Below are 288,358 nucleotides of genomic sequence, written 5' to 3'. Positions count from 1 at the left end.
CAGTTTGAGCCCCATGAATCCTGGCATTGTCATCTTAGAATATGCCCGTGCCATCAGGGAAGAAAAAAATCCATTGATGGAATAACCTGGTCATTCAGTATATTCAGGTAGTCAGCTGACCTCATTCTTTGGACACATAATGTTGCTGAACCTAGACCTGAGCAACTGCAGCAACCCCAGATCATAGCACTGCCCCCACAGGCTTGTACAGTAGGCACTAGGCATGATGGGTGCATCACTTCATCTGCCTCTCTTCTTACTCTGACGCACCCATCACTCTGGAACAGGGTAAATCTGGACTCATCAGACCACATGACCTTCTTCCATTGCTCCAGAATCCAGTCTTTACGCTCCCTAGCAAATTGAAGCCTTTTTTCCCGGGTTAGCCTCACTGATTAGTGGTTTTCTTAAGGCTACACAGCTGTTCAGTCCCAATCCCTTGAGTTCCCTTCGCATAGTACGTGTGGAAATGTTCTTTCCATGACCACGGGATGTGTCTTTTGACTTGGTTGTTTAAGAAAACTGATGCAAAGAGAAGGTACTCTTTGCATCAGTTAGGGTTAAATAATTTGTTGCCAGCTGAAAGATAATCGCCCATGCAGTATTTATCCAATAGGAGGCTCGTACCTTTTTGCTTAGTTCAATGCAGGTGGCGACTTTTTTTTTGGCCAGGCAGTGTATAGAGCACTTTGCTTGGCAATTGACCATTATATAAGCAAGATAACACCCCCCCAATTTTGTTCATTGTGTGATTGTAATGGTTTCTAGCCTTAGCAACACCAATTACAATCACAGAACATGCTATTTGTGAGGTATTACATCTTACATAGTGTATTACGCAATGCTAGCATCACCAAAGTGGATACTGGACTGTGCCAAAGAACCTCCCAGCTGTGTGTGTGTGTTTGTTTTAGCAACTAATTATAAAGCATGTGTGTGTTTGTGCGGATGGTTGTACATTTGTGATTAAAGGTCACAGTCTTTATCTGCGTAACCTAGCTCATCCAGGCACAGAATGATCCCTCCTAACATCCTCTCTCTTTGCTGTGACCTTCCCACAGTGTTCAACTTCTCAGCTTCCCACAGCTGCACACACGCACACAGTTGTACTTCTATGTCTGTGAGGACACTCACAGTGACATAACACACTGACTATCTCCTTACCTTAACGCTAACCAATACCAAACCTGTAATTCTAACCTTTTGCGCTGTGTGTTAAAGGTCAATTATTAATAATAGCACCACACACACCATATTGAACACACAGTGTTTGCATTCACGGTCTTTGTGTGAACTCATGAACAGAGATTAGAGGTGAATCTGCTTTTACCCCCACAGCTTATTAGCCTTTTCATAGCTTGAGACACAGACAACAGCGTTTGTGGTGTCATTTATTCCTACTGAAAGGGACAACCTGGACTCAGAAAGCGAACTAACCAACAGTGCGAATGGATTTCCAGCTGGAATTTGAGTTCTCTCTTATTCTGCAGCGTGAATTTGAGCTGGCATTTTCCTCCGTGCACTTTGCGGCAGACAAGCGGGAGCAGAAGTAAACACGACAGGTGTTATCGCTCAGCCCGGAGACTTCTGTGACAGCGAGGTTAATGCAGAAAAGATTAGTCTGCTGGTGTCATAACCGTGCCCACGTGCGAGGTGGAGAGCAAAAGGAGAGAACGGCCGGGACAGGACAGCAGTCACTGTTCAATGACAGTGTGGTCTGAAGTGAGGAGAGCAGTCGGTGAGGAACTCTACTGGAAGCACTGTACCAGAAGAACGACTCTTGCGTTTCAGTTTTGAACGTACTGTTGCACTGACGCTTTTAGTGACGTCATCATCAAGTAGAGACTGTAATTGGTAGAGAATTGGTGGGATTATTTGGGTAATAGATTGATTTCTATGGGAATTAAATCTCTAAATGTCAGGTCTCATACAAATGGGCTGATAGGTTCCTCCATGGTATTTAAAATCGGTGCCTCCACCTTATATCCTATTGTATTCGATTCAGTTTTTTTCCGTCTATGTTGTGCATAAGACTGCGCATGTCTGATAAACTGCTGTGAAATTACTTGCAGGCAACGCCATTGCTCTGAACCAGACAACTCTGACCTTTCCGGCGCTATTGCGCTGACAGTCACTATAATCACATGTGCTATAATTAGTCTGCAGATGAAACTCTTTTCAATGAAATGACAGATAAGTACTACAATGTACAAGGCAGCAGCAACCCGTGAGCATCTTTCCCGCCCACAAGCAGAAAGTTGGTCTGGAGTCACTCCGTTGGGGAACTGATGATGCTCAGCAAAGATCTGCCAGGTCAATCAAATCACTTGGATGGGCTTTGTGCAATGATGAACAGAAGACTAACAGCGATGTAGTCACTGAGAAGAAATGTATATGAAGAGTTGAATTTGTTTACAACAAAGTAGGGGGGGGCGCCGTGGAGTAGCTGTTAGAGCAGCTTTGGGACCATAGGGTAAGAAATTCATATTCTCCCATGTCCATGGCTGCCTTCAGCAAATTCCTAAACAATAATCTGCTCCCCGGGCACTGTACAAGTGGCAGCCCACTGCTCCGAATGTACACACTGCTACGTGAACGATCAAAATTGGTTAAATGCGGAGAAAGATTTTCTGCTTTGGTTGAAACACGCCCCATAATGAAATCCAACAGGATTGTTACTGGACTCATATTCTGATAAGAATGGAGTCAGAATATACCAGGCTAATAAGGCAAGCTCATGAAGTAAGCTGTTATTTGAACAGCCATCAGCGGTCACAGTACAGCACAGAGGACTCTCTGTCAGTTCATGGGATTTGGATATTCTAGTGGCAATCTGTGAATGTCCTGTCATCAGTGTTTATGTGATCAGTTTCTGCCCTCTCTCTTCTTATAATGCATGCTTTTAACATTTGATTTGTCTGCAGCTGACAGTGTACTCTTGTTCTGTTGCCTTTTGATCTGTTTCCCTTTGCTGCTAATGCAGAACTAGCTACCAAAACCAATAAAAGACAATTGAGTGTTATTTCAACAAATCTTTTTACATTTTCTATGTTCATAAATTATGGTAAATCCAACACCTTAGTAATGCAGCCAGCTGTGTCCTTGTTTCCAGTCTCTGTGCTAAACTGTGTTAGAACTTGCTTCTTTAATCTGTCCAGAAACAGATTAAACTGGCTGTAATCTGCACAGATACAGACAAGCTTTCCAGGTATTTATGTGCTCTAACAATCAGCTAACAGTCGTTTTTCCAGGGAGTTAAGTGTATTACCACGTCTACAAATTGCCACCATAAAAACACTTTTCAAATCACTTTAAAATTGTGCTATCCCTCACAAGAGATGGAAAAACTGCTCATCAGAACCCTTGAGGAGATTGCCTCAGTTAGCAGAGCGGTGAGGTGATTGATTAGAGATGTCAGTCTCAGCCATCCTCTTGACTGGAGCTCCTAGCGGCAGTGTTTTGCTGGGGACGAGGGCTGCTCGCGTCAGCGCAGAATGCAGCATGAGGCGACACAATCGCACATTACGTTGACATCATGGTGATTCTCATACCTCACCCACAAGCCGGAGCGGCAAACATTGGTTTTATAATGCATCTGCTGGCTAATCATCGGACAACGAAGGGCCTGTTCACAAGGCTGAGAGGCTGTCATTAAATAACCGCAAATGTTTGATAAAGACTGCTTCAACAAAAAGGAAAATCACATGTATTTTTTTTTTCTTTATTGCATTTTGGATTTAATTAAGTGCAGATGATTTCATGATTATATAAATGACGACACTTCATGTTTGTTAGCTTGCTCTCAAAAGCTTGCCTCTTTACGCTGTCCTCAGTTCAACCCAGTGGGCAAGATAACATCATTTGTTGAAATGAGCTGGTTTTATATCATGTCCACATTTAATCTTGTTGACTTGATTTATTCTTTCTATTTTTATTTATTTATTTATTTATTTTTTCAGAATTTGCCCTTTTGGCTCCTTTTTCTTTGAGTTTTAAGCATTTCTTCAACTGTCTGCCTGTGAGCACCTAAACAAATTTAGGGAGAGCAGAGCCTGGAGCAAACAGTTAAGGGATACGTTTCTGTTGGTTTGTCTTGTCAAGTGAACCCTTCCACGTTGCACGTAGTTATTAGACGCATCTTTGATATAAAAATATTGATTAGTGCAGCATTAATAACTCTCTCCCACTCAAAAAACTATTAAAGTCTTAACAAAGCAGCTCACACATGAGTTTGCTTTTTTTCCCAAACGTAATTAAACAGACAGTATTTCTAGCAGCGTAATGTACCAACATTAGCAAAAAGATGAATCAGTCAAGTCAGGAGATTGCGTGTATACGTGCATGCACATGTCTCGACAGTCATTAGGTGGGAGTAGACGTACTGACGTGCCTAATCTCGTCACATGAGCGTGGGTCGCTGTTTGAGAGAGGCACGCATGTGAGAGAGTAGATGATGTTTAAGTCCACAACCCTCATGGCTTCTCTCGTTAGTGTTTATGGACAACCCTATATGTCCAGGATGACAGGTCATGCAGGGATGGACTGGCATTCATATGACAGAATGAACATAGGTAGTCTTACGGAGTAGCACGGACTAGAGTGTAGCCTAGCCTGTGGGATGACGTAAAGGACTGATGACACAATATGGTTGAGAGTATGAAAATAACTGCATTACTGAGCTTTCCTTTGCTGGCTATGTTTCTTATTTCATCTCGAGACAGCAGTTGGGTGGGAGGGCTGGCAGCAATAGAGTGAGGGAATTTGCCTTGGCATTCCAGTAAGTCTTCATTTACATTAATTCAATTCAAAATGAGCTAGCCACCCAGGTCAACAAACACACACTCGAGAGATGGGACGAGATAGAAAAGCACCATTAATCACAAATCTAACATCTATGACAAGCTATGAACTAACACTACCATTACAGCTAGAGTAAGAACCTACAGCCACGCTAACTAAGACGCAGCAGTACTTTGAGCTTTATGCTAGCATTAGCATGCACACTGTGCTAAACCTTGCTATGCTACACTGCACACAAAGTAGGCTACAGCTAAAGTTTGGTAGTATTTGCTTTAAGATATTTAAATATTTGATCATAAATTAGAGGCTACATCCAACAATGGACGAGATAGAAAAGCACCATTAATCATAAATCTAACATCCATGACAAGCTATGGACAACACAGCTAGAGTAAGAACCTACAGCCACGCTAACTCTCTGAGCATATGTGCAGACACAGCAGTACTTTGACTTTTACGCTAGCATTAGCATGCACACTGTGCTAAACCTTGCTACGCTACACTGCACACAAAGTAGGCTACAGCTAAAGTTTGATAGTATTTGCTTTAAGATATTTAAGTATTTGATCATGAATTAGAGGTTACATCCAACAATGGGTGAGATAATTGTGTTATATATTTCATGGCAACTCATTTAATTTAAGACATGAGCCTCAAAAGCTAGCCTGGTGGCTAAACTAGCTTACCTACCCACTTTTATTTATTTATTTATTTATTTGTGGTGGAAAGTTGGTCTGGAGTCACTCTTGTGTGATGGAGACCAGATGATGCCTGTCGAGGATCAGTCAGAGGATGACAAAGGTCTTCAGGATTCATCCTGTAGGCAACATGAACAATGGTACCACATTTTACACCCAATAGTTGACAAGATTTGTTGCTTTAAACCAAAAGTGGTGAAAGCCCCATTAAGGTCACTCAGGACTTCTGACCACTGTCTTCTCGGTTCCACACAAGAACAAGGTTGAAGCACAGGGGAGATTATGCTTTCTCAGCTGCAGCACCCAAACTCTGGAACAGTTTGCCTCTGCATATTAGACAGACCCAGACACTGTGTCCCTTCTTAAAATAGTCTTTGTCTATTCTCTATTCTCTCTATTCTGTTTGAGAGCGGCTCTTTTTATTGTGACTTTTTGTATGCCTTGACTACTGATACCCACATGTTTGCTCATACGCTGTATTAAATCAAGTATGTCATCTATACCTCAACACACAGCGAGTGTTGTGACTTCAGGACGCACCAGGTTTACCCACAGTCTGATGACGACACACAGCGTCAATCTGCGTCTAAAATCAACAAATCACCGGGGTAATGGAGGGATTGCCATGTAAGGATTAGCACACTGACTCCAATGAGACTCTCTCTCTCTCATACATACACACACACACACACACACACACACACACACAAACACACACACACACACGTGAATTTGTGAGTGACAAATTGGCATCATTCGGTCGCATCATATTGTGAGCCTTCCTCAGCGTAGCAGCCTCAATCTGCTCAGCAAAGACGTCAAAGTGTGAAGTTTCCTGGCACCGAAAAGGCAGTTAGTATTCAGGGCACTCATCACTCTCTTTCCCAAACAGTATACATATTTAAAAAGACTATCAAATACAGACACTGCATGCACAAACAGAAAGCAGTATCTCTTCGAACACATTTCTTCTCACTACGCAGAGTAGAGCTACAAGACACATTCAAATGAAAGATTTCCATCATAGACAGAGGAGATGTCATCGTGTACAGCTGCCATAAAGCATGACCAGTTTATACACTGTATACGATGATAATCTTGACATGCTGCAGAGTGTTATGGCTGTGGGCTACTTTCATTGTGTTTATGCATAATCATTGTGTGTGTGTTTGTAACAATGACTGCGCTATGAGTCAGCATACTGTTGGCATTCTGGGCCACAGATGTAAAAATATCCGAAGGGCGCCACGCATCCACCGCCATCATCATCCCTCCTCGGACGTGACCAGTGTTGGTAGATACAGCTTGTGGTTTCCAGCCCAAACGTTGTTTGAAAATCACACAAACGCAAATAAAACCGCCCTGGAATGTGCTTCAACCACCCAGATTGCTTAAACTACTGTAGCCTATCATAAAAAGCAATGAAGCATAGATACAGCTACAGCCAACCCACACAACTACTCATATGCAGCGCTACTACAAAGTCATTCAATGATGTCACGTAGTCCAATAGGCAAAAGTTGTAAAGACTAATGACAACACAACAGGCATCTTTCTCTTTGCCAAAGCAGACCACATTCAGTTTCGCTCATGCATGTGCACACTTTCTTGAAATGAGTATGCAACTTGGCTGTGTTTGAAATAAATTTGCATTTAAGAGTAATTTTTTTTTAAAAAATGGCAAAATGAAACCAGGCCAAAGTGGTATTTAAACATAATTCAAAACAACTTAATCCGGCAACACGTGGCTGATTGAAGCAGCCATCCATCTGTCTTGGCAGATTTGAAGTTTGGTTGGAGCCTGTCCCAGGGAGGGACACGGATGTGTACACCTGGACAGGTGACAGGCCTACCACAGATTATCTCACGTGTACAGGGAACCTTTTAGAGAGAGTTAAATATGTGTGCTCAGGACAGGTAGGGTGAGATACAGCTACCACACATGCTGCACGTGCAAGAGGAAATAACTCTTCATACCAACCAGCGGCATCATTCATTACAGATGGCCATGAATGTCCAGAAGCCTGCTATGCGCGCCCTCGTGACTTTGTTGTTCGCTTACATTTGTCACATCCGTTTCCCTTGTCACGCGCTGGTCTGCTGAGCCGAACAGCCAGTTAGAGTGAACTCTTTCACCAGCGCGCTCAATCGGCCAAAAAGCTGGCGAAAGGGGTCTGACCTGGGCCGACGATATCACGACTCACCGCAAAAAACTAGGGCCACAGACGCTCACTGACAGCCTGACACTGGTCAAGAGCCGGCTGTTGGCTTGGTGTCTCATAGCCCACACAGGAAGGGATCATAATTCATTAAACCCTAGGTTACTCTGCTGCACTTTTCGTATGGAAGTTCTTGTGTGACAACAGCATGCCAATCTATCCCTTTCTAATAATAAAAATGGGTTCATGACGTGCTGTTTTATAAAAAGAAAATGTATTTTTGTTAAGATGACAACTACAAAAATTAAAAGTGTAATTAATTAATCCCACAGAGGATGCTGGATCAACAATGGGACACAAGTACCCGACTGGAGCGACACAAACCCTCTCCGCCAATTACTAGATGCAAGCTGCTATTTCGGTCTCACCCCTCCCGAGGTTTAAAATCCACAGGACATCCCTGTGAAATTCCACCTCCTCAGCACCGGCTAGAAAGACATGTTTTCATATTTTCACACCCAACATGAGTCACAGTCCCAGGAAAAAATTAGCCATTTTTCTTTGTGATTTATTTTTATTTTTTATTTTTTCAAATGACTTTCATTCTCCACTTTTAGCACTTTTTTTTCTCACTTCAGAGTGATTCAGGAGCGCTGGCAGCTCCTCCTCCGTCGCTCGCTTCCCTCCACACACATCGGAGAGAGACTTTCTGAGTCAATCTGTGCTCTCTTTCTTTATCCTTTCGGGCCACACACACACATTCACGCACACTAAGATATAGACGTGCGTGTGTTGTTTGCGTCATCTTCTATTTCTGCTGCTCCCGCTCTGCAGTCTACTTTGCCTCTGAGAGCGCTGACATTATTTCTCCTCTTGTATTCAATGGAAAATTTATATGTATTGCAGTACACTGATTGACTTTGAAGTTCAGGAAAAAAAGAACAAAGTCGCCAGTGTGGCTGGCTTTCAATTATTATTATTTTATTATTAGGTATACAACATCTTACATTGTACACCAGGTAGGCGCTACCTGAGAAGCAGATTTTTATTGTACAAAACAGTTTTTATGTTAAAGGATATTAGTTTATATACAAACATGTCTTTCTTTGGTGACGATGACTGGGCTTATAATACATTCATAGCTGAACAGACAGCTCATGCACTACATACTGTGCGGTGCAGATATGCATAGCCTGTATAAAAACAGGCTGCACCTCAGCGCCATCAATAGCATTTAATAGTACTCCACAACATTTTGTAAGATGTGATGAGATGTGAGTGTAGAAAATGCAGTATATCTCTGAAGCCTTCTCCGTGTACTGCAGTCTCTGTTATCACAGGACATTTGGTGAAGCTGTTGAGAGGATTTGGACCGTTCCTCTGCTAGCATTAGCGGATGCCTTTTCAGATGACCGTGCATTGCACTCATACTTTTCTACAACCCAAATCTTCAACTCTAGTGAAGTATGTCCACACACTTGATGAACTGCTGCTAGTTTGCTCCAGTTTTGTTGTCGCGTGATCAGTGTCTGGTCGGCATGATGCTTAAAGCCTCTTGGTACAGTGGTGAAGTCGACAAATGGACTAGTCTGCACAACCACTAATGCATAATAAGCTAAACTGGATGGATCGATGGATGGATTCTGTAAAACGACTAGTCTGGAGTAGCCAGACTCAGTTCTTAACAGAATGTGAGTCTGGTAACACTCCCTTTGGATTTCATTATCGGGCGTGTTTGAATACATACAGAGAAAAAAATACCTCTGCATACAATTGGATAGTCCAACAACCAGTCACTGACTGTCAGAGAGTAATAAGTTCCAAACGGAGTGACTCGATAACAACTTTCCCTAGCGGGCAGGGAAGTTGGTCTGTCTTCCAGGCTATAAAATGACAACAATCCAAGTCTGAATTGGAATTTCACTGAATGACATGTGAGTGACTTTAGGGGAGTTTTTACAGCTTTACGATCTACTCTGTTGCCACACAGAGCACAAACAAACCCCTAATCCTCACTTCATGACATTCTGGAAAGCAAACAAGCAAAGTATGGTGATATCAAAGAAGCAAGAGAACAACGGTACCATTCAAGTTGAGGGTCACTTGTAGAGGCACACTGAGTCACACATAATCAACTTGTTTGTCAGCATTATTTCCCAGGCAGACAAATATAAACGTAAAACTAAATGCAGCTTTAATTTGTTTGAGATTGCGTTTTTAAAAATGATTAGTTATGTACTTTGTTTTTTATTTTTTTATTTATGGCACCATAAGAACGAAGACGTAGACGAAAACAGAACCAAGGAGAGGGCAAATGTTAGACTAAGATTCATCAGTTGAACAAAAAGCACGACACCAAATGAATGCAAAAGTTTTGCAGTGTCTGCCAGACAGAAGTTATGTACTCATAAAATAGGCACTGCAGCTTTAATATCAACCGTAACACAGTAGTTTACACAGTACAGTTTATTTTATTACAGTTATCTACTGTACAGCTGACACTGGGAGGCTGGCCTGTCATTTTCCCTTCGCATTGTTTTTAAAAGCTCATGTCAGTTGTCCAGCATTTGAGAGAACTCCACATGGAAGGACAGTGTGGTGGTGGAGTGGCTGATTTGTGACAGGGGCTTGAGAGCTTTACGGGAAGTGACGCTCTTAATATGTGTAGCATGTTGTGCTGATTTGTTTTCACGCATATACAAGTTTGTGTTTGATGATTAGGTGTCAGCTTGAATAAGGTTAACAAGTTACCACAGAGAGGCCCTTCAGACACCCAAACCTAATTAACAAGGGGATGGGATGGCCACACGTGTCGGCCTACGTATGACGTGAGCAGGCTAATGTGAAAATGTTCCAGCTCGGTCATGTGCCTGGAAATGAAGCTGCTCCATATAGAGATGTTAGTTGTGCAGGCATCAGTAGTAATCTGTGTTCCTCAGTGAAGATGGATGACAGAGTAATTAAGTGATCCTGTGCGCCACTGTGGAAATTTACCTGCTTCTCCTTTCCATTTCCCACACACACACACACACACACACACACATAGTACACAATGATAGGCGAAAACAAATGCATGGCAAGCCACGGTGTTCCTCTCTGACTGATCAAACACGTAGGAAATGAATCATACTCAATCATAGTACGCAACTCTCCCCTTATCAAACCCTGCTAAAACGTGGACAGTGCATTTTTTTTTTTTCTTTTTTATTATTGCCGGCTCAAAAGCAAAACGGTCACTGGACTCTAATATGTGAACTATAATATCGCACACACAGTCAGCTCCAGAGTTGTGTAAGTTCACACTAAACTAGAACTAGTTCAAAGTTCAGTTCGCAGAGATAAAATGTGAACTAGTACAAGTTCATAGTTCACATTTTAGTAATAGTGAACTAAGTTCAGACTCCAAAATGAACAGTATTTATTTTTTTTTTTTAAATGAGCAGCTTTGAGCCATTCCTGCTCATTAGAATCTCTGACTGACCTGCCCATTCGTCCCCGGTCTCTACTGCTTTTTTTGAAGAACCATTGACTGTATATACTAGGAAACAACTCAAATGTTTGTGTGGATCAGGTGCTTCTGCGGTGCCGGGGGCGGCTTCTCCTTCAGCTGCACCAGCCATGCTGTATGCCGTAAATCGCATGTTGTGTGACAGCCGTCGTAAGGAACTGAACGGTGGTGAACGTCGTTATTTCCCTCCAGACAGAGCGAAACTCACGTCCGCGCTCACAGTTGGAAAAGTTACGAGTTCGTTTCACAGTTCACAAAAAATATGAATGCAGTTCATGCACAATGCTGCTCAGCTCATACCAATCTTTTTTTTTTACTGCACTCTACGTATTTCTTCTTTCCGCCAAACTCATCAAGCCCTTCGTGGAAGCATGTAACATTTCCAAGGATCTAACCCCGAACAAAATTCACAATTAGTGTGAAGAGTGCAGCAGTGGACAGGGTTCATTTCTTGAGAAAAAATTTAAGTGCTCATCAGTCAGTACTTATTTAACAGCTTCTTCCATTTAGATATTAATACCACTTTCAGTCTCTTAACGGTGGCTCTTCACAGAAAAATGCTTTGCTTCACTAATGAGCCAGTGCTCAATGAAAGTGACAAGACATAGAAATATGGAGTTATTCAACCTTTGTCTCATCTCAGCATTATTAAATGAAAGTCTGACGCTTTATGGACGCCTATAAGTCTGTAACCATAACATTATGACCACCTTCCTAATATTGTGTAGGTCTCCCTTGTGCATCCAAAACAGTTGTAACTCACCAGAGAATGGACATGGGTCTTCTGAGGGTTTCCTGTGGTGTCTGGCAACAGAATGTTGTTAATGGGGGCCTTTGGGTCCTATGGGTTGAGCCATCCCCAGCATCCTGCTGCCATCAAGGAGTGTCATTGCTATAGGATGGGGGTGCCTGGTCTGGTCTAGGTGGGTGGTACATGTCTAAGTAACACCCACATGAATGCCAGGTCCAGAAATTTCCCAGCAGAACATTGTATTGTCACAAGATGGTCAATGTTGTTTACCTCTCCTGTCAGTGGTTTTAATGTTGTGACTGATTAGTGCAGACCGGTCTTACTGAGGACAATTAAAACACTCGTCCCACTTCCTCAATCATTGCCTGGTGAGGGCGGCTTACTCAAAGGAGCACTCCAGTGAACCAAGCGGCTTTTAGTTTGGGTAATGTTTGTAGCTGCATAAACTGACAATGTAAAACACAACTAAATACACAGTTCCACATAATGACTCACCATCAGCCAAATGGAAGCTTATTAAAAGTAAATCAAAACCAGCACACGCGGTGATTACAGAGGATGTAAAGGCAACAACACCCAACGCCATAAACCTATCTGTGTGTTTTTCAGTAATTACTTGCAGTGTTTGACTTCCACTCATAACACGAGCTCAGCAAAACACGCCGTCCTGTTCCCTCACCCGCACAGATGGTTGGAAAGTTGACCGATGCAGAGACAGGCAGACGGACACACGAATAGATGACAATAAGCCGGACCAACGGACTGACAAACTGCTGCTTGTGGATGAGTCACTCGGTTTGGCACTGGCAAAAACATGCGAACTTCTGACTCAGATATTACAGACCAGCATCTGAGCATTCTTCACACGCACGAGGATCATATGCACGTGAAAGCGCAGTCATGCACACAAACAGAGAGGCGAGCGCAGGTATGTCACTGACTGCACTCGACAAAATAAAAACAACTACGTAGCATATTTTGCACATAGCCTCCGTGACACTGTTGGTATATGCTGATAAGCCACTGAAGTAGCGGTAGCAGCTGCTGCATAGTATGTACAGTGACCTGGACCCAAAAATACACTTGTATCAAGGGTGACCTCTGAAAAACTTGGAAAAACTGCAGTTCTTCAAATGGCCACTTGAGGCTGGTTTCAAAAGCGAGTCAATGTTTGCAGCCTAGTACCAAAAAATAGTTTTGTATTAGCTGATTTTTCCAATTATACTATACTATAATACTGTGCATAATTAATTTAAGGGTATGGCTACGCCCGCCTCTGCTCCATTCAAGCTCAATTTTTTTGCCCATTTTTTGAAATAGCCATGAGCTAAGCTTAATTTACAGGCTTGAGTCACTTCTACGCCATAGCTACAACATAGCTCCAGACCCTAGCACCTCCCCAGAAACGTAACTGCGCGTCGTGGCCACGCAGACCATAACTGCTGTGACTGGTCCGAAATGCATCTCCTTGTGTCTCGGCTGGCGGACATTGAAAGTTCTCCCTTGTTCAGCCTACACAGACATCTTCTCTATGTTCTTGTTGCAGTGATTTCAGTGAAAGTAACCATTGGTCCACATTTATTAACTTCAACTCCAACTCCTGGTATTTTAGTGGTGTAATAACAGAACATGGCTGACAAACCAGCGTACAGGTATAAATGCTTTCAACGGCGTAGCCCCCTACGTCGTAGGCTTCACGTAGACCGGTTGCATCTACATCTTTAACAAAGTCCTGTTTCTGGCTTCCTCGTAAATGCAAGTTTGATATTCGCCTTTTTTTCAGTTCTGTAACTGATCTAGGCCCAATACGGAAGGAATCTGGAGGGATCCACTTTAGGGATCCCAGTTAGTCACTAACTTTTGTCTATTTCTGGCATTTTTCTGGAGCATTTTTTTGTTGCTTAAAAACAGCAAGGAAGCTGCATGTTTTAATGCTAACACAGTTTTTTTATGCTGTGTTCACGTGAAATGTGAAACGTCTTACTGAAATGATATTCCTTATAGCAGCTCTGAAGCAGTAAGAGAAATAATCATCATTATGCAATCCACAATTGGTTGATTGGTTGTAAATGTAATAAAGATTTCTTGTACAACTGCCAACTTTGCAAACCGGCCCTATAATTCAGAAGTTACTTCCGTAAACAAAAGCATAAATCATCATGTGGAGGTTTTGCCATACTTATACAACAACAACAAAGAAAAAAAAAAAAAGAGGAACTGGCAGGCTGTTAAACACACAAGCCGAGTGTTGTGAAGTACAGGTGATCCTGTCTCAAACTTGCAACACACTTTCCTCTTCTGCCATAAAGCAATTAGACAAATGGAAGAATACAAACAGAAAGATAGGACAATAGTGTGAGAAAGACGAGCGGGGGAGGTGGTCGTGAGCCCGTGATGGGAGGAACTCAGCAAACAGGAAAAGCTCCGCCTGACCTGCTCTGGTTTATGTGTGTGATCAGTCCGTCTGTACTCCTAGTTTTTTTCCAGTCATGCATTTGCACTGTACCTCGTGGTGTGCTTGCTATGGGAAAAAAAATAATTGGAACATGCACAAAGGCAAATACTGGGATATGTTCCTTTTAACAGCGGCGGAAGCTTCCACGGAATATGCCAATCCATAATTATTAACCTTCGCCATCAGCAGCAGCATGGTTGACCTTAACCTTAAGTCTAATCTAAAACAACCCACTGATATGAGCACAGACCACTGGCGCAGACGCTAAACCCTCACCCATGTCCCAGAGAGGACATCTTGTACATTAAATCTCCGCTGTGCAAACAACACAAACTGTACTGCAAGGCATATTTCCTTAGTATGTCCAGCCTGAGCACACTCCCTTTAGGCCTCTGCCTACACGAGAAATTCTTCTGTTCTACTCTTATTGCTTTCTTGGGATTTCCTGCCTGATGCATCTGGCGAATAACGTCAAACTTCTAAGCAGTCCGGACAAGGCTGTGTCTTATTCATTCGTGATTATGTGGAACGCTGTACTACTTACACCAAGGGTGGCAGCAGAATCGATTTCAGTCTGACACTCAAAGCTAGACCAAGATATTAGTCTGGCATCATGCTATTTTATGTTTAATGGAGCGTTTACGGATAAAAAACGTGTTTTGCAGATACTTTTTCAATAAAATGTTCCAAAACCAAATCTGTCTCCCGAACAATAGGTCAAACAACTAAGAAGAAACAGAAAGAACTTCATTTATGCATGAATTATACATTTAATTAAGCAATTTTTGGATTTAGCCTTTAAACTAGGACATATACAGTGTTAAATTTACTCATTAACTCATTTGTCCAAGCTAATTTCTGGACACTTTTGTACCCCAAGATTTAAAGCATTATATTTTACCCCTATTGTAATCAGGTCCAGGGAACAATATATATCATGACTCGATTATTAAAAATGAGGTGTTTGTAATATATGACTATCAATTATATGCATTGCTTTATACACTGATCAGGCATAACATTATGACTGCCTTCCAAATATTGTGAAGGTCTCCCTTGTGCCTCCAAAACAGTTGTGACTCATCAGAGAATGGACATGGGCCTTCTGAGGGCGTCCTGTGGTTTCTGGCAACAGGATCTTGTTCGTGGGGTCCTTTGGGTCCTATGGGTTGAGGGGAGGGGTCTCTGTGGATCAGGCTTGTTCCAGTGCCTCCCACAGATACTTGATGAGTTTGGGATCTAGGGCAGGGGTGTTCAACATTTTCCAGGCCAAGGACCCCCAAACTGATGGAGAGATGGAGCAGGTACCACCTACTTATGTATATGTGTATTTAAAGACATTTAAATTCATGGAAAAAATTGCAGGGAGAATATAAAAAAAAGTTCTAATCAACCAAAACTTTCATGACCCCCCTGCAGTACCTCCGTGGACCCCCTAGGGAAGACCTTGAAGACCTCTGATCTTGGGAATTTGGAGGCCTTGTCAACACCTTGTGATGTTCTGCTGCCATCAAGTCACATGCTAGTCCTGCGATACCGTCTCAGTTAGGTCTACTAGTCCTACAACAGAGGAGGCTAGAGAACGTGTTTACTGCCATTAAGCTGGACATGTCATCGCTGACTGCCCCATTCTAAAACATCGTGCCCAGCAGAGCCATGTGCGTATCCTCAGGGATACTGGTGGGTTCTGTCACGTGCTTCTTGTGGTTTTAGTTTAGAGTTGCGAGGAATGGGCATGAGTTAAGTTCCCAGGCCAGTTATTCTTGTGCATATTCAGTGAAAACTAGTTTGGATTTCTTCCCCATGGCAGTTTGTCCGGCGTTTCCAATTAAATGCATCTCAGTTTAACTGGGTAATGACATAGCCTGTGGTAAAGTGACACCCAAATTAGAGGTGACAGGTGAACCATTCCTTCTGAAGCTGAGTCCCATGAAGTGCACGTCATCTCACTTGAAATTTACCCAGCTTGTGTGACTGCTAGGGCGCAATCACGCTAAAACGCTGGTATTTCGCTCTCTGATACTGTCCTCACGTCAGCTCGCTCAGATAGAGGATGTAGCTGTTTCTCACACTGGGCCAGTGGGAGCACTGCACGTGTAGATTACTTTGTAGATCAGGATGTCCTCATGAGTAAGTGGTCTCCTGTGAGTACAGATGGTTCCGAATGGAGTGTTGTCAATCAGATAGTGGTTCTGACTTGTAATCGTCAGCAGGTTTTGGCGAGCACATGAAAGTCAGTGGTCAGGAGATTTAGGGGTTAGAAAAAACATATCAGCTTCTGCTCAGGCATTTCTTTTGGCCAGGGTTAAAGCATGATGTAGTGCTTTATTGCCGTAGGTGTCATATTTGCCAGGTGGTAGGTACATCCTATCCCGGCAACTCAACAGCTGTTTGATCACGTCATCGTTGAATGTGTTGGCCGATGCCTTGTCCAGAGAGTAAATATGGCACTTGTGATGAGGTTATGTGTTGTTCACAAACCAAAATGGTTTGTAGTTTAAGAGGAGGGGTGTCACGGCCCAAAGTATTTCTGTGTGTTTCTGTCTCCGAGTTTAATCTGTTTCAGCTGGACAACTTCAGCTTCCTGGTTCCTCCCTGATCCGCCTTCCATGCCACCAATCCGAAAACTGTCTCCATCAACCAAACTGGTTTAAAAGCATTGTTTTATTGACATTCGAGGCAGCTGTGCGTAGAGATAGAGGAACAGCTTGCCTTGGCGTCAGTTTGAGAAAATTGTTGTTAGCTGCATATTTAGAAAGGAGCTTTTGAGCCACTTTTATTTCGTTACAAAGATAAGGATTGTTGGCTGTCTCGTTTTGGAGTGAAGTGGTCCCCCAGGTGTCTTGCTAGAAGAGAAACACACACAAAATACAATATGCTCACCAATAACACGCATTTTAAGATCTGAGATGTTGCACTCTTTCTTTAACCAGTTTCTGAGCCATGCACTGGAGCTACGGAGCAGTCCATCAAAACTATTTCAAGAAAAGAGTTGGCCCACTGCTGAGAAAAAGAGAAAAAGAATAGAAAGGAAAAAGCAACACACATTGTTTACTGCTGCTTGCTCAAACTGAAAATAATAAAGGCCAAAATGTCAAATTTGCTTGCCTTGTCATATTGAAACCATTACTTTAATCCCATCATATAAACCTAATTATTGATTATTCTTAGTTACATTTCTGCTTTCCTTGCCACATAACGCATATCCCGAATTAGTTGTACTGGTGTCGTTCACATTACAATGTTTGCACTGAACATAAGTAATTGGGTTACACAGCACTATGAGCAGGCCGTGACACACAGCGTTAGACGTCAGTAACAAATGTTTAAAACTGGAAATTGGGTTAAAAAATAGGAGTCTCTTAAAAGTATTTGGGCCTGTAATGTGCTGGGCAGGGAGCAACGTATTTTCTGTGTTTTTCCTCTCTCTCCACTCCCCTGTCTGTTTTCTGTAGGTGTTGATTCCACAATTGGATTCCACCTGGGAAGTCTGGTGGTCCCTGCTGGTTGGCTGGTCCGGCCCCAGATCATCCAATTGCAATCCAGGACCTACATTCAAAAGGGACGTAACCGGAGGACCTGCTCTCTGCTTGCTCTACTTGCTGCTGTTTGACTGCTTGTTTTGATTTCTGTTACTTGCCTATGATTGCTGTTTTATGTTAGTTGTGGTGGAAAGTGTGGACTATAAGTAAGACTGGGTAGAACTACCCTTCTGCACCACCTCACGTGGGTAACCTTTTTGTTTATACACACTAGGATTATTGGTCGGTGCCACCGATATACTTTTGATTATACTTTTTTTTTGTAGCTAAGATAGTTAAGATAGGCCTTCTGTTTGTTGCCTTCTACTTGGAGAAGTTTGTTAGCCATGTCTAGTTTTGTTAACTTGCTTTCATTAATTTGGCACAACTACGTGGTCCAATCTTTCCCCACTGTGTATGCCTCAAGTAGTTTTTCATTATTTTTTTCCAGAATATGAAATAAAAACAGAAATGTTGTACATGTGTATTTGTTTCTCCAGGCAAAAGAGCCAATGTTACACATATGCGAGGTGCACCCAGATAATTCCAAGACCAAATTAGAGTCCATCTGCTCAGAAGTGTTTTCAGTCAATGTAATGAGGCTCAGGTGTCGTTCTGTGCCAAGGGTTCAATTCATTTGTTCAGATCTGTGAGTTTCAGAAGTATTAATTGAACAAATGCATAAATAGAATACTTCAGTTTCATTGGATTGGGTTCTTGTTGTCCGCCATCAGGAATTGGCTGATGTTTTGAGTCATTTTTATGTGGAAATGTAGAAAAGACTTTTTAAAAGAAACTGCAAAAACAACAGCGACCACTTCCCTGTAACTATCAGACATGTAAGACAAGCTGTTTTTCATTGGATGCAGAGAAAAACACACTGTTTTGCCTCCGGGCAAACTGACACATGAAGAAGAAATATGGATGTCGCTGAGTCTGGCAGAGAGCATGGGCCAAAATCACTGGTGTGGACGTGAGTCACACCAATGTGCGATGGCCGCCGACTTTTTAATTTCCGTGCAAACACAAAGAGACACAGGGGGCGTTCTATTCGACAGCATTTTATTTTAAATTCATGCTCCGTAGGGCCACATCGGGAGATAATATTGTTAAAAGAGCATGTTCCATTCAAACCTACTGACCCCCGTGGGAAATGTCTAAAAATAAGACCTAATAAGAAAATCTCATCTTGATGGGGGTATTTTGTCCTATTTCAGTTTTGTTGACTGCTAAGTTAAACATGAGCCGTTGTATTGGAAGAGTACAGCTTTTGGAATCACACAGCTTTGTCATCCATGAACATTGTGGGGCCTGTGATAGACTTTTCCCAATGACAGCTGGGATAGGCTCCAGCGCCCCCACGACCCTCCAGAGGACAAGCAGTTACAGAAAATGAATGAATGAAAGACTGAATGAACATTTTGGATTGCAATTTACACTGGGCTAAAAAAAAAACTAAATTTTTCTTCTTTGTGCTTTGTTGGTTTTGCAGCAGCTCGTTGAAATGAAATGAGAAAGCAACGGCCCCAAAAGATTTACAGTCCAATTCCATCCCCTTCCACAAGCACTCTAAACGCCTCCGCAGTGCCTATTCTTACTATAAATGTTCGCACTAATCATCAAATGTTGTCAAACGGATTGAATACGAAGCCAAAAATAAAAAAATAAAAAGGTTGGTCCTTGGTTGGACTGTCAACAGTTGGTTATTTCCGATTTTGTGTAGTTATATCCTAAAGAGAGGCAGGCTAGAAAATGTCATTCCAAATTCACACTTCGAACAAAAGATACTCAGAGAAGTGTTTGCTTTTTTCCATTTTTATTAGCTGAATGCTCAGGCAAAGGCGAAATTTCGGTCGACCGCCAATGAGACTACTATTATGATTTGATTATGCTTCACAAGTTCTGGTTGGCAAGTGTACAAATGTTCATAAATTACTGTCTTTACATCACAGCAGTTGTGATGAAAGAGGTGAAATGCTCCACATATTAATGATGGACTCTGTATACATCTCATATTTGTCCTCTAGTAGACTGAATGTGTTTCGAACTGAATGACAGACTTAACCCCCGTTGAACTCTCAAGTGAAGCTGAAGCAGAGATTTATGAATAGCATGCTGGAAAGGTTTTGTTCCGTTCAACCAGACAGCTCTGAAATTACCCCGGGGATGAGGCTCAACAGCAGACAACAGACATCGGTACACGCCGAGGTGAAATTCACAGCTGAAGCACCTGAAAGAACCCGAGCAGCGTAACTGTTTGAGGTAGATAACAGATTATCAAACTCCTGTCTTCCTACATACTACCCATGTCTAAAACGCTGGAAACATTATGTTGAGGTTGACGTAAGGACGCCTATTCATTTCTTCACACTTGTGCATGGTGGACAAATCTAATTGGTGTGATGACAAAACAGACGTTGTACAGTTTCAGTCTGGTAATGCCTTGGCAATGCTCTCGTGATTTGGGGCCAATGACTCTGGGGACAGTGTCTCAGGGCTTCTGGTTTACTCAGCATATATCCGGATGACCGAGACAAGACATCCTGTTCCATATGCTGGTCAGTGTTCATGCTGCGATTAACAATTTATTCATTCATTCATTCATCTTCTGTAACCGCTGGAGCCTATCCCAGCTGTGATCGGGCGAGAGGCGGGGTACACCCTGGACAGGTCGCCAGTCTATCGCAGGGCTAACACAGATAGATAGACAGACAACCATTCACACTCACATATCTGTTAGAAACCAATACAATTTGAACTCTTTATTAAATATTAATTATGTCTTTAACATTTCTTTTCCCCACAAATGTAGGAGCTACAGAAAAAAAAGAAAAAGGATTATCACACACAGTGTTTTTGTAGCGGTTGATGTATGCAGCCGCTGGGAGGGAATCACATGGAACGGGATAGCCCTTGGGACTAGTTCATCCCCAGAATTTCCCCAGAAGGAAACATTCACTCAAGTGATGTTTAGCTCTTGGACAAGTTCATCCCCAGAATTTCCCCAGAAGGAAACAGCTGACTTGAATGATGAGCTGCAGTAAATGTGGTTGGAAGGAATGCAGGGATACCCTCTAAGAGGAGTCCAGTTCCCAACAGTATTCCAAAGAAAATCATAAAAAGGCCAGGGTAGAGGGAGCGAAGCCCAAAACATTGACTCAAGTCACGTTTGAAAAGGAAAAAATATGTCGCCTGCTCCTCATCTCAGCTTGAGGCTAGTAGCTTTGGGCTGCATTAGTTGCACTTCCTTTTATGGGTAACTTGTTGAACTCAAGTGAAAGCAAAAATCCTTTATTTTTACTCCTAGTTATTTATCATGATTCTTTAGAGTACAAACTTGTTACATCTTTCCAGAAGTCCCTGTGAAAACACTAGTTGAATGCTGTTTGACTCTACATACTTTTACTCCTGCTTCACTGCTTCTGCTTCACTGGCCTCCAGCTGCCCAGATGTTTCTGAGAAGAGAGCCGAAACCGGCAGTGATGTTGGTGAAGGAGTTGTGTTTTATACACAAAATGACAAACTCTAAAATACCATTAAGAATGACCACAAAATATCTTTATTGTCAGTGTTGGACCAGATACACTGCATGCACAATTATTAGGCAAGGGAGTATTTTGACCATAAACTTGAATGCCTATTGGATTAAAGGATACTAGGTGATGTGCACAATTATTAGGCAGCAAAATGGGCCAGAAAAGAGATCTAACAGACTCTGAAAAGTTAAAAACTTGCCAAGATATTGGGACGCGACCACAGAGCAATCAAACGTTTTGTTGCAAACAGCCAAAAGGGTCGCAAGAAACGTGTTGAGAGAGAAAAGACGCAAACTAACTGCCAAATATTTGAGAAGAATCAAACGTGAAGCTACCAGGAACCCATTATCCTCCAGTGCTGTCATATTCCAGAACTGCAACCTACCTGGAGTGTTCAGAAGTACAAGGCGTTCAGTGCTCAGAGGCATGGCCAAGGTAAGAAAGGCTGAAACCCGACCACCACTGAACAAGACGCACAAGTTGAAACGCCACTGCTGGGCCAAGAAATATCTGAAGACAGATTTTTTTCAAAGGTTTTATGGACTGATGAGATGAGAGTGACTCTTGATGGACCAGATGGATGGACCCATGGCGGGATCAGCAATGGGGATATAACTTCTCTCCTCCTCAGATGCTAGCAAGGTGGAGGTGGGGTATTGGTATGGGGTAGAATTGATAAGATGAGCTGGTTGGACCTTTCTGTGTTGAAGATGGACTCAAACTCAACTCCCAAACCTACTGCCAGTTTCTAGAAGACACCTTCTTCACACAGTGGTACAGGAAAAAGTCTGCATCTTTCAAGAAAACCACGATTTTTATGCAGGACAATGCTCCATCTCATGCATCAAAGTACTCTGCTGCGTGGCAAGCCTGTAAAGGCCTTAAAGATGAAAGAATAATGACATGGCCCCCTTCATCACCTGACCTAAACCTTATTGAGAACTTGAGGGCCCTTCTTAAACATGAGAAGCACAGTGAAGGAAAACAGTACTCCTCTCTGAACAGTGTCTGGGAGGCTGTGGCTGCTGCTGCTGCACAAAAAGTCGATGGTCAAGTGATCAAGAAACTGACAGACGCCATGGATGGAAGACTTTTGAGTGTTATTGAAAAGAAGGGTGGTTTTATTGGTCACAGATTTATTTTTTTGAAATGTCAGACATGTTTGAGTTGTTTATTATTCTGACTTTAAAAGATGAAAACAAAAAAATTAGATGGGAATATTGTTTTTCTTTGAGTTATGTAATAATTCTGCAAACTAATAGTTGCCTAATAATTGTGCAACAGTTGCAAGCTTTAGGCTTCCTACTCATATGATTTTATATTTTCTACATAGTGCTTTAACATTTTTTTCCCCACAAATGTAGGAGCGACAGAAAAAAAGGATTATCAGCACCACAAAACAGTCATGAATGAGACATTCATTGCCAAACAAGGGCTGACATGCGACTGACACACATGCAGTGTTTGTGTAATGGTTGATCGACTTCGCGCTATCCCGAGACTTTGAGACACAACACAAAATTCTGCTGCACGTCTGCTCACCCACACCCGCTCCCGTGATCACATCACTCCTGTCCTCCAGAAACTCCACTGGCTCCCAGTTCCACAGCGTATTCAGTTCAAAATCCTCCTCCTCACACACAAAGCCCTCCATAACCAGGCCCCTTCCTATCTCACTAACCTGCTCCATCGCCACAATCCATCCCGCAGCCTCCGTTCATGTGACGCAAACCTCCTTACTCCACCACTCAAGACCAAGCATCGAACCTGGGGCGACAGAGCCTTCTCTGCAGCTGCCCCCTCCCTCTGGAACTCTCTCCCCAAACACATCCGCGACTGTACCGACCTTCCTACCTTCAAATCTCTGACAAAAACACACCTTTTTAAAATTGCTTTTAATGTTTAGCTCAGTTTATTGTGTTTTTGATGTTATATTTCACATTGTTTTGCTAATTTGATGTCCTTTTTATGTAAAGTGTCTTTGAGTATCTTGAAAAGCGCTTTTAAATAAAATGTATTATTATTATTATTATTAACACGGGCCATCGGGAGGGCGATCACATGGAACGGGATAGCCCTTGGACAAGTTCATCCCCAGAATTTCCCCCGAAGAAAACAGCTGACTTGATTGATGAGCTGCAGTAAATGTGGTTGGAAGGAATGCAGGGATACCCTCTAAGAGGAGTCCAGTTCCCAAGAGTATTCCAAAGAAAGTTGTAAAAAGGCCAGGGTAGAGGGGGTGAAGCCCAAAACATTGACTCAAGTGATGTTTGAAAAGGAAAAAATATGTCGCCTGCCCCTCATCTCAGCTTGAGGCTAGTAGCTTTGAGCTGCATTAGTTGCACTGCCTTTTATGGGTAACTTGTTCAACTCAAGTGAAAGTAAAAATCCTTTACTTTTAGTCATAGTTATTTATCATGATTCTTTAGAGTACAAAATTGTCACATCTTTCCAGAAGTCCCTGTGAAAACACTAGCTGAATGCTGTTTGATTCTACATACTTATGTATTTCCTATAAAAACAGGAAGATAGGAAGACGCCATTGTCGGGAGAAGCCAAGTATGGTCTGTTTGGTCTGCTTCACTGGCCTCCAGCTGCCCAGATGTTTCTGAGCCGAGAGCTGAAACCAGCAGTGATGTTGGTGAAGGAGAGACCCAGGAGACAATTTGAGAAAGCGTTTCATTGGACACAAAATTAGTATACGCCCCCAAGTGCAGGATGAGTCGTCTACATTGTTCAGCTGTTTTACACACAAAATGACAAACTCTAAAATACAGTCGAGAATGCCCACAGAATGTCTTTATTATTAGTGTTGGACCAGATACAGATGTGCACGTAATGCAGAACATATCATACAAACACTTTGAACATGACTTCACTCATTTCATCACATGCATGGTAATGATTGTGCAATATAGCAGTGTTCACAGTGGATACAATGTTATGAGAAACAATACACAGAGTATGACGTAGAATCAGGTTTTTCAGTTTATATATATTTAATGCTGCTGTTGTAAATAAATTAGTATTATTAACAATTATTGGCACTTGACACTGTATTCAACACAAGTAAGATTTAGGCTTCCTACCAAGAGTGAACAGTTCAGCAAATATCCTCTTACTTCATTTCTATTTTTTTTAGGTTATAAATGAACAAAGATTGGGAAAATCTAAAACTGAATGACTAAGCAGGCGTAGGATAAATCCTTGTTTAAACATACAGATACATGTGACCAACTATGTGATTATTTAAAAGTCACTTGATAAATTTGTTTTATTTCACATTATCCTATAATAGGATTCTAGGGCAATTCTTTATTTATATGGGAGTTTCTCATGTGGGACAAAACCCCATCCTGGTATAATAAAATGGGAAATGCAGTCTTGGCGAGGAGTTAAAAACTCTCCCCCAATAATGCCAGAATTTCAAACCACAAGCGTGGGCAAGTTTTCAAACATTTTTCCACAAAGGTCTTGTTGCGACTTCTGTGACTTTTAGCAGTGCGAACCTAAATGAACCCACTGTAAAAACGAAAAAAAGAAAGGCACCTTTAATGGTGCCCATAAAAGAAGCCCATTAACAGCAACCTGCTCGACATGTTTTTTTTTTGTTTTTTTTTGTACGTGTTTTAATTGAGACGGAAAGAAACAGCATTAAAACATCCACTAGGCAGAAAGAATTGAAACATTTAACTCGGCACCACAAAACAGCACTCAGCACTAAGTAGATCTTCCATAAAACATGTTCAGCATCTGCTGCCTTTGTTCCCAAAAAGCAAGTTAGCAGCATAATCATAACCGTCAGGGAAGAACCAAACTGCATTGTATGTCGGCTTCTAAGTACTCACGGTGTGTCTTAAATGAGCACCAAGACGAACAACGCAAACCCTGACTCAGGTAGTCTTTCAAGAACTTGCTAAAATCCACAGGAAGGCAACAGATCTAAGTTGAAAACAGACAAAAATGTGAACGTTTTGTTTTGAATGTGAATAAAATTTACATTTTAAAGTATTAAATGACATGCATACGAGACATTTTAATGTTTGGTGGAGGTACTCCAAGGTTGCCATTTCGAACCCTTTAGCTTAAACTGTATTCGGTGTGCTTCTGTAAACATGACACTTGTTTAAAAAAACTAAAAAAAAAGTCAATACAAGTTAGTGAAATGAGACAACTTACATTAGTAACAGTGAAGAATTAAAACCGATGTTAGTGGTGTCCTGTAGTATTTACAATATGTAAACTTTCGGATTATCCACAAATGACACATTAAGCACACGGTGACTTTACAGTGACTAATATATTCTGCACTGTTTTTGGCAACATGCACGAGTGTGTTTAAATACAGTTTCTCATCAGTGTACAGACTAAGATGCATAGATAACTGTGCAATGTTAAATAAAAGCCTTCAAGAAGAGCACCAGTGTAGCCGTTCTAATGGATATCTCTGTAACATGTACATTTCCACTGACATAACAGTGGTCTGGTACATTCCCGTGAAGAAAAGGATGACCTGACAAAACAGCTTTTGTGAGTCCAGGTCACTTCCATGTGCTGTGTTTATGTACCGCACTTCCAAAGCAGCAGCTTCCAGCTCTGGGAGACTATTTTTGTGTGCAGCGGAGTGGCATGTCGTCGCGAGTGAATCAGTCCACTGACTCATTAATGCAAGTGAGCGAGTGCTGGGAACTAGTGACAAGCCTTTTGTGGCCACAGATAAAATACTCAGATGGCTCAAAAATAAAAATTGTTTTGGTTTGAACAAACATAAATAGGAACTCTTGAGAACGCAGACGAGGAGAGGTCACCCAGCGCTGTCTGTTTTTTTTAGACGTACCATGTATTTACATTAAATTCATTCGTTCAGTTTCAGTGGAACACACAAATTGACACTCAGTCTCAGAGCGCCCCCTGGTGGTCAAACGAGTGAACGTCCTCTCCCAACAGATTACGTCAAGTGAATTGTAGGACTTTGTTTGTACCTTCCTTTTTCCTCTGAGCTTCGCTACCCATCAGAGCGGCAGTAATGTCATGGCAATGGCCCCCGAAATATCCACTAACCGGGACGTCCGGCTGCTTGGGCTCATCGGTTTCTCACTGCCGTTTGCTGTCCAGGATGGCCCTCCAGTCGTCCGACCAGGACAGGAGTCGTCTCTGGGAGGGGCTGACGCACAGATGCTTGTTGTGGCAGGCGGTGAAGAGGATGTGCTCCCACGCTGGTTTGGGCTCCACACCTTATCACGACACATGTTAGATATAGGCATAAAAACATTACATAACTACCAGGCACACATGTTTAATAGTGTGGAGCGACACCCACCAACCTCCAGACAAACATTACACACACACACACACTGTAGCAGCTGTTTCATAAAGTGCAAAGGAAGCACTGAAGATGGATGCAAATAATTATAACAACCACACAACAGGGTTATATAATCCTCTTTCTTTCAGAATGCATTTACTTTTAATGATAATATTACATTAAATTCTGATTTTGTAACGTCATTACTACGTCAGTACAAAACTCAGCTCAGATCAGAGAACTGAGCCTGTTTCACTGACTGTTTTTCTTTTTGCATATTTGGGCATTTCTAGTCTAAAGGTTGTTATAATGTTCTGGGCAAAGCCGGCCCAATCTCCACAGAGAAAAGAAAATACAGTCTGTAACTGTTTCAGCTTTGTTATATGCCAGACAAGTTAGTAATTGGTGTCCTAGAAGCCTGCCTAAACCTAAATTCTGGAGGTCCGTGGACTCATTACGACCACAAATGACTTCTACTGAACCAATTTAACATAAGTTTGTGTGAAAGGTAACAGGTCAGGACCCTGATCAAGACCAATGTCACTGGCACATGTCGTGGATGAACTGACAGTGGCCAATGCCAGAACATGCCAGTTAAAAGGCACATGTTGTAAATCTTTGGAGATGTTTATTACCATTTACCAGAACAGCCGAGTAGGTCTGCTTTATTTACCTCCATCCAAATATTCTTTAACACCTTCCGACCTAGATTGGAAGTAGTTGTTTCTGTAACGATGAGGCTTTTCAGAACGGAGACAAATCTGGCAAATTTATACTCTGAGCCAGCATTACCGATATAACAGTGTTGTGCGTGAACATTGGTTAAGACCTATAAACTTCCTCTTCACAGCTTGGAAGATTTATGTAATAGTGTAACATTTCTTTATGTCCACTGATAACACTCTGGTAAAAGATTTGAAAAGCGTTATGTGTCTAAATGCCCCAAAACATCAAATATGGAAGAAAATTCAGGACATGTGCAAATTGGTTCCATCTGCGGTAGAGCGTCAAATCTCCTGGAAATATAAGGCCCTACTCAAAACTTGCATTATCATCAGTCCTGGATAATCCAAACAACTTAAATCTTCAAGCGTGAACACAACCCAGGATGCTCTGATACTTTACGGTAGCCCCTTGCGATCACATTGCCCAGATCGGATCTGAACAGGCCCTTTAGGTCAGGCGGAACTACAGGGATTTACGGTGGCCACTTGCGTTTGGATCGCCCAGGTTGGATGTTAATGCAAGGTCCAAACAGGGCCTAAAAAGTTGTTTTTCTCTCCCCTCTAAACACCACAAGCAGACCCACTCATTTACAGTTTACAGTCCTCACCTGTAACGTCAGGCCTGTCATCTATGAGGATGTCACCGGTGACTAACGTCTTGTCTCTGGTCAGAATGACCTGCTCCAGGAAGTCCTCCCCAAAATGCTTCTCCACCCAGGCGTACTGGACAAAAACACACGCAGCAGACGAGCTCCGATTAGTGAAGAAAAAGTTTAAGAAACGTAAAGAACACACGTTATCGATTAGCGGGGTGCTTACCTTCTCATACGGGCAGTGTTTGTAGTGTTTTATAGGGCTGGTGCAAATAAAGACATCTGTGCTGCAGAAAGAAAGAGGAACAACATGAACAGATTGGAAAAGTTACAAACATACAACAATCATTTTTATATCCCAGCTGTTGAGGCCTATTAGAGACAGATGGTGGACCTTCCAGGGTATGAAGACAAAGAAAATAGTGAAATATAGATGAGATCCCAGCATGTGGTTGAACTCCATGTTCGTTCAGGCACTCGCGGCTAAAGAAAGCCCTTCAGTTCTACCAGGAGGTGAAATGTAAACACACAGTCCATAAGTATGGCTGCTATTTTTAGATGTTATTCAGCTGTGTTGAAGGATTCTCAGAAGGCTGCCGAATATGGTCACGACGGCCTGCTTTGTGTTGATTCAGAAGACACCTGAATGAAACATCCTTGAACTACAAAACTGACAACAGTGACACGGGAGGCGTAGTGTGAGCAACACCTTAGCAGAGCAGCAGCAGCAGCAGCAGCTTCAAGTGCTTCAGCGCAATAAAAAAAAAAGGGAGACTACGGCTTGCAGCTGCACACGGGGACAAAGATCTTACTTTTCATCGTGGCGTGGCAGTGCTTTGCTCATTTTGTAGCAGTGAACTTGAGTTTTTCGAACGGAAAATCACTGTATTGTATTAGAAATGTGTGTGTATTTTTGTCATAACGTGACAAGACGCTTCAAGGCCAATCAAATGTTGACCTGAGATCACCGAAGTCAGATCAGATCCTTGAGTCCAAGTGAACTTTTGAAGAAATTCAGTTAGGTCAGATACATTTGTAAAACTCAAACATTGGGGGAAAACAGTGTCAGCCTATCACTTCAATGACAGTTTGCTCGTCTCACGCATAAGCTGAAAATTCCCTAGCTTCGGGTTCCTGTGCACACGTTCCCACCTGCACACAAATTCAACTCGTTCACGCGCATGTATGTTCAGAGGCCGACACATTTTCTTCTGATTTTAACATCCAAGCTGGAGGAAAAGGTGCAGGCACTGCAAACATCTTATACACAGTGCTTAGAAATCGCATGACTATAACTTGAATATGTTTGTAACAGCTGAAAATGTATAGGAATAAGAGCATTCACTGCAGTTTAATTTGCATACAGCCCTCTGTCATCAGAAAAATAACATCATACACAGTTCCAGGTTGGAACGGCAGTTTAAGGAACTGACAGCTCTGGCACAAGCCACACAAATTTCATGATATTCATACGACGTCCCAGACATGTGCCTAAAGTGTTACTTTACGCAGGTTTTAATTTGTCTTATTTAGCAGACCTGCAAGATATTGATAAAAATAACGTGCACACCAGTTTTGGATTTATTCTTCTGTGAAAAAATTTAAGTAGCCATCGAGTCTGAAAAACCTTTGCAGGATTAAAAAAAAAAAAAATGTGCTAATACATAACCCATCTCTATAACGTACTGCGGCACGAGCAGCAGCCGAGCGTCCAAACGTCCGTGCTGCACTATGCTAATGTTTGTGACACCATTTTTGCTGATCGGACGCACTTTGCATCTTGGAGCCGTCACCGACTGCGTGAGCTGAAGACAGAACGGCAAGCAAAAGGGCAACAAATCACCACTTCCAGTCAGAATAAAATCAGAGCTAAAAACGGGACGCAGAGATTAGCCCCGAGCTAATCGACAGACGTCGTAGGCAGGCAAACACGTGCACAAATAATTGGAAAATCACATGAGTTCAGTTTAATCTAATCTGTGGGAAAAATTGGAGTATTAATCTCCTCTCTCTCTCAATATCTGCTCAATTATGTGCTGCTATGGATTGTCATTAACTTTGTATTTCTCTCTCTGCCTCGTTTCTGTGAGTGTCTCTGGTCTGGAGCATCTGTGGTTCTGGCCACACACACATGCCCAGTGTTCATTGATTCCAGTTACCAAGTCCTATCTAAATGTTATGCATAACTGTCCCATCTCTCTCACCGACATAGTTTTATGCCGCTGTGCGCCTCTTATAACAGCAACTTTATGAGCACACTGTACGTTCTTCCTTGCCACTGTCAACCTTGGTGCTTCCTCTGTAGGTTTGATCCTCTGGGTTCTGTAAAGCGTCTCGAAACTATTTGGATTGTTTTTGACGCCTTATAAATAAAACTGGATACATACTCATCCATCGTGGCCATCTCCTTGACAGCCTCCACTCCTCCTGGCAGCGGCTCCAGGCCTATGAAGAAGTCTTTGGATTCCCAGATACTGATGGCCTTCTCCTGGAGTCAAAACACACACACACACACGCGCGCGCGCGGCTTATCAACACCAGCGTAGATGGATCAGGTGTGTGCATCCACGTGAGTTTATGAAGAACAAACGTTCAAAGGTCAACTGTTTCCAGCCTAGGAAGCTGATAACGTGAATGAAGCTGCGCAGTGCGCCGGGTTGCTTAATTTGCTTTGATACCGGCAAAGAGGTCTGTCACTACACTTTAAACACGTGGTCACAAATCCGGGAGTCTGTTTGCATTCGTTGTGTCATTAAACATACTCAGATTATCCCTATAAAACCCTGAGCACTATTTGTCACCCTTGACCTTCAGGAAAGTGGCTGTTTGGGGTTTTTGCCTGCCAAAACATTAGGTACTCTAGTGAAAATGCATTCTAACACAGCAGTCCTGGACTGAGTCTTAGCTTCATGATTGTTATAATGCTCAGTTTGTGGCGGAAAGTAAGAAAGGAGGGAGTGGTATTTAGTCAAGCCCACTGACTACAATGGGGTAGCCAAAATAATAGAAACACGTGTCGGTACAACACAGTACAACTCAGTTATGTTTAAACAAATGTTGAAAGCCATAATCTTCACTAGTGTACCTAATGAAGTGGCAAGTGTGTGTCTTAAACATGGCCATTTTTCAAAGGATCACTATGACTTTCTCCTCCGCACAATGACTACTACTTTGTGTCTCCTAGGATACTGAAGGAAATATTAAATCAAAAGTGAAGGTGAGTACTAATCTCTACAGGACACAAAATATGTCACGACAGTGCCGGTGCCGTAAGTTTAACTCCACACCTGACGTACACAATCTCTAAATAAAACATCTTTTTGCTGAAATGTAATTATTTTTCTTCTATAACACACAGGGGACCAGCAAAATCACAGCTGGCTTCATGCTGGACTATTTTTGTACTCACACACAGGTCGCTCCTCAGCTGCCCGTACTGCGCTGACACCCAAAACCCCTTCCTGTCATCCAGGCTGATGTATGGCTCTTCCGGGTACCTGGCCCGATACTTCTTCAGGAACCCCCCTTCGAAGTCGGCCAGGACCCCGTCCATGTCCACCAAGACCCGCAGTCTCTTACCCGAAGCGGAGGAGGAGAACGACATGTTGGAGCAAATCCTCTTAAATGGATGACGGAAGAAAGTTCCCCCTCTACCGAGTAGGCGTGTTGTGCCCAGCTGCAACATCGTCGAGAAGCGGCGAAACCTGAACGGTCACTACCCTGTCCAGACGGTTACTGGGCACGGCGGATAAAGTCTGCATGGGAGTCGAGAAGTTTCCCCAAACACCGAGGCAGTTAAACGGCTCAATGCACTTGGCGTTGCCGGTGTTGTTTTTAGTCTTATGTGCAGGTTTGCTTCCCTGCTAGCTCAACTTCTGGGCCAAGAGTCGGCGGCTACCTGACTGGCTAGCTAGCTGCAGCTGGCAGGTCAAATGTGACATACCGCAGGGTACCGGGAGCTCTTTGCATCGTATGTCAAGTGTGTGCTGGCTGGCCAGTAAGCTGCCACCAGCATTTCTGAGGTCAACAATATCTATAACAGTGGCAACCTGTAGTAAAAAAATGAATAATGATAAACAACTGAAGCAGCAGCTACGAGGGAGTCTCCCTTAGGGAGACGAGCTCTGCTGTGAGAACAACCTGTACCATTTGCCTGCACACAACATCGATACTGCAAATGAATGAGACGGCTCACTCTGCTACATTCTTCTTCTTCTTCGGTTAAAGCGCACAGTCTCGTTTAAAGGCGGTTGGTAAACCAGCTGTGAGTTGCATTACCGCCACCTACTGGACAGTTAATGTGTGACTTCGTATTCTGTCGTCTTATTCAGGAGACCAGATAATCTTTTTTTTTTTTTTATTTATTTCTCTGCATAATGTATTAGATAGATAGATGTAACTGTAATTTGTAAGATATATACGTTATTAAATATATAATACTGAGAGCAACCACAGTCCAGTTGTTTTTGTTGCCATGAAGTATTCCATGTTCAACTGTTTCTGGTTGGTTGTAGTGTTTTGTGTAAAGTGTAAGTAAAACCTGTCTGTCCTATCCCCCCCGTTACAGTTTACATTCCTTCTAACCCGACGTGTTTTTACATAATATATTGCTCCCTCCCAGTGTCTATCCTCAATCCTAGTTTGACTGTTGCTTTGAAGGGTCATCTACTGTAAAAATGTGCAGTTTGACAAAATTGTAGATGTGGAAAAAACAATACCTATATTTCAATTAATAAAAGGTGTGCCATTAATGCTTATTAATGACTTGATTTTACTGTGATAGCAATATATTTGTATTAATATATTATATTTTCTCAAGGTTAAACACAAAGATACATACTCATAGAGCTGGGTTTGAACAATAAGCATTATAAACGGGTCAGGAAATGGATGGATAGATGGCAAAATCGAAATTCATAAAAAATTTAACAGTTTTTAAAATACCAGTGTTATTCAGTCCGCCAAAAGAACTGTTTCACGTTCAGCGGATGCTTCAAAATCAGTTAGAGAGGAGCTCTTACTTGATAAAACATCTTTGGTGTAATGCCGGTGAATTGTACGTCAGTTCCGGTATTTCTCAGTCTTTCAATGAAGAAGTGGCACTGTTGTCTTAAATATACATTTATAGGCCTTTAATGCATATTGTTTTGAACAGGTTTTAATTTTCTGATAAAAAATGCTATTATGTAATTTATGGCATCTGCGTTACAATCATGCAGCAAAATCGTGCGTCTGGCCCTTTAAGAATCCAGCGGTCGGCTTGTAAATCTCGTTGCAGTCTGTGCTGTTCCTATGATCTCGCGTTAGCTTCTCCTCAGTGGCGGCTGTGTGGCCCCCTGTCTTAGTCCGGACGGAGTTGTTTCTGACGTTTGAATGAAAAACAGTGCAAATTACCTCCACTTTGGACCCAGGAAATAATGGCTTCAGCCTTGGAGCAGTTTGTGAACAATGTGCGGCAGCTCTCCGCTCAAGGTAGGGTTGCTTAAACTCATCAGAGTGGAAAGTATTAGCTAGTTAGCTAGCATATGCTATCCAATGCCTTGCCGATAGCTAGGCAGCCAAACTGGTCAGAGCCCTCTTTTTGCTTTATCATGTAAACACACCGCCAAAATGACTTTGTCGCACTGCGAGAGTTCTGTAAACTAGCATCACAAGATGCGTTAGTGCGCAGGAACACCAGTGGTAGCCGCGAACTAGGTATCTTATCAGACAAAATGTGAAAATTGTACTTTTTGTTTTTGATCTAGAAAATAATTTCTGGGGACTGCCTACCGGTAGTCCCGCCCTGGCCCCACGTGATTGGCTGGCGAACTGAATTAGCGAATATGATTGGTTCAAAGTCGTCTGTCAATCACGCTCGCATTACCTCTGTTGCAAGGCCTTGACAGGACACTTGACCGGCATATTTTTATTGAATTATTGCACAACACGATGGTTATAAACTATTTTATAAGTCAGTCTGTCTCTGCGCTTGTAAAGAATATCCTCTTAATTTTTTTTTAATCTTATCATTATGTAGACCGCTGAAACAATGAAGAAAATGCCTCTGCATACTTTACTAATTATATTAATCTAACCTCTCAACGTATAATAGCTGAAATGGGAGTGTTATGATAATGTTTCTAATTTTAGCAATGCTCGCAGTTATGTCTTCTGCGTGCCACTGAATGTGATAATGGGCCTGGCCAACTGAAACCTTATGACATTCAATCACGGCGTGACCCTGTTGCAGCCTAAAAGCTGCAGCTGAAAAAGATCCATCCAGACTAGTGAATATTAAGACATTTGTTTTGATTCTCCAAATACCCAAAGGAATGCAAGAAACTCAACACAGGCTTAATTCTTTGTCATAATTGAATTGACTTTTCTTCTGCCCTTCATCTTTCCCCCCCCTCTCCCCAACCCCAGGCCAGATGACTCAGCTATGCGAGTTGATCAACAAGAGTGGGGAGCTGCTGGCCAAAAATCTGTCCCACCTGGACACGGTGCTGGGGGCCTTGGACATCCAGGAGCACTCCTTAGGCGTGTTGGCTGTGCTGTGAGTTCCCACTTCAACCTTGACTTTCTCCTGGTTTGCCGTCATCCTTGTTGTCGCGTTAAATCAAGAGCTTGTGTGCTCTCAATCTGATCCTCAGTTCTTTCCGGTGTCAGAATATAAGGCTGGTCACACAGCATTTGGATTTATGGGCTGGGTTTAAACTGATATTGAAAAATACGTCCGCATGCAATTGGATAGTCCCACAACCAATCAGAGCCATTTGGCCGTCAACAAATTCAGCTCCATGGTACTTAGATGGTGGTTACTGTTCTGTCCATCACTGCGCAAACCTTACTCTAATGATTCGACTGGCCGCGCTTATCATTGCCGGGGCATAATGAGTTCTAAACGAAGCGACTCCATATCAATATTACCCCACTAAAATTTTATTGGTGGGCGAGCTTCAGGCTGGCTTCCAGGCGTGTGCTCCCTCACGCTCTTTAATTCGTTCGGCACCTCACTTCTGCTCCATTTAATTCCTAACTGGGCCAAGTTATTCTGTTACTGTTGTGTCTGCTGAAGGTCAACTTGTATTTTTTTTTTGTGATTAATAGTCGAGGGTTGGTGGCGCTAAAGATAAACATTGTTAAGAATTAAAGAGAAGGGTGCCCAGCTCAGATTTTAGATGGAAAATAAATCATGTATCTCACACTATTTCAGGCGTCACGTTGCATGCGGCATGCCAAATATAATGAGGCCGTGAAAGACTACCTGTTGCACGTACAGTAGCCGTAGCTATGAAAGTGCGCAGTTCAATTCGTTTAGAAAGTCATTTAGAAATGCTGTGTTGAATGTTTGAACAGTTATGAGTGGGATTTAAAAAGTTGAATTTAGTCCCATTTGCATAAATCTACAACGAGGAAGCGGGTAATTTACGATACTCACCCTTGGAATTATCAGTTCACTCCCGAACGCTGAACCCCTACGCAGAAGTTCAGTGTTTCCCTCGCTTATTATTCGTCCCGTTTCCCTGCACAGGTGCGACCTAAAAATAAACTGTTAAGTCATTTTCGTGCCGCATGCCCCATTTAAGCTCGTGCATAAAAGCCTCCTTGTGACACCGAAAGGGTTTTTGCTAACCTCCTGCTGCTCCCCTCCAGATTTGTGAAGTTCTCCATGCCAAACATCCCAGACTTTGAGACGCTCTTCTCCCAAGTCCAGCTCTTCATCAGTACCTGCAACGGGGAGCACATTAGATATGCAACAGACACTTGTAAGTCCCGACCAGCCAACTGCACACGACTAAAAAGTGTAGAAAGCCCGATTTGTGTAGGTATTTTTCAGCTGAGCAGGAACAGATTTCTGCATTGGTTGGTGGTCAGTTTGTTGCTGGGCTTGTATTTGTACAGTTATGTCCACTCTTACTAGTGCAAGTGTTATAGATGTGGTCATGTAATATATATACAGGTGTACCTTGGCAAGCACTGTAACTGCTGTTATTAGAAAAATTATTACTAATTGATTTGTAGCATTTTAACAGTGAGCTTTAAAAATGGCATCAAATATATTAACTATATTATATTATATTAAATTAAATATATTTATGTACTATATGTGCCCAGGAATATATTTGTGACGTATATCTGCACTGATGCCACAATATGTCTTATACATAGTACATGATACAGCTATGAGCAACCTCTAATCTGAATAAGGAATTATAAATTATCATGTAACACTTTCTTCTTTTTCCTCTCACAGTTGCTGGTCTCTGTCACCAGTTGACAAATGCCCTTGTAGAGCGGAAACAGGTAAGACTTGAAATAGCAGCATCCTTTACTCACAGATTCAAAGTGCTCATCTTTATAGACCACTACTTTATTCTTCACACCTTTTGGAGGCAAATGTCTTTCCTTCAGTGCCCGCCTCTTCATAACTGATGCAGTTTGTAATGCGGTTATGCTCGAGCCACAAACTATAAGCAGTTTCTAGGAGTCGTCTTTCTTGTTTTAAATATTAGTTTAGAACGTAAAACTCAAGCGGAGTTAATTTATTTTTACACATTCAGCTCCCATCAAAGGCTTGTTGTCGCTTGACGGAGTGTGTTTTCGCTGATATGCTCTTGGTTTGTGCTCGTACACCCATTAAAACCAAAGGCACACTGTTAAATAGCATTCTCAAAGCTGAGCATTGTTCGTTAATGACTTCCTGAGGGCTGTGGGTTTTTCTGGAGAAATTTAAAACAACGTCATATAGAATGGCCTCTCGTTGCATCCGTCCCTAAATGGAAAAGCACCCACCAGGGGCACCCTGTACTTAAGTGATAAACATACATATAATGAACAATATTCATTGAGCCCATGAAGTTGCGTTAGCTTTTCACGGGTTGAATGTTGTCTTCAAACGGGGTTGTGGTATTCACAGCCTTACGACTGGACATTTTAAGGTCTGAGATCACGAGCATATATATATATATTTGTAATTTTCTAATATGTCCTTCCTTTCAGTATGCATTTAAATGCCCTAAATTAACTTATTCTGTCGTTAACTTGTTATACTGTTAGCCTCGGGGTCTTCCAGGCAGACAATTCCTGTGTTAAAACCACAAATTCACAAGCTCCATTTGAAGGCAGCACAAGCAGGGATCCCCAGACACCTGGCCGGGGACTGCCATTGGCTAGCAAATCGTCTATGAGCAAAATAATTCAACAACAACAAAACAAAAAAAAAAACTGTATAGACATCCTCATCCTGCTCAGTTTCGTTTGTCGCAACGGGCAAAGATTACAACATTCTTTAGGTTGGCAGATAAAGTGTCTGCATTCAAAGCCAAACGGGAACCATACATACACTGCTTGATCTGTAAAAAACGGCGTCAGTATTAAACCCCTCTGTGAAAGAGTTAAGAAAGGTTGGGGATATTCACAACAGGGCCTTAATCTCTTTTATTCCATTATCATTTAATCTGTAGCAGCTACTCATTTGCCACATTTCTCTTTTAGCAGGTATGTGCCACCACTGCCGTGCATTCAAAAGCTATTCTCTCATGCACTTTCAAATTCTAACTAGCACTTGCCAAACCTGTGCTATATAAGCCCCCCTGCACTTCAGTAGGGAAGTCATATGACCCTAACCTCTGCTGCCTAATAGAAAACCACCACTTCCTTCCACTCAAACAACTGTGCTGGCGTTGATCTCTTTTGCGCTGTGTGATGTTACCTCTGTGATGTTCTCGAAACTGGGACGGGTGCCCGTCAACAGGCCCATCTACCGTACCTTCAGAAGCCACTGCATCGTCTACAGTGTTGACAAGCCCCTGCTGCAAAACCAGTTTCCTCTTTGTGATAAATTGCTCTATTTGTTTTTATCATCGTCCTCCAAAACAAAGCTCACATTCATTGACTAGCACAGCACTTTGAGTTTCACCCAAAGTCCCTTCCCGAACTAAATATTTCAATGAATTTTAAAATGCGGTACACGCTCTGACTGTTTTAAGTTTGTGTGGATGTCTCATGGAAGCTGGTGTTGTCCTTTTTTCCTCCCTGTCTCACAGCCATTGAGGGGTGTCGTCGTCCTAAAACAGGCAATAGACAAAATGCAGATGAACACAAACCAACTTACCTCAGTTCATGCAGACCTGTGTCAGGTGAGACATTTGCTCTGTTGAATCACCGCCACCGCGGCTGTAACCTTTAAATGCCTCGTGCCGTAAATTCAATTGTGACGCCAAACGTGCTTCATTTAGTCGTATTACGTGTGATTGTCGTCATCGTTTTCCGTCTAATTCTTCCAAATGCGTACTTGAATATGTTGCCTGCTAAATAATTCAAACACGGGCTCAGTCCCTGCACATGTTCTTTCCGGTGCGACGGTTCAGTCTAACACGCTTCTTGTTCGCCCCCCCCCCCTCTGCAGCTGTGCTTGTTAGCAAAGTGCTTCAAGCCCGCCCTGCCCTTCTTGGAGATGGACATGATGGACATCTGTAAGGAGAATGGAGCCTACGACGCAAAGCACTTTTTATGTTACTACTACTACGGTGGCATGATCTACACGGGCCTGAAAAACTTTGAAAGAGCACTGTATTTTTATGAACAGGTACTTCCTCGTGTTTTAACGGCACTAGATAAACCACATGTCTGAACTGGTCCTTTGAATGCATGTCATTTGCCACCGTCTTCGTGGTGGTTCTGTAAATGATTACATGTCTGCCATTTTCCACTGACAGGCAATAACCACTCCAGCCATGGCAGTGAGCCACATCATGTTGGAAGCCTATAAGAAATACATCCTGGTGTCACTCATTCTCCACGGCAAAGTGCAGCCGCTGCCCAAATACACCTCACAAATAGTAGGGAGGTTCATCAAGGTAAGGATGCGTGGGTGAAATTGATAGAGTTCATCCTGAAAGCAAGTGCTCACTTTGTAGCGCTACTGATTGGATGGATAGTGTTTAAGTTGCATGTGCAGACTTCATTGTATTTATTGTTTTATGTAACTTACATAACTCACACCTCTATGGAAAGTGATCTGCTTCTTCCAAGCTCCGGTTGCCTAGGTAACCCTCTTGTATATTTCCCAACCCTTAACGTTTTACTATTGTACGGACGGAGCTAGGTCTTCTCGCCCTCAGCTGTTCGAAAAGAAAAGACCGTCAACGATGCCAGTGGTTTTAGTGGTAGGAACCAAACCTCGTGGACGGTGTTTCATTGTGGAAAAGGTTTAAGGAGCTCGTTTTGCGGTTTCGTCTCTCCGCTGTATCTTGTGGCTGTGCTCCCATTGGTGGTCACCTCAAACCTGCGATTAGTTTTACGTGGTTTTATGAATCGTCTCTACTGCTTGCTGAATTTTATTTTCAGCCACTGTTAACCGCTTTCTCTTCTTAAGACTCAAAATGTTGTGCCATCCTCTTTTAAGTTTCATGTGTCCTAATAGTTAAATTTGTGAACCTGCTTTTTACATAGTAGCTAAAAATCATTGTTATTTCAAAGACAAGTTCCAAGGCAACTAGCTGTAAACTGTAGAGAGCAACAATTTACCGAGTTTCCACACATCTGCCCGTTTCCATTCAGCTCCGAAAGAAATGAGCGCACTCAAATGACTCAGTAATGACGCTGCTTGGAGATTTTCCGCTTCCATTTTTTTCCCCCTTTCCTTTCCATTGTCTGGAAATAATTTACTTTTCAGGACTGATTTATTTGAGACGTCCCAGTCAGAGTTAGAGCTGTATTGAACCTAGGTTGACAAAAGAAAGATAGAAAACCTCAAATTGGAGCGAACCCTCATCACTGGCCGTCTTACGCTGCCAACTTGAAATCAAACCTGTCCACATGTGTTTGCAGCTTGAGCTGCGCATTGAGCTCCATGTCTTTCCCCCAGATGACTTCACAACGCTATCTTAGTTCAATTCTATAGAAAGAAGCCCCTCTGCTAGCACGTTGGACCCAGGCAGAACACAGGAGAGTTTTAGTCAGAGTACCACCATCATCTAGAGATTGCCTTTGTGTGTTTGTAGCGCACAATTTAATTTAATTGTGATTATTTAATAGATTTTTATCAGGCAAAAATCTGGTAATTACAGGACAACGGGAACCCTGGTTTCTTGCCGCGTGAACACACTTTGTGAATGTCAGTAAAGATCAATGCGTAGAGCCTGTTATTTTGCAGTTAATGTTTTTTTTTGTGTGTGTGTGTGTGTGTGTGTGTGTGTTGTCTTTTCTTTCTTTTACCTCAGCCCCTGAGCAACGCGTACCACGAGTTAGCCCAGGTTTACACCACCAACAACCCGGCAGAGTTGCGCAACGTGGTCAACAAACACAGCGAGACCTTCACACGAGACAACAACACAGGCCTGGTCAAACAGTGCCTCTCCTCCCTCTACAAGAAGAACATCCAGAGGCTAACAAAGGTGGGCTGAGTCTGGGTGTGCAAACAATGATCAGGCTTTTTTTTTTTTTATGGCGGTTTTGGTGGAGTGGGTATAGATATTTTTGTACCGTTGTTCACACAGGGCCATTTGGTGATTGCGAAGCTATCCCAGAAAAGTAGCGAAATACGTTCATTTCTAGGAAGTGGTTCTGTGGTCACACGATGTTTATACTTTTGTAGTATTGTTTGTACAGATGATCGTAGTAACTTGAGGTATTTAGAAATTGCTCCCATGGATGAACCAGACTTGTGTAAGTCTACTTTTTTCCCCTGAGGTCTTGCTTGATTTCTTTTGATTTTCCAGAACAAAGAGGTACTAAGATTGAAGACAGGCCTTAAAATACACTATATTGCCAAAAGTATTCATCAAAATAATATAATTCATGTGTTCCAATCACTTCCATGGCCACGTGTGTATAAAATCAAGCACGGAGGAATTCAGACTGATTCTACAAACATTTGAGAAAGAATGGGTCGCTCTCAGGAGCTCAGTGATTTCCAGTGTGGTACTGTGATAGTCCAGTCGTGAAATTTCCTCGCTAATAAATATTCCACAGTCAACTGTCAGTGGTGGAACAACAGCAACTCGGCAGGCCACGTAAAATGACAGAGCAGGGTCAGCAGATGCTGAGGTCGCCTTCAGATTAGCTCAAGAACAGCGTCTAGAGAGCTGGAGTGACGAATCGCGCTTCGCCATCTGGCAGTCTGATGTACGAATCTAGGTTTGCCGGTTGCCAGGAGAACAGTACTTGTCTGACTGCATTGTGGCAAGTGTTTAGTTTGGTGGAGGGGGTTATTACGGTGTGGGGTTGGCCCCTTAGTTCCAGTGAAAGGAACTTTTGATTTTGGACAATTCCATTCTCATGACTGCACACCAGCGCACAAAAGGTGAGCGAGTTTGGTGTGGAAGACCTTGACTGGCCTGCACAGGGTCCTGACCTCAATCTGATAGAACACCTTTGGGATGAATCTCATCCAACATCAGTGTCTGACCTCACAAATACAGGAAGAATGGTCAAAAACTCCTTTAAACACACTCTAAAACCTTGTGGAAAGCCTTCCTAGAAGAGTTGAAGCTGTTATAGCTTCAAAGGGTGGGCCGCCGTCATATTAAACCCTATGGATTAAGAATGGGATGTTACTTTAATTCATATGTGTGTAAAGGTAGATGAGTGAATACTTTTGGCAATATAGTGTACATCCACAAGCACATTTGACTCAAATGATGTCCATTAGCCTATTGGAAGCTTCCAGAAGCCGTGACATGTTTTCTGTGAATTTACCAAGCTGTTTAAAGGTGCATTCAAGTACCACTGGAATTGTGATACAGTGAATTATAAGTGAAATAATCTATCTGGAAAACAATTACTTGCAACATACGTCAAGTAGATTTCGTAATCAACTTAAAAACTCCACAGACTCGCTTTGTTGGTGGTCGGCGGAGTTTTAACATAAGTGTATGTCAGCTTCCAACCTCAATTGTGGGTAATATAGATCTATACTCACACGATAAAGCTTGAACTACTGTAGACTGTAGCTTGTTACTTCATTTTAGGCTTGATATATAAATGATTCATATTGGCAAAATGCAGTAAAGCAAAAGAGACAGACGTCAGCCCTCTGCTTCTCCATGACGCAGCTCATGAAAAGGAAACGACCCCAAGACGTGGTTGTGTGAAGGCAGATGTGGACGTCTGATAAGCAGCTTTTACTCATTCTTGGAAACCTGCACCAAACAAAAATGAGAGCAGAGGTCGCTGTCTTTGGGTCGAGTTGCATTCTTAGTCAATGGCTGTATGATGAAATGAGAGGAGCCAGAATTGATGTTAAAGGTTTTGCTACAGATATCTGGTGCAATATCCTGAGCTTTTTTTTTTTTTTTCTCTTTTGCACCTTATTTGAGGGAAACTCTGTAATGTCTCCACTTGGCTGGATCATATTATTCACATTATAAAGGATTTTCTGTATGTAAACGGGAAGTAGGCCTTGAGGCCCAAGGGGTGTCACAATATACTCGGTCACTAAATAATAGCTATACTCTATACACTTTTATGTACTTGATCAGAACCCATTGTGACATTGTGTGAGGCTATACTTGCCTGATCTGCAGTGCTAATATCAGTTTCTGTTTGCCATGCTGCCTGCAGACCTTCCTGACGCTGTCTTTGCAAGACATGGCGAGTCGAGTGCAGCTTTCAGGCCCCCAAGAAGCAGAGAAATACGTCTTACACATGGTGAGTTGGTCTAGAGAGACTAAGCCACAGAAATCCAGAAACGCAATCATCTGCACATTTGACCTTCTTCATGTTTTGTTTTCTAGTTGTTGTTTTTTTTTATATTTCAAATAGAATATACAATCTTGTATCCACTTTACTGAATAGTTCCTAACTATTCTTAACCTTGCAGTTTTCTGGTTTGATTTAAAGTCTTGTGAAAGTCTTTGCCGGATTTTCCTCACGCTCCCTCTCGTGCTCATTCGTAGATTGAAGATGGTGAGATCTACGCGAGCATTAACCAAAAGGATGGTATGGTCTGCTTCCACGACAACCCTGAAAAATACAACAATCCAGCAATGCTCCACAAAATTGACCAAGAGGTGATGCAGCCAAAATTTATCTTCGCTGTGGTCGCGCTTTGAAAGAATTCATATTGTTTTACTTATGAGTGCTTTTTTGTAAGGGTATGCGTGTGGTTTTCTCTTTTCAGATGTTGAAATGTATAGAGCTGGATGAGAAGCTAAAGTCTATGGATCAGGAAATCACAGTAAACCCACAATTTGTGCAGAAGGTGAGGCAGCATCTAACAACATATACTGATACTCAGACTTGATATTCAGTCTTGACATTAGGCGTGGAATCGCCAGACTCGATTCTTATCAGATTGAGTCTGGCATTTCCAGATTTGGATTTCATTATGGGGCCTGTTTCAAGCAATACAGTGTGGGAGGGACCCTCTGCATGCAACTGGATAGTCCTACAGGCAATCAGAACCATTTTATTGGAAAGAAATTCAGCTCCACAGAGCTCAGAGGACTACATTGCTGTTACTTTTCTGTCCATGACCACAAAAATTGCAACCAAACGCTTTGATTGACCGGGTAAACTGGAGCATAATCAGACTCAAATTCTGAACTCATCACTATGTTTAAAATAGCAATTCGGCTTATGCTGATTGTTTTTTTTTTTTTGCTGTTGTTTTGTTGTTTATTCCTCCTTTTGCAGCAGAAATACAAATCCTTAAGATAAAAAACATAACGGAACTGTATCAAAGTCTTTCAGTCCTTCATCACACTGTATTAGTACAAATTCAGTCCTTCAACGTGTGAAACAACCTTTAATATAACCTTTAATGTATTATAATTTCAACAATAACCAGTTGTTAATGTAAAAGTGATTAGAAAAGCTATAAAATATAAATCATTTCTAAATACAAACATTATAAGAACAGAGCTGACAAATAATGCATAGTCAACAATACAGATAAATATTGACTACTGCCATTTGTGAATGATTTTTTTTGCAGGATGATATGTTTTATATGTTCAGCCAAAAAAAAATGAGTGCATTCTTAGTTTTTACAGTCTGCATTTCTCACATTCAGATTTACAGTTTATGTTACACATGTGCACATAAAGCCCTGTCCACAGATACAACGATTTGTCCTCCATCGCTTTGTAGCTTATGGCTGGTCGCTAGTGGACGTTTTACATCCTGGTTGCCTCGGAAACCCTTTTGTGTATTTCCCACTAAAGTGTTTCAGAGTGAAAAGGGGCTGCAACAAACAATCATTTTTTCAATCTGCCACTTATTTTATTTTTTTCTTCTTGCACCGCTGCTGGTCTCTGTTCCTCTCTGCACAAGCGTTGAGTGTGGTTGAATAGTACCATGAGAAGCACATGCCCTGCTTGTTACTTAGGCGTCGTAAAGCAATACCACTTCATATACAGCAATCAGAAACCGGGACTCTGTTCCCAGAGGAGGAACAAACTCCCGAGTAAACCTTGCAACGCCCTCAAATTAGGGACATGAATGGGTTTTCTCAGCAACAGTATGAAGATAATTCAGCGTAAACCCCCTTCCTGGAAAAGGCCCTTGGTTTGTTCAGCAACAAAACAACCAGCTATTGTTAATGGAGGTGTAGTAGAAACCGGTTTGCAACCAGTTGCCTGATGTGTTGCAACATATTTGACATGTGACACATTTTTTTTTTTTTTCTTTTCAGAGTATGGGATCGCAGGAAGATGATGTTGGTAGCAAAACATCAAGTTATTCCTGAGGGGCCTTGGACGGGGGAAAGAACGCTGCAGCCACCCAACACGTTCTTCCCAGGATGAGTTGGATTTTTTTAAAAGAGGAAAACAAACATTCTATTGCATAAGGACATTGGTCAAGGAAAATCTAATTGTGTGGAATGATGATAAAATTGGTTATTCTTACTTCGCAGTGTCTCAAGGATAACAAAAGATCCTTACAGAAAAGGAAAAAAATGATTACAATTTTGTCAGTGTTTTATTTATCAATGTTGAGGTTGGAGCGCCACTGCTACATTAACAGAAACCACAATAATAAAAACTGGACTTATTTGTTCCAAACATGTGTGAATAATCTCACTGTTTGTTTTGGTTCTGCTGCATGATGGCCGTAACTGGAGGGCATTACACGTGAGGTAAAAACATCAGCGGATGACGAGGATTAAATCTGATTGTGTTCCATTTGTAAAGACTGCAATGATCGTTTCCCCTCTCCTTCCTTTTTGGTTAGAATGTAGATATCAACAATAGCAAATCTGTACACATGGACATGCCCTTGACCAAACTCGGCACAATGGAGGAGTCGTTCACGATCTGGTGCACTGTTTTGTTATTTTTTTTTTTTTTTCTCCTTTTCTTTTTTTGTTTTTTAGGTCGGATCCACTAGAGGTCGCTAGAGCACTGTACAGAAAAACCGTTTTGACAGCTTGTTATTTACAGGGGGTGAAGTCAACAGATGAAACCAAACTGTCATGTCATTTGGGAGCTTGAGCTTTGCGATTGTGGATCTGTTAATAATAAATTGTTTAAGAATATAGCTCTGGGCCTCATGCATTTGTGAAACGGTTCTCATCGGCTCGGCACATTTGAATTCCCATCCATTCTTCCTCGTCACATTGTAATTCTTGATTGATACAATGGGGCTGATTTTTACGCTCCAGCCAATGAGCGTGCTCGTACAAGCGGATGTGGTTTGCAGGAAATCTTCACCAATCAGGAGGCAGCACCTACGTCATAGGGGCGGGACTTAATCTGTGAAAGAGAGTCGGCGGATGTCAATCATGCCCAGCGCTCGCCCCTGATTGGTCCAGCGCTATGAATGGGGTGGGTCTTTATGACACCGTGTAAGCTACTGTTGAAATTCCAATGCTAACCAACTTTAGCCAGCTTGCTAACATGTAATTCAGCGCATGTAAAGAACTACATATACATAGCTACTCTGAATTTAAATGGATAAATAATAACCACCTACAAAGCGGGCATATTGGAAAATTCTTCTGGATGATAGCTACTGCGCGTGCCTCGGCGACTGAAACCAGAGCATGTCCAGTTAGCCAGAACGCAGAAATCGGCGGACAACGAACCTGGCAAGCTAGCCAGTGAGCCCGTTTGAACTGGGTCTGCGTTGAGGGATTTGAACAGGTTTCGCCGCTCAGAGGACAGAGAAAGCCGGATGCTTTGACTACCATGAGTCCTGCAGGCTGCCCCCATGTTAGCGGCTTCAAAGTGGACAACTGGAAGCAGAACCTGAGGGTTATTTATCAGTGTTTCGTGTGGAGCGGTTCGGCCGAGACCAGAAAACGCAAGGTAACAAATGAAAATGAAACCATTGCTTAAAATGAACCCTGGACGTGTGATAGATAGACAGTGTGTATGTGTGTGTGTGTGAGTGTGTGTCGTTGTTTCTTTGTGTGTGCGAGTGTGAGTGTGCGTGTGTGTGTGCGGACTGGCGTCGCGTGCGTGGACAGTTCCCCGCCCTTTCAAAACAACACAAACATCCGACACACAGACACGAACGAAACTGTTTGTCCCCGGCTCGAGACAACTGGCCGCGGTCGGGCGCTTGTGTGTAGCCTCGGACTAGCCTCGAAGCTAATCTCGAGCTGCTGGTGCGGCACGGCCACCAGCGTTTGCCCCAGTCAACCCATCGCAGCTGAACGTTAGCTTACATCAAAGCTACAAGACCGCATGATGGCTCAGAAAGCTGATGTGCATCTGTTAGCACTGGCGCTGCGCCTGCAGGGGCTCCACTTCCTCCCACCAGCAGACCGCAGGCCAGCAGATGAGACGGTGGCATTGCATCGATTAGGGAAGGGAGGGGAGGGGAAGGGGGGGTGCGATTGAAAATCAGCTAAGCGAATCTTTTCCCTCACAACATAAACCTGGCGTTTCCACAAATCATAAGCCGTGATACGAGGAAATGCAGGGTTTGACTGACAAAACAAGGGGGGGGGGGGGTGTGCATGTGTCATCAGTCAGGCTGTCCTTTACAAGCTTGCCCTTTCATGTTTTCTTGAGAGACCGTTCATTGTTAGTCATTTGTATTGTATAGATTTCCATTCGGGCGCAGAGCAGACGAGCTCAGTGTTAGCATCCACAGTGTGGGCTGTGCCGGGACAAACCTGTGTCCTCTGTGATGTGCAAAAATAATCAGAGGGAAGGTCCAGGATGCGCGTAGACTAGTGAAATGAATTGTCAGAATATTTTTAGGGTCTAATCCCCCCCCCCCCCCCCCCCCACCCCTCTGCCGTATTTGCTTGGTCCTCTGTCTCCCCAGCCTCCACCCTAGCCTTGAAGAGCAGCAGGCAGGGCTAACATCCTCTCTTAGTGTTAACCTCCATTTGGCTTCACATTTCTTTTTTTTTTCCTCTTATTGATTGTGTCTCAGTTTTCCAGTTATTACGGGAAGATACTTACACCAGGGCAGTTGTATTTTGCATTTCCCATGGACCCCCCCCCCCCACACCCCTCCAAGTAGTTTGTTTGCAAAGGTTGCAATAGCAGATCTTTTTTTTTTTTTTTTAAAAACTCGTTTTCCACTCTAACCTTTGCTCTAACACGTGCCTCTGTTCGCTTTCCTACTCGAGCAATCTTTGAACTCGTGCGCTTATCATGCATTGTCATCCTCCGGTTCCAGTAATCAGATATGTGTAACCAGATATTCCCGTCTAGCTGCTCCCACTCCTTGTCCACTTTACTCGGGATGCTACAGAGGAGAAAAACAAATGCTACGAATTCACACCCATCCTCGGAAGAATAAAAGAGAAAGAAAAAAAAAATGCATCTGTTTTGACAGTTTACCTCCTCCAACATTTTCAAGCGCCACCGCTTGAAAGTGTTACTGGTCGAAAATATATATATATATATATATATATATATATATCAGGCTTCGCTTCACTCCCCTCCATGCTGACCATTACGTCCAGTGTCAGCCTCAGATGGTCACAGTCAACGTGTGACAGTCCGACCTTCTGCCGCAGATTGAATTGTAAGCGTTTGCTCACCTTGAGATTTCAAAGGCTCCACTTTTCAGCCGGCTACACAGAAGTGTCTTATCACATCTGAATGACAAGGGCATTGGATGTTATTGCCCTGCCGCAGAGTCGGCTGCCCTTTTCCCCAGATGCTGCTAAGGCGTTCTGTTTTGTATTTTTATTATTATTATTATTATTATTATTATTATTATTATTATAAGCCCGGATCATCAATAACTACCCATCTTCGTGTTTCAGTTGCAAATAATCATTTGTTTAAATGTGCAAATGTGTACACACGCCCCAAGCCGCCATAAAATAAAGCCTGCAAAATCAGTGACTCATTTCTATTCAGGCTCAGAGCTTAGCAGCAGATTCAGCAATACTTTTCTTCTAAGTCCTGTTAAGGCCTGTCAGGTTGTGCCGCTGCTGCCGCCGCCTCAGTTCAGTAATGCAACACAAAATGGAATCGATGTGAAAGAAATCCTTTGGGTTTTAAGCTCAGAGCTGGTTGCAGAAAGACAAATGGTCAGTGAAATGTTTCGCTTTAGAACGGTGACAGCTTTCGCTCGAAATGTAAATATAACGCAGGCGAGGGGGGCATCTCCAGCCGCTGCAGAAATGAAGCTGCAGTTCCTCACGCGGCCACTTGAGGCTAGTCAGTCAATCGCCATAAACCTCGATGTTAATATGTCGACAGCAAAAATAATTATGACTGCAGGTAGGTACGAAAAACATATATGGTCTCTATAGCTAATTTGCCCTTTCATCGCTTTATTTTATTTTAAAAATCTATTAAGGCTTGTAGTTGTGCATAATTAATGGCGTGGGTGCTTCGGTTCAGAAGGCGGGTGCCGTCACAGGTTGCTAGCTATCTTAACTGACGCCCCTTGTCCTCCTCAGTTACCCTCTTTTACCACCTTTTGTATTAACAATGTGTACGGCTCAGTCAGGCTTTGCCAAGATGGCGATGGCCAGTGACGCGCACGCTGAGCTTCAAATCCCCCCTAGATGACGTCACAGAGTCGATCTTTAAATGGTCACTGGCCAAAGCCTCCTGCTTTTGTCTTTAACAATTTTCCTGTGTCATCATTACAAATAATATTGATGCTTTCCATTTACTGTTACAAAACTAGCGTTTATCTGATGTTTCCTTGGCAGGCAGGTAGACGTAGCATACTGTTATCCAACCTCATGTTGTTGGAGGAAAGTCAAACAAAAGGGCCCCGTTACTGCCTGAATTGCACGGTGACATGCCCTTCACCAGCTCACTCCCCCTGGTTTACTCAGAAATATGCAGGGTTTTGTGCAGGGCCTTTTGTTTTAGAGGAAACAGTCCTTGAATCGCCTATCTCGACACCTACGCTGGACGCCGTCCTTTGCCTTAAACGAATCAGACAAGCGTTGTTGCGTTTGGCTCACAGTGTATTTGTGTCCTCACTTACACTTTTCCGACCAGGATTTTTCCAGTCCATTACCTTTTCCTGCTTTTCTCGCATAACATCCCACCTTGCAGATGGCTTTTCACTGGCACCACAACGCTCAGGGAGAAATGACGCGGTTGGAGCCGAGGCCGTTCTCTGGATGTTAGGCCGACCAAGAGGCCTCTCGGGTCATTGCAGGCGTGCCAAAGTAAAATACTACCGTATGACCACATCCGCTACACGTGTGAAAGTCTTGCTGCTGGCATGACAGTTGAGGATGTGAAGATGCAGAGCAGAACAAGCAGACGCAGTTTCCTACATGTATGCAATGTCCGTAGGGACCAGAAATATACACATGCACACTGTAACACAGTTAGAAGAATGAGCGAGGAGAGATTGTTGCATATTGATGCGTATTTTCATAATTCATGTGCTGTCAAAGCACTTATTCGTGGATGGGCCTGTGTGTGCCTGGAATAAGAATCAGTGTTTTTTTGTTTTTTTTTTCCTGTTACGTACCTGGGACCCATGCTAAGACGGGAAAAAGGAAATTAACATGATTTTAAATGTTGCAGCCAAGGTAGATTTTTATGTCTGTAAAAAAGTAATCACAGGATTGCTGGGTGTCCAGAACCATTACGTCAGTCTAGTATGCGCCGTCGCATGTGACACATCTCACTCTTACTAGCCAGAGATGATTAGCTTAGCTTAGCACAAAGACTGGCGGTGCAGCCGAATAGTCAGTACATACTAACGTTGGTTAGAACGTACTACTCAACCGTCAATTTAGTACGTTATTTATGTATGCGAGCGAGTAGTAGGCATACAATTCGGACGTACTGGGCAGCCATCTTGCCTGTCCTTTGACACCGGATGTTTACATGTGACGCCGACACATATGACGCACACCGACGGATGCCGCGAAATTTTAAAGCCACCTCGGAGAAGTATTTTCGAAACAACCAACATTTTAAACTCAACATTTATCCTAATATACTTACATTTATAAACTTCGGTTGTCGTAGCTGTAGCTGTCACAACGGTCTCAGCCATTTTGTCTGATTTGATTTTCCCGGCGGCTCGTCTTCTTCTACGCTTAGCGGGCTCCCGCTGAATTGTGGGATAGCGTAGTGAGCTACCGTTGTATACTGTGGAGGTAGTAGGCCATCCGGGTATTTTTCGCCTACTGGTCGATGTCTACTAAGAATTCGGACGTACTACTACTGTGACGTACTGCGTCTCGCCTACTGAACAGTACGTTAGTATGGGTATTCGGATGCACCCTGGGAATAGAGGGAAAATGGTAGCAGACCGTGTTTTTATTCTTTGGTTTATGTGTAGATTGGGCAAAGGACATTTTTCAGTATTGTTCTTGTCTGCGCTCGTGTTCTTGGCAAAACGTCATCAAGTACTGTTACAATTCAAAGTATCCATCTGATCAAGTACAGTCCAAATGGCCAGATGTCTTCTTGCCCCGCCCATTTTATCGAAGGTACATCGGGAGGTAACTTGTGTGACATGGGGCAGTTGTCAGTTTCACTGCTGTTCCAGTTACAGAATGGCCATACTTCGAACTTGTCAAGTCTGAGCTACAACTACAAGTCACCAACCCAAAGTAAAACGTGCTAGGGAACTGAAAAGATTTTATTGGAGTCAGGCATACTAGCCACTCCTTCCTCTTTCCAGTCTTATGCCATGTTAAGCTAGCCTTGGCCCATGCTCTGTCTTTTTGACAAAAAGTACTGGACTGTCATTTCTCAGGATCTTGCATTAGATTTCTTTTGTCAGTACGTCAATTGGCGTATCAGTAGCTATGAATTATTTAATGCAACAATGGCTGAAGCTCTCAGCAGCTGATGGCTCGGGTTTGCTTTTAGTTTAGCACAGACCCCACCCTCTCTGCTGCACTTCGGTTTACCCCACACTGCTTACAGTTTTACTGTTAACTGTATGAGATGGACAACTCTTTTTGATGTGTTGGCTTCATTTTTCAGCCCTTGAAGTTGCTGCTTTGGTTTTTATATTCCTTTTACGACGTCCCCACCACTGGCATTTGGGGAGGGTTGGGTTCCTGGTTCCCGCAGCAAGCCGAGATTATGTGGGTTATGTGTTAGGTTGCTTGGATGACGATGTGCCGTCTAGACGGAAGGATTCTGGGCCCTGCATCAGTTAGTAGTTGATTTAACATAACTGTTGCTCACACCGCTGGTACACTGCTTTAAGTACCTTTCGAGTAGGTATTAAAATATCATACCGTGGCACAACAGTTCAGGATTAAAGTGGCTTCAGTATCTAAGGACCATTGAAGAGAATCAAGCGCGACCCCATCCAGAAAAGCACCAACCCGAAATTTGACAAATCGATCCTTTTAAGTCCAAGGTGTTAAATCCATTGTTCTGTAAGTGTACTTCTAGCATATTCAAATTCATTTTCTTTCTTTCTTTCTTTCTGCTAGCTATTCCAGTGTTCGTGTCCTCTGCTGGCTTTTCTGAAGTGGAACAAATTTCAAGAACACGAAACAAAAAAAATTGGACATTCGTCTCATTTCCTTTTAGGTTTTCTCCATTAGTCTTTTCTGTTCCTTGACCTCGTACCTCCATCTGCTTTCTTCTTGCTCCTGTCTCTTCTTATTTTGCCTTCTCCACTCTTCCAGGCTTTTTTAATTTCTTCTCACCTCCTCATATTCATGCTGGCTCATTGGCATGCCAGCTTGTCATCTGCATGCTTTTGAACTGTTGCTATCTACCCCCCTATCCACAGTCATGCCGCCCTCCTCATTCCTTCCAACGTGACTATCAAACAGAATGTAGAGGAGCCACGATTAATAATGAATAGTTATATACCGCATTTTAAGCTTACACATAAATTACAAGAATTTTAAATGATCTCAGTGCTATACTTTAGCCAGAGTAACGCCAAAAAGCAGCATGCCTCAAGGGTCCGTATATGCACAGGTTTTTTTCGAGCCCGGGTTCATCTCACATACAGCCGCATCCATACAAACACAATGAAAGAAATGTTCCTGGTAGATTGCTTTCTTGTTGCCTGATTATTCAAACGGCAGTGGAAGTCTGAAACGTATCAGCAAATGGTGACATATCGCATAATGGCTGAAAAATAGCTTTTGACATCCTGCAATATCAAATAATAAGCGTGTCTGATGCCACTACTTAGACGTGTCAGACTTGCTGTCAAAGCCATGTACTGTAGTTGTTGTTTTTGCAATTGGATGGCCATTACTACACGGGTGTATTAGAATATTATCTTTATTGCTGCATTTTGGCTCGAACTTCCGATACTATGACACTAAACAAAAAATAAAGACTTGATTAAAACCACATTGTTTAATTTTTGGGGATTCATTTAAATGCAACTCACCGCTTACAACACGTGCAAGCGAACACACCCATGGCAACCAGCCGTTGCCATGTGGGGTTGCTTGGTCTGTAACAATGTTCAGGTCGTGGTACGTGTCAAAGTAACATCCACATAGATGCCAGGATGCCAGAAGAACATTACACGCTAATGAGATCAACAATGTCATTCCCTTCACCAGGTGGTAGTTTTAGTGTTGTGGTGGGTTGGTATTTAATAAGAACTGATGAGCTTGAAAGAACAAATGACCCAGGTATTAAGTCTTTAAGCTAAGTTAGATTGGTTCTTTGGGTCATTTCAGTGCAGTCAAAAAAAAAGTGAAGACAACCTTTAATAGTATTTTAGTGAGAATTAAAAGTTAGAGCAAAAATCTGCCTTTAAATGGAGCAAAATTAGCATTAATTATTAAATTATCTTTGATAAATGTAATTGTAACAATAAGACATAACCTCAGACCTTCATGGCAGCAGATGCCACATTATTTGAGTCGTATTGTGATGGCGATATGAAGAAACCATCAATAAGTGTGCCCAGAGTCTTCCCATTTTTTCCCCTCCTTCCATTGGCCGTCATGGCTAGCTGACTTTGCCAAAAGATGGACCAAGATTAATCTAATGATAGCTGAAGGCTGGCCTCTGGCTTCATATGATCGGTCCAAATGGTGTGACTATATGCCCCGTGTATCCCGTGCTCAATTTGATCAAATTTTCAGATGTTGCGAATGGGTGCGTGCGTGATGTGTGTAAATAAAATGATTTTGCTTTGTATTTCAGGCACTCTTTCGGGGAAATTCCCGCATTTCTGTCTCTACGATATGATTTTTGATATTAAAATTTGCTGGATGGAAGCTAAGACGCCGCTGCTTGTAAATGTGTGCGTGTGTGCCATATCCAGGAATTCTAATTTTCTCTGTTTTTGTCTCTCTCTCCCCGTTGCTTCCTCCACCCACTTCCTGTCTCTTTCAGGCCAAGTCATGTATCTGCCACATGTGCGGCGCCCACCTCAACAGACTCCACTCCTGCCTCTACTGCGTCTTCTTCGCTGCTTTTGCCAAAAAACATATCCATGAGCATGCCAAGAGCAAAAGGCATAACCTAGGTATGACACACACAGACACACACGCAGTCACAAACGCAAGCATTCGCAGTGCCCGCAACTGCAGCTGGAGCAGATGTGTTTTTAGACTTCTGTTTTAGATGGACATGGTGTAAAGGTGTGGACGCACCGAGGCCACATCCAAGAATGAAAGCCAACCGTGACGTTGCCTCACGCCCCCTGTGTCTAGGCCAAAGATTTGCACCTGAGCACACAACAGACCCTACAGCCAATGGCCATCCTACACATTCTGTGCCTGTGTCATAGGAAATGGCTAAACCAGAAGAGCTACTATTCAGACAGAGGAAAGGAAGCCGTTCCTGTGTCGTAGGAAATGGCTAAAACCAGAAGAGCTACTATTTGAGCCTTCTGTGTGCCCGTTGAACTTGGTCGTTTTGTTTACTTCTGTCGCTTAAGTTATTCTTCTCCGTGCGCCAGTTCTCAGCCAATCAGAGTGATCTCTCTGACAGACTTGATTCAACCTGCCGTATTGGACAAGCCAGCTACAGGGGTCCGAGTAGTGCCAATGGCGCACTGGGGAAAAACCAGGGCCGCAAACACTCACCAATGGCCCCACACCGGAAAACGGCCGCCCGTTGGCTTGGTGTGCCAAGATCCTAACACTGGGCATCCACAGCTTCATAAACGCACATGGGCAGTGGATAAGTCATGCTTATAAGTATACACCCCATCATACGATAAATCTTCAATATTCAGATAGTGGCAAATGAAGATATAGCCTTGTGTTGATGTACAACAAAGAGTCGTTTTTAGGCGCTTTAAGACTGAACAGTTCTGGTTACTCGTTGACATTAGTTACCAATTGTTGAGCTCTCTGGACTTCAGTTTCTGTACATGGCTAATGTTCAGCAACTAATGGCGCGTGTACGTTCCATGAGCCAACATACAAATACGCCCGAACCAATCGCTGTTCTCTGTAGGTAGAAGGTTGTTCCGGGAATGTACCTGCCTTGAAGTCGAATCTAAAATCAACACTTAAAACTACAATCGTCCCTCAGGTCCTGCAGTAAAAGAAAGATTTAAGTTGGTATATTTTGGACTCTTGTCACAGGCCCAACTGTGACACATTTGTGGTTGTCTGGCATTTAATCAAGCAAAATAATCGAGAGCGACAGAGCTGTGAGCGGTTACACAACCTAGTGCAGTATAATTGCAACACAGTCTAAAAGCCTGGCCTCAAGGGGGATTTGTATGTCACCTGTGTATTTGGCCTCTTGTAGCCCATTAGAAAGAATATATGCATTAGTGAACTCACTAATGAATAGGGACTGAGAGTCGTCTGGGTGGCTGATTAAAATTGGGCACATTTACCTCTCCGCTTTACATACATACCTTCAAGATCCTTCAAAACAATGAGATTTGTCTTTGCCTTCTTTTGATGAGATTAATTCTCTTTTTCACAGAAGAGAACGCAAAACATAGCACATCCCTGGTCTCAGTGATAGTCTGCACTGGAGTTGTTCAGATATTCTTCCCCCGAAATTGACTGAGAAGGTTTTCTATTTTCAGGAACCGAACCAACCACACTGCGTTTCTCGCCACCGCTCACACGGAGGCTGCTTTATTGGCATGTGCTCGCAGTAAGAAATGGGAAAGTTGTATTTCAGTTCACTGAATTAAATATTTGCATCAAACAGACACAATCTGGATAATCTGGATAGCACCAGATTTGAATAAAGACGTGGGTGTTTGCTGAACACCAGGAACAGTTGGCTGCCCCCCCCCCCCCCCCCCCCCCCCCCCCCATCCCTGTAACTCCCACAGGGACACTTGGTCTGTAATAATGAAAACATTGCTCGGAAATGACTGAATTATTGCAGAGAAAATTGCTGAATATTCCCTGAACTTAGCCAGTGAAACCAGCTGCTGAAGGATGGACGATATTAATTTCCAGATGGTTGACAAATAAAAGGGAAAAACCAACAGTAAGTTGTTATTCCAACCCGATGTTAGAGAACCGCTTCATTGCACCTTATTATAGATTTTGTAAGTCTCTGCAGCTCTGCTTACAGGATCAACACCATTCTTTGAGAGGATACTCTCTCAGTTCGTGTTTTGTGGTGGTGGAGAGCGCTTTCTAATGCACCAGTCCTAAATCACCACAGGTGACAGAGAACGCCAGAGCATTACCTCATTTGTCAAACATAGAGATGATTTGGAAAGCGTAGAATAAAAATACTTGCCAGATGATTGGGTGAACCATCTGTCTGCCACTGTCTAGCATGGGTTATTGTTAACCAGTCAGATCAATAAACCATATGACATAGTAGGAGAGGTCCCAGGTGGAAACCAAACAAGCTGCAATGTGAGGAGCTTTAAAGGGGAACTCCGGCGCAAAATGAACCTGGGGTTAATAACACATGTGTACCGAGTTCGACCGTTCTCTAGTATTTGTTTTCATGCATTTGTTTTGTTAGTCAAATGTGACCAGTTTTCTTGCAAACCGCTATTTAGCGTATAACGCTAGCCTTCGGGGCACACAGACACATGAAAAGAAATCGCTATTTCTATACCACTAACAAGGCTCACAATATCACCACACTTACACGGTAGCATAACTAGGGTCTCTACATGTAAACCGAAGCATTGAGAACTTTGCAAGTATACAGGCAGTTTATTAAAAAAGGAATACAGTACCGTTCGCGTCGGGCTCACATATCCAGGCGGGCGCCATCTTGGGGAAACTGAACTCTCTTTCCTATGCTCTCAGTGCTTTCTTCCGGCAACAGACAGTTCAGTTTCCCCAAGATGGCGCCCGCCTGGATATGCGAGCCCGACGCGAACAGTACTGTATTCCTTTTTTAATAAACTGCCTGTATACTTGCAAAGTTCTCAATGCTTCGGTTTACATGTAGAGACCCTAGTTATGCTACCGTGTAAGTGTGGTGATATTGTGAGCATTGTTAGTGGTATAGAAATAGCGATTTCTTTTCATGTGTACGTGTGCCCCGAAGGCTAGCGTTATACGCTAATTAGCGGTTTGCAAGAAAACTGGTCACATTTGACAAACAAAACAAATGCATGAAAACAAATACCAGAGAACGGTCGGACTCGGTACACATGTGTTATTAACCCCAGGTTCATTTTGCGCCGGAGTTCCCCTTTAAAAGCTAGCTTTAATGTAGCTATCCATGAAGATTCCACGTCTATGACTCTGGCCCTCGTTGTGAGGAAACCTGGTTTGACCGTTGAGACGTCTTAAACACTCCTACATCTCCTCAGAGGATTGGATCAGCCACAAGTGCCTGGCAAGATGGGTAAATGTGTTATCTCATGATTCTTGCCCAAAACTAGGCTCCACCCAAGGCAATGAATGAGACTGCGCCAGAAGTCACTGCTCACTATTACTGGTTTAATACAGTTTTGCAGGATGCAGCCTGACACAGGCACACACACAAAAACCGTTTAGGAACATCTTAAAAAAAGGTGTTGACCTGGCCTCAACCCATAGGACCCAAAGGCCCCCATTAACAACATTCACTGGACATCCTCAGAAGGCCCATGTCCGTTCTCTGATGACTCCCAACTGTTTTGGAGGCACAAGGGGGACATGCACAATATTAGGATTAGGTCATAATGTTATGGTTGATCGGTGTACATTTAGCAAATGGTTGAGCATATGCTTACTTGCCATTTCATTAGGTACACCGGTGGAAAAACATATGCATTTTAATATGACTGTCTCGCTGGTAATTCAACTGCGTGATCGTTTTGCAGGATGAATTTTTGTGGCGCTGTGCTGATCTCTCATTTTCCATGACATCTATTAACCGCCCCATTTAAACAGCAATGACACTCAATCAACCCCAATTAGCGTCTTCTAAAAATCTGCAATGTTTGTTGGACTCAATTTATCGACTATTAAAACCAACCTTTAAAAGATGTCCTTTAACAAATAATGAACTCATCAGCCTTACAAAAATACACTCGCTATACAGTTCATTAGGTACACTAGTAGAAAATGAATGCATTCTAATTTATTAGCCTGGCTTCATGATGCCTATGGTATTCAGCCTTTGTCTAGAATAACAGCTGTCAGTCCAGTTAAACAGCACCAGAAAGATATCAGCAGATTATTAAAAAAAAAAAAAAACATTAGTGTTGGTTGTATTACTGAACCATAAGAGGCTGGAAACACTCTAGTGCTGGTTGATGGTTCAGACCTTGGGATGTGTCTTTCATCTGTGCTTTTGAGTGGATAATGATTATTCTTATTTAACTCTTACCTCCACTGTGCACTGCAAGCCGTCTTGCAGTGAGCATGCATCATGTTGATCATGTGTGGAAAGGGCGCCGTGGAGTCGTGAATAAAAGCTATGTGCACTGCTACGGAGCAACGTGTATAATCTGAGGGAAAAAGCCTCAAATGGATGTTGTGTTTGAGACGGAAGTCGCTACATGCGCCGTCCATTTCTCATACAGCATTTTTTTAAAATATTACCAGACAAAAAAAGAAAGCACGGACTCAAGAGGCAGCGTTCAAAAGCTACCGAAAACAGCACCTTATCTTGAACACAAGACGTCATCCTTTCAGCCTGAAAGCTGCGATGCCAGCTCTACACCCAGTAGCTTTCTTTTTTTCAGCCTCCACATAATAGAATTAGGCGGCTTGAGCTGCGAGTGAAGTACGATACACTGCAGTGTTTGGAGGAGAACGGTGCCGCAGCGAAGGCACTCGGGGTGTCAATGACAAAGGCTGGGTTTGGCAGATGTTGAGAATCTGCGGTTTCGGTTTTTACGAAGCCCCCCCTTTTTACGCTGCGTTATCGCTCGGCTCAGGAAGACCCCCTGTGGTGCGTGTGCGTGCGTGATTCCCACGGAGTGTAATTGTGAGTTTAATTAGGTTAGCTGCTGAATTAAATGCTGCAGAAATAGAGTAAGAAACTGTCTAATACACCGGGAGAGAAAAGAATGGAAAAAAAAAAAGGGACAGATCTCAGCAGACTGGCGAGGAGGTAATTAAGTCGTCTTTAACAAACCCCGTGGAATTAGCCTCCATTAAACCTAGCCCCCTCCTCCTCCTCCTCCTACTACTCCTCCTCCTCCTCCTCCTCCTTTCCTTTTTTGGCCGTTTCATCTCTTTATCTTCCTGCTTTATGCGTTCTCACTCAGCTATTTGCCATATTCTGTTTGCTGGCTCGTACTGGGCTCATCTCTCTGTCTCTATCCTCTTCTCGTTTGCCCTCCTCTTGTTCCCATGGTTACCTGATGACCCTTTCGATATACAGAATTGTTAAAGGATTTAATTGCACTTGCACTGTTAGTCCTTTTTTTTTGCCGTCTTTCTTTTTCATCTTTCTCCATATCCCTCATCAATCAAAGTGAAACCCTTCCTTCCCTACCTCCTTAACATCCTCCATCCTTTTCCTCCTCTTTCTTTCTCTTTTTTCATCCCCCATACCTGCAGAGGATGACAGCCAAGCAAGGCCAACAGGCAGGTTGTTATGGCAACAGCAAACAAGTAGCTGCAGGCTACAGAGCAGGTGAGGAGAGAAGAGGAAGAGGGAGTGGAAGGACGGATTTGGTCTGTGCGTGAACATTTAAGTGAGTGTGTGACAGGAAAAGATTGCGCTGATAGGTGCCTCCCTCCTTCCTCCTCACATTTTAACTTCACAGCGCTCTTCCCACATCTTGGGGTGTCTGTCGTTTCTGGATGGTGTATATAGATAGCTGATATGTCAGCAGATAATCCCGGCTACCTAGCATCGCAGCACCACGGCAACATGACCTGAATAGAAAAAAAAAAAGACTGCGAGATGATGCGGTTAGCGGTTCGCGCAGATCTCGGCACATGCACATCCCTTTGTCACCTTCTGACAGTAGATAAACTGAGTGTCCCTGCATTTGAATAAAATGGCCTCCTCATGAATTGTGTTTCTTCTCCTTGTCTGTGTTTTGCAGCTATCGACCTGCTGTATGGGGGAATTTACTGCTTTATGTGCCAAGACTACATTTATGACAAAGAGATAGAACAGATTGCCAAAGAGGAACAGAGGAAAGCCTGGAAGATGCAAGGTATGGCAACATCATGCACACACAGCCATGCGCACATACACATCATGGAAAGTGATGAAACTCCAGTGGAACAGTTATTAATTGTTACAAGACCGGTGAGGTTTTTGCATCCCAACATGGAATATATCTTTCCCAACGTGCCAACTTATTCTCATTATTAGTGTCCATGGAAACATAGCAATTGTTATATAATAGCCCAGACAGACTAAAAATGCTTAATGTAACCACCTTAGTTGGAATACACCGGTCCAATTGGAAGGACTTTTTTGTCAGATTGAGAGGGGAAGTGTAAAATGCTTGATCCGATCAATTCTCTCTAGTCAGAATAAATAAAAAAAAAAAATTCTGCCAATATTTGCCCAATCTAAGGTATACCAAACATGATTATATCTCGGTCCTAGTCTCCTTATTCTACTGAAGAAATTCAGCATTGTCAACAAAGTAGGAGTGAAAGCGTAATGTTTTGTTATATTTATGGCTAATGATGGCAAGGACACTCTGCTCGTGTCAGAAAAGTTATATTCTGACTGATTGGGATCACTCATCAGAAGGATTTCAGTTGAGTTAAAGAAACATTGTCTGTGTAAACATAGCCAATATCACGACATCATTATACTCCTTGGCTTTCAAGACACAGAAAAATAAGAGCGCCACACGCCTAGCAAGAAATGTTAATGTACTCTTTGACCTAAATTTTGCAACAATTAAAGGGCTTCTGTCAAAGGATTTTTGAGAAAGAAAATCTTAAAGGTCCTATGTGTGGGCATTTAGTGCCATCTAGGGGTGAGGTTGCATATTGCAACCAATTTAAAATGTGGACGCAGCATAAATCTCCTGATATACCTATTTATGGTTTATCCTGAAGTCAACACAACACTTTATAGTTATAGGAAACTGTACAATAGTGAAAGCGTAATTATGAATATTATATTCTGTTACTGCTGAAAGATCGCCCTAAATCATTTAACAACTGTAGCAGTGTGCTCACAAGTCTCTAAATAAATCAGTTTCTTCTTGGCTCAGCTGAAAGACATTTTTGATCTGGTTTCCAGTTAGGCCGCTTGGGCCTGCTTTATGTAACCAGTTATCGCAACGAATAGGAGATTAAAAATAATCGAGAAGAGATCCCTCTTTCAGAGCGAACAGACATGCAACAAATTTCTGGTAAACAAAAGAAACCTATTATATATAAGCTGGACAATCAGGATGACAAAATTATACCTTTCTCTTTGCCACCGCCTTTAATTAAAGTAAGGAGTAGTCATCTGGCAAAGGCAAGGCAGCTTTAGTCCTGTGACACACTGCATGCTCAGGGCAGTTTAAGATGCTTTACAGAATAAGAATATCAGAGTAAGAAACATCACTGAATAAAAACACTGATATGGAGCTAATAAAATAATATTGTTTAATAATGTCAAAATGTTAAATTAAAAGTAAAACCTATAAATAAATGCCTGTAGATAGTTCACTCAAAGGCTTCGGGGGACTGGTAAGTGTGGTTATAAATACATCTACATGTAAGACCAGTCCATGCTTGGTGTTACCTAGAGGGACAACTAATCGAAAAATTATAATAAGTGTATGTATGACCTAAAGGGATTGTATTTAGATTTATATAACACAGTTTCATTTGGTTAACTAAAGGTTCGTATCATCATCTGTGTTATTTATATCACATTGGGTCTATTTTTTTATCATGTGAAATGCTATTACGGGCTGCTCTCCAAATAAACATGCCTCGCCAAAGTTCGACAAGAGAGAAGATATAAATCTTCAAGTACTCTGTGTGTGATCTGGTCTTCATCAAATAGTGGGGAGCAATGAAATGCTAACGTTGAGGCAATTACGCCGCACAACTTTGACGCCGTAGCTACGACGAGAGCCCAGACCCTATGCAGACCCTAGCTCCGTAGCCTGACTTGCACCTCCCAATGCAGACCGCAGGAGCCGTGATTGGTCCGCTTGGTAGTAGCGTGTTTCCGGCTGCTTCTCCAGTTCTCCGCAATTTTCAAATTGATTGTTTTGGATCAATAAAGATGGAACACACTGAAGAACAACTGAGGAGGTTCGAGGATAACAAACATTTGTATGACTTGTCTTCGACTGACATTTGGGTGGCGTTTTTACAGAGCAAGTCAGACTGACGAGTGCACAAGTATAAATGGCACACACCGGTGTCGGCTCTGTGCGTAGGTTACGGCGTATGTGTCCCACAGTACTTTAAATGTTGTAGGATAAGGATATGGTTTTAGGGAATGCATCTTTGTCAATGGAATGCCCTCACATAGATTGAACCAGAGTTTGTTTGTGTGTGTGTGTGTTTTCCAGGCATAGGGGAGAAGTACTCAACATGGGAACCCACCAAGCGAGAGCTGGAGCTGCTCCGCCACAACCCTAAGAGGAGGAGAATCACCTCTAACTGTACCATAGGTCAGTGTCTCACACACTGGTACTAGAGTGGCTAACTGTTTAGCCAATAGGGCTAGGGAAACGACGTATGTGCACCAAGATGAAGCGAAGCTACAACTAAAACACATGCATTGAGTGATAAACCACATAGTTTTAAGCTTTAACTTTATTTTGCTTTAGTGGAAGTGCAATCATTGTCAGGCATAGCCAAATTCTGCTGAGTGTCATTTTGGGGCGTGTTTCAGCCGTTACAAATAATTCCTCTGCACACAATTGGATAGTCCTACAGTTAGAGCAATTAAATACTGTATGCAATGTATATCCCTCACAAATGCTTTAATTGCAGTTAACTGTTCCTCCTTTAAAGTTATTTTACTTTGAATAATGATAATAATAATAATATAAGAATAGACACAATAATGAAAAGATGTCATGTATAGATGCCGCCGTTACTCTTCTGTTCATAAAACGCAGCAAAAAACCCAAATGATTTGATTCAACCAGCAAATCTTCTCCAGGAATAGTGAATTCAGAATGGAGAGACTCCAGACCGAAAGTTGCAAAGGCTACCAGGCTGGTGTGTAGCTTCCAGGCTGGTGTAGCTTCTAGCTTCCAGGCTGATGTAGCTTCTAGCTTCCAGGCTAGTGTAGCTTCCAGGCTAGTGTAGCTTCTAGGCTGATGTAGCTTCTAGGCTGGTGTAGCTTCCAGACTAGTGTAGCTTCCAGACTAGTGTAGCTTCTAGGCTGATGTAGCTTCCAGACTAGTGTAGCTTCCAGGCTGATGTAGCTTCTAGACTGATGTAGCTTCCAGACTAGTGTAGCTTCCAGACTAGTGTAGCTTCTAGGCTGATGTAGCTTCCAGGCTGATGTAGCTTCCAGGCTGATGTAGCTTCCAGGCTGGTGTAGCTTCCAGGCTGGTGTAGCTTCCAGGCTGGTGTAGCTTCCAGACTAGTGTAGCTTCCAGACTAGTGTAGCTTCCAGACTAGTGTAGCTTCTAGGCTGATGTAGCTTCCAGGCTGATGTAGCTTCTAGGCTGATGTAGCTTCTAGCCTGATGTAGCTTCCAGGCTAGTGTAGCTTCCAGGCTGGTGTAGCTTCCAGGCTGGTGTAGCTTCTAGCCTGATGTAGCTTCTAGGCTGATGTAGCTTCCAGACTAGTGTAGCTTCTAGCCTGATGTAGCTTCCAGGCTAGTGTAGCTTCTAGCCTGATGTAGCTTCCAGACTAGTGTAGCTTCTAGGCTGATGTAGCTTCCAGGCTGATGTAGCTTCTAGGCTGATGTAGCTTCTAGCCTGATGTAGCTTCCAGGCTAGTGTAGCTTCCAGGCTGATGTAGCTTCCAGACTAGTGTAGCTTCTAGCCTGATGTAGCTTCTAGCCTGATGTAGCTTCCAGACTAGTGTAGCTTCTAGCCTGATGTAGCTTCCAGACTAGTGTAGCTTCTAGGCTGATGTAGCTTCCAGGCTGATGTAGCTTCTAGGCTGATGTAGCTTCTAGCCTGATGTAGCTTCCAGGCTAGTGTAGCTTCCAGGCTGATGTAGCTTCCAGACTAGTGTAGCTTCTAGCCTGATGTAGCTTCTAGGCTGATGTAGCTTCCAGACTAGTGTAGCTTCTAGCCTGATGTAGCTTCCAGGCTAGTGTAGCTTCCAGGCTAGTGTAGCTTCTAGGCTGGTGTAGCTTCTAGGCTGGTGTAGCTTCCAGGAGAGTGTAGCTTCCAGGCTAGTTGTGTTTCCGTTAAAATTGAAATTGAATTGAAATTGCGTCTTCCTGGTTTATTTTACCCGACAAATTTGATACTTGCCAGTCAGGGCCTGTGTTACAAATATAATTTACCTCAGCTGACAAAAGAACGACAGCATTCTCAAATCACATTTCAGCGCTCAAGGAACAGAAACCTCAACATTAGCTGCTAAAATGTAAGCTATTACAAAACATCTGTTCCCTGTTTAAAGGGAAAATGTGAGGCCCACATTAGATTTTCAAATTTTTTTTTTTCGATCGCTGACTCCAGACTATTTCCCAGCGTTACCTTTTCATCTTCACATTGAACGCAGGCAGTTTAAGCCTTCGTAGCACCGTCATCATTAAACTCACTGTATAAATATGCGCATTGCAAACAGTTATCCAAAAAAAACAAAACAGCAGTGCTTTCTTGAAGATGTTCCACCACTCATCTAAGTGGTGTTTTTTGTATTAGGAATAAGAAAAATAATTCAGTAAATTCTTTATCAAGGCAAAATATAAAACATCCACCATTTGTAGCAGCTAGTATGTGCTATATATCACATGGGGGCCTAATTTCTTTGGGTTTTGTACTGGCGACTAGACAGTCCGTGGGTATTATTTAACTAATTAAAAAGTAGTCAACAATGACAAGCTAAAAAGTAGAGTCCAATGTGGTGTAAAGCAGGATTAATACTGCATGATACAACATATTTCTATATGTAGGTATAGGGGATATGTGAGTGACTTAATAGTTGGATCAGGCCGTGTGTGGATGTGGGGAGCTGGCATACGTTTAACACCTTGTTGCAGCCTGCAGGGATCTGCTCGAGTGCCATTAACATCCCTGGCACTGTCTCCGATGAAGGAAATTACAGGCCTGGCTGCTCAGAGAACTCTACCTCTCTCCTTCCTGCCTCCATTTCTCCTCTTCCCTCATTCCTCCTGCATCTACTTTCCCTCCACCTTCTCTCCTGCTCCCTCCTCCCAACTCCTCTCCCCCTGTCGGTGTGTGGTTGGGTCTGCTGTAATCTGACAAGGGTTTCCCTGCATGCAGCCCAACGTAGCCTGAGGGACATTACGGTACTAGTGTGTGTATGTGTGTCTTAGACGGTAACAGCAGTGCAGCTTGGTTGCCTCACTGCAGCAAGGAGGAAAAAGGATGTGGCTCTCTGCTCCTCTGTCTCCCTGTCCCCTTCTCTTCTTTATTCCTGCCTCTCTCCACAAGACGTTCTTTCTCGATTTTTGTTGACGGCTTTTTGTGTCTTTCTTTTTTGTCCTCCCCCCTCCAACCTCAGGCCTGAGAGGTCTGATAAACCTGGGCAACACGTGCTTCATGAACTGCATCGTGCAGGCGCTGACGCACACTCCGCTGTTGAGAGACTTCTTCTTGTCCGACCGGCACAAATGTGAGATGCAGAGCAACTCATGCTTGGTGTGTGAGATGTCGCAGCTCTTCCAGGAGGTGACTATGTGTTGTGGCTTTTTTGTCCGAATGGGCAGAAGATGATGATGATGATGATTAAGATTAAGAAGCGGAGGTGAGAAGGCTTCTCCTGACCCTAACCTGCCTTCCTTCCCCAGTTCTACTCAGGCCACCGCTCTCCTCACATCCCGTTCCGCCTCCTCCACCTGGTGTGGACACACGCCCGTCACCTGGCCGGCTACGAGCAGCAGGACGCCCACGAGTTCCTCATCGCAGCGCTGGACGTCCTGCACAGACACTGCAAAGGTCAGACACGCAGACAAACACGGCAAGAAAGGAGCACCGAGACTGAGGCGGGAAGAGGGAGGAAAGCTGGTTGGAGCGAGGGATGAGAGGATGAATAAAGACCCGCAGACACTTCTGATTCTCTTAGATCTCTCATCAGTTTATCAGCAGAGAGTGGGTGGCTGTGAAGTTACACAGCATTGCTTTTAGTAACAGTGCGTTCCTTTTTTTTTTTTTTTTTTTATTTCCAAACAGATGACAACGGAAAGAAAGCCAACAACCCAAACCACTGTAACTGCATCATCGACCAAATCTTCACAGGGGGCCTGCAGTCTGACGTCACCTGTCAAGTCTGCCAGTAAGTGTGTGTGTGTGTGTGTGTTGGTGCTGAAAAACAAGACACGCCCTAAAACATCATGTATGCCTCAATACAGGCTGAATAAAGAGATTAAAATCTAATGGAACAAAGCAGAGGCCGTGTCGACGGCACTCCTGCAGTACAACTCCACCGTGCAGTCACTGAAAGCAGCCACACTTCACTTCTCTGCATCAAACATCTCTAATTCCCTACCTTGAAGTGACCTCCCACTCTGCCTCCCCTCTTCTCTATCATTCACATATTGCACCATCAATCACACACACACTCACACACACACACACACACACACACATTGAACACTGCAGCAACAGGAAAAGCATTTCATGGCACGCAGTCTGGAAAGTTGATCTCCAGTTCCACCTGGTGGTTTGTTGAGACTATTATATAGGGTTGTTTTTTTTTTTTTTGCACAAGGTTTTGATGCCAGATTTACTGAAAGCATTTGCTCCCACAACATGTATTCAGCTCCTAATATATAAGGAGAGAATCTCGTTATGCTGTTAGCTCCTGGACCCTTTCTTTATTATACTTAATATACCTTTATTTAACCAGGATATAAAACTACTAATTACTGCTATTGCATATTTGCAAAGTCCTCCCTAATATGCATTTCAAAAGGAAAAGAGAAATATTCACATCATAATTAAATTTACTTCATAGATGTCTCACAAGCAGGTAACTGCATTGATTACGTCCCCATTGTAGGCGCTTTCTGCAGTGGACAGAGGTCAGCATGGACACCCTGACTAGTCTGCAGCGGTGCAGCCCCATACCAATCAAACAGTGATGCACTGTGTGTTCTGAGACCTTTCTATCAAAACCATGAACTTTATTTTAGCAGTGTGAGCTACAGCAGCTCGTCTGATGGATTCACGTGGGCTTCCTTCCCAGTGTGCATCAGCGAGTCTTGGTCGCCCACACCCCTGTTGCTCATTCACCACTTTTCCTTATTTGGACCACTTTTAAAAGGCACTGCCCACTACGCTCCAGGAACAGCTCATCAGACCTGCAGCTTTGGTGATATTCTGACCCATTTATCTAACCATCAGTTATTTCGCCATTATCAGCGATGCTCAAATCCTTCCACATGTCCAGGTTTTCTGCTTGAAAGTCATCAACACTGAGTGAAAAAATATTTCCTTGCTGCCCTAATATATCCCACACTCCCATGTCAGGTGCCATGATAACGAGACAATCCGCGTTATTCACCTCACCTACCAGTGGGCATAATATTATGGCAGATCGTTGTATCTTAATTGTATATTTTTCTTAATATATTTGGATATAAAAAGATATACAGAAGATCTAAAATCGGGAAGCATGAAAGCAGTGACTCACTCCAACAGTTGATCAATAATTCATACTCTTAAATTCATTAAAAAACAAAAAGCTGAAAACTGTGAATCCAGTCAGACACGAGCGCACCAACCAACCAGGAGATTACAACTCGGCTGCAAATATTTTGCAGCTCTGTTCAATAGCTCACTGATGCTTTGTTTCTTATTTGTCATGTTTTGTTATTGAAATTGTGCAGTTATGCTTGTTTCCATTGTTAATTGATTTTATTTTCTATTATCACTGGCTTTACTCTTATCAGTGTTGTGATGTTCATACATTCATATATTTTAATGTGTGTGCCCAAGTGTAAATAATGCTTACAAATGGTTAGTACCTCAATAAAGAAAAGACCACCTCCTATAAACAGACTGGATGGTGTGCTGAGCAACACGTGGACACGTGCAGTGCAGCGTTTAATCTCTCATCTTTTCCGTCTTCTTCCTAGTGGTGTTTCAACAACCATTGATCCGTTTTGGGACATCAGCCTGGACCTGCCAGGCTCCTCCACACCATTCTGGCCCCTCAGCCCCGGAGGAGACGGATCGGCGCTCAATGGAGAGAGTCACACCACTGGAGCCACAACGCTCACAGACTGTCTGCGCAGGTGATTGACTTCCTAGGACAAATGTGGTCTGGTGTACTGACATCAGGCTGTAACACACTACATTCTCCACTAAATGCAACACTTTAATTTCTTTTTATCCCGTCACATGTAGTACAATGAAAATAACCATGACAGGTTTTTTTTTTCCACACATCCAAACACAGCAAACTCAGAAACACAATCAGACTTAAACCACTTCCTCTTAGGCGGCCACGAGTACCACACACACACTGAAACTAAACCCGGTCCTTCCCAAATTCACCGAAGCAGAGACCTCTGGCAGCAGCAGCGTTGCTAGAAGTGCACACAGACACGCACAGACGGGCGCTAAATCTTCTTCTCTGCTGTGTAGGTTCACCAGACCAGAGCACCTCGGCAGCAGCGCTAAAATCAAGTGCAGCGGTTGCCATAGTTACCAGGAGTCCACCAAGCAGCTGACCATGAAGAAGCTGCCCATCGTGGCCTGCTTTCACCTCAAAGTAAGAGACTTCCAATTTAGCCAGCATCGATAGCCGCAGCGGCGCTCTAACGCTTGTTCGTGTGCGTGTGCCCTCAGAGGTTTGAGCATTCAGCCAAACTGCGACGGAAGATCACTACTTATGTCTCCTTTCCACTGGAGCTGGACATGACTCCCTTCATGGCCTCGAGGTGAGCACAACCTAAAGAAGACTGGAAGCTGTCAAAGAAAAGAATTCAAAGTAAGGTGCACAAAAACTTTTTGAGAAATGGCGGAATCAAAGGAGGGCCTGTGCTCGGGAAGAAATAATTACCCGCCAGCTATATAGTCTTGGGTGAGACCGAACACTAGCTACTGCCTACATCCATCTCTTTCCCTTCTATCATTTATAGCACTTTAGGTATTGACTGAGCTACGGCTCTGAAGAGGTGCTTCCGTCAGCTCCAAATATTTGAATTCTTCATCATCTGTCATATCCAAATGTGCTCGTTTACATCCCCACTGAACACGTGTACTGTACACACTATACCAATACAAACAGGAGTTAAAATAACAATGAGGAGCCGTAGCAGCAGCAGCAGCAAAAACAAACTCGCATAGCAGTGAGTGGTGTTTTATTGAGCCTAAAAAGCAAACAATCAGTTTTGACGGCTGATGCCAAGAAGAAATTGCTTTGTAGAGTCTAAGTCTGTTCTGCTGTGCGTTTCAGTAAAGAAAGCCGGATGAATGGGCAGTACCAGCAGACCGTGGACCCCTTCAACAATGACAACAAGTAAGCCAAACAACCATCACAAGTAAAACAAGGTTTGCGATCCAGATAATCCTGCCAGTTCGTTATAAGTCTGTATTTTGCCTTGTTAAGGTCATATCGCCCACCTGAAAACAGACACGGTAGACTGGATTTCAGTCTCAAGCGTTTTCTCTTTTAATCAGTAAAACATGTTGATTTTTGTCCCTGCTTCCTTTCTCTTACCGGTTCTTCCTCTTCGTGTTGATCCTATTCATTGCTCTTCTCTGTTTACCCAGTTTTATTTAGTTCACTTTTTTGCATGTAATCTGCAAACTGTGTGACCATCACGTGCTCCAAGTTCCAACTGAAAATGCCTCTTCCTGTTTCAGGTATAGTTTGTTTGCCGTGGTGAACCACCAGGGGACGCTAGAGAGCGGCCATTACACCACCTTCATCCGGCAGCACAAGGACCAGTGGTTCAAATGTGACGATGCCATCATCACCAAGGCTAGCATCAAGGACGTACTGGATAGCGAAGGGTGAGCGAGTCGGAGCACGGGGCGCTGGCCAGCGCTTTCTTCTTAAATAAAATAAAAATGTGGACGGATTAGTCACAGCAGCATGTAGATTTCTCCTAGAGTTTTCACTTCAGTCTGACCCCGAGGTGCTTTTATCTCCCCAGGTACCTCTTGTTTTACCACAAACAGTTCCTGGAGTACGAATAGTTTTCCTCCACCAGCACAGCCTGCGGGAGGAGCTGAGGGATGATGCAAGGATTAGTTGCATGGGAAAAGGTAACGGAGTGACGAGAGAGAGGCAAGGAAACAGAAACACAAGCCTACCTTAATCACTCGACGTCGCAACTCTCACTCTTAACATGGACCCACATTTACTACATGCTAATCTAGTTCCTCTGTATGATATTCAAGAAAGAACTGTCTGCCGCGCAGGATAAAGCAAAAACACACGAACCCACGCAAAGCGCAAGAAAATTTGGAGGGGAGGTCTGTACGAGCCCTGAAGGAATATCACATACTTGCAAAGAGCTTTCACTTGAATTCAGTGGATGAGGAAGAAACCGTCTCTCATTGTGTCATTAAAAGAAAGATGACCACAAAATCTAATAGAGGAATAGTCTAGTATCCCTACTTTCTTCTCTTGTCACACTGAAGCGCAGGTTTTTTTTGAAACCGTAGTTTATCTGGGGAAGGTTTACTCGATCACAAATGCTGTTCTTCACCAACGTCTTGTTAACCGCTTGCAAAAATACACACATTTGACATCCAGGGGTGCTAAGAAGCAGAGCCAAAGCCTTCAGCGGAGGTAATTCGGTTTTGCTTTAGCAAAGGAAGTCCGTCTTTTACTTTGCTTTCTTTCTTCTCTACACTTTACCTGCGAGGATTCAAACTGGCAACCGTACGGACACAAGCACACCCACACTCCTCCAAAAGACCAAATATTTCAAGGAAGCTGTCTTATTATGCATTTATGTTCAGAGTGCAAGTACTTGGGGGGCGGGTTGGTTTAAAAAAAAAAAAAAAAAAAAAAAATGAAAAAAAAGACAAAAAAAATCACCTGACAAATAGTATTCTGAAGTTTATTCCATTTATTACTCGTGAGTTTGTTGTTATCACTCAATTACTTTCAGAAAACATTTCCTCTAAAAAAAAAAAATGATGTGAAGTAACTTTCTGCCTCTCTTGCTGCTTCCAACAGTCAAAGGGGGAAATGGACGACACAGTGAATATTATATTTTTATACATACTGCAATTAGAAAGTTCGTTTACGGTTTTGCATTTTCCCTAAACTCTCACATCGTTCGTCTGTGTTACATCGTGCCGTCAATCATGTCTTTTTCTTTTCTTTTTTGTACACAAAAGGCAAAATTGTGCTGATGATTTTTGTGAAGCCGCTGCTACGATCTTTACGCTCTTTTTTTTTTTTTTCTTTTTTTTTCCGGATTAATTTGACCTTTCACACATTCTCCACGTAAAACATACGTTGTCGTGACGCTGTTTCAGGTAAATGGCAAAAAAGAAACGAGGGGGGTGGGATAAAAGAGGAGAGAACAGAGTTTGTATAATTGATCAGAAGCTCAATCCTGCAGTGTTAACTGTCGGCCGCATGTCACTCTAATTCGATGTGTTTGTGTGTGCGTGCGTGTGTGTGGGTGTGCACGTGTATTTGCCCAAGAAAGGGGAGTCGGGGGGGGGGGGGAAATACTCAGTATAGGTGTGTTTGTACAAAACGTGTTACTGCGTGTAAAGAGACAAAAAAAAAAAAAAGTGCGTATGTGTTCCTGTTTGTATGCACGTGTGCCGTGCGCGTGCGTATGTACTGTATGTTCGTGTACTGAATCAGTACTTGCATTCAGCATGCCGTCTGAGCTGGGTATCACAGATCGATAGGATTTTTTTCCACATGTTGACGATGTATGTAAAAGTATATGTACAGTTTGTATGTAAGAGACAAATGGTGAAACCTCAAAGTTGATTTGTTCTTCTACATTGCTGGATCCAGCCACGGGGGTCGTAATCAGAAGAAACTTGTCTTGAGCCGGTCAGTCATTCCTCGCACACACATGTAACTGCTGCAAGAACTGGACACAGTGATGGAAAGACACTCAAATAAAAAGAAAATCTATATCTGTAACCCAGCCTGGGTAGTTTTTATTCATTTTTTGTTACAGATCACGTCATATGACTTACTTTTTTGTTCTATTTTTTTTTCATGAATGTGCTTCTGTTGCGGATATTAATTTGATGTCGCTGATTGACTGACTTATGAGCGTCGAACTCCAGGTAACCGTAGCAACAATGTTTCGTGCTGTGCTGCAAATGAACTCTGTGTCCACGCTGAATTCATCTAGTTTTTCTGATTAAAACAAACAAAGCAGAAGATTCAAACCTTTGTTGCCTTCGCCACGTTTAAGACATAATTCACGTGTGAATGGTAAGTTGCATCTTTTCTATTCTTCTTTAGGGGAAAGCAATCCATGCACATCAGAGTATTTCTAATTTCAGGTTCTTGATCGCACTTCCAGGTGGACTCCTTGAAGTTCAAAACAGTCAAATTAGTCTTCATCAGCCTGCTCATGTATCATTCTGTACACTGAAGTTCAAAGAAATGGTGTAGTAAAAGGCAAAGCACGTATTGAGTGGAGGGAGTTTTTTTTTTTTTTCCCATTTCACCTTGGACTCCTTCACTTGGCTTTCTGAATGTTCCTTTTACAGAATATGGTCTGATAAGCCGAGCTGAACCATAACCTGCACTTTTGCATTGTGCCGTCATTTGCATGGCACTCGTCAGTCCTTATGACACGCTCTTTGTTTTTTGAGTCAGTGGCAGTGAGAGATAGAGTTGTTTGACTGGCAGTAAAGCAGACCGTTATGAGGCCTGTATTCACCTACTAATATATTCTTATGTTTGCATGTTGCCTGATAGTTTAATACACGCTGTCATGAAACAGAAACGTCAGAACAGAAAATCAAATCTTATAACATGCTCAGTAAGAAGAAATATGAAGTACAGCGTCTGTCAGTCTTCACTGCTTTGTGGCATTGCCCTAACATTGCTGTGTTTTAAGCTCAAGCAGCATAGGGCATGTTTCCAATACCCATTCAATATATGATCCATATATATTTTCAGTCATACTTCTCATTTCTCAGTTTGTACACCCTTGATTCCTTAGTACCGAGTTCCTCCCACCTGAGATGTGAGTGGAAGAATTGAGGAAGAGACGTGAGGAAAAAGGGATCGAACAAGAGGAGACGTCCTTGCATTTGAGGTATCATTCGAAAGGGACGTCAAATCATTTGGACTGTGGCACAGCTGCAGCATCTGCCCACTGTTTTATTATAAACTGAAAGGAGACTGCTTGAAAACCACTGACCAGTGAAATGAATAACAGAATTAGGTCCTGGTATTCATTTGGATGTTAATTTCGCATGTGCCACACTGACTATCAGTCCAGCTTAACACTGCTGCAGACCAAGCACACCCCTCCCTTTACAGCGGCATTCCTGGACGGCAGGCTCTTCCTAGGATAGGACAGTAACCCCTGCCTCAACAACTGCTCAGAAGTGGTAGTCGTTTATCGAGCATTCGTTCCGGCTTCTACAACCCACAGGGCCTCAATTGTCGCTACATCGTCCTACATCCCAGTGTCAGATCCCACAGGACAACCCTCCCATGTCCAAGCCTTGACATGTTAGAGCTTTTGAGGCAGCGCAGAAGGGTCTGCAATGCCTACACGAAATTGGGCAGCTGACTGACATCTATAATAATCTGTTGGATGGACTATCAAATCAGTCCACCAGATGGCATCATGCTCCAGCTGTGTCTTGCCTCTTTCATGCGTCACAGGTGCTGAAAAGACTTCAGCCACTGATACATGTGCATCCTCACTAAGAGCTCCTCTGGCAAGCTGACTCTCACCTAGTTCCTCACGATCTGTCATGGTGAAGAAGACGTCATTCAAGATGGTGTGCTGAGGGCACTCTCCACATCACAGGCAAGAGGATTGAGGAGAGGGAAGATGAGGTAGCACAAAACAGAGAAATGAGAAGAGCCCATACTACATACAAAGGATAAAACATTACCATTCCTCAAAATCCATGCAGACACAATATTAATCAACCAAATGACAACTTTTCCCAACAGTTTCTAAAGGAAACATATCCTTATTTGCTTTTTTTTTTAAAAAAATTTGATGATGCATTCAAAGTGTTGCCTCTTACTGAGTTATCATTAGGCGCTGTAAATAAGCATGCAGCCTTTTTAACCCCGCGTTCCCACAACTTTACAAGCCAAGCAGTTAACTTTATGTTGCTTTTGTAAATAGTATTCCGTATTTTTTTCTTGAAAAAGGGTTGAGAACTTTCTCCGCCAGGTGAGGTGAATGTTTATTCCAGTTCCAGTTTTCCTGAGAGACACTTTAAGAGAGGGCAAATGGGCCTCATCCCACTGCTGCCTCCGCCCGGACCTCTGAGCCAGAGTTGTGGCGGTTCTCCTCAGTACAGAGGGGATCCACGTTTTGGATCTGTGCTTGATGGAGGACCGTTTGCTGGTAGAATGAGAAGGGCTCTCTCAGTGGCTTGTCGTTACCCTGGCCTAGTGCTTTCAGGTCGGGGAAACAGTGGACACACACGCAGGTTTCTGTTGGGGTGGCGTCATCTGATGTCTCGCGGTTAGTAGGATAGAAAACTGTTAACAGAATAGCAGGCACACAGTGAGTCAAAACAGCCTTGAGTGTCTTAAAGGAAAAAATCTTACTACATCTCATTCCGGTTAAATTACGCATTATCGGTAAAACACTAACCGTTGGGGCTCTTCCCCAGCTGGCTTCTTGGCAAATCCTGCCCTGACTGGACCACACATCTCGGTCTTTGGTTAGTGCCTTTCATGGATCCTTGGTTCGAGGTTTTGTCCTTGCGGATCCTCAGAAGGACTGCCAACGCAAGAGACAAGCTAGAAAACAGCAGCACCAAGCACATTGCCAGAAGGGAGTAAATCACGATGTCGGAGTCTTCCAGGCCTATCGGCACATGTGTGGTAACTTGAGGAGCCAGGAGCTTCTTGGTGATCACTGGAGTTGGCAGAGCTGAGGAGAGGTGATCAAAGGAGAAACATTTTTGACTGACCACTAGAGACTAAGAAAAGTCATTTTGACTACATCTTTTTGTGCGATGACTGAAGACTTTTAAGACCAAGCTGTGTTTGTATTGCCAACATATTGTTTATTTATATGTATAACCTCCTTTAGCAAGGGTTTTGAGACACTACATTGCTAAGATTCACTTGAGCAGAATGTTGCTTGCATTCAAGCATTGGTCCTGAGGGAAATTCAAGCTAGGGATGGCACTGTCACGATCTAGTACCTAAAGCCACACCAAGCCAACAGTCTTATGGCCCAAGTTTTTTTTTTTTTTAGCCTATTGGGCGTATTGAATCTGGGGTGGAACCCTTCGTTGAGAGATGATCACTCTCATTGGCAGTGGAAAGTAAGCAAACAGTGGAATGAGTGTTATCTCCTTGTTTTTCTTTATCTCAACAGAACATCTCAGTATGTAAATATTCTCACAATTGCATGGTCATTTGGAATGAAGATGGTTAGACCAACCATTGACCATTCATTTAAACTTATTGTCCCTAACATTGGTAATGAGTGGTGTCAGCATAGTCGTTCTGGTTGAGAATAGTTCTTGGTTGTCTCTCGCTGCAAAGTAAGCATCCTTGTATCTGCAAGCCATCCACCGTTCATTGTCATTTTACTTGAATATGTACGAACAATGGCATTTATATTTTTTAGTTTGTTAAGTTCCCTCTTTCTTAAGTTAACTTGGCAAACTAGAAAAGTTAGATGGCAGGGGAGAGAAAAAAGGGAACAGAAGCTGAAAGTCACTGAATAATTTAAAGCCTTATCCAGGGCAGAGGGGTCAGTACTCACTCTGGCAGTGCTGGGAGCATTCTGCTGGATGCCTGCCACAAACCTCTGCACACTTAACGCATTTCTTCAGCAGTATGTCGTAGTAGTGGCCATGGAGAGCCCTACAATTTGCAGTCTCTGGTGAAGGTAGACACATTGTGTGGAAGCAATCAGGAAAAGTGGGCATCTGATACATTCCTGTCTGCTTTGTCTATTTAGCATCGCATTCACAGTTGAAGGGTTAGTCCAGCAGTTTGAAGTCTTTGCTGTGGTGAATAAACTTGAAAGCAAAACTGTTTATAACCACATCCTGTTTATTCAATGCAAGGTTGATAGCAATGGCAATGAGTAACTCAATTTCTTTGGTAGAAAATATTTGTCAGATATTGCCTGTCCTAACTGCTAAATCAAGTGAAAAAATTATTCCTTTAGGACAATAAGAAACTGGTAGAACTTTAATTTGTACATAATTTGTTTAAGGTATTTCAAAATTCTTTTGACGTCGTCTGACACACTGCATGAGAAGGATCATGGACAAACACACATAATAGACTACATTCAAAGTAGACAACAATCAGCTACAATTACTCAATCATTGCTCCTTCAGTGGACTAAAAATACTGACTACTGAACTTCATAACTTGTCACAACTTTGCATGGAAACTGTACTTCTGTCTGTGTATGCAAGTGTGTACTTACCGCAGTAACCGACACATTTGATATGGACCCGGTCTGGACATACCATTTGACAATGTATACATTTGTTGACCAAGGCATCCCTGTAGTGATCGTCGGGGCAGCGTCTACCCATCAGCCCTGACAGCCCTCGCACTAACAAAAACACAGATAGGTAACCATAAAGGAAGCAGCTGTGGCATGTGAGTCAGAACAAATATGTAAATGGTATCAGGCACTATATGCGTGTGCACTGGAAAGGAATGAATAAGGTGTTGAACAAGAACTGATCAAGCCATGGATTTGTCATCGACTGACAATTCTCGGGGACAATTCTCGATCTAACTCAAAAGTCCTAATGAGTCAAATAATTCAAATAAGTTATCAATATAGTTTTTGCGATTTTACAAGTAGGTTACCCAGACTTTTGCACTTTTTTCTCTAGTTTTAAGTTCATGAAATAAAAAGTAACAATCATCATCAGAACCTTTTTTGAAACCTCTTTTTGTTCCCAGAATCTGCAAAATATGTGATTTGTCCAGATGTGATCAAACTTGCATGGAACTGTGTACTATAGTTAATCTGTGCTGTACCATTTTACAACACATGTTTATGGAAGGGTGTGATAGCACCATCTCAAGAGTTTGGAATCCACAAATCCACAGTCAGACAGATTGTGAACAGATGGAGGAGATTTAAGACGTTGAAACACAGGGGTGATAATGTCCTTGTTTAAGCCTGATTTGCTTCGTCTGGGCCAGGACGGCGTGCCATCATTGACGGAACAATGAATTCTGGATGTCTGTCTGTGAGCTGAATTTTAAGAGAAACTGGGTCACGCAGCAAGACCACAACTGAAAGCAGACAAGTCGATCTTCAAAGGAATGAAGAAGAACGAAGTGAATGTTTTGGAATGGCCAAGTCAAAGTCCTGACCATAATCCAATAAAAAAGTTGTGGAAGGACCTGATGCAAGCAGTTGATATGAGTAAAGCCAACAACATCTCAGAACTGAAACGGTTCCGTACCGAGGAATGGGCTAAAATTCCTCCAAGCCGCTGTAGATGACTGATCAGCAGTTACTGGAAACATTTAGTTACTGTTATTGCTGCACTAGGGGCTCACACCAGATACTGAAAACACTTGCTTTGTCACCTCACAGATATGTACAAATGGTTAATTTTCTCTTACAAGTATAATATTTTGATTTCATTTGTGTGATTCTCTTTTTGTCTACTTTGAGGAAAAATCCGCTGATGTTTTGAGTCGTTTTAAGCAGAAATGTAGAAACTTCAAAGGGATGCAAATACTTACCTGTATATACTATAAGACACCATACTATACAATATTTATATATTATACTGCACTAAACTATACAGTATTTTGCTATGCTATATGTTATATTAAGTTGTGCTATTTTAGTAGCAAAACACTTTTCAAAAAGAGGAACTTTTTGAAAAGTTTACAATTTTGCCAGGAAGGTCTGCTAATCATTGGTTAAAGGGAAGGATATAGATATAAATGCAGAGTGAGCTACAGTAATGGGTGACGGTTATAAACTGCCTGGTCTGCACCAGTTAGACGTTGTGTTATTTGTGGAATGCCAGATGCAGGGGAGAGCCTTTTTTTCTGCGAAATGTATTTTCAGTCAAAAGCAGTGCAGACCAGTTTCCTGTGGTGTTCTGAAACATTTATTTTTTTTTCTATTCTTTTTGAGCAAACCTTACAAAGCTTGTACAAGTTCTAGTAAATCAAAACCAACTGACCATCAGGCACACCCCTCCCTTCTACGTGTCCACCCTTTTAGAGATCATGCCATTTGTTCTCTAACTCGGTTTTCTTTGCTCCGCCGAGCACTGAGTCAGTGGAGTGTGAAAGGCACACAGTTGTAAGCCTGATATATTCTTGAGTATATCAGTCACACGCCAGTAGTTGACACCCACTGTCATATTCAGATTTAACATGCAGTAACTCGAAGTCTCTGCAGTCTGCAGTATCCATAAGAAATTTTCTTTGTTTTCCATACAAAGCAAAATTTAAATTACCAGTATTCTTCTTGATGTATTTAGCTATTTTGCTTTTTGCGTCCCCTCCCAGTAAGTTTTATTCTTACTTATTTTACCTTGGATCTTTTTGCCAACCGAAGAAAGAAGTCAGTCGTGTTCAAACATCAAGATGTCAGAGAGCATTTGATTCCCACCTACGCCCAAAATACTGACAGCATTCATTGTCTGGGTGTTACTTCGGTGGGTTGAAAAGAGTCAAAGAAGCGAATACTTACCGAGCGAGATGAACAGCGGCGGGAGAATCCTTGACTTGATGATTGAGTGCGAGAGAGGACTGTATTTCAGCTATGGAAACTCATTTGGATATGAACTCACTGCCTAATCTGGGACTTCCCCCTGAGTGTTATGAGGACCCCCCCACCCCTCCCTCCCACCCAGACACGTACTGTACATACAAATGCCAGACCAATATAGTGCCTACATATACAGAAATGTAAACTCTCCCGCTAGTACTATGTCTTTAAGTGACTGAACACGTCGGACATGCAACAATTAGGATGGTTTGACACTGATGTAGAAATTGTCAGTTTGAAGAAATTCTTTTGCAAATGGAGCAGTAAGTCTAAAATTATGAAGGAGAAAATCACTGATTGCATCCTACAGTGCATAGAAAGGTTCCTTGCATAGAAAGCAGTTGTGGCTTTCTTTGCCAGATGGATTTGGTTCACATGTCACATAATTGGTCACTTTTGATAAGTGAAATTATGTTAAACTAGTTTTGATACCATTTTGTGAGCTTTTGCTATATATTTGGAATACTTCTAATCGTCCAGTTTCACTCCCAATGGCAAGATAAAGTACTTGAATCCCTTGGAACCGCCTGTATTTGTTTATGAATTTGTTCGGTTGGATCGTTTTTACCTGAATGCACGAGTAACTGTTTTGTTCTCATTCGTAAGACACATTAATTACAAATTCACACTGCAGACTGGACCAAGTATGTCAGCCCTTCCACTGACTAACTAACTTCAGTATCAACAGAAGCTAATGGGAGTCAAGGGTTAGCCAACCTGGAGTCCAATCTCAAATATAGAGGCGTTGGTTTGGATTAGAGCTGTTTTAGTTTAGCCATTGAGGTTTTGCCATTTACAGGAAGCATATTCTCATGTGAACGGTACAAAGATGAAATGTTGTTTCCCATGAAGGAGGATTATAGAGTTGGTCTTTATAGTTTAAGTATCTGTCAGTCCATAGTTGATGAACTGTACTGTGGCTACTTGGAAGAAGTTTCCCCGCTAACAAAGAAGAATTGACAATGAGATAAGAATCAGTGAAGTGTTGAACGGGCATTGTATCCATATAGGCATAATATTTGATGGGTGGGATCAACATAGACACAAAAAATTATAATCGTACATGTGTAATTAGCCTAAGCACATTGTGTCTGTCTACATGTGTCACTCAGCATAGAGTAAACCACATAGAAGTCTGTTTTCTTGGCAGTTTTTCTATCCGTTTTCTTCTGCCTAAGCAGCAGATATGTTGACATGTCACCGCAGGAAGGCTGCAGGTGCGGTCATGAAGATTGCTGTACAAAACTAACATTATTTAGGTGTTCCAGTCCATGTCAAGCTGTAGTCAAAATGTTACTAACTGAACTGAGACATTTTAATCTCACCAAGATAATACCCACTATTGGCTTACCAAATGTTCATGTAGTGATACCATATGTGTTTCTATACTGTATCTGGTTCAATATGTTGCATCTGAATTGTCTTGAGTTGCCAGGTTGTATTGCCTCGAGACTATATTTAATTAATTGTTTAATCAATAATCTATCAGGCATCAGAGCGTGTTCATTTTAAAGTTTTGAAGTAACCTTGAAGAAGTTGTGTTGGTGGAGCCCTGCCATAAAATCACCACCCATGTCCTCCACAGGACATGGGTGGTGATTTTATGCCGCCACAGTGACTCTGTTGACTGGTATTAATGCCAAGGTGAGCGTGTGCTACAGTAATTCAGTCAGAAGTGACTAAACCCGTTTTCTCAGCATCACTCTGAAACTGCTGGGCAATTCAAACGCCACGTGTTTTACGCTCCACTGAGCGCAGAACACGGTTTCAGTGCTTCACTTCTCACCTGAACTATGATTATTATTAACCATTATTATTTGCATCTATTTCATTTTTGTCCTAAAACAGTACTAATTCTTTACCTCGTTTAAACCTTTTCAGTGCAATGTCCTCTTTGTGCTTTGGCCATTGTTGTTAACCAACGAACAGCCACCTCTAAAATGTCATTGAGTCAACAGCTCTTTCAGTTTTTAAGTACTAATACAGTATTTTAAATACTGCTGAATACCTTCATGAAGCTAAGGTTTAGTTATATTAGAATGCATTCGTTCATGCATAAGACATTGCAACTCTTCAAATCAGTGTGAGCTGCCTGGACACAAGCCATTCACTGGACCCTTCACAGGACAGCTTGTCCTGTGAAGGGTCGCAGGGGGGCTGGATCCTATCCCAGCTGTCACTGCGCAAGAGGCGGGGTACACCCTGAACAGGTCGCCAGTCAATTGCAGGGCTAACACAGAAAGACAGACAACCATTCACACTCACATGCACACCTACGGCCAATTTAGAATCACCAATGAACCTAACAAGCATGTCTTTGGATGGTGGGAGGAAGCCGGAGTACCCAGAGAGAATCCACGCAGACACAGGGAGAACATGCAAACCCCGCACAGAAAGGCCCCAGCCTGGATTCGAACCCGGAACCCTGTTGAAAATCCCAATTTGCTTAGGTATGATGTTGACAAAAAGAAGCAAGGTTTTTGGTGCTATCTCAGGATATTTCCACCTACTTCCACCAAAACTACTGTTTTTTTTACAACCTGGACCTTATTTCGGGCGTAAAATACAATCGTTTACTCACCTATATAACTTTTGTGTCATTTGTAGTTGTTCGGGAGATATTTAGATCTGCGTATATCCATATAGGGGGAGTGACTGGGGCACCGAAACGCAGCCTCTAAATAACGTATTGTCTGCTGCGAAACTCATTCATTTTACCAATATTTTGTTATCGTACGCAAGTGCTATTCCCCGTTGAATCCTGAGTTACCTGTTATCATCATCCGGGGTCTGTAGATTGACGTACAGACCCCAGATGATGTCTTCTGACCTGGATGATGTCATCTCTGAGCGCCGCGCACACCCGCGACAATCGGCCTGTTTACCTGTAATTTGCTTCTGCTAGTTTTTTGCAACATGGCTGAATATTTTTCCAATTCTGAGGTTGTGGACGAACCACAGCAGATGATAACTGGTAAGTCCAGACTCAACGGTGAATAGCACTTACTCTAGACATAAATTCACCCACTAACATTTTGTTCACGGGAAGTTTGGGCTTGCTTCCAGGCTAGCACAAGTTCATAAGAGATGGAAGAAGTTAGATCTAGATGGAAAGATCTGCTGTGTTATGATGGCAGTTTAGTGTGAGGATTGCATTTTTTGTCAAATCTGTTCTCTGTTTTCTACGCTCTATATGCCAGACTTTTGGCTTAAACAAATTTAACTTTTTAACTCCTGTAGTTGTGGACATGGGTTAGGGTTAGAATGCTGTTGGTGCCACTTGTGGACACACAGGGTGCTGTCGCCACAGGTGAAATGTGTTGCTTTAAGAAGTCTCTGTTTGCTCAACTAGTAAATCATCAAGAGAGTACAAAGGTACAAAATTAGAACCAAATGTCAAATACAAAAAAAAAGAATTATGAGAAATGATGCAGCAAGTCAGAAGAATACTGAGAAAAAAAAAACATCAGGTTTCCCTCTGAGATTTTCAGGGAGGCTCTGCTGTGCACCTGTTAGAAGAACGGAAATGAATTGGTGTCAAGTCATTAAAAGGTGTTAGTTCTGTTTTACGACATACTAATTTAGTTCTGCTTTATTACACTACAAGTAGCACAGGGAGCTCAGTGTTCACCAAAAACAATGGGTGCAGCTAGGCGTGTGAATGTGTAAGCATTTACAAAGACACAAAATATTTTGTGTCTTTGAAAGAGTTATGGATCTTAATAGTGGCCTAAAACAAACTTTTCATCACAGTTTAACAGATGGAATGGTATTAAAACAGAAAACGGTGCAATTTAAAAACTTAACTGGTATTATTGGATACTTCATCTTTGGGGTTTAAACTGTCGGTTTAAAGTTTAAAGGCGCATACTTGATCAAGTCAGCTGTAAATAAGTGGGACTTCCACTTTGGTCACATCTGTATGTAAATCATCTTAATGCAACAGGGTGCAAGTGACTAAAAAAGATAGAGAAGTGGAAGTGCTGATAAAATGATGACTTGGCTCTGTGATGAGTCACAATGAAACAATCTGCCTTTTGATTTGCTGCTTGATTGGTGTAGATGTGAGTAAATATGAGGGAGCACAGGTTGCATGCTTGTAATGTTGTGGAACGCATCCTGCAGATGGTGAGTGACTGGTGCGAATCCAGAATAAGGAAAAGAGGTTGTTTATGCAGTCAGAATCGCACCTCTAACCAAACAACCACCTTCAGAAACCCGAGTTCTCCCAGAAGAGACTCACTGCAGATGGGTAGTCAAATTCTGAAAAGAGAAAAGGAAGCGAGCTCACATGAGTAAAACAGAAAACAATGAAAATTACCCAGACAGGATCAAATCAGCCATTTAGTGCAGCAACTTAAAAATTTTGATGCATTGAAATATTTTCATGCACAACACGTGGAGGGACTTACTAGCTGTCCCATATAAATTTTGGGATACATGTTTGTATGGATGTCTTTGGCTTGTTTTCATTGTTTCTTATTGCTGTAAAAACCACCTGTACACTTCCTACCAGCACCAAACAGCAGACAGATAGACACATTTACCTACACTTTATAAAATAAGTTGTCAAATAAGATATGCACAGTTTTTCTTGTAGCCACTAGAGAGAAAATTTGGAGGAGACCAAAAAAACAGCTAAAAGAAAAGTGACGATTAGATTTGTGAGTAACTTGAAGTGACATTGTTAACTGTGTTGAAAAGCTACAATTAAAAAGGTTATAATATGTCAGTTAAAGGTTATAACGGGGAATAGCACTAGCGTATCAATACAAAATACTGGTGAAATGAACCAATTTAAATGGTGAATGAGTTTTGCAGCAAATAATGCTTTATTTAGGGGCTGCGTTTCGGTGCCCCAGTCACTCCCACTATATGGATATACGCGGCACTCTTCCGAACGACTCCAAATGACACCAAAGTTATATGGGTGAGTAAACAATTGTATTTTATGCCAGCAATAAGGTCCAGGTTGGTAATTCCTCTGCATTAAGCAGCTTCAAATATGAGAATAAAAATTTGCCCAGGTGCAGATAATTGATTCTATCCGTCATGCAATTCTGGGGAACAAGCCTCTTGACGGGCTTTCCAAATAAATCAGATATTTACATGAACCCTTTCAAACACTGATGAAAACCTAACCACAAAGACAGACCTTAAAAGCTGCAAACCTAGCCTCAAAAACAACTCAACTGGCATCATCTTGTAACCTGAACCCAATCAGACTGGGATCCTTCACATTCACTGCAGCAACAGTGCAACAATAAGACCAGCAGATGGAGACAGACGGCAGTATATGAAAACAAGCTGTCAGTAGCGGCGCAACAATGATTTACAACCTAATCTCTGAGTGCTTGTCATAGATTGTTATGGCTTAGCTGAATCATTTCACTTTTCATTACACTCACAGTATCTCATAGGAACATTCTGCCAATCGGTTGTAATCCCACATCAGAGAAGTTCAAGAACATTTCAACATTGCTATGAGATAGTGTTTAGTACTGAAAAGTGTATGAACATATAACATATATATAAAAGCCTATATGCTATGCACAGCAACCTTGAAGTTTCTACTAGTCCACTGAACAGTGTTCCCAACCCACGACAGCTATCATAGTTAGATCAAACAGACTTTTTTCTTTTCTTCGGTGTCAGCGCGGCAGTGCTGACAGGGTCTCTGCTTTCACTCATTCTGAAGTTCATGAATAGTGGAAAGCCCAGACGCCGCACTTCGTTTCATCTGTGCAGGTGGAAGTTATGAAAGGGAAGGACATGTGATGTGCCGGGTCTGGCTTTGGCGGTCGCATGTTGTTCCACTAAAATTAACCAACCGCTGTCATGTGGAGCAGATGGTCAAGGTGCATCCGTTTGTTCATTTCAATGTGTTCCTCCTGCATTAACAAGTATAATACTGTAACAAGAGTGGCCTCTCTTTGTGTGTTTCTACATCTCTGCCTGTGGTGGTTTTATATCAGTAGATATTTGTCACTCAATTCTGCCATTCTGCTCAGTTTTTCAAGGGGTTTTAGTGTCTTTTGGCTCGTTGTTTTGGTTTATGAGGCCACAGTTTAATTGTTTCGGTTTACCCTCATCGCCCTTGGGGTGAGGTTTATGCTGCAACGGGTCGCTATGTCCAGTGAAGCTGTTATTGTACACTGCTTGCCATCACCAAGCAGCAGACAGTGGACTTAAGCGTGTTTTATACCTCGCAGACAGCGTAACCTTCGCACGTAGCCTACGCTGGTGTGAGCCATTTATACTTGTGCACTCGTAAGTCTGGCTCGCTCTGTAAACACGCCACCCAAACATCTTTTTTGCCTGCCGGGTTCATTTTTGTTTCTACTTCCTGCTCCACTTTCAACAATGGCAACTGAAACTTTCACAGAAAATTTGCAGAAGACGAGTCATAGAAATGTTTGTATCTCCAAACCTCCTGCGTTAACTTTTCCCCGGTGTGCTCCATCCATTGACTGTGGTTCCGTCTTTATTGATCCAAAACAATCAATTTGAAAGTTGTGGAGATGGGGAAGCAGTCGGAAATACTAAAGCGAAATACCTACTAACAAGTGGACCAATCAAGGCTCTTGCGTCGCAATTCTGGGGAGGTGTAGCTATCGATTTAGACAGATTTTATTGAGCCACAAGGGAAATTGCTTGGTCACAATAGCTCAGTTGCACATAAAAAACACTTTTGAACATAAAAAAAGTAAAATAAAATACTAGAGACAAAAAATGTACAAACGTTTATTTAGCTCTAGCTTGTGGAGACCAAAACAGGAGCTAAAAAAACTTGTTAGAGATGTTTGTCAAAATAAGTGAGATGAACTAAAAACACTGCACTGTTAAAACGCTATAGCTGAATGGTGATAATATGTCGGTTATTACTTCAAGCTGCTTCAGTTATTAGAATAAAAAAAGTTGTGGAAGGGTGTGGATATTTGACTCCACAGTGTGCGTCATTCTACCTTGGCACTTATCACTTCTTGTGCAATTTTGGGAAACAAAATTTTGGGAAACAAAATTGCGCAAGCACCTTTGCAAATAAGAACGGTATTAACATAAACTTTTTCAAATATTTGTCTCTGCGTCTGATCTAAATTCATCTGAAAATCTTCCATCTGGAGTGGCCGTCGCGGCAAACTGGACAAAAATCAACAGTTAGAAAGAGTGTGAGGATCATGTAAACTCTTTCGAAACTAGTTTCTGTAAAGTTGAAATGCTGCATGACGAACACCCACTGTAGTCCTGCCACACTGTCCTGGTGGTGTTAAGTTTGGCTGACGGAGGACATAATTTTGGGTGTGCAAAGACCTTTCTGGAGATGTGCTATAGTCGCACTGAAAAAGTGTGATAGTCACGCTTCTTGTCTTGGAAGGATTTTGTTTTAAAGATTTATTTAGCCTTGGGAACTTCATGTTATACGTGTTCACTTTTCCTGCACGTTCAATATTTTATACAGTTCACAGGAGCTGTGCGACACTGATTTCTAGTTTGACTTACTTGCCTTAACTTGGCACAACTGAGTTCATATTATGCAACAGAACTTTTCAAAAGATTTTTCAGGAGTGGCTTGATTCTGGTTATAGAAAAGGTCATACATATGGAGGCTTGATCATACCCCGCTGGAGCTTTAGCACAGCACTGACCGGCAGTAATAAATGCAGACGAGCATAGGCTGCATTCACTGACATTTTTAACATTGACATTTAAACCTCAGCCTTCTAAAACTAATATTTTGCTACCTAGAGTTGGATGTGAAAATTCTCCTTCTACTTTAAGCATTTAATCCTCATCTCGTCCCCTCACCTGCCGCCACCACCACAGAAAAACTCCCCCGAGCACGACGTTCGTCACAGAATACTTGTTTTCACAGTGGAACCGAGTCCCCAACAGCCCAGATTGGCGCAGCGTTCCGAGTCGTGAGTCATATGGAGGCGACTCAGGCGGGAGAGAAAATGAGACGTGATATGAGGGAATGCTGTTGGAGCTGGGCTCAGCCATGTGTGAAAAGCATTAGATTGAGGCTCACCTGCTTCTGTGGGTCAGGGGATGTCTCAATAAATCCGCATTAAACCAAAGAAAACATTTTTTACGATGCGGTCTCGAGGAACACTAATCTGGGATAGCAGATTGTCAGCTACAACTTGAACAAAACGATACAGCTATCTTTACTGCAAGTATCGCGGAAGAAATCATTTGGTCACTTGGAGAGACATCCAGCAGAAAGAGAAATTCTAATATTTTTCTAGCGGTGTACCCTCTCTGTAATTGTAGTTGCTCTCGGTTGGGACAAACCCCATAAAATGCTGTCCCATAAAATACCTCTATAAAAACAAATTTTATTCCTGTCATTTCAGATTTTTGTCTCTCAGTGTTACAAAAAATTAACAAGAGTAGCCAAAGAAGCTAAACGGCCCCCATATTGTAACCAAACTGTCGAAACAATCACCTGTTACCTTTATTGCGGAGGTGGCAATTTTAACATCATCATGACCCATAACTAGAACAACAACAGAATCAAAGACCAAACATCTCTTGAAACGAGTATTATCACAATTAACTGCTGTGAGTGTTCACAGCTATCGCTCTGATTTAAGCGAAACACTAACATCAGCATGCTAACATGTCCACATGGTGGAGACTCAGTGGTAGATCTTTTGTGTCACAGACGGAAGCGGAAAATTAGAACCGCGCACTTTCTTTCCGAAAAAGAAAACGCACAGATTCAGCTAATCATTGGAAAAAGTGGTCTTGTTCGATTGTTGACAGAAAGTTGAAAGACTTGTATTTTTCAAAGCAAAATTTGTAAACTTTTATTATTCTTTGGGAGTGTAATTAATAAAAAATTAATATGGCCAGATTTTCATTAAGATTTTCACCATCACCATCTTATTTGAACATATTAGCATGCTAGGTAGTTTAGCATACTACCTTGCTAAGCTAAGATGGCGAACCTGGTAGCGCCTTCGAACAGTTCCCTTAAGACTTGTGAACAAAGTTGTCATAATATTTATTATACTTCAGGTTCAGGAACACAAATGTCTGTTCACTCTCACACAGTTGTCATAAATGGAGAAGTAAGCTCTCAAAACCAAATTTGCTTTTTGTACCAGGCTGTAAACATGTTGGACATTTTAAGTTGGGTGTCTGTGGGGATTTTGCCGCTTCTGGAGCCAGCCTCAAGTGGCCGCTCTCGGAACTGCAGTTTTTGGTGCTTTATTTTTCAGCTCTGGGCATTGCTGCTTGGTCTGAACCTAACAGGAGGACGAGGTGAACATTTTGTTAGCGTGGCTGAGCAAAACGGATAAGAATGAGTTGAAATGTTTTATCATAAAACTGTATGTTTTATGTTCTAATGTTCATAGTCTGAATATCAAAATGGTCACTGTAATGCACTCATTTTTACATGGCAGACAGGTGGTTTTTTTTTGTTTTTTTTAAACAATTCTGTGTTTTACGAAGTAAGTTTACTGCAAGACTCTGAGCAGGAATCACTGACTTTTGCCTGCTGATGTAACGCAGGATCAGCTTGCCCTGGACTGACTCATAACATCTATTCTCCACTTTTTCTTCTCATGGGTCGTATTATAGTTTAATTCTCCTTTGGCGAAGTTTTCCTTCTCGTTGTCCAACCCTGAGCCCAGTTGTGACAGAATAAATGATGAGACTAGTCTACTTCTGTATTTGGTATTGACTTCAGAGCTACTGGAGGGATACCAGTATTCTCTTAACCCCTCACCGGGTACCCTCTGTAACTGTATATTCTGTGTGATGTGTTCAAGGATCAAGGGGAAATTTGGAGTTCTTCCAAGGAATGTATTCCTCGAGGATATACACACAGTGGACAGACCCCTCAAGTTGCAAGTCCAAGAAATGGATATGAACTTTGAACACACGCAGGCAACTCTGCACACACTTATTCACTGACACAGTAAGTACACAGGTTCAACCATGGCCTGCATTTTAATTGCAGAGACAAGGACGCCGGTACGTCCATTACAATCATTGCTCACGTTATACTCTACAGAACGCAACAATAAAGAGTCACAAATAAACATCTGCTCTTGACATTATATCGCACAAACATAAGCTCAGTAAGCTGGGGGAAACGGTGAAAGTGATATACAGGGGAGGGTCTGTCTATGTTTTGGTAACCAACATGTCTGTAGAGTACAAAGGCCTTTGGTTGTTTGGCTTTTGGGAAAAAAACAGGTTACAATGTTGTAATGCTGTACACCGATGTCATCATATGGTTTAATATTAAGTTTCAAGGCACATAGATAAAACGGCACAGAAAAGTACATATCCACAGCTGTACACTGTCAGAAACAAGCAGTTATGACCAGCTTGCCTAAGATTAGTTGGAATTAAACTGTGAAATTCATATAAATGCTGCTGATTATAACTTAAGAAGCTACAAAGTTGTACCAAAGTTTGATGCTAATTGTGAGTCCGAGCCACAATACAACTTTAGCCACAATACAACTCTGTACCTTTTCTTTCTGAGAGTGTATTCTGCAAATGGAAAAAAAAAAGGTGGCACCCACTAAGGTGTGTAACACTGGTCCTGGTGAGATTACACAGAAGGTGGAATATGCAACCCTCTCCATGCAAGAACAAGCAGAGGATACCACAAATACATAGAGTTTATATTTAACGTTGCATCCTCAGGAGTGCACGTCATAGCCCTTCGCAAATAAACTTATGTTTTTCAAAAAAAAAATTACAATAAAAAAAAAAAACGGCAAGAAGGCAGAGGTTTCACATTTCCCTCTCCTTCTGCCTCTCATCTGTACACTATACAGTGGCAGAAACCAGACAGGCATTCGGATAAACGCCCTTTTCACATTTGGCGTTGCACCGCGCCCAGCCAAAGTGCATCCCAATTTGATAATCCCATTTTTTTACGACCCAATTTTAGAGATTTAGGCCTTGATGTCACAAACTGACAAGGAAAGCAGCAACTACAGGCACCGTCTCATTACCTAGCGCTACATCTGCAGTGACTTTGGCACAAACCATCTTTATCAAAACCTATTAAACATCAGGATGGTCCATTAAGTCCATTAAGTATGTCCAAATAGCCGGCGGCAGTGACGAGAATGGTGTGCTTTCCCCAGTATGGTTCAGTACGTTTCGGCTCAGTTCGGGTGGGTGTAAAGTGTGCGTCGGCTCACATTACTCTTCACCCGCTGTGCGCGGGAATGAAGGAGGGAGAGAGGAACAGATAGAAAGACACAGAGAGAGCAAAAGTAATTAACCATGGCTGATGAAAGAAGAGTTCCTACACCGCTGGCTTCAAGGGTGCTAAATACCTCAACTGCAAGGGGCGAGAATCTGAAATGAGGTTCTCACTGTGACACGCACAATTCGCAAAAGCAGAAAAAAAAGTAATATACGGAGAGATGTTGCATCATGATTTGTGTTTTTGGTATGTGAATTACACAGTCAGGGGTCACTATGACTCTCTTGATGCACAATTGGCCACCGTCGTCATATCATCACTAACGTCTGTGTGACACATAGTGAGCAACATAGGCTAAAAGCGTGTGGAACGGTATACTGAGTACAAGTTACAAATGCAAGTGGACATGGCTGTAAGTGTGGGTGTGGGTGAGTGTGTTCCTGATTTGTCCTGCGATTGAAGGTCAGGTTAGAAGTGGTACCTGCAGCGGTGACGCCACAGAGAGAATGTCATGACAAATTAAAGGGCGTGTCGCCCACTAACAACTGGGACACACATATCTGTGTGCTTGTGAGGGGGGCCTCACATAATTAATGTCAGCGGTAACCTCTTAGGACGAGCCCCGTCTGCCGCCTCATCCCTTTCGATAGCACTGATTGATGGCTTCTGACATGGCTGATACACTGGGGCAAGTCAGTCTGAAGATGCCGCATATGGTTATTACTTATTACCGCTATAGAGGCTATGCAGCTGTTTCACAAATCTCCCGGCAACCAGGTATGGCTCAATCTGGGACTTTGTGTGAGAAGTCGCTGTGAACAAAGAGCTGATAGAGGCTAGAACAGAAGTGGATGTCGGCCGTGGATGTGTGCTCATTCGTCCGGCATTAATGGAGTGATAAGGTTGACAAATTCAAACTGTCGTAGCAAGGTCTTTTGTTGTATTCTATCAGTCCTAGCTTAGTGGAATTAGGCAGTTAACTATGTAATACTGGTATGGCTTTCGCTAACTAATAACCAGCAAGTTAATTCATAAAAACTGATGATGCTGTCAAATCATTTGGATGATATGTTAGAGCATGGACGATGTGTGTAAATAATTAAACATTAACATTAGCACGCTAACCTGGCCACTTTATCAGTGCTAACATGATATTTAGCAGATGTGTTTACTCGCTGTCTTTGTTTCGCACATGAACTACAAAAAATGGATGATGCATTTCTACTTCCTCCCATTGGTCAAACTGACGCTAGAATTCCAGGGATATCTTGCAAGTTTGGAGCTAGAGTTTGCGTTCTCGATGATCTGCCCACACTTCTCCTAGACTCACTTGTGGTTGCGATTAATACTGTCCTTCACTCTAACTCCGCCAGTTACAATGAACTGTTGGATTATACACTATGCTTCTTCTTCTTATTTTTTACTACACTCGCGGTCCTACTGTAGCACCTCACGTGGCATTGGCAACTGTCAATTATCAAATGTCAGATCCTGTTTTTACAGCCTTAAATAAGTCACTAAAATGAAATTTCTCAGAAAAATGAAAACATCAGCTTTATATTAACTACAGAAAATGACAGAAACCATCCAGAAAAAAAGCCACCGGGGAAGCTCCACATGGTTTGGCTTCATTTCTGAGGAGTTGTCATGGCGTCCACTTTTTATACAGTCTACGGTTTAGCATGTTACGAAGTGGGAGGTGCTAATTTGGGAGCAGCTAATTTTGTAAGATCAAGTCCCATTATTTACTATGCTGCGTGGTTAAAATTGAGGTATGTCTACACCTCTACAAGCATGCAGATACATGTGTAACATTGACACAACATTAACAAAGTAAATAGTGATTCCCAGTGTGCAATATTTGAGCGGTGTGTTCTGCTAACATAGCATTAAGCTAAGCGTAATGACATGATTTCACTTGTAAATTCTGGGTCTGTTATATATGAATTTAGTAACTATGGCTAGTAACATCTGAATCTTCTAATAAACACGAGAAATATGATCAGCAACTGGCTCTGTTGGCCTGTGTTACAGACTAAAGGTGTGGGATTTGAAAGAATTTCCAAAAATGGGAAGGGTCTGGATGACGATGCTGCCCAGTTGCTTTTTTGGGAAATGCAGGAACTGATGTTTTGGGGGATTTACCTTTACTGAAATCTAAAATCTGGTACTGTTCGGCTACCGCTGCTTCCATTTTAGCAATTTCTTTAAAAGTCGTTTTCTTGTAAGTCCTTTAACATTATGCAATCGCAAAGCAAAATTGCTGGAGTACACGCTTAAGCTTTAATTTTGCGACAGGCTGTAGTAGGCCAACCAAAAGGCAGCACATTAACTACACGTTTAATCTATCTACATATGGGTAAAGTCTTATCTTAGGAAACACAACCAGTAAGTCTAAACCGCTGTTGCGGTATTGGCTACTTCCAAAAATGTCCTCCTTCAACTGAAAATAAGAGATTGTGAAGTAATTATATAGCTGTTTCAAGTCACCGCTCTCTTTCTGTGTTTCTCTTTATCGCTCACACACACGCACACAAAAACACCTTACGCTCTTCCTGTCACTTGTATTCACGCAGCCCACTTCAATCTTTAAAGCTTTGTCCACATTTGTTCCCAGTGGATGCAACACACAGAGCCTTTCGTATTTGAGTGTCCTAGTCTCTGCATCTCCTTATCCCCCTCTCACCCTCCCCACCCATTTTCCTGCCTTCTGAAAGATTCAGGCATCTTTGCGAGCACACGCTGGCTTAACCGAATGTGAATCCGAGGCTCACATTTCAACACCAATTCAGGAACTCATACATTGTCGAGCACTTCACAAGTAGATATATGCTCTTTACAACAGCACACGTTGCGACTATTGTAAAGATCAGGATCTTAGTATAAAGTACATATGGTGGGTGTCCACAGACTCGATGCATATTATCTCAACAACACGGAATGTTCCAGCAGCGTTATCCTGGAAAATTAATTTTGATTTGAACGCAGAGTCGTCCATCTGCGTTTCTTTCCCCAGAAGCTGACAGAAAACCATTTCCTATATACAAAGTCAAGCTGTTTTGAATGAGCAAGGTCAGGGCATCTGCAGAGATGATTTTCTCGTCCGTCGACTAAATCAATAATCCAGGATGTTAAATTCAGGAGTTTACGGATCAATGCGGTTTCTCCCATGGAGATGGCCTGCGTGAGAGGGGAGAGAGCTTCCTTTGTTTATGGGTAAATACAAGGGGTTTGCCATTTTGTTTCCCTGTTGATCATGTAAGACCAGACTAATTGTATGACATGAATAAAATATGAGCGGGAACCCATTCAACTGTGAGTTGTACTTGCAGACATTGAAAACCTCGAGAATTACAGTGAAGGCTGTTTTCCAACCAGCCGACTTCTTCAGAAATATTTCCACATACGGAGAAATCAATGCCACTGGGGGGCGGGGGCAAGGATGGTGCTCAATTCACTCAGGCTTCTGTGTTCCACATGTAAACTAACCCCAGTATTTCTTCATCTGGTACATAGCTGCTGTTTTGGTTCAGTCAGGATCAGTCACTCAAAAGCACTTTTACCAAAGCATGTTTACCAATGATTTCAACACTAAGTGTCCCTGTGGTGTTGAAAATCAAGTATAGAATTTTGCTCACAGTAAACTAGCTCAGCTTGCCTCACCGAACCAATTGTCAAGAGCTCTGAGCTGGAGTCAGCGTATTTTCCCTGACCTCTGAGACCCCTTAAGAAATTGTTTATTTTTTTCATGTGGACTTTGCCCATGTGTCAATGTCCAAGAGCAACTATTACATCACCCTTCCCCCCGCTTCTTTGAGCAGGGGTCGCGAGCAGTGCACTGGCAGCCCATCAGTCTGCAAGCTGCTCAGTCTCCCTTGCCTGCTGCAGCTCATTTGCTCTCAGATGCTGGTCTGCAGCTCGCCGTTGAGGAGAGCAGCGTTGTGAGTCTCCAGGTTGGCATTGATGATCGTAGCCTCATTAACCATCCTGCTCCGGTCCGCCCGACTATCACTGCGCTCAATCTCATCCAGGCCCGCCACCTTTTTCAGGCACAGGACGTTCTGAAAGCTCTTCTTGAAGTTGTCCGACAGGAAGGCGTACAGGATGGGGTTGGCGCAGCTGTTGGCGTAGCCGAGCACCACCACAAAGTCAAACGTGCTCTTCATGGCAGAGGTGGGGTGGATGAAGCTGGTGACGGAGGTGACGTTGAAAATGTAGAACGGCAACCAGCACAGGACGAACACCGCCACCACGATGGACACCATCCGCGTCACCTTGCGCTCGGAACGTTTGCGCTTGGTGGAACCCACGCGCATGCCCGAGGACTTCACCTGGCAAAGGAAATGACTGTCAGCGACTTAAAACCTCACAAATATAAAAGTACTTAAGGGCTGATTAGCCTTATAAGTCTAGCTAACTACCATAGAAACTGATTGTTCCTGTGACTCAAGTATGAATAAAATCATGTTGGACTTGTTGGCAACAGGCACTTGAATATTGTGTACAGTCGAAATACGAAAGAAAAGAAAAATGAATTATGTAGTGCAACACATTGGCAGTGGCAAGCTCTCACCTTGACTATGATGAGCAGGTAGCACATACATATGACTGCCAGCGGGAGGAAGAATCCGATGAAGAAGGTGTAAAATATGAAGGCTGTGTAGTAGACGTCCTGGGGCTCTGGCCATACTATCCCACACACCGGCATCTTGTCCAGTCCGCTGAAGATCAGAGTCGGCAGGATGACTAACAGCGACACACCCCACACCGTGAGGTTAATTAATTTGGCAAAGCGGGGCTTCCGCCATTTTGTGGACCTAATAGGGTGGACCACTGCCAGGTATCGATCGATGCTCATCACCATCAGAGAGAAGATACTGGTGAACTGATTGAGGGAGTCTGGGAAGGGGTGAGGGACGCAGAGGAGAAGGGAAAAGGATTAGCTAAAGTTCTGTGCTAGTATATTATTCAGTAATCGGCTGATTTTTAAAAGATTTAAATAGGAACGGATTCGAGTAAGACATGTTAATGGACTATGTTTTGGATGATACCCTTGACAAAAATGCCAATTTTGCATCTTCACGTTCAAGTTGAATCTAAAACCTAAGAGATGAAAGCTTAGCCGAGCATAAGGACTGGAAACTCTTGTTTATTTAAACCAATGTGTAAAACTGACAAGTAGTTGTGGCGGAAGACACTTGGAAGTCACAGAACCTTTCCAAAAACAATCTTAATCCCCCTTTTAAGATAAAACAAGCATGATACAACATTTAGCTACTTTTTGCTATGGTGGGATAACCATGTTTTAACTGTAGCTCTGTATTCAACAGTTAGACCCAAGATAGGTCTCGATCATTCCATCTAATCTACAAAGTACTTCTTTGCCCAGTAAAAACTGCTTGTACTCTTCACATACCTACGGTCATGACCACCCTGCAAAGAGCTTCTCCAAAGGGCCAGTGCACCAGAGCCAGCTGCATGGCGATGAACGGCAGGCTCATCATGCACAGAACGTCCGCCACCGCCAGGTTCAGGATGTAGATGTTGGTCACTGTCTTCATTTTGGCGTAACGCAGGATGACGTAGATGACTAGAGTGTTGCCGCACAGTCCGACGGCGCACACTATGAAATAGATGAACGTGATGACCACGGAACTGGTCTTGTCCTGGTGATTCTCCCCATTGTTGGAGATGTTGAGGTCCAGGTCGGACTCGTTGCCTTGCATGTAGTTGTCGTACAACAGGGGCTCGGGGATGGAGATGTTGGGGGATGGAGACAGGAAGGGCCACTGATCCAAAGCCATGATGGCTGAAAGGCACTTTCAAGTGTCTAAAGGCGGTCAGGGCTAAGGGGTAAAGGTGTAATTATAAAGGAATACAGTGGACGGAAATAATGGGTTTGAATCACATGCTTCAAAGCATCAATTTTATCACACAAGACTGTGGAAATTGGGGACTACAGGGGGTTCATTAAGAGATAAAAGGTACTGGGAATTTGAGTTCTAACAGTTCAGGGCTGTGGGAATGGGGATTACCAGGGAATTTCATGTATGAGGATCTACAGTTATCACATCCCAGCTGGAGAGAGACCGTAAAAGCACGAGGTAGATCTATGGCGAGAGAGAGAGAGAGAGAGAGAGAGAGAGTGAAAACTTAGTGAGACTGACTGAATGACAGAATATTTCCTTTAACAAACAATAACAGTCCTTGGCAACAGTTGCAAGGTTACATTACGTAACTGTTCACACCCTCAGCCAGAGTAACATGTAAAATATTCTCGGAGGCAAATGCTCCAAATAGTACCTCTACGCGTTCCGTTCCTGCTCTCGTCAATTATCCTCAACACTGCTTATTTCCCTCACAGCAAACGTTTGCCAGTCGGAGACTCAGAGGAGATGGCCAATTTTACATGACGCACAGATAAAAAAAAAAAAAAAAAAAAAAAAAAGGAAACTTTTGGACTTTTTTTTTTCTCTTAATTCGAGGAACTCAGTGGGGGCAGAAAAATCTGGGACAAACACAGCAGTGGTGCAAACCCAAAATACCAGAGCTTAAGTGTTTGTTGCAGAGCCAACAGCCACTGAGACACTTTCAATCACTCAACAGCATCCTAAGCACACCATTTTTTTTACTCAATATTATGTTATGGCTCTGATTTGCACACTTTTGCATATTTATGAGGCAAATACAAACGGATGTGGGTGACTGCAAAGCTTATCACGACTACATATAGACGTATTCTGAGTCTTATCTTGTCTTGTCTTTCTCTTGCTTTGCGCCTCAGACCATAAATCCTCTAACGCCACACTGAGCCTGGCAGTCATCGTTGGGTATGTGCGTATGCGTACACGCCTCCCCCACCTATGCATACAGGCAAAATGTCGGAAGGCTAATGTTTATTCAATTGATCTTGGGGACAAACAGCTCTGACACGGGGAGCGGAGATCGCTCGCTCTCTCATCAATGCAGTGAGGGGGCCTGGCTCCACGGGGGCAACAGTCCAGCTAACGCTTTCATAATTTGCCAGAATTGCATGAGACTGGCACACGTGAGGGCCGTCTAGATGGTTCCGCTTTGAGCCAATGTGGGCTATGGTCATGAAAGGTTCAGAGCAAGTATTCAGAAGATGGAAATCAAAGTCGTTTTCTTTAATCTTTTTTTGCCATTTTCTTTTAATTAGAACATAAAATAAATTTAAAAAAAAATGCTCCTCACATTGCCAGCTGGAAGGGGATGTGATTGTATTTTATATGCCAGTCCGTTGGTATAATAAAGGAATCCAAGACTAAAGATAGATAAAAAATGAAAACTGTTACTCGTTAGTAATTTCAGGAGTGTTAAGTCAGATAACTCTGCCCAATAACCGTCATGTTTCCACACTGTTACCATCAGTTTGCTGAGACAATTTGAGGCTCACACAAAAAGTAATGCAACAGAACGAGTCTCTACTTTTATGATCTGCTAACCAACGTAGTAGCTTTAAATTTAAATTTTGTGATTTAGCGACCCCTGTGGCCGTCATAGGTAACAGCAGGTGCAGGAATGGTGGACCTTGCGCCTAACGGTGCAAAAAAAAAAGAAAAAAAAAAAAAGAGAGCGATAGAGAGAGAAAGCCAGGAGTTTAATGACTAATGCTGCAAATAGATGAAAATTCTCAAAAGTTACTAGTGAAAGAGATTTCATGAAAATTGCAGGGCTCTTTAAGTGGTGAAAAAAAGAAATCTGAAATCCACACAAACATTGCTTATCAGCTATTTCAAATAAACGCTGGTGCAGGCTGCCTTGGAGGATCAGAGGGAGAAAAGGAAATTTATTTGCCAGCAGGAACAGATAACTGTGTTATGAACGAACGCTCTGGACATTTCTTAGTTTGATTAAAAACGCATAGGAGTTGTCACATTAAGTCTAAAGAGGGGGGACGTGTTGCCCTGGTGAATCACTTTAGTTCTTTGATTTTTTGCAAGCTGAAAGTCGAAGAACTAAAACTGCAGGATGGATGATCAGCTCACCACTGACTGTCCGAACAGATGATGTTTCGCCTGATTCAGCCTCGCCGTAGCCCGCAGATCGCATGTGACGAATGTGCAGCTCAACAGGACACTTCCAGTCTCGTGGAAGCGCAGACTCGTGTCAGATAGTGATCCCGCTCGGTTTGAAGTCTCTTCCCAAGGACGTTTTTGACATAACATGGCTGCTGCGCGCATCGGATCTCCGGCTTCTGAACAGAAATGACAAACCGCGCAAATAACCCTCACATGTTCCCCAAGCTACTCTATCTCATCATCTGCCCCGTTTCTCTCCCCGAGCTGCACCTGTTCCATTTATATTTGCTGTGCGCCTATGCCCTCTTCTTGTGCCAAAATGCAGCAACAGATATGGCAATTAATCACATGTTGACGGGTTGAGTAGGAGTTCGATTACATGCGTTTATTTTTAAAAATTCACCTGTGTGCCAAAAAAACAAATAGGCGCTGCGTCATGATTTTGCGCGTACGCGTATGTCAAGATAGGACTGATACAAATGTAACTTTTAATGAATTAAAAAATAAAAAAATAAAAATCTGTGAAGATCACATTACAGTGCGCACAAACAAACCAAAGTCCGCGCTGGAATCTCTTAGGGTGAAGTCAAAAATATAACGCATTTTTCTGTTTTTAAATCAGTTCCGCCACTTACTCTTAAACAGAAAACTTCATCCTCGTATCACGTCCATAATGCCAAGGTGTCCTTCAGCTGAGAACGTGGAGTCCAGCCGCTCCGGAGCGGCGCTGACCTGCTGGAAAGCTGCATCCCGCCAGCTTCTCCATCCACCTGCTTTCCAGTGTTACGCGCGGTGCAAGGCGTTCAACCACCCACCTTTGCCGCCTTAACCAGAGCCGCTTCTGGTCACAGGCTACTACATCTTTCAGGTATTTTTTGTTTTTTCATTAACTCCGAGAAATATTCCACAGTTGTTTACCGAAACTTTGGGGAAAACGGCGGTTTAGACTGAAAGGAAGAGGAGAAAGTGGGGGGAAAAAAAGCCGGCGTGCGCTCAAGAGCGCGCTGCGTCCAACGAGAAAGTCTTGGCACCCGATGTTCCGCGGCGAGTCAGACGGAGCTGCAGGACGCACGACTGCACAGAGGAGGGGGAGAAAGAGGGTGAGACAGGGTGATACAGACACAGAGAGAGAGAGAGAGAGGGAGTGCAACGGTCTGAGTGACAGATTAAGGGAACCGCTGAGCGCGTCACTCTGTGCGTCGGTGTCCGGCAATTTGCTGTTTTTGAGACACACATGTGACTTCTTTTTCTGTTCTATTACAACATCTATTTATCTGCAACCCACGTCTCTACACCACAGTATCCTAAATGTATGAAGACAAAACTAATCATGTGTGGAATATTCCATGTGGCACACACCTGTAAATCAATCAGTGGGGGGGGGGGAACAGAAGCTCCTTTTCTCCTTTGTCCTCCAGAAATAGCAGCAGCAGCAGCAGAAATATTTCTTCTTGTGGATTCTTGAAAAGCACGCCAATACAAGTAGTCGATGTTTGCAGCAAGTACGCTGTCTCTTCAGATTCATCAGCTTCCAGCCAGATGATTTCAAGTGTTTATTTCCAGGCCTCGCTGATGCAGATGATGGCCGGTTGCGCACATCCTTCTCAGCCAACTGCGGCGTCGGTCGCGGCGGCACTCGGAAATGATGAAGCCAATCTAGCAGCCACTCATCTGTCTTTATATAAAGGAGTCTTCTCGAGCAAAGTGCAGATGGCGGGTTTCTTCCTTGACCTCCCTCGGCGGAGAGCTCCGTGAGAAAAAATGTCCGGCCACTTGACTCAGCATTGCAACACAAAAGTGAAGTGCTGCTATTATTACTAGCAGCTGTTGCCCTATCAAAGATTTATAGTTCTATTTGTGTCCAACATGATATTAGGGACTGGAGATGCTCCGAGGAGGGGAGCACGTTAATAAAAGAAGTCGAGGGAAGAGAAGATTTTCGAGGGGGTCTCTTAGAGCAGAGATCTCCACCGGGTAAATCAGCATCCAGTCAGTGAGAGGGTTTGGTTTAGATTTCATTTCTTTAATCAGCAGCAAGACCAGTGTAACACACAGATCTGCCACAACATTAAAACCAGTGACAGGACAAGTAAATAACATTGATCATCTTGTGATAATTCGATGTTCTGCCGGGAAACCTTTGGACCTGGCATTCATGTGGATGTTTCTTAGACATGTACCACCCACCTAGACCAGACCAGGCACCCCCACCCCATTGCAATGACACTCCTTGATGGAAGAATCCACCCCCAGCAGGTTGAAGCCACCTTTAGGTTTAGGAACAACTCAAAAAACATGAGAAACAGCACGAGGTGTTGACCTGGCCTCCAAATTCACTTGATCCCAAACTGATCACGTGTCTGTGGGATACGTATCTGTGGGTCCCCACAGGACCCAAAGGCCTGATTGGTGTAAAACCCAATAGCACATAACAATAACCGTTTTAACTGAATTAAGATTTTCTTAGATGAGTAGATTGATACCGCTCTCATATACAATGCATAAAGAATGAAAATGATCAAAACAGATTTCCAGGCTCTGTGTGAACTTAAGTAGTTATATCTAACAGTCAGTAGGTGAACGTGAAGGAAAACCTTTCCGAATTTCAAAGCTCGGCTGTTTTTGTAGTCCTATCGTTCCTAACCTGGGGTCAGAGCCCCTTTAATTGGGGCCAAAGATCACAAATACAGTCATAATGACGCACTTGCTGCATAATCAAAAGGCTCTATATCCAATATCTAAATATAATCTTTCTGGTTCTCACTAATATCGAGGATATTTTGTAAGACCAAACCCGTGAGCTCTCCGAGGACCCGGCTCTCAATCGTAAGGCTTCGTCATTGCTCACCTTCGTCCTCCCTTTATTAAGAGCATCACTGTGAATGAAACAACATTTCGGAGGGAGGTAAAAGCATGGGTGACTCATCTGTGGGCTGATCTCAAGAGTTGCCATCAGTTTTCTATTGAAAATTTAAGTGAAGGACAGGACCAGACGAGGACATGTCATTTGTGGGGGGAACAATTCTAAATTCATCATCATGTTCTTCAGAGAAGCTCTCTCTTCTGTGCTCAATCTGGAGTTCAGATATGTGTGTGGGGGCTGGGTTCAATGTTTTTATGGATACAAGTAAAAGGGGCTTCAAAGAATAATGCTGGAAACCACTGGTGCAGGCTGTATTAGCACCAAACAGCTAATGTGCCACCTGTTAGCTCTAAGCTAGCTAGCAAGCTAGGTGTCTGTAGGTTTGTGTGCTTCTGCCATGGGTGTATTAAACAGAACTAGATAGTGGAATTAGATACTCTAGTTTTGTGCGAAAGTGCTGTCACCTTTTACAATCACCTTTTTTAAATACTTGTGTCCACAGCTGGTATTAAAATGCATCTCCACACGGGGCTCCAGCCAGAACTTGAGATCCGATCTCATTCTTGCGCTCGGTATGCAAATAAACATAAATAATAAGCACCAGCATCATCTCTCTCATCCATTCATCTTCCTACCATACCCAGTCTCCCCTCGACATTAATTCATCCTCATCCCCACTCCATCCTGCCCATATCCATTTCCTCTCCACACCTATTCGGCTTCTATTCCCTCATTTCAGGCACCATGTGGGTCCCATAATTTGCTCGGCCACCCACCGCCTGAGACCCACACTGAGTCTCCTGCACTCCGGCCACTGATGCCAAGGAGCCGGACAAGAAGCCAGGAAAGACAACCTCTATAGCTATCCTCTCCATAACTCCTATCATTCATCCCTCCTCTGCATCTCTTTCCATTGGGCATTGCTGTGCTGTGGCCCTTGCTGGTGAAAACATAGTTGATCTGGCCTCAACTTTTTTTCAACACTCCAATGACGTGGTGATGTGGCAGCCAATCATAGTCATCAAGTTGCGTTGACTTTTAGAGCCTGGGCAACACTTCAACTGCAACTTACCGAAAGCATAGCTGGCATTGTTTTGTCGCCAATAGTGTGAATGCAGCATGACAGTTTTAGGACAAACTGTAGCTTTGCTAACATGCAACATTATCTTTTGAACTGCATCATATGCGTAGCTCATGGCACAATTCTAAATTATTTGTCCCTTATCACTGACAACTGTCTAAATGTTCTTTCCAACGTAAAGTCCTCAAGTGGTCCAACGGAAGCGAAGCAACCTTGCGTCTCTGTGGTTTGGTTTGGGTTGCAAATTGTTATTTGTACGCTTTGCTTTTTAAGGATTAAAACAAAATTGATGGATCAAGTATGTGATCTTTAAAAGTGCCCATAAGTAGTTTTTGTTAGGAAGAAAGCTGCTTTTCTTTACTGTTAAGCAAGCTGCCCGACGCGCCCTTACACTGAACAGACAGACCTAATTGAAGTCAAACCATTAAATCAGCCTCACACTGTAATGGTCAGGGATTAGGCCAAGTATAAATACTTAAAGCACATAGAGGGTTTTCAATGTTGTGCCTCCTGCTAGGAGCACCGCTGGATGGGTGTCAGCGGCTTAAAGAGAACCGACCGGTACGGGTAAAAGGGCAAGAACTGGCATTTTAGAGATGGCCATTAGGGTGAATATTATGGAATGTGGTTGGGAAAATATTAACCCATTGGCGACGGAGAGTGAAAAGTCTTCATTTTCGTCAGTAAAAGCAGAATAAACATTGATCTCACGTGTTTAAAAGTTTATTTAATGCTGCTATCATTGAAATTCCTTACAGCACGCAGCAGAAGCTAATTAGTCTGGTGTGTGATTTTCAGAGCAGTGCTCATTTTAAAAATGTCACTTTATTTTAAATCAATTCTCCTGCTCAATACCACCACCCACAGAGTATCCTGACTCCTGCTGAAAGAAAGTCATCAAAGGAAATGGAAATAGTCAAAGGTGGATAACAAATCGAGTGCAGTTCGCTGGGCAGCGATCTTATCTATATGCATTGACGTTCAAATTGCAATAAAGCGTTCCTTTAAATAGACGGCACACGCGGCACAACGCAACTTTCGCAGCTTTCCCCTCCACACAAACACACAAGCAGCCTCGAACAGTCAACAACTCTCTGCTTGACCTTAAACTCTGACACACATCCAGGTCAACATGAAGCCTAGTTTGAAGTCCGTTCATGATAAGACCCAAAGATCAAAAGCTGAGATCAGACTTAGCAGTAAGGAGAATCATCCTTTCTTCTCCATACAGCTGCTAACAACGTATCTGTATTCCTCATTAAGGCACTGAAGTCCATGCAGTGTGGGCCGTGAGCTCTGTCAAGTCCGTTCGGACTGATCCAGGAAAAGCACCGACTGACGACTGCAGCTGCTGTTGCAATGTGCCACTGACACATTGTTGTCGCTGCTTAGACGAGGTGTTAGGTGCTAGTGGAAAGAGAGAAGAAGAAACCATGCACGCCTCTTATTTCCTTCTGTAGCCCAGCAACTCCTCTTGCCTGTTACCTGTCATGAGCGATTCCTTTTACCTTCTTCCCAACCGGCTTCACAAACATTTCACGACCGGTATACAAACACAGTGTGACTGATTGAATGCGAACGCGGGACCTTGATGCAGTACTAGTATGCGAAACGGGAAAGTAAGCATTCCCTGTGACCTAATTTATCTCCTGTTTATTATGTAGACTTCTCATGACAGCGGCCTTCTTGCAGCCCATGACAACTCACACTTCATGTGAAGCCGCTAGTGCCGGGAGCAAGTGCCAAGGTGCTGCACATCAACTGGATCATGTAGAAAACAAAACAAAACCAGTCCTCAAGGTCAGAGAGCTTTGAATATTTCATAGAATAGTTACCATCCACCGTGAAAGCGACAACACCACAAAAAAAAAAGGCAGTGTCACCTTACTTGCAAAGTTCCCTGCTGCTCGGCTTGGGATGGAAAAAGGCTGCTTTCAATGGGCGTTCATCCAAGAACAGGGCCGTGGATGTGCAGGCAGGTTTGGCTGTTAATCTCAGTACTGGAAAACAAACCTGAACCAATAGATAAAGTATAAGCATCCAAACACTTGAGGCAGTGGTACTAAAAAAGAGGTACTGGCGCTGAAAAACGTACCAATGTTATTCGTCTTTTTTTTTTTATTCTAGTGATTTTTCAATTAATGTCAATCTATTTAGGCTGACAGTGACTTCATTTTTTTTTTTCCTCCTGCACTGACAATTTCTTTTCAGTGTCGGTGGTTCCCGGTTTTCACTCTCCCCGTCACTGTTTTGACACCGGAGATGGAGTGAGGCTGTCTAACAAAAGAGCGTCACAGCAGATCCTCGCTGACAATCCTCCTATTGTAGACACTATAACACGCTGATACGAATACCTTTAATGTCAATGTACATGTACGGCAAGCTTCAATGTATAGTACTGTGATACATAGAAGGAATTTAATTTAAAATGTGAAAAGAATAGAACAACTACATACAAAGTAAATACATTATGCATGTCACAACCGGGTTAGAAGGTTGTAGCTTCTCAGCTTGTAAACACCAAACTAATCACTGTGGCGACTTCTGCATACTTTGGGATGATGTTTGTATTCCGAACAGGGACACCGTAATAACTGAAAAGAGAAGGGACCCAGATCACAGCCTTGTGGAACCCCCGTTTTTTTTTTTTTTTATAGCAGAGTGAAGTAGTGGTGTTCCCAATCTTTGTCTAAGGTGCAGAGGTCAATCATTGGTAGACAGATTTATCTTTTTTGGGTGTTCAAGGTGGATTAGAATGGTGTTACAACGGCAGTTCTGATTGTGTCCTCTGTGAATCTGTTGGTGTGGTATACAGTATATATTGTATTGGTGAGGATCAAGATTGTGGATCAGTTATGTTTTTTGTATGTATCTGTACTACTCTTTCAAACCCACCATGCTGGGCCCTGCCATGCATCAATGGCCTTAATTCCTCTGTCAGAATTGACCGAAATTATACTTGATATTACTTTTTTGTGTGTTTTTTGTGTGGATTGTGCTCTCTTCCTGTATGCAAATCATTGCTGATCATTTTAAATGCTTGTGCGACCGGGCCTTCAGCCATCTGATTTTTTGGTGCACCTTGATCCTTCAGCTTGAACCCTGGCTGTTAATTCTCTCAAGAGAAGAAATGTGTTCAGGGAATATTTAAGCTAATGTGGCTTGTTCCTACAGTCTGAATTCAAGGAAAGTTTGGCCACAGCATTTTTGTAGAAACCAATGTTAAAAAAAAATGACATCAATTCAGACAGCAGGTGACCTTTGATGGCACCATGTCCTGAATGGAGATGTTTCCTATTGAGGCTATAAACATGTTTATTTCTTTCTATAAAACTGGCCATGTTGACAAAGAGGTCCATGGGGATTGACTTTTAGAGCCATCTTCAAGAAGCCATTTGGGGATTTAAATTTTAAAGCTCTTCCCCGCTGTCTTCATTTTTCCATTCCAGAGTTTTCCTCTAGTTTTTTTTTTAAAGCAAGATTACTAGTCCCAAAACAGTGAGACAAAATGATCAATCCTCTGAATGTGTTTTGTTTCACCAGGGTTACTTTAACAGCCAGTCGTTTCAATCACTAAGACACAGAGAAAAGCAGTTAAATGCAGGCACTCTGCCAGCTGCCTGAATTAAACTTTAAACATTCTTTTCTTAGCACTCCATAAAACAGTTCCAACCTTACATAAGAAGTCTCCTCTCACACAGACAACATGTGATGATATCATGACAACTGGAATATGTCTCAGACACGAGCCTTCAAGGCTGTGCAGAAATACTTCTCAGGAGGTGAATCATCCCGAGATGACAAGTGTTTTACATGCTTCTGTGTTACTGCTGTGGTCAGACTGAGAGCCGAGTGTGTCAGCGGACACATGTTTCAAGGGCGTACATAGTCACGCGCTTGGTGCACTGATGTGTACTACTACTTAATAAGCATATGCCATCACGCTGATGGAGCGCCATTATTTTCCAAAACTGGAAGGCTGTCAAAAAGCCATAATCTGCTTTGCCAATAGCAACAAAGACTGACAGGGATTTCTGTTACAGATTCATTCTAATAACGCTGACACACTGGCTATAAATTATAGTCATATTCTGCCTTCGGGTGTTACTGTAATTGCCTTTTATTTTGTTTTTTACTTCAGTTCATTCTCAGCTGAGCAGTATATCCGTTTTGGCAATGCAGACTGGGGCATACATGCAAGACAGACAATTTCCTTTTAGTGGCTGTGGGGAATAATAATAATATGAACTGGCTTGCTTTTCCTCTTCTGATCTCAGCAAATAACAAACGCTTTTCATGCCTTTTTATTTCAAAGATTTGGAAACTTATGTGGATCTGTGTCACTTTGTATTTTCAATTCTTTATGGGTTTGCTTTTGGCTAAATAGAGACAGAACATTTGGCAGTGAAAATATTAAATAATTCACAAAAGCAAAAACTTTGAACACACAAAGATATAATAATATAGCAATAAGTAGCCCGGAGCTCTGTGCTTTTCATTTTCCTGTTTCTATTTATCTGTTGCACTGAATGCAACAATGCCGAGTGCACCCCGGTGCGATGTCACTAAAATGAAAAACAAGGATAATCGGCTGTTGTTCTCTTAGTACTAAGCTGTCAAGGTAGGTTTGTTGTTGAAAAACAAAGTTTGTGCTTGACTTCTGAAACAGTAGTTTGACAAAAAATAATTAACCATACTCGCCGTTTGCATAGTTGACAGATTTAGAGTTGACATTGCTGGTAAGGCTTGTAATCTGTCACCTTTTCAATATCACCCCATAACTCCTTGTCTTCCTGAGCTGCCTTAAGTCATGAATATGATGACCTGACATCAACTTACAAAAAATATTTTTGAATAAGTCTGGCAGCAGACAGCAGGAGGGAAATTTCACAGCATAGGCTAAATATCAAATGATCACAGTTATAACACAACTTCCTTTTTCACTTGGAACTTGACCTATTGGTCTTGACTTGTGACCTCACTAGATAGTCGGTTTTGACTTGGAACTTGGCTTGATACTTGTGTTGGACTTGAGTTGAGAAATGACTTGATAGTTGGTCCTGACTTGATACTTGACTTCAGACTTCACCTGATAATTGTTGGTATTGAGTTGGACTTAATTCGACACTCCTCAGTCTTGATTTGAGACTTGACTTGGGACTTTTTGGACTTGATTTTAGACATGTTTAGCTTGATTTATGAATTGATCTGGGTCCTGATGATCTTTACTTGTTACATGGAACTTCTAGGTCATATCGTGAATCTTGACTTGATGTCAAGTCCTTAAGTCAAAACTAATAAGTCAAGTTTTGACTTAAGGACGGACTTGATACGCATTGATCTTGAGTTGAGAATTGACCTGAGACTTGATAGTTGGTCTGGATTTTGGACTTGGCTTCTTACTTAACTTGGGACTTGTTGGTTTTGACTTGAGACTTCGTCTGGTCTTGAGTTAAGACTTAACTTGACACTCATCTGCCTTCATTTGAGACTGAGCTTGGGACTTGTTGGACTTGATTTTGGACTTATCTTGGGACTTGTTGATCATTAACAGACTGGAACCCTACTGTTCTGACTTGGGACCTAAGGTTTGTGATTTGTTGGTCTTGACATGACATTTAACTTGGTACTTGTTGGCCTTGGCTTGGGATTTGGCGTGGAACTCGTTGTTCTTGACTTGGAACTAACCCAGGGTCTGATGCTTCTCTAATCTCTGGTCGAATGCCTTGAAATATTCTAATAAGTGGAGTGGGTTATTTTATTTTTATTTATTTAAAATAAAAACAGACTTCCTATACCCCACTGCTAACTTTTTCCATACCTTAAATCCATTCAGATCACAATATGAAAAATACAATTTAAAAGAGATGTTACTTTTACCACAATTTATTATTTATTTATTTATTATTTAAATTCTGCAGCTACTGCACCTACAACAGTAAGTATGTCAAGTTTCTCATCACAAAATTGAAATTAAGCTGCTGTCATTGTTCCTAACCAGGCTACAATCTCTTTATGCAGCTGACCTTTATCAGAGGGATCTTTGTGATAATATGTGTCGTTCTCAGGATGCTTCCGGGAACATGACAGAGATGTTAGTTCAGCCCTTGTGCCCCAGAGACCTTTTGGATGAGGGTGAATAGTAAATATCTGCCTGTGCTGAGATCTGTTATAAGGGTTATCTTGGGTTCTGTGAGATGTTAAAGGGATAGTGTGAGGTGGGTTTGTATGAGATACTTAATCAGGGTATAAACTACACTACTTGGTCATTAATATGTTCCCAGTTTGGAGTATCAGCAGGGAAGCCGAGCAATCAACTGTTGTGGAGTTGGACAACAGCAAAACATATTTTAGCTATGTAAAACGAGGCCCATTTAAAAATCTATATCATCTTAAAAGTATGTTATATGTAGAATATTATCATTGCTTTATCTTCCCGTCAGAAAGCCTTTTACAAACCGAAGCCATTATATCCACCTATACCCATCTGATCAAAGATACACCTCTGTTTCTCCAAACTATTGGTGTGCTGACCACCGTCTGCTGTAGGTAACACACTATTGACGAGCGCTTCATACAACTTCAAAGAAACTGACCTAGGCCTTTAACAGCACCAAGTCTCAGAAGTTTGACAGCACCAGGCTCAAATCTGTAGTGCTTGCTCTACTAGACTTTAAAACGAGAGAGCAGGTGGAAATCTCAGTAAGAGAAAGATGCAGAAAGACTTGGAGATAAAATGAACACATTTTTAAAGATCAAAGCCGGCAGAGGTCTAGTTTGTTGCCATAATCATGTTGATCTCCTTCAAAAGACGGCGTCTACGGCGTGGACATTCAAGAGTTTGGGCATTCATCTGCGAAAGCTTTCAAAACACTTTGAGATGAAAAGCAATTGTAACCAAATAAATTAGTTTGTGAGTGCATGCGTAAACACACATTTCCACATACAAATGGAGGATTTATGGAGGCCTCCACTCAACATTTTGTTAAAAATGTCAGGTTGTGAATGAAATTAATGTTTTTCAATGTCAGCCTTGTGTCCCCTTCAATTACGTGCGAAAAACAACGAAAAATTTTAAAAAATTCCTCCATCACGAGGACAGTGCTCCGAGCACTGTATGTAATTTACACTGGTTAAAGCTCAAAGCTGAGTCATCAAAGCAAAAAAAAAAAAAGAAACCTTCCACTCTGCACTTCTAGCCTTGAACAAGATTTCGTGATTCTTCTAAATGCTCGGTTAAAAGCTTGGACAGGAACCAGATCCGAAACCATGTAGAAAATATACAAACACACATCTTTGAAAACCCATGCTGGAAAGAAACAACCACGGTTCAATGCACCCAGTTTGACCCAAGAGTCCACCCGGTGTGATTTCAAATGCTGAGAAAATCATTGACAATCTATTGATTTAGTGGACAGTGCCTGGCAGACGGAGACAGGACAGAGAGGCCAAGCTGTGTTCATTTTGGAAAATACTATGTCTGAGTGCACATCAACACAAAACGAATAACAGGACAATTTCCCCTACTTCCCAAGAGTTCCCTTGAGAGAATAGCTAAAAGTATAGTAGTGTTTAGGTTCTGTCACATAGCAAATGACAAACAGCTTGCTGCTTCTACTTTCAGTGTTACTTTCCTTTGGCGAATATGAACGCCTTTGTTACACTGTGTTGTGATTATGTTAAATTACTCTGATGTCAAGCCAAAAGACAGCAGTTGGACCAAGATAACAGAGATGCGCAGAAGATTTTGGTCCACGTCAAGTCCAACCCAAACATCAGTCTGCATCTTGTTTTTCATAGTTTAACCAATATCCTCCCCAAGCCTCCTTAAATGCAAATATTTAGATTTTACTAAGACTGCGTAAACCAGCATGCAATACACATGAGGATATCATGGTTGGGGTTTTTGTCTCCAAGGCTTTGTTGAGGATTTTGTTTCTCAGATCACATCTTTAGCACAGCCAGCACTGTTATTTGCAAGTGATCAGAGAGGATTTGTGTTCCCAAACATCACCAACCTCTCTGGGTTACTGTGCTAACCATGTGGACGTCATCAACCATGTGCCTACAATGGTGAGATGGCTTTAAATTGTCTTGTTTTGGTAGCATGCCTGTACATAACCGTCGCCAGTGAAGCACCATTTATTTTGCCATCTGTCTACGCACTGTTGTTCTGCAAGTAATCCTCCATGGATGTCTTCTGGCAGCACTTCTGTCACTCTGGATTTGACTTTTTGTCATTGTGTTGACAGTGAGTCAGAAGGCGCTTTGTGTTTAGAGCTTTCAGAGAGAGACGCATCTATAGTCATCCGATTGTAATTGCACTTCAAAACGAGTAAATGGGCTTACTTCAACCTTGTTATGCAAATAAGTAATTGGACTTATTAACACTTGAATACTGTGGATTGTATGTTTAACCCTTTCTTGTACTCAGTGGGAACAGTCATGCTTTGGGCTGAAGGATGGTTGGCAGGGCAGGAGGAAGTTTGGTGGTTGAGAGGTGAAGGAGATCACAGAGATAGCTGTACAGTAAGTTGACAAAAAAATTAACAGCTTCTTCAGTTCGCTGCGCAACTGTGTTCCTAGACATGCTAACGTTGCTGAATGCCTGCCTTTTTTTACAGGCACATTAATCATGCGACTTTAGTGAGGCACTCTTTTATGAAGTCACCATCTGAGAAAGGTTTCCCATGTTGCGCAATGAGTTGAATACCTCGGAACTGGCTATTGTGGCATTTTTCCTTGCTTCCGACTGGCTGCCATTTGCTGAACTTTCGTTCATTCGGTTTGTCTCGTTCCGCACCACTGTCTGCTTCTGGTTTTGTGGTGTCGTTTCATCAAAGCGACAGTTTTATTGCACATCAATCAGACACGCCTCTGCTCATTTTCTGTAAAGAAATATTCACTTTTTCCACTGTGTCTGAAATTTTCTGCACCTTTGGTTTTGGTTCTGCCCTTTTTGGTCAGTTGTGGCAAAAGTCTTCTTTGATTAGTTTCGTTTTGTGGAGAAGCTGCACCGTTCAAGCCCTAGTGCCACCAACTGTTAAAACTAAATAGTACAATACAGTCAAGTTCAAGTCCCATGTGTGGGCCATATCCCGTTATCTGTATAGACTTTACTGCGAACTAACCAAAAATGGACCACGTGCCACAAAACAGACATCCCTGGTTTAGACGGACTCAAAAAGCAATTTGATGCTTTCAGTGATCTCTAGTACAGATGAAAATAACTCCCTCATTTTCATTAAGACCTTGTAATTATGTCACCCATTCGATTGGCCAGTTCGTAGGAAAATTAGACAATCCCAAGAAAAGATTGCTCTCTTCTCCCCTTCTCCTAATTAATCTAAGTGAGGCCGTGGTTTAATCAGCGGAGGAATGGTGTAGGACTCTGCGCAAATAATTTAGTGATACGACCACTCTCATTTTCAAAGTGTCTTGTCAGGTAATGATTGCATGCCTGAGCCATTGCTGCCTGTTTTTAGTAAGTTTTTCTATATAAAGCATAAAACCATGTGTTGTTTTACAATGAATAGTTTTACAATTGAACTTGTGTTGATGGTCTCACATGCACTGTACGCACACAAATAGCTAGACTCTGCAAAATTATGTGCAGACTCATATTTGCTTATATAATACAATATATACAGTGATGCTTAAAAGTTATTTTGGCCACTCAGAATTTTCTACATTTCTGCATAGAAATTACTCAAAACACTGGTGGGTTTTCACGAAGAGAACCCATTTAAAATAATGAAACAGATTCATCATGCTTGTGTATTTATCCATTCAGAAAAATTAGCCAGTATTACATATCTGTGAGGTGCAAAAGTAAGTGCACCTCTACAAGATTACGAGTTAATTTTAAGGCCAAATTAGAGTCCATCTATTCAGAAGTGTTTCCAGTCAGACTCCTAGGTGTCGTCCTGTGCCTGGTTTATTTAAACATTTGTGGAAGTGTATGATGGCCCTGACAAAGGAGCTTTCAAAGGACCACTGAAAGAGACTTGTTTTTGCTCACCAGGCTGGAAAGGGTTGTAAAAAAATCTCTGAGGAGTAAATTCAGTAATAACCCGCTGATGTGTTATCTGCTGGAAGGCTGTGTGGAACCCCTCTTGCCTTCATTGAGCTCATGACATTTTTGTAAATGCGCTGACAGGGCTGCACAGATAAAAAAAATATGTTTCTTTAAGAAGCTAATTAGCTTGGACAAGAAGGTGCTAGTTTACATATACTAAATATCAATTTCTCTGGATCCACTTGTGATTGAGTGCAGGGTTGGGGATGCGTTAGTTTGATAATTAATCTTACAGTGGACCTGATTAAAAGTCAGCTCCTGTCTCCCAAATGATTACGAGTTGTGAAACAGTTACACTCGCCCTGATGGGAACGTTTCCGAGAAATAATTAAGAGAACAGAGGCCTCATCACTGGTACATGATCTGTGTTGATAGTTGAAACCCACACTTATATATTTTGTCAGTCACACACTCAACGCTGACATTCAGCTGAATGTATTCTTGGCTGTTTGATTTTCTCTTTGATGCACCGGTGCAGTAAAGGTGTCTGTAGATATTGTGTCCTCATGGATTTAATTCCTCCATGGCAGCTACAGAAACTTGTGCATCTTTGCCAACAAGATTGCCAGCAAGAATTTACTATAAAACACTTGAAAACACTTTCTCGCGAAGTAGCACCAGGGCCACAAACAACCCACAATTCCTGATCACCTGATCATCTGGTCAAGTGTCTTATTTTTTTTGCTTTTGTCTTGCCGTAAACAAACATATCATGGAGACAAGTTCTTCTGAAGTTTGTAAAAGATGCAGGCATCATGGTCCGACCATCCATGCTCAAGTCTTTATGCTGTCCTCAAGTAACTTTACCCTTCAACGTTGCTCCTGCTTTGCACGCATGTTTTAATTTTGTATTTTTTCTGTAAAATTGAAATTTAATCCTAAAACAGTCCCAACAGTCAGTTGTTATTGATACTGTAGCTTCAGCTGTGTTTCAATAACCCTTCGGCTTTGTTGCTCTATGGAACTAGAGGCTGAGTTGTTGCGCATTGTTCCTACTGCCATATAGATCCTTTTGTTCTGTTCACTTAAAAGATATGTTAATTGTTCAGTCTTTTACTGTTGGGAACTTGTAGTTCTTCTTCCATGGAACTTTAGGGTAATCCTTTCGGTAGCAGTAGCTTAGTTACTGCTGCTGGTTGCAACCCAGTGGACTCCAGCCTTGTCGGTCAGTCCCATCAGTCTTGGTCAATCAACGTGATTGAACCCCTGGTCCCCCCCCCCACTCAGGGGGAGGTTGTGATGCGGACAACATGCTGCTCGTCAGCTGGCTTTTTAGTGAAATCTTATATACATGCCACTGATCAGCCACAACATTATGCCCACTGACATTAGAGGTAAATAACATTGATCAACTTGTGACAATTCAATGTTCTGGGAAACTTTTGGACCTGTGGATTCGTGTGGATGTTACACGACATGTACCACCCACCTACACCAGGCCAGACACCCCCACCCCATAGCAATGACACTCCTTGATGGTAGCAGCCATCCCCAGCAGGATGCAGCCTGACACAGGCACACACACAAGAATGGTTTAGGAACTACTGAAAAAAAACAGCACCTGACCTTGACCTGGCCTCAAGACCCAAACTGATCAAGTATCCGTAGGATGCACTGGAACAAGCCTGATCCACAGAGTCCCCTCAACCTGTAGGACCCAAAGCCCCCCACTAAGAACATTCTGTTACCAGACACCACAGGACACCCTCAAAAGGCCCATGTCCATTCTCTGATGAGGGAGACCTTCACAATATTAGGAAGGTGATCATAATGTTATGCCTGATCGGTGTAATAAACGATTTATCTCATAAACTCCCTGGGAGAAAACAGTGTGTAATTAAACCACTGACTGTTCAGAAAGATGGACAAAACTTCTGCAATGTCACCGTTAGGATTCCTGAAAATTGGTTCCAAAGCGTGATTGGCGTTGAATTGGCCAGTTGACACCTAGGCAGCCTGTTAGAGCACTCACCTATCACTCAAAGCAACCATCCCATTTATTATGCATAACTTTAAGCCTTGATATAAATTTAAAAAAACACCCCCATACAGCTATTTCCATGAATGGGGAAATTAGCTACAGAGACATGAGCCAGGCTCAGGTGGACAATCACAGAACTGCAGTTTGTGACACTTGTACCCTGGCTTGACTTTTCAACCCGAGAGGTTTCAGCTTGGATTAAACTGGAAATGATAGACTTTGAAGGTTCTTAGTCATCATGGTTATGGTGTATCCAAAAGCTGAAACAAGGGCAACTGGACTTTTAGAGTTTCTTAAAGTTCATGTAAGTAGCTTCTTCAGTTCTAAATGACTGGTGGGGATTTGGGGTTTGAATAGGAACATATGTGGGTGTTGCCCATCAGAAACTAACATGATTAGGGTGTGTTAATGACCAGATACTTACCTGTAGTGGGAGGAAACAGTTTAATCCCGTTTTCTGTCCCAATGAATGGTACTCTAATTGCCCAGAGGCTTCAGCATCAAGGTGTGAAAGGTGGTGAAACGTCTTCGGTACACATGTTAAGACTGTGTTGTAAATTGGTGACAACATCTCAGTCCGCCTCTCCTGTTCAGAGAACGGTTTTCCAATTTGACACAGATGGCTTCCCTTGCTGCTCTTTCAAACCATCTGTCTTCTCTGGCAAAAATGTGTACGTGTTGTCTCTCTACAAGTCCAGTTGCCCTTGTTTCAGCTTGGATAACATAACTAAATATCTGACAATATAACACTGTAAGTGATGAGTTGTACGATTTTATATTTTCTTAAGGGAAAATCAATGGCAAGACATCGGGGTGCTGGCTTTTGTTATTGAGAAGTGATTTCTGGGAAATTCAGTGCCGAGGAGACATATATAGAATTTCCCAGATTTTTGCTAAATGTATTAACTTTATCTGGGCATCCTTTTACCTTATCACTGTGAGAGTCAGCCTATCCTTGAATCCCAAGCACCTAAAAACAGCTCATTGATAAACCTCATTAGGTCCAATGCACTATCTGGGACAATTTCCTATGGGAATCTAGATTATGTTGCGTCCCTCCCGATGAGCACATAAAGCCTAATAGAGATTGATGATCTAAGATGGAGAATGAAGTGGAAAAATATGTTTTTAGATTCTGTAAATAAAAAAATAAAAAAAACATCTATGGAGAAGAACAAGAGACGCAGGACATATCACATATACAGTATCCAAGAGCGCATGTCTTCGCCAGGACGCAACAAAAAGAATTGCATTAAAAAAGAAAATCCGATTTAACTTGCTCAAACACTGACATAACCTTTGTGGTAAATATTTGTATGCAGCGGCGGTGGCTTCGTTTGGGTTCAGAAGGCTTCTGAATTGATTAAAACACACGGCCGCTAATTTGGCAGATGAAAAGAGAAAATACATTACTCACTTTGCATCTCGGGCTGAAAATAACCTCTAAAAAGGAACAATTAAGTCCAGATTCATTTTACATACTTTACACACGTTTGTGAAAGTGACCTGGTTTTGTGTTTTTGTCAGATGTGGATCAATTATGAATTATAGACACGCAAAAAGCACAAGGAAGTCCGATTTATTTTCCCTGTTTTGAGGTGGAGATGCTGAAAAAGAATAGATTATTTGCTAATGCAAGTTTCATCCAGAGGCGCAAATAGATTTTCTGATGAGAGAAATTTGCCTGCACTTTTGACGTCTTCCGAATAACAGGAACGGAAGAGTGTCAGACAGTCACCGTGGGCTGCCGGGCTTTTCTTGATTCTGCCCTTTCCACCTGAGGCCGTATAATAAACACGTCTGTATGGATCCGGGCTGATTCATGATGGCTGCTTGGCTCATGACTCTGCTTGATGTAAGACGGGCTATTAGTATACACGCGTTTCAAATGAAAGCGCAGGAATCGATGTTCAAAACCTGGGGTTGCTTTGAGATGCTAATCAGTTTCTTAAGATCGTTCATTAAAATATCATTGTTATTCACTGAGAGATTTGAGGCACAAAAGAGACTTTGAAAGACGATACCCATTATCAAATATCCCCTTCTTGCTACCTTGAAATTCAAATGATGTATTTCAGCTTTAAGGCCAATTCACCAGTTCTTTTATGTAATCTATTATCCTTTATATAATCTATATTCCTTCCTAGTCTGTTTTCATGTTCAGCATTCAAGATTATTCACTTTTCTCCCTTGACCGTACATATAAATTATAAACGTGGACAAAGAATTCAATGCACGGCCACGTGGCGCACAGAATCATTTTTAATATTCTCGCATGCCGGTGCACTCTAATTCTTGGCAGTGCTACTACTATCGTCGCTTCTGCGGTATAGGTATAATTACTTTATTTAAAGCTGGGTACAGAAAGATGAATACCGGGGAACCTTAGCTCTTTTTGTCTCAAGAAATGAGGTACTCTGCATGGTGTGGGGATCAGGAATGGCGGCGGCTGTCACGGAAGGTGGCGTCCTAATTGGTGTGCAAGGAAGTGGAAGGACGTAGAAGTCCGTCAGAGAGGATGGCGATCCACACTAAGCTAGAAACTAGACACTGCACTGACTCATCAGCCCATCGCCTGGTGTTAAGAGGCCCGACAGGCTGGCGCGAATGTAACGCGTGTTCATTGACAGGGCAGATTAAAGGTTTTTGCGCTCTACAGAATTGTCTACATTTCTGCATTAAAATGCCTCTCTCATGTCTACTGATGTTAACGTTCATGAATAGAATCCACCATCAGGCGAACGCTGAACAGCCGTGGCGCGCATGGTATAATGGCAAGGACAAAGCCACTGCTCTCCAAAAAGAACATTCCTGTCTGTCTGCAGTTTGCTAAACATCCTTGGACAAACCAAAAGACTATTGAGAAAGTGTTTCGTGGACAGGTGGGACCAAAGTGAAATAATTTGGTTTAAATGGGAGGCTTCGTATTTGGACACTCCAATCCAGCATCAAAACTTCACCGTGTCCATGAAACACAGAGGTGGTAATGTTCATGTTTGGACCTGTTGATGATGAATAAATGAATTACACCAGCAAATTCTAAAAGAAAATGTCCAGATGTCCATCTGTCCGTACATCAACAAACGAAAAAGGGTTAAAGAACAAAATTAATGTTCCGGAATGACCAAGTCAAAGTCCTGAAGAAAGCAGTTCATGCGAGGAAGCCCATCGATGTCTTAAAACTGATGCGGTGCTTTCGTGAGGGGTAAAATTCCTCCAAGCCACTGTAGACAACTGATCAGCAGTTACCGAAAACATGTATATCAGATATGGAAAGCAATGGTTCACATACTTATGCAGCTCACAGATATACACAATGATGAATTGTCTTGAATAGATAAATAAATTTAATTGGGTTCTCTTTGTCCACTTCCAGGACTTGTGTGAAACTTTGCTGATGTGTTAAGTCATTTTTATGCAGAAATGTAGAAAATTCTGAAAACTATTAAGCGCCACTGTATATGTAAAAGTCTGACAGAAAAGCTTTTAAATTGCACTGTAAAATAACACAGAAACAAATGAATTCTAAATAGTTTCTATTGTGGCTACCATTTAAAATGATTTAAACCTCGTTTCTTAGAGATCGTCTTTCATTCATCATTTTGACGTAGAGGCCAAATACTACAAGATGACACGAGACTTGGCCAGCCTTGCCATGGAGACAATCAGAACCATGAACGTAGCAGTTACAAAATCAAATCTGCTTTGTTACTGAGCCGAATACGAAAGTATATTGCTTTGGGTTGCATTTTAAGTTTTCAAACACCACAATCTTTAGAGTAAAAATAGAATATTACACTTGGTGACTGGATCTTTCTTGCCGAAAAGCATCTGGCCAGCTGCAGGTAACATCTACCTAGTTTTTATTCATAGCAATCCAGCAGACATTTAATCTTTAGTACTGATGACTAAGCTGGGAGAGGTTTTTGTTTAACTAGTCCGTGGAAGTGCTCCAGCTGTGGATCTAGTACCATTGTTTGTAGGTATAAACACACACACACCACCCCAAAGTAGTTCCTCTCACAAGTCATTAGTCACATTCCCCTCAAGACGAGCGATCCATTTAGCACCTTCCTCAGGTCAGCATTTCAGTTTGTCCAGCACTTGAGTTTAGAACCAAATACCCGCAAAACTAATGAGATTCCCTTCATCCTCAGCTGTACACTGGCATGGCAACATACTGGACGAAAATGGTGATCATGGCAACCATTTAAACCTAGGAAAAATCACAACGTCTGGCTCCTTGTAAACAAACAAGGCGTCACAACTGAACTTAAACAGTACTTGAGTGTTGCAAATGTGTTGTGTTAATTAGCTTCACAGATATATGCTCTTTACGTGCAAACAATTGAATCGGAGCCCGAGCCAGCCGCTGTCGAAGAACCCTCATCTGGAAATCAGTCGCTCGCAATTACATTAGTGCAGGAGATAACATCGTTAGTACATGATCAGGCATCACACGACCGGACTTCTCACATGATTTTTTTTCCTCTAATCCTAGCAGAACATCCCTGTAACTCACAAAAATATAAAGCAAAAATAAATCAATGGTCATCTCCACCCAAAAAAATGTAGAACTATTTTATGGGAGAAAAAAAAAACATTACCTCACGTTATACTTCACATATTTATGCTTTCCAAGAACAAATTCCCGGCTGGATCTGCCCCAACCTAAGACTACAACCCTTCTCTCAGCAGGGTCTTGTTTATGTCATAAACAAGTGCATTTTGGCCACTTGTCCGTTCTGTTGCACAAGCATAATGAAAACGGAAGGAGTGATTTAAAGACATAAATCCTTTGTTGGGAAACGGGAGGCAGGAGGGGTTGGCAGGAAATGGGAGGGGGAAGAGGTGGAGGGCAGAGGAAAAAAGAGGAGGAGGAAAATTGAGACTTAAGTAAGAGGTGAAGAAATGCCTGACAATGAGTGGGGTATGGAAGTTGCCTGGCTGACCTTTATTGATCTCTTTCTCTAATCACGTCATGGATAAATACGGAGATGCACACACACACACTCACTCGCTCATTCTCTCTCTCTCAGGGCTGCCATCAATATTCTTTATTGAGGAACCTCCCGGGCCAGTTTGCGTCTGGTCTTAATTACATGTATAGAGTGAAGGCTGGATCAGTCAGAGTGAAGAGGGCCGGAGAAAATAACTGCTGTCTGCCAGTGCTTTAATTAGGAAAAACACACACATGCGGCGCACACACAAACACACACACGCGCAGATTAATTTGTGAGTCCGCTGATTGTGGCGTGACATTACATTGTAAATCTCATATCTGCAAAGTGAATGATGGTAAATTGAAGGAATCGGAGCAGTTAGACAGAGCCGTGCTGTGCTTTTTGGCCTCTAATTCCTACTTTTGGCCATGTTGGATTTTGTTGTTTGTTGGTCGCACAGTGCGCGCCGCTGCTTGAAGCAGCAGTTTGACACCTGCGTTCGATGAAGTGCACGATACCACTCTTAAGGCTGTGTGCTCGTGATGAAGGCGCAGCCCAGCAATCAGTCAGCGTGGACTCGCTGAAAGATCCAGGCAGAAAGAGCTAGCATTTATTCAAACGTCAAAGAAAGAAGATCAATGTGCCAAATGGAACCTATTCCCAATGCCCTGTTTTCTGTCATATATATATATATATATATATATATATATATATAATGTTACAAGTTATTTAACACTTGAAGATCGTATTTTATGCCAGAAATAAGGTCCAGGTTGTAAATACAACAGTAGTTCCCCTTTAACTCACCCATATAGCTTTGGCGTTATTTGGAGTCGTTTGCCAGCTATTAAGATCCGCATATATCCAAATAGTGGGAGTGACTGGGGCACCACAACGCAGCCTCTAGATAACGCATTATCTGCCGCAAAACTCGTAAAGAACAACAAACAGCTGCACGTCTGCGAATAGATAACAGGTAACTCCAGACTCAACAGGGAATAGCATTAGCGTATCATAACAAAATATTGGTGAAATGAACGAGTTTCGTGCCAGATAATGCGTTATTTAGAGGCTGCGTTTCGGTGCCCCAGTCACTCCCACTATATGGATATACGCGGATCTAAATATCTGACGAACTACTCCAAATAACACCAAAGTTATATGGGTGAGTAAACGATAGTATTTTATGCCAGAAATAAGGTCCAGGTTGTAAAAAAACAGTAGTTCCCATTTAACATTTATACTAAATTTACAAAAATAAATAAATAAATAATAATGTAACGATAAAACTAAGTGTATGTGAAGGTAATTCTTGTGAAGCAAGAATTTTCAAAGTGCTCTGAACACTCATTTATAGGGTTTTGGTTCCAGGGAAAGCATGTCTACAAAGTCAAACTGCAGTCTACTTGAGTGGTGTTATAGGAATTGAACGCACTCCAGCTTCCAAATAATGGATGGTGTAATCATTTTCTGATAGCGGAACAACATTTTACTGGCTACATTACGGTTGTAATTTTCCTCACAGCAGATGTTTTTCCACTCCTGCCCGCATTGTAGCACATTTCCCGTCTGTACATTTATTAACAGGAGTACATATTGACGTTTTTTATGTGGGCCTACGGCTCGTGATTGAAAGACTGAATCCACGTGATACCGAACAGAGACGTCCTGCTGTGATCTTCATCGATATTCACTCTCTCAGGCCCTGTTCAGACTTGCATTAACTTCCGACCTGGGCAGTCCAATTACAACTGACCATCTATAAGTACCAGAGGTCAATCCTGGTGTTGAAATTTGTCTCCACATGCGTCCCCAACCAGCACTTGATATCCAATCTCAGTTTCATGCTCCGCGTGCCAGTAAACATCCATGTAATTTGGGGCGCATTTGATATTGTATACAGCTGCTGTCTCTAATGAACCACTGTTCTGTATTAAAACAGCTGTTTGTTGTGTGCGTGCCAGAACTTAGGAGGTGATACATATTTTGGAACAAGCTGTGAGGTCTCTATGTCCCACTGAAAGCACATGCGGTGTTATTATTTATTTATCTTTACCGTGGTGTTAGTTATTTTAGAGACCAGTACAAAGCTCAGTTTATAACTAAACTGCTCAAGATCTCCAGTAAAAAAGGTAAATAAAGATCCAACTGATTATTGAGGAAATAAGTAGCTTACGTAGCTCCACATGGCTCCTTATGCATCAACGTGATCACATCAATAATGCAGGTACGTCTTTTAATGACACAGTATAGTTGTATTAAATAATTTAATTTGTTAATTCTTGTTTAGATTTATTGATTAGTTGGTTAACAGCTACAAGGAGTACAAGTCGTTCTGTGTTTTGTATTGTTTTCTGGATGAATGGGCACAACTCCACTTACACAGAGCACCCTTGCGTAGGTGGTCTTTAATGTGACCCAGGACACATTCTGTGAAAACGCCACCAAAGGAATGTGGTCCCAGACATCCTTTGCGTCCTCAGCACATCGTGGGTGTCTTCACACCTATATTTTAAAGGGGAACTACTGTTTTTTACAACCTGGACCTTATTTCTCACCCATATAACTTTGGTGTTATTTGGAGTCGTTCGTCAGATATTTAGATCCGCGTGTGTCCATATAGTGGGAGTGACTGGGGCACCGCAACGCAGCCTCTAAATAACGCATTATCTGCCGCGAAACTCGTTCATTTCACCAATATTTTGTTATGATACACTAGTGCTATTCCCTGACTCCAAATAACATCAAAGGTATATGGGTGAGTAAACAATCTTATTAATCTTATGTCAGAAATAAGGTCCAGGTTATAAAAAAACAGTAGTTCCCCTTTAAGTAGGATGGCCACTCTTGATCAGACTGCCTGGGATGGCTGTTAAAGCAAGGTCTGAACTGGGGCTAATTAGAGGTCAAATTCTTATTAAGAGATTTTAGAGATTAATTTTAGAAGTTGCTCTTGCCAATCAAGAATGACAAATTATCACGTTTGCTTTCAGAACGTCCATATTGGCGAGGTGATGAAGGAATATTATCAAACGGAGGTTCCTGCAAATGCTGCCAATCAGTAGGCTTTTAGGGGTTGGGCTTGAAGAGCTCTCTAATCAAGTGAGCTCTTTAATGTTAATGCAATCCGAGTCAACTAGCATTACTTCGGAGTAGTTTCTTCCTAAAATTGTTGTACAGGTGAAGGCATTTACCATGCTGAGTTGCTGGCAGGTGAATCTTTTACCTTCAGACAGAGCCAGGTTTGGTAATTCTGGTGGTGGTAAAATGCGATATTTAACTCACACAACATGTCAGGTTTTCTGGAAATCCATCTTTCCTTACAGTCCAGCCCTCTAACCTCTAGCAGGCTTTTTGAAGAGCTTTTTACATCAGATTTGCATTATTCATGTCCACTTACTCTAACTCGCTAGAGGAATGCCCCCAGGTTCGCCTCCAGCCATCAGAATACTAATTAACACATAATGGACATCTTACGGCACATCTTTACCACGAGTAATGGTTGCACCTGGACATTTCAGAGTGCATTGCTGCCTTCAAATGGGGTCGTGCCTACTGTGTTTTTTTTTCTCGAGAAAGTACCATAGGAATGGTCCCGTCTTGTTGTATTCACAGCCTCGTAAGGGCAAATTTCCTGAAAGTTCCAATTTCACAAGATGTTTCACAATCTTTCATTATGCCTTATGCAGCTTTCACTCTTACAGGCGACAAAAAACGTTGTTATCAGTCAGCGTGGCCAGCTACATCATTCTGGAGTCACTGTTGAAGCATTGCTAAAGTACTCGTTGACGTTGTTGGTGAGGTTATCATTTTAGCCTTGTATCTTTTCTACAACACGGGGGATGTAGCCTAGGGATGGGCGATATGGACTAAAAAATTTATCCCGATAATTTCTGGTATTTATCACGGTAACGATAAAAATGACGATAAATAAACACCAATTCAGTCTAATCTTTTTTACTATAATGCATCGGCAAGTTTTATCTGAGTTGTTGTTTTTTTACCGAACTCTCTGGATGAAGTCGACGCTGCTTCTGCATCCTTGCGCATTTTCTGGCTTTCTTCATATTCTGGTTTGTGCTTGTGTTTGAGGTGGTGGAACAAATTAGTGGTGTTACTGTCCTTTTTATGCACTATTGTTTGCAAACCTTGCATGTTGTAATTTGCTGCTCCTCATCAGACTTTTTAACCCCTTCATGCCTAGTGTCGAATTTGCGACGCACTGTTTCCATTCAAACTGCAGCCGAAATAACGCATTTAATACTCCAATGTCGGTTTGTGCACATTCAGAAAAATTCCTAGGAACCTTTTGCAAGCACTAGTTTCATGTATGACCGGCCAGAGTGGTAAGCAAAAACACAAATATTTCATTTCTTTATATAATTGAAAAATCAATTCAGGCGTTAAGGGGTTAAAACCAAACCAGTTCCAGATAATGGAATCGTTTAGGAACGAGCTCCTCGCTGCCCAGTGTATCTGCTCCGCCTTCCGCCATTGTCAATTTGTCAATATTCCATACGTGTTGGGCTGCTAGTGTGTTGCGCACATATATACGTCATCAATGGGAATTTATTGTTTTTATCGCGGGATGACATATTCTTACCGTGGGGAATGTTTTTGACGATATATAGTAAACAATAAAATATCGCACATCCCTAGTGTAGACACTTCCAATGTTATAACCACAAGAATGAGAATGGGAAGGACAGTCTGTGTTCCTTTTAATAGAGAATAGACCATCTCCACAACTGAATTTTATCAATATGTGTGTATATATCCTGGAGGGTATATAAAAAGTGTTTGTTGAACATTTTGCATTGCAAACACGTTGTTCAGCGGCTTGTTGACCAACCTGATGCATTACTAACTCTAACAACTTATGCTTAAGCTTTCTAACATATTTCATATTTCATTTTCCGGTGTTACGTAGCAAAAAGTAATGCCTCAAAACCTCTTTTCAAATAACTGATAGATCCCAGAGGCATAACAGATAGCATATGAGAGATCTCACCGTGACCCTAATACAAACCTTGAGTTTACCTTTTTCCACATTTACATCAGTTCAGTGTTTTTCTCCACAGTGGGAGCTATTACAGTTTGTTGAAACAATAGTGGGTCAATCTAGGCTATGTCTGATAGAAGCTATACTATGTTATACACCACACAGACGCATCTGGGAACTTTGGATTGAAACATGTCTCGTCATAGACTCTAGAAATAAACTAGTTCATAAATTGACCAAAGACACAGTGTCAAGTAAATATATGCTAAATAGAAGCTGTACAATAGACTAACGTAGCAGGACTTATTTCTTGTCAGAATATGAGTTTGGTGACGCACCATTTGGATTTCATTATGGGGCATGTTTCAAGAGATTCAGAAATAATAAATAAATGCATGCACAGAACTGGATGGTCCCTCAACCAATCAGAGCAAAGAACTATGTGAAATCAACTTCTCGACAAATGCCTTAGTTGCTGTTAACTGTCCATTAAAGTTATTTAGCTGTCAGTGTTTTTTACAACAGGCGTGACAGTGGACTCTAAACATCTTGCTTGGGATGTGATAACGAGATTCAACTCTGGATGTTGACTGTATACATGATGTGATGTATGGGGCCTCCATAAAAAGACTAGGGTGTACTGTTGTTTTTTTTCAGGTAGATTTCCTCTTAGGTTAGTGGCAGAAAGTTTAGGATTTAGACCATGGGTGTCAAACTAATTACAATTCAGGGGCCACATACTGCACAGTTTATCTCAAGGGGCCCCAGTCAGTAACATGATATAATGCATAATAACCGATATATAGACAACAACTCCAAATGTTCCCTTTGCTTTAGTGCAAAGAAGAACAAGACCATTATAAAAATGTTTACATTTAACAAGCCATCCTTTTACAAAATATTTCATGAACAACCTGAAAATTCTTGAGAAAAATAAGTGCAGTTTCTGCCCATTGCTGCCATCTACAGTTGAGTTCTGAGTCTCAGTGTTTTATGGCCACAACTCTTGACTAAAACAGTCACACTAGTGGAAAAATTAGGAATAGCAGCTACTTCTTAAAAAAAAAAAAAAAAATGCAGTTAATGTCTTCAGTGTCATTTTTGCACTTTACAAATTCATCCCACGGGCCAGAATGGACCTTCTGGCGGGCCGCTTTTGGTCCCCGAGCCGTATGTTTGCCGCCTCCGATTTGTTAGATTCACTACATAGAACTGAGATAATGAAAATCCTCCAAACACTGTGACCACTTATATGATGATAATTTAAAGAATATACTGTGAAGAAAAAAAAAAATCGTCACCAATCACTCAGTATGAGCAGGGCTCATCTGTGCAACTTGATCTGTTGCTCTTTTTATTTACAGTATACACTCGCTCGCCAATTCATTAGACACACTAGTTAAAATTAAGACATTCCACTGTAGCCGTCCTGCACTAAATCTTATCTTCATGAAGGCTGCGGTGTTTAGCTTTACTATGAAACCATTTTAGGCAGTGGACTAGACTAAACGACAGGAACACTTCTGAATTACCGCGTGCCTGACGCTGTTTCAACATAAACTGTTGTTATAGCGATCACGAAAGGGGGGGTTTCATGCAGGACTTTTATATCAGAATGCATTCCTTTTCACTTGTGTACCTAATAAACTGGTGAGTGTATGTTGTTTATTCGTCTTTAAATCGAAACGTCTGCAGAACATTTTAAGCATTTGTCCATAGAAGAATTATTTATTTTTGTGTAATTGAAAGCATGTCTGTACAAATTTTTTTAAAAAAAGGACATTTAATGGTCTGTAAATGCAAAATGGCAACTGTTTTGACAAATGCTTACAATAAAAAAGTGGTTTTGTTTATGTTTTGGGGGATTAGAAGGTTAAGCATTGGCTTCTTCCCCATAAAGAAAAAAAACAATCGGAAAGGCATGCGACCAAAAAAACAGAAAGAAAAAAAAGGCATCTAGGGATCTTTAAATCAACAGCAACTCAAGGCATACAGTTCATCTGTGCCACCTTTGGTATTATGACACAGTTGAGCACACAGGCCCCAATCTTTCCGCCCCCCTTCCCATGAACTCCTCCACCTCATACCTGCTCATGACTCCATGTTCAGAGGCAGATAACAGGACCTAGTACTCAATGACCTCTGCAGGCCCAACCTGCAATTTAATACCTCTTCCTGAGGCATGAAAAAGATACAGAAAAACCAGGCAATAGGGATTGCAACCTCACACAGACATATATTCTTTATTCATTGACTCATTTGACCCATGCAAGTGTATTAAACTGCACTGTAAGCTATCACGGCTGCAAACAAACTAAATCCTCACGAGATCGCATTTGAACTGTCTTAAAGTGACGCGCTCAAATCAATCAGCGGGTGTTCTGTGCCCGTAGGTCGCCATTGAACTCTCACACATCGCTGTCCGTCAAATCTTTATTCGCCCGTCGGCACTTGAGCGTTCTCAGGATTTTGGCAGGGGTTTTAATGGGTCTCTTAGAAACCAGCCGGCAGACACGAGTGGGGTCTGGGCTAGCGGGCTTGACATTTTACAGAGTCTTTCCAGTTCAAAGAGTGCCCTCTGGGGAAAATATCGGCACGGGCGCTCGAGTCAAGGCGCTCGGTTTGTTTCAGCTTTACAGGAGAATACCGTGGGGGTTTGGAAATCTCAGCCCTCCGTTGGGTAACTGGCTACATGCAAAAAAAAAAAAATAAACATTGTTGAAGGAAGTACTATTCTCTCTTCTTTGCTTAAATGAAAGCTCCAGTGTCCCAAAAACTTTACGTAAAGGTACAGAAGTGTTATGTCAAAACACTATGTCACTATATGTTAGATTAATCTATATCCACAAACAACATTGCAGTTGTTAGTTAACAGTTTATGCACTTCCTGTGTCTTCTTCTTCTTTTTTTTTTTTTTTTGCACATCCATGCACAATCTGTACAGTTCGTCTCGCTATTTAAAACCAGACTTTGTATAGTTTAAACAGTTTTTTTTATTATTATTTGTCACTACGTTCCTTGCAAACCCAAGGCTAATTCCTCATGTGGCCGCACGTCTGTGGCAACAAATCTGATTCTGATTCTGCTGAGTAAACAACCTTTTGCTGTCTTTTAGCCAAATAAAACAGTGGCTCAGTGGATTAACTGATCATTTTCCAATTCGATTGCATGCACAACTCGTAAGATGCTTTAAATTTTTTCATGTTTGAAATATTTTTTCCGGCGTTCATGCGGACTAGTAAGAAAAAACAGGTGATAAATGAATCACAAACCACGTATTATTTCTTTTTTATTTGCACCCAAAGATTGTAGAAAACAGAAAAAAGCACAGAATGCAAAGAGATTATGTTATATATTTACAAAATATATATAGAAAAGCATGGACCTGGAATGCGGCATGAGGCATAGTCAAAGGACTGGTTAGCTATAGCAATAATCTTTATTATTCACAACACCAAGAACAAAATATGTGTTTTTTTGTTTTTAAATGTGGCATGACTGCACATTTACTTTTAATACTTTTTATTGATTTTCTTTTGAAGACAATAAAGTTACCATTACACGTTGCAAATGTTTAAACAGTGTTTAAACCACCCTCAGCCAGCCTATCCTATACATTCACTTTGAACCTTTCAAAGTGTATCTAATTTTCTCGAGTTTTAGGAATGACATGGTGTCTATGATCCATCTATTGAATGTGGGTGGTGTTTGTTCCTTCCATAGGAACAGTATCTGATGTCTAGCAAGAAGAGAAGTAAAAGCTATGATAACATGAAATTTGCCTTTAAGCGAACGGGTTCCATCAGTGAAACCAAAAATGGCACATACTGGGATGACTGCCCATTTACGTGACTGATAACTGAGAGACGGTATCTGTTCTGAAAATCTGACCACCATCAACACTGCTTCTTTGCATTTATAATTGCAAAATTTGTGCTTCTGTTTCGGCATCTCTTCCTAGCTGACTGGCCAAACGCAGTGATTGTATCCCTCAACGTACACCGATGGCATAATTTGGTTTTCACACAAGTTCCTTTATTTTTTTCTAATTCATACACATCAGTTATATAGATGGAAGAGACTGATCAGTGAAGTTTTGAGAAAATTTATCTATTTATCTATTAAGAATAAGTCACATTGTCACAATCATTTCACAAGAAAAAATAGATAAGGGAGGTAAAAAATATTTTATTCCAACAGTGTAGTTTATGCAGTATGTATTTTCACTATAAACATGATTTGGAATTATAATTAAAAGTCCTGCATTCACTTTAAACTTCAGTTAGAAAAACACTGTCAGTCAAATGCAGATAAATGATCAAAAGTAAACGTACATTTGATCGTGGACCTAAGAGTCCCTTTCAGAGTGGTGTGGAGCACTGCATGTATTGTACAGTGTGTCACAGCTGCTTGAAGTGGTTACATAACTGGAGTTGGTTAGTCCATAAAAATATATCAAACACAAAGCATTTATTAGAAGTCCATTATGTATTTAATGTAAATTCTTTACCTGGAAAGTGACCACTAGCCGCCGAATAGCATAAAGTATATTAAAACACAAGCAAATAATTCCATGTAAACACACTGCTTAAGTGCTTAAGCGAATGTTTACTTTCCACCGCTGAAATCGAGTCATTTCCGATGCATTATTTACAGGGGGTACAGAGGCTTTACACCTAAATCCACTTAATTACTGAATCACAAGAAAATCTGCTGGTGATTTATTATTTTTTAATTTTTTATATGTTTTCGCTGAAATTGACGGATTATCTGCTATTTACAAAATCCTTTCCAATCATTTTGGACTACGTCCCGATCGGGAAATGTGAGGTTTTTAACCCAGAGGAGGTTTGCGGGAGATATTTACAGAACGACTGAGACATGACATGTAACACATGCTGGTATGTTTCCACATCCTCGACAGAAATGTTGTTGAACATAATGTTTTCGTCCTGTTAACTAAGCGGCTTTTGGATGTCGACGTCAGACAGGGTGTCACAGTGAGCCCGGGACGCGTTGTGTTTAGTGAAAGTTTAAGTTTAAGTGAAAGTCCCTTTACACAAAAAAAGCGAGTGCGCGCTCATGGCCACCCAAGCACAACTGATGTCCTCCCACGCTTAAAGCCACTGGGACATAATCCAGCTGTGGGAGCTGAGGAGACGTTATTTGCTAAGTGTGTATGCGCTCGTATGCGCTCGGCCAAAGGCACGCAACACTTGTTATTGTGTTTACCCTCCACCTGTCCACACTTCATCCCTCTTGTGCTGCATGTTATTAGCTCTGCCAAAAAAAAAGCTGTATAACAAGAAATGCAGTCGAGCAACCTCACCCTCAGATGTCTGGGTTCTTGGAGGACAAGTTATACAATGGGTCTGAGTCACACCTTGGCAGCATCAAGACATGGGTTTCAAATATTAGCATTTTTTCGCCCCGTGTGGCCTTTCTGGTTCTGTGAAAGAAACTTTTTTCAAAGAAGAGTCTAGAGAGCACAAAATAAAGTCCTAAGCCGGGCAGGAACATTCACCGTCAAACACTGAAGTGTGTGATCAACAGGAGTGTGTTGAAAAGCCCACTCTCTGAAGACACTTGGTCAAACTGCTGCAGTCGGGAAAGGAACACAAAAATTCACTTCTTAAAAAACAAATCAATATACAGAAAGAGAAAGAGTTAGGCAGCAAGTCACCTAAGGCTCAACAAACTCAAAGTATATATGTACAGCTTTATTTTTGGAGGGAAATAATGTACGTTTTATACAATCCAAGTAAAAAAAAGACTATATCACATATCTATAATGCATCAGCTGAGTCAATAAAGTAGTTCATTCGATGCATCATGGCAAGAAATGGAGAAAAATGGGAAGTCCTTATCTTTACACCAAAATGTTGACGTCCCGCACGCCTGTGTCAATTAGGTCATACCGTTCAGTGCTGCACTGCGTGCTGGCAGGTGACTTGGCGACAGGGCAGAGCAGGGTGCGGAAGTGCTTCCTGAAGGTGTCGGAGAGGCAGGCGTAGAGAATAGGGTTAGCGCAGCTCCACGAGTACGACAGCAGGACCACAAACTCAAAAGCCCTGGCGAAGGTCAAGACCAGACCATTTTGAAACAGGGAGTAGAAGTTGAAAGCGTAAAACGGCAGCCAGCACATGCCGAACACCAGCACCACGCCTACCACCATTTTGGTGACCTGCCGCTCCAGCCGGTGGCTCTCGTGGTTGTGCTCCGAGGCTTTGAGTCTCTGGGAGCGCAGGGTGAGCAGCAGCGCGGCGTACGAGGCCGTCATGACCGTGAGCGGCAAGGCGAAGCCCATGACGAAGGTGTAGGAAAGGATGCCAAGCCACCAGGCGTCCGAAACGAGGTCCGGTATGCACTGGCCTCGTTCGGCTGAGAAGTGGAGCGCCATGGGGAGTATGGTGAGGAGGGAGACCAGCCAGAGGAACGCGGAGATGATCTTGGCGCAGCGCGGCGTCCTCCAGCGGGCGAACCTGAGCGGCTTGACCAGCGCCATGTAGCGATCGATGCTCATCGCGGTCAGACAGAAGACGCTGGTGAACTGGTTGATGCCGTCGAGCACCATGACCGCCTTGCACGCCACGTCGCCGAACATCCACTGGTTCTGGAAGTTTTGGCTCGCAATGAAGGGGAGACCGACCATGAAGAGTCCATCTGCCAGCGCCAGGTTGAAGATGTACACCGTCGTGGAGGATGACATTTTGTCCAATTTCAAAATGGCAACGACGACGAGGGTGTTCCCAGCCAGCCCCAGGACGCAAACCACCAGGTACAGAACGGCCATGGTGATCCCAAAGCCGCCGAGACTTTCCCCAAAGTAAACATGATCGTCCACATAGGTCTGATTATAGTCTGTATCGAATAAAAAAGAGGCGTCCATTCTACGGCAACTTCAGTGATTAATCAAAAACAAAAGGAGGATAAAAATTATTAAATGACACTCCGGGCAGTGGCAGCTCTGAGGGAGAAAATCGCTGCCTCTGTTTGAATTCCTCTGCAGTCAGCAGCCACCTCTTGACTCCCAGTCGTGGAAGTAAAAGTACTCAGAGGGGGATGAGTAAACAACTCAACCGAAAACGTTGAAAAATCAAACAGAATTTTCAGGTTCAAGAAGAGGAAGACTTCGGAAACTCGTCAGCTATCCCCATCCAGTCAATCTTTGCTTCCTTTTATCTTCTGGGAAAAAAAAAAAAAAAAAGTTTATTTCTTTGTGGTGGAGACAGCACGCTTCCCTCCGATACCTATGCGTGCTTTCTCTCTCACACCGGCGTGAAACACATTCAGTGATGCACAGCTGCGTGGAAATGAGAAGCCACTCGGACGCTTGCCTGACCGCTCTTTCTCCCTGGGAGCCCTTTTATATCTCTTCCTACCACAGTGCGGTGAGGAGCGACTAGTGTGTCTGCTGCTGTGTGTGTGTGTGGTGGTGGTGGTGGGGGGGGGGGGGGACAATGCACACTCTTCACACACTATTCCAGAGTCTCTGGAGACGGTGATAAACTCCAGCTTGGTTCACGCCCCTTTCCGACTGCCGCCCCCCCCCCAGTTCCTAAGCTGTGGTGGTGTTTCCAAGGTAAATCCTGGCCCCTTCTGCTACAATACTTTTGTTTTCATAACTTTTTCTCTCCGGGCTTTCTTCTCTCTCCTCCGCTTCTGTTTACCACGCTACCCCCCCTCTCCCGCCATCAATTTTCACTACCCTTGGGCTCCCCTTCATTTCTGCTTTCAGTGCTCCTTCACAGTTCAGTGGGGGGTCATACAACTAAACCAAACCTAAAGTCACACAGATAATAACACTATCTCATCGCTCGGGCCACCCACCTTCACAGCCCAGACTCTGCCGGCAGGAAAGAGACGTCCCCTGTCTGTTTTGTCGGGGCTTTTCTTTTATTGCATTCGACTTTGGATGCTTTTCTTTTCTTTTTTTTTTTTCTCAGACTTCTTTCGTCCTGCAATCTGCAACCCCTGCGCCTTGTTTTTCTTGCTACACAAAAACAGAGTTAAAAGATGACACGGATGAAGAAGAAGGGAAACAGAGCTGGGGGCTGGTGAAGAGGAGAGAGAGAGAGAGAGACAAGAGAAGCTGATGAGCGATGACCCCTGTCCTGCTGCCGCTCCGACACGCATAGCTGGAATACCCCAAGAACGTCCCCCGGAAAATCATCCAGCATGTTCATCCACCAACCGCATGCGGATCTCTTTTAAAACTAGCCAAATGTTCACTCCATCACTTTGAGCTTTATTCTGTGTCTTTATATCGTTTCAAAGACACTTAATCTAGCAGCTTATCCATCACATGCTGCAAATTTCCTTTGGGATTTCTTGAGACATGCCATCTCTCTGGCATTTAGCTGGTTTCAATTAACTGGAGAAGAATGCCTTTGTAGTCGTAACTCCTGATTAGGTTGTTGCTTAACTCCCCCCCCCCAGGGACTAGCACCTCATGGCAAAACTCTCCAACTCAACTCCAACCCCCCTCCCTCCCCCCTCCACCTCCTCATAAAAACATCGCTTGAAACACTTTGTTTCATGGTGCTAAATTTGGAGACGCTTCAGCTTCATATTTCACGGGCAGTATTTCACCGCGGTGTTGGGCAGACGTGCTGCGATCCACGTCCACGTGCCACAGAGATGTCTGCAATACAAGGATGAGCCATGTGGCATCAAACGAGTGTCAGCTGTCACTTTGGAAACCTCAAGGCGAAGGGGCTACTTCACTATTTATCAGAAATGCAGCTCGTAAGAAATCCTTCATTCTCTGGTTTTATTTTGCTCCAAGGACTTTCATTTCTTCTCGTACTTGATCGTGTCAAGAACTGATTTTTACCCCCACTGTCAGACGAAGTTATTTCTAGTATGTAGTCCACTGTCTGTGGTCTGTAGTTTTCTAAGTCTGTAGTTATTTTTAGAGCTCACTTGTTTTGTTGAAACTTCAGCAGAAGCAGTTTATTTTTCCGATCAATGGCCTGAAACTAAAATTGATGCTTTTCCTGTATACAAAACAGTTTAATACTCTCACACATTTCCAGTGAGGCTGCGTGAAAATATGTGCTGTTGTCCCCATATTGAAACAATTATCCTGTCTCTCTTTGACAGCAGCGTTTCACTGCCCCTTTGAGTGTACAGCGGAACAACTATAAACGCTTTTGCCTTCCAGGTTGGCGAAAATAACTTGGCCTTAAGAGTCTGACAGGACTGAGTTCTCTGCAGTGGTTCAGGATAGTGTTTATCACACTGGACGCTCTAGTGCTAATGCTGATGGCTGTTGATGGCTCCTGCTCTTGTCTGGTGTTCGACAAAAAGGATCAAAACTTGAAATAAATATTCACATCATTACGCTAAAGTGCTCACGCAAATGTGCTCGTGCTTATGTTTGGCTGTAAAGAATATAAACAGGTCCACCACTTTAGGTTTAAATATAAGCGTGCCCATGTTTTGCTGAGATTTCATCATAAGCCAAAGCCCTGGACAAATAAAAAGTTGACCTGATGATGGTTGCGGTGTTTGTGATGCCTCAGTTTATTAAAAGTCATCCATTTTAACCAAATGATTAGGGTTTGTCCTCTTGGGACCCTGATTTATTGAGTCGTTTAACTTAAAAACTAATGGTGCTAGAGGAAACATCGGGGAATCACAAAATCGATTAGGGTATATCCTCTAGGGACATGGAGTATCTATACCAAATTTAACAATTGGTTACACAACACCATATTAAGAGTCTAACTTTGAGAACCAAATTTGTAAACAACTGACGGTGTGGAGGAGGTAACGTCTGGGGATCGCCCTAACAATTAGGGTTTACCTTCTGGGGACCTGGACTATCTGTGTCAAACTTCACAGTAGTCCATCCAATTTTATGTGAAGAGTTTAACTTTGAACCATAACTGGAAACAACTGATGGCGTTTGAGGAAACATCCGGGTGTCACCCTAACGATTAGGGTTTATCCTCAAGGGACATGGACTGTCCCTTGAGGATAAACCCTAATAGTATGTCAAGAATTTAACTTAGAACCAAATTCATGAAACAACTTACAGTGTTTGAAAAAACATCTGGGTATCACCCTAACAATTAGGATTTATCTTCTGGGGACCTGGACTATCTGTGCCCATAGTGAATATGTCAATAATTAAAGTTTTAAGAGTTCAGCACAATTCATACTCTTGGTAACATCTCCAAATATCTCTGCATAACTTTGAGTCAATCTTTTGGTAGAATGTAGAAAAAAAATAAAAAATCATGATGATGCTATAGAAAAACTCAGGAGGTCACTAGAGTCAGAGGTATTCATCCTCTGTACAAAAGTTTATGGCAATCCATCTGGCACATGTAGAAATGTTTCAGTCTTTACCAAAGCTGTGGCACAGTGGACGGACAGACCAGGGCCATGCTGCTGATGTTGCTCAAAAATGCCCAAATGAAACACAGGCACCATGTGTAGCTGCATGCCGCAGTACAATTCCAGCAAAACGTGAATCACGCAGTGTTCCTGTAGCTTTGACAAAATAGTTTCATAAGAAGGCATTTTCAGTAAAGGATGTTGCGTATGCATGAATAGTTTCAGCATACTTGGAAATCTGGAAATTCCACACGTCTTAATTGCTTGTTTATTGTTTGCGAGCTATTTTCAGTTTCTTTTTGTTTCCCAGCAACTCCAACTATGAACCCTGAGCCTCTCCTGTGTAATATAACTCTGAATCTCTGTAATTGCAGCACAGAAATATAAAATATTTAAGAGAATGTTGGTCTCTCAGCATCTGCGTTTCATTAACAAGACAGACAAAGCTTCCATAACGTAATCTAGATACATCTAAGGATGGGCCAGTTGTGTCCAGGATGACAAATGACCTGCTATGGTCTCTAATGGTTGTTGATTTCAACAATCATTTTTAAACAATGCACTTCTTTTACCCATTAATTCCAGAAGAAGTAGTAAGGCTAAACTGTTTGGAGGTGTATTCCTGGCATTATCATGCAAATTGTCTCAAGATATGCAGCTTAATGGGATATTTCCAATGCAGGTGTTTTGAAGCTGCATTAGCATAAAATTGTGGGGATCCAACACATCTGAAGTAAACATCAGTATTTGATGTCAGTTCCTCAGAATCAAAGCACAAGCCTTCTTTCTTTGGCCGCCGTTTTTTGCACAGATGTTCAGTAAGCCTGCAAGGACGGAAACCCACTGAAGAGGCGGAAAAAGGCCCTCAAGAAGACAAAAATGCAATGGAGACATTGTGTGCAATGTGTCTTGAGTCTTGAACTTGATTTTTTACTGATATCAAAGAACTCTGTAAAACCCTTTGAGGATGGCTATACAGTATATCAGACTGATTTAACGTCTGACTGAAGCAGAAGCTCTGTAAATTGATCTTCTATAATCTTTGCACGTTTTTTTGTGAGTGCTAGTATCACAACATATTAGAGAAATTTGTCTTTGTGTGGTAGTAATAGTGTCTGGCTGTGGGGCCTGGATATTGTGTTTGCATTTAATTCTATAAATCTGTATCTTTGTGATTGCATCTCTGCCCGTCTGCGCACAAGAACCGAAGAGTGACTCACGACTGATCGACTATTTTTAGACTCCTTGTTTCTCTTAGTGATGTTAATGAAGGTCTTATGGACTAACAATGTGTCATGGCTGCCAAAAACTGCAAACAGTGCAGTCAGATATTTCAACTGCCTTATATCTACCTTTCTTTTTATAGTTAAATTTTATGTGTCACCTACACGAACACTGCTGTACCGTGGGTAACAATACAAATAGATGTCAGGGACAGAAGTACTGCTTTAATAAACTGAGCGTCTCGAGCTGATGATATCCAGCATTGTTGAGCTCCCCTTTTTTTTTATTTTCAGCCCCCAGCAGCTCTGTTGAAACAGTGACCGCAAATTGAAGACAGGATATTTTGCAAAGTATTCCTGGAAAAAACAGGATTAGCCAACTCTTTCTGGAAACACGATACCAATTCTTTAAATACTTGAGCTCCCCCGTTGGCTGTCACATGAAGATAAACTCTCAGACAATGTCCTTTTAATTGTCAGAATGACTGGTACGAGATAAGATATTCCTTTGTTTATCCCAGAGTGGTGAAGGAGCTGTTTTTAACTTATCTGTGTTACAAGATCCGTGCAAGGTCAGAAACTCAGCACGTGGAGGCACGGTGGAAATGTGCCCAATTAGTCTACATGTCAAAGGTCGACGTACCCAGGAATTCCCACTGAGAGAAGACTAACAGCAACAATCCTGGAAGCTTCTACTACTAGGAAGAGAAAATTCCCCGCCACCATCCACAAAATGCACACACCTTAAAGTGAACGGAGAAGCATTTAGTTCATATAATTAATACCACAGTTTAAGACAAATACTCCATTACAAGTAAAACTCCTGCATCACAAATGTGAATGCATTTCTGACAACATGTACTTCAATTCAAATCAAATCAAATCAAATCAAGATTTAGTGCCCAGAGGGCACTCAAAAACCCTTAGTACCAACCCTGGGATGGGAGCTAGTGCTAATCAAAGAAGACCAACAACACACTGATCACTGTCGCTCTCTTAGGTCCAAGTCATTTTCCCAAAGACAGTGACAGTGTCACACCCAATGGCAATCCTTGGCTTCGGGAGGCCCCACTCCAAACCATAGACTGTATAAAGATGAACTGGAACTGCTCCTCAAAAGTGAAGCCAAAGTAAGTAGAGCTCCCCCTGGTGTCTGGCTGCAGTATAGGTCATAAGCTCCACCCCCTCCATGTTAGTGGATGGGACTTGGGCTGAACTAAAACACAAAAATGCATGTCAAATCATTTTTTTTTTCAAGGATGGTTTCTGTCATTTTAGGTTGTTAATATAATAATTAGAGATGGACCGATTACAATTTTCCCGGCCGATTCCGATTTCCGATTTTTCATTGAGTTTGACCTGCCGATACCGATTTTAGCCGATTCCGATTTCATTTTTTCTAACCACTTTACAACACACACAAAGATTTATTTTCTCTTCTTTAATAGAATATTATCTTTTCATTAATTTACATTTTTTAAACAGATAATCGCTATCACTATAAAAATAGAACTATATAAATTACTCCTGGTGTGGGAAGTTCACACTTCTTATTTGTTTTCTTCCTAACTGTCCTTGAAATAGTGGTCAAGAACCCCCCCCCCCCCCCCCCCCCAACACAAAAATGGTTTGGCCACTGATCAAAATTTGATGTTGCCGTTTGATTTGAAGTTCAGTACGCTCAAAATGTCCGGTCAGCATAAGTCCGGTGCTCAGAAAAGGAAAGAAAAGAGAAGAAGAGGAGAAAATAGAGGCCTTAACAAATATTTAAATCTTTAAAATCTAAGATTATCTCGTCCCGGGCCCAGGCAAGACTGTCAGCTGGCCTGCGTGTGATGCTGATGTTGCGCGATGTAAATCATGCGGCGCCCAAGTGCATTTGACCGGCAAAAAATCGGCATATGTCAGACTGACCGGCCGGTCTCCGGTCATGGCCGATCACGTGAAAATCGGCCGATTCCGGTCACCAGCCGATAAATCGGTGCATAGTTTCATTTTAATTAGCAATTTGTTGCTATAGAAACAGAATGTGACATAATGGCGACTACCAGCTGCAATGCGAACTGCTCTGTAACTGGTGGAGGTAGAGCAGAGCACAGTATTAATTAAACGAAAACGCAAGTGAGTCGGGTCATCGATATCCATGGCATGGCTCCACTCTCGGACCGTACTGCGCAGACTCTGGCTCCGGAGTCCCAAGATGGTGCTGTCCACATCCCTGAGAATATAGCTTCAGCTTGGCTAATGCAAGGAAGTGGGGAGACGTTGTGCATATTTACACAGTCTATGCTCCACTAGCAAAATCTGTCGTAGGGTGTATAGAAGGGGGCCCCTAGGCGTGGTTGTGGAGTATTGTCGTGGCATTCTAGGAACTTCATAGGTTTAAGGGGGTTTGGGGTTGTTATTGCAAAATATGTCAAAAGGTAGCCATCTCGGTGCCTCCTTTGTCATATTTCTTTTAACAGGGCCCAAAAACAATTGCTTGGTTTTGCTATCCTGATGTTATGGCCCTAGTCTCACCATAGTCTGTGCTTCAACAAAGGTGAACCATTGACATCGTCATTGATAAGTGCCAACAGGGTTTGTGAAATTAGGCTTATGGCCAGTAGGGGGAGATTAAATGTCCACACAGCAGCTTTAAAGTTCATTCGTTCATCCATCTTCTGTAACCACTTGTCCTGTGAAGGGTCACGGTGGGGCTGGAGCCTATCCCAGCTGTCATGGAGCAAGAGACGGGGTACACCCTAGACAGGACACAGACGCAGACACAGAGAGAACATGCAAACTCCACACAGAAGGGCCCCAGTCGGCCTGGAATTAGTGATTAGGTTTAGAGAGCAAGTGTTCAATTAGACACACTAATTTATTTCCCCAAGCAACAAACAATCTAAGCAACCTGAGTCTTTATTTGATACTATCGTTTTATTTTATTAGTTTATTTCTGATTTAGTTTGACGTATTAATTTTAATTCCATTTATCTACGAATGAATGAAAGCAGCCTCACCTCAGCACAGACAGTGTAAGGCCGCCCCTGCCGCTGTCTAGGTCAGTGGCCAATAGGCTGCGAGCAGGGGCGGGGCTTAAACTGTCATAGACACGTGTACCGGGAAGTAGGAAGTAAATACAGTGGCGTCCAAGTGCTGCTGGAAACAAGTGAGTAACCTTAAATTAACGTCAAAAAGTACCGATAAAATAAACTTAGGATCAAATTAAAGTCCGCCGAATTTATGCACGTTGTTTAATGATACCACAGGTAGCGTTTGAGTGCAATATTTCGTTGTTATTTTATAATATAGGGTCATAAAGTTAAAGTTAGCTATAATTTACTTCAGTGGTATGTTTTTATATCTCGAAGACACACGAAGAGCACTAATAACACTCCACGGAACATTAACGAAGCCTCTTTAAAGCAGTTTATGCAACGGACTTTGCCAACGCAGTATAAAACGTGTAAAAGTGCAATGTCTGTGTAAACGTGTATGCTGTCATTCAAAGTCAAACACAACCTCTGAGCATCCAGTGAATAGATTAAACCTCTCGTTCAAAGAAGATTCCGAATGAATGAGGCGAAGATCTATATGTGTAAGACGTGTTTACCACATGAAGTTGCTTTTACATTTATGTAAAAGCTGCTGCGTGGTAAATATTCCCATTGCATGTTTCTGTAATGTTTCTTGCTCATAAAAGACTCATTTGATGTTGACATGAAAACCTACAGATTATGGTGTAAATATTTTCCAGATGTCACATCTCATGTTTGTTGCATGTGAATGTGTAGGGCTGTGAACTGAAGCTGCTTTTAAGAGAGGCAGTGTAACCTGACATAAGGATTTAGACTTTATTTTGCTTACACATACCCTTTCATAAAAGGACCTTAACTCATTTTGATACTGCTGCTTCTGCCTTACAGATTTATGTATTTTTTTTGGTATTGATTTTGTGCCACTGCCAACCTAATGTTTCATTATATGCTATTATAATTATATTCCCAAAAGGTCACACAGTCTTAGTGTGAAACACAACCCACTTGATAAACGCAACGTTTAATGGCGGACATCATTCAGTGACTGCCAAACCCCAACAGGTCTGTAAACGTGAATGTCCAGGATGTTAAAATCCAGAGCAAACAGGATTTGACGCTCATTTGCTCCATTGTGTGCTGACACAACACTATGGGCGTGTGTCGGGCTTGCACTGCGAAAGGCTTAAAGGCACATGCATTGATTTAGTCAGCTTAAGTACGTTTACCCTTGTATCCGCATCTCTTGTTTGTTCATTTGTCTTTGTTGTTGGTGCTTGGACATCAGACGCACAAACATTGATCATAAATACCAGCTCCTAGATGAGGACAGCATCTGTAATTTTTCCTTCTATGAGTACTTAAAGGCCAGAAAGGTGCTGGAAGCTTTTAATCCAAGGTTTTACACTTTCTACCAGGACAAAAACAAGATACCCTCTGCCACTTCTTCTAATATAATGTGAATGTGCCATTGGATAGGCTTGAGTGTGCCTGTGTGTTGTTGCTTCAGGCCTGGCAGCATGATCGAAGGCTACAGTCCTGTGACTCAGGCTCTGCTGGGGACCCTGTTCACCTGGGGTCTGACCGCCGCCGGAGCCGCCCTGGTGTTCGTCTTCTCCAGCCGACAGGTAGAGCTCCAGACACTGTTTGAGAGGATTGTTTGATGAGAAAATCTGTACTGCTCCCATGTCTGTACGGTAAATACGCGTCTCGAGCCCGAAGCACGGTAAGCTTAGATTAACATAAAGGCTGGCTGCGGAAGAAACAAGCGTTTGGGCTTAGCTCAAAGGTAACAAAATCTTCCCACCGAAGCCTCCAAAGCGTTCTAATTAGCATGTTGTATCTCGTTTGTTTAATCCCAACAAAACCTGAAGTGGAAAAAACCTTGAGCAGCGGTGGATTTTGCATGGTGATATGTGCAAATGGTGGAATAATTTCCATCTTCAGTTTTCCGATTCATTTTTACACGTTGTTTATTTGACGGATTAACGAATAGCCTCAAAGCATCCTCGCTCTATACGATGTATTCACAACAGAGCTGACAGAGAAAATCCAATATATAAGTGAAAAAAAAGTCACTCATCTTAATGCTAAGCTAATCATCTCCTAGCTATATCCCCTATGTGGCGCAATGCAAATTATATAGATATCAATCATCTCATCTAAGCCTGTAGACTGTCACTTTAAATGTGGATGTTCTTTGCAGCAGAGCCTCAAGTGATACATCTGAACACAAAATTAGTCCGATATATCACTGATAATCAGTTCCCATATGAGAACATCACGTAAAGTAGTCACAGGGAGATAAAGTTGGGTTTACTTGTTTTCAAATGTCTCTTGTCGTGTAGCTGCTTTTGCAAACAGCCGAGGACTCCCAGTGTGCCCGGCTTGCGACTGCACATCACACGAAGTCCCTCTGTTGACAGACTGGTTTTGCTACTGAACTGTACATAATTATCTTGCAGCCTCTGACTCCTGGCATGTGTTGCTATTTTGCCAGTTAACCCAACAGTGAGGACTTTACCAAAGGGTCTTACACGGTCACAAACTCTCTTCTTGTCTGCTCTTTTTTCAGAAGCGCATCTTGGATGGAAGTTTAGGCTTTGCAGCTGGGGTGAGTCAAATATCTTTTTTTTTCTTTTTTTCTCTTTTCCACGGCGACAGGCTGAATTCCTTTTCAGACGGAGACAAAGTGTGACACTTCCAGCTGCCACGTTATTTCATGAAAGTTTGAGATAAATGTTCCCCCGAAGCAGACCTTGACCTGTCATGTCAGTAGAGGCATTGTGCTGCAATTGAAAATACATCCCTTAAACCTCACTGTCTGACTCTTACAATAACAGTTTTGGATCTTCTGCGAGGAAGCGGCTCAGGGCCGATGTTTATCAAATGTCTCAAAGCAGCTAAACAAAACTAGCATGGAGGTGTGAAGTTACAGAGTGATGACTATTCAAATAAGAAATGTGTGTTGGTCTGATGTGTTTTTGCTCCTTCTCCTTGCCATCCAGTGTTTTGGGTACAGTGTGTGCTCGGTGCTGAAGGGTTCTGATGACCCCTAGTTTGTGTTCCAGGGGGTTGTAGGAATCAAATAAGAGATGCTGATCAGTGTGAGTGGGTTTTCTATATAGTGCTGAGGCTTCTGTCTTCTTCCACGCGCACAAGACAGTCCAGGAAGGCCAAACTATCTCTACAAGTCCAGTTGCCTTTCTGAAATATTTTTTGGAAATACCATGACCTGGATGACTGTGAACCTTCACAGACAACAGATGAGAACACAACGACTCCCAGGCACCAAGTAACCAGCCAACAATCTGACAAAACTCACCTTAATAGACCACATACTGACGCTGCCGTTTCATTGCACACTTCTTGTGAACAGTACTCTAAAGTCTCTTATCCAACATGCAAATTGGTATATTTACATAATCTGTGCCATCGATTACGTCAACGCATTGTTGGAGCTTTAGTTTTAAAGGAGAGTTTTTTACAACCTGGACCTTACTTCTGGCATAAAATACAATCGTTTACTCCCCCATATAACTTTTGTGTAATTTGCAGTCGTTCAGGAGGTATTTAGATCTGCGTATATCCATATATACGCAACCTCTAAATATTGCATTATCTGCCGCGAAACTCGTTCATTTCACCAATATTTTGTTATTGTACACAAGTGTTATTCCCCGTTGAGTCCGGACAGGTCCCGGATGATGATAACAGGTAACTCCGGACTCAACAGGGAATAGCACTTGCGTACGATAACCAAATATTGGTTTCGGTGCCCCAGTCACTCCCACTATATGGATATACGCATATCTAAATATCTACCGACTGACTACAAATTACACAAAAGTTATATGGGTAAGTAAACGATCGTATTTTATGCCAGAAATAAGGTCCAGGTTGTAAAAAAACAGTAGTTCCCCTTAAATGTTCATCGAGGCATGGTCAAATGAGTTTTCTTTTAAATATTAATAAACTTAAACCTAAATGACCTATTAAAGAAGCTCATGTAGCCTGCACAGCAGTACAGCAAGCTACAAACAAAATATAGCTACAAATTCATTTTCCTTTTAGCTCTGTTTTGGTCTCCTCCGACTGTGAAAAATATCTGTCCGTATCGCACGTAAGCAGAATGTTTCACCATGGTCTCCGGTGCGTCCCCGACTTTGTTCATCTGCTGTTTATTGCATTGAAAGTAGCCTGTGTGGGTTTTATCGAAGCCGAAGTTCTCAAAAAGCGTACCTGTAGTAGGGCTGCTCGATTTTGGAAAAAATGAGAATCACGATTTTTTTGGCCAAGATTGAAATCACGATTCTTCAAACGATTCTTTTTGAATTTGAAAATAAAATGCATTTATTCGGCATTTCGGCAAAAAACACTCACTGTAACCCCCCCATTCAATTTGGGAGAGACCCAGAGGTGAACTGTCCCCCGCGCCCCCCTCCCCTTTCCCTTTCTCACGCACACCTTCTGTGCACGGCACCTTCTCAGAAAGCAGGGGCGCCTGCAGCTGCAGGGGGCGACAATTTGCCAGTTCCCCACACAGATATGACAGATAATAGAAAACCATGTAGCGGCGCAGATGTATTTGTTTATTTTTTTTTTTTCCAAGTGCTCGTGCCGCCCCCCTTGTGTCATGAAAAAATGCCGCCCCGGGCGACTGCCCGGTTCGCCCGTGCCTAAAACCGCTACTGGGCGCCGATATCACACTGTAGCACATTTTGCACATTATGTGGGCCTGTGCTTCGTCGGATTCTTCGAATCCGAAGTGTTGCCATACAAGAGAACTTGTTTTACCCTTTTTATCGACCAAACGGGACCGTCCTCCCTCTGCCATCTCGCTCGCGCTGTTTTCTGAATAAGTGTTTAGTGTTGCAGGTCACCACGCACACACACACAGAGCTCGTGGGGCCGCGTTGAATGCTCTGGGGGAGCGACTGAATTGCGCATGCGCGTCTCTTTCATTAAAACCTCACAGACACCGGAAAATGGCAAAAGAATCGTTCCAACTCGATTTTATTAATTTGGAGATCGTTTGAACCAAGAATCGAAATCGTGATCAAAATTCGATTAATTGCACAGCCCTAACCTGTAGCATCTGGACTTTCGAGAACCGTAAGACCGAAAGAAAATGCTGAAATATATTGAAAGGTCGCATACTTTTGTGTGGGTTATTCACTATACACAACTGCTGTCACATACAATAACGTCATTCATTTTTGATAATTGCAGCGTTAAATATATCAAAGCCTCTTCATGACTGACTGCGTCCACAAACACCTCGAAAGAACGAGTCACGAACAAACACCGTCACAGATGATATACATTAAATTATTTCTCCGTGTGTAGATATGCAGAGAGCTCGCTACCAATACTGTCAAAGTTATTATTGTAGCCAAGGCTTGGTCTTATTAAAGCTATGGGCCAATGCACAGCTTAATTAAGTGTTCCTGCTAGAATGGGTAAGTTGCTGATCGAACTGGTGTACACCCTTTTAAACAGCAAAGAACTGTGCAGCAAGTAGCAGTCGGTTTACTTGTGTGTATTTGTTTAGTAGAATTACATCGTTTTTATACACCCACATCAAGAAGCACCATCGAACTTCTTTCAGTCTTTTTTACTCGTTTAGTTGATTTTTCAGTTTGTTGAATCGAAGCACACGTTTTGAGGCCTCATGTACACAGGTTTTTCGTTTAAAACCCAGATATTTCTTTGTGTTTCGGCCTGTGTTCCACATGCAAACACAGTTAGTAAGATCACTTAGAAAATGACATTTTTGGAAAACTGCCAGCAGGGTGAAGACATTCAAAGACTCTTTGACGTGTTTACATGAGGCAATTCTGAGCAATCGCACACAAAGCCAAAATAATCCTTGTGCTAACCTTGCTCATTTAAAGAGCTGTTAACGCCATTGACACATAAAGATAAAGTTACTCTTCCACTGTTGCGGAACAGCATGGTTCAGAATGTGCAAGGAGAGATCAGTGCACAAGGTCATAGCCCAGCAGAATCGGTAATAGATTTAGCTTTAGGGTTATACCGCCATATGTTGGCTTTTGCATGCTCTTGACCGAACTTCAGTGCTGTTTTTACGTTTTCAAATGGACGAAACAGTGTTTGACTGGACTGGATCTGTTTTTGAGAACGTTTAAATGTGTGCGAGCGAGGCATTAGATGGCTTCTGTGCACGTTTTTAAGGGGAGCTCCCCCTAAAGATGACTGTCATGTACCCGTTGAAGTGATGCTCCGTTTTAATCCTGGTGAATCATAATTGCGGCTCTGTGCTTGTTGATAATTGCAGCCTCGGATAAGTGAACCGTCGATAAGATCAATGCCAATGATGAGGCACTGGCCGCGCTTTCTTGAGAAAGAAAATGGCAGGAAACATGGATCTAATCTCAGCCCTCTCTTACGTTATCTCAATTTCGTTCTCAACAGCTGCTCAATTTCATTTCAGACTATACCGCTGCTCTTATACATTTTAATGAATATGTATGGGGGTAGTCGAGTGTTTCTGTCACGCATTTGCCTTTTTCTTTCAAATTTGATTTTGTGCATCTCATCGAAATATATTTTTCATCATCTTGGCCACTCAGCACAAATGCCATGAATTATTGATTGTCCGTGTCTCCCCAACTTTACAGCCGCTTGTTGGCATAATATGCTTTTTCAGTAATTTAATTGAATGTAAAGTAAATTTTTTATACTGTTACTTGCATATTATGTATAAGGCTTTTGGCCCGCATCGTCCTGTAAACAGTCACAGTTGGCATTACTGTGAAAATGCAGCTCTAATAGAAATTCTTTTTCAACATTTTTGTTGAATTATTGCACCATCTTTTCTCCGAATTGGAGCTCCATTACCGCGTTTGACTTTTAAGGCACTGAAATACAAAATTGGTTCTGCAACAACTTGCGTAAGAAATGGAAATGCGTGCCCACTTGTGAGGGGAAAAATGTTTGCAGTGTTAATACGGCATATATGGATTGAGAGAGACTAAGTGCTGCCAGTGAAAGTGGCCAACTTCAGGTTTTTGTGGTTGTTGAATATTCTGTTTGTGCCAGGAGGCAGGATTGCTGTTGCCTTTGCCGTTTGTATTTGACAAATTCAACTATTCGGCCGTATCACCTTCTGAGAAGAAGAAGAAATAAAATTGAGGAGGTTGAGCGCAGATGGAAAGGGGATGGGACTAGAGTGGTTCTCCCTTTATGCTATTTTCAAAGAAGAACAGCCTGACCAGCCTTGGGATTGCTTTTTGGCTCCAGATGGAGAGTGAAAAAGGTCAAAGACATAGGAGCCAGATATAGTGGGAGGGAATGATACACATCGCTAAGTGATTGTAGTTTCATTCAGCCTTGAATAATGGCCAGCAGAAGCAGGAATGCCTTTTATTCTTCTTTAAACCATTTTCTACAGACAGATACTGACTGTAGCTGTCTGTATCTGTGCTATGAATTAAACACATGCATCTCAAAGCACAATTGTTTTATTCAGCACTGATTGTTCAGTATGAAAGCAAGGCTTTAATTGTAAATTCATTGTTATGTACTACCGCTTTCATGTTGCAGAGATTCTAAAGATGGTCTCAGACTAAAGCTTGTTTATACTTCTTTAGTTCCTTCGTGTACTTCAAACAATGGCTACTTAAAAGTAGAACCGAGCTGAACAACAGTCACTTTTCCCGAAATTACTGAAATGCAGAAAGGACCGACAATGTCAGAGCAGACTGTATATACAACCATTAAACCATCTGAAGGAGAATTAGGGTGAATTTTCTGTCTTTGTCAGGACAGTCAGAAATGTACTGTAGATAAATCCTTTCACATTCACTGCAACATCTAGTTACATTTCTGGGATGGTGCACATCAGCCGATGGCGTAGGGGTACATGGCTAGATACAAAGATATAAATTACACTTTAGTGCGTAGGAGGCACTTGTTATGGAGTTTTATAAGCTTTGTAAGATGGATTATAGGATCATCTTAGCTATAAATGTCTTTTTTAGGAAACATTGCAATAGTAGTTGATATTCTAAAGAACTTCACCTTAGCATGCTTATGAACAAATCGCAGTGCCATATTAAACTCTATAAATAAACTCGGTGCCAATACTGAGCCACAATCTGAAACTATGATTGTGTTTCTGAGTTTCATAGCCTGGCTATATTCTGACTCAATTCTGTCAGAATGTGAGTCTGCTAACACTCATTGGGATTTTATCATAAGATGTCTTTCAACATATAAAAAAAAAAATACAATTGGATAGTCTAACAACCAATCAGAGCAACAAAGTATGTGACGTTCATCCTTTAAAGTTACTTAGCTGCCAATATCTTTTGCAACAAATGTAAGAGCGGAACCTAAACAGCTTGTTTCTCCAACAGCAGCCATATTGTTGTAAACAAATCCCACTCCACAGCACTCAGATGACGTGTATGACTATGCCACTGTTAGTCCTCTGTCCATCACCGCTTAAAGCCTATCTAAAAGATCTGATTGGCTTGGTAGATCTTTGCCAGAGCATGATCAGTTCCCAGTAGAGGGGCTCCAGACCAAACTTCCACCACAAAAGAAAAGCCTGGGAAGTTGGATTCCCAACTAGCAATAATATGCTCTGATATCTGATCATATACAGTTACTTTTTCTTCTTATGGACACATGCCTCGGCTATTGACGTTACATCAGAGTACTAAATATTTTGCATGAAGTGTACTGAGAATGGAACATAGTAAGGCAATAGTAAGTTGTGTATCGTTCTTTGACGAAGTCATTGTCCCAGTCATTGACAGTGCTTGTTCATTGTTGGTACTGAAAATCAATAAAAGGCAATTATTTCAGGAATCCTCTTAATTTTGATTCACTCGAGAATCACAATGTGCCCCACTCACCCAAAATAACTCCTAAGATCTCCTCCTGCTTTACAACTCAGCATACTCCAACAGTTTATTAGTGTACTTCTGCATTTCTTTGTATATGTTTGTGCGTTTCTGTGCCGTGCAGATTTGATTATGCCAACGCAGTGAAACCGACTCAGGACATTGTTACGTCTTTCCTAGACGGACTTATTTGATGCAGCTACAGTCTGTGATTTGCACGGGCTTTGTGTTTTGCCTGTCACAACTCGGTGGCAGATTGTGCTCTCAACTTGAAACACAAAATACATATTTCCCTTCAGGACAGTCGTGCTCGGGTCCTGCACAATACTTTTAGGTCTGACAAGAAAAATAAATAGTGTGTGCAAGGCTCAGTGGGTGTTCGAAGACCTGCATGTGTCATGCTTTTCTGCGATCTTGTGATTCAGATGCCATTCTGTTCCAATGCATTGCATCTGCTGTCCCCCCAACTCACATGCCCGGAATCCAACACATGCAAACGCACACGCAGACAGATTTAGATTCAGATGGACACACACATGCACGCACAAAATACAATCGTTGTCCCTGCGGACTATCGCGTCATTCTGTCTCAGAACTTGGCGTCTCTCTGCTGAGATTGTTGGTGAAGGATCATAACAACTTACTATTATGTCTGTGTTTCTATGTCTCTCTCTTTCTTCTTTCGGCCCCACTTCTCTAGGCCTGTTTAGGGAAGGACGCTGTTTATTCTTAGGCAGAAAGCAGCTACAGCAAATGGCGTTAATGGACTCCATTTTAGCCCTAACCTCTGTTTCTTCACGTTAGTCACCAGAACAATTTCAATAAATGTCGTTTTTCTGTTCAAGGATCAGTTGTTATAACAACAGAAATTTCAGTTCATCGAAGGGACTCCAGCTGAGTCTCATAAAGTACGTTCATGGACTGATCGTTTTCATTGGCTAGTTTGTTTTCACTGCTGTGAAAGAACGTCACACCACCTGCTCCACTGGAACCAACTGTGGCCAGTGATCATGATTCGAGAAGTATTACTTCATCTCCAAATGGTATAAGCCATTATTAGCTAGTTGTACCCAGTATATGAACAGAAATGTGTCTGAGTAATTACAATTAAAGTACTCACATTATGTTAGCATCCAGCAAGCGTCCAGCAAGGAATAGCCACGTTAATGGAAATATGTGTTAGTTTTCACTGTCAGTTGCTTCTTTTATATATTCTAATCATCGCTATAAACTTATGGCTGAGAATCTTTTTTTTTTTTTTGACACCTTAATTCTGCCTGACCATCAAAGTCAATGAATTCAGAGAACCCAAGTTACATTAGTAACATTGATGCTGTGCCATATTCCTAGATGATGTTGGCTACCCAATCTCCATCACTACAGCTGTTCACTTCCTTCTTCTTCTTCTTCTTCAAACAAAGATCTAATTAAATGGTCCCCTTCCAAGATTTGTCAAACTGAAATGTCCTACCACAACAGTAAAACGGCCATGCACAAGAATCTCACAGCATCCCGGGGCTTTCTGATCCCAAATTGACAAGACTGGAGCATAAATATTTGGACTGTTATAGGTTCTGTTTGATTGTTGGCAGGTAGCTGCTGCCTGGGAGTAATTTTTGTGTCCTTATCTTTTATTTCAGACAAGAACTCAGTGAAGACTCCCTTTTTTAGAAAAAAGATTTGTAGTAGTTATAGTTATTTTGAGTGTTAAGCTCACCACTTATCTAAAAATACCTGATAGATTAAATGATTGAAAATATAATTCATTGCAGCACAGTCTTTGCTGGCTGACTTCAAGCACATCTCTACTTGGGCACTATCGTGGAAATGTCTCAACAGACATCAGATTTGAAACTCTCCTCTTCTGCAAAATACAGACAGAAGTAAATGCATTTTCTTAAGTTAATCATCATTGCATGAACTGTTTTCGGAAAGTCTTGAATTAATTTAATTTACGTTTAAAACGTCTTTTGCTACAGCTTTAAACAATATTTTCACATTTATTCTTGCTTAACTGAGATTAGAGAGTCGTTTCCTATTAATTTTTACTTCAACACTGAATCTGGATCTTGGGCACCGTGTCAGCTGTGTTGAATTCCACAGATATTTTTAGGACTCTTGTAAGTGTAATCTGTGATAATCACTCCCGGAGTGTTTGCAAGAAGATTCAAACTCATGTCTTGCTTCAGTCCTCGCACCATTTCGATTATAGCACAGTATATATACACCACTGAACACAGTCGTCTATTGTGTTCAGTGGCGGGCCGTGCATTTTCCACCTAGGCCTTCAATGCCCTGCAACCTTATTCAAAACACCTCTTAATACGATCGTTACTACGCCACTGCTATAGAAACCATCAACAACATACGGATACGCAATAAAACAGGACATTGCGTTGTCGAGAGGTATCTCATACAGCGAGATGAATGCCATTACTAAAGCAAGGAACTCACTTAGAACAATTCAAGTCTCCTCTATCTCGCTGCAGTGAGTCAAATCCCGCAGATCCAGCAGAAGCATCAATGTCGACCCAATAAAATGACAAAAATATGCATAAAAGATGTAAATATAATTCATTTTACTTACCAGAACTTAAGAAACAATTAAGAATTCTCCTCAGGGCCTGTTAGCCAAGGGTAGCGCTCATAGTTGCTGCCCTGAAAGTGGCAGACACACTAGCTAGCTAGCTAGCTAGCTCTGGGCCTTTCCGCACGATGTCCAGCTTTTCCTTCAAAGTCCGCTGTGAAATTGTCTTTCTAAGAATACCAACCAAATCGATAGCCTCTCCTCCTTCCACCATCGTGAGTTCAAAAAGTAGCTGTCAAAACGGGGCCGATTTGCTTGTGCAACTCTCAACAGGTGAACATGTACCGCTAGCTTGGCTTAAACAGAGCACCTCTCTGGCCGTCCAATCAAAGGACACGAAAACGCAGATGCTACCGTGGGCCATAGAGAAGGCCTAAGGCTACGAAGTTGAAATGTGTTTGGTTAAAGGAACAGCGTCATTACAATGTATTTCATGCTTCAGCCGCCTGCAGATTTAATTGTGAAGTTGTGAAGGCCCAGGCAGATTCCTTTGACTCCGGGAACACATGATGGCTGAAGTATGATTAGATAAAAGCTCTAATGCCAAGTTACAGTGCCAGAAGCACCGCAGATGAGGGACAGACAAGCCATAAAATGAAAAGAATAGGCTATTGGGAATACTTTAATGGGAAAATATTAAATGTAAGTGAGTGATTTTGACAAAGTTTAGGGCAGCAGAGAAGCCTTTGCTGGCCCTGACAGCACACCACTGATTGTGTTTCAATCTAACCATGACTGTATATTCATTCTAGACAGTTGTTGTGCTTGGTGCCAGAACTAAAAATACCAATTGCTGCTAAATCTAAAGCAGCAGGTGACAAAAAGCTTTCCCAGCCAGAATAAAAGCAATTACTTTAGAAGTTTAGCTCAGTTACTTGTGCCTTTCTGGTGGAAGTACACTTAACCGGCGTGTTAATGTATTGTAGAGTGATTGAAGAATTGAAAGTCAGTATTTGATTCCAACTGAGCTTTTCTCTCGCTTTCTACTGTGAGCGCTCGCTATGACATGCTGTTTCCTGGCTTATGTGGATGACACTTTCATATGTGTAATTCATGTGCCGAAACACAGACTTTGCTGTTTGTTATGAACAAAGGCTTGTGCCAGTTAACAGCCTTTTATGTAATTACACCGTGGGGGGCTCCTTAGGGTCTAATACTTCACAGAATGCGGCCCACGAAACTTTTGAAAGGCTGTACGGTGACTTTGTGCGCCGAGTGTTCAGTAGACCATGAGCTTGAACAATCTGTAGCAGAGGACTGGGTGTTTGTCCATATGGGTTTTAGTCTCGTTGCCATGCTGCTCCAAGACAGAGAATGAGCGTCGTCATCCTGCGGAGTAGACGCTGCCTGTCAAGAACATTCGACAAGAGGACATAAGAAGAGGGCAGAATGTAGATGTCTGGATGTAGTGCAGATATAATAATATGTGTTTTCTCTCAGTTTTTCTTCTCTTTTCATTGAATTATTTCTTGTTTTAACCACAGCCATTATTGTAAGATTCACATTGTTTTACCCACATGTGCCTGTATATTCACTGAACATATGGGCACAACAGATACTTGTCTGGTAATCCTTTCATTTATCCCACAGTGGGGAATACAATATTTGAGCATTTGTAAGTTAAATGGAACCGAAAGGTTCATTTACATATGTTCTTCATCAAGTATCAGTTGTTGAGGAACAAGGCTTTACTTAATTTTCAGGGTGCCAGCAATCCTCTCCTGGGTGTGCATATAGAAATAAAAATTAACATATTTCTTCTTAGCTGTACTTCCTCCATTTTATCACAAGTGTCTTTCGAGTTGCATCGAAATGATTGAATTCACCGGTCAATATCAGATGGCTGCACTGAGTGGCTGTGAGCCTGTTCTCGAAAGAAGACGGTTGGGTGAAGTAGGAAAAAAACAACGTGGAGTGGCGTTTTTACCAAATGCAAAGAGCAATGCAAGATTATGCAGATAAGGTTATTGGGGGCAAAGTTGTTTTCACATGCTGTGGGTGCAACATGCTGGGTGGCTGCATTGTAATATTTGCAAATCCCGAAGGTATGATGTTCACGTTTGTCAAAACCATAAGCTCCCTTTCTCTTAAACTGACATGGGGATGATTATATTATATTACAGTATGTTGCTGAACTGGCAAAAATGGAAGCTGCTAATGAGGAAGCATGACTCCCGGTTTGGGTATATTTGAAGGATATGGATGAACCAACCAGCACGTTCAAACCCATGTGTGCTATTAATGGAAGTTGAGAAAACTTGGAAATGCATCAAATCCATCAAGAGTTAGCTAGAAATACATTATATGTGCAAGACTAAAGCATGATTTATTAATATATTGCTGGCCCTGACATATATAGTGATTGAAGAATTGAAAGTCAGTATTTGATTCCAACTGAGCTTTTCTCTCGCTTTCTACTCCCAGCGCTCGCTATGACATGCTGTTTTCTGGCTTATATGGATTACAGTTTCATATGTGTAATTCATGTGCCGAAACACAGACTTTGCTGTTTGTTATGAATGCATTATACATTATATGTGCAAGACCAAAGCATGATTTATTAATATAATGCTGGTTTATAATTCAAACCGACAATCACCCCTTTTTTATTTGAATAGCAATGTTTCTTTAGACTTTGTCAACTGCCCAAAATTTTATTTATTTATTTCCACCCGTAGTCCTCAGACTTAACACTACACACATAGATAGCAGCATATACAACATTATATAAAAGCAAACAAATAACATTTCAGTACAATAAATAAAAGACGGCTTAAAAGTGGGCAACTACTTTAGAGTATAAAAGTGCTGATCAGACTTCTCACATGTTTACAGGTTTGATTTGTTTTTAACCATTTTTTGAGCCGTTTCTTTTTTTTTGTTTTTTTTTAAACAGTGAAGGACAAACTTTCTCAAATAGTAGTTGGGAGACTGTTCCAACTCAGACAACCTTAGACGGGCATGGTGTTTTGTTTGACCTGTGGTAGTTCATCTGAACTGCACCTTACAGTCCCCTCTGGAGGCTGAGCTGGTACTGACAGTACTTTCAATTTGTCCAATAAATCCCTCCAGGGGGAGGGGTGCCAGACCATGAAGGGATTTATTGGCGAAACAAGCTTGTTCTAAAATTTAAATGGTATTTCTCTACAATGCCACAATGGTGAAATGAATATGTTTTTTTTACACCTTGATGGTTTTTGTATAAAGTTGTTCTATAGTTTTTAGTATAGTGGTGCCAGCAAATGACCAGGTTGCAAAACAGTATTCAATAGGAGACAGAATCATACAATGGTATGACCAGGCTGCATCAGCTGAAGTAAAGGGCCTGATTGGTTCAAAATTGTGCAGGTTGAATTTTATAGTGTTGTCCACTTTTTTAATATGTTTTTTTTTTTTTAAGTCGGATTAGAGTCCAGTATGTCTCCGATGTACTTGAATTGTGATACCTCCTATATAGACGTTGGTTCTGTTCTGCTCTACTGGTCTTTTAGAGAATATCATACAAACGTTTTTTTGTTTTTTTTTGTGTGTGTGTTTTCTATTTACCTAGGAATGGCTTAGCGTGACCATAGTCCAGTAATCTTGTGAAGAGAAGGTGTTGACTCTTCTTGGCTGGTTAGAGGACTTGGTCACTGTTTTCATCCATTTTTCATTGACATGTTAAGCACAGGAGTAAATATAGAGATATAAAAGCAACAGATAGACATGTTGATGACGAAAGCTGGGGTCTTTTAGTGCTAATGAAGAGCTTTTGGAGTTTACACACAAGACCCGCCAGGCTGTGTGACTGCACCACAGCGGCCATCTTGGTTCAGTTTTCTGAAATGACCTTTAATTAAAAGCGATATATTCAAAGTTTCCAGCGTGCTTTTATTGACGCAAAAAATTGATAATAAAATCAATGTATTACAACAGGAAGAATTATTTAGGGGCGGCTGTGGCTCAGGAGGTAGAGCGGGTTGTCTACGAACCAGAGGGTTAGCAGTACGATTCTCGGAATGTGCCACATTCTTGAGCAAGACACTGAATCCGCAGTTGCATCCAGTGCAGTGGCACTGGTGTGTGAATGTGTGAGTGCTTATGTGAGCGAATGGGTAGATGGATCTGTGACTGTAAAGCGTTTTGAGTACCAATAGGTAGAAAAGTGCTGTATAAAATCAAGGCCATTTACCATTTACCATTTATTTGGAAGTAGAAATGAGTGCAGAAAAACTTTGCATTGGCTCATAGACCACAACGCCAAAAGTTTTATCAGCGGACCATAGCATTGTGTTACCTCGTTCAATGATACCGACGTACGAAAATCTCCCAGACTGTTACTTTAAAGGACTAACTTGGTGTACAGTTTAATGTTGTATTCAGTATCCGTCCCATAATTATTTCCAGTGCATCACTAGTAAGCAGCACGCATGAAGTAAAATGTGTCATTTCTGTGCCATTCAGTAGTAGATTTGATCTTTGTGTGTCCATGCAAAGCTTGAGTGCATACCACACTAATTGAATTACAGTTATTTCTTATACTGCAGGAATCCACTTTAAAAGTCACTGAATTAATGCCAACACATTGTCCGTGTCATCACATACACTACACTACATATTGCCTTCCTCACCAGGCTTAGTAGTTTTGAGTCATTTTATCCTTGAATGACAGAAAGCTGGATGCCCTATGTCTCTTGCAGCATACTTAACCAGGCCTGTGGCCTTACAGCCACTGGAAAATTGGCTGAATGTCACTGATCAAATTAGTATTCAGAGATAGATACGTCATGCTTAACGTTCGTTTATATCCCCGCTAGCAAGAGCACGGAGCTGTGGGAATGGCCGGGCAGATTCCAGACTCTGCCATCTGGGTTGCTAGACCTCTTCCCTTGGCATTTGCTCGGTAATATCTGTCCACAGTAGCTGTCTTTGGAATAACTATTTGCTCTCAAGGTTAGCCCCTTTACACCCAAGTGCAAAGACCTGTTGGAAGCTGACAGGCTAAAAGATGGCTTGGGAGTGAACCTTTCCATTTCAAACAGTTTTTAAATTATCTTCCTTCATCGACACATCTTTGAATATACCCTTCTTTGCTCCATAATTCTCTGGCGTCGTTTGGATGCCTGCAGGATTTTAGAATATGTGACACTGCATAAACTTTAAGTTCTTGCAATACCTGGCACTTAATCTTTTATGCTCAAGTGCAATTAAAGAAAGCTGCTGAAATGTTGGTTGGACGTTTGAGCCGCTCTCACAGCATGGCTAGGAAAACCCATTATGGATTACCAGGAAATTTTGTACCAATGAATTCAGTTGATTACAAATGTTCTCTTGGGGCAAAGTAGCTTAGACTAGCGTTCAGAAAAGAGAAGATTAAAGTAAATTTAGAAGATAAAATAGTTATTTAGCACTTGCGTAACTCTGAGGCATTCGATTATCATCTGAACTTGGAAGAGACTTTGCCATGAACTGGGGCTATACAGAAGATAGAAGCTATAGCAGCTGTTGTTGCGTAGTTGACAGATGCAGAGATATTGCTCGTTGCATCTACAAGGTGTTTACCAGTGGCGTAAACAGTTATTGGAAGACTTTTTTTTCAGTGAGTTAACTCTGTATCAGTACAAATATCACTTTTAAATTACACGTACGTAAATGATTAGCAACATATATTTGCCAACACATCCGTTGATATATACTGTATTTATTTATAGCTCTGAAACCTTCTTCTTTCTGCAGTATAATGGCTTTTCTTTTCCTGTGATATTTGTAGTGATCTGTGAAAAAATCATTATCTTGTGGGCTTTGCACAGTAGAATTACCAAGGCCTAGCTTTCTGCTGAATGATTAGCAGCAGGCTTTTCAGCATGCAGGCCGAACAGCCCTTTCTGTTTTCCTCTTACACTCAATGGGTGCGTGAGCCATTTGATCCTCCTTCAAACAGCACTCAGGTGATTCCCGCCTCTGCAGGTTTCCAGTGTCGCACAGTATGATCAGTTATTATTGTGTTAATTTCTTCGGTTCCTAATGTGGCGTTTTGCTGTTGTTTTAATTTTTTTGGGGTCGAAAACAGATACAGGAACGATCTTGATGTCCCTGGGATTTTTACTGGCAGACCAGATGTGTCAACGGAGCCCATGGAGGACTCGTGAAACCGAGTTCTCCATGGGCTCCGTTGGCTCCATGGGCTCATGGGGACACATCTGGTCTGAAACGTCTCCTATAATTGGTAAAAAGCTACTCTGTCACTGTGTGCTGTGTCAAAACAAACTCTTATATACTTCTTATTGCTAAGCACACTGGGTCAGTATGCTGCAACAGAAATCTAACCACAATCTGTTGTTATTAGTTAGCTGTAACTGCATTGAGGACTGATTGGTAATAGATGTATTCAGCGTGGTTTGCACTGTTGCAGCACAGTATGGAAATGCATTAAAAATATTGAGCTGTGAACCATTCTCAGACTGTGGGACACCAAACGTATCAGGCAACAGACAGTTTAATGTCAACTAAACTTTTCAATTTAGTGAGTCATTTGCCCTGACTGCAGATGTAAATGAGCTGTGTAACAGCTGCCAAGCACAAGCTCGCGCCAGACTGCGCTCTGCATGTGTGGAAACTTTTTCAATCGTGGTATAACGAGATTTAAAGAGAGGACATCTGTAGTTGCAAGTGAACTGACAGCTCATGGGCTCATGGGCTCATCGGACAAATTGGTGATTGATTGAGTTGCAAAAAAAATAAATAAAAAAAAAAAAATAATAATGAGGGTGTAGAAGTCGCCACAGAACACTCGGACAATTTCTCTCTGATCTTTATTTTCCCTGCTAACCCCCAAAGCACTCCACACTGCTTGCCTACTGGTCACGTTCTACCAGCACAGACAAACCACAGATTATGGTTAATTATGTCCTTAGAGTCTGCTATACGATTATACTGTAATTATGCACCGATAAATGTGGCTACTTCAGTCATTTCTAAACCATTAAAAACAAGGAAATCATTAGAAAATAAGGAATTAGAAACAATATTTTTTTGATAGATTTTAACAGGCGGTCGCTAATGATACCCCTCTCTTTCTCTTCCTAACTCTAGTTTCACGCCCTCTGTGCCAGTGACTAAACTGTGATTTTACAGGATTGTTGTATACACGTCCATTCCCTCCTCCCATATTTTGCACCTCTAATCAGGAACACCTTAAATACATTCTGTTATTTCCCCCCACTCTCTCCATAAATGTGTCCCACTGCAATAAACGCAGAAGCAAATATGTCCTAAATATGCTCCTTGGATCAGTGGCGTAAGTGGATGCTCCTCAAGAGAGACACACGTAATGTATGCATATAGCGCACACTGTATGTACGCAGACCTGTCAAAGGCTTAGCATAAGCTCAGTACTGTCAACCAACTAACCAAAGATCACCGTGTCTCAGTGGTTTTAGTCGTTGTTTGACTGCAGATGAACCCTTTGCCATAATCAATTCTGATTTTCTGTGGAAAACGTAATTATAATGTGACACTGGGACTGAGAGAAAGGGCCACTTTATTCATTACTGACCTTGATGTCAGTGTGGAATTTTAATATGTAATGTTCATGATGCGATAAGAGGGCCCTGCCACTCCATGAAAACGGCGAAGGGACAATCACAGAATGACTCGCTGCAAATGGTAGTTTCACTGTGTAATTATCTGGAATGAAATACCTGCACTTGTGGCACTTGATGACCAGGCAAACGGGCCCACTGGTCCGCTGACCGCAGAACTGATTTCCTTTTTGAAGAACCGAGATTCCTTCGGCTAAAGAACCTAAATTGTGTATTTTTCTTTGATTATGGTGGGAGAGCAACACAGAAACAAGAAGCTGAGAACTGTGTAGTACTGTGGAGTACAGTTCTTACATTTCATGACGGTTGAAGTGCACAATGAGAGGGATAAAGTGAGGGGTGATGACAAATGGAGGAACAGATGCTGGAACCAAGGAACGAGATTGATTGAAGTTAGTCGAAGGACATGAAGAGGGACAAAGTGGATGCCTCTGAAAGTTCTTGAATAGGCAATAGCAGGGAATATGGAATAGAAGAAATGTTACCAAGGAAGATGAATTGATCGGAGGAGGAAACAAGAGGCCTATTCTCCTTGGGGGATTTTTCCTGGAAATACAGGGCATTGGAAAATAATGATGAAATTGGGAACATACATGCGATCAGAGCAAAACCTAAGCAGAACCCCCTTGAGGCTCAATTTAATATTATCTTCATCTGTAAGGCTACTGGGGTATAAGACAGCAAATCTGTACAGATAGTGGGGGGAAATATGCATGTTATAATCTGTTTGGCCCTCGAAGGGCGTATTTGCCACACGTGCTAAGTATTTCACAGGAGCAGTTAATGATCATTTTGTAAATTAGGTCTTGTGGATAGGGCAGCTATCAAGCTGTTTTATGTCTGTCTTTATCACATCAATCAAAATATCTGTAGTTCCCACAGGCTGTTATTAGATGAAACACAAACCACTGCATAAAATAAAGCAATAAATACTGCAGTTATGCAATGAGTCGCCTATAGCTTATTATATATTTCTGCTGTACGCAGACTGAAGGACTGAATTCATCAGCACGATCCTCAAGCTCATTTTTAAATTATGTTCTTCCTGTAAATACTGTTTGATAAAATATTGAAATGCTTATTTGAGTAGATTCAACAACCACATCTGATGAACATCTACTAATTAGAATTCTCTCAGTAACTGTTAGTTTACAAATGACATAAAAATGTCATTCTTGTGATGAATCGTGTAATAAATACCATTTTAATTCAGATCCCATGCGCATGCCTTGTACAGAGCAGTGTATGCGAAGCTATGCGGTCGTAAACCCATCACATGACTAACTGTTAATAAATTTTAATTTCTGTTCTTTGCTCAAGTGAAACCTCCATCTCAACACCGTAATCACTGATTGTGGGATTTGTTATACTGCATCCAGGCGACTCCTCTAAAGTATAAAGCACCCCACTGTGTCTGAAAGAAGCCTTAATGATGAGAGCATTGATTAAGCTACTTTGTGTATGCCTTTAAGTTTCTCTTAGAATTAATCATTAAAATGTAAAAAAGTGGATGCTGAAGTTGGCGTACTGTGCTCATAATAAGTACATTAATTCGGTTATGATTAGCAGGTAGTTCTCATGGGTTTAATTTAACACGCTAACATTGTCTAATTAGCACAAAACCCACTAAGAGCATAAGAAGGTGAATGAATATGGAAGCATTTCCCTAATTGTACAGATTAAAATTTTGTCCTGATTACGAAAGTTTGAAAACTGGGCCATAATAATCCAGGTTTCACTGGTATATCTCAAAACTGCAAATGTTGACCTCGAAAGTAAAGAGGATGAAAAACATAAAACTTGGAGAAAACTAGTAGTTATTCCAATGTTGCCAACGCTATCTAACGGTTGCTAGTGTTAAGGCTCTTTAAGGGTACTGCGTGACAAAGCTACACACATAGCTAGCGCCGGTGAGAGCCATTTACAGTTGCGCGCTCGTCACTCTGGCTCACTCTGTAAAAACGCCACCCAAACGCTAGTCGGAGCTGTGTCTTTTTTGCCAGTCGGGTTAATTTTAGTTTCTACTTCCTGCTTCACTTTCAGCAATGGGAACTGAAACGTTTGCCGAAATTTCGCAGAAGATGAGTCAAGCAAATGTTTGTATCTTTGAACCCCCTCAGTTAACCTTTCCTCAATGTGTCCCATCTTTATTGATCCAAAACAATCAATTTGAAAATTGCGGAGACGGAGAAGCAGCCGGAAATACTCATGTGGCCTGTGTTGCTGGTGCGCATAGTTACATTTCTGGGGAGGTGCACGTCAGCTACGGCGCATGTGCTCTGCGCTGTCAAATTGACGCAGAAGTCTAAACGTCTATTAGGCTCTATTGCTGGCATTTCTGCAGCCAGGGCTCTCAGTGTGGAAGTTATGGCCATCAGGGCGGTCACAGGTCACAGGGCAGAACTGGACCAAATAACATGTTCTGCCCTCATCCTTCTTCTTAGCAGATATTGTATTCATACTTTTTGTACTGGTATTTCAGCGCTGATTATGGTCGTGGATGATTGTTAAGTAGGGAGAGGTACAATTTCGAGTGAATAGCAGTTGTCTTGACTTATTTAGCGTAAGTTAAATAAGCGTATTATTGGTCGCTTTGGATAAAATCATTGAATATTTGTAAGTATTTTCACCGACAGTGGCATGGTGGAGTAGCCTATCCCAGTGGCGACATCTCTCTATATTTACTTTCGGTTTGGGGGAAAAAAATAAAACCAATCCAGGATTGCATTCTGTTACAAGTACCTCATACGCACCTTTTAACCATTCTCCTGCCTTTTCTCACTGTCACTTTCACTCTGCTTTGACAAATTACTCAATTTGTTTGTCTAACCAGAAGTACGTTTGCAACGGTAACCATGGTAGGTGCCCTTTGGCCTTTGGTTGTTGAGTAAGCAACCCATCATTAGACCAACATAAGGGTCAGTTGTACCATCGGTCCTTGTAATAGTTGCTGAGGCATGTCTCTGAATACATCCTCTGGAGACTATGGATGTTTGCACATAATCCCGTGGTAATCAGACCAGTTCAATACTTAGATTTTTTTTTAAATCAAAGCGGTGAAGAGTACACCCATCAGTTGACACTGCCAACCTTACAGCAAGGCTTCAAATTAGTTAAAAGGTCAACCTCTGTTTCCTTGGCTCTCATTCATATTGTATGTTGTAGATGTACACAGGTTTGGGCCAGAGGTGGTAATATGAAATGGAGTGCAGTTCACTCAAATAAACTGGGAAAATGTACCAAACTAAAGTAAAATATTGACATCTTCCCTCATTTTCAAGCACTGCGCTCCCCAAAACATTAACAAAAGTGAAACTAGTGTATAAGAGTTTAAGATTTGACCATTAGAAATATATATATATAAAAAGAAGTAGTAGTAGTTAGGTACTGGCATCAGCATTAGACAGGTGTTTGAAAAACCTTGACACTCTGACTTAGTGAGTCAGAGTGGAGACTGTGAAATCGACCTGGCGTTTGGCTGCTGCAGATGCAATCAGAGAAGGGATGAAGAGGGATAAAGGAAAAAAAAAAAAACAACACAAGTACTTTGCTGGGAGTGAAATTAAAAAAAGATGCTATAGAAAGGAAGCGGGGATGGAAACACTTGAAGATTTCTATTCCTTCTTTCCTTCTGAATAAAGTAAATTTTGCATGTTGACACCAAAAACATCAGTCTGATATCACAGTCCTATCATCCATCGCCGTCTTTTGAATAGCAGCCAGGAGGGCTCTGATCAGAGGAAGTTGGCATCGGCGTAATTAGATGCTCTGTTTGCTCTCTGGTATCTCAGATCACCCACGTTGATATGAGTGTCCTGTGTGAGGTCGTGTTATTGTAGCATCATCTGTAGCATGCACCAACATAATCTGTTAGTGCTCACTGTGACATGGAGCAGTCGCCGTGTTAAATGGTCAGTTACTCTTCAAATCACCTTATAATCGCCTATATCGATGTAATGAAACATACCATTTTTTGTTCTATTTAAGCCATGTAATTGATACCTAAGCCAAACCAGAGCAATTAATTTTTTGAGAAAATTAATCATTTTTTACTTGCCTAATAATTGTGCACGCAGCGTATGTTATCCCCACCTGTTCATTCCGAGACCAAAAACTGAGGCATCCTTTATTTTAGGCCTCAAGGTGATCTGTCGCGCATAGCTGAAAAGGAGTAGAGCTGTAAGGTTTTAGCAAAATTAGATTCTCGCATTAATTAATTAAGTTCTCAAATGTCAGAGCATCTGAGGAGTGATGGCAAATTTATTCAAACTGAATAAATATTTGGTCCTAACAACAATCACAAGGCTATGACTGTGACTAAAAATGCCTCTTATTCAAGACTGCTACACGCACTTCCGCAAATATGAACCAGGCGGTTGCTGGCTAATTTTTGGGTTTTTTAGGATATTACCCAACCCTTGTGTCCATTTGGCTTTTCTTAAGCTTTAGCAAAGATACTGTAAATTTATCTTTTTTGTTTAATCTCAACAAAAAGGACATAATTAAAACTAAGTATAAGTTAAAGAGGAACTGCTGTTTTTTACTGAGATGACATCATCCAGGTCAGAAGATATCATCCGGGGTCTGTAGGTCAATCTACAAACCCCGGATGATGATAACAGGTAACCCCCGGACTCAACAGGGAATAGCTCTAGCGTACGATAACAAATTGGTGGGTTGGTGAAATGAACGAGTTTCGCGGCAGATAATGCGTTATTTAGAGGCTGCGTTTCGGTGCCCCAGTCACTCCCACTATATGGATATATGCAGATCTAATTATCTCCCAACTGACTACAAATTACACAAAAGTTATATGGGTGAGTAAACGATCATATTTTATGCCAGAAATAAGGTCCAGGTTGTAAAAAACAGTAGTTCCCCTTTAATATGCGTCACTAAGCGCTTTCTGCAAGATATAGTTTCATTTTTATTGACATAACTTTTAGCAAAAAGGTGATTAGGCAACTTTCCCGTAAATGGCAGCGATTGCTCCATTTTCCATTGTACGTATTATCAGTTGTCCAAGAAATCTTTTTAATTGGTAGATAGTGTGTTTGGGGCTTGTAAATTAGATTTCTTTGTTTGCTCCTAAAGTATTGTACGGGGATGTATAACCATATGTTTTCTAGACTCTAGGCCTCTAGGGCCTGGAGTATCCTGTCACCCTAATAGTTAAGGTATTTGTTATGAAATAACTAGGGCCGGGACTCGATTAAAAAAATTAATCTAATTAATTAGAGGCTTTGTAATTAATTAATCGAAATTAATCGCATTTTAATCGCATATAAATATCTGACCTGAGAACAGTGAGAAGTAATTTTTTTCATATGGATTTTTAGTATACCATTGAATAATGACTAAATTTCCCATCCACGGGGCCAACCAAAGCGTCTCATCAGCTTCTTCGTTCATGTTCACTGTGGTTTGTTGTTGTCTGAAGCAATGAACAGTGTTGCCAACTCCTCAGGAAAGGAAAGTAGCTATTGGCTGTCCTAAAAGTCGCTAGAAGTCGCTAAATGACGTCATCGGCTAATTTGCATAATTTACCTTTTGGATGTAATTGTGATGGACGCTGTATTATTAACGCGCCTCCTTTATCCGGGCTTGGTATTGGCAAAATGACTCTAAAGAGACACTCTGGCACAGTAACTTAAGTTTTTTTTTTTGTTTTTTTTTTTTTAGTTTTCTTAAGTTTGGTTTAGTTTCTAGCCTACAAGTCACAGGCACAGAAGAACATGAGCATTTTTTGCCATAACTAGAATATTTTTAACATTTTTTGTATAAACGGTTTTTACTTGACAAAATTAACAATCTAAATGAATTATTATTTTATTATTTATTTTAGTGTGACAGTGAAGAAACATTTACATCCCGCTCTGTAAACCAGGGCGCGATCAGCGGCAGCTTTGCGCATGCGTCATTCGTTTGCAGTCTGGACGCGGTGGCGTGGTTCTCCCTCTCTGCTCTGACCGCTGCTGCGCGGGGCTACTGTGAGACTGACCGCCTGTGAGTGCTTTGGGACGGGAGAGGGGCTCACGGCAGCACCCGCTGCTTGTTGAGGACACTGGTAATGAACGCTAGTTGGTGCTCCAGTATAATCGGTCCGCCGAAACTCATCCAGTGAGAAACGTTCCGCGGTGCAAAAATAAGTGTGATTAAAATGCGTTAAAAAAAATTAACGCGTTATTTTTGTGTAATTAATTAATCTTAATTAACGCGTTAAAGTCCCGGCCCTAGAAATAACTGTAATGTAAATGGTTTGCTTCCTAGCCTGGGGGACCTTTGATGGAGGTCATACCCCTCTTTCTGTGGCTCGATGTCAAAATTCATCTCCAGTCATTTTTCATGGTATCATTCATCCAAACACATACAGCTTCCTCTATGTTTTATAGTATCAGTAAGATGAAATGGAAATTATTAACTATACCTGTAGGACATTTAAATTATGAATTCCCCCGCGAATCTCTGCACAGTGCATCAACCTGCTCACTGCACTCTGGATTATTGCTAATTAACATGTAGACAGCTCCCCATGTTGACTCAGATGGCACAGACGCACACAGTGTTCTGCAGATTGCAAAAATGCACTCTAGATTGGTAGTTTAAGGAGGTAAATATGAAGAGAGACTGTGTGGAAGATAGAAATAATAATTTCTGTGATTATGTGTTATCTTTTTTGCTGCTGGTACGGCTCGGCTTGGGGTCAAGTTGTGAAAAGGAGAAAAATCTCTAACAGGTTTCTTACTTAACACTGGAGCATGCATAGCAACAAAATTGTGCCACTTTATAGAGTTCATTGGTGTGGTTGGAGCCAGTTGCTATGTTTGAGCAGACATATTCCTTGGATGAAACTGCCTGCTATGTGTGGAAGCTAATCAAAGTGGAACAACACCGGTAATCCACTATGTAATGATTAATCAGGCTGCTATTTGTACTATAATGATATGCCTCTTAAACAAGCGGTCCCATTAAGTCCAGGGCTGAGCTTTGAAGAGTATGTTAAGTTTTGATTCAAACCAAACATGAATACATTCCACTCTGGTAAAAGTTTATGCAGTTTGAAAAATCAATTGACGTGAAGCAAATATTCATTCAGTACGTGAGGCCTGCCATTCCAGGTGAAGCGTTTTTTTCACTCTTGCTGTGGTCTGACAAACCCAGTTGTCATAAATTCAAGAAGTTTATGACAGCTACAGCAAAATCTGTCAGATTCGGTCGGGATGGGCTCAGTGGCCACATGAATACAATTCCAATGGGTTTCTCTGCTCTCTAAAAACGTTTTATTCTCTCATTGGTTACACTCACCCAAAAATGTCATGGTTTGCTCATAGCTTAGACGTATCCTGTATGTAGGGTGGGAGTATGGCTCATAATAAATCATTGTTTATTTTTGTGAAACTTGCAGTTGACTAGCCTGGAAGTTAGCCCGAATTTACCACCCACAAGGTTTTGGTTGGATGGGCATCACACGGTGATGGCGAGAAAAGTAACAGGGATGTACTCATTGATGTCATCTGAGCGTTGTTGGCTTTAAGTTAATCTAACAAAATGGCTCTGATTGGTTGAAGAACTATCCAATCGTGTACAGAGGTATATCTTTCTCTGTATTGGTTGCCGCATAATGAAATCTACATGAGGTGTTACCAGGTCCAGATAAGAATTGAGTTTGGCTATGCCAGGCTAGCAGCAGACTAGTCTAAGAATAGAATTAAGACCGACATAAGAGTAGTCAGAGTGCCTTGACACACCAAACCAACATGAAAAAAAACTAGTGACAATGAAATGCTGATTGTTGCCTGTACATGGGCCAAAAAGTCGCACTTGAACACACTGCAAAGGCTACCGCTAACATTTTAGCCAGCGCCTACCTTCTGTGCCTGTGCATTAGGAAATAACTCTCCACGCCTGAAGGTGGCAGTAGTCTGCATTTGTCAATCGAAAGGTGAAACTGGAAGATATTAAAGTAGCTAGGAAGAGCTACTAGCTGTTGTACTAGGTAGGTTTCTCCTAAATCACAGTTGTTCACAGTATTATTGATCCCAGATGACCATGTTGTGAAAATGTTCAGCTGAGAATACCCCTCTGTATTATACGCAATACACACTCTGATACAGCCAATCAGAGTGTTTTTACTGGTGTTTCAAAATGCTCAGTTGGCAAAGGAATTGTTGACAAGGGTGCAACTAGACCAGAGGTTGCGCTAGACTTTTTCGTTGTCGGTCATTGTGACTGACTGGGTCATAAAAATCCCGTCATAATCTATTTTTACCCATCACTTTAATTTTTTTAAAATGATAATAATGACATTTTCAATAGCATTTCATTTTCATTCATTTTTAATTGATATTCAGTCCAAACAAGCTGAACAGAGAATCCACACCGTGGATACACACATCAAGCAGATGAATATATGTAGGCTAATTTTTTCTCTGCAGTGACAAAAACAACTGACTGTGGCCCCAGTAGCTACATATGAACAATGAAATTAAATGATTTAACTAAAAATTAGGGGTGGGACTCGATTAAAAAATAATAATCTAATTAATTAGAGGCTTTAATTAGTTAATCTCGATTAATTTGGGCTGCCGACATAGACCGGGACTGCTAGCGCTAACAGCTACGACGGTTTCTGTGCTCACTGCTAGATGCTTTGCATTTAGATGGTATCGTAGGGTTGAAGTGGTTCGGTGGTATGCAAAATCTTTTTTTGCACAATTTGCACAAAACTCCGCTTTTATCAAGGCTTCCATTAGATAGTTTTTTTTAAATAAAATTTGCCTTCCATCAGTCCTAGCAACGTGCTTTCATCCGATTTCACCATTAGCTGTGCTCTGACGTGTGCATCAGTGTAATCGGTGTACCAGGAAATCGTGCACTGACAAAAGTTCCGCAATGTTTGAAATGCAAACTGCGATTAGAGACAAGAGCCAGTTAATAATGTCACTCGCCACCAAGTGGTCAGGTGTGTGAACTGCAATCTGTCAAAATGACAGATGGCCTTCAGATTTTTCCATCACAGTTTTAAAAAAACAGTCAATGGCGGAAAATATTTGGTTAACGGGACTCCAGAACTAGACAAATAGTCTAGTTTAGATTAAAAACCAAGCCACAGATGGTCTTCAATGTCATCGATGGAATGTCGTTGATCAACGTGCGACTGTTAGTTTGTGTTGTCCGACAACATTCTCACAACAAGAACCACATACCATAGCTTTGTCTATTATCTACATTGCACTACAAGATGTGATTTGACCAAATCTGATTCAGCTCAGGCAAAAAAAAAATATTAATCGACCCGCTACATTGTGCGTTCGCTTTGGGATATTCAGTTAGAGCAGAACAGTGCAGCGTTGTGGATAAACCCTGACATTTAAAAAGCTGGGAAACACTAGTGGAAAAGGTGGGCATGTGGGAGCGGGGGGAAAAAATGTCCCTGCACAAGCAAAGGAAAACAGACAGAACCACCAATCAAATCAGGACAAAGTTTATTTGATAAATTTGTGTGACACATATTTTACTCAGTATGACAGTTTGAAATTGGAAATTTAGGACTGAGCTAAAGTTGTAGCTAGAGTTGGACATTTTACAGTCCAACTCTAGCTTGTGCTTTGTGATTTAATTTTAAAGCTGCATTGCTCACCGCTAGATTCTTAGCCAAATTCAGTTTCTTTCTGGCTTCTCCATCATGTCTGCCCTACTTTTTCGTTGCCATAAATACAGCGAAATAAAGTTGATATTCTTCTGTAGTCTGCTTTCCGCTTCACCCCGTATAACTCTGCTTCCTCTTCTTTACTATTGCCTTGTGCAGTCAACTGGGTATTAAGCCTGAAAGCAGAATATGTGACATTCATATCATGTGAACTTTAGAAGTAAGGGCTGATTGTTTCCGACTGCCAGCCTAAAAGTGGCGTGACCCCACACAGAGGCAAAGGGCTAAAATATTCTGTTTACGAGCGTCAGCCAGGTCGTGCTGCACGGAGGACGCGGTGGGATCATTTAGGAACGGGGAGAATGGATCATTTGTCCTTCGCAATCATGGTGAGATTGCTATTGCTGCCAAGCTTTGACAATTCATACAGAGAGAAAAGTGCAAAGTTTTCGCCTCCCTGAATTCCATCCCGAGCCAAACCAAATGAGCTGCTGTCGACTCTTTTACATTGTCATACAAATCTGACTCGCCTTGGCGCTTGCTGTACAGTGCTTCGGAGTGCTCGAGCTGACTGCAGCCTAACAATATGCTTCCATTACTTTTGATTGGCGGGACTGACTACAGGCTCATGTTTCACATTTCTGGTGCTGATATCGTGTGAGGGCGCCGGAATGAGAGGAGCCACGGGAACCCAAACAGAATTACGTAACGGGCTGTGGCAAATTTTCAGCGATAAACAGTGGAGATGCTTTGTGTACACACATGTAGCTGGAAAAGTGTGTTTAAAGACACAAAATCCTCCCCGCTCAGTTTGAACTTTGACTGTATGAATAATAATAATAATAAAACATATTCAGAATTCACATTCAGAATGCTGCTACTTGTGTCCTCAAAAAGGTCGCATCAGTCCAGTTCTCCTGACTTTTACAGCAGCTTCCTGTCCGTCAAAGAATTGATTTAGTTGTTTGAAATGGCTTTAAACATCTCTGTTTATTGAAAGTGCATAAGGCTGTACTGAAGGAAGACGGATCAACTGTTTGGAGGTTTGTAATAATGTGGTAACAACAACTTATGCTGTCATGTTAAACATTTCACATTGCAACAATATAAATATACATCTATAAAAGAAAGTTTTCTTGTGGTAATATGAGTTTGTAAGTCATAATTATGACAAAGTAAGCTGCTATAACATTCCACATGATACTGACCCACTGCCCTTTTTCTGGGATGGAGAGCAATAACAACAAGAATTTCCATCAAAGTGTCATCAAAGCACCGTTGTCATGTGACAGTCATGTGAAATAAGGAAGGAACAGTGTGACATGATGTCAGAAGTATATAATGTAAGATGGATGGTGGCAGTAACAGTCAATATCATATCCTGGGTGATGTTACACTTCTTGGAGTTTTGACTTATATTAACATTCAATAATAATAACACTCAATAGCCCTAGTGTACGAGGAGTTCATTGGACCTGACACCACCACACCCACAGCACAGGTCTGATGAGAAAGGATAGAACGGGAACGGGAAACATTCTGCATTGAGTAGCTTGCAGCGAGCTAGATTAGCATGTTGCTGCTGTACATTAGCTTCAAATTAAATCAGCTTTATTAACCATGTAAACACTGTATGTACACCCATACAAAAAAATTTGTTCCTGCGTTTAACCCAAGTGAGCACACGACGCAATGGGCAGCCATGCAATCCACCCAGGGAGCAGTTTTGGGGGCTTTTGGGTGGTTGAAGCAGCGATCCGACGATCCTAAAGCTGCTTCTCTATAACCGCTAGTCTACAGGAGGCATCCGGATTGAAATTTAGCTTGATGTTAATACCATGTTGCAAGAATACTGAACATATTGGTAAAATATTGGAACTTATGAATCACTTTGGATATCATAATTACTTGAAGTTGTCACAAATTGTGCTGAAAGATGATTTAAAAATCTAATCTGTAATATTTCATTGTTAATATGTATTATAATATTACCTGCTTGTTAAAGAATAAAAAGCCCTCATAAACACAGAATATGCAACATTTGTGGTTGTGTAACTAACTAAACTAAACTCAGGATCTTCTGTTGTGGACATAAAATAAAACACACACATCGACACTCTTACTGTATTAGTCACCGTGACTGAAATTGAAGAATCACTTGCAAGTGCAGCTTAAGAAAAATCCATAAAAATGTCTCTAATGACTAGTATACACCTACTCTATACACCTACTCAATAGAGTAACTTCAAGTTAGCGCATTTATTTTTAAGGGAGTTGTTAACAATGAATGTCATCTTCTTTGTAATGATTAAACTAATGGAAAACAACCTTCCTAATATTGTGTAGGTCTCCCTTGTGCCTCCAAAACAGTTGTGACTCATCAGAGAATGGACATTGGCCTTCTGAGTGTGTCCTGTGGTGTCTGGCAACAGAATGTTGTTAGTGGGAGCCTTGGGGTCCTATGGGTTGAGGGAAAGGGTCACTGTGGATCAGGCTTGTTCCAGCGCATCCCACAGATACTTGATCAGTCTGGGATCTAGTGAATCTGGAGGCCAGGTCAACACCTTGTGCTGTTTTTCATGTTTTTTTGAGTTGCTCCTGAACTGTTATTGTGTGTGCCTGTGTCAGGCTGCATCCTGCTGGGGATGGCTGATGCCATCAAGGAGTGTCATTGCCATGGGGTGGGGGTGCCTGGTCTGGTCTAGATGGGTGGTACATGTCTAAGTAACATCCATAAGAATACCAGGTCCAAAACTTCTCCTGTCAGTGGTTATAATGTTGTGGCTGATCAGCGTATGTTTTATACACCGCTTATCTTATATTTTCCTTTCTTTTTCTTGTATCTCAGGTAATGCTCGCTGCTTCCTACTGGTCGCTGCTGGCGCCGGCGATTGACATGGCGGAGGACTCGGGGAAATACGGCTCATTTGCTTTTGTGCCCGTGGCGATTGGTTTCACACTTGGGGCTGCGTTTGTTTACTTTGCTGACCTGGCCATGCCCCTTCTGGTAAGAGCCCGACGCAGGGAACTCTCACACATACTGTACATTATTCTTTATTGTCTGAAAACATAAAACAGGCAGTAATGAGAAACAGAGGACACTGTGGTCAGATTGTGCAGAAACAGCTCATGTATGTTGGACCAGTGAAAAGCCAGCGTACTTGGCTCATAGATAAACAATAAAGACATATTATTTTTTTCCCTGAAGGAATAAACTGTAAGGTAAGTGACAAAAGAAAATAGTAACAAGGTTATAAAGAATGATATTGCTGTGTTCTCATGATTGGATCTTTCAGTGTGTAGACATTAGGTCTGGTACAATAGCAGAACAAGAAACAATGACTTTCAACTATTGCTGTCAGGTTCAGGGCACAGATACGCGGCCTGTCGTGCTCTTGGTAGTTTGCTGCAATGTTTGGATGGTACCTGAGGTGACTCTGAAATGCTGATAGACTCAATAAGGCTGTCCTTTATTGAACTTTGCCTGCGTCTGTCTTTTGTAAGTCTTAGATAATTGCATAATTGCTGCTGAGAGCAACTGCTGGGTGATGAATAGAAAACACGACAGAGGAAATTAGTCTGGGCCGAGTTCTAGTATAATGTATCTCAGAGGATTAATCAATAAGAAGTTATTTAGTGCACTTGCTTGTAACTTTTGGAGAGGATGGCTTTAAATCCTTTGCATGTCGTTACGTTTTTCTGCTGGCACCCAACACAAGCCCAGTGATAAAACTGTCAGAGATTTGAAACTAGAAAAGTAGACAACTGAAGAACTTATCTTAAAAATTACAAGTCTGAACTTATAATTAAATAAACGGTGCGACTACCATGAACTTCCGTTCCATTTTACATTAAACCTCCGTATTATTTGCAAGTCCATTTTTAGAAAGTCTAATTAGAAGGTTCCTTTCAGACCTTTTCTTTTCTCAGTTATAGCTGAGAGTAGTGTGTAATTACATGGTAGGGCTTTTCTTCAAAACTTCCTTGAAAATCACTTTCAAGGGAAATATTAACAAGTCACAGCACCCAGAAGCTGAAGTAGTACCCAGAATTATTACAAAAGCTCTCTTGATGAATTAGGGTTTTCTTGTGTGTGACTGTCACATCGACTCCCACGCGGGGAAATTGGTTAGTTTCTGAAAGAGAGAAAACTTTAAACAAAGCGTTTAACTTCATTTCGGGAGTAGCGCTGAGCTTTGCAGACCATTTTGTTGTGATGTATTGTGCTGCCGGGGCTGCACTTAGTCACTTGTCTCCAACTCTGCCTGGTCTTGCGTATAAAGTCTGTGGTTTGCCAGAAAAGTGTCACAAAATATAGTGAGAGCGCCACCGACTTCACCGCTCATATATCAAAGATATTTTACAATAAGTAACCAGCGGGAAAAGTCTGCCTGGAGCAAGTAAGACTGCCCTTAAGGTGTGATACATCGAGCTAACGGTCTGCAGCTGGCCAGTGTCTAGTTTGTGCCTGTTTGGCTAGGCGTACTTAAAGGGGAATTACCATTTTCTACAACCTGGACCTTATTTCTGGCATATAATACGATTTACTCACCCATATAACTTTGGTGTCATTTTTAGTCCTTCGGAAGATATTTAGCTCCAGCGGAGCGCCACGTATATCCATATAGTGGGAGTGACTGGGGCACTGAAACGGAGCCTCTAAATAACACATTATCTGCCGCGAAACTCGTTCATTTCACCAATACTTTGTTACGATACGCTAGTGCTATTCCCCGTTGAGTCCGGAGTTACCTGTTATCTATTCGCTGACGTGCAGCGGTTTGTTGTTCTTTGGCCAGCTGTTCCTCTCTCTGCCTCCGCATCCTCCTTTCAACGAGCTCCGTCATAAACAGTCGTCGTCAACAACCTCAGAATTGGAAAAATATTCAGCCATCTTGCAAAAAACTAGCAGTAGCAAATTACAAGCAAACAAGCCACGCTGTGTGTGCGCAGCGCTCAGAGATAACATCATCCAGGTCAGAGGTTAGTAGGTCAATCTACAGACCCCGGATGATGACACCAGGTAACTCCGGACTCAACGGGGAATAGCACTAGCGTATCATAACAAAATAATGGTGAAGTGAACGAGTTTCGCTGCAGATAATGCGTTATTTAGAGGCTGCGTTTCGGTGCCCCATTCACTCCCATTATATGGATATACACGGACCTAAATATCGTCCGAATGACTCCAAATGACACCAAAGTTATATGGGTGAGTAAACGATTGGATTTTATGCCAGAAATAAGGTCCAGGTTGTAAAAAACAGTAGTTCCCCTTTAATGCGCACGGTCCAGGAAAAGCCGCTTCCTTGTTTCCTTGCTTCCCAGCTAATAGCAACTCTTTTAGCTTTCCTTTTTTTAATGTAGAATACGACCATTGCCATTTGTTAGTAGAGTTTTTTCCTTTAACAAAGACACAGAACACATGTGCCAGCTGACCGCTGTTTGTAGTCCTGGCGATGTGTTCAGGCGCAACTCTTTGGTCCAGTCACGTGCAATGCGAGGCAACGTCGCAGTCGGCCTTCGATGCTGGTAGTTCTTTGATGCTAGTTTGGTGTGTCAGTGCCTCTAGTAAAAACATCTCAAACTCTTTCCGGTTTAAAGTAATCAACCTATCCATAATCGTTTCACATGTAGTCATAGCACTGTTGAGTAGAAGATAATTAGATTAAAGATGAGCAGATCACACCGATTATAGTTTCAACAGCACTATAGTCATTAGCATAAAGCTATCCCAGTATATCACTGCACATGTTCACTACTGCGGACTGTAATACAGTACTAATACTACATATTCCATAAAATGAAGTCTCTTGATTGGTAAACACTGTATATGTCAAATTTGAGTGTAAAAGTTTTGAAGTTTGGGTTCACTTTTAGAATTGAAATGAGGTCATGAATCGCTCTGCACACATTACACGCCACGCTCTGCATGGCGTGTAATGTGTGCTGATTAATAACCTTTTGGCTGCTAAATGACAAGGTGGAGCGCGGGTACTGATATGTCGGCGCATAAAGAGATGTACGAACCTTGGAGTACAAAAAGTCAATTATTCTCTTTTGACACTTTGCCAAAGTTATCTGTGCCTCTTAACTGCGCACTTCAACAGCGTCTGACGATTTCAATCAAAACATCTCTGGGCCTTTGCGCGACCCGAGTTTAACAAAGCAGGGGTGATGATGAGAGACGGGACTGAGGGCGACAGAAATGCGATGCAGCCACTACAGTCGGAGGAGCAGGGAACAGCTGTTGCCTTAAGCTCCTGCAGTCACACCAGGACAGCGGCAATCACACGAATTACATATGAAGGAGCGGATGACATGGCCGTCATGCTGTCTCATACCAGATGACATGGACTCATATAAATGCAGCGCTCACACACATGCACACACACACACACACGCCCTAGTTAGGGCAATGGAAAGTGAAAGAGGAGGATGATACATCTCATCTAAACAGGCGCAAACAAGCCGGCAGACACAGACGCATGTTAATCAAGCACTTTAGTAGTTTTTCAACAGATTAGGTAAAGCGCAGTTCTCAAATTTAATAAGACCTTACTGCTTTTTGTTGATAATGTCCCACCGCTCCAGATTTCTTTGGACTCTAATTGCATTTGTTTCAGAAATACACTGTATTTTTTTTTCCACTTTATATTCCATCTGGATGTGTTTCTCTGGGACGTAAACAAATGCAAATGTAACAGAAACCACATCATTCAGTGCTGCCATCATTGAAACCCAATTTAGGATAAATGTACATAAATCATATTAGCTGATTACCATCAGCCGATTGTTGTCTGTTCAGTATCAACATTAAATGCTCCAAGTAATATGATTCATATTAAACAGAAAGGGCTATGGGCTATACCGTCAGTGAAATTCATCCTCAATAAAAAAAAATGTATTGGCTGTGTGCCTGGGAGCTAGGTCACAAACGTTTTTGTCCCGGGAAGTTTGGTCTGGGACCCCTCCGCTCAGGCTAATCCAATCACTTTATGTGGTTTTATGTGGCGTTGTGTGGTGATAGACTGAAGACTAACAGCATGGCAGCAACGGCATGTTTGAGAAAATAAATCAGACATTTTTACCACAGACATTAAAGCATTCTAGTCCCTGTCATCATTTATATTCTGTTTCCTGAGCCTTCATTCTCATGTGCCCGATCAGAGGAAGAGGCACCCTCTTGCTTTGCGTTGCAGAGTAGACGCTAACATATACTACCTGCACTAGTCAGCTTAGACATAAAAGCTAACACTGTCATTTACCGCCTCTCTTCATCTCAGCAGGGGCTAATTGGGTGTCCTGTGATCAAAGCCCCCATACAGCAGTGCAGTGCCTTCACTCCATTGGAAGTCTGAGGCAGCTGGAAGGAGACCTGTATCAGCAGTTGCAAGCTGTGCTTTAAGCATTTAGGCATGCCACCCGGTTGTGTTAAACATGGGTTTCATTTTTCAGAGCACAAAACCTTCACTTGAGACATTAGGACATGGGCCTTCTGAGGGTGTCCTGTGGTGTCTGGCAACAGAATGTTGTTAGTGGGGACCTTTGGGTCCTATGGGTTGAGGAGAGGGGCCTCTGTGGATCATCCCACAGATACTTGATCAGTTTGGCATCTAGTCAAGTTGGAGGCCATGTCAACACCTTGTGCGTTTTTGTGTGCGTGCCTGTGTCAGTCTGCATCCTGCTGGGGAATGACTGCTGCCATCAAGGAGTGTCATTGCTATGGGGTGGGGGTGCCTGGTCTGGTCTAGGTGGGTGCTACATGTTTAAGTAACGTCCACACGAATGCCAAGTCCAAAAGTTTTCCAGCAGGACATTGAATCGTGACAAGATGGTCAATGTTATTCACTTCTCCTGTCGGTGGTTTTAATGTTGTGGCTGATCTATGTATATCTATGAATGTGCTTGGGGCTGGTTAGCAATGCAAACTCAGACATTCAAGGCCTCACGCAAGAACATTTCGATATACTTACCTTAAATCTCTTTGGTGATACTTGTCAATACGTCTGTATCGCTTGGATTTCATCAAACTCTCAAAAGTACAAACTTGCCTGTGGAGTTTGTTCAAGCTTAAACATAATTTAAGTTACCTGCTCTGCTCCATTTGTGGGAGAAGTTTTTTCACCTAAGTGACCACCGAGGCCCCAAAATAGGCAAGTGAGTGCAGAACATGGTCTATGTGGAACCTATGCCGTAGGGGCTCAGCAGACATGTTGGTTTGGTTTAGGGGAACCGCAAAACAGATACAGAAGATCGGAGTTGGCTACGTGCTCAATCCAATCTAATCCTTTTAAAAATGCCTAGATTGGCCCTGATACACAAATGAAATCATAAATGCCATATTCTATTTGCCCGTAAGTGCTTTAAGTAACTGTGGTGATCTGCCCTGCATGCCTGAGGTCTCTGCATGTTTCAGTCTACAACTTCTTTAAACAAAGTTTCCCTTGCAGTAGCTCAGTGGGACTTCTTTCCAGCTAATATTTATGCCCTTTACTCTCCCTGTAGTTGGATCCAACGTGCCGTGGTGTGCAGTACTATGGAAATTGTTTTGGCATTAGAACTAGAATAAAGACTTCCAGCACTGTTAATTAAGTTCCACTGAGTGTCTGTGGGAATGTACTTTTATTTATTTTTTTTCATACTTTCACCGGCAGTTATCTTTGTTTTCCTCTGGTCTGAGGCTGACTTACATTCCCCAGTGCTTGCCACATCACATGTTTGACACCTCTTTCATTTCTGCTCTGCTTCCTCGTCCTGTGTTTCCTCCTCGGTTCCCTGCAGCCCTCGTTTCCTTACTTTACACCGCATAGTCCACCACTCCTCCTCTGCCTTTCTTCTTATGCCCTTTCTTTTCCAGGTGCTATGGCGACAGTAGGGGAAACGTTGGGCTGTGATTATAGCGGGTAAGAAATCAACTGAGAACATGGGAGGGGGGGGTCTTAAAACACACACAGTGGGGGGTCATCGGTGTTTGGACAGCTGCTGGTGCCACTTTTACAGGCTCCTCAACAAACACGGGAGTTGAATGAGAGGAACGATGGAGTCAGGGCAAGATGGACAGATATGGGGAGCGGGGGTTGACAGAGGGAGAAGGATGAGAGTGATAAGGTAACGGATGGATATGGGGAGGATGAGAGGGAGTGTGGTTGGCAGAAAAAGCAGAGGGAGCCTTTCAGCTTGGTGAGGAAGCCAGGTAAACAAGACAATGTGTATCTGTTCCAGTAAGACATTTTATCACCACTCCTGTTTCAATTTTCTTCCCACACATCCATCCTGTCCTACCAGGGGAATTCAAAAACAACTACACATTTCTAAATAGAGTTAATTGGGTTTTAATTCTGGCTCCATGTAGTGCAGCGTCAGGTTTGATCTTTTAATATCTGTGCGTGGGTAGTTATTTTTTTATTCAGAAGTCCTGACAGTAACTCTTCAGTATGTGTTTTTTTTCACTCTTCTCTATCAAATTTCCTGATGCATTTTCTTTGTTTTGTATGTCTATGTGTTTTTAGACTGAAAAATAATAGTAATGTAACATTTTAGATCTTTGCGTCAGACACAATGCACCCGGATGAATGTGCCTTTGACAGAGTGCAAGAGTTCAAACCCAAGAACAGAGGTTAAATGCGTTTGTAGACAGTACAAAGTGTAGTTTATGGAGGAGATGTCGAGCAGTGGAATATAAATGAGATGTTTGTCTCGACATCTACGGTAATCGCGCTTGAAAACTGGAATTACTGCCTTGTGATTGTATTCTTCCGTCTAGTCAAGGTGCAGTTTACGAGTGTGTAGGTGTTTTTGTTGAACATCATGATATTACAGTCAAGCTGAGCTTTTGGATATGAAGTGAAAAACACTAGTAAAAAAAGAATAATAGGTGCAAGAGATAGTTAGAAGCAATAGATAAAGAAAGAATTGAACCCCAAAGATTCTCACTGGGGTTAAGGTCTGGACTCTGTGGTGGCCAATCCATGTGTGACAATGATGTCTCATGCTCCCTGAACCACTCTTTCACAATTTGAGCGTGATGAATCCTGGCATTGTCATCTTGGGATATGCCCATGCCATCAGGGATGAAAAAACCATTGATGGAATAACCTGGTCATTCAGTATATTCAGGTTGTCAGCTGGGAGCAGAGCTGGATGCATAAGAGCAGAATAAGCTCCGCTGCTCCTCTATGGTCTGGTGAAGTGGGCGTGAAGGATTGTCCATGGCGGAGAACAGTTTTGTCCAGTGTCCTCCTGTCCCTCACTGACACAAATGCCTCCAACTCACTGACAATAACGTGTCCAGCCTTTCGGATCAGTTACCCAACAAACCACTGCAAAGTACATGGCGCTCACAACATCAGACTGGTAGAAAATCTCCAGCAACTTGCTTCACAGATTAAAAGACCTGAGTTGTACAGGGCATTTCTCATAATTAGTTCTTGTAGCCTAGCGTAGTCAGTTCTTATCAGAATATATACACACCATTAAGATTTCATTATGGGTGTGTTTCAATCAATACAGAGAAAAAAAAATAAAACAAAATGAACGCAAATGTATAGTCCAACAACCAATCAGAGCCTTTTTGTTGTGAACAAATTCTTCTCCGTGGCACTCAGATAACGTATGACTATGTCACCGTCACTCATCTATCAGCGCATAAAGCCCACCCAAACGATTTGATTGGCCCAGCTGATCTTTGCCAGAGTATCATCAGTTCACAGGAGAGAGACCTTACAACAACATTCCCCCACAAAAAGTTTGTGGGTGGGGGAAGTTCGTGCCGACATGCAAGCTCGCGTTCTTTTGTTATGGCCAAAACAGTGTCCAACAGTAATCTTCCACCACAAAATTCGAATTGGTTCATCTTAGCATCCAGATGAACATTTTTTCCAAATACAAGTTTGGGTCATTGCTTCAAGTCTTTCTGAGATTTCACATTCACAAACAGAGTCACGGTCAAAAGCCTAACCTCAACTGGCGATAACCAATGGTAGCAAGGAATAAAATTGATTGACATATGCCTCAAACACAGAGTTCCTCAAGCATTTACTGCATGACTTTGGTTCCTACCACCAAATTCATCATGCTGATTGCAAACTTGGACTGTCAGGCTTTGCAGTACTTTATGTTCAACTACAAAATGATTATATGTGGACTTGACTACCAAATCCAATCAGTTTATCTTTCAACAACTAATATTTTATCTTTCAACGAACATTTGTTCGTAGAAGTTTCCTCTAGGTGTTCCTCAGATATTGCATTTGCATGAATTGGATGTGCGTACAAACGGATAACACAAAAACCCAATGCCTTCAGCCACAGCTGTTGTAGGTGTGGAGGCAAATAAAGTAGAATATGGGAACGTGTTTTCCATGTTTACTTTGTTACGCCTCTTGCCTCGGATTTTGCCACTTTTTCAAGCTCTTCATTCTGCACGACTCCTCATGCATTTGGTCTTCAACCGGTGTAGTGGTATTTTACAAAAAAGTAGTTCTCTTGATCTGATATCAGTAACACCCTTGATATTATCACTTGGAACATTCTTTTTTAAAATCAGTGTAGATAAAAGGATAGAAATTCAACATTCCTAAATCCTTGGCCAGATTTTGTCCTTCATTGTCACCTTGGCGGAAAGCAAAGAGAAGACTGAGGATATAGGAGCAAGCTGTTGCAGGATTAAGTGGTTTTTAGAAAGCAGGGGTGCCATACCTTGGACGAATAGATAGAGCGCAATGCTAGGAGAGAGAAAGAGTGATGAAAACAGGAGCAGTCAGACCCTGTTCCATTTTCACTTACTGTTTTCAAACCCTAACTTGAGCTCCTCAGATAATATGTGTGAAGACATTGTTTGCGTGTGTCTGCAGGAACTCTGAATGATGGAATGAAATACAGTGTCGCTTTCTCACCTTATTATCGTCTGTCTCCCACCCTCCTTGCCATCACCATAACAACATATAGTCATCAGGGGCAGAGGAAGTGTTGGCGCCCTGGATAAGGGACATTGCATCATGGTGTACCGTTTATCAGGAGATCTGGGGCTCCTGTCCACAGTATGCATGGCGCACTTAACCGAGTGGACAGTGGTAACAATGACCTAAGCACAGCTCAGTGTGTACTGTGTCTGGGGTTTAGCTGCCTTACTGGAATGGCTTACTGGGATTGTTAGTCATGGTTACACAGAGTGATAGTCGCAACCCATGGGACTATAACTGAGACGCTCAAAATGTAAAATTACCATGCGTAGAGCTTTGTTTTTGAAACTCTTCAACTCCATTCAGAACCTTTCTTCTCTTTATAGACAGGATTGTGTTTTACAAATACGACTCATTCCCCATCCAAACTGGGACCATTTAGTTGAGTAGCACTATCTTTTTTTTGGCCTTTCTCTTCACCCATTCGCCTCTCTTCAGCTGTCTGCAGAACTCTCGAGTCGTGTCTTGTTTTTTAGCAACAAACAGGCCTTGGAGGTCACTCTGGTTAGAATGTGTTCTTGGTCAAAGGACAATGTGGACTGAGAATGCCAGGTTCATACCTTGAGAGAAGAGAAAGAATAAATGTCTGTTTGCCCCTGCTATGGTACTGTGCTGTGTGACTGACTGCTATTTTTTTTTAATCTTGAACAAGTGATTCCACAGCCTATATTACATCTGATCTTTCACAAGTAAGAAGTTCTTAGTTGAAGCCCAGACAGACCTTGTCTCTTTATCCTTCCTTGTTGCCTTCTGCTTACATCTGCAGTCGATAGAATTCCCTCTGTCTCTGAGGGTTCGGGCCTATTCTTGTTCTGCCAGAACAATGAGCCTTCATTAACCCCCCATACAAAAGTGTTTAGATGACTTTATGGCGTTGTTTTGCATGGACAATGAGATATAATGAGAATCAGCTTACAGCTTGTTCACATCGCTCTGTTTTGGTTGCGCTTGATGAAGTAAACACGTTTGTTCCGAGATTCTTTTTCTGTTTTCGTACTTTGATTATCAAGCGACCCTCTGAGGCAGTCAATACAGGAAATTTGATCAGGCCAATTCTTTCTTTCTTTCTTTCTTCTTTCTATTACGTTTCAGTTGTTTTTCCCTTATGCACAGTTTGTCACGAGCTTTCTAGTCTTAATGCTCAAAGCCGAGAGTGATTTTCATCAGTATTCTACAATGAAACAGATAAGAGCACTGTACAAAAAGTTCCTTAGTTTAGTTTGTCTTTAACTCATGCGCACACACACCAGTCATACACACATATAATACTCGAAAAATGCCAAAAAACAAAACATTTATTTTTAAGTATGTCTTATGGAAAGAAACAACCATGCCTCACCATAATCTTTACAATCTGCGTAAATTTTTTGCTGAAAACAAATATAAAATAAGAAAAAAATACACATTTGTCTTTAAAAGAACACATAAATACATTGGTTGCCCACAAAGACAGTATAAAGATGGACAGCGGAACAGCTCCTCAAAAGTGAAGCCAAAGCAAGTAGAGCTCCCCCTGGTGACTGGCTGCAGTATAGCTCGTAAGCTCCACCCCCTCCATGTTAGTGGATGGTACTTGGTACAAACTAAAACACTAAATTACACTTCAAAGAAATAAAAAAATAAAAAAATAAATTAGGGCCGGGACTTTAACGCGTTAATTAAGATTAATTAATTACACAAAAATAACGCGTTAATTTTTTTTAACGCATTTTAATCACACTTATTTTTGCACCGCGGAACGTTTCTCACTGGATGAGTTTCGGCGGACCGATTATACTGGAGCACCAACTAGCGTTCATTACCAGTGTCCTCAACAAGCAGCGGGTGCTGCCGTGAGCCCCTCTCCCGTCCCAAAGCACTCACAGGTGGTCAGTCTCACAGTAGCCTCGCGCAGCAGCGGTCAGAGCAGAGAGGGAGAACCACGCCACCGCGTCCAGACTGCAAACGAATGACGCATGCGCAAAGCTGCTGCTGATCGCGCCCTGGTTTACAGAGCGGGATGTAAATGTTTCTTCACTGTCACACTGAAATAAATAATAAAATAATAATCCATTTAGATTGTTAATTTTGTCAAGTAAAAACCGTTTGTACAAAAAATGTTAAAAATATTCTAGTTATGGCAAAAAATGCTCATGTTCTTCTGTGCCTGTGACTTGTAGGCTAGAAACTAAACCAAACTTAAGAAAACTAAAAAAAAAAAAAACTAAAAAAAAAACTTAAGTTACTGTGCCAGAGTGTCTCTTTAGAGTCATTTTGCCAATACCAAGCCCGGATAAAGGAGGCGCGTTAATAATACAGCGTCCATCACAATTACATCCAAAAGGTAAATTATGCAAATTAGCCGATGACGTCATTTAGCGACTTCTAGCGACTTTTAGGACAGCCAATAGCTACTTTTCTTTCCTGAGGAGTTGGCAACACTGTTCATTACTTCAGACAACAACAAACCACAGTGAACATGAAAGAAGAAGCTGATGAGACCGCTTTGGTTGGCCCCGTGGATGGGAAATTTAGTCATTATTCAATGGTATACTAAAAATCCATATGAAAAAAATTACTTCTCACTGTTCTCAGGTCAAATATTTATATGCGATTAAAATGCGATTAATTTAGATTAATTAATTACAAAGCCTCCAATTAATTAGATTAATTTTTTTAATCGAGTCCCGGCCCTAAAATAAATAAATTCAAGGATGGTTTCAAGGTTGTCATTTTAGGTAGTTAATTAATATAACGCTAATGCATGCTCAAGTGTCAATTTTTGGGATAAGTTTCCTTTTAGTTAGTTAGTTGACGCTATAGAAAGAGGAAGTGACATGATCACTACAAGTTGTCATGCCAACCACTCTGTGAAGCGGTCCCGTAGGACGGTGAGAGTTGGAAATAAATTAAAATGAATAAATAAGTACAGTGTATAATCCAGCATTTCCTTGTAACTGGTGGAGGTAGAGGAGAACGCAGTGTTAGTTAAACGAAAATGCGAAAGTGTGGGCGGGGCATCAATACCGCGGCTTTGTTTGACTCCACTCTCGGACCGCACTGCGTAGACTCTGACTCCAAACTCGCAAGATGCCGCCACCCGTATCCTCGGGAAAATAGTGTCAGTTTGGCCAATGCAAGGAAGTGGGGAGGCGTTGTCCATATTTATATACAGTCTATGGTTGCCCACGAGGACGTAGAAGGAAGCATCTCTATAAACACTGTATTAAACTGTGGTTGACTTCCTGGTGTGACAGAGGTAGGTGTTTTCTCCACAACGAGCTTAGAAGGATGGCGCTACGTATGTACGTATTTGTTCCTCCCGTATTTTACTTTAGTTCTTACAGATTGTGTAGTCTTTATCGATTTTGTTTGAATTGTAGGCCAATTATTTTGTCGCTGCAGGTTCCCTACCTTCCGTTCACATTCACATACATATTTTAATATAAAAATATAAACAGTTGGCGTATCAATAACAGATGTATATTATTCATTCTTAGGCAGATGGGTCCCTCCATATGAGCTGGGTTCTGCTCAAGGTTTCTTCCTGTTAAATGGGAGTTTTTCCTTGCCACCGTTGCCTTCAGGCTTGCTCAGGGGGTTTCAGGCCGGGTTTTGTAAAGTGTCTTAAGACGATTTGTATCGTTATTGACGCTATATAAATAAAATTGAATTGAATTGAATTGAATAATCTGTGCCCAGCTAGAGTATAGTACAGAGCAGCTACCCAACCCTCAAATCCTCCAACAGCCTCTATGTGTTGTGTAACACTTGCGACTTTGTTCATCTTCTCTACTCTGAAAACATCACTTTTCCACACAGATAAATAACAACACCACAGAGCGTCTCTCCGGTTGCTGCAAACCCTTTCAGCCGAAGAATCAATTGCACTGAACGGCAATAGAGGAGGTCGTACCGGCGTTTGGTTCAGAAGTTTTTCAGCCCTCTTTCTTAACATTCAGCACCAGAGCACAAAGCGCCGGAGCAGCAAACAGTGACGGGTTTCACTGCTCTGAGTTACTCTGTCTGCCCTTTTCATCAACCGACTCCATTTCCGTCGCAGTTAGTTTTGTCGTGCCGTACTGTTAAAGCGGCCGGATTGAATCTGATTGAAATGTTATTTGATGAACGAATTTAAGTAGTGTCACAACTGATGACTCAAATTGTCCGTGATTTGGCAGCTCTCTGCACCAAAAAAATATAAATCAAAGTGGGGTGAGTGTCTTACTTTGTGTGATGGGTGCATCATTTTGGAAATCGAACAAAACTGGTTGACATTTACATAAATCGGAGTAAAAAAATGAGTAGTAGTTTCAAGATAAATTCTCATAAAGGATTTGTCTTTACTGAACAAGTTTTATAACCCTGTCATCTGAAGGGAGTAATGTGCGAGTGCTGTCAGGATTTTTAAAATTCTTGTTCTCTCCCTTGCAGACTGCAATGAGCTCTCATGTCTCTTATTAGAAAGTCAGATGGGCGACACCGGGAGTCATACGGCGTGATAGATAAGGGTGCTAAGAGACACTGCAGCTTGCCGAATGGCTGGTCTGTTTAACTTGAGCACAGCCTTGTAGTATTATGTGGGTATGCATATTTAACAAGGATTGCCCCGATGGGAATAAAATAAAAAAAAAAAGAAAGTGTAATCCTTACAGCATGAGTGCTGCACACAACTATCCTCTCTGCTCACGTACGCTTGTGTGTATGAAATTCAGATAGTCAATGCCACACACGAACACAGAATGTATTATATAGGGCTTGGTTACATAAATGAATAAAGTTAAGTAATTGGACACGGCCACTGCACTGTCCTTTATTTTGCTGATTCTGACAGCTTGGCCAAAGTTCCGCCATTGTCCTTGCAAAAAAAAAAACAAAAAAAAAAAGTCGTTTCAGCTTGATATGGAATCAAAAGGACCTAACTAAATAATTCATCACTCTTGTTTCTTCGCTTGCGCTTTTCTCTATGTCATGCACTTAAAATGACATATGATACAAGGTAGCATTGTTGAGACTGTCCTATCCCACTGAGCATCGGTGCTTTCATCAAATGCCTGCATGGCTGGGGTCAACAAAACCTCCGAGCTGGAAACGGGAGACCGCTGATTGCTTCTCGTCTCCTCCTCAGAGTTGGACTCTTTCAGTCGTAACAATGACTTCTCCCCAGGTGGAGGCCATTAAACATACTTTTCTTTATGCTCATCTACATGCACAGCATCTCTTTTCTTTGTCCGGATCACAAAGTCCCTGTCTTAAATAAACCAATAAAAAAAAAAAAAAAAAAAAAGTTGGAAATCGGTGCGTTTTGGAGGAGTTGTTTGGTAATCCCCCCCAAAACACCTGGGTGCATTATAGCAGCTTGTAAGTAAGTACCTTGGTTAACTTTAGCAGTGCTCTGTAACACTTATAGATCATTCATAATGAGGTGTATGTGGAAATTGCTTGTGAAGATAGATAGATAGATAGATAGATAATTATAATAATTCATTAATTGTGACGGAACTTGTCTTAATGGACACTTTATCTGATGAAGTTACTAAAGTTGGTTCAAGTCCGTTTCGTATGCGTGAGGGAGCCTTAAACACAGATCAGGCGTAAGATTATGACCGCCTTCCTAATATTGTTTAGGTCTCCCTCGTGCCTCCCAAACAGTTGTGACTCATCAGAGAATGGACATGGGAGAAGATTGCGGTGCTGCAGGAGAAGGCACACTCCTGTGCTGTTGTTTCACTCAACAACAGGAAGCCGGGACGACCAGTCAACTTGTCGTATGTGCAGGTTGATGCATTGTTGCAATTTTAAAAGTGCGTGACAGCTCCTCTGTGAATCACTGAATCCCACTTTTGGTCATAATGCCCTAGCTTTACAGACACTGAACATTTTGAATCCAGTTTAGGTGTCCCTGGCTGTAACCAACCAAGTTGTTTTTGTGCTATAGCCTTTAGCTAACCCTTAACCATAAACAGTCTATGATCAACACTGAAGGCTTTGACAAATGTTGTGCCCCTGCTAAAAGGGATGTCACGATAAGAAGCACTTTAATGTCTCATTCTGTGTGGCATTTACAAAACTCATATTCAGTTTTTTTTTTCAGAGGTCTTGTTGGACGATTCTGCCTTAATGAAAATTAAAAGGGCTTTTTCTAGCTGGTTCTCGCCTATTCTTCCACGCCAGTGCAAAGGTTCTCGGGCACATTTGCGTAATTCCATTAGTCAAATTAATTCATTTGGACGGTTTCTAGCGAAGACGAATGGCTCCCGTTGCAAAACTGTGAATGCATCTGTCACACACCTGTTATCCCCAATATCCCAATTAATCACTCCGTGTTCAGAGCATGAACAAAAACGCACTGCATATTTAAACACCTTGAAAGCTCTTTATTTGGTTTGTTTTGTTATTTATATGTCACCCTTTTCCCTGGCCATGTATTTGTTCATTTTCCGATTGGCCATAGAGGCTCTAATCCATTTTCTCTGTGCACTCTGCTCCATTCACCAAGGTCCTGTCTGCCTCTTGCTCTTTGACTCGCTCTTCCACCTGCCGTTTTGAAGAGATGCCGGCATGATTGCGTTTGTGGATATCGTTGCTCTCGGCTGCCCCTTAATACATCATTGGTGTCCCAGACACACAATGGCTGCTTAATGAGTATGCAACATCTCGCTCTGCTCCATCTAGCTCATGTGTAATCTCCTTTCTGCTATGGAGATTTATGTTGGCCTGTGAATAAGTGATGTCTCCCTTATCTGAGGCGTCTGGCTGGGCTGTAGAGCTCCTCTGTGTGTGTGTGTGTGTGTGTGTGTGTATGTTTAATGAAAGATGCTGGTGAAACACTGATATGTTATCTTGACAGTGTTTAGAGCAGAGAGGGAGATGCAGGGATACCAAATGTTCCACAAAGGCATTTTATAGCGTCAGGCACCGCTGGAAGTTTGGAGGAGTATTACTTCGGACACATGTGCATCAGAGGAATTGATTGTTGCTGATTGCTGTTTTGATTTCTGAATAGAAGGGACATGTTGTTGTGTGCAACATGAAGGCAAAATGTGTTTTGCTTCTAAGGACAAAATGTAGAAATCAATGAGTTTTCATTTAAAAGCTACCGGAGGCCCCATGACTCAACACAACTCCTCTGATATGCTGTGTTGAGTCGATAGCTTTGAAAGAGAAGTGTGTGACTAAGAGAAGCAAGGAAGATGCCTTGTGTCCAATGAATATACCTTTTTTGTAAGACCGTTGTTAATCTGCATTATCCAATATTTGCAATGAACCGCAAACGAGTTTTCTTGTAGGGACAGGCCCATTATAAATGATCACTCGTCTCTGCAGCAAAGTGCTACAAAATGTTTTACTGTTTTCCAGCTCATTGATTTGGTTTTCTCACTCTCATCAGTGTTGGTTTCAGCCAAAGCAGGCAAGTGAAAAGCTGCAACCCCCCCCCCCCCAAAAAACGATTTTATGCAACCTGGTTTAATTCACAGCCTCCAAATGAATCCTATTATTGCTCCTTGTCTGCTGGAGGTGTAAATAAGCCACGGTTGGTGAAAAAGACACTTTTTCTGATGCCCATTAAGAGACCAAAAATATGTAGGTTTACATTTCATATGCAAAGGAGCTAAATGAAATGTACAAGCTGAGTGGGCAAGGTTGTCTTTATTTTGCTAAGATATCACAAATATAAGAGTGCATATCAAAAACATGTAGGTGATTAAGCCATGCTGTGGTTTTGCATTCATTTAAAGGTAGATTCATTCCAGATGTTGTTGGTGTGTGAACTCAACAGTGATACAAATAGCCCCTTCCCTTTGTTCTGCTCAGAAAGCTTGCCACTCCAAATTTATTGAAGTGCACTAACCCTTTGATGGGGGTCCATTCAGATAGAAAAATGTAGAAAACTTGTACATATAGTTAACATTAAGACTTTTTGAATTTTCTAAAAAGTGGAAAACGTTTTCCCAGTGTCTGCCAGCGTTGGCATGGTTGCTATCGTTAGATACCTTGCTTATTATTACATGTTTACATATTTTTCTACACATGGGAATGGACCACAGACTGTATAAAAAGTGGACGCCATGACAGCTCCTCAAAAGTGAAGCCAAAAAGCCAAAGCACGTGGAATTCCCCCCAGTGGCTGGCTGTCGTATAGGTCAGTTAGTAGGATTGTAAGTGAATTCATGTAATTAACTAGCTAACTAAAACAAATTCAATGTAAGCTCTGTGGGGAAAAAGTCTGCAAATTTGTAATTAGCATTTAAGCAAGCCTGACTCCATAATCAGGCATTCTTTAAAAGAAAAAAAGGTATTCTAGTCTCAGCCTGCCCAATAAGAGGAAGTGGAGACGTGTCATCCATGTTTTTCTACAGCCTATGGAATGAACTCCCATATGCTCATTGTTTGTCCAGCCTAGCAACAGTAGCACGTCAGGGCTTGACAAAGGGTAGGAGCCCTGTGGTTGGTGGTCAGGAGACCATTTAGAAGGCCAGCGCTGTGTCAGTTTCCAAGACAAGGACTCCAACGACAGAGTGGACAATAACACAGCAAGTAAAGTCACTAACATTCGCTAGGAAGCGGGTAAGCAAACTGCTGTTACAGTAGCTGCTGCAAAGCAGACATGCAGAGAGGATGAGACAGTTTCCCAGAGCAAGCACACCGGGTCCAGAGAGCTATCCTTAAACAATGTTGGTTGGATAGAATAATGATGTGTGGATCAGTTCCCATTTACAGAGCCGTGGATCTGTACAAACACTGGACTTCTTCTCAGCACACGCACAGGATAGAGAGCTATTAGACCGTGGCAGAGCATTTGCAGTATTGGATGATAATGTCAAGAAACCATTAATAACTTAAGCATAACAGAAAACGGTCTGTAATGTTTGGTGACCGATTACAAATGCAGTGTGCCTTTAAATTTGCCAATAACACTTTTGCAAAACAAGGGGCAGACAAGAGGCTGCCAGATTAAAATATAACAGAGCACCGTACATACACACATTTACCACCTACCATGTCCTGGAGAGCGAATCCATTCACTGTGTATGTGTGCGTGTCCCGCCCGCTATTCCCTGTTGCTGTGTCCCGATCGATCAGGTGGGACTGGGCCACCTCTTGTGCTTCCTCTCCGATGTTGCTATTTCAGGTTTCAACACCTTCCCCCGTCTGAGAAACGTTAAAGTGCTGATGACTCATTATTATTTTATAAAGAAAAAAGTAAGGCTATATATCAAGAGTTACCTTAACCATGGTTCTTTGGAAGAACACGACCAGACAAGGTCAGAATGTGTCATTTGTGGATCAGTCTGGATAAAACATTGTAGAGTGCAAAAGTGTTCTCAGTGCTTTTGTGCGCAAAAGGGAGTACCAATTTGTGACTATGTGTGGCGAGCTTTTCTTAGCTTCAAGCGAAGGGGCTCCAAGGAAAAAGGGATGGTAACCACTGTTTAGAACCAAACAGATATTTCATTATAATATTTCAAGGGACATGTATCGTATAAACGATATTGTGTAGGTCTCCCTTGTGCCTCCAAAACAGTTGTGACTCATCAGAGAGTGGACATGGGCCTTCTGAGGGTGTCCTGTGGCTTCTGGCAACAGGATGTTGTTGGTGGGGGAACTTTGAGTCCTGTGGGTTGAGGGGAGGGGCCTTTGTCGATCAGGGTTATTCCAGTGCATCCCATTCATGTTTTTTTGAAACTGTGTTTGTGTGTGTGCCTGTGTCAGGCTGCATCCTGCTGGGGGGATGCCTGCTGCCATCAAGGAGTGTCATTGATATGGGGTGGGGTGCCTGGTCTGGTCTCGGTGGGTGGTACATGTCTAAGTAACGTCCACATGAATGTCAGGTCCAGAAGTTTCCCAGGACTACATTGAATTGTCACAAGATGGTCAATATTTACTTCTCCCGTCAGTGGTTTTAATGTTATGGATGATCGGTTCATATAGCATGTATTCAATGGATGGAGGTACGGTTTCAAAACGAGGCATCATACATCTGTGCAGTCTCAATTTTTCACCTGCTGTTTATGGTGTGTTTGCGTTCCAGGGGAGACTGCTTTTCCCAGACCCAGACATTTCTAATGTTCCCTACATCTCAAGGGGTGCTTTTTCTAAAATTGCAGCACCCAGGATATCACCACAAATGTATAAGGTACAGCTGCTTGAGAATTTCCATCGGCGTACAATTTGACGATTTCATCAAGGCCGCGGCAAATCCCTGATGCCTAACTGCACGGCCAGAATAGACTCTTAATATAGTGCACCTCTGCACACCATAAGCAGCAGAGAGTGGCAAAGTTTTGAGAAAAACAGACTGAATTGCAGTTCGGCATGATTTAAAATCATTCTGAGACCATAATCTAGTTTATTTTACTTAATGAAAAGCAGCGTGTGACAAGAACGGTTGGTTCGTAACTTGATTATCAAGGACGCCTCGCTGTTTTTGAAACAAAAGCCTACATGTTCCACCATTATCAAAATACTAGGTTTTTCCTGGAAGCTACACAGTGAGCGCATCTTCGTCTGCAGTTGTGTGTTCGAGTACACGGCCATCTGCTACTGTGGTCCATATTTAGGTACAAGAAAGTACATCGCCTTTCATTCAGTCTGCATTCATTCTGCATGAAATTAACATCTTATTTACTCCGGTGGCAGCTAATTACGCAATCAGAGACTGGAACTGGTTGTGCTGCAGGTTGATTACAAAGTCCTAAAATTGCAGTTCGGTCACATTCGTAAGCTTGCTCAGAAGAACTTCGATTGTGCATTGATTTTTGCAAGGCGTCTTTACACTTTGCTGTCTTTGTGCTGTGAACTTTTGCACTTGTTTAAATTTTAAAGCAGCTGCACTATTAAACTTGAATAAACAGGTGTCGGTACAAATGGATCCCAATAGTCAGTAGTTTTCACTGCAGCACAAAGGGATAAAATGGACACAGAAAGTTCTCAACCAAAGCCCCTTTCACACAGGATTAGTATTACCTGGGGACGTCATGTGATTTAGAAATTTTTATGTTTGTGTTGCGTGAGGCCCATTTGCACAGGACTAACAAACTCCAATCAACTATAACTCCAATAGTAGACTTTAGCTTTGGATATGATGTCAAGGCTTTGCTACTTTCTGTTAGAGATAAATGTTGTAACTTTTACAACACTACACTTATACAACAACTTTAATTACTGTGCAGATTCAGGTAAATAATAAAAGAGTAAATAGACTCTTGTAGAGGTGACTCTCGAGTCTGTTGGTAAAAAAATCCCAGACTTCCAACTAGACTTAGTCACGAACAAACACAATTTCTTTCTCACTCCCACATAGATAACGTTTTTATATTTTGAATTGGACACTGTTGTCATACTCAGGTAAGGTCTTTTGCTGTCACTGAAAACTTTGCCACATTGCCACCTCTCTAGTTTAAAGGTTGCCGGTCCAAAGAGGCCCGCTATCGCCTGCCTTGCCTGTTGACAATGCTTGTCAAGGCAATCAATCAGTAAAAAAAAGATACATTTGAAAGTAAGGTTCAAAACTAAATTAGTATTATCACACGACCTCTGTGATTGGAGAAACAGGGTGGGTAATTTGCTGTGTTATTTGTACTTTACGGACGTGGACAATTCTGGCGGGATTACGATCACTGCAACAATTACAAATTACTAGAGGTCCCAAACAGGGCTTAGTAAGTAATTTACATCTGCAGTCACTGTCTGTCCGTATTTCTGAAAACTCAAAAATATAATCATGTTTTAACATATCTCTTCTGTAGCCTTAAAATAATCCTGAATCGAAATAGCAAAGGCAACTGGACTGGTAGAGTTTCTTGAAAACGTTTCGCCACTTATCCAAGTAGCTTCTTCAGTTCTAAAAGTCTTCGGGAGACGACATCATCCAGGTCAGAAGACATCATCCGGGGTCTGTAGGTCAATCTTCAGACCCCGGATAACGATAACAGCGAACTCCGGACTCAACGGGGAATAGCACTAGCGTACGATAACAAAATATTGGCGAAATGAACGAGTTTCGCGGCAGATAATGTGTGAGTTAGAGGCTGCTTTTCGGTGCCCCAGTCACTCCCACTACATGTATATACACTGATCTAATTATCTCCCGAAGGAAATACAAATTACACAAAAGTTATATGGGTGAGTAAACGATCGTATTTTATGCCAGAAATAAGGTCCAGGTTGTAAAAAGCTGAAGTTCCTCTTTAAAGAAAGAGGAGTTTCTTGAAGATGTTTTGCCTCTTTAGTTCTAAATGACTGGTGGGAAGTTGAAGTTCAAATAGAAACATCTGTGTGTGTAGCTCACCAGTCCTTTAGAACTGAAGAAGCTTCTCAGATGAGTGTCTAAATGTCTTCAAGATACTCTACAAGTCCAGTTGCCTTTCTTTAACATTTTTGGATAAATATGCCTTAAAAAACATTTGCTAGTTGTATCAAAGTATGCAATGGCATTCTTGTTCATGATAAACCGAATATCTTTGGGCTGATGGGCTGATAAAAGATTTATCGAAGCAATTTTAAGGGCGTAGTTGCTGCAGCCCCATTCATCTGATCTGACGTTTGTCATCTGGTGTTCAATCAGTCTTCGGCTGCTGTCTTTGCAGAAATGAAACTTTCTTTTCCGAACTAAACTCCTCTGTGCCTGGTGCAGGTTCCGTTTGGAAAGAGAGCGAGCAATTCTTGGCATGACAAATTAGGTGGATCTTAATTATGTTCCCTCATTATTCGCATAATCCTTCTGTGAATGCAACATGATGACAGAAGGCAGGGGAACCGCGCTGCCAGGTGTGGGGGGGCCTCTTTGACATAAAGAAAAATAAGAAAGAAGCCTGGAAAGAGTCGCACGACGCTTAGTGAAATCTGTCCTGTCGCTGTCGGGGTGAGAGGGTGCGTCAGCAGGAGATGATGCTAGGCGATGCATTAGTAATGGCCCTCTGCCTCACATCAAGACCACCTCTCAGTCTGCGCACGTCATTGGACAGCGTTTCTTTTCTCCTGCTGTGTGTCTGTGTGTGTGTGAGTGAGAGAGACAGACCCTGAAAAAGAAGGAATTAATGAGGGAGAAAGAGGAGGAGAGGGTGCCTGGTATAAAGTAATTGTGTCTATACAGTATGCAATTGATTTTCAACTTCTCACTCATCGCTTTCTTCACCCTTATCGAGCACTGCCAGAACGTCATCAAAGCAAATTATGCTCACAAAGATCAGTTTTTCATTTCGGTTGCAACTTGATAATCTTATTCCATCTTATTGTATCATATTAATTGATTTAAATTTGATGAAAATACCCCCCAAGGTGCTCGGATACGTAATGAAACTCTCAGATAATAAACTGCAATACCACATACTAAGAATTATAATTGATAAATATGAACCATTGTTCACTTTAATTGCAGTCATCGCTTGTTAATAAGACACGACTTTATGTAATCTGGAAAAAAACAAACAAACTGTACTATATAAGCAGTGTTGAGCGCTAATGTGCTGTGTCATTACTTGTGTAAAGAAACACAGCTGGAGGCTGCCACCTGGAGTTTTCTGAGACTCTTTCTCATTCTAATATTCATATAGGAGGTAAGAATTTCCCAGCTTGAATAATGGGGTGTGATTTTCTCCGGTGTCAAACAGGAGCTATTAAACCCATCCCTGTGTTTGTGTATTGGAACGACGGTCGAAACGGTGTGTACTCGTCTGGCCGCTGATTGAGTTGCACCGGTCAGGTGGCCCCAAAACGTGCGACTGAGCCTCTAGGGAGGTGAATTGCATACGAACATCTAACTCTATTAAAGAGCAACGAAACGTGTAGAAAATAAGCCTGTGTAAGCCCGTAAGCCTTAAGTGCTGTGAGGGCATTGGTTGACACTTGCAGTGGGTGAGTTATCTTATTTGACATTTTAAAAGCTGAAGCATTTGATGCCTGCTTTTTGAATGAATCATCGTTCTCGGGCTTAAGCCGACTGAAAGACAAGGAAAAAAAAAAAGTGGTCCGGTCAAAAGGAGATTTAGGTTCTCATGTTAAAAACACGAGCCAAGTCAGATTTTAGCGTATGTGGGGCTTCTAATACTTGTACTTATTTTATACTTCTGCAGTGGATCTTCACAGTGTCTATACCATAGCCTATGTGAGTCACTGTAACCATTTATACTGGTGGGTTGATATTGTTTTTAATTAGTGGCTCTGATAAGTGTTGGAGTCAATACATGCTGAACAACAGTTACTTTTACTGAAACCACTGCAACAGCGAAAAGGGTAAAGACATCTGAGAAGATAGTGTGTGGGAAGCAGAAGGACAGGGAATTGTCTGCTCTTGTCCCAGAGACGTGAACAAGAAAATGCATTATGGACCAAAGCTGTTGCTGTAATTACAGTTCTTGGGAGGTGAACGTTCAGGCTACGGCGCAAGCTAGGTTTATACTCCAGTGAGCACATAACCGCTGTTGTGGGATATGTCGGTGTAAGCATTTTTACTGGTGCGCTTTCAACTGAACGCCTCATGTTGGAGCTGGAGCCAATAAATGTCGAACAACAGTTAGGACATTGGCGTAGCTGGTGGGTTGGAGGTAGAAGGAAGGAGAATTTTCAGTGCTTGTCCAATCACTGAGAGACGTGTACAAGGTAATGCATTTTGGACCAGTCACCATTGTTGAGTTCTGCACCGTGGACTGGTCCATTGCCTATCTTCACGGTGCAGAATGCAACAATGGTGACCGCCGTATCTAGAGTGTATGTCCAACTCGGAAGCATTTTTTACCGCGTTGAAATCTCAAGGAAGGTGAGACCATTATATCAGCAAAGTAAGTGACTAAAAAACATCGAGCGATGGACTCCAATCTTTGACAGCCGATACATTCTAACAGCCGTACTGTGCACCACTGAAGCTCACTACCGAGCCTGTCTAAGGCCACAGACTGGCAACATTAAGATGCACACTGGCACACCAACATACACCACGGACCTGCTGTCTACATGTCAGCCCATGCTCGTCTAACCATTGGAAATGTACATGCGGTAATGCATTTGGGACCAGTCGCAGCTGTCACTAGAGTTAGGTCTTTTTTTTTTTGGTCTTTTTAATTAACAGGTACCATTAAACCTTAGTTCTTCTTTGGTGTGTTAATTCCTTTTATGATATATCTGGCCATAAACCTTTTCCTCCTGAAAACCCACGTGCTTACCAAGGCCTATGGTTAAAGATGCAATCTCAGCCATTGCTCATGTTATTGTTTGTCCTTGTGCCATTTGTTCAGTCTCTCCCCATTCTGCATGTACAGTATGCGCTCAGGTTCTTGGAAAGGTGCTACATATGAATTGTATTATTATTATTATTATAATAGTGCTATACTAGTATTCATGTCCTGATGTTACGGTTCAGTAATTGTTGGTTTAACAATAGCTGGTACATTACAGCTGAAGGAATTGTGGTTGTATGAATTATACATGAGTGTGGTGTTGGTGTTTCTATCTCAATTATGTGCATTTTTGATTGACTGTTTTTACATACTGAACACAAACAGGTGTTTAAGTCTCGATTCAGAAACCGCTACAGTAAAGGATGGTTCCCTAACACTGGCAACATAAAGATGCACACTGGCACATAGATGTGCACCACTGATCTGTTTCCTATTGCCGGTGTGTCAGTGCTAAAAAAAAAATAAAAAAGCATCATTAACACTTTCACTCCCTCTGTGTGGCATATCTGGTTTGTTCTATGCATGCAGACATGTGTGCTGCAGTAAATAAATCACATCTTGTCTAAAAGATCCCATCCATAACACAGAAACAACTTGATTTTAGTTTTTCAGAAACACTAACCAAACTTATTGGCTCAACGTTGGGAGTTTGAACTGTTCTACAGTGTGTAGAAGAGAAGGGAAGCATTTGAGATTTAACAATGTCAGATCAAGTTCTGATTGCTTCCGTGTGCTGCGTGCAGATGAGCAGATGTGCCAGCCATGAAGAGCATTCTTCGACCGAGAGACGCGCTCAGCCTTCGTTGATTATAGAGCATGCGGGTGATTTGCTCTCAGTAGGTGATGGGGGCAGTGCCTCACGGCTGCAGTGAATGTGCCTGTGTCACTGTGTGTGTGTGTGTGTGCGTGTGTGTGTGTGTGTGTGTGTGTGTGTGTACTGAGGCAGCAGTGTTTTCCCAGCGGTTAGAACCTGACAGGCTTTGCAGGTAGCAAAGGTCCAGCGGAGCCCCATGATTCATGCAGCTAACAGCGGTTCTCCACCTCATTTATTCACCACATGGACACAGAGCTCAAGCTCCGCACTGAATATCACATGACAAAAGGCACGCAAGCCACATCGTTTGTGTGTGTGTGTGTGTGTGTGTGTGTGTGTGTGTGTGTGTGTGTGTGTGTGTGTGTGTGTGTGTGTTCGTTCGTGTGCGGGGGTGGGTGTGTTTTTCCTACTGCGCTGGTCGCCGTCCACATTACCTATGAATAATCATTCCCCTTTGAAATGTCACCTTCCAAACTCAGTGGCCCCAAGCGGATGGCAGTGGAGGGGCTGTGGTGTCTGTATTGTGTGTGTTTTTTTGTGTGTGTGTGTGTGTGTGTGAGAGAGAGAGAGAGAGAGAAAGAGAGAGACAGTGGTTAAGATCTCTGGAAGTGGAAATCGTAATAAAGACTGAAAAACCTATGCTCTGAGCCGAAAACACTTGAGATATACAAAATGAGACAGGCTTCCGATGTATATGTGTGTGTGTGTGTGCAAAGGTGATAGTATCTATTACAACCTCTATATTCACAGTCACATCTCGAAAGGAACCGTGTCGCCATGGAAACGTCACTTAAAATCCATAGACCTCTGCTGGTTGGTCTGTTGGTGCAGTGAGAATGCCCTTTAATTTATACGAGCAATAATAAGAAAAAAAACAAAACATTATGCACTTCTATTAAGTAGTTTGAACTGCAAAATGCTGGGTGTCTAAAACCCTGCTGTCAAGGAATAATGGGTAATTTTCAGAACAAAAATAATTACTTTTCAGTAATTAGACATATACCTGGGTGAGACATTTGGAGTCTTGGGGTGCGTTTGCCAGGAAGTATTATTTTTAGCGAGGCATTTCTCTCAGACTCCTGCTCGAAAAAAAAAGACATGCCCAAAATAAATGGAGTATATCTGAGCGGCTGAAGCTTCACTTTGTATAATTTTGGTTTCGTGATTAAGGTAACACCTCGAGGTTTACTGCAGAGGTGTAAGAATCGGCGTGAATGTCTGAGTAAATGAAGGTGGAACACAGACACTCCTGCACGAAAAATGATAAATGAAGTATATCTGATTGGCTACAGCTTTTATTTATATAATTTATGCCTGTATGTTGAAGGGTCGGAGTAAATGGCTACAAGACACAGCAACAACATCTGTACCAAGATTAATGCTAATGAAGTGAAGCAGTTTAGAGATGTTTGAGTTGAGGGCTGTTTTGGTAAGCTCTCCAAATTGGCTATTCTGGTATATTTGGGGAACATCTGTATGCGCAGCTGCCCCCATTACAGGGATGCTAGGCTTCTATGGGCTTTCAGTAATATGCAGCAAAAAAATGCAATATTCTTGAAGGAGAAGTTTCAGGTTCTGGGCCAACTGGGACCTTTCTGTGTGGAGTTTGCATGTTATCTCTGTGCCTGCGTGGATTTTCTCTGTTTACTCCAGCTTGGAGACTGGCGACCTTTCCAAGGCATACCCCGCTTCTCGCCTAATGACAGCTGGGACAGGCTCCAGCCCCTCCCCCTCCCCCCACTCTCTCGAGGACAAACGTTTACGGAAAATGAATGAATTATTGAACAAATCTTTTGTGACCACTTCAGAACTTTCTCAATTTATAAAGGTGACTCCTCATGACAGGTCCTGATCTTCCTTACTCTTGTCCTAATGAGTCAATTAAGACGTAATAAATCATTTTAAGTTCTTAGACTTTAAGAGTACAAGGGTGCACAATAACATTTGAAGAGGATATTTTGTCTGTTTGCTGCAGGGGTTGACTCATGCCTAAAGATTTGCAACTTCTAAATGCATTGTATATAGTATCATGATAACTAATTAGATCAACTTGGCAGTGAGAAATGTGCAGCTATGGCTCGCTAGGCAAAGCGGGTAGCCCGCGAACTAGAGGGTTAGCGGTTCGTACTCGAGTACATTGACTGCATTCCGAAGTGTTAGTGAACCCCGAGCTGTTCCCAGTGCTTGGTATTGGTGTGTGAATGTGTGTGTGCTCGTGTGAATGAATGCATAGATGTGTCATGTGACGATAGGTAGGAAAGCACTATATAGACCCTTTTACAGCCTACGTTACTGCCCATGTCACAAATATGGCGCGAAGGTTAGCTGGAGGCAAAACAGCGGCTACCGTTATCAAAATGTCATCTTGCTGTGTTGTAGGGTGCTAGAGTCGGAGAAGTACGATTAATAGCTCCAAACTGAAATATTATCGCGTGCCAGTTGCCACGCTGAGTCAAAAAGATTGTAGAAGCCTGTGGTTAAACGAGATAAAAATAAGAGAAATGGACCGAGGCGATCATCAAAAATGCTTGTGTGTGCCTTCATAAAATAGCCAATCAGGTCCTGTCTATTAAACTTCTTCAATTTTTTTTCCACCATTGTCAAAAACAAGCCGACAGAAGCTGCCAGTCCGTGTTAAGTTACATATTCCTATGGGTTGTTTTGCCTCCAGTTAAGCCCCGGCCACCAAATAGCGTCATCATGTTTACAAACATAAAAGGGGTCTATAAACACAAGCAACTGAAAGGCAAAATCGAATGTGTTTCAATCACTCTGGAACCTTCTTAATCATTTTTCTTTGTGCTTTGATAATGTTGCACATGAGGGTTCTCAAACATCCAAGTCATGGCATATCCAAAAAACATATCCAACAAGTCCAGTTGCCTTTGTTTCCAGCCTCACTTTTTGGATATCTTTACTACATAGATTTTTTATAATCTAAAAAACTTTTTTCCTCAGTGAATTGCATCTGCAGGTATTCTTTTCAGTATGAACGTTCACCTTGAAGGCAGTTAACCACTGGCCACTTAATCCCATGCTGTGCATTAACATTAATACTCTATTCACATGACTGCTTCAGCATTTTCCTCTCGGTGTAGCCTTACTTTATGGCAGTATTATCAGAATATGACAGACCACTACTACACACGGCACATTAGAAAGCTCAATCTGTTGATTTGATCAGATGGTCAAACACTCACTGCTGTTTTATTAAATGATGGTTAAATACGTCATGTGTCTAACACTGGAAATCCTCCTCAAACAGTCGTCTCCTTTTAACTTTCCTCCTCTCTTTTATTTGCCTTATTTTTTTACGAGTGTGGATTTAATCCATTGTTCCTTCATGAATATTAAGAAGGAAAATAACGCAGTAAAATGTTTTAATATGATGGAAAACCGAACACATTTTCTACTGAAGTACCCTCTCCAGACAAAATCCAACATATGTGGGAGGAAGTATAACCTTTTATCAGACACAAGACTCCTTCGAATTGAATTTGCCTGATATTTAAGGTAACAAAGTCTATAAAACACAAAATAAAAGCATATAGTCTTATTCCAAATGTTCAGTGAACGATATTTATGTAGAGTGCTTTTTTTCCCCTCTTGCCTCTGGTTAACACAGAGCACCATTAAGTGAATCATTAGTTTCGAGGTGTTGGCAGACTTGACAGTTATCTTCTTGCAACAAGTATTGCACCCTCGCCGTCAGTTCAGAATGCCACTTTATGTGAATCGTGTACCTTTCTACAGCCAGGAGATAAAGAAACAGTGATGTCTGGACAGGATTGTTTTTCTCGCCCATAGCTCGAAGCTACTAAGCTTAAGATATACCATTAAAGCATCAAAATTAAGCACTCAGTGCATGTTTTTACATCATAAAGTTGTCTGTGGTATCGTTGTGAGTCAATGTATCTGTGAGCTAGTTCGCGCACTTTTGAGACCGCTCCCGGTGCCGCCTCAGGACAGAGGTCGTAGATGGCTTTTCTCCCGTGACAGGCAGAGCGCCTGTCAGCCCACTCAGCCACCGACTCCCGCAGACGCTCGTGGAGGATGCTCGTGGCGGTGCTTTGATGGTAGGGCCATTGTCAGATCAAAGCTTTCCTCAAGGCCTCCTTGCTCTGGGAATACTTGCCCCATGCCCTTTTGCGGAACTTGTTATCTTTGATCAGAGAAAGTGGCCAGCAGGTCGCTGAGTAGCTTAGTCAAGTCACTAAAGAGACTCGCTGAGGGCTTAGTGCAAGGAACAAGAGACACCAGAGGTGAGCAGGTTTTTACAAGGCGGCGTACTGATACGGATAAGCTCATGTTGTAGGGTTAGGGTACAAATGCAGACAAAGACAGACAGACCGGGTCCTGGTAGTATTCGTAAATTTTTCTCTTAAGTGTAGATTTCTTCTCTAATGCCTCTGCCGCCGAAGTCTTTTTTTTACTAAGCTGACATACATAATCAACAAGGGTGCATAATTTTTGTACCACGGTATTCAATTTAGCGTAGCATTCACTGAGGCTCCACTGAGCCAAGCTTCTGTGGAGCTGTTTTGGTTGAACTGCTGCTAAACAAAACTTGACGCTGAGCTGTTTAATATGTGTCTTACACCGTTCTGGAAGCCAGAACTTGGGAGTAAATACAACCGCTGCCACAAACATCAAAGTATAGACTTTATTTATTTCATGAACTTAATAAATAGTAAAAGCAAAATCTACAAATCTATTAATCTGGTGCTACTACTCAAGATCTTGTTTAACTTGTAAAGGCAAGGTCAGACTACAGGAGTTTGTAAAATCCTGCCTGTTTTTTGTTGTTTTTTATAAATCAGGTTGCATCACACATTTCAGGAGAAGCTTCATAGATATTCCTCTCCCTAAACTCAAACTTGCACACAGGTTTGAAAACAATAGCACACACCACAGGATCTCATTTAGACCATCACCTCAGATCAAGGAGCATTGAAGGCACCATCTCATGTGATCTCACGTGGGTAACTTTTCAGTGTGATAAAAGCACAACAACAAAGGCCAAACTAGTGTGAATGAGTAAATGGTCAGGGAGACATGTCAACACACGGTGTGTATTATTCAGCGATGACTGGATGCGAGATTTTTTTTTTACTGTCGCCTTTAATATCCGTCAACAGTACCATACTAGCCAAGGTTACGTTCAAGAAAGTCTACCGCTGCTTGACAACACCGTCCGCTGCTCCGTGTACTTTGAGACTTGTTTCTCTCATAGGCTGTTGGGAAAGAAAATGTCAAACATGGCTGATACTAACCCGGGCGAAGAGGTTTAAGAGTGGATCCGTAAATCGCAGATTATCTGGGACGAACCTCGGTGCGGAGCAAGCTGGATTTTTCCTGGGATTGTCGGGAGGGGATAAATCGGCCTGAAACTCCTTTAGTTAGAAGCTCATTTTAAAGCCGGTGTCTTAGATGAGCTGTCTTCATAACCGGTCAGCTGAGGAAATGGCCATGTTCTGTGTTTCCCATTAAAAATCACTGAAAATATCAGGATAGCTAACGTAATGAGTCTTGCAGTAAAAAGCAGCTTCTCATTTGTTGCAATATTATGTGCTGCTTTTCAGCTGCTGCTAAAACAAGACCACCTTTTCTAATCCTGCGCTCTGATATCCTTTTACTTAAGCGCTAAAGGACTGCCCAGAGAAGTAATATACTGGGTATTTATAAGTCTGAGACGCGGTGCTCTTCATTCATGGCGGTAAATCCTCAGGACTGACCGAAATTTCACATGTATTGGTCGTCATATTGCTCTGTGTTGCTTATCAGATAATAGTCGTATCATATCATATCATATAATGATAGGCAAAATGAGGTCCAAGGACTGTCCCACAGCTCAGTTCTGATCAGGTAAAGGACATGGAAAGGACACGATGATGCTTATAGACTGTAATATTTCCTGCCCCGGCCTCGTCTGCCTGTTTTCCTTTGCAACAGAGCCTCTCATTTTTGTTTGACGTCCTTGCTCGTGGAAATCCTTTCACTTCTCAAAGGACCTAAGGCAGAAGAAGACTTTTAAAAATGCAACACGCCAGCAACTTCGCAAAGTGATGCAACGGCGAAGATAGAGCCTCACAACTACTGCGCACTGTAAATCCATGTTTTCAGGAAGACACGATCTCCTACCTTTATGATTTGGATTTTTCCGCTGCTTCGTTCAATTCACTTTAACTCTCCTCCTCTTGTTGATACTTTTGTTAAAATATTCCCTCTAATTTACTGGAAAAGCATGCAACATTGATGAAGGCAGGAGGGGAAATGAGGAGAGGGCTCTGGCAGAATTAGATCGACTTCGATAAGATTAATCTGGTAGTGACAAGATCTCTCATGGCTTCATCTCCTCCCCTGACTAAATAAACATCCGGTGTGCTAAGTACGTTACTGTAGAGAAAAACGATTTCTCTTCTTCAGCGAGTTTTTCTGACGCTAACGAGGCGGGATCCGTGAAAACCGCAACTCTTTGAACCGACACGACCCCAGATGCGTTATTCTATATGGGACTGCGAATCTGTGTACGCGTTTATTTATTCATGCGCTGGAGGGATTTCCTCCGGAATGCAGCGCAAAATTATCTGTGTTTATTCCTAATGGAGATTGAAATGCCTTTCTTCCCCTGTGCTTGCTTTGTATGCAAATAGTTCCCTCCATCATTGCTGGTGGTTTCGCTTTAAGAGCAACGGCTGCCAATTGCCTGCGGGGCTCGTATGCCATAACAACTAAATCATATCTAGTGTACTAGGTGTGCTGCGTCAGTCAAAAAAAAAAAAAAAAAAAGGAGTCAACAAAGGAGAAAGAAAATGGGATTTGGGGAGAGTAAAACGTTTATGTGCATATTAGAGGAGCATTATTTTGGATAGACGAGGCACCGTTATTGTGTTTCTTCAGCCGCCCCCTCAACAGCATGAGGTGTCTTTTTTTTTTTTTTTTTTTTCCTGAAATGTATTTTGTAGGGTGCTCAGGGATGTTTTGCCATGTGTAGCTTCAAATCAAAGGACCTAAAAGCAGCAGACACAGATCAGGCTGGTGCAAAAAGAGTAGCAAGTGTTTTTTTTTTCTTCAGTCTGAGAGGTGCTGAAACAAATGAGGAAATCTTTGACATGTAAATCACCAGGAAACACTTATCTATAGTGCCTATAAAGGTTTACAATAAATTATCCGCCATTATTCATAATGTGATTTGAAAAATAGGGGCTGCTGTGGCTCAGTAGGTAGAGCGGTACATGGGCCTCATGCTGAAGTGTCCTTGAGCAAGGCATTGAACCCACAGTGGCCTGGCATTGGTGAGTGAGTTTGTGTGCGCTTGTATAAACAAATGGGTACATGTGTCATTGTGACTGGAAAGCACTTGAGTACCAACAGGTAGAAAAGGGAGAAAATGAATATTTTACAGTTGCCGGAAATGTTCTTTCCGCACCAGTGAATGTCAATACACATTTATTTTATTCCAGGTTAAATCCCCCTTAGTTTTTGCATATCTTAGTATCTGCTCTTCCTGTCACTTGAGCGACCTGATCCTGGTCTTCTCGTAAATCCCCCCGAGATTTTGCCAACATTCTATTCATTTCTCGTCATTCTTGTTGAGGGGACGTGTAATAGAAACGCAGCATGCTGATTGGAGTTATGCATAAACATGTCGAGTCGCTGGGCCTCATTGTCAGTCATTTGGCTGTTGTGCAGTATTTGTTTTGCCGCTACTGTGCTTCTGTTTGTTCCAATATAAATGCATGCCTCTGCACATTTCTATGATGAAAAGTGGGAATTGGTTGTTTAATTATTGTGACATGTTAACTTTGCATGGTTTAAGTTTCGGCCAGAAAATCTTTAGTTGTGCTGCTGTATTCACGCTATGAGCGACAAAAGGGCGAAGCGTGGTTTGGTTACACTGCAGGCGCCATACGGTGTTGGTGAAGTCATCAGTTTAAAAGTTAACTGGTGAGACCAACACATTTGATTGGTTGATGCATTACGGCATCATTGGAATGATGAGGAAAATCAGCTCACTTTGATACGTAGAGACTCACGTTGCGACAAGTGTCAGCGTCATTGTTGGCTTCCATTGACAGTTGTAGCTTGTTGCTTTATCGCTAGTAGTGTGAATGTAGTATCAGAGCCATTGCTGAACTTCAACGCACCTGTTGTACTGTCCTGAATTCAACATTTTGGTTCATGAATCAGTTATACGTAGAAAACAAACTCATAAGTTCCCTAAAACCTCACTAAGAGCTAGGGAGGCTTTAACTGACTTTGTGAGCACTCTGTTGTATAACATCCTGAGCTAAAAATTTAAGCCAAAACAGAAGTTGCTAGAAGTCCCTGCTTTTTTTTTGAATGGCCACTTAAAGCTGGCTTCAAAAGCAAGTCAATCCATATAGTCCTTTACAGTCATATGTTTACAGCTTTGTACAAAATGCTTTTGGGCTTGATTGCTAATTTCTCCATTCGTGACAATGGTGCGGGTGGTGAAGTTTTATATAACTCAGGCGTAATCACCATGAGCAACAGATCTGTGCCATAGGAGGTAACTACTGCCTACCTTTCTGCCTTAGCTTCACTCACGCTCCACCTCTTTGCATATTTTTGAATTATCTGGGAATTAGACGGAGTAAGGCATTGTCAAGATGGTGTCAGCTAAAGCCACCACACTGACATTTTCAATCTTTGTCCAGTCCATACTAGAGGTGCATCTCAATAAATTAGAATATCCTCAAAAAGTTCATTTATGTCAGAAATTCCAAGTCAAAAAGTGAAACTCATACATTGTCTAGACTCATTACACACGTGTAATGTATTTCAAGCGTTGAAAACCCAGTGTATTGAGTATATGCACTCAATACTTGGTCAGTTTTACATGAATTACTCCATCATTGCAGCGTGGCATTTAGGCAATCAGCCTGCGGCACGGCTGAGGTGTTATGGAAGCCCAGCTTGCTTTGATAACAGCCTCTGGCTCATTAGCATTGTTAGGTCTGCTGTCTCTCATCTTCCTCTAGACAATACTCCATAGATTCTCTTTGGGATTAAGGTCAGGCAGGTTTGTTGGCCAATCAAGCACGGTGATACCATGGTCATTAAACCAGGTATTGATACTTGTGGCATTGTGGGCAGGTGCCATCTTTATAAAGCTTGTCAGCAGAGGGAAGCATGAAGTGGTCTAAAATTTCCCAGTAGACCGCTAACCGTTGGACTTGATAACGCACAGTGGACTGACATCAGGAGATGACATGGGTCCCGGAATCACCATGGACTGTGGAAACTTCACACTGGACCTCGAGCAACTTGGATTCACTCTTCCTTTTTAAATGAAATGTAAAATTTATTTTCATCTGAAAAGAGGACCACTGAACAACAACCTTAGCCCAGGTAAGATACGTCTGACGTTGTCTCTCGTTCAGGAGTGGCTTGACACAAGAACAAGCAGTTGTAGCCCAGGTCCTGGATGTGCCTGTGGCTCTTGAAGCGCTGACTCCAGCCACAGTCCACTCCTTGTGCTGCTTGTGCACCTTTGTCTACCACACTTTTTCCCTCCACTCAACGTTAATTTGCTTGGATACAGCACTCTGCTGAACAGACGGCTTCTTTAGCGATGACCTTTCGTGGCTTACCCTTCACGTGTCGGTGACTGTCTTCTGGACAACTGTCAAGTCTTCGCAGTCTTCCCCATAATTGTGTAGCCTACTGAACCAGACTGAGAGACCTTTAAAATGCTCAGGAAACCTTTGCCAGTGTTTTGAGTTAATTAGCTGATTAGACAGTGACACCATGAGTCTGCAATGTTGAACCTTTTCACAATATTCAAAATTTCTCAGATACTGAATTTGGGATTTTCATTAGCTTCCAGCAATAATCGTCAAAAATAAATAAACCCCTGAAATGTATCACTCTGTGTGTAATGAATGTATATAATATATTACTTTCCTTTTAACCACTTGTTATTTTAAACACTAGTGTTAACAGGAGTGTTTTGAATTGTTGTTTTTCCATCTTTTTCTATTCCACCTGTCAAACCAGCCCAGTGTCTTATGTGAGATGTAAGAGTACTGACATGCTTTCTAAAATCTACTTTTCATTGAGCACATTTTAGAAAAACACAAACCCTTCTTTGTGCTGCCGCCTGGGTCCTCTCCATCTTGGTTGTATGATCTCTTCGGCTTTTTCTCTGCGGCTCTCATCTTATCCCTAAGAGACACATTTCACTTTTTCATTAGTGTGTTTGTGGAAACTTTGCTGTTCTTTAATCCTTAAGTGCAATCTTCTCTCACTGGACAGGTGGATACAGGATGGTGAGTTTCCAAAGTTCAGGAGAAAGAGGAGAAAACTCACCATATTGCGAGAAATAGATTTTCAGCCTGTTTAAAAGATCACAGAGAAACTTCTGTTAAAAACCGATAAATTGGAAGCCCTACGTCGTAGCTGCTGGGAAGCATCTATCAGGACTCTGCACTTTGCACTCCTTCACCTGACTTGGCTGCAGTTAGTAGAAAGAACTCCTATCTTGTTCTGTCTTTGTCAGCAGAGTTTCCAGCACTAGTACTTTATGTTTGTGTGTTTTAGAAGTTTTAAAAGGACTACTTTTGTCAGATATCGGACAGAACTGTCAGCATATTTCCATCTTCAGTCTGACATTGCCTCCACTCTAAGCAATTTCTCAAGAACAACAGTAGCTTTTCCACCATTTTAATCCTCAAATTCCTTTAATTATAGTGAGTATCTGGTCATTACATGAAGTTTAAGCTTGACACCACACACAGATGTCCCTGATATAAACCAACTACTACTTCTGCAGGTTATTTGGATAGGTGGTTAAATGTCTTGGAGAAACCCAACAAGTCCAGTTGCCTTTGTTTTATTTTTTTGGAAACAACGTTGGTACCACAAATGGAAATGATTGGCAAACTGTTACTCCTCTAGCAGAGCTGGGACCTTTTTCAACAAAACACTCTTTTCAGATTACAATTCCAGAGAAAACAGCCAACATTGTGGAGAAAACGCATTTGAACGTCTGGCAACCACTATTCACTATAGTTTAATTTGACAAAAAACACTGCAGGATATGGTATGAGCAGCTGATTAAATTATCAGCCGGAAGGAATTGACAGCACCCCAGTTATTTAGAAGTATGATTAGTTATAAACTGTGTCATTTTTATGAAAGTAATTGTTTTTAACTGTTTTCTACTTTAGTCATTGAAAGTATTATTTCTGTTACTGGCAGGGTCCACCATTGCCATGCATGATTCAGGGTGCGTTGACATGCATGAGCAATCACAGAAAACGATGGTGCTTGTAATCGAACAGATTGCAGTTGTTCATAATGCAATGAAAAAAAAAACACACAAAAAAACCAAACAACTGAAGTGTGTTTATTTGACTGCATGACGAACAGAACTTGTGCCAGTCTCCTTCAGTTTCTGTTGCTACATCAACGCAATTGGACTGGAGTTGCAAAATAAACCATAACTGAAATCCTACATTTTTACATTATTTTGGCATGTATACTTTACACAACAAATCAGTCAGTGTAATTGTGTTGGAGGTTTCTACATTGGGGAGATTGGGAGTCCAATCGGCCTCAAACCATCTTCCATGGAGGCACCCTTCTTTGAGTAGTATGGGTGCATATGATCTCTCATATTAAGACACCTGCACAACTGCAGTTTTGTCAAATGTATCCCGTTTTTTTCCCTCTTCCAAAACTCATTGTGTGAGGAATCTTTGAATGCCCTGGTCAGGCTCTCTGTGCAGAGGGAACCAGTCAGGAGCATGTCTGCGTTCAACAACAACGTAACTGATTATCATTTTTCTGCTTTGAAAGAGCAGATAATGCCATTTAAATAGCACCTTATGCGATTACACTTAATATTAAGTGCGGCGGTTAATTATAAATTGTAAATGGGAACCCAGAGAATGTGGCAGGCATCTTCACAAGTGAATGCGTGATAAATGAAGCACATGACTCTGAGCTAAGTCCTCCCGCCACGGCTGTGAATTGAGAACCAATAACGTTAGAGAAACTCTAATTAGTGGAAAATAATTGAATGTTTATCCCTGTTTGCAAAACACATTGTATACATATGTGCAGACGAGAACATGGTGTATTTATGAGGAAAAGGCAGGGCGCTGCATTTGTTAAATATTGGAACCCACAGAGCTTTTGTCATATACGTATGCTGTACAAACACACATTCATTAATTATTCCGGCCGGCATTCCTCTAATTACCCTTGTAGCCTGCCTCATGGCGTGTGTTAGCTTCATTTAATTTGTGTGGGCGCATCTTCTTTGATTTCCTCTTTTTGTATCTTCTCGAGCTTTTTCTTAAAATAATAATCCAGTGTTTTCGTTGCAGTAAGTAGAATGACTTTAAGTGGCACATCAAAGACATGTAAGTCCTCGACAGCACGTCTTAAGAGAATGCCTTAACTTTCCATTTATGCCTTTCATTTCCACGTCATGTTACCTTTGTTGTATGTTTTCTTATTAGCCGAATGTTTTCTCCCGAACTCTTGTCTTCTTGGGTTTTGCCAAATCCAATTTATCATGTGTTACCAGCGCTGCTGTGTGTAGAAAACCTGGCATATCCATGTCACTAAACATGCACAGTTTGCTTGGCTACAGTTCTGTGAAATTTGGCTCTGAGCTCCGTCAGAACGTGAGGGTGTTATAGAAATCCAATGTGTATGGTATTATTAGTCCATTTTGTCTACTCTTCTTTCCTCAATGCCATATTTAACATGAGTTTAAGTTTAAATCAAACAAAATAGGTAGATGAAGACAGACAGTGACTTTAAAGGGCAAGAATGAGCGGGAAGGCTGATGATTTATTAAGAGTACAAAGCCAGTGAAATAATCATTCATAACTTTTTTTTTTTTTTTTTTCAAGAAAAGTACAAGCTTCCTGTCAGAAAACTCCTTAAACACAATTTTCCACAAGGACACAGCTATAAAGCTGGCATTCATTTAGTCTGATAATCCCCATGTCTCATTTTGACCATACCAGACCTGGCAGGTGCTAAGTAATCAACCTTCAACCTTACAACTTTGTTGTGTGATCAGGTCTGACAAGCCCAATCTCCTCTTTGTGAGTAGGTACATTGTTGTGTTAGCACTCAGTAGTTTATGGTGGTCGACGATAAAGAAAAGAAACAGATCAAGCGTATCGCAGTATCTTGGAAGTTGATAATGACCTTTAGATCAGATTTTAAGGTAAGAGTGACATTCATTTTTATTGCTTAGTGACTGTTTCAGGGACAATACTTCTTCCACTAGATTGAAACCATTTTGATTAGAGATTCCAGCTTAACTGTTTACAAAGACATTAAATAAAATGACCCGACTCAACTGACAGCTCTGAATACGTTCAGTACCGAGACACCCATGCTTTTAAAAGCACTGCTCACATTTGTTTATCCAAACTCATTGTCAAATTCGCCATGATGTGTACACCACTTGAGCGTGAACATACGCACTAAGATACATATTTAGTTACTATTATTTGGCGCTAATATTTTCCTATTAATTGGATTAAAAACAGGTTACACAACCTGTCTCAATCCGGAACTGTGAAAAACAATTATACTAATGAATCATCAACACTTGAATTAACGTACGTCTTGATTTGAGTCATATGTTGCCAACAGTTTTATATATTTTGGAAGGATATTGAATGATTTCCTTCTACGCACACTAAATATTCAGAGGTGTACTCAGGCAAAATATGACTTGAATGTCCCAGCATGGTTTCCAGTGTTGGAATTAATGGGACCGTATTCGACGCCTACATAGGCATGACCATGAAGTGATTAGCCTGGTATATGGAGATGTGATGATAGACTTTATTTTAACTTTCTCTATCAAGCTGTTTTTTTCATTCTTTGCACAATTCCGTTTGTCGGAAAAAGAACAAATCCAACAGCTGTACTTTTATGTGAGTGGGGGCACACAAGCTTGTGTCAGGCTTTTGCATACAGGATTGACACCCTGCTGTGTGGCAAATGGCAGCGGTAATCTACAGTGGCAGCAACATCTGGGCTTCAAATCATTCAGTTCTAACTCATTCATGTTAAAGTGATACTTAAAGCCAGCGTTTTCATAAAAAGGACCTTCTGACGGCTAATCTCTCTTTAATGCATGTGTTCTTGTTGAAACCTACTTCTTGAGGCCTTGTGATAACACAACAAAAGAAGAGTTCCAGAAGTCTTACAATCTGCAGCTAAAACTGGCCTTCACTTCTCTTTTTTTCATTGATTTATTCTTGCACCTGTACATTAAACCCCGTGCCAGATTCATGTTTCAAACTAATTCTTCAGTTGCGATCATAAGAAACATTACAGAAACAGGTTGTATTTCGGGCATTGTTCCAGGTACCTTTGAGATGAAAAAATCCAGGAAGACCTGATGAGTGACAGATTTATGCCTCTGCCTGAGATCTGTGCCGTAGGTCTGCCTAAGATACGCAGAAATTGCACCCAAGGTATGCTCAAGGAACGTCGTAGCTCTGTACATTGTAGTCAGTATTCTGGCAAGTATTTTTATTAGGGGTGGGACGTTAACGCATTAATTACGATTAATTAATCACAAAAAAATTAACGCGCTAAAAAAACTTTCCTGGTACACCGATTACACTGATGCACACATCAGAGCGCACACACAGAATCGGATGAAAGTATTTTGCTAGGACTGATGGAAGACAAATTTTATTTTAAATTTGCAAATTGTGCAAAAAAAAGCATACCAGCACTTCAACCCTACGGTACCATCTAAATGCAAAGCATGTTGCAGTGAGCACAGAAACCGCAGGAGCTGTTAGCGCTAGCAGTCCCGTTCAGAGTACGGACAAGACGTGTCAACAGCCCAAACATATTTTTATTTTTTTATTTTTTTAACCATTTAAAGTCAATACTGTTGTGAAAAAAGTACTTAAAGTACTTACAGTGGCACTTTAACTGCAGTTTTGGCCAGAGATATTTTCTTTCTTTTTCCACTGTTGAAATTGAATTGAAATGCAATTAAATCCATTTTTCCAGACTTTACAAGAGCTTGAGTTTACAATATTCATGTCTGTGTCTATTATTTGATTCAGTCGTCCACAGAAATCCATTTAAATTAAAAAATTTTGCTTTTGGGGGCAAATATTGCTATGCGATTAAAATCAGATTAATCGAGATTAATTAATTACTAAGCCTCCAATTAATTAGATTTGTTTTAATCAGTCCCACCCCTAATTTTTATATATATTTATTAAATGTTGAAGTATTCCTGAACGGCTGTTAAGGTTCCCGGTCATCCTGGTCATGCTATATTCAGAACACAAGCTGGAAGAAGGGCAACTGAACTTGAGTTTCTTGAAGACGTTTCACCACTAATCCAAATCACTTCTTTGGTTCTAAAAGACAGGTGGAAGGTTGGGGCTTAAATAGGAACACCTTTGGGAGTTGCCCACCTGAAACTTGCATGAATAGTGTCAGTTGTCTGCTGTCAGGTCCATTTTCAGACTCCAGTCACAAGGTGGGAACGGGGGTGAAACTTATTGCTGGCAGGTGTTAAGACCGTGTTATAAATTGGTGGCAGATTATATCTCAGTCCAATTTCCTTGTTCAGAGAGGGGTGCTCTAATTTGACATAGATGGCTTCCTTACTATCCGCCTTCTCTGTCTAAAATGTGTAGGTTGTTGTCCTCAAAGGAGTGTTCCCTGTCCTTCAGGTGTAGGTGGACAGCTGAATCCTGGCCTGAAGACCTGGCTCTCCTGTGTTGAGCCATGCATTAATGCTGAATATTTAAGAGGCATTCTGAACATCTTAAAGGGATTCTCCTATATAAATCATTTGGAGAATCTGCCTTGGAATGAAAATCCAGAGCAGATTCTCATGTTTGGTGGAGTATCCCTGCAATTCTGTGAAACTGGTATTTTGTGTCATGTCTCCAGTCCTGTTCACAGTACTTTACAGGATGTCTGTTTGACATCATAATCATCGTTATCACCCTCCCCACTCAGATGTCAACAGGATTCACACTTTATTACACACACAAATGTGCGCTACTGTGTGTGTGTGTGTGTGTGCGCAGGGCTCCGTGTGTTGCTGATGTCCAAGCCATACTTTAGTCCCCACCAGCCTAATAGCTCATTAATTAAGAGCTAGGTGCCAGACCAGGCGACATCATTTTATCTGACAGGATGTCAGCCCACATGCACACATAGACATTACACACACAGTTTCATCATTGGTTTGGGGGTTATCAATAATGGCACAGGAACATCTTCAGAAAAGTCACTTTGGTGTGTGTGTGTGTATGTGTGCCTGCATGTGTGATCCTTTTGAGGTGACTCATGCACACACTGATGCATTTGCCGGATCAAAATGGTGTGGGTGGAAATGTACTGTTTAGTTGAAGCACTGTACTGAAATAACACCTGAGGAGATGTAAAAGCAACTTATATGAAATTGACCATTTAAAAAGTACTTAGGTTAAAAACCCGTGAGTTAGTTAACTGTACAAAGTGAACATTGTTTGATTACTTTTGTAGTGCAGTGTTGAAACTTAGATATCAAGTGGGAGCAAATGTGTCCTTTTCAGACCCTTGAAAATAGAGGACTGTTCTTACATTCTTTCTCCAGTTTGGATGAGAATAATGATTGCAACTTCAGTTTGTTTCGGTAAACGTCTAAAATATTGGAAAATTAGCTAACATGTATGTTTTTAACTAAACCGGAGGTTCACCCCAGTTCCCGGAAAGCATTTCCATTGTAGTATTTGCAGTGTGGTTTTGTATTTGTTGCATGTGTGGTTTGCTTTTATTTTGCTAAAAGCTGCTTCTGTGTGAAATTGGTAAAGATTTTGGTTTTGTATGTTTTCTCTGATTGCAGTGCAGTAAGCTCTGGGTGCCACGTAGTTGTCAAAATGATTATTTTTCAATTAGCAACTAGGGTAGAAAAGTAAATTGACTTTTAACTATGGCTAGGTGAAGCTGTCTCATTAAGTAGCTTTTGACTGATGTTTTTCACCTTAGTAGTATGGTTGACTGTTTTTTTGAAAGACAAGTTGAAGAGCCCAGGCTTACCCAGCCAGAGAGCCAGTTACTGTGTTTTGGTTTGTTCTAGTAGCTCAGTTTGGTGCATGCCTAAGTGTCTTTAGCTGTTTTCGTCTTTGCATATTTTCTCCAATCCAGACTTTTCAATTGCATTTTATTATTAACACACTTGGCTTTTGTTTTGTTGCCTTTTAATCGTAACCATGTCACAATCTTCAAAAAGATACATCAAGGATTTCCCGCATGCAATCAGTCTTCCCAAGCCAGAGCTGATTGCATGTGGGTGTGACGATCCCCCCTGGACGCTACAGATGAAATGGATGGCCGTCAACCGGACTGTCAGTTTTTCTTTCTCTGCACTTTCTCAGCGTTCCATCGATCTCTCAAGAGAGATGCACGCTGAGTCGCTCAAGCATTGAGCTGCAGAAGCGAGTCATTTATTCTCTTAGCCCGGGCGCTAAGTGCTCTGTCTTTGTCTTAATGATTTTTTTTGTGCCAGGCGGAAAGGGCTCACTTCTCAAGTCAAGGCATTACTGGGACATTCTTGCTCTTTGGAGCAAAGCTGGATGCAGATAAGTTTAAGAGTTGGATTTGCGGTTGCAGTTTGATGAGACAAAAAGATCATAACGTGTACTCCTGCTAGTATCACACGTTTACATATTAATGTGCTAACTGCTACCTAAGATGTAATCGCAGTCCAGATGACAGGGCCGTTGTCTCATTGTATCCTTCCCTCAATTATTTGTAAATGTCAGTTGTTCGGTCTGGGTATAAAGGCCATTGAATAGCTCCGACTCTGAGGCCAGCGTCATTGGCTAAAATGTCTACCCACGAAGAGGATGACAGAGTCAGTGCAAATTTGGGCAAAACAAAGGACTGGTCAACGTTTATTTAAATGCAAATGGATTTATAAAAAAAAAAAAAAAGGCAAATGAACAAGGGGAAAGCATTACAGCGCTCTGGTCTTAATGTGTGTGATAAGGGGTGCATTTATCTTAATAGCTTTGTGAATGTGGAGCTGAATTTCTGCTGTGATTACAGTGTCGAGGGCTTCTCTAATAGCAGTCCCGGTGACCTCTCTGTCAGCTGAAAGGTGAAAATTTGGATTGGCCGGCCTTTCTTTAGGCACTGCCATTCAGTGTTAGTACAAAAGTTGGTTTGAAAAGGGCAATCACACACTGAGCCGTTGTTGGTTGAAAAGGAAGAAACCACTAGAACTCGTTTGAACTTAACTAGAAAGTCACTGATGATCAAATTCGCACCTAATCAGTTTGCTACATACAGGTTTTCAAAAACACTGTGATCCCAAGGCAATTTTTTTTGACACTTTATTCTGTTACGTGCAGTAAAGCAAGACACCATCAACAGCAACATAACGACAAATGAAAGGAGGAAAAAGGGGAACACACATCAGCTGTCCAGTTCCGCGAAAACCAAAAAGAGAAATAAGTTAATACCCTGACCAAGTTCTAATCTCTCTAACCGTATGTGCAAAATTTGACAACCTTCCCACGGGGAAGGATATGCTGCCAGGAAACCAGGTTTTATTTTATATTTAAAGGAGAACTACTGATTTTTACAACCTGGGCCTTATTTCTTGCATAAAATACGATCGTTTACTCACCCATATAACTTTTGGGTAATTTGTCGTTCGGGAGATAATTACATCAGCGTATATCCATATAGTGGGAGTGACTGGGGCACCGAAACGCAGCCTCTAAATAACTCATTATCTGCCGCGAAACTCGTTCATTTCACCAATATTTTGTTATTGTAAGCTAGTGCTTTTCCCCTTTGAGTCCAGAGTTACCTGTTATCATCATCCGGGGTCTGTAGATTGATCTACAGACCCCGGATGAAGTCTTCTGACCTGGATGATGTCATCTCTGAGTGCAGCGTGCACCCGTGATGGTTGGCTTGTTTATCCGTAATTTGCTACTGCTATGGTTTATCCACAACCTCAGAATCGGAAAAATATTCAACCATGTTGCAAAAAACTAGCATTAGCTCTGTTGTTTTATTGCCGATTCATGAGTACACTTCAGATATTGAGGTTCAGAAACTGTTTAATGACATAATAATGACAACAATTAACCTCACATAGCTGGAGTACTTTCAAATAGAGACCTGATGCAGTACACAAGGCTTGGTAGCCTCTTCTCAACCAAAGGAGGGTTGGGTGGATTCTTAGTATCAGAAAATTTTATCCAAGACAAACACAACTGCGCTTGTTTGAGGTTTCTTGAAGGTGTTTCACCACTCGTCATAGTGTCTTCTTCAGTTCTAGGTCTAGGTTTATAGGTCTAGGTGTCTACTTTTGTCTTTAAGAACATCTGTGGTTTGCGCACACCTAAAACTCATATAACTAAGGGCTGTTAACCACCAAGTACTCACATGAATCAGAAAAATTTGGTCAGATTACCAGGGTGGTATTTACTTTACACCATTAACGACTCATTTGAGGCCAGAAACTCATGTGAATGAAACTTCTTGGTGAAACATCTTCAAGAAACCCCAAACAAGTGACCTTTGAAATGTGGCAATTAATGGTGGATGTAAATGGATGAAGAGTGCATGCAACCCATAATGAGTTTGTAAATGGCATTTGGTAAAAAAATGGCTTTTGTCGAAAATTTTATGTAGATCTTTGTACGCTTGGTGGAGGAGAAGGCTGACATCCCCTGTGGCTGTATTCTCGGCTGAGCGGAAAACCGGTGATTACATTTCCAAGCCAACTCCTTGGCAAATTACACATGATTAGACATAGTTAGGTTCACGGCTGCCGTTTTCCAGTGCTCCTGTTTGTTGCCCCACACCTGCAAATCACGGATGGAAGCTTCCGTTCCTTCGTGAAAATTGAGTCATTACAGAGGAGCCAGTGAAGGCTTTTATAGGTTCCACATTACATCTACTTTCTGTATAGGATGTGGCAGGAGAAGTCTGAGCTAAGCTAAACTTGCTCATTTTCAGTGTGTCCGCCGGAATCTGCATCTTGATGTTATGGAGCACCTGGAGGCTTACTGAAGATTTCTGAAATACTATTCTGTTCCCCTGCATTACTTTTGCCTTCCCTCTGGTCCATAAAGGAAGGTTGACTGATATTGTAATAACATATTGTGTAGTATTTTTGTTAAAATATAGAAGAGCGAGCCTTATCTTTTTATACTGGAAGAGAAATATTGTTAAATTCAGATGGAGCACAACCTGCAAAATGAAATCATTGTGATCATAACTGCAGATAAATGTCTTGCTATGACAGACACTTAGATCTTACTCTATGACCCACATTGCACCTACAATATTTGAGCCTTTACAGCCTTTGTTGTAAGTTCTGATTCTTGGAGCCTTTCCCAAGGAGGATGTGCGAACGTTTGAAACACAACCCAAGCTAAACCTTTTAAACATCACAGAACGTAAGGAGTCTTTTGACAGTTCTGCTGTCAAGCTGGTCTAATTTTAACAACATCACGATCTTACGGCGCCTGTCGAAGAAATAACGCAGCCATTTGGAAATATGTTCAGAGATGAAATTAATAATTAAATGCACGGCCATAAACTTGAATTTTTTTAAGGAACCTTTTTATGTATTCTGATACACTCGACTTGTCAGGATGCTTTATCACCATGGACTGTACTGAGAAATGTCAACATATCAGGCTGTCGGCAGCTCACTCAGTCATCCATGTGGAGTTAATGGGGCTCTGGAGGTTTCTTCTTCTGCTGTGACCGAAATCACAAAAAAAAAATAACCTGTTCTCCTTGAAGACTTGACGCGTGAGCGGCCCTTAGGTTTAGCTGGGTGCCTGTGATCAAATAGACTGAGGCCTGTCAATAGTTTGAAGTGGAGCGCATATATCAGAGGATGCCAATCATCAGGAGAGTGTCACTGTGAGTGTCATTGTGAGCTTGTGAGCAAATGCGCCACAGGGATAGTCTGATGGAAACAGGGCAGTTGCTACTTTGACTTTATTTTTTTTCCACTTTCTGAACTCTTGCCGTCCTCATCAGACTGTGTGACAAGTCCTCCAAGACACTGCTCCCGCTCCAGTTTTCAGACAGAGTGAATCACATAAACCTCAGAGAGCCGGAGTGCTTTCATATAGAGACCTGATACAGTAGGCAGGGATCTGCAGCCTCTCCTCAACCCAAGGAGGAGTGGGCGGATTCTTCACACCGAGTGACATAGAAGACCACAATTAAATTCTGTTAAATGCACCGTTATAAGCAAGTGTGCACATTTTAAGCAGCCCCTTGGATGTTTCTTTACAGTGTTGCCTTCACTGCCAATTTTTGCAATAAAAAAATGAGGATTAACCTCAAACAAGAGAACCAAAAATTTGTACAATTTATGCTAATGTTTGTCAAGAAAGGCTGCCAGTGAAGATGCATTCATTTTGAGCCACTACCTCCAACAGGGCAACATTATTTGCTTTGCCCACACTTTAGATTCTGCTTGCTTTCCACAGCCTTTTCTAACGCATGGACGACTTCCCGATTTCCGACTACAGTGCCAGCGTAGGTCATAACAGAATGTGCGTGCATTAGTCGCTTGTCAAAAAAAGTGGCGTTAAAAGGAATTTGTGTTAACGCACTTTGACAGCCCCGTTATACTTATTATTGATATATACTGTAAATTATGGATCTGACTGATCAGAGCTTGGTCGCAAAAGACAAAAAAAATCAAGGGAGTAGGGGTGACCTACATATAAGGGTTGAGATGAGAACTTGACATATCTTGTTGTTTATTTATGTTACACACATACTTACGTTGTTGGCTTTTTAGAACTAGTACAGAAAGACAGAGACGGAGCATCAACAAGAAGGAAACTGAAGGAGAGAAATAAAACTGAAGCTAAAGGTAGTAAAATAGAGTTAATTGAATCAGACACTCGGATGATTGTCAAGTTTGAAACCACGCTCATTTGTGAGCTCTAAATTTACATTCAGTCATCACATCCACCTAAAACACCAGTCTTACCACAGAGAATATATGTATATATATAAAAAAACAGGATGACTCTGTTTTGTTAAATACCAATACTATTGGTATTTAATCGAGCATACGTTTTATTTGCCGAACACTCACTGTTCTTCTAAATTCTCCTAAATGTAGTTGTTGTTGTTGTTCCTTAGTTCCTGGAGTTGTTCGGTAAGAATGCCCTTCAGTAAAAGGTTGAATGTGACGCACCAATTTCAAGCACGCTTCAATGCTTAACAGCTCTTCAGCAACAGAACACTACACCTACAGTTTAAGATGTAGCACTACCACAGGACCTTATGCAGTAAGACCTTCTCTTTGGGGGCTTTTGTCAGCTGTTCAATGTCCTGTTGTATTTTGTTTTGTACCAACGTATGGTATGGTTATGTATCGTATTGTATCACATCGTATTTTTTTTCTTTAATTTTTCTTGTACTGACTCATAGTCCCTCATCCTTACAATGTTCTGTTTGCCCACTTGCGATTTCTTTCTGGACTGGACACATATGATTGATGCACTCAGGGGTAATAATCGCAAATAGCCATGTGGCTTTCTGTCATGGTAAGTGCTGTCAAGCCCATTGGAAGTAGGGGATCAGACAGTTTTCACCTGAAAGCACCTCTAAAGACAACAGAGGAAGAGGGAGAGAGGGGGGAGACTATCAATGAGGAGCAGAGATGCTGCTGCTGCTGCTGCTGCTGCTGGAAGTGGTCTAATATTGAGCCCGGACCCGCGGATGAGATTGTATCATAGGTCGTCACCAAAGGCCACTTTAGGTTAATAACATCCTGATGCGTGAACTGATCTGTCATGCAACACACACTTACACTTTGAGTTGAACACACACTTACTCAGCCATGCCCACACACATATCGGTTCACAGTACACGGTGACAGTTACCACAGAAATGAAAAACACTCAGGAAACGTTGCTCTCAGGCCCACTTTCCATGGAATTCTATGTAATATTTTATTGTGAAAATATTTTATTGCAAAATCTGTTTGGGGTGATGCATCATAATGCTCTTAATGCTTGCTACTTGCTGTTTCCCAAAGCACATTGTAAGATGTAGATTGATCGGACTATTAAAGTCATTTGGGATTTCCGCGACGAGAGCCTGCATTTTTAAAGATGCGCTCTTCTGCTGTAGTAACAGCTTGCTTGCACATTAATCCACGAGAACTGCATAAAATCTCTGCAGACACAGGGAGTTAGTGATGGATACACACTCACAGCAGCCTCTTGTGCCTTGTGGTCAAGCTGCAGTTATTGTTTTTGGCTTAACAATGACACAACATCGCCCCAAATGTCATGCAGTAAACTCATTCATTTTCCTGGGCTGAATCCTCCTCATGCGCCTCATTGCCTCTGGCATGAGTAATAACCAAAGAGCAAGGATGACAAATACAGAATGAACTGAGCCAGGAGCCCAGCGACCATTAGGAATCTTTTTTTGTTTAGTTTTTAGCTGTATCCCTCTTGCTTATTAAAAATAAACACTGATTTGACTTTTTTTTTGTCTTCACATAATTTTACATTTCACAGCCAATATGCTCTTGCGGTGTGGCTGTAAAAAATATTCACCTTCTGTAAACATTCTAGTTTTTATTGTCTTACAAGGTCCAGACACAATAAATCAACATCGAAGAACCAGTGCAACAAAGTTTGACTGTGGCTCCTCACACAGGAAATTTCCACTTGAGCTCGCTGCAAAGACCACTGCCAATGGCTAACAACTTCACAACTCTGCATACCAGTCGGAAAGCTCGGACTGTGGATATACAAACCATTTTACAGAGCTGCCCTCTCCTTAATCATTCTGATCAGTTGGTTTACAGTCTCAGATGTCCATTTCAGATGTGAACTCTCAAGATGAAGATGGAAAAACAAGAAGAACCTTAAGCGTACGCTCTCTTGACCTCTTCGTTTGCTTGATTTCATTACTTCCGTTTCTCTTCTCAAGCATTGGTTCGCTAGGCTGAACAGCTAATCGGAGTGATCGCTCTCACCAGAGGGCTCTGCTACCGATTCACTAAACTCAATCGGCCGAAAGGCCGGCGATTAGTGCAAACGGCGTGGGACATAGCGCAAAAGCTATAGTGGGGCCATCAGTCAGAGACACTGACTGATGGCCCCACTATAGCCAGTGGCTGTCAGCTTGATGTGTCACGCCCATTGCAGTTTTATATGGCGAATCAGATTTACCCGGGGCTCTTTGACACTTTCCAGCACAAGGAAAACCATCCAACTGCTGTAGCCTGACTCAATTCTTATCTTCTTATCTCTTCTTTCCTACTCTGTGGTCTGCTGGGGGAGCGGCATGGCAGCCAGTGACACCAACAGACTTAATGAACTGATCAGAAAGGCTGGCTCTGTCATTGCCTGCAGACAGGAGACTTTTGAAGCGGTGGTGGAGAGGAGGACACTCAACGAACTGCTATCGATCATGGATAACCCTGACCACCCTCTCCACCACACAATAGACAGACAACAGAGCGCCTTCTCTAAAAGACTCAGACGAGTTTGTTGTCTCAAGTACCGCTACACAGAATCATGCCTGCCACAAGCCATCGGTCTGTGCAACGCCTCATCTGTGAGTGACAGATGGCACTGTGCTGATTGTTACTGGCACTTTTTGAAAATGGTTGGGTTTTTTTTTGGTTAGTGTAATTTATTTCATTTCATTACAATATTCAATTATTTTGTTATTCTATCTGAATGTAGAAACACACCATTTCTTTATGGAGCACGTTTAAAGCAATACAGAGAAACAATACTGCTATGCTATTTGATAGTCCGACGACCAATTAGACCCACGTTGGTAAACAACTCCATGGTGTTCAGATGACGTGTGTGACTACTCGAACCATTAGACTGGCCGAGCGATCTCAGACCAACTTTCCACCAATGGCAGCAATACGTCAGTTTTCTGAAAATTTGTTGACATTTTCACAAAGTTTCAGTGGATGCTTGGTTATTTAATGGAGAATTTTAAAGGAGAATCATTTTTCACAGGGGAAAGCATGTTGGTTTTGATGTAGGTGTCCAGAGAATTCATAAGCGGTCTTTATTCTACCAGTGGAAGGGACTCTCAGGAGTTCAAATCCCCTGTAGCCGAACAGCACACATTGAATGTTTAAAATTATTTAATTTAGTATATTTTCTTATTGCTGTATAAACCTCTTCAGGCCCCCGCAGCTCTCAAGAAAATAAGTGGTAACAGATAATGTATGGGTGGAGTATAAATCTCCTTGCTAAGTCTTTTATGTGCCTTAGCCCAACACATTCACAACTCTAAATTAATTAGAGATGGTTCAATACCTTGGATCATTTCGGCAAATTTGGCCAGTTCAGTGAAATGGAGGGAAGAGCATATACATGAAACAGAAAACGACACGTGATGTTCATTGGCGTCCAATTGAGTAAGGTTGTGATGGTCAACATGGCAACAAGGAAACCTGGGAGTACATTATGTGCACTCTGAAGCACGGGCACTCCACCTGCTTTTAAACCAGCTGCGGCACAAACACCGCAGGATAAAGTAGGGAGGAGAAACTGAGGTGCCGCAGAGACAAAGGGAGAGGAAACGTGGATGAGAATGTTTTTTTTGTTGTTGTTGTTTTAGTATTCACTTTTAGACATTACTCATCTAATGGTTTTTCTAATGAATATGTGGGCCCCGTTTTCGTCAAATTGGCCATTTTTAAAAACCCACTCAATTAAGCGCACATCTGCATGTGGTGCCGACTCATTGTTGGGTTTAGCTTGTCTTTGTTGGGCTCAGACAGTGTCTGACTTTGAATCTAATGCGATTTTTAACTTTTAATGGTTTTTCTGTTGAAGTTTGATCTGTGCTCATTAAATAATTGGAATTTAATGGCAGTGTGCCATAACTAATCATCCACCAGATTTTCATTCTACAAGCGAAAGACAAACCTTTTAAGAGCCTTCTTGTACAAAAAAATTAGAAGAGAAGAGATTGCAAGCAATGTTTATTATTTATGCAAAGTAATCTCTTTGTCCTGTCAGAATGTCTCCTCCGGTTAGTGTTCTTTCAGAGGAATGTTGTTTTTAATTAGTTCCTTCAGTTTTCAGAGTTATCAGGATGCTCAGACATTTCCCTGAGTTCATAAACATTGATGATTTATTTTTCTTCCTTTGGTAATCTAGGTTCTCATGGTAAAAACCTGTGTTAGGCCCTGTTCAAATTTGATTATGTGAATAATCTGATCACAAGTGGCCTAAAGTACAAACGTATACATACCCACCAAGACGCATTGAGGTTGCATACCGGGTGTGATCTCAGACCACATTAGGAGGTTGTCTGGGACGCATTTGACCACATTCCTTTGGTAGTGTGAACACACAATGCATCCTGGGTCACTTAAAAAGCGTTTCAGCATAAAAACAAAACAAAACACACAATCACTATTATAAATGCCATGGCACAGATCGGTAAAAAAATATCTTATAAATAACTTAATGTGTGTTCTTTCAGTGAGTGAGAGCCTTTGCTGCTTGTTCAGAAATTTGTGTCATTTGCACAAGTCTTCATGTCACGATGCGCGCACAACAAACAGTGCTGTTCGTGGTTCTGAAACAGCAGTGGCGATCGACTAAGGACAGCAGCTGTTCTACTGAGCCCTAGATGATGTCTGCATTTTCTTTGGAATAAAAGGCAGAGTGCAAAATATTAATCGGGTCTCAAGATGCATTTGAAGGCACATTTAAAATGTTAGGTGTGAGCAAAAGCATTTTTTTGCTTGTTACTTGTTAATCGCAGCACTAAAAACGCATTCAAATAACGACTACTTATGTAGAGTAACTCAAGCATGGTAACAGTGTTGTATTGAAATTCATGAAGAGGCTGATTAAGATGAAGCTGTCATTTTATCATTATGGTTCCGTGTTTTTCTAGAATAAACAGTGCAGACAGATCTTCGTTGCGTTTAATAAAACGCAACTCCGTTATGTCATTTAAATCATCAAACTCAATGATTTGTTGTACTGTCATCAGAAGTAATGCGTTATTTAATAAAATATTCACAAATATCCAATTGTGGTGGTGTTGTTGTAAAGACGGTGATGGTAATGTAATAACTACAATATTTGGTTAAAAAACTATGTCACTTAAGATCATGACCTCTATTTTAATAGTCATGACCACTGTGTATGTCTACCTACAACCTGGACCTACAACCCCAAAATGCCAAAAAACTGCAGTTCCTTGAATGGCCACTTGAGGCTTGCTTCAAAACCGAGTCAATCCCCATTGACACCTGTGATAAATTATCCAACTTTACAGCAGAAATATACATGTTTACTGCCTGGTTCAAAAAGACCTCTGCTCTCTATCGTTGATTTTCCCCATTCATGACAACTTTATATCGTATCAAGTTATGTCTGTGAAGATTCTCAGTCATCCAGGTCATGGTATATCTAAAATAACAATCAAAGACAACTGGACTAGGAATAGTGTGCTTCTTTATTTTATTTGTCGGACATTTAAAGTAATTCTTTCCTGCACAGTTTGTTAATATGACTGTCAATTGTTTAATTGGTGGATTTCACTTAATACCTCAATTACATCGACAAGCTAATGAAACTCTTAATGAGTGACTGGCCTGTGAGGACGCGGCGGCCTGAGCACTCAACCAATCACTTAATTTTGCCATTTTAGTTTTAGTAGTTGGTGCAGTTGTGCATGACACTCAAGACTTAAATGTCATGTAGCGATGCATAAGACACAACAGGTGAAGGAAAAGACGGTGATAGTTTTCCCAACAGTAAAAAAACAACAACCTGTATTTAAAGGGGAAGTACTGTTTTTTACAACCTGGACCTTATTTCTGGCATAAACTACGAGCGTTTACTCACCCATATAACTTTGGTGTCATTTTCTGTCATTCGGACGATATTTACATTCGCGTATATCCATGTAGTGGGAGTGACTGGGGCACCGGAACACAGCCTCTAAATAACGCATTATCTGCCGCGAAACTCGTTCATTTCACCAATATTTTGTTATGATACGCTAGCGCTATTGCCCGTTGAATCCGGAGTTACCTGTTACCGTCATCCGGGGTCTGTAGATTGACCTACTAACCTCTGACCTGGATGATGCCATCTCTGAGCGCCGGGCACACCCCGCACGGCTTGTTTACCTGTAATTTGCTACTGCTAGTTGGTTGCATGGCTGAATATAGAGAGAGGAACAGCTGGCCAAAGAACAACAAACCGCTGCACTTCTGCGAATATTTAACAAGTAACTCTGGACTCAACGGGGAATAGCACTAGCGTATCACAACAAAATATTGGTGAAATGAACGAGTTTCGCGGCAGATAAGGCTATATCAGAGGGTGCGTTGCGGTGCCCCAGTCACTCCAACTATATGGATATACGTGGATCTAAATATCGCCCGAATGACTACAAATGACACAGAAGTTAAATGGGTGAGTAAATGATCATATTTTATGCCAGAAATAAGGTCCAGGTTGTAAAAAAACGGTAGTTCCCCTTTAAATATTCTGTACTCTGTGTCAATCTGATGTAAAAGTGATATTAACCAGCCTCTGTGTCTCTTGTCATCCTCAGGGTGTAGGTACTGATCCCCACACTGCCTTGGCTCTGCCCCCCGGCCCCAAGCAGGTCAAAGAGGAGCCTTTGTTCCACCTCTCGGACTCCGACGAGATGACCATCAGGATAGGTAGAGCTGGACCTCTCTCAGGCAAGCCTCCCTTCATATACCACATCCGCTGTTTTGTGCTTTTTTTCAGTGGAAAAAGTACATGCCATTTATTCATAGAACTACTTAAGCATTTCCAGCTGCAGCTTTCGCAGTACCCCCTTTTTCAACACGTTGTTGCCACTGGAAAATAATCTCTGAGCCACAGAAAAGCAAAATGAATCATTTTGCGCTGATACAGGAGGGACTGCGCTGGCTTGCACTGCGAAAGCTTGCCTACAGCTTCTGTGATGGCTACTTTTATCTTTTCACTGCGTTGACTTTCCCTTTTCTGTTTTTCTCCCTCTGCTTCATCCGTCTCTCCGTAAACCTCGTGGGCTCTCCTCCTAACTTGTTATATTTCAGTCTGGATAGCTCTTGGGAAATCATCCTGGGTCTGCAACACTAACCTCTGTCCAAACAATCATCTCACACAATGTTATCACGTCAGTTACATAATGTACGGTTCTACACATTAATCTTATCACGCTTATCCGGATTGTTTCAAAACTAGGAGATTTTATAGATGTAAAGGACGCTTTCTAATCTGAATGACAAGAAATCTGTTGCAGTCGTGGATGCATTGAACACATCATATCTCCCAAAAGATGAAGGAAAGATTATAGCATAATCAACAGCAAAACAACGCACAACCATCTACAAAGGCACGGAAAAATGGACAAACAGATTCTGACGCTGGCGCTGATTGTTTCGCCGGTAACATTTCAGAAACTGCCACATTTTAATTAATGCGTTATATTCGGTTTGCTGTTAAACTGAGAGCGTGCAGACTGTCTCTCTGCGTTCCTATGAAGCCTAAGCACAGCAGTGGCCGCGATCAAACATGGTTATGTACAAGGCTAGCAGAGCAAAAAAGCGGAAATTACACTGCAGTGACTGACAGCAAGCTACGAGCCTTGTGTGTTTACTTTCCCTCTCTGCTGATTACGAGCGCTGTTAGTTGAGACTGCGACTCAAGAATATTGATGATCAGGTAGAAACGGGGGGAAGGATGTCTTTTTCATTTGTCGAGGCTCATTTTGACTCACAGTTTTCCCACCAGCTCAGGCGCACCGAACCAAACGCACAAACACACACTTTAGTTCGACTAAAGTTTATCTTTAAACGACAAATTGACAGGCCTACCTTCCGCCGAGTGTACCCAAAAGAGATAATTGTCGTCATGTGTTTATTATGTCAACCAAATGAAAAGTAAAAATAGGCACCAGTACTCATCAGCTGAAGCTAAAACAGCAGTGTGTCCAGATGCCAGTGGATTGAAAATGAGACGGATCGGACTTCACAGGTACAGGTATCAGGGTGCGAGGAAAAAAAAAAACCCACCTTCTTAACAGATTGCCAACTTACGTGTTCTTCCTTTCACAACCCCAGTCCTTTCAACTTTAGTTTCTCCTCCAGGTTTATTTTTTTTTAACAATGATTGAAGAATAGCGGAAAGAAAAAATAAAACACACTTCTGAGATATTCTCAGCAAAGCACACAAACGCCTCGTCTGACTTGCACGCCTTTAAAACTCGCAATCTCTGTCAATTAGCATCTCCCCTGGGGCACCCCATCTGTGGCTAACAATGGAAAATAATGTCAGCGCCAACAGGCATTGATTTTTTATTTTCTTTTTTCCCTCCAGGCCATATTCTGGGGAAATTATCAAATGCAGACATTTCTATCTCTGAGTGAGCTTTCATACGGTAGAATTATAATTGTTTTTCTGTTATTGTCTCTGAATAAGTGAAGCTGCAAATATTTTGACTATTTTCACAGCAGAAGAAGCACAGGTTGAAATTATATCATTAGCTCCAATCAGGTGTCTGGTGAGCCAATTCATCGACCCACCGTTTTCAATTGCACGCCTCTGGTAGTTCAGCCGACGTGGAATATTAATCTTGTTAATTACCCTTCCGCCTTTTGAGCTGACATTGCGGGACTGTTTGCTTTAAGAAAATCGCCCCTCACCAAGTCAATTCATGCAAGCAGGGACTGCTTGATAGAAACCTCAGCGATGCCAATTAGTCAAAATAGCTGGAAAATTGAGTTACGATTTGTGAATCCCTGTGTGACTCACATCTGAGTGATTTTATCTGGCTCACGCCTCCGCTTCGTTTCCACTATCGTCACAGTGACCTCACGTTCATGCCAAGGCTTTCTAATGATGATAATGAGACTTTTCATAGTTGTGAAACTCCGAGGGAGATTGGTTGGCCGCTGATGTAAGAAATGTTACAAGGTGCAGCTTCTGAGTGCTAGTGCCAAATGTGAAGTGCTGCAAAAAGGCTTGACTTTGCCAGGAGCTATCACAGTTAACAGCCAGAAGTGCTCAACCTGGAAACAAGTCAAAGAAAGAAAGAAACCATTCAAAACTGGAACAGTCGGAATTCTGTACTTGGACGAAAAGATTGATCAGGAGCATGCTTATGAGCAGAAAACACCACAGTTTTGATAAACTACTACTCGAGTACACTACTTGTACACTCTTGAAAAATAATTTGCTGCACTCTGAGAGTGGCACCATGAATCCCAGATTTAGTCACTCCCTCGAATGATGGTACATTTCCTGCAGCTCGGAATCACACAGATTCGCTAAATGTATGTTCAGACAAACCTGTACGGATTAAGAATCTGTTACAGATTCATTGCTTCCCTGCAGCTAGCCTGCGGGCATACAAAGTCAGCCAACACAGTAAACAGAAAAGAGCATATATACATGGATATGTATGTGAATATATATTTATGGACTGATATATGTGATGCTTTTGATGCGTTTGATGCTGCTGCTTAGAATCCAGCACGTTCAGTCCTCTTTATCCAGACATCTTCAAACATACGGAGTCGCATTTCTCAGCACTTTAGCAGCTCGGTTTATTATGCGGTTTTATGCATCAAAAAGATTTAATAATTTATGTTAAAAAAAAAAAAAAGGCAAAATTGCCACGCTGCTGCCCAGTGCGTAGTTCTTCTTTTGCTCCAGCAGTAGAACAGCTGGGGGTTAACCGGTCGTACTTAGTGCTGATATTATGTGTATGAGAAGATTTGCATGTTTTATATGTGTTTTCATAAAGAGAACAAGAGAAAGTGTAAGATCAAACTGTTGTTTCATAACCCTGCTGAGCTGCATGACTAATATACTTGAACGTGAGTTTAGACTTATTCCTAATTGTTCATTTTTTAACAGTTTAAATGTCAGTCTAGGGTCAGATTATACAGTGCGTGCTATTGTTTAAAATACTTAAAAACACTATAGTTGTGGTTTTGTAAAGGGGAAAAAATTACTTTATATAAACATCTGTTGTGCACCTGTCTTTGACATGGGGAGTAATCCAAAACTGGCTGTCTGCTGTGCTTTGTATAAAGCCGTGATTGGATAATCACTGTTTCAGGCGGGGGGCTCACCGATTTCTCAGTTGCATCTCACTGAGAGGTGCTCTCTTGGAGACAGCTCTAACCTCAAATCCACTCTTCATGCAGCAAATACTGATTCATGCTTCAAAACAGCTCAATGTATTTCAGTCATGGCTCATCAGAGTGAGTGTCAGGGTCCATGACCTCCTGTGTATTATTAGCATGCACGCCACAACAACTTCCCCTTCCACGATTTGTTTGTGGCAGAACTGATTGGGAACTGATCATGCTCCGGCAAAGGTCTGCTGGGCTTGTTTGGGTGGGCTTTAGTACCCCAGTTCCCAGACTCATATAACAACTGAGTATGGCTATGCCAGACTAGGGCAGTACAACACCAGCCACAGAAGAGAAGCTGATAATAGCCTCAGGGGTCTTTCTGTTATAGGTTCAAACTAAGTTGATCTCACTACCACACCATGTTGGGAGAGATGAAAAAATAAATCAAAGTTTGGACAGATATTAAGGTACAAAGTCAAGGCTCACCCATTCATAGAAAAAAGCTCAAAACCACCAACCAAAGGAAATCACAGGTTTTATGAGATGGATGACATGCATGGTATATGTTGATGCATTGGAGTCGAGCATTAATGCGTTCCTCTCATCAGGTAAAGTTGGGGCTGATTTAAACACTGCCAGGTTGTTCATAAATTCTCCCCCGGGATCAATAGTCTCGTCACAACATCTTTTATTTTAAACATTTTTTTATCATTAATCTGAATTTGCAAAGTAACTAAAGCTGTCAAAAAGTGTAGAGGTATAAAATGTCCTCTGACAATGTAGCGCAAAGTAGCAGCGACATCATAACCATGGACGGTAAATTTGACAGTTTATTTATACCGTGCGAATGCACCACACAATTTTAATTTTTAAATCACGTGACATCCCCAGGTAAAACTAATCCCGTACGAAAAAGGTTTATGCTGAGCTCAGATTACCAGTAGGTTTATTAATTGTTCAAGTCAGGATGCCAAGTGTTCTTTCATGTCAGTGGTATTAACTTTAATCTGTGGTTGGAATACCAAGTCAAGATAGCTCCGCTGAGGATGGCAGCTGTTGCTTGGAGACCTCTGCAACCTTGAATATGTTTGCAAATGGGTTGTCATTCATTTTCGTTTTGTCATAACTTATAATACACTATTCTGAAATGTCAGCCTCTTCTGGATATTACACAAAAGTCATAATCAGGAACGGTTGGACTGGAACCGACAACCTTGTTTCCTGTCCTAGCATTCTCCTAGCAAATATTCAATCCATGGACAATAAACTATAATATTATATGAACCAGACTGCCTTTCAATTAGAATAGAAGAACAGTAATATCTTTGTTTTCAATGAGAATTTGAATCCATCGGTCCCTGACTTTTTACCTGTGGGGTCCTACATTCACTACCCGAAACGGAACAATGTAGTTGATTAAGTTAAGTTAAGGAGGTGGTGTTTGTGTCATGATCAACAACAAGGGGATGTATAGGTGTGGAAACAATACTGGCTGGGTGCTGACCTAACCTTGGATACATCCTGATTAAATTCAGGCCCTTCTGTATGCCCAAGTCAGCCTCTGCTCTGCCCTCTTCCCTCATTATGAAGAGTATGCCAAGCAGGAGTTAATGCTAGAACAGGACAACTGCCCACATCTCATATGTTGGACAGATTACCTTTTAGAAGGTAAAAGCACACAAAAATCCTGCACAGGGCAACATCGTGGGCAGTGTTCTCAAAACATGTCCTCATGAGCTGACAGATGGCTTTGCTGATACGTTCAGCCTTTGCCTGGTTGTTTCCAGATTTCAAGGCCACTGTCTCATAGAAATCTAAACTGAGCTGCCTAAATTACTCCCATCCAGCAGCACCCACCTCCACTGTCACATTACATCCGTCCTGCCCATTACACTTGATCTACTGCAGTTTGCCCACAGGCCAAACGGTTCCCCAGGTGGTGCAATAGCATTAGCACTGCACTGTCCCATCTAGACCAGAAAAAATACCTGCGCAGGGAAGCTGTTCCCCATCCTACATTCAGCTTTTTATACCATGCTGTCCAGATTAATTGTGATGCTCTACACCTGCACATCAGTTTTTCCTTGTGCAGCTGGATATCACAGGCAGTACATCACGTCTACACTACCACTCAGCACTGGTGTCCCTCAGGGATGTATGCTAAGCCCCCTACTGTTCTCACTGTTTCACGTTAGACTTTTCACACTAAAACAGGTGAATGGCAGCTGGTACAGGAGCATTCCCAGGCCAAACCGTTAAAGACAACACTGCCACAAAGTACATTTATAGGGTACGTTATGCAGCTAAGTACATACACACAGTGCTGCAACGGAAGTGCAGAATTTGGTACACTGTAGTTTTCTACTTGAGAGGCCATGTAGCCATTGAACAGCTGACACTTTCACATTCATCGTACCTCCATTATACCCCCATACTACAGTAAAATGCAATAAATATAACACTATAATTAGACCAGAGAACTAGTGGTTACATTATTATTACTAGTATTACTGCACTACCTACCTGTAGCTATCCTTTTACTCCCGATATTTTAGTAAGGAGAGATCATTTGACAGAGTTGCAATGATTTTAAAGATCAAGGCTTTTCATGCTTAACCTCTCCTTGTACTTCCGGCCTCTATAATCATTTAAATTCCCTTATTTCACTTATTTCACTCATTTTAAATTCACACTTAAAGTTACGTTGGATCCGAATTACATTATGGGATGCCACTGTGGATGTCTGTCAGCATACGCTTTTGTCTCAAGTCATTCTGCCCTTCACTTTTTAGACGCCACACATTAGGTCAGTATCACTCAAAGCTCAGTGAAACATTGGACATGCCGGATATTTGAAAATCATGAAAAGAAACCCGCATCCGCTCTACAAAGTCACAAACCTCTACATTAGTATTACGCTCTTGCGCAAACTCATGCAATATTGCTTTTGTATCTTTCAGTGTCCTTCAGTGATCTTAAATGTTTCACAAGATTATGCTTTCCTTTGAATTATTCAAGATGATTGGTGGCTGGTCTCTCTTTTCAATCTGAAAAAGCTTGACTAATTTTGCAGCTATATCTTCTTCTCTTCGGCTTCATCTTCATAGAAGTCGGTCATCTTTTTTTCAAGTATCCTCTTGGTTTCAAAGGCCTCTCTGTGGAGAGGCAGCTGCAGCCTTTTCAGCCATCACAGAAGATAAACAAACCAAAAGCCCCATCCGGTCCTTTAGTTGTGTGGTATATGAATGTGGACGGTACGTATTGCCATTTTTACTTCATACTAATCTTCTCCACATGATGATGGATGCTTAAAACCGCACATAAAACTTCCTTCTCAACGCTACAACAGACATCTGTTGATATTGGATTTTCTGCTCTTAGAAAGACACTCTAAGTATTCCCTCCACAGCAGTCAACAAACACTAGACAGCAGTATTAGAATATGTTATTCATTCCTGAAAAGCAGCAAAAATGAAATAAAAAAAAATCCTATTGATTTTCTGTCATACTGACTACATTTGTAGTGCATATCCACAGGCTCAAAAGAGATCAAACTTTCTTTCTGCAAGTTTATAGTTAATTTAAAACAGTTGTCCATGAAATATGAATTGAGATTTCTGAATTAAATTAGTAATAATTGATTTTAAAGGGCCATGTATAAACCATGCCTTCTCATGCATGTATCTTTACATTCAGAGGATATAAGAGAAGGCAGAGATGATAAATCAGGTGAGGTATAACATCACTAGAGTTTTGTTCATGTTATTATCCAGTTTTACATGTTTTACTCATTCTTTTAATATTCATTGGGAGACGTCGTTTTTGTCATGGCTCAGAATTTGAGGACAGCACAAACAGGTAAATGGGTTCAAAACTAGATGAAGTTTGAGGAAATCAGATCAGATGAAGCGGAAAGGGGAGGCGATGGCAGAGTCCAGGAACGCTGGAATGCCACTCTGGAAGCCACAAAGACAACGTGTCTAAAGGTGAACGATGAACCGGTGGCATGAATACTGAGAGGACTAATTAGAGAAGTGGATGCAGATGCGCCAGAGCAGAGAGCAGAGACAGATCAAGTGATTAACTGGCAGGGCACGTGGGAGTGGCTGGGTCTGAAATGACGCCAGAGTCAGTGAATGGAAATTAACAGGCCTAGCAGGATGATTGAATTTGACGAGAAAGGCAAACACGCTTTTTTTATTGTTTGCACGTGGTCCTTTTGTAACACCACGAGAAACTAAATGACTGATTGCATTTCTTAGGCGGTGAAATCGTGATTGAAAAATCTCATTATTCACGATGGTCTGCAGGTGCATTTGATAAAAAAGATTATTCGCGTGCCATAAATAAGCATGGTCACGCGTAACGGCAGTGGGTAATGACAGTGGCTCCGCTCTTGACGTTTTTTACGAGTTGCAAAATGTGCAGCAGAAAAACAGCACTCAGTGAAATGTCAGTCCAGCCTGCTGCAAATAGACACGAGGTAATTAGACTAAATCTAGATTCTTATTCACCTCTAATGGGCTGTTACACAATGCTGTGAAACGGTACGTGGGACTTGTTTTTTTCCATGAATCCTGAAAAATGTTTTACTTTTTCAGACGGACTCAAAAAAATATGCTCAAGAACGTTTTACTGAGAAAATCCAATATAGGCTGTGAAAACAACACCTGCAGTGCAGAATCGAGAATTTAGTTTTTGGACTCCTGATGTGGCAGGGCTCCATAATTCTATCAAATTGCTGCATAGTTTCCTCTGACAAACGGGAACGACTGGCAAAGTGCTCACTGCAGAATATTCCCAGCGTTGCCTCTAAAAATGCTTTCCATCTATTAGTGGTTCCACTGCGCCGTTAAAAAAAACTGTAAATGTAGTGCCATTTAATGATCAACTCCTTATTAATAAGAAGCCATGTTTGTTTTTTTTGTTGTTGTTGTTTTTGCATGCTATCAAGACTGATAAGGGAGCTGCTCTGGTGTTGGGAATACTGACACAGACCTGTGGCCTGATCTGATGAAACTGATTTTGGTTTTCAATTTCAGCCTTGGGCATCTGCCAGGAGCAGGAACCAATTTAAAATTGCAATATTTGCCTTGAGCAGTATGTGATTGTGTTAAGATTCAAAATGATTGTTGTCATATGCACAGTAACATGCATGGAAAAAGCAGTTAAGACCATACAATGAAACTCTTACTTTGCAAGTCTGCCTTACTGAAAACAATAAATAAAAAATAAGAAATATTAAAAAAAACTAAAACAAGGTGCAAAAGAAATCAGTTAACCTGAAATCTTAAAACCAGAGTTTAATAAAGTGCTCTTGTGCTACAGTCCACACAACACTGCCTCACTTCTCCATTACTCCCTCGAAGTAAAATATTAAAAATACACAGAATTACACCGTGATTTTATTGCAGGACGATAGAAAATATATTGGATTACTCTCCAACCGTACCTTCTGTTAACGAAGAGGTCTTTGAGTTTCCAGCTATAGTATGTGCAGACAACAGCCCTATTCAAGCGTGCCTGGTCTTCCTGGGAACCTGTAGTCATTTGTAATAATTGCAGGGTTTGTCTGTGATCTCAATCCCTTTGCGAATCAGCTCTGTCCGTAATTTGTAAAGTGAAAAATTACACAGCAAATCACCGGAAAGCAGCTTGGATGCAAATTCAGGAGGGTGTTGCTGCTCAGCACGAAAACCCATTTACAGGAAAAAAAATAAAAAAAGAAGCTCTAAAGCCAATTCTCGAAGGATGAGGAGATGCGCGGTGGCCTTTTGTAATGAATTCGAGTTTATTAATGCATTAACGTGTTTGTCACATCGGTATATGGTGCAGCCAATTTACATACTGGTAGCTCATGAATTCTCCCTTGGCATCAGTAGAGTCTAATTACATCATGTTGTATTTTTTATAAATATAATTTTTAGTAGCTAAAGGTGTTACCTCTGACATGTAGTGACGTGGAAGCACAGAGTAGCAAAGCCTTGACATCATGTCTGCTCTGGGGATAATGTCAATATGTGCGAGTAAAACAAGGAGTTTGCTAATTCCGTGTGAATGCACTACCCGCAACACATACTGTATGTAGCGGGGGGAAAAGGCTCTTTTCGGGTACTGCAGTACATATACGCCGGTGCAAGTAATTTATACTTGTACGCTCAGTCAGGCGCCACCCAAACAAGGCCAAGCTACGGCGCTCGGGTCTACGCTGTCACATTGACGCAGAAGGATAAATCGCCTATAATTCCAAAATCACTTTAAATCCCATGGTAATACGAATCCAGTGCGAACAGAGCTTATTTCACAAATTGTACAAGAGACAAAGCATATTTAATACATCAGTTCTCTGCCTCCTGCTGCTCTCAAGGTATTTGAAGTGGCAAGCAGGCCCTTGTAAGCATGTTCCCTCTCGAATATGCATGTATTCACACGTACACACATACGCGCACAAAACTCTTCCAGTTCTTTCTCATGCGTAATGCATGGTACCCTAAATGATTCAGTCAGCATTAGGAGGAATCAAAGTGTGCCTCATGGTGTTCTGTTTATTTAGCTCTTCGCATCGGATTTTGGAACGTACTAAAAAAAACGACGAATGGGATTGGATTTGAATTTCTCAGCGGATAATAAGCAGCGTGCGCCGTGTTTAATATGAACCTTCATATGCAGTTTTCCGAGTGTGCCACCTAATTATTCTTTCTCTTTAAGGAAGAAAACACATTTTTTTTTTAAAAGACCTTAGGGCAGAAACTGCTGTCAGCCACATGACCTATCTTTTATGATGAGGAGGTGATGCCACAGTGATCAGAGGGAAGTCTAAATGCATGCTACCAACCGCATCATACATCTGTGCCTTAGATTTTCTGGAAACATCCTGACAAGACGATAATGAAACGCACTTGTCAGATCCTTTCCATGCCCCGAAAGGACTGACAGGAGCAGCGTTGCTAAATTTATATATCTATGTAGGGTAATGTAGAAGTGCAAGTCTGTCTTTTTCAGAACATCAGAGATGCACAGGGATTTGGTTTTTTAAAGTTCTTAAGTGTTGGGGGGGTTGGGGGTGACAATAAAATAAATGAAAACAGCTCTTGTTTAGAGACACTGAATAATTACACTTGCTAAATGGCTTCACACTGCTCTGATACACACTTTCTGTTTGTATGTTGTCGTTCATCTGATAATGGGCTTTGATGTATGAGAAGTTTACTACTTGGGTTAGAACATTTTAGACCAGTCCAGCGGACAGCGATGTATTTGTGGCTTGGCAGCTTTTCTCTAGAAGATGTGACTTTAAAGATTAACATACTGAAGTAACACCGAGTTGTTGTCTTCAGTTGTTTCCTTGTCAGAGAGAGAAAGCATAAAGACAGATATTGCTCCCTTTAACGTTATCTGATATCATGCAGATTGATTAAACTCTATTAAAGTTTTTAATATACTTTTTATCACCAGTGTGCTTTGTTTGTCCTTTTGGGCCAGTAAGTCTGCTATTAAATCCTCAAACCTTTTGAAAAGCCCATTTTTGCCCTCCATCATAGCAAAACTGCTGCCTGAGGTACAGTTCCTGCATATTTTGTGTTTGACCCAAAGCACGCCCAGTAGACCAACTTTACTTTGTTGATTTGAAAAGATTAAAAAAATAAATTCTCATTTTTTTTTATTTTTTTTTTAACTAACTGTATTGACTTGACCTGGTATAGTCTGTGTAATGCACCATTTGGATTTCATTACGGGGCATGTTTCAATTGATACGGAGAAAAAAGACTGCATGCAATTGGGTTGTCCAACAACCAATCAGAGCCATTTTGTTGTAAACTAATTTAACTCCCAGATGCTCAGAAGACATGTATGACTAAGTCACTGTTGTGACTTTGTGTCCATCTCCATATAAAGCCCTGCCCGAATGATTTGATTGGCCCGGCAGATCTTTGCCAGAGCACAATCAGTTCCCAGCAAAGTGACTCCAGACCAACTTTCCAGTGGAAATTTTTAAACTAGACTAACCAGCTTTCAGCCAGGTAGCCTAGCTTGCTGATATCCCCACCAAATTAGCATTAGCTGCAAGTTAATGTTTATTTGGTTCCAATGCTTGTCGAGTTATTGTCTGTTATAGAACACTCTGTGTCATTCTGCTCCTTCATTATAAAGAACTGGTAAGAACAGGTAAGAGTTACTAGCAATGGAGGGGCTACTCTGATAACATCAACAACAAAAGACGGGAAGGTGCAGTTCCTCAAATGTCCACTTGAGGCTGGCCCTAAAAGCGTGGTAATTGCCATGCTAACCTGTATGGCCTGGTACAAAATGGTTTTGGTTTCTTCAGCTAATCCACACATTTGTGACAGAGATGAACTTTTGTGAAAGCTGTTTCAGCTATGTAAAGGCTTAATGTTAGGTATAATTTAGGGAACGGAGGCTTTTTGCAATCTGTGTCTTCGTTGACTTAGCTAGGAGTTCGGTACTGCTATATTAGCGACGACTGGAGCCACATTGGGTTTTAACTGCTCTTCGGGAAACCTATAGGTGGCGCCACATTGGTTTCATCCATCTTCATATAGAGTCAGAGGTCTATACTAGAACTCTGATGTAGGAGGTGCTATCTCTGCAGAAAAAACCTCTGTGCTCCAAGAGGTGAAATTATTTTCTCCGCTTCTCTGAATTCTCAGCCAGTCTGAGATTCTGATAAACAACCTTCTAGCCAAAAGCCTCTAATGGCTGTGCTGCTGCCACCGGTGTGTTTCAGCCCAGGTCACTGCTTTTGGAAGAGGGACACTAATACTTTCTCACCTGCTCTTAATCCACCCCGGAAAGAAAGAGAAAGGTTTGATGAAGGTGAGAGAAACCGATGTGTCTTGCGGAGCGAGACCAAAGGCGTAAACACTCTCCACGACTGGGATTATTGTCGCTGCTATTCACCACATGTGCGTCTGCCTTCCTGTATTATTTATGTTGCCCATTTCCCTTCCATTCTCTCATGCAGACTTGAAGAGAGGCAGAGAACTCGCTCAGTACTCTGTGTTTTTCTCATTTTTTTCTACTCCTTCTTGGAGTGTGTCAATTTTGACAAGCGGAGGGAACGGAAACTGCAGCAGTTAATTAGTAGAAGAAATGTCTGTGAAAACTCTTCATGTCTTTATACTTTCCCAGCTCAGCAGGTTTCTTGGCCACTGAATCAGCAGGCTGTCCAAAATGAAAAAGCCTGTCTCCACAAGTTTTTTTCTCACCGAGAGGCTAATGGATCCAATCTATACTTCCCCCTGTCGTTTCCTCGTACGCAAATCCTCCTTCAGTTTCAGCTTATGCATAGTTTCTTTGATAAAACCATATGCATTTTTTCCCTAATGATAGTTGCCGAAGCCTGCCACACTGATGGAAAGTAATTATGGGAAACATAAAGTTGATAGTTCCTAAGATGTTAGATACAGATCATATATCCACAGTCTGGCTATCTTGCTATTGTGATGACGCATGTGTCTGTATTTTTAATTATTTCTTCATTTGTATAAGCCAATACTGGATTATTATCTACTTTATATTGCTTGCTGGAACTTTCCTTTCACGTCCCCTCTCTTGAGCTGATTGGCAATTACCGGAGCAGGAAAACACAGGGCATGGAACTGACATTTAGGGTGACCTCATATTGGTTATTTGCTACTGTGCAATACTGTAATTAATGCCATTAAGATGATAATTATAAATCATAGGCAGTATAGATGGACGTAGGAATAATAACAATAATAAAAAAAAATAATACAGGAGTAGTCCACAGACGACATGTGAAGGGTACTGGTAATCACAGGCACGACTAGTAAGCCTGTGAAAGAAGCTTCATCAGACCTGTGGAAATAAACCTTATGATATCAAAAAGTTTTTGCTGTTGGTCGATCAGTTTGTTGGTCTATCATGATAATCGTTGAGTGCATTAACAAGAATGTTTGTATAAGCATTCATGGTTCCAGGGGGATTAATCCAGATAACTCTCCAAACTGCCGGGGGCTTGAATACATTGCCAGGAAATATGTTGCATAGGATAAAGGTGATTTCACATTCATGTTCCCCTGAGGATGACTTCCAATAGCCTTTGCGATCTGTTACTTTTCATTTGGCACCATCGTCTGACCTTATGCCTGCAAGACCAATGTCAGTCCTAGCTACACAAAATAAGCTAAGATGGCAATCAACTTTACACTTGGCATTAGCATGTTAGCATTATGAGGAGATTAGCTTATCATTTTAAATTTAGTCCCAATGTTAGTCTCCTAAATATCCCCATTATCTTAAGGTGCTAAAACATTATTAAAAATACAGAATAAAGCAACAGATACACGCAATCTTTTTCTTACTTTTTCAACAAATATACTATAGTTTTGAGTCTCTGCTAGCTAAGTCTAAGGCGCTAGCTTCTTGGACATAGTAATTACTCCTGGGTGAGCAGTGTTTTACAAAAGAAGCACGCTTATAATCCCCTTACCTTCGTTTTATGCCAATAAACTTTTGTTCTTGGCATCATGGAAAATCACAAAGTCACGACGCAGGTCACAGTGGGTACCGCGAGCAGTTTAAAAGTGCCAGATATCTCAAAGAGATGCTCTCTGCCAAACTGATTATACTTCGATCAGACACAACATTTAAGCCACCAACCCGGAGAAGTAATTAACATTTATGATCTCATTACGATGTACTGTTTCTCTGCAAATTGACAATTGGCATTTATGTGGGTGGTTACTTTGATGCGCACCACCATCTGGACATTGTTGCAGAGTAAACAAGCTCCCATTGCAATGGCAAGGGGGCGACGCACACACGGGGCCATCCACATGATGTAAAAGACAACACCACCCTCCCTTCCTCTGAAGTCCAAATCTGATGCTGAAGTGCCAGTTGTGGGGGCTTTCAGCACTGGGCATGGACGCCCTGACTGGTCCAGGTTTTGGAGATGCTCTGACCCGGTCGTCCAGCCATTTGACCCATGTCAGAGTCACTCAAATCCTTCCACTTGTTCATTTATCCAGTTTCTAACACATCAACACTGAGGACAAAATGTTCCCTTGCTGCCTAATAAATCTCACCCACTGATGGGTGCTATGATAATAGGATAATCAGATCAGATAATCAGTAATTCTTTTCACTTGACCAGAGATTATGACCAATGGGTCATAGTGTGATGGTGGATTGGAATATATTATTATACAAAACAGGATTCTTGACTTAGAAAGAACTTACACAGTATTATTATCTTCCACGTGTGTTAGAAAGTGGCCATGCTGTAGTAGCTGTTGTAATCAATACAGCTTTTCTTCACTGCAGACCTTTTGACTTTTCCCAGCGGGTAAAAAGCACAGGTGACGGTGAACTAGCATGCACTAAAGCAGGTCCTCTCCTACTGTGACTGTCTGGAAAATTTCAATAAAACACAATGCTAAGTGCACGGCTACATTTTGGTTTTCAGATGGCATGAAATGTGGCCAACGTTAACAGACATCCTGAAAAAAAAAAGAAAAAACACGTTCAATAGTAATGCATGCAAGGTTGTTCTCCGTCTCTGTGTCTACTAATTGCCGTTTTCAATTCTGTGTCGTTTTTTTTTTTTTTTTTTAAACTGTGTGAAAACGCCGTTAGAGAATTGGAGGAAACATCAACCGAGGCAGACGGACAGGCAGGAATACAGTATATTACTGATGAACATTTTTGAGGCTCTGCTGGAAAGTAACACTGCCCTAATGACAAAATGAAATGCTTAGGCCAAATCTGGAGCTTGTGTTTACTACTACAGTTTCTGGGAAATGCCCGAAAGAAACACAGACGATGTTTTGGCCGCTGTTGTGCCTGATTTGTTTTTCTCCTCAGTTCTTGGTATTTGGTTTATGTCTGCGAGCGTAAGGCATTTGTAACAATGCGCAATAAGGTAAAAGGTGAATGGAGGAAACAACCCTCGCTCTACTGTGGTCAGTGACTATTTGTCCAATGTATAAATACTTACACTTTCATTGAGGCAGGGTTAATAGTAGACTTCATAGACAAAATTAAACCTTGCAATTACTCCTACATTTACTAATCCACCCCATTATCTCCATCAGAAGTCATAAAGGAGAGAGTAACCATCACAAGGTTACGCACACCGGCAAAAGCAAAACCTTTGCCCTAGAAGCCTGGTCGTTATCTTTTTTTTTTTTTCTCTCCCTATATAAATATTGAGTAGAAGAACATACAAAGCTGCATTTGAGAAAGAGTATCTCGCATCATCAACTTCATAGATGATGCGAGAATCACAGTCTTTGTGAGGGGAAATTACGGCAATCACCTCAGCAGCCGTTTCGGCTGTACTGCTGCTTTGTTATCAGTTAATGTTCCTTCAGAGTTAATGCATCGTAACCTTAACACTGGACCTAGTTTTAATGATGGTGCATTTGTGAACAGTCAGTCGTTTCAATGCCTCTTTCATAGAAACCGAGAATTTTTCTTTCATATATGTATAGCGCTCAAATTCTTCTGCGTTTTTTAGTGGTGGCATCGCAGTGTGTGACCAGTGTGCATGGAGAGACTTGGACAGTTACTTTGTAACTGCAGTTTTATCAATTTAGTGAGTGTGACGGTTACACTAGTTAGCCGTGTGGCATGAGCCGGACTTAAAAACTAGAGGGATCAACAAACAACCCTAACGCACGAAAAGCAAGAGAAGAAGTGAGTCATTTTTTTGAAGACGTAACACAAATTAGACATGCTAGTCCCAGTTAGCATTGGGGCAATCACTGGTCATGTTGGACTCTCGTTTTCCTTCTTCATGCGTTCAGGCTTGGCTAATTTTGTGCCCAAAATATGCTCTTAACCGGAGGGTGGCTGAATTGGACCTAAGCAAGAAGATGAAGAAAAGCAAAGCCCTATCCAAAATGCTGCCAACTCAACTTGATGCACATGAATTAACACAATTAATAACGTAGCCTCATAATGTCCTACAAAGAAACATTTAGCCGTAGAAATCTATTCCACAATGGACTGTACTCTATAGAGGTTTGGACATTCCAGATGAACACGTATTTCTGTATGTACGAGGCCGTGCTAAAGGCTTTTGAGCAGATTGCCGGTCAAGAAGAGTGACACTATCTCCTTAGTGTGCAAATGGTATGGAAATCATACTATCCTTGAAGCCAGTCCACTCCAATCTGGTGACAGAGAATTGAAACTGAAAATCGTGACTGTAGATGTGTTCCTCTGGAGACCATGTGAAAGATTCCATGGCAACCCATCCAATCACTGCCGCCATCCACTTCATAAAAACAGTCAGGGATCATTTAAATCTGGCTTCAGTTGCCCCCAGAGAAATCAATGTTTGGGATTCGGAAGTCATAACGGAGTTTAGCTCTGTTCGGCTAAAATCGTTTTGTTTGTTTTAGAGATCAGATTATAATGCAGAATGCTTCAGTCCTCCCAGTTTAACAAAATCATCTCTTAGTGTTAAAGACATAACTGACTATATAAGTGGATTGATATTGGTGGCAGAGGTGTCTCAGAGGTTAAGGTTATTATGAAGTCGAATTGGATCAATAGTCTCTGGTGTAAGCTGATGTGCTGCCACACATTTTATTTCTCTGTCTCCGCGCACATGATTAGTTTTAACAAGAGAAGACATTCTCTCTTATTAGAGGCATAGATGGCCTTGTCACTGTGGCATAGTTCATTTTTTTTTCTTCATTTATATGTCTGTGCACACTTATACGCTATCCACATCAGGGTCAAACAGTTGCCTGGCAACAATAGCCAATGAACGCATGAAAGGCGAGCTGTTTTGTCTCTCTCTCTCTCTCTCTCTCTCTCTCTCTCTCTCTCTCTCTCTCTCTCTCTCTCTCTTCGTTGTACTCTTCTGCTTGTCACTCCATCTATTTCTCCCTGTTATCGCGCCCTCGTGTTCTGTTGCGCCGACTGCCTCTCACATGCTGCTGTCTGTCACCCTTACCATCTCTGTTCCAATTCTGTTTGAAATCCGTTTGGATGCCACTGAAATGTTTGGTGCATTATGTCAGGAGCATATTTGTCACATGTAGCTGCAGCAGTTGAGAGGATGGTATGGGGTTAGAAACGTGAAAAGAATATAAAGTTCCATTATATAGTTCCGTTATATAATAATATGCAAGTTTTTTTATTTTAGACTTAACCAGAGTGATTAGCTGAATGAGGCAGCCATTTTCAAGCATAGACTGTATATAAATATGGACAATGCGTCCCCACTTCCTTGTATTGGCCAAACTGACGCTATTTTTCTGGGGATACGGGCGGCGCCATCTTGCGACTTTGGACCCAGAGTCCGCGATATCGATGACCTGCTCACACTTGCAGCAGACTCACTCGCGTTTTCACTTAATCAACACTGCACTGTCCTCTGCCTCCACCAGTTACAAGGAACTGTTGAAATATACGCTGTACATTTATTTATTTAAAACTCTCACGGTCTACTTCACAGAGCGATTGGCACGGCAACTTGTAGTGATCATGATGTCACATCCTGTTTCTGTAGAGTCAAATAACTAACTGAAAAATGAATACCCATTAGTATTATATCAACCACCTAAAATGACTGAAACCATCTTAAAATAAATGTATTTGACGTGTACTTTAGTGTTTTAATTTGGTCCAAGTCCCATCTGGAGCTTATGACCTATACTCCAGCCAGACACCAGGGGGAGCTCTACTTGCTTTGACTTCAATTTTGAGGAGCTGTTCCGCTGTCCATCTTTATACAGTCTATGTTTTCAGCAAAAAGAAAGATAAACCTACTTATGCACTGTAGTGCAGAAGGATAAAACACTTCTCCTTGATGAAGACAACTGAAAGAATTGCAGCTGTGCTGGATGCGTAAACATGCACTGTTTGTGACCATGGTCACCGATTCATGAAGCGATAATATGTCAGGCTCTGTGTCTGTCGGCTTGTTTTGGAGTTCTTTTGCTCCCCGTAGAGATGCATCTTGGTCACTCTCTGTATCCTAACACAGTTGGTTTGTACTCAAAAACAAGATGGTAAAGGTAAACAGTGGAATGGCAGTTGTTATCTTACGTTTATCATCCTCCCTTGTTTGTTTGTCTTCACAGTGCTACCACTGCAACAAAAGCAGAAGCAAAAGGACAATTGAAAAATTGAATAAACAATCCCGTTGCCGGTTGACAGAAGAACAAAACACAGGATCACTCTGTGCTCCTTCATGCTTCAGAGAGGTTTCTGCAAATATTGTTGTGCTGTTCTGACTCCATGCAGAGCGGATTCAGTAAATCCTTGTCAAGGTGCCGGAGCATTTTTATTTTGGAGGCAATTCTACAAGTGTCCTTTAGCTTGCTGAATCCCTCGGCCAGCTTTTGTGTGACTTCAGTAGTGCCATTAATGCAACTGAAAGAGGCCATGTGTTAATTAACACGAGATGAGACGGAGCATAACGGATGCTTTTAATCACATTTGGACTTTAGCGTTTAATTGACTGTGTGAGTTCAAATTGACACAACAGAACCAGGGACAAGGGTTTAAAGATGTTGATGCATGCTTTGAAATGTATGTACCACAGCCAGTTACACCTGATAAGGAGGAATGATCTGTTCAGCTCTGATCACGACTAATGGCAACTGCAAAACCACAGAACAAAACATAGGTGTTTTGGCAGTTTTTTCTATGTGCAGCCTACGACTGGTGACAGCATTTATACTAGTAAACACCAGCGTGTCAGCATTGTTGAAGTTAATAAAAGTGGATCAACGGTTGCTTTCACTGAAATCACTGCAGCACAGAACACAGAGAAGACATCTGAGTAGATGTAGTGTGTAGGAGGCTGAACAAGGGAGAATGTTCTGTGCTTATGTGGCCGCTGAGACACGTGAACAAGGAAATGCATCTTGGACCACAGCTTTAGCGGTCCGCATCGTGTAGTTACATTTCTGGGGAGGTGCATGTCAGGGTACTGCTTAGGCCACAGTAGATATCAAAGTATGTTTTCATGTAACACACTGTGTACACCAGGGGGGTTGTACACTCTCTGGAAATGACGATATCACATTTGACTGGTTATATGTCAAACTGATAATAATAATTATCTTTATTTCAATAGTACTTTTCAAATCACACAGTGAGTTAAATGCTTAAGTCCATTTCTGAGGTGCTACAAAGACAAAAAAACAACAGGCACAGAAAAAAAAAATGATAATAGTGATGAAATAAAATGAAACACCAAACTCAATTATTGTTAAAACCCAATTAAAGCTCAGTTAAAATCAGGAAAAGCTCTCCCATAAAAGTATGTTTGAAGGAGATTTTCTTAAAGGAGATCACAGAATCAGCTGACCTGATTTCCTCGGGAAGATGATTCCACCGCGGAGGATTTCAAGATACTGACACGAATGGTGCTAAAAGATCAGTGATATAGCTCATTAGTAAGATCTTAAAATCAATTCCAAAACATACTGGGAGACAGTGGAGAAGTCCAAGTCCAGTGGGAGGCCATTTAGGACATGGCAGCTATCTCAGAATGTGGACAGAAAAAGCCACATTTTGTTTTCAGAAAAGACTATTTCAATCTTTATTGATCAGGACACCAAGCAGCACTTACAATAACAGCAAAATCACACAACGGAAGATTTCCCCCTCACACTGACTGATTTCAATCTCTGGATTTCCTGAGTCATCCCAACTGAATGCACCTTATATGCAATCAGTATAATATAAGCTTATCTGCTCCCTTGCTTCTAATGCACCTTTGTATACTGGAATATGTGAATAATGTGAAAGACCAATTTCTATAATCATTATTCCTACCATTATCATCCTTCCTCCCACTGCTACTTCAGAATCGTCCGTCCATACAAGCCACAGACAGTATAAAAATGGATGCGGATCTGCTCCACAACAGTGAAGCCAAAGCAAGTGGAGCTACCCTTGGTGACTGGCCGTCAAATTATTATTTTTTTTTCAGGGACGGTTTCTGTCATTTTAGGTTGTTAATGTGATGTTGATGCATGTTCAAGTGTCATTTTTTTGGATGAGTCTCGTTTCAGTTATTTGATGCTATAGAAACAGGATATGAGATAATGGTGACGACCAGTTGCCATGCCAACCGCTCCGTAAAGCGGTCCGTGGGAATGTGAGAGTTGTGAAAAAAACAACTAATTTTTAAAAACGTACAGTGTATAATCCAGCATTTCGCTGTAACTGGTGGGGGTAGAGCAGAGTAGTATTAAACGAAAATGTGAGTGAGTGGAAGTGTGGTTGGGTCATTGATATCGCGGCTCCGCATGGCTCCACTCTGGCGTCAGTCAAATGGCGTCAGTCTGGGCAATGCAAGGAAGCGGAGAAACGTCCATATTTATATAGTCTACTATACAAACAATGACTATTAGCTTAACCCAACAACCAATAAAACTAAACTGTAATCAAGTCAGCCAGCCAAAAAAAAAATTTAAAAATTAAAAGAAAACAACAATCCTATTTCAACCACTCAAAAAACAATCTCAAATTCTAAACCAATAAAGATAAATAAGTAAAAGGGACAATATTCAGACAGTCTTGTATAATGGACCTAAACCTCCCCTATCGCCACTGGATTTGTGTGGCTTTGTTTGATAATTTTTACAACTCTCCAAAACCACAGATTCACACCTGTTTGGCGCTTTGATTGGACAACCGTGTGTTGGTGGGAACCACACGCAAAACCAGCCAACACACTGAAGCAAAAATCTTAACCGGTGAAACACGAATCAAACGAAAAGCCAATATTAAACCCATTTCTATTGTCAGCTGTTAATGAGAAGGTTAATAAGGTGAATAACATGGAGTTATTTGTTACAGAAAGGTGAGTTGTTGTGCAGGTGGATAGAGCAGGGTATGGATGAAGTACTGTAGCGTTCACTGTTGGAGCAGAGCTGGATAAGTCAACACTGATGTTATTAAAATTTAAAAAAAAAAATCTAGGTGTAGCCAGTAACAGTGAATAATATTCCAAGTAGGTGAGCCAGTAAGCCATGTCAGCAAGGCAGCATGCACGGTACCAGCCACTGGATCTGGCACCATTATTAATGCTGTTCGCTCCAAATAGGTTTCTCTCTTTCTGTTTTTGTTGTTTTTACACATGATGTGCTTTTTCTTCATGGGGTAAATGAGATTTGTGCTGCCAGAGACTGTGTTTTCATATTGCATCAGTCTGACTTAGGCATGCCATACTGAGCCGTGACTTTACAAAATGGGTTCATTGAATTAACTGCAAATTTGGAAGAAGAAGGTGCCCTTAAATATTGGCTTATTTGTTTAGACGCTTTTACAGTTGGTTATTAATATTATCATGTGCTATTGCTGGACGCCAATAATACCATATACTAATGACGAGTTAGACATTTAAGACAGTAGTGGAGTAGAAATTCACACGGATCTGGGTGTTTACTTTGGATGCCGAGATGGAGAAAGCAGAGCACAAAAGACGAGGAGAAAGTCTGAGCTGGGTACAATGTGTGAACCCAAAGTGAACAAATGGCCCTTCAGAAGCAGCATGGACCAATCTTTATCCAGCTGCTGTTCCCTTCAGGGGATAAAAGTAGCGGTGCTTTTGTGCTCCTGGTAATTAGTGGATGTTCGTGCCAGGCTGAAATAATTTGTGAGCGCTGATGTATTGGCTGCTCCGTTAATCAGCACAGTGAGTGACTTTGTCTGAGGCTGCTTCTCGTTTCCGCCTCTCACTTCGGCTTTCGTTTCCTTCGCTGGTATTTCTATCTGCCCGGTCCTGAAGGATCACTCGCGTAGTTTGCCGCCCATACGGTACCATATTTTCAAGTTGTTACACCGTGACCTTTACTGGCCTTTGCGCTAGTAGTTTCTTCTATTAGCGATCTAGAAATCCAATGCCATCCTTCCAACTCACAGTAAGAGCAGCACTACCTGATGTACCCTCTCTTCTTTCCCATTATGTCCTTTTCTCTTCTTTGACTATCCTTCCTCTCTATTTTTCCCATCACCTCCTACTCGCTTCAGCCCCCACTGCTCCCTATTACCCGCCTTTCTTTCGCCCTCATGTACAACCATTTTTATACCTCATCTGTATGGTCCTCCACCTTTTTGGTGTACGTTTTATCCGAATTTCTTTAATGCTAGCGTTAAAGGGGAACTACTGTATTTTACAACCGAGACCTTATTTCTGGCATAAAATACGATCGTTTACTCACCCATATAACTTAAGTGTAATTTGTATTCCTTCGGGAGATATTTAGATCCACGTATATCCATATAGTGGGAGTGACTGGGGCACCGAAACACAGCCTCTAAATAACGCATTATCTGCCGCGAAACTCGTTCATTTCACCAATATTTTGTTATCGTACGCTAGTGCTATTCCCCGTTGAGTCCAGAGTTACTCGTTATCATCATCCGGGGTCTGTAGATTGACCTACAGACCCCGGATGATGTCTTCTGACCTGGATGATGTTGTCTCTGAGCGCCGCGCACACCCGCGACAGTCAGCTTGTTTACCTGTAATTTGCTACTATTGGTGAAATGAGTTTTGCGGCAGATAATGCGTTATTTAGAAGTTGCGTTTCGGTGCCCCAGTCACTCCCACTACATCGATATACGCTGATCTAATTATCTCCCGAAGGAATACGAATTACACAAAAGTTATATGGGTGAGTAAACGATCGTATTTTATGCCAGAAATAAGGTCCAGGTTGTAAAAAACAGTAGTTCCCCTTTAAGTTCCTTCTGATCTGTCTGTGTATGGTCATTCGCGACTGATAAAATCTGCAACAGCACCATTTAGGGCATGTAAAGGCCCATTAGCTTCTCTTTTGCTGGTAATGTCACAAATCAGTGCCTTCCACCACCCTACTAACCATTATAAATGGACGCTGTCAAAAAAATACTACAGTGATTCATTTTCCTCACATCCCCACTTCCTTACTTTATTCTACTCTACACATCGTTTAGTTTCCCAGTACTACTTTGGTTTCACTCTTGAAGAACTATTACGGCATCAGGTTTGTGAACACAGAATCAGAACTGAGAATGGACAATGCGAACCAACCCACCGGTTTGGACATCGCAGGTGAGAAGATTCAGTGACCTTAGACATGACTCTTGTGCCCCAGAGCTGCTCAGTGGAACACTCTAATTACACCGGGCAGCTCCCAGGTAGTTGGTAGTGGGTGGTTGGTGTTACTGGCTGAAAGTGAAGTCACGACTGTGGGTGAAAGAGAGCAAGAGCGCCTTGTCAGTTTTGCCAGGTCGAGTAACCTCAGATTCCAGGCGTTCAGGTACAACTCAGCATCCAGACAGTAGGTTTTACAGCCAAATCGAGCGGATGTACTTTTCTCAGTTGTCATGTGATGACCCGAGTGTGGAAAATGTGGCAATTTTCCTACCTCCATGACAGCTAAGCAAGCCTAAGCAAGCTCCACCTCATGAGGAAACCCATGAAATGTGGTTGACCAGTTAGCTGGTCTTTTTTAAGTCAAAAACTTTATGGAACTTTTTATTTTTATTTTTATTTTTTTGCTGCTAGTGTTTCCTGCAAAAGTGGAACTTTTAAAGGAGGAAACAGCAAATTCCTTTTCTTACAAATAAGAAGTTGCGGATGAAGTTCAAATGAAGTTCAACTCATAAGTAATAAAATACATGCTCGCTGGAGTAAGCACTTTTGCAGATACAACCTTTTTGATTTGAGAAAATTGCAGCAAAAACATGCGCTGCAGGGATTGGTCAAATAACCCTACATTCCTAGTTGGTTATTTTGCAACGTTTTATTTCTTTAGTATAACTTATGAATATTCTGACAAAATACGCATCAAATGATTGCAGCCATGATTGCAGCCATGATTACCTGTGTCAAGTATTGTAATCTGCTATGCAGTGTTTTGCTGGTGAGACTAACTTCCTGAATTGTATGTCAACTTTCAGAAGTGCAATACTTTACTTTGCTTTCATGACTTTACTGACGCTTTTTGGCTTGTGCTGTATTTACACTTGGTTTTAGCACTGCATCAGTTCACTTAATGAACTGGGTATGCAAAAATATTCCAAAATTAAAGTGGATATTGATTGTTTGGTGGTTTGGGGGCAGCTAGAAAAGCTGTTAAGCAAATCCATAATTTCATTCCAAACCATCAGGCAGATACACGCCATCATGAGCATTGCTTCTGATTATTTCTTCCTGGCTTCCTGTTAAGCTTGCATCAGCCACAACATTGTGACTTCTGACAGGAGAAGTACATAACATTGATCATCTTGCGACAATACAATACATGTTCTGCTGGAAAATTTCTGGACCTGGCATTCATGTTGATGTTACTTAGACGTGTACCACCCACCTAGACCAGACCAGGCACCCCCACCCCATAGCAATGACACTCATGATGGTAGCAGTCACCCTCAGCAGGATGCAGCCTGACACAGGCACACACACAAAAACGGTTTAGGAACAACTCAAAAAACAAAAAACTGGACAAGGTGTTGACCTGGCCTCCAAATTCCCTTGATCCCAAACTGATCAAGAATCTGTGGGATGCACTAGAGGCCCCTCCCCTCAACCCATAGGTCCCCACTAACAACATTCTGTTGCCATGCACCACAGGACACCCTCAGAAGGCCCATGTCCATTCTCTGATGAATCAGGACCGTTTTGGAGGCTCAAGGGAGACCTACACAACATAGGAAGGCGGTCATAATGACATGCCTGATGGGTGTATGTTTAATATTCTCTCTACACCAACACTTGGGGAACATATGTGGCTCTTTAGCTGCTAAACGCTCCATTGTTTTCCCAAGCTGATGGACATACAGTGTGTTTGTCAGAGCTCATTTGCTGGAGACAGCTGCGTGCTTTAGGTCAAAATGAAGTTGACAAGGGCAGTCAGAATGAAGTCACGTTCCGGACTGTAAAACCAAACCAATGGGCCATGGGACACTGTCAAGCTCCAAAATACGGAGCCCTACTGGGTGATAATTTTCTGCCTGCCACAACAGGTGACCGCTTTGCCATTAAACATAGTTGTTTGCTTTAGTGGGTGTAGAGCTGGTTGAGCTTTAATTGCACTTAATTACAGGACAACAAGCACCCAGAATGGATAATTGCGGAATACCAGAATATAAAAATACAGATAATTATTTCTTATCACTAGGACGGAGAGTGTCAAATGGCGAATTAAAATTGGAATAAAATGGCGAAAAACAGTCAGATTGTAGTACGAGTTGACCCGGTGTACCTGCGGGGTAACATTATTTTCTTCTTTTTTTCTGTGTTTCTGGAGTCAACGTTTGTAATAACATGTGGGCGGATGCGTCACTTTGTCTGCAAAGCACTTTGAGCACCAGCAGGTTGAAAGGCCCTGCGCAAACACGAGACCATTTGAAATTACATTCAAACACAAATACAAATAAACGCAGTACTACAAATAGATCGCTCGCTGTTTGTTGTTTATTAGTGCAGTGACGTTGCGACGGCTGCTGAGGCGGCTGTTGCTAATGACTGCTCAAGGTGATGGAAGATGACAGGTGGGGACGGGGACATGTGTGAGAGAATGTGTAAGATCTGGTGTGTTGAGTAGGCATGTGTTAAAGTGAGAGAAGCACGTACACGCTCTCAGGTTGGCAGATAAGCCCGAAACCAACAACTGGATATTTTTATTTATTTGTTTGACAGTATTTTCTTCCAACATAATAAAACTGACAAAAAAAAAAAAATGCCTAAATTAGTCTGAATGTGTGACCAGATGGGAAAAAACTAAAGGCGCTCTGGAAAATTCTTTAATATGTATTATTTTAATGTAGCTATATAGTATACGTATGTGTAGTCACTATACATTCTAAAAAACTGCAAGCTTGTTTTATTCCGATATGAGGATGGTTTCTATTTCAACTCCTTTCCTGCACAGTATACCATAATGTAGCAGTGTAACAGTATCTATTGGCATTCCTGTCCTGCTCCCCTTGCAAGGCTTTGCATCCAATGCAGGGATTTGCTTCCATTCAGCCACAAGAGCATTGGTGAAGTTGGGCTTAGGGTGACCACTTGACGGTTTATCCCAAACGTGTTGGGATAAACGTGTTGGTCGATGTCATTTCTCTGTGCAGGCCCACACCCTTCCATTTAAAAACCATGTCTTTCTGGAGCTGGGTTAGGCCAGTAGCGCACACATGACATGACAACAGGTCTTATATTTATATCGTGCTTTTCTACCTTGAGAGTACCTTGGTATTCAGAACACTTAAGAGTCCAGAGAACTGCTCAAGGACGCTTCAGCCTGTGGTCTACCAGGGATGGTGCTGCTAACCCTCCGGTTCATGGACAACCCTCTCTACCTTCTGAGCCCTACATGTCTACTGTATTTATAGATATTTGTGTGGTTTTGTGAGGTCAAAATGTTCAAATTCAGATCAGTTAATGCTTGAGTTCAAGTGAACGTTGGTGCCAAATAAATAAAAAAAAATAAAAATTCCCTTAAGGTGTTCCTGAAGAATCAGATGGACATCGTGGCACACTCACCTTGAAATCTGACTTTCGGCCACCGTAATCTAAGTAGTTCATCCTTGAGTCCAAGCAAAAGGTTCAGTGTCCTTCTAACTTGTCCGACCAACTTTAGTACATTTATGCTTTGGACCACTTTATCCCCATTGGATGCAAAGGTCGCCCTTGGCAGTATCAAATATATTTTAGAATTTCAAATCTGGAGGATATCTTCCCAAGAGCCAATTAGAAAAACAAGCTTACTCACACAACGAAGGGCTGACGTTCATGTCAAGTGATGGTAAATACTCTAGGCCTCTAGGCCAGGGGCGCCCAATACGTTGATCGCAATCAACTGGTAGATTGTGGACTCTACTGATAACATCTGACATCTACCCTCATTAGATGTTATCATTTATCCATTGCACCCCCAGAACAGAACAGCAAGACAAAGTTTGATCTTCTTTTTTTTAACTTTTCATTGCAACATGCCCTCAGTTCAGCGACACACATGTACAACCATGCACAACATCAACAGCAACAACTCAAGACTAGGTCCTTCTTAAAGGGACAGCGCTATTTTTCTAAAGGTGCAGTGCAACGATTTTTCTTCAAAGATGGATAGCGCTTTTAACACTGTAGCAACAATTAATTTGACTTAGGGTAGGGTATATATATGGATATACAGTATATTATATGTAGGTAGATCACTTTGACTTGGTCATAAAAGTAGCTCACTAGGCTAACGTTAGCTAGGATACTACTGTTGACAAATGCTGCTTAAAATTTGACCTCCACTGCTTGCTGAAAAATAAACACCCTGTGTTGACTGAGTCTTCCAAACCATTTTGTGAAGTACACTCCTTTTGCTTTGTTTTTTTTTTGTTTTTGTTTTTTTTCTTACTGCAAGGTAGTACAGTGTTGTTGTTTCTCTTCTTTTTCTTGTTCTTCTTGAACAGCTTGTGGGCGCATTATCGGCACCGACTGGAGTAGGTAGAGTGTAGATTAGTCCATTAAGTTGTTGCAACACACTCCTTATCCTGTGGGATTATTTGAGGTGGTTCTTTCAATGCTGCTTGACCTAAATAATACTGCATCTAAATAATATCCTGCAGTGTGCGTTGTAGTACAATTTACAAATCATGTGGTGTGTGCAAGTTTGAGATTAGAGAGAAGAATGTGAAGTCTCTTGAGTGTGTGTGTGTATTGCAGCCTGATTTCAAATTCAGGCAGGATGTATACCTCCTGTAGTCTGAGCCCATTTTAAGGCAATGCATAATGCATAATGCATATATGAACACTTAAGTCACTAATCTGCTGAATCCTCAGCATTCGCTAGTGATATCCAAAATTCATCACTTCTCTGTGGATCACTGCTTCAGAGCCCTCCTGTTTGCAATCAATCAACTCCATCTGCTCTGTCACTCCAAAAGGCTTTCAAATCCACTCTACTGAACCCGATATTGACTTCTTTCCAGATCAATACTCGCCGAATTTCGTGTGCGTTTCACTAAGACGAGGCCCGACAGTGACCCGCAACTCAGCTTTTGACACATTGTTCTCGCTCCGTTATTTAAATTGTCCAGCAGCGGATGAGTGTCAAAGTCGTAATTTTTCCAGACGAATGAACCGCAACAACAGTTTTCTGATCCGTGCTTCGGTTTTGTCAGAGAGAGTCGAGGGCCGTGCATTTTAATTTGAGGTCCGGCGTTCAGATTATTCCATCAGCTGAATATTTCAGCTGGGAAGGCGAGATTCGGAGTTATTTTGACAAAGAGCCTCGCCTCACCTCAGCTCACCTTGGAGATCAGAAAGCAAAACTTTTCTTGTAGACAACCAAAGGACGTGTCTGTCATGTAGCAGCTCCCTGCCGTCTAAGGTGCACTCAGGGTGTTTGTATTGTAATTATTTCTCTATTGGCTATTTTTTTTGTAGTGTTGTCTCAATTTTTCATGCTCAACAACAACAAATTGGAAATTACTGCATGACTGCTCTGTAGTAGCTACAATGTGGACGTATACGGTATCATAACTTAATCTAACAAGTCAGTGACCTTTTTATTCAGTGGTACTATTCTAAAATCTATGTTTTTGTGAGCTCTGATTTTATATGACAGCTGGAAACTGGATAAAACCCACTGGCCTTGAACATGATCTCTTGACACTATTTGCGTTTTACGATAATATTCTTGTTTTGTCCCGTCGCGCCGGGTTCTCACTGCATCGTATCTGCTTCATTAGTCCTACATTGGTTCTTTATATGAATTTATATTTGAGGATCAAGGCACAGGCAATGAAATCAATATATTGATGTTGGAGATGTAATAAGCATATGTAGCAAATCAGTTTTTATAAGCTTTTATGCATTTATTGGGACCGTAATTGTTGTAGAATGTGTTGACATCGAAGCGATTAAGAGATAAATTAGATGTAATGGAAACATGTTCCTTAGCATCGGTATACGACTCCCATCGCCGTTGCTGACAAAACCTGAGTGAGAGCAAGGGCAGAAACATGTAGGTGAGGCATTATAGAGGAGAAGATATAGGAGGAGGAGGGTCATTACTGGTGAGCACTGGAGTGAAAATAAAGAGAATGATTTAGGGTCAGGAGGCCAGTGCCGAGGAGAAGGTAGGAATCAGAGGCAGGGATCACAATCAACACAGGAGAGGGGACGGCACAGATCTGAATCAGATTGCCAGGCTTCAGGGTTGAGATTAGCGAGAGAGGTGAGGAGACTGAGTCAGAGCATGAGTGGGCGGAAGAGGGAGAAAGTTGTGGGGAACGGAAGGAGAGCGGAGATGAAGGCAGGTGTGTGGTTACAAACTGCCGCCATTAACGAGACAATAATTAAACCCAACTGCGACGCCGTATCTTGCTAACGTTATTTATCGGATATTCTTTCGCCGGTTGCAGTTCGAGAATGCGTGTTTCTCTGTGCGAGTTATCCGAGGTGAGACCACTGGGAGACTTCCTGTGCAGAACACCAATCATCTCAGTGAAGTGTTTCCACCCACCAGTCAATCTGAGTAAACAGGCTTCTCTGCTAAGTGTTTGGAGGACACTGAAAAATATGCTCTAATGAGATGTGTGTACGTACACGTTCAGTACATCCAAGCTTTATGTAAGGGCGATCCGTGCCAGCCGTCTCCTCAAAGCTGCCCTCACAGGAACATCACATTTACTGTGAATCTAATTCGCCGACTGGGATGAAGTGTTTGGGTGTGTGGAGGACTTTCCTGCTGCATTTACATGGACGCTGACAATTCCACTAACAATCAGAACAGCCCAGTCACAATAAAAATGCCTCATGTACCACCTCAATCCGAGCACACTGGCCTTATCCGAACTGAGGGGGACGGTGTAAACCTTTGATAATCCATTCGGCAGGAAAATATTAACGCTCAATAACCATGTAAACTCTTGATCCAATTGTTTCTCCCTGGTTAGAAGAAATACATTCTTTCCTTCTGCACATGTTTGGCGAGGTAAATCGGGACGAGTGTACAAGATGGACTGGAATATGGCGGGAATAAGGCGCAGTGGAACTATTTGATTGGCCCAGCAGTTCTTCACCAGGGTATAATCGGTTCCCAACAGAGTGACTCCAGACCAGCTTTCCGCTGCATACATTTTGCGGGCGGGGGGAAGTTGGACTGCCTTCCAGGCTTTAGCCACTGTGTGGTTTTATGAAATTAAAAATCATTAGATGTATTTACTCCGCTCCCATCATGCTATTACCCAGGCAAAGTGTTTTTTGTCCATGTCGAATGCTTTAAAAGAGACGAACACAATTACAGCTGTAGGCAGTGGAACATTAGTCGTACCTCATCACCAAGACAGTTAAGGCAGTTACCTTTTCTGCCTGTAATGACAAAATTGGTAATATTTTACACATTCTGGCAAAAACACATAAATTGTGACATTTCATATCCAAAGGTCTACTTTACTGTGACTTCAAAAGTACTTTTATTACTTTACTTAAAAGTTCTCACAACAGTTGTTATCTGGAGCCCGTTGAACTAAAACTTGACTAGTTATTCAACAGCCTGGTTATACAACCAATAGCTGGCAATAATATTACAGTCATTGTATCCTCAGCAAAAATTATTTAAAAAAAACACCCTCCCACCAATTAACATGCTTGTCCATATAAAAAATGTTGCCCCTCAGTAATTAATCACTCCAATTTTATATGCCAAATTGATGATGTTCATATATGTCTTTATATCTTATAAACAAAATTACAGAAACAGCTCATGCCCTTGAAACTCTTTACACATAGTTGTGCTACGCTTTGCTTTAATTCTTCTCAAGCGAAATCCCAAAAGAAATGCATGGATGCAGACCAAAAGGTAAAGTAGAAAACTTAATTCAGCTTTACAGAGGAGTGACGACCTCGTGTGGCCCCACTCTCCATGAAACACGCTTCCCGCTGGTTCTCAACGATCACCATGACAGAAAACAAATCGCAAAGCACCGGTCTTGTCATCGACATAGCGGACCGGCCAGCGGAAACAAACCCTGGTGAAAGTGTCAGAGTGGTCATTAAAGGCCTGCAGAGCAGAGCTGAAGAAGAACTGAGCGAGCAAAGGAATTCCAGTGGAAAAAAATACATTTAATCATCAGCAGAAGGCCAAGTGCTGCACAAACGTCTGCAGTGTTCCACACTTACTAACCTGAGGACTGACCTTGAGTACTTAAACAATAATGGACCACCATAATACACCATACGCAGCTTCACTTATGCTTACACTGCTGAAAGGACTGAAAAAAATAATGATGTTTTCTGAAGCTGTGCGCAGCACCTAAAAGCATCTAGTGATCCGTGGTCACCTCTCTTAGCTTTACACTTGACCTGTGCGCATACCAACAGCATGTGATTGCATTAGAGTAAGCTGTCAACAGTACAGGTCATTGGCCAATAATCTCTACTGTTATATGACCCATAACAGAAGAGATGAAGAACCAACAGGCAGTCTTTCTCTGCCAAATACCTCTCAAAAGAGAAATTTAGTGAACCTTAAACATACCCTAAACAAACTGCACCTTCCCTTCCTTTGATTTAGTCACCCTAAATGAAATTACAAGAGCAAATAGACAGATTTTGTCATCCAGCAACAAATTTCACACAACACAGGGAATGGGGTAAAAGATGGAAAAACAAACACAAATCTATTTTCTTGCAGCCAAAGGGCAGAGTGCCTGCAATGAAAAAAAATAAAAAAATAAAAAAATCCACATGTCTGAATGATAAAATAGAAACAAGCAGTAGACAGCTAGAACTGTCAACTCGTATACTTTCATGTGGCTACAACAACATCCATTCACCAATCGGACCCGACGTGTGCACAGGTGGTGATGAAGCCCCTGAGCCAGAATGAGTATACTCCTATTTGCAGAGCGATTAAAGTCCCAAACAACCTGATGAAGAATTTGATAAAGCAAGAAACCCGTTTCAAAAAATAATTGCACTCGTTGTTGAAAGCTGCGCACAATACCGGAGCGTGGGGAGTTCACAAGGCCAGGTTAAAAGTAATAAAAAAAAAAAAAAAAAAACTGTCTTCTTTTTCTTCTCCCAGCTGACAAACGCTGTACAGCAAGATTACTTTGCTCAAACCCAAAAGATCGTTTAGCTAAAAGTCCTGTGAAACAAGGACTAAACTAAAGGATTAGTCCGTTAATAGTCTACAACAATAAACTGGTTCTACTAACACATAAAATGCCTTGTTTTTCTGAGTCATTGAGCTCTTAAACGACATCCATGAGGTACAATCCAGTGGGTGAATTGTTAGGATGCCCACCACACCTTAAAAGCCTACGTGTCCACCCGAGTCCACCTTTTGACTCCCGTCTTGCCAAACTTTTGCTGCATGTCATTCCCTTGCACTCTTTCCCGAATTTTTAAGTCGGGGCGTACTTTCCATGACAGTGTAGTGGAAATTATTGAGACGGACGACAGCAGAGTTGCTTTATTCTTTTCATTAGATGTATTCATGGACCAGAAATGCATCCACTGTTCTTGAAATGAAGAATGGCGGCTGTGTTAGAGCAGACCCCGATGCATGGACCACATGCCCCGGAGTGTGTTTGAGCAAGACACTGAACCCTGAGTTGTTTTCAGTGCCCGCCACTGGACTATGAATGTGTGTAGATGTGTTATTGTGACTGTAAAGCAGTTTGAGTACCAAGAGGCAGAAAAACACTCAAGTCAAAATACTTTCACCATTTGCCTCAGTATACAGAAACAATGTAGGACGCACATGTTGCAAGGTCACAAGTGAGTGTTTAGTGTAACTGGATGCTGGTATACTTGCGATCTGTAGTGTAAGTACGAGACAGGCCCCAGAACACCATACTCTGTCACCACATTCTTTGAATCACTGGGAAGTACTTTCCCAGCAACAGGGACTTTATCGTCTGCAAGTCTGTATTTCCCAAGGGCTTAATTCAGATCCTCTCTCTTCTGGCAGAAATACCGAGTTCCTCAGAAGGTTCTTGCTCCCTGGAGAGTGTTTTGTGGTAGATGCTCCCTATAAAATCTAAACTACCCGAGTTCAGGTCTTTGCTTTGTCAACAGTTGGTTTTAAAAAACAGAAAGTAAGTTTTCCCTCAAGTATACACATTATCGTGATGTCAGAAGAGGTGGTCTGACACGCTTAGAAATTCTGATACGTAGTGTGCATGGTCTCTCTGTTATTTACGAGTTTCATTTCAAAGTTGCAAAAGAAAAAACAGCTGGCAGCTGTGCTACGGTGCAGACAGATTGATAGTCGGATCCAGTGAGAGTCATTCCACTCTAGTCTCTGTGGCACCTGACAGGTTGTCTTGTCCGCTTAACTTTATCTGCCTCCTACCTTTTATCCAGTGTTTACCTAATATTTGTGTGACTTAGCACATTGGCTTGACAAATTGGAAATGAAAATCGTCCTGGCGTGCATAGAAAGAAATCTTGGTTTCTACGCACGTAGCTGATGCCGTTGCGAGCCATTTATACTTGTAAAAACACCACCCAAACACTAGTTGGCGCTGTGTCTTTTATTGCCAGTCGGGTTCATTTTTGTTTCTACTTCCTGCTCCACTTTCAACAATGGTGACTGAAACTTTCACCGAAACTTCGCTGAAGACAACTTATACAAATGTTTATATCTCTGAATCTCAGTTAACCTTTCCTCGATTTGTTCCATCTTTATTGATCCAAAACAATCAATGCGGAGATGGAGAAGCAGCCGGAAATACTAAAGCGGAAACATGGCACTGCCAAGCGGATCAACCACAGATCTTGCATGTCAGGCTATGGCGTTAGGGTCTGTGTAGGGTCTGCGTAGGGTCGTAGCTATGGCATTAAATTGACGCAGAAGCCTATAAGACTGGAGCGCTTTGGGTGTTTCTTTTAAGTAACATCTAAAATGCCATTGGGTATGGATTGGGTAAACGTGTTGATCTTCCTTTTAATATTATGAAGCTATACCTGGTTTGTACTCCTGGTTTTCACCGTGACTTTATAATAATACTCAACTACAACAGTTTTCAAGTCATTATTCTACATCCAGGTTGGCGGAAGCATACAGCCTCAAGGCACTAACTCTAGTGTTCTCCCCACATGGTTGGCAGGGTTGATGGCTTGTTGACCAAGATGTTTACAGATGGCAGGGATTTCAGTGGAATGCAGAGTGTGTTTTAAATTAATTCCAAGGCCTAGAAAGCCGAATCAACATGTTTGTCCTTGTAGCGAACAGTCTTGTCTTTTCAAGAGACTAAATACTCCTAACAACCACATTGCCTCGTTTCTTATCATCAGCTGGCAAGTAACCTTCTGAATTGTTTACTCACCTTTCATACTTGTTTTTTCAATCTGGCTATTTTCTATTATTCTGCATTGCAAAAACAACAAGGTACTTTAATTGTAACTTTGAATCAGAAGAGGGTATTTTAAATTTTGATAGTGGTAGCTTGAACTTGGAAGTAGCTACTGGCACCTGACTAAGGACTATGGGTGAAGTAAGTACTTTACAGCCTACACACAGGACCTTCAGATTTACCTTGGAGGAGAGAAAAGCACAGAGAAATGCACTCTTCTGTTACAGTTTGCCCTTTCTTGGACCAAATGGACTAAAAGACTGGCACAAAGGTTCACGCTCTCTGACAGAATGATTACAGCTCCAATTTAAAATATTTTATAAAAGCCAGTGAAGCCTGTCTGTGTCGAGGCCTTTTTATTTCACCCTGAACTAATGGCAATAACATAAACCTAATGGAAGCACCTACTGGTCAACGCACTTCTATTTCAAGCTCAATCTCACACTTGGGTATCCGCAGGTATCCTGAATTCATACACACACGCCACACAACAATGGAAGGTTCATGCTGTTTCACTGGAAATTATTTTTAACTTGCAATTTCCAGACCTGCCATTGGTGTGGATGTTACTTAGACATGTAGCACCAACCTAGACCAGACCAGGCACCACCACCCTATAGCAATGACAGCCATCCCTGACACAGGCACACACACACAAAAACGGTTCAGGAACAAGGAAAAAAACATGAAAAACAGCATAAGGTGTTGACCTGGCCTCCAAATTCCCTAGATCCCAAACTGATCAAGTGTCTGTGGGATGCAGTGGAACAAGCCTGATCCACAGAGATCCCTCCCCTCAACCCAAAGGCCCTCACTAACAACATTCTGTTGCCAGACACTATCCAGTTGTGTGCAGAGGATTTTACTTATGTGTATTGGTTGAAACACATCCTATAATGAAATCTCAGTGTGTACCTGCTTATGGAATCTTATAGCGTAAGAAATTAAAGTGTTGATGCTGCTGGCAAATTTTCCATCACAGACGCACAAACTCTGATTTCTAAACAGTAGAGTATACAGAACAGAAGGTGCAAAGTCTTGCAGCCCTCCTGCAAGTTTTACCCGTGAGAAAGTTAGAACGCTGTGCTCATCTTTTACATGAAGAAAGGTGTGGACAAACAGCCATTTACTATGGTTAAACTGAGAAGTACAATTAGAGAGAAATGGACTCGGGGTTTTTGGCCTTTGAAAGCTTCCACTGACTGAGGGTGTAACCATAACACCCCGAGCAAAAGTCCAGATCACTTGACCTTTACAGGCCAGATAATTCCTATTTACAGACGCCTGGATGGCAAAAAACGAGCCACTTGGAACGCGCTAATAGAGGTCAATTGCTTGTGTTCGAGAATGTATGTGAGAGAGACAAATGGAGGGACAGGCAGGTGGGAGGAGAGAGAGATAGATGAAAGGAAACGATCACCGATACGGACGGATTGCAGGAAGAAGTGCAAAGATTATGAAAAATGTAGCATGCATTAATTAACCATTGATGAATTACAGCCCATTTAAAAAACAGTTTAAAATCAAGCAATTAGAACCCGTATTTAACTAACTATTGAAAAATGGCGTAGTAAGTAAAGGATAAAGACTCTTAAGGTACAATATGCAGCCGACTCAAAACAAATCTGTCTCAATGATCTTTTCTAGAAACGTGTGCCGATGTATTTTTTGAGACTCCACGCCTGTGTGTTTCTGCAACCCTCGCTCAGTGTGTGTGTAGCCCCCAGCCTATAACAGCTCCCAGAGTTTGAGAGCGTGATAACCAGGTTACGCTATCTGTTTTTCCGAAGTGTGGTGCTGAACTACACACAAACACACATAAGGACAAGATGAAGCATGCCTACTGGCTGCATCCACTCAGAATCCACCAACGTGCCACCTTACCGCACAGTTGAGGGGAGGTGTTGGTGTTTGTCTTCGATTGTTAAGGGTAAAGTAGGGTTAGAAGTATTTGGCTTTGTTGTGGCGAACACCGCTCCCTCTCTTCATTCACTCTGCCAGTTGCCTGACAAATGCTACATATTATACATACATTTCAAAGACCATCGTGTTTCCCAGGAGAAGCAACAAGATTTCTTTCTCTGGCTTCTTATCCAGCTGTTTATGTATCTTCCATTCCACTAACTTTATTGCAAATTGCCACTGACTTATGGAGCGTTCGGGAACATTACATAAAACTCAGATTAGTAAAAAAGATAATTACTTTTTGAATGTGAAATGGAGATAAATACTTCAGTATTTTGTAAAAGATTTCTGTGTTGTTCCTCTGTAGTGACAGCCCTGCTGAGAATTATAACTCAGGATTACCTTTCCAGCTCTCTACAGTTTTATAGCCTCTTTGAGCGTCACATTTTACTTTTATTCGGCTTCGCTGAATGGATTTGGTTGGACCCGTGCCCAAATGTCATTTCCAGCTGTGGAAAACCCTCGAATACCTTATTTTACACTAGGTATTTTGAATCAGACGCAGAGATAAAGTTAGGAGTTTGCTGGCAGAGCAACTGAAGAGACCAAAGCCAAAAATCGGGCTAAGTGGAGTTAATATTTAACTATTCGTTAGGTGGATGCTACAGCATGACTTAAAATGAATGCTGATCTTGTCTCATATGTGCTGAATTTTGGTGGTTGGTGTTTGCCATGTCAGCAAGTGTTGATACACCAGGGTCCAATGCTCCCAGAACAATCGGTTATTTAAAGGTTCAAATTTAAATTTGATTAATCGTTACACTTGCAAATCAGTGACTTCACGCTTTGTAACAGTTGCTAATAAACCACACACTGAAAGAAGTGCATTAACTAGAGTTCACTGCAGGTGAAGGGCAACCTGGTGGGTTATAAAATGCCCCCCCATCGATTCCTTGACCTATAAAAATTTGGCTTTTTGGAATGAATGCGCTTCAAAGCGGGCCAAGGTTCACGTTTAAGGTATTCAGAAAATGAGGCACCGCTGCGGACTGGATCCACCGCTACATGTCATCTCTCATGACATTTCACCAAAAGAGCAGAGGGATCTGTTTGTAGCTGAAACCGTAACCTAGTTTATCTTCCGCACCCCCAGCGCCAGGCAGTCTCCTTTGGGAGGGCACATTTAAAATATTAAAACATTGCATCATTGAGTCAGCTAATTACCATGACACTCATTATAAATATACCCAGCATTTCTATTAATACAAGTTGTGGTGCATTTTTGTTTCTTTCTGTCTTGTTTTTTTTTTTTTTGTCAAACAAATGTAATTTGGTTTGTCCGTCGAACTTCCAGCAGAGGGCCTGTGCTAATTAGATTGTCTAGGGCCATTAACTTTGTTATCGTGACATTAATGGACATTGTAAAGCTGATAATTAGTTTGATACAGGGACAAACCGGGGCCTCTTTTTAATTTTAGATGAGAATTGCGGCTCTTCGTTATCCACATTCTAAAGCTAAATTTGGCGACAGACGTGGTAATCAAACTGGAGACGGGCAGTAGATGGCTGGGATCTCATCCGTAATAAACCTACTTGTCCTTTAAGTTGTTCTTTCATGACAGCTTATTGTGGTTAATTAACTGCTGACAAGAACCTTTCATTGTGTAGCAAAAAATAAGGCCTGGAACACAATCTCATCTTTGATTGATGGTCGACTGACAAGTGTGAGGGTTTTAAAGAACCTAATTAGCTCGATTGTTTTGAGCGTGCCTATAAGGCGCACCTCTTGACTTATTTGTTCTCACACTGTTAAAGATCAGCTTTAAAATACCTTTTTGTAAACGCACCCAACTGGTAGAGTGTGTTCTCATGAAATACTAAGAGGGCTTTAATCTGTGACTATTCTCAACTCGGAGAGCGCCTTGAGTGTTGACGTGTGAAGTCTTCCCTTCAGCTACAGAGGATAAAGTGTTCTGTGTCCGTGAGGTACAGAGAAACTCAACACAGCTGACTAGTGTTTTAATGGGTCGGAGTGGCGTTATTGCAAAACAGTGCTGTCGCACAGGCGCGCAGGTATGAATGCCAGCACCGGCATAGCCCGCTACGTCACAGGTACTGCATAGACCTGTTGCAGGAGTATAACTTTACTGCCTTTACACAACAAGAGAGTAATCTCTCACAGATGAGTCTGCAATGGTGGACTTGTTTCTATTTCAGTAGAACTTGGTTTATACTCCCCCAACCAGTGTGTATGGGTAGCCTATGCCTTGTGGGACAACACTAGTTAAAGCATTTATACCTGTGTGCTGGTGTGTCAGCATTGTTCTGTCATTACGCCACTAAAACACACAGTGGTGGGTGGAACTAACTAAGACGTTTGAGTCCATGGTGTGTAGGAGGCTGAACGAGGGAGTAATTTCTGTGTTGGCAGCTTGGCGACTTGAACAACGACCTGCATTTTGGACCAATCACAGCTTTGCCTGTTTGTGTCATCACAACATGTAGTTACATTTCTGTGGAGGTGCATGTCGGGTTACACCACATCCTATGCCGTAGGATCTGGAGTTATACCGTAGCGCACACTATAGAAGTGACGTGACTATACATCAGTCAGGCATAACATTATAACCACTTCCTAATAATGTGTAGGTCTTCCTTGTGCCTCCAAAACAGACTCATCAGAGAATGGACATGGGCCTTCTGACGGTGTCTGGCAACAGAATGTTGTTAGTGGTGGCCTTTGGGTCCTATGGGTTGAGGGGAGTGATACTTGATAAGTTTGGGATCTAGTGAATTTGGAGGCCAGGTCAACACATTGTGCTGTTGCTCATGTTTTTTGAGTTGTTCCTAAACTGTTCTGCATCCTGCTGGGGATGGCTGCTGCCATCAAGGAGTGTCATTGCTATGGGGTGGGGGTGCCTGGTCTGGTCTAGGTGGGTGCTACATGTCCAAGTAACATCCACACAAATCCCACGTCCAGACATTTCCCAAGCAGAACTTCCTATCTTCCTATCTTCTCCTGTCAGTGGTTTTAATGTTGCGGCTAATCGGTATAAACTTAAGCTTAAGGTCCTGTTCACATTTACACTTATAAATATTCCCAGCTGCAATCTTCCCAGTGCAGCCACAGTTTTATCTGCCTCACCACCACTGAGTCACAAAGGACTTCAGTAACGTTTAATTTGAAATGTTATCAGTTTCCTAAATAAACTCTTTATTATTTTTTTTTTTTTTTTTTTAGGAAATTTTAATGAATGAGCAGTTGACAAGTTGTGTATTGCATATCTGTATGCGAATGATGTTCTTTTACACTCAACATTATTCTCTTCTGTCACACAGATAAAATAGAGAATGGCGATGTCTACCAGAGAAGGAGAGGACCTCAGTCGGGCCACTCCGATGGACACGAATCAGGAAGTAAACAACAGGAAGACGCTGGGCAGGCAGGTAGCAGATGGCGACGAATTGTTCTCCTCATCCTAGCCATCACCATCCACAACATCCCAGGTGAGAATGAGCCGTTGTGGCATAAAGTTTCTCTCGGCAAGGTAAAATGACCCCCAGAAGTGCAATCCTACTGTGAATCACATATTTCCTTTTAGCACAAATTGTAACCACTACTGGGACTTTTTCTCAATCGAGTCAAAATTTGAAGCTGTTCAGTGCTTTGGTTTTTGGCTGTATACCGGCGCAACAGATGGCACTCTCAGATGTGCCTAGTCTTCAGTGCTAATTAGAACGTATTAGCATGCTCCTGGTAGCATTCAGCCCAGTGGAACTCTTTGTCTTAGAACTGTCTCATGAAAGCCATTAGCTCGGTCGTATCCTGCAAGTGTTACTTCTGTGCACAACAGAAGCAAAATGTCAGTCACGGGACAGAAGGCAGTTCATGTTCTTCGTGATGCTGCTTAAGTACACTCTCCTGCTACATTTTGCAGTCATTATTGGCACCAGCTTAAAAACAATTTAGGTGTTAGGTGGCAGGGGTTTCATTTTGGTTGTTTCTAGGGGGAGTATGGCACGGCATTCGTACTGAAGGTTGCTCCCGCGAAAGGGGGCCAACAGAAAGATTTAACACGTGAACAAGCATGTGAACTCCTGCAAGTGAGCTGGTTTGAGCTGCGTTTGTGTTTGTCAAGCATGGACACAAATAAGGAAATGTGACCAGCTCATGTATCACATACCCTGAATCAGTGCAGCCTGTTGCCTCGTGGCATCACAAGGCTTGTTCGTATGCCCGTCTGCAGCAGAATGTAGGAGGAGGACACAGTCGTTTTCGTGAAAGTTTCACAAGCCGTAAAACAATAAAGGAAAACCGAAAAGGACTTTGACTGATTATACACTAATGTATGCATAAAAGCTCAATAACAGTGGATACAGGGAGTAATGAAGGACCGGCAGCTAAGGTTTCAGTGCCAATCTATTGGCAGCAAGAACATGATGTAATGTATGTAGTGGGAGCAACATTTCACGTGGCTGTGAAGGAAAGATGGCCAAATGTTCTGCGATACGTGTGGGAACGCCAGCAGTAGAGCTGTCGGAAGGTGCACCATGATGTAGAACTACTAGTAAATACTATTAAATACATTGATCAGCCACAACATTATGACCACTGGTAGGAGAAGTAAATAACATTGACCATCTTGTGACAATACAATGTTCTGCCGGGAAACTTTTGGACCTGGCATTCATGTGGATGTTACTTAGACATGTACCACCCACATAGACCAGACCAGACACCCCCAACCCCATAGCAATGGCGCAGCCATCCAAACAGTTTAGGAACAACTCAACAAAATATGAAAGACAGCACAAGGTGTTGACCTGGCCTCCAGATTCACTAGATCCCAAACTGATCAAGTATCTGTGGGATGATCCACAGAGGCTCCTCCCCTCAACCCATAGGACCCAAAGGCCCCCACTAACAACATTCTGTTGCCAGGCACCACAGGACACCCTCAGAAGACCCATGTCCATTCTCTGATGAGTCACAACTGTTTTGGAGTTAACTACGCAATATTAGGAAGGTGGCCATAATGCCATGCCTGATCGATGCACATGTCTCATTATCATTAAAAATGACGGCTAACAATAGATCGCGATGGAAATTCTGTCACCCCGTCACTCAAAAAGACTGACTGACAAATATTTTACACTGAATGCACAATTCGTTTTGAAAATCTCACCTGGTGCTGGACTCCACAGAAGACCAACCGTGAAGCCTCTCTGCTGCATCCTTTCCTAAATCTTGTTTACCAGCCCAGGTTGTTGTGCACGACTGTGGCACGCAGCGCTCGCTGAATGCAAATGCCACTCTTCTTCCCCCGCTTCAAATAAGTCGCTTGAATATTTATGGTGAAAAAGTCCCGCCGAATAAACAGGTCTTCCCTGGGATAGAACTTGCATTATTGAACGCTACACAGAGGTCAGCGAGTCACCGCTCTGTCGGTTCTGACAAGCTAATTAGACTAATCACCTGTCAGTCATACATCAAAGACGACACCTGGGGAAGAGCTGTATTTGGTGTTTTTTTTTTTTTTTCTGTTCTTCCTGTCTGCTCCAAATCAAACATTTGAGTCAGAAAATAAAGATGATACAATTTGCATAAACAAAAGCCACAGGGAAGCAATTAACAAGAAAACGGCACAATTAACACCTGTTTATTTCAAATTTAATTCTGAGGTTTGTGTAGATTTAATTTTTATTTGGAACTTTTTTTCTCTTCAGAGAGAGAGAGATCTGCGGCCTATGTGCAAGCTCACTTATGACAGTTTATGTAGAACTGACATAAACAGCACACATAATCTCAACAGGATTTCCCAGATTTCCTAAACCTCTTCCCCCTTGACATTTTCTCAGTTTTTATTGTCTTACCTGTGTTATCGCACTGTAAACAACTTAAAGTCTTTCTCGTGAGATGTTGCTCTTCACAACGTTTTGGCTCAGTTTCAGTGTGCAAAGAACAGATCTGCTTTGCTATGAACTAAATTCCATGCTCAGTCCTTTGAATACAGTCTAAAGAGAGTACAAGTGACTGTGTTTTTTTACTCAGTGAAATCAATACGTTTGCACCCACATGTACTTAAATCCGCAACGAGCGCGTGAAAAGAAATAACCCTCCGTACCAGTAGGTGGCAGTAGTCTGTTTTCGCTATTCGTCAAGAACTACTGTAAGCAGGGAAGACAGGAAGCTAGTGAGAGCTACAAACTGGCCTCTCCTCCGTCATGCAGATCACTTGGTCTACAGTTTATTCACTGTAGTTGTGAAAATATTCTTTGTGTACCCTTAGAAGTTGGTAGGTTTTTGTTCATGTGCACTGGTTTGCGGCCAAGCAGTTGTTTGGGTTTGCATTCGTGGGAAAGGGTGAACCAAAATGGCTACCTTTTGGCATAATTTGCAGTGACAACCATAAGCCCCCATGACAATACTCCACTGTGATATTAAAAGTTTAGAGAATCCATTTGAGGTTGTTATATCATGGGAGATCGTAGCTGGTGAAAGCTGAGAGATCAGGGGTACGGTGCCATGACAGAAAAACTAATTTGGGGCAGATGCAGAAACAGAAACAGAAACAGAAACAATCAAATTAATTATCAGTGGAAAATATTTATATTGATACAGTGAATGAAATGGTTTCACGCCTATTTTTCTTTCCAGTTGTGGGAGTAATCATTATTACATTGTTACAGTGTTGTATTTAACCTTGGTTCGGTTCGTGTTCACAAAGCACTTGAGACAAAGTCCTTATGCGCCCTCAACATTAGGTTCTTGCAAACAGTTTTGTGATTAGTTTTGCAGAAAGAATTGGATTTTGAGGAAATAATTAAATCCAAAGTGGCGCATAGGCAGCAAGGTGTGGTTACTGGCTTTTATTGCTGTCCTGTGATCAATGTATGAACAGTTTGTGTTCAGTTTGATCAAGCATTGTGTGTTTGATCAAACTGAACACAATGTAATATTAATGTATATATGATAAGCAGTAGTGCTGCTGCTAGATAACTCAACTGCCAGGTGTGCCATCTTCCAAAGACGCATGAGGTAAACTACCTGGTTATATAATCATATGGTAGTTGTAACGTACACACTGCAAATGAATCCCTCCGGGGAGCAATCGCAATAGGACTGAGACCACCCTCTATGGAACGGTGCGAGCATTCAAGGAGACGTGACCAATTACAGCATAAAAGACATGCAAGAGCGCGACCTCGCCAGGACAACCACAACAGTGGGGGAGCGCGTGGGGGTGGTTAAACGACACCAATATCTTTTGAAGGCTGTATGAATAAGAGCGTGTAAAAACTCCAATCCAATTAATTCGTGACTCATCACCCTGGTAACCAATAAAGGGAGGATGGCAGAGGAGAATGGAGGAGATTATTCTTGTCTGGTAACATCGTGTTGGCATTTTGAAATGATGTTTGAACCCAGACCATAAACTTTTTCTTAATTCTAACCAAACAGCAACTGAAGACGAAACTAATATTTACCTGGTCAAGTATATTATTTTATAAATACCTTATTTTTTTACGACATTCCAAAAATTTTCTTTAAACTCATTAAGAAATATAACCCGGGGATCCACTGACAAGTTTCTATCAGGACTTGGTCATAGAATATCGCATACGTTTTACCAAAAAGAAGACATATCCAAAATTGAAATAAACTTATAAATGAAGCAGCTTATCTGCTAATATCTGCTCTGCCATACAACATCACATCAGTTAACTCTTTGACAGATTTCATAGTGGCAGTTGTATTGCAACAGTGATAAAAGTGCTACGATCAAGATGTTTTTACTTTGGGTACAGCAATTAAGAGTATAGCACCCAGCTTTACTGTAGAATATAAGATTAACTATACCGTCTTAACAACAAGACCCTTTTAATCATGCATGCATAGCGCTATAGATATGCAAAAGCAAACACGCTATTCTTTCTGTTGTGTTTTTATTGCTGTAGCCTTTCTGATCAGGCAACAAAAGCTAAACACAGACACGTTTGTAAGGGAAACTAGTGCATTATTTAGTGTGATTGAATGATTAAATGTAGAACGTGTCAAGAGGAAAGCGTTGGGATAGGGATAATTAACGACTTGCTTGCATCATAATGGAGGCCACGTAATTAACGAGAAAACGCAGTCTCGCTTGTTTGAATGTTTTTCCGCGTCAGACTTAATTGATTTCCATTTGCTTTGTCAGGACAAGCAGTGTTATATTCCCAGAAGGGAATTATTGTTTTTTCTTTTTTCATAAATGTTTGATAAAAGCAAATCAGTGAGGAAATCCATCACAGTGGTTGTTCAGCGTGGCTCTAGAGTTTTCCTCACAGATGAAGTGTTCAGAAGGTCCTTTGAAGGGACTGTTTAATTAGTATCATGGTGTCAGTGTTTGGGCTTTCATTACTATTGAGAATATTTTACTCATGGGCCCTGTTCAGACCTTGTGTTAAGATCCGGTCTGGGCAATCGGGTTGCGTTACCAACGTCTCCAAATGCGTCCAAATGCTCTGTATGTAAAAAAAACAAAAAAAAAACGACATCATTTTGAGTGCAGTAGAAAATCGTAACAGCCGCTGGATCACTACTGCTGCTCCAGAACCAAGAACAACCGAGACTGGTGATGCATAACTTAACCACACATGGCTCCTTATACATCAACATGATCATATCAGTAATTAATGGCATGCCGATGCATTATTTAATCACACTCATGTATTCATATTACGTACTTTCAGGTACAAGGACAGAATTTCTTCTTTAAAAGGCTCTCATTACTAAAGAACAAACATCACTTATGGACATCATTTATAATAGTGTCCATGTGTTTTTTTCTGAATGAATGAGGTAAAATCAAGCCGCATCGCATTCACTCTGCCAAAGGAATGTGGACAAATCTGGACACATGCGACCCAGACCACCTCCAAATGTTGATAGATAGATAGATAGATAGATAGATAGATAGATAGATAGATAGATAGATAGATAGACAACTTTATTGATCCCTTTGGGAGGTTCCCGCAGGGAAATTGATATATGTGGTCAGAGATCGGATCTCTCAAACAAGATCTCAATGCGTCCTGGGGGTGTTTTCACCTGTCTTTTACACCATCCACTTGAGATCGGATTGCCATTATCGGATTTTAATGTAAGGTCTGCAGAGGCAAAAAACTGGTCAAAGCAGCGATACTGCAGGTAAGGAAAATCCAACACACAAGTAAGCAGAGAAGATGCAGTTCGATCTTTAATGGATTCAGTTCAGGAGAAGGTTCAAAAGCAGCCTGGCACAAATCAAATGCTGGAAAGCTCCGGCACAAGGAGCGAGTGGAACTGTACCTGTATATACTAGGGGGTTATTGAGGTGAGTGAGAAGGCGGGGAAGATCACTGACTGCATATAAAGATCCGTGTTACCCACTGATTTCCTGAGGAGAGGTTTTGAAGCTCAGTGCCCATCTGCGGCAGGAAGGCTATATAAAAATTCACCCCGATTAAACTTGTCATGAACTTAGCTATAAAGACCAGAACCAGACTGTACCAACATGTAAACACAATGATTTCTGCTGTGAAGTCAGACATTTTAACACGAGCGTCTACTCATTTTCGAAGCCAGCCTCTAGTGGCCACTTGAAGAACTGCATTTTTTGGCAATTCTGTGTTTGGCTTTATTTTTCAGCCCAATAACTTGCTTCTTGGTAGGAAAGCAGGACTGGTGGCAGTGTCTGACTCTGAAATGGTGGGAGAGTTAAGCATTTTTCACACATGTATTAGACAACAGGAGATTGCTTGTGTCAGACAGGTTCTCTCGACTGGAAATACTACTTGGGGAAAGGAGTGCAGTGTGCAGCAGGGAGGGCATGATGCACTCCACACATTTACCTCCTCTATTCACGGCTATATTCAGCTGGACATTAAACAGACTTTCTTCTCAGTAGCTGGCTGAGTAGAGTCAGTTCAGTGTCTGGCCTGACTGATTTGGACATTCGCTTACTCACACACAGCTCCTCCGCATAATGTCTAGAAAAATTGAGAGCTGCGGTGTATGTGTGAAAACCACCTTAGGGAACGGGGCGACAAACAATCAGAGAATAATAAATAGCTCAAATTGTGGCAAGCGACCAGAAATCCCTGTTTTTGTCAACACTAGGGAATGGCACTTTCATATGCCGTGGATGGGTGTTTATTTTCCACTTGCAAAATGTCATGACGGTGGCCAAAACTATAAATATGATGTTTTTGCTGTGTACATTTGCATTTTTATGTCTTGGGAAAGAGGCGCTCCAGTTCTGTCACCACCCTGAGATCATTGTCTTGAAACAATGGCACCGGGCTGAATATCATTACAGATCTGTTGTCTCTTCACTTGTTTCTGGTGTCTCTTGTGCCTCACTTGGAAGGCGAGCAAGCTTCATATTTGTTGTCACTGTAGAGAAGGAAGCTTTTCGCAGACCCGGCAACGTCGTCATCTGCTCCCGCATTCTGCTTCTCTGATGCTATGGTGTCATGGTTACCTAATCAGGACAGCTCTGCTTGCTGTTGTCCTCTTGCGTTTTTTTTTTAAATTTCCCATTTCTCTCAATTTCAGTTGTGCCATGGTTGGGTTCAGGCAACAAAATCATGTGAGGAGGTTAAGGCAAAAGGCTTGGTCAGGTTTAGGCAACAAAAGTGCTGGTTAGGTTTCAACCGCAAAAACACTTAGTCGAGTTTAGGCAACAAAAACATTTGATCTGGTTCAGGCAACACAAACAGTTTTAGGTTGTCAAAGACATTTGCCTAAATGTATGCAGTGTTCGGTTAGGTTTAGGCAGCAACAATGTTCGGTTTGTTTTAAAGGGGAACTACTGTTTTTTACAACCTGAACCTTATTTCTGGCATAAAATACGATCGTTTACTCACCCATATAACTTTTGTGTCATTTGTAGTCCTTCGGGAGATATTTAGATCAGCGTGAATCCATATAGTGGGAGTGACTGGGGCACCAAAACGCAGCCTCTAAATAACGCATTATCTGCCGCAAAACTCGTTCATTTCACCAATATTTTGTTATCGTATACTAGTGCTATTCCCCGTTGAATTACCTTCTGACCTGGATGATGTCATCTCTTCGTCCACAACCTCAGCATTGGAAGAATGTTCAGCCATGTTGCAAAAAACTAGCAGTAGCAAGCAATTTCTGTTACAAGCAGCAAAAATGTTTGGTTTGTTCTAGGCAGCAACAATGTTTGGTTAGGTTTAGGCAGCAACGATGCTCAGTTAGGTTCATCAGCTTTAAGCAAATAAATTACATTGATAGGTTTATCTGTGAAGGTTCTCAGTCATCCAGGTCATGGTATATCCAACAAAGGTTCAAAAAGATATTGATAGGTTTGGGTAACAAAAAAAGCTTTAATCAGGTACCTGCAACAACAACATCTGGTCTAATTTAGGAAATAAAAATAGTTGGTTAGGTTTGGGCAACAAAAAAAATTGAGAAGGTTTAAGCAACAACGACAGTTATTTAGGTCAAGGCAACGTTTGCATTTGATCAGGTTTGGGCAAAAGAACAGGTGGTTAGTTTGAGGCACCAAAAACACTTTAGGTTCACGCAACAAAATTAGGAGATATATGTGGTACATGCAACCTGTCCAGCGTGTACCCTGCCTCTCGCCCGATGACAGCTGGGATAGGCTCCAGCAGACCCTGCGACCCTTCACAGGAACAAGCTGTTACAGAAGATGAATGAATGAAAGTGGTACAGGCACAAAAAATACTGCCAATTTAAACAGATTATTATTAAAGTTTGCTGTGTCATAAAAACTTTATTTAAATGTCATGATTATTTCACGAATTGCCACGAGACTTCTTTATGATAGTAGTGTCATACCTGGTGTTGTGTGTCGAATTGCAGCCTAGTAACAAGACCATAAGGGACCTGTTTGGCTTCTTTGTAATGTTTCTCCACCAAGTAATCATGTAATTTAACTTCAGCGACAAACACTGAGGGCCTTGCTTTGTAATAATCCCATTTAGTCATTCAGATCGATGAAAGAGACCTATTTTACATGAAAATCAAGGTTTGGCTTTAATGCTGATACTGAACAGTAATTTGTTACATTATTCCGTCCCTGAAAAAAAATTTAGTTAATGCTTTGTCCCAGGGAGAGATAAATGCGCGCATTTTTCGGCACCTGTTTGTCCCTGGGGGAACGGAGTCGCTCATAGGCATTAGCTTCCCCTTGAACTACACAAGCAGCAGCTGCATAATAGCGTGTCTTGATCTTCAAAGAGGCTCTGTACACTTTCTGACATTGCAGAGACAGAGGCGGAGATTGATGGACCATCCTTTCTCTCCACCATTAGGGTTGATTCCTGTTAGTGTGATGGATGGTGCAAGGCGCAGGGACAGCTACTGATAGTAGTTGGGTTGAGCAAAATAAGGCAACCGAGAATATTACAAGATTACAGTTCGAGGAACACCACAGCAAACACAGCAACAGCTTTTTTTTTTTCTTCAGCAAGGTGTTTGCTAGGCCATGGCCATCATTTGTTGCTGGACATAATGATAATCACAGTCTAAATATTAAGTATCAAACATGCCAAAACATTAAGTTAGAGAGTTGTACGAATTATCCAGTGATGATTTAAGCAATTGGTCAGGCACCATTTCTAAGTGGCCTGTAATGTAATAGCTGACATGATGAGCTTGGCATAATTTGCATTTCCACAACAATCCATCAGCACAACAGTCATACTCGTCATTCTGCTGCTCTAAGGTTTTCTGTTCTTAGTCAATATTGACAATCAGTCCTACTTTCTGTCAGCTGCTGTAATGCAGGCATCCGTGGAAAAAAAAACAACTAAAAACTTCTGCACATGTTTTAAATTAAATACCACTGGGAAAGTAAATAAATTGGACTGCTGGAAGGTTTTCTGAAACATCTGTCTGTTTTAAGAAGTTGCACTGAAACAAAGCATGGCAATGCAAAAGGTTCAACTAGTAACTTTGAACGGAAGAAGACATGGCTGTCTTGTGGCACTGGTTGAATGAACAACAGTGGAGGATGGAGGTACTGTAAAACGACTTTCATGCATCTACGCAGCGCCTACTCTGTAGCCTACACGAGAGATAGATATAGATAGATAGGTTTTTATTTGTCACATGCACAGTTATACATAGTACAATGCACAGTGAAATGTGTTGTTGTACCTGCAGCCAGTAGTAAAAAAAATAAAAAATATATAAGTACTACAGTAAACAGTAGTTACACACAAGGTAAGCAATGTAAGTGTAATGTACACCGATAGAGAATTAAAATATTAAAAAGAGGCTTCAGCCATTGTGTGCACAGGTCTTTGTGTACTTCAGGCAGTGGTATCTGGAACTGAACGACTTATTGAAGATGTTGAACAACAGTTACTTTTACTGAGAGACATGGACGTGGAAATGCATTTTGGACCAGTCATAGTTGTTGCTGTCTGTGTTGCCACGATCTGTTGCTACATTTCTGAAATTGTGAATTTCAGACTACGGCACGACTCTGGCACTAGGGTACTGATCTATGCTCCAATGAAATCATAAATTTTGCCTAAAAGCAAGGCCTTTTACTAAGGTACGATCAATTATACTTAAGAAACTGGGGATATAGAAATTAAACCACTCTCTGAGCCTTGTTTAAAGTAAGCAACACCATGAGGCTAGCCTGGCATAGCCAAACTCAGTTCTCATCAGAATATGAGCCTGGCAACACTCCATTGCGGTTTGTGCTGCCATGACCCACTGTCACACTTCCCAGGATGTGCACATCAGGCTATACCTTAGGCTACGGCGTAGGGTCTAGAGCTACACCATAACTACTACGTAAAAGTGACATATGACTATGAGTTAAATTTTACTCCTCTGTCCATCACCACGTAAAGCCTCCCAAACTATTTGATTCGTCTGCTAGACCTTTGCCAGAGCATAATCAGTTCCCAATGGACTGATTCCAGACCAACATTGAGTTATCACAAATTACATTTCTTTAGAGTAGTTTAGGTGTAGCTGTATAGAAAAGTTAACAAACATGGGTATGGTAGACATTTTTTTACGTGACATACGAAGGCAAAATCGAAAGTATTCAAAAAACGGTGAAAACAGGCTAAGCTCCCTCAGGGTTAAGTTGTAGCTTTCATCAGGCAATTTGTATTTTTTGATCCACTAGAATTTAGTTTATTCGAAATGCAACCTCGTTAGTCCGCTGAAGTGATGATTAAAAAAAAGGCACCGACTGACTTTGATGTGTTCGAAACAAACAACCTGAAACCACGAACCAGATGAAAACAAAAATAAATAAAAAGATGCGGATGTGCAGTGGAAAGAGAGAGGTTACAGATGAGTCGCAGTCAGTGGAAAAAAAGCAGTGTGTCAGTGGGTGAGGAAGAGAGATTAAAGGGAGGTTCAGTGGGAATGAGCGGCTGCTGTGACAATGACCTGTCAGCGGCAGCGCCATCAGAGCAGAGTCGCCTAAAAGAGCATGGAACATTAAGCAGGACACACACACACAGCTATAGTTTACACACAGAAACACGTACACAAGTTGGTGCACACATTTCCTCTAGGGAGTGAAAACAGGACAAAAGCGAACAGGCCACATTATTAAACGTCTCTCGTATCTTTCATGACAGAACTGAAGACCCACAGCAAGCTGCGGTAATCTTTAATCTTCGTCTCTTGTTTTTCTCGACGGGAGCTTATTCAGGCTGTTTACTCTCTGACACAGCAGCAGCGTTTTGTGGCTTTGTAGTAGCTGTTGTGATTCCCTGTCAGAACCGGCACGTTGCCACCGTCATATAGTTGCATGAAACATTAATAGGACACCCCCACTAAGTGTGTCAGTAAGAACAAATTCACTGCTTGTTGGGATATTTCCTCCAAGTCTGTGCATTCTACTGGATGGATGAACACCATGCTTTGAAAATATATTCCCTCCTGTATTGCTTGACAGCGGTGGTGAGGACCGCTGTCTGACATATCCCTCCCGGAGACTGTCAGTGCTCATGAGTCATATTGTTCACCCATTGTTTCTTGTGCATGCACGGGGAAAGGTTTCATCAGACGATAGACGTGACCGCTCACAGAAATAACTAATTCATGCGTGCTGCAATCCAAGCCGCAGAGGTACAGGTTTGATTTTGGTCTCTGTGCTGTAACAATCCATGATATAGCTATTCACTTAACTGCCACTGAAACACAAGTAAAACCTGACAGGTGCGGGGGTGTTTCGTGCTCCCCTGCTAACCCTCAACTCTGTTTTGGAAGAAAGAAAAACTTCCAGCTCAGTGGATTCGTAAAACGCTCCCCCTCCCCCACCGCCTCACATTTCCGGCTGTGTAGCAGCGCTACAGGTGAGGCGCCGCCGTTGGGATGCCTTTATTCTGGAGCCACAAGAGCAAACACTGCAGCTATTTTTCTTGCTAATGTAATGTATGACCTCCTCCAGAGTTCAATCACAACACAGCATCAGTGGTGCTTATGAAATTAGGACTATCTCAGCTATTAAGTTATTATTTCATTATGTAAGAACTTGAAGACAAAGGAAGTGTTTTTTTGGACTTGTGTCTGTGATTTAAAAAACTTCTAGGGTGCCCCTAGCCTTGTACCAAAACACTGAGACACACGCAGCTCGTGTTTTATTCAAACGCAGCTGAAAAATGTCCTGCGCACATAGTTTCAATAGGCCCTCTAGCAATTTCAGATAGTTCCAGATGATAGAGAGCAACGGAAACCCACACCATACCCAGAGGGTTATTTTTCCCACAATGGCACTCCGGTATGACGGCCGGCCAATGGGAAGCATATCGGAAACGGTGTGCATTGTTAACAGAGGTAATAACAGGTGTTAGATTATGACGAAGTGGCCCCTGGGCTCTTAAAGTCTGCAGAGGAACTGTGATCAGGATCGGTTACTCTTTGTGTCAGCTTTTCACTTTTCTTTTATCCATCTTTTTGCTCCATCCATTCACTTATCTAGTTCTCTCTTACTTTTTCCTCAGCTTTGCCACTTATTCTTGGTATAAGGCAGCTTGATGTCGGCTCTGGGTGTCTCAGAGAGACATGACACAGAGGAACAGGAATGCACAGAACTTGTAAAAAAAAGATTCTTGCACACTAGAAACAGATATTATATACACACAAGCCACACAAATACTGCTTTTTTATGCTTAAAACTTACTCCGTACCCAAAGGAAATGAGCCATAATTAAAGCAAAACTACAAGACTACAACAATAAGTAGCACTTACTGGTACTTTCACACAGTGAGTGTTCGCCGCAATCAACTCAGTGGTTTCCAATATACATAAATGTGGCTGCAAAGCGGCTAAGAGAAAGCAAGTGATTACTGAAGTAGGTTTATAAAGGTAAACATGTACTGTATGCATACCTTTAATTTGAATTAACACAACTGCATGCCGTCTGGGTCACACTGCTAGCTTCCTGCTAAACAACACAAGAGCCACAGACTTTGAATAACACCTCAGATTTCCCGCTAAAATCTCTGTTATTTAACTTAGAAATAAACACGTCTTGTGCTGAAATTCAGCTTGTTGAGCAAGATTGGAAAGATGAAAGTGGGAAAAAATCCACATTACAGGATGCATAGCTAGTTGACCCCTTGTTGGGTTACTGATTGGTCTGCTGACCAACCAGACGGTTCCTACCCTTTGTCAGGTCCTGACCTCCTATGTTACCATTGCCAAGTTAGAAAAAAAATAGCCATGCGGGGGTCTATTCCCATAGAAAACACTAAAAACCTGTATTAAACGAGTCCTGTGGTAACGTGGAGGCAAAACAGCTAATGTTAGCAACCTCTGTAATGTTAATAGGCCGTGGGAAAGGTTACTTTAGCAGCCACTTCAGTTTAGTTTAATTGTGTTATGTTTGGCTATTCCCTCGGCTGAACTCACGCTTGTCAACTCTACGTTTTTCGCATTTTCTAAAGAGTCATAATTGTGAGTTTAAATGTTGTGGGTACAGCGGAGGAATGAGCCATAAATAAAAACTGGTGTAAACTCTAGCACTTGTTGAACAAAATGCCAAACTGATATCCAGTGGAGAAATGCTGGATGCATAACTAACTGAACCTTTGTTGGCCTTCTAATTGGTCTGCTGACTGTCAACCAGACAGGTCCTGACGCCCTATGTTACTGTTACAGATAATAGCCATGCAGGTGTCCATTCCCATAGAAAAAACACTGGAGACCTGTCCACTTGGCATTTTAATTCAAAATTGTGGGTACAGTGTGTGAAACATACACTGCCTGGCCAAAAGAAAGTCACCACCTGGATTTAACTAACCAAAGATACTCCTATTGGATATTTACTGCATGAGTGATTATCTTTCAGCTGAAAACAAGTTATTTAACCCCAACTGATGCAATGAGTAGCTTCTCAAAATTGGGTTAAGAACTGTCCAACGCATTATTAAAAACTGGAAGGATAGTGGGGAACCATCGTCTTCGAGGTAGAAATGTGCTCAGAAAAAAATCCTGATTGATTGTGATCTGTGATCACTTAAACGTTTGGTGAAATCAAATCAAAGAAAAACAACAGTAGAACTCAGGGCTATGTTTAATAGTGAAAGTAAGAGCAAGGGAACTCAAGGGATTGGGACTGAACAGCTGTGTAGCCTTAAGAAAACCACTAATCAGTGAGGCTAACCGGAGAAAAAAAAAAGGCTTCAGTTTGCTAGGGAGCATAAAGATTGGACTCTGGAGCAATGGAAGAAGGTCATGTGGTCTGATGAGTCCAGATTTACCCTGTTCCAGAGTGATGGGGGCATCAGGGTAAGAAGAGAGGCAGATGAAGTGATGCACCCATCATGCCTAGTGCCTACTGTACAAGCCTGTGGGGGCAGTGCTATGATCTGGGGTTGCTGCAGTTGGTCAGGTCTAGGTTCAGCAACATTATGTGTCCAAAGAATGAGGTCAGCTGACTACCTGAATATACTGAATGACCAGGTTATTCCATCAATGGATTTGGGGCATATTCCAAGATGATGGATGCCAGGATTCATGGGGCTCAAATTGTGAAGGAGTGGTTCAGGGAGCATGAGACATCATTTTCACACATGGATTGTCCACCACTGAGTCCAGACCTTAACCCCATTGAGAATCTTTGGGATGTGCTGGAGAAGGCTTTGGTGGTCAGACTCTCCCATCATCAAGATCTTGGTGAAAAATTAACGCAACACTGGATGGAAATAAATCTTGTCACATTGTAGAAGCTTATCAAAACAATGCCACAGCGAATGAGTGCTGTAATCAAAGCTAAAGGCGGTCCAACAAAATATTTTTGGTGGCGACTTTTTTTTTTTTTGGTGTGGCAGTGTATATTTTATAGACATATATAAACTGATGAAAACTGGTGTAAAATGTAGTCATTTTCCAAGGTCTGCCAACGATACCAAGGTTTCTAATATTAGCTGTCTTACCTTCATGCTACCTCTGTTATTACAGGGTTTCAATCCCTATAGGATTTTTCTGGAGGAATGAATCCCTGGATTGCTATTGTTGGTTTTACCTAGCAACGGCAACATAGGAAGTCAAACCTCGACAATGAGAAGGAGCCCCCTGGTTGGCGGTCAGCAGATCCATTAGAAACCCAACAAAGGGTCAACCTGCAAATGTCACACAGGAGTGCAACAAAAAATTAATTTGGTGGTCCATTGAATGCTCTATTAATAACACCGCACTGCTAACCATCCTCCAGCCTGCAGCTCCATTTTAAACTGTATGCGATAACCTGAGCGGGACTTTAAATTTAGTATATGGGAAAGAATGAATCTTCCGCAGCAGAGTGGCACCATGCGGAGTTAACTGCTTTCTGTCTTAACACTCAATAAGCACCAGAAAATAAATAAGCTGCGCAGAAGGAAATTGGTTTCCATCAGTCTTTCAACAAATAAAAATAAACGTGCTGATTCTGGCACCAGAAGATAAGTTGTGGCCCTTTTTTTTTTTTTTCAGATTCAAGACGTTTGTCCTCTGTGACCCTCCCGCAGCAGGGCGGTTTTGGCTTATTTTGACAGCTGTGCGTTTGTGATAAAATAGCGTGTGTTTTTGTGGAAAGGCTGGAAATGCAAAGCTCAAAATTAGCTCATAGGTGAGTGAAATGTTTGTTAAATAGAGTACTTTTTGGAGTACTTGGATCAGTGCTGTCATGTTTGACATGATGCCGGTGACTAAACTACCATACAAACAACCCGTGGGCACAGTTTCCTCCTCAACGCTATGTTCTGTAATGCTAGCTGTGAGGAAAACAGACGCAATTAGCATGTTTTAGCATAGTAATAGCCTCGCTGTTAATTGCATGACGGGACGTGACAGCTTGTCAGCGTGTGAAGTGACTTCAAGACCGCGTTCCTGGGACGAGATGCAAAGCAGCCTGTCGGATCTGATTCCCCGTGAACACATGCACTTCAAAAAAAGTACACTTTGCACAGTTACGTCCCGGTCTGTGACCTTTTCACTTTACCGTTTTTTGCTTTAAGTATTTAAATAAGTAGGCAGGCATGACAAAGGGGACATCAGAGGAGAAGGGCGATGCTCAGGGTGTGCAGGGCATGCAAAGAAGGAACTGAGGCAGGCTCTGTACGGTATTCATGACTGCAGAAATCCCTCATAGTGCAACTTTTATGCAGCAAGTTGTAGAAGAATTAGCCTCCCAAAGTGTACACTAACATCTCAAACAGACAATTCCCAGCTCCTTGTATTAAAAAGTAAGATTCTATTTACTCAGTTCGGTAAATACGTGATATTCTTACGGTGAAAGTTTCACAAGGGGAAACCTGTGCCAATACTGCAGGTTTCATCAGCAGCAACCTGACTGCAGACGACGAGCGCAAATAAAAGAAATCAACGCTTTGGACATCAAGCTCCCTGCAAGCCCCTTTGCCGCGGGTAGATCACAGTGTTCTGTTTGAAAAGGCGACCCCAATTATGGCTTTCAGCGCATACATTCTGCTTCTACCCTTATTGATTTGCTCACCTTTTTGTTGGATGTCGTCTTTCATCGTTCCCCTCCATTTTTCCAGAGTAACAGAGAAGTGAGAGGACACAAAGTAAGATATATCAGTGCCTTTTTTTTTTCTTTTTTTTTTTGATCTGCAGAGGGCTTGGCTGTTGGGGTTGGTTTTGGAGCCGTTGGGAAGACGCCGTCTGCTACCTTTGAGAGTGCCAGGTAAGGCTGATAACGAGGCAATCAAGCAAGCTCACACAACACATCTTTGATGATGCAAAACATCATCTTTCTAAACTTGTGGGAAATTAATGAGTAATTAATTGATTTATCCTTAACTTTGGGTAAGAGCTGTGACAGGAACGAGCAGTAGTGATGACATTAACATGATACAATTATTATGAGATAGTTACGTTCATGTATAAAATTTAAAATGATCTGCTGCTGCTGTTTTTTTTTTTTTTTAGTGTATATAAGATGACTGGTCAATTTTTCCACCTGTGTCCGTAAATGTGGGGTGTTGCGTGCTGCTGACATCTAGTGGTTCCTTCGTGGTACTCCAAGTACAAGTGGAACTCCCCCAGAGAGATCCATTAGAAAAAAGTACCCAGCCTAATCTGATGAGCCAGCACCTGATCGTGCTCCCTCTGTGAATCCATTTGCCAAAAATAAAAGTGAACACGCTCACCCCTTGAACAAACACTTCAGAATCAGGCACCATTGAAATCAGTGCCGGCTGGTGGAATGCACATGCAACGGAGGAAATTGAGGACGGCGCTTCCATTTTGGAGAGAAGCAGGTTTTTTTTTTTTTTGCAATATTTGGAAGCAAGTCAGCATTTTAGTTAAAATCATGTCAATGAAACTTTTCTTTTTTTTAGAGTGCTAGTGTAGTTGCACCCGTCACCCTTCTGGAGACAATGACAGGCTCATTTTCCAGTTTGCTGTCAGCTATTAAGACACGAACTGCTTCACTGTCAGTATCCTTGGCTTCAAGGATCAAATGAATTTGGTGGTCAGCTGGGTCAGTTAGGTCAATATTTTATGCCTCTCCATCAGAAGAGCAGTCAGAAATTCTAGGTCGTTGTTATTTGTCTGGTTTTCACCCTTTACTGGGATGATCTTTCATGGTTTTACATCAAAAACGAATCACTTCTCTGACCCTATCACCCTTTTTCTCTGAAATGTGCTTCAGCACTTTGAGAAATCACATGTTTTAAAATGCTTTCCATTCAAAATGAATGGGTTTTAAGGTTGTTTCGGCTACAAACGCTCCAATAACGATACAAACAGTATCCTAGCTGTACACGAAATTATTTTTCCAGGCAGGACTTTGGCAACCTGAAGGCGTCGCGGTCGCAGCCATGCCGGCAGCTTTGCAAGGCTGCTAATACTGTCACGCTACAGGCAGTAACAATGCTTATGTGTTCAATGAATTTCGTGTAAACCTGCTAACATTAGCAAACAAGCACACATAAAAAAATCCAGCTGATTCTGATGGCATTGCTGTTATTTTTGCAAGTTTATAGATGGAAATGAAAGTCGTCCATCGGGATGCATCCTCTGGGAACCATGCACGTGTTTACCAAATTGCTTGGAAATCCATCTGACAAGTTGGGGTACAATACATATATCATTATACAATTTTATTTTTTTTTGGTCTGCAGCAGTTGACCAGAGTGTGGCAGCGTTTTGGTGCTGTGTGTTGTGCTGACCTCCAGTGGTTACATATTAGTACTGCAGTGACAAGTCCTAAAACTGGGGTTTCAAAGGAGACAGAGACAAGGAGGCAGATGATATATATATATATATATATATATATATATATCTTAGTATCCATGCCAAATAAATGCAGTAAATCTTTGCCAGACTGTGAGTTTCAGAGGTCACTGGCCTTTTGTAAATAGGTTCAAAGTCTTCCTTGAAAGTGTTTTCAAAAGACAACAACCAGAAGTTAAATATTTTATGTTCCTTTATCATTTATTGGAGCTCGAGGCTTTATTTCTTACTGACATGTTGCTTCGAAATGTAGGTGGTCGATGTTAGGCTTGGAGATAAAATGTGCTATTTTGTCTCACTAGTGTTGGGATAGTTGCTTGTAAGTCTGAAAAATGATTATTTGCCCATGCAATCTCATTCTTAGAAAAGATATGGTCAACTAGCGTGTTTGTACTGAAGCAAGAGGACTTGAAACATTTAATTGGATCATCAGAAATCTGGTTCTCGTAGTATCTGAAACAGCAATGTGTAAACCCACCGATACCGTATACACCTCCGGCAGCCATAAGAGCATATAATTGTTTGTCGTCCTCTAAGCCAATGGCAAGAACAGTTCCTAGGTAGTGCTTGTATTTATCCAAAAGATGTCTGAGATGTTGCTGGTAAACCCCTGCAGCTCGCATGGCCCTGGACCCGTCTGTTCCCTCCAGATGAGCCTGATGGATCAACATCTGGGTGTGGAAGGCAGCACCGTTCACCCACTGCTTGAGAAACTGAGTGCTCATATGTCCATCTTGCGCCATGGAATTCTTCGAAAGAAAAATTAGATTTACAACATCACAGAGTTAATACAGATTGTGCAACTTTCTTAGGATGATCCTTCAAGTCCAGATGTATGAATTTGGCTACTTTGCACCTTTAGCCGCGTGAGCCGGGCACTAAGATCGATCTCTATCTGCCGGGTCTCAGCCAGTTGGTGCTGTGGGTTCCCCAAGTTGATCTGCAGACGCTTCAAGTACTCGTCCATCAGGTCTCGGACCTCCAAAGATGAAGAGTGGAATGTTAACGTTCTCAACATTTCTACAAAAAACGACTCAAAACATCAGCGGATTACCCTGAAAGTAGTCAGAGAGCCCAATCAATCACATGAAACAGAACTATGATGATTGTGTATTTGTTTATTCAGGAAAATGAACCAATATTACATATTTGTGAGTTGCAAAAGTAAGTGCACCTCTAGGATTACAAGGTCATTAATTAGATTAGATCAGTTCAGAAGTGTTTCCAATCAATGTGATGAGACTGGTTCAGTCCGTTTTGTTAAAAATAAATAAATCAGGGATTTGTCAACATCTGATCTTCACGACAGAATGTTTGTGGAAGTTTACGATAGCACAGACAAGGGAGCTCTCTGATTTTGGAATCCACAGTCAGACAGGATTATGAACCAGTGGCGGACATTGAAGACTGATCCATTAAGACGCATAATAGTCCAAGAGGTCACAAAGGAACCCAGGTTAATCTAAGCAACTACAGGCCTCTCACATTGGATAGTGTTAATGTGCTTGAATTTCAATGACTTGCCACCATTATTTAGTTGGTGGTATTATATTAATAAGATACAGCACAAGTCTTCATACAAAAGAATGGTTAAAGAAGAACAAAATTAAGAGGTTGAATTCAAATTAAGTTTAGCTTAGTCTAGTTTAAGAGTCTATGCTAACAGCTCTGTGAGGCTGCCATGCTTTGAGCATGTACACAATTCTTAGGATGAGCCTGATCCTTCTTTTATGTCCACTATCTGTAGTGTGTTAGTACACTATCATTTGGAGCTGTTCACAAACCAGTTTGTTTCACAAAGAAAGTTTTGACATAGTGACGGGCCTGAATGACAATTCAGTGCACCAGCAAAGTGACCACAAGTTATCACAATGGCTCTTAGCGCAACATTGCTCTACAGCCGTGTGACTAGAATCGAGACTAAAATCTAAAATATCTGTCAAATAACTTTACTTGTTAATGTGTAGTTGCCTTTTGGCTGTAAATGCGCTTACCTGTCAATTTTGAAGCCGTGCCACTGTCCTGAATTGAACAACGCCTCAGCCAACGTGTCGAGGTTGACTTTCTCCTCCTGGGACTCCGACTGACCCATTTTCTGTTTCATTGTGTGCATGGAAGCAAGAAGAGTGGAGAACCGTCTGATTATTATCCGCACACTAACTAACTGTCCCACACAGGACTTCCAGCACACTTCTGTGCATTGTTAACAATAAATTCTGTATAGCTTTGGAGAACTGACAATCTAGTATTCACTCCCACTTCAAATGAGCATATTTTAAAAGACAGCTCGCCAGCTTCAGATTGTGACCAAAGGTTATTCTTTTCCTCTCTGTCCAGTTAAATAACCCACTTGCTAGCACCTCTAAAGCTCACTACTTAGCATGCCATGCTTCAAGTGTTAAATCTAATCAGGAGCCAGGATATGTTTCCAGTCTTTGAGCAACAGTAAACTGGCTTATCGTACCTTTCTGGGCAGTCAGCTGAGGTGGCTTTTTAGGAGCAGTGACTTCCTTGAATCCGTTAGCTGGCCAGCTATCTCAGGATTACTCAGATCCCACACAAGTCCCTTGGTTAAGCAATATTTTACCTACTAATTTGTCAATGAGACCAACAGCTCAACAGTCCCACCATAACTATCAGACAGTAGTCACCTCCTCCAAAACTGTTATTTAGATTTTCTTTAGATGTTAAGACATCCACCTTGAGATTCCTTCTGCTATGGCTGAACCAAGTCAAGAAAAGCAGAACTACTTGACTATGAGCAAAATGTAAACTCACCTGGCAAGAACAGAACTGTAAAAAGGATCAAGCAGTGACAGTGCCGCCGGTTGTGTTCCTCTAGCTGACAAGATTTTGGTGCATTTATTAAAAAAAAAAGTTCAAAGCTAACATTTCACCAATGAAGATGTTTGTTGACGCAGATGTTTGACATGACCCAGATAAGAGAAAGGACATCAGGGAGAGAGAAGTGAAACTAGGGCAGAGATGAATGCAATAACAACTGCATGGAAAGTCACTCATACTTTAAACCGTTTACATTTCTTTTTCGGTAAAAAACAAGGATTGAAATATACTTAGACACCTTTTCACAATTATGACAACAAGTTTGACACTATAAGGGAGAAATCCTATGAATCTCTAATTTCCGTAAGGAATTTTGCATCCATACTGAATATGGTAACAGCTGAATTATGATGAAATCTTAAACAGACATTCATGGTCCCCAGAGAAAGGAGCCTGGTAAATTTGTCTTTGGCACCACTAGGTTTTTTGGTTTTAGTTTTCAGTGTTTTTCAGTTTTGTTTTTTAGTTTTAAGGACTCTCAGGTGAATTACCGCAAAATTTAGTTCACATTCATGGTTCCCAGAGGATAAATTCTAGTCCATTTTCCTGTACCACCTCTAGTACTTCAAAGGTTTCCACATATACTCCAAAGAGTACTTTACATGTCTTTACTGTACCAACTGTGGACACATTTTGTCGACAGACAGACATTCATGGTGCCCAGAGGATGAATCCTCATAACTTATCCTCAGTAGGTCAAAGGTTTCACTATAACATTATGACCGGTGAAGTGAATAACATTAACCATCTTGTGACAGTTCAACGTTCTGCTGGGAAACTTTTGGACATGGCATTCATGTGGATGTTACTTAGACATGTACCACCCACCTAGACCAGAACTGGCGTCCCCACCCCATAGCAATGACACACCCATAGGACCCAAAGGCCCTCACTAACAACATTCTGTTGCCAGACACCACAGGACGCCCTCAGAAGGCCCATGTCCATTCTATGATGAGTCACAACTGTTTTGGGGGTACAAGGGAGACCTACACAATATTAGGTCATAATGTTATGCCTGAACGGTGTATAATATAATTATAGGGGTAGCCTCATTGCGCTGCTAGCAGGACTTTCTCTTCATTTTCCCTTTTTTTTTTTACCATAAGCCCTAAATGTTCAATGGTTGTTATTGATTGATGTGGCTGTTTGTGTTCCATCAGAAATTTGGCCATTGGTATTGGCATCCAGAATTTCCCAGAAGGCCTGGCAGTGAGCCTCCCGCTCCGAGGTTCAGGGGTCTCGACGTGGAAGGCGTTCTGGTAGGGAAAGACCCATGTCTGTTTGTGCCATAATTAAAAAACTCTTTGCAATTGCTACATTTAAATGTGGTTCTATAACATGGCTTGTTCTCCCCTCAGGTATGGCCAGCTCAGCGGTATGGTAGAGCCTGTCGCCGGGCTGTTGGGCGCCGTTGCCGTTGTTTTGGCAGAACCCCTGTTGCCATACGCATTGGCATTTGCTGCTGGGGCGATGGTCTACGTGGTGGTGGACGACATCATACCTGAGGCTCAAGTCAGGTGAGAGGGAGAAGGAGGGAAGGTGGAAGACAAAATGTCTGTGAAGGTTCTCAGTTATCCAGGTCACGGTATATGAAAAACACGAGGGCAACTTGACTTGTTGGGTTTCTTGAAGACGTTTCACCACTCATCCAAGTAGCTTCTTCAGTTCTGGGGAGTTCAGATTTTTAATAGGAACATCTGTACGCTCTCATGACTAGGGTCTGTTACCGACTAGATACTTACCTGTAAACCTTCTGTTTTCTCTCCCACATGAATGGTACTCTAATGATGCATTGTTGGCCACAGACTCGAGTCTCAAGGTGTGAACAGGGGTGAACCATTTTGGGCACAGATGTTAGCACTGAGTTGTGAATACGCAGATTATGTCACAGTCCACCTCCCCTGTTCTGAGAAGGCTTCTCCAATTAGTTTCACCGTGTGTTTTTAAAATATCTGCCTTCCACTAATTTCCCGTTTCTTTGCTCCAACTTCTCGTCACTAGTGGAAACGGGAAGCTAGCATCCTGGACCTCCATCCTGGGCTTCGTGGTGATGATGTCACTAGACGTGGGGCTGGGCTGAGGTCACCGTGACGACCACGACGTCATCACCGTGACGCTGACCTCCAAAGGGGACCAGATGAAGCGTTTCATTCCGGAACAATGTTAATCGATTTAGCTTGAATCTACTTGAAGTTCGCCGGTGATAAGAGAACTGTTTTATAAAGCAATTTGTAAGGACGGCTGTACTTGAACATTATCCCAGTCATGAGATTTCCTACGAGTAAATGTAGAACTATTTCATGGCGTTGCTGCTTTTCCAGAAACCTTATTTTAACTAAACAAAAACAGTCCGTCATGAAAGTTAAATGAATGTTTTTAGGTGACTTTTTCCAGTTTCCTCATAGAGGCGATACTTGAAGTCAGGCGTTTGATTTGGTGATTCATGGGATGGCCAATGAATGATTTGTTTTTCTTTTACTCTATTGCTGCATCTTCTCTGTTGTCTATTAGTGGAAAACACTGCGGCACAATACGACCAACGTGTGATTAAATATGGAATTCCAAATATGACTGTTTGAAACTACGTCATCCTTTTTTTTGGGGGGGGGAACACAAACTTGTACGAACGTCTTTCACTGATTTCCGAAACGTCTTCAGATGACATTTTGTCTGTCTGCTTCCGAATGAGGTGCCTTTCTTCTTTCCAGGGCACAGTTTCCTGCCGTCCACAGGTCAGTGTGAAGAATCAAATGTCGTTGTCCTTGTGTAATTGTGTAAATTAGTGTAACCAGCTAACACTGAATTACATGTGGAATATTTATATAATTAAACGAGATAATGATTCTCTGGTTTCTTCAAGCTCCGATTTTTTTCTCTGCGCGTTTGTCTGTCTGCCTGTCTTTGTCATTTGTCTTACAAATGAGTCCAAAAGGTTTCTGGGAGCTCATCGCATCTTTTGGCAAACACCTGGAAAACGAGGTCTACGATCCTGGCAAGTCTATCCGAAGAGGACCCGCCCTGCACTGAAACAGCCAGTGACACAGGTGACATGTCCGAGAGGCATGACTATACAGCTTTAGGTTTCATTTTTAAAACATTAAATAAAAAATTAATATATAGTACATTTACTGGAAATCCTAAAGTGTATGATTGCAGTACAGTCATTAAGCGTGTGTGAAGGATGAATAGTAATGACCCTTACTCAACCTCTAGCACCACCATGTGGTTCACATTTGTATTTTTGTCTTTCGTCTCGATGACTATTTGGTGGATCTCCATGACATGTGCTGCACACGTGTTCTGCTGAAT

The 288,358-nt window shown here is 41.8% G+C and overlaps 7 protein-coding genes across 8 annotated transcripts; 3 read left to right on the top strand and 4 right to left on the bottom strand.

Annotated features, from left to right (window-relative positions):
• Window positions 1-24,207: 24,207 nt before the first annotated feature.
• nt5m (5',3'-nucleotidase, mitochondrial) lies at window positions 24,208-32,367 on the bottom strand. The gene is made up of 5 exons (XM_084567812.1): window positions 31,461-32,367; window positions 30,439-30,539; window positions 28,278-28,338; window positions 28,067-28,181; window positions 24,208-26,662 (listed from the first exon to the last, which is right to left on the bottom strand). Exons 1-5 carry the CDS (start codon window positions 31,734-31,736, stop codon window positions 26,523-26,525), a joined length of 693 nt encoding a protein of 230 aa, XP_084423938.1. The 5' UTR covers window positions 31,737-32,367; the 3' UTR covers window positions 24,208-26,522.
• An 836-nt stretch (window positions 32,368-33,203) lies between these two features.
• cops3 (COP9 signalosome subunit 3) lies at window positions 33,204-45,045 on the top strand. 2 transcript variants are annotated; one of them, XM_084567573.1, is made up of 12 exons: window positions 33,204-33,523; window positions 34,460-34,589; window positions 35,690-35,802; window positions 36,291-36,340; window positions 38,083-38,175; window positions 38,445-38,624; window positions 38,755-38,895; window positions 40,261-40,434; window positions 42,602-42,688; window positions 42,937-43,050; window positions 43,161-43,241; window positions 44,676-45,045. In XM_084567573.1, the coding sequence occupies exons 1-12, from the start codon at window positions 33,469-33,471 to the stop codon at window positions 44,727-44,729; spliced, it is 1,272 nt and encodes a 423-aa protein (XP_084423699.1). In that variant the 5' UTR covers window positions 33,204-33,468; the 3' UTR covers window positions 44,730-45,045. The 2 variants fall into 2 exon arrangements, with proteins under 2 accessions (XP_084423699.1, XP_084423700.1); XM_084567574.1 differs by having other exon boundaries at window positions 33,205-33,523; window positions 34,465-34,589.
• Window positions 45,046-45,862: 817 nt separating this feature from the next.
• usp22 (ubiquitin specific peptidase 22) lies at window positions 45,863-71,413 on the top strand. Its single transcript, XM_084567175.1, has 13 exons — window positions 45,863-46,290; window positions 53,722-53,854; window positions 59,774-59,887; window positions 62,216-62,317; window positions 65,310-65,476; window positions 65,596-65,743; window positions 65,978-66,080; window positions 67,885-68,043; window positions 68,396-68,522; window positions 68,600-68,691; window positions 69,210-69,272; window positions 69,620-69,769; window positions 69,913-71,413. Exons 1-13 carry the CDS (start codon window positions 46,171-46,173, stop codon window positions 69,953-69,955), a joined length of 1,521 nt encoding a protein of 506 aa, XP_084423301.1. The 5' UTR covers window positions 45,863-46,170; the 3' UTR covers window positions 69,956-71,413.
• A 952-nt stretch (window positions 71,414-72,365) lies between these two features.
• On the bottom strand, window positions 72,366-78,638 carry tnfrsf13b (TNF receptor superfamily member 13B). Its single transcript, XM_084567157.1, has 5 exons — window positions 78,613-78,638; window positions 76,357-76,488; window positions 75,679-75,795; window positions 74,551-74,832; window positions 72,366-74,435 (listed from the first exon to the last, which is right to left on the bottom strand). The coding sequence occupies exons 2-5, from the start codon at window positions 76,466-76,468 to the stop codon at window positions 74,188-74,190; spliced, it is 759 nt and encodes a 252-aa protein (XP_084423283.1). The 5' UTR covers window positions 76,469-76,488; window positions 78,613-78,638; the 3' UTR covers window positions 72,366-74,187.
• Window positions 78,639-93,774: 15,136 nt separating this feature from the next.
• On the bottom strand, window positions 93,775-95,729 carry sstr2a (somatostatin receptor 2a; the record flags this gene model as incomplete). Its single annotated transcript, XM_084568258.1, has 3 exons — window positions 95,292-95,729; window positions 94,449-94,774; window positions 93,775-94,206 (listed from the first exon to the last, which is right to left on the bottom strand). The coding sequence occupies exons 1-3, from the start codon at window positions 95,677-95,679 to the stop codon at window positions 93,775-93,777; spliced, it is 1,146 nt and encodes a 381-aa protein (XP_084424384.1). The 5' UTR covers window positions 95,680-95,729.
• Window positions 95,730-129,734: 34,005 nt separating this feature from the next.
• On the bottom strand, window positions 129,735-130,754 carry LOC311504007 (somatostatin receptor type 2; the record flags this gene model as incomplete). Its single annotated transcript, XM_084566948.1, has 1 exon — window positions 129,735-130,754. The coding sequence occupies one exon, from the start codon at window positions 130,752-130,754 to the stop codon at window positions 129,735-129,737; it is 1,020 nt and encodes a 339-aa protein (XP_084423074.1).
• A 7,809-nt stretch (window positions 130,755-138,563) lies between these two features.
• On the top strand, window positions 138,564-287,896 carry slc39a11 (solute carrier family 39, member 11). Its single transcript, XM_084567990.1, has 10 exons — window positions 138,564-138,589; window positions 139,966-140,083; window positions 141,031-141,069; window positions 169,996-170,154; window positions 223,694-223,805; window positions 263,796-263,963; window positions 280,577-280,646; window positions 286,210-286,308; window positions 286,408-286,566; window positions 287,051-287,896. Exons 2-10 carry the CDS (start codon window positions 139,976-139,978, stop codon window positions 287,127-287,129), a joined length of 993 nt encoding a protein of 330 aa, XP_084424116.1. The 5' UTR covers window positions 138,564-138,589; window positions 139,966-139,975; the 3' UTR covers window positions 287,130-287,896.
• The last annotated feature ends 462 nt before the right edge of the window (window positions 287,897-288,358 follow it).

The sequence above is a fragment of the Chelon labrosus genome (assembly GCF_963514085.1).
Source record: "Chelon labrosus genome assembly, chromosome: 19".
Taxonomy (NCBI): Eukaryota; Metazoa; Chordata; class Actinopteri; order Mugiliformes; family Mugilidae; genus Chelon; species Chelon labrosus.
This window is presented reverse-complemented; position numbering and strand designations above follow the sequence as displayed.

Bases quoted from the DNA above. Each gene is read 5' to 3' on its own strand.
- nt5m (XM_084567812.1), bottom strand. From the start codon at position 31,736: ATGTTGCAGCTGGGCACAACACGCCTACTCGGTAGAGGGGGAACTTTC. The intron at 28,182-28,277 runs GTAAGCACCCCG...GTTTTTGTCCAG, and splicing joins AACACTGCCCGTATGAGAAG to TACGCCTGGGTGGAGAAGCA. The intron at 26,663-28,066 runs GTGAGGACTGTA...TGTCGTGATAAG, and splicing joins TGACAGGCCTGACGTTACAG to GTGTGGAGCCCAAACCAGCG.
- tnfrsf13b (XM_084567157.1), bottom strand. From the start codon at position 76,468: ATGGGTAGACGCTGCCCCGACGATCACTACAGGGATGCCTTGGTCAAC. The intron at 75,796-76,356 runs GTAAGTACACAC...TACCTTCACCAG, and splicing joins CAAATGTGTCGGTTACTGCG to AGACTGCAAATTGTAGGGCT. The intron at 74,436-74,550 runs GTTAGTGTTTTA...TTCTGTTAACAG, and splicing joins GCTGGGGAAGAGCCCCAACG to TTTTCTATCCTACTAACCGC.
- slc39a11 (XM_084567990.1), top strand. From the start codon at position 139,976: ATGATCGAAGGCTACAGTCCTGTGACTCAGGCTCTGCTGGGGACCCTG. The intron at 170,155-223,693 runs GTAAGAGCCCGA...TGTCATCCTCAG, and splicing joins ACCTGGCCATGCCCCTTCTG to GGTGTAGGTACTGATCCCCA. The intron at 280,647-286,209 runs GTAAGGCTGATA...GTGTTCCATCAG, and splicing joins GCTACCTTTGAGAGTGCCAG to AAATTTGGCCATTGGTATTG.
- usp22 (XM_084567175.1), top strand. From the start codon at position 46,171: ATGAGTCCTGCAGGCTGCCCCCATGTTAGCGGCTTCAAAGTGGACAAC. The intron at 53,855-59,773 runs GTATGACACACA...TGTGTTTTGCAG, and splicing joins GAGCAAAAGGCATAACCTAG to CTATCGACCTGCTGTATGGG. The intron at 65,477-65,595 runs GTGACTATGTGT...TTCCTTCCCCAG, and splicing joins TGTCGCAGCTCTTCCAGGAG to TTCTACTCAGGCCACCGCTC.
- cops3 (XM_084567573.1), top strand. From the start codon at position 33,469: ATGGCTTCAGCCTTGGAGCAGTTTGTGAACAATGTGCGGCAGCTCTCC. The intron at 38,896-40,260 runs GTAAGGATGCGT...CTTTTACCTCAG, and splicing joins TAGTAGGGAGGTTCATCAAG to CCCCTGAGCAACGCGTACCA. The intron at 40,435-42,601 runs GTGGGCTGAGTC...TGCTGCCTGCAG, and splicing joins ACATCCAGAGGCTAACAAAG to ACCTTCCTGACGCTGTCTTT.